Source organism: Gorilla gorilla, chromosome 1, assembly GCF_029281585.2.
Source record: "Gorilla gorilla gorilla isolate KB3781 chromosome 1, NHGRI_mGorGor1-v2.1_pri, whole genome shotgun sequence".
NCBI classification, from domain to species: domain Eukaryota; kingdom Metazoa; phylum Chordata; class Mammalia; order Primates; family Hominidae; genus Gorilla; species Gorilla gorilla.
Genome location: NC_073224.2, coordinates 16,164,510 through 16,448,779, shown reverse-complemented (window position 1 = coordinate 16,448,779; position 284,270 = coordinate 16,164,510). Strand labels below are relative to the sequence as shown.

The following is a 284,270-nucleotide window of genomic DNA, read 5'->3' as shown; positions in this document are numbered from 1 at the left end:
GGCAGGAGCTGCTTCGCTGGGTGGACAGGGCCACCAAAGGCCGCCGTTCAGGTTACCCCAAACCCGCTGCTCAGGGAGCACGCCTCGGGTTCCCAGGCTGGTGCCCTCGCCCGGGCCTGCCTCTGTTTCACTGATTGGCTTTCATGCTCCTGCTTTGCTTCTGCATCCACACCACCTGTCGCTGGCATTTGCAGCTCTTTTCTAAGTGCTGAAATGCAATGGAAATGAGCACAAAAGCTGCTCCTGCGGACGTGGGCGCTGGGAATCAGCCGGTGTGCCTCCTCGACTTGGTCAGAGGGGCTGCCCTCTTGGGCGTCAGGTCCCCGGGGGCACCGGCCTTTGTCCCCGGTGCTCCGAGCGCTGGGCTGGGGAGCCCCCAGGTGCTGGCCCGGCGCAACCCAGTGCCTTTAAGCAGGGTGGGGGCGCGCCGGGAGGAGGTTGCTCTCAGGCGCCCCAGGAGTCGCCCCTGATGGAAACGCGCCTTGGCTGTGGCAGGAAGGCCTTTGTCCATAGGATGTCAACGGGAAGCCCTGAGAAGCGCAAGGCTGCCCAAACCCTTTTTTCCTTCTTTGCAATCCTGCAAGCATTACGGGAGGCCCCAATGTTCCCTGCAGAACTCCACAGCACACCCTGTCATTTCAGCCACCCCCAGTTCCTCCGCTTTAAATCCCACAAGGTTCCCTCTAGTCCTTGAGAAGCCTGGAAGCCTGTCCTCTCTGTATCTGCAGGGTGCTGTCCCTCACACAGATCCAACTCTACCGGTGGGGTCTGGATGGAGCATGTGTATTTGCCATTGCAACGTGCAATTTTATTAAATGCTTACAAAAATAGAGACAGGGGTCTCGCTATGTTTGCTAGGCTGGTCTCAAACTCCTGGACTCAAGGGATCCTCCTGCTTGGGTCTCTCAAAGTGCTAGGATTACAGGCCTGAGCTACCGTGCTGCACCTGTGTAAAATGCTTGTTTGTAAGACTTAAAGGGACCTGGCTTCTTGGCTGGTGGGGAAAGCGCTCACTGCAGGAAGCCCTTATCCTAGTAGAGAAGCATACGTCATCTAGAGCTGCACAAAAAATCTAAGGTGTAAAGATGGACTGATTTCATGCATTCAGTTATTCATTCAACACATTTGTGGACTGGCTTCCAGCCCAAGTACTGTACTCTAGAACGATTAAAGAAGTGCGGGGGGCAGGGGGGAGGTGTTTATTATTTTTCTTAATCATCTAAACCTGGTCACTAAGCTAGAGGCCACTGTTTCTTTCTTTTTCTTTTTTCTTTCTCTTTCCCTGTCCTTCCCTCCCTCCGTCTCCCCAACTGTCCCTCTTCTTTCTTTACTTCCTTCTTTCTTTCTTTTCCTTCCTTCCCTCTCTTCTTTTTTCCTTCTTTTCTTCACATGAGGAAAGCTTCAAGTTTACTCCATAGTGTCCGTCTGCCAATACATCATGTTGGTCTTGATCCAAGACACTGTTTCAATTGGCTCAGGCTGTTCTAACAAAATGCTACAGAAGGGGAGACTTAAACAACAGAAATTTATCAAAGTCTTTGGGGGAAAAGAGACCTGTGTGGGAAACATAGAAAAACCCTGTCTCTACAAAAAAAAAAAAAAAATTAGCCAGGCATGGTGGCACGCACCTCTAGTCCCAGCTACTTGGGAGACTGAGATAGGAGGATTGCTTGAACCCAGGAGTTTGAGGCTGCAGTGAGCTATGAATCACACCACTGCACTCTGGCCTGGGCAACAGAGCAAGACCCTGTCTCAAAAAAAAAAAAACACACACACACACACACGAAAGACATTTAATACAAACTGCACATTACAGTTACATAACACATACATTTTGTGTCGTTATTTTCCCCCAAAGAGTGCTGATTATCCAAGGCTAGTAGTCTGAGATCAGGGTGTCAGCAGGGTTGGGTTTTGTGAGGTCACTCTTACTGGTTTGCACCTAGCCATCTTCTCCCTGTGTCCTCACATGGTGCTAGAAAGCGATATCCTAAAATGAAGACCTCAGAAGCAAAAAACTTTCTCTGATCTCCTGCCTTCCTGTCTCAGTCCCATTCTCCCCCAGACTGGCCATAGAAACTAGAATACCTCTTCCCCAAGGCAGGTCATAAAAACCGCAACCCCTTTTCCCCAGAGCCAGACACAAATCCTAAAAATATTACTCTAACTCCTGCCTTTCTGTGCAAATGCTGACCATAAATTCTCTGGGCCACCTTGTCTGGTTGTAGGTCATAAGACTCCCATTCCACAGAGGGTCTTGTCTCATACCCAAGAGGAAGGAATGCCACGCAGAGAGGCCAAGAAGAATCTAGACAGACAGGGCTTGCTGGATGTCCCCACTCAGTGTATTAGCAGTAGATCATGCCCAATCCTATTTCTACATAGCAGTCCATATTTTGTTGAACCTAAGCATTAAAATAGACAGCTTCTTCTGTATTCATTCTGAAGGCTTTTGTGTCACACTAAACTATGATCAAATAAATGTGTATGCCTTTTCTCTTTTAATCTGTCTTTTGTCAGCTGATTTTTAGTGCACCTTCAGAGGGCAATAGGAAAGTTTTTCCTTGGGCCCTGCAGCAGAGAGAAAGAGAAAAGCAAGCTGTCTTGTGTCTCTTCTTATAAGGGCATGAATCCTACCATGCCACTCCACCCTCATGACATAATCATCCCCCAAAGGCCCCACCTTCTAACACCATCACCCTGGGGATGGGGGTTTTCAACCTAGAAATTTGGAGGGAACACAGACATTGAGTCCCTAGCAATCACCACCCATGAGAACCAGGACTGATTTTCTGACACCACCAAGCAGCCACCATATGGTGGGCAGAGCAAACCCTAAATCTTAGTACCTGAAAGACATATTCTTACCCAAAGTCCTTAGAATGCCCACCTCCTGTCCCACTCCAAGTTTTGTTTCAAACCTTTCCACACCAGTAGGAAGCCAGGAAGCCTTAGTAAGAACCTGGTGGGAAGACCAGCATCTCACTGGGCTGGCAGGACCAAGGCAAGCAGTGCTATATATGTACATATATTAACACTTGTTAAACCATGGTGAGGAAGGCTTCATTCAGGACGGTGGAGTAGGATTAGGACCATTGCAGTGGGATTCTGCAGCAGGGTAGAGAGATTGGGCTCAATTCTGAGTACTGCACTGACAAGTGGAAATTTATAGACAGGAGTAGGGTAGATTAGTGGATAGAACAGTATTAAGAGGAGACATCAGGGCCGAGTACGGTGGCTCATGCCTGTAATCCTAACACTTTGGGAGGCTGAGGAGGGTGGATCACTTGAGGTCAGCAGTTTGAGACCAGCCTGGCCAATATGGCAAAACCCTGTCTCCACTAAAAATACAAAACTTAGCCTGGCATGGTCATGCATGCCTGTAATCCCAGCTACTCAGGAGGCTGAGGCAGGAAAATCATTTGAACCCGGGAGGTGGACGTTGCAGTGAACTGAGATTGTGCTACTGGGCAACAGAGCAAGATTCCATCTCAAAAAGAAGAAGAAGAAGACATCGGGGTGAGGGGGATTCTGGGTAAACCAACCTCACATGGCTCTTGCTGGAGGCAGGCAGGGTGATCAGATATCACCTGGGGATAGAGGATGAGGAACCCCATCAGATAGCACAGAGGGCGATCAGATATTCAGAATCAGGGGTTCTAGTTAAACTGACTTAGCGGGGCCCTTCCTAAAACTGGATTTCACAAGAAAGTGCACAGATGGACCCAGGAGGAGGTGCTGGAGCCTGACCAGAGTTTGGCCAAGCAGAGAATCTTTGTCAAAGGGCTGTTTGAGAACTAAATTGAATCAAGTATTTATTAAGTGCTTACCTAGCCAGCTCTTAGTGAGCACTCTAGAAATGCTTGTTAAATCAACCACATATTTCAAAAGGAAACAGATAAAGTGCTTAATGCTGGGTATGCCCAAAGCCACTCAGGGAACCCACAGTCTCAAGATGCCCAGAAGACCTCAGAGGACAGACTTGAATGTAGAGGGTACTGCCTCAGCTCACAGGCTTATTCACAAGCAGATACTGACTGGGCCCCTGCTGGTGCCACACTCTGTGCTCTGGAGCCTCAGACATGAAAGCCACATCCTTCCCTGTGAGTTAAGCTTAGTCAGCATGCTAGTGGGAGAGAAAGGTTTGTGCTACATATTTACGTGATGGATCTTCCCGGAGCATAGAGCAGGCTCTGCTGAGGTAGCCCAAGCTGCTTATGGCTGGATCAGTCCTAAGAAGGAAAGGCGCTAACAGGAATTAAGCACAAAATAGATGCTGGGCACCCTGCCCGCTGCTTCACACTCATTAATGCTCAGCAACGCTATCAGGCGGGCACTGGCAGCCTTATTTCACAGATGAGTGTATGGAGGTGTGGAGAGGTAAATTATCTGCCCCAGCTAGGGCAGATAAATGACCTCCGGACTAGGGCTTCTCAAATCGTCAAGTGCACACAAGTCTATTTAAAATGCAAATTCTAACTCAATCAGATAGGAGTGGGCCTGAGATTCTGCTTTTTTAACCAGCTCTTCAGTTGAAGCTGAAATACACAACACCTTACGTTTCTTCATTGGGAATTAATAGAATGGCGGGGAGAGGGGCGCAGCTCGGAGACAGTGCCTTCTATAAGCCTGCGCTCTGACGGAGTTAGAGCAATCACAGTACCCAGCTCTCGGGGATACCGGGAAACAAATGAGATCGCCCATAGCAATCCCTTTGCATTACGGCTGTCACTTCGAAGGGGTTTGGGGAGATCTTAAAAACAATAGGAAAGACTAAGTTTCATTTGAAACCCATTCAACTTCTTTCTCCAGTTAAAACTCTGCCTCATGACAATTCCAATTGAAGTACCTTAGCATGTTTTCTGTACTATTTTCTGTATTTCCTAACGAACCGTTTGGATTTACAATTGAATTCTGAGAAGAATGCATCTCTTTGATCTTTGGAGGAATGGAGGGAAGGACAAGAAACGAAGGGTTAAGGTCGTCGCAAACTGCCATTCCCACCGCCACCTCCCCTTCTAAATAAGCACTAACTACCCCTCCCTAGCTGTGGGCCTCAGAAAAAAAAAATGCCCCCATGTATGTGCCTCACAGCCAGAGAAGACCTCAATTTGGGGTTGCAACCGTTCTTCAGTTTCTCTTTAGCTACCTCCAGATCCGCTGCGGACACAAAAATCTCCAGGTTTAAAACAAAGGCTTTGAACAAAGATGCGCAACCTGAGCTCCGGCGCGCGGCGGATATGCCTTGGGATTGGTTGGACCGCCGTCCAATAGGAAAGAAGAACCGGACTCTGCTATTTACAGAAATTCCTCCCAGTGGCGGCCGCGGCGTCAGGCCGTCCAATCAGACACTACAAATTTGGAGCCTTAATTTGAATATAAAGATGGCAAATAGCCCTGCCCGCCCCGCATCCGCGTTCGTCTAGGCGCTCTTGTCACCTCGCCATGCCGGACCCATCGCGGGCGGCTCCGGCTTCTAAAAAGGGCTCCAAGAAGGCCATTACCAAGGCGCAGAAGAAGGACGGCAAGAAGCGCAAGCGCGGCCGCAAGGAGACCTATTCTATCTACGTATACAAGGTGCTGAAGCAGGTGCACCCCGACACCGGCATCTCGTCCAAGGCCATGGGCATCATGAACTCCTTCGTCAATGACATCTTCGAGCGCATCGCCAGCGAGGCCTCCCGCCTGGCGCACTACAACAAGCGCTCCACCATCACGTCCCGCGAAGTGCAGACGGCCGTGCGCCTGCTGCTGCCTGGCGAGCTGGCCAAGCACGCCGTGTCCGAGGGCACTAAGGCTGTCACCAAGTACACCAGCTCCAAGTGAGGCGCGTCCCGGCGCCCCGAACCCAAAGGCTCTTTTCAGAGCCACCTCCAAGCTCCAAAAGGAGCGTGCCACCTGGTCTGGTTGTGACCTGTGATTCAATTGGAGTAATGAGGGAAAGTAGACTGAGCCGTGGGGGCGCAAGTCTTAGAGATAAAATTAGGCTTCTTGTTTGTAACGGCATATTTCCCTTAGAAAGGCTGCGTCCGTCTTGTGTTGGCCACAGGCAAAGTCAGAGAGGGGGCAGTACAGGCGATTGCGCCACGGATCCCATCCAAAGATCTGTGTGTGGCGTACGCCCTGCGCGCGAGGAGCGTGGGTCACCTCCAGGAAGATCTTGTGCCACGTCCCCGCCCCCAGTGCCTCCTGGCGGCTGAGACTGGAGGACGTGCTCACTGAGGTCCGGGGTGGGAGGTGAGGGGGTTATCGCGCCGTCTGGGCGGAGGCGCTTGGGTCCGTCCTTCTCCCGCCCCTTTCCTCCCTCCTTAGCCACAACTAGACACTGTGAGCTTCTAGCCAAAACCATTTCAGCAGCGTTGCGCCTAAGCAGCTCTTTATGCCACGCCTTCCTGCTTGAAACATCAAAACAGCAGGCTCACAGATCTCCTTATCACTCAGCTAAAATTTCCCCAGTTAAGGGATTCTCGTATTTTACCCCAAAAATGTGTGTGTGTGTGTGTGTGTGTGTGTGTGTGTGTGTACGCATAATACACAGTGAAAGATTATTTTGAATAATGCAAATATAGTGCTTTTTAAAAAAATTCCAGGAAATCATAGGAAAAATAAGTATGATCTCTGGATGACACATTAAAAACTAAGGCATGCAGGCCTGACTGGGGCCCAGGCTGTCCTCCCCCTAAAAATACCCCATACCGGTGACACCCCAACCACGAATACCTGAGAGCCACCCACCCTCTAAGCAGAAACGTTGCCTGGAATTAGAATTCGGTTTCCAGGCTCAGTTTCCACTGGTAGAAGATGCACTCTACCCAGGCTCAGTTCCCACTGCACACTCCCAACACAATGACAGCCACGCATTTATCAACATTTAACCTCTCTGGCCTCATAAAGTATATCCATTTTCTTGGGTTAGTTTCTTCTTAAAGGGAGTTTTCTTTCCTCCAAATTCTTTTTGTAAATAGGCTTTATTTTTTAGAGCACTTTTTCAGAGCAATATGCTTTTTTATTAGTAGTACGTAATAGTTGTACATATTTGGGGGGTACAGATATTTTGATATACGCATAGGCTTAACAATCAAACCAGGGCAACTGGGACATCCGTCATCATATTCATACCCTCTTTAGGTCGAGATCATTCCAATTCCTCTCCTCCAGCAATACAACTAATTATTGTTAACTACAGTCACCCTACTTTTCTAACCAATACTAGATGTTACCATTTCTTCTAAGTGTATTTTTGTACCCATTAATCAACTTCATCTCCTCCTTTCCCCACCACTCTTCCCAGCTTCTGGTAACCAGCAATCAACTTTCTACCTCCATGAGATGCATGTTCTTAGCTCCCACGTATGAGTGAGATCATGCAGTATTTGTCTTTCTGTGCCTGATTTGTTTTACTTAACATAATGTCCTCCAGTTCCATCCATGTTGCTAATGACGGGATTTCATTTTTTTAATGGCCAAATAGTATTCGAATGTGTAAATGTACCACATATTCTTTATCCATATATCTACTGATGGGCACTAAGGTTGACTTTCTATCTTGGCTATTATAAATAGTGCTGCAATGAACATGAGACCGCAGACATCTCTTTGATATACTGATTTCCTTTCTTTTGGGTATATACCCAGCAATGGGGTTGCTGGATCATATAGTAAGTCTGTTTTTAGTTTTTTAAAGAATGCCCATATTTGTCTCTATAGTGGCTGTACTGATTTACATTCTTACCAGCAGTGTACAAGCATCCCCTTTCCCTGCGTTCTCACCAACATTTGTTATTTTTTGCTTTTTAATCAAAGTTGCTTTAATTGGAGATGATTCCTTCCAAATTATTTTATTTACTGCATAATAATTAGCAAATCTGACTTGAAATTTCCATCTGAGATGGGTGAGGGGCGATCTCTTAAATACATGTCAGATTGTATGCCAGTCTGGAGGGATTTTGTAGGCATACAATCTGACATGTATTTCAGTGATTGTCACTCACCCACCTCAGATAGGTGAGATGAACCTTAGTTTAAAAATTTGGCTTAGCTTAAGAATCTTGGCATGCCTCTCCAACCCAGAAAACACTTCCATTTTGTTGAGTGAGTCCTAATTCCCTTAGTCTCCGTGGATTCTCACATATTTGATGTGCACTCCCTTCATTTATCATTAACATTTTTCTTTCTCTGTTGTAACACTATAATTAGAGAAATGGGTTCTGGACACGATTGCTCTGAATTTTCTCCATTATAAAATCTTAGTAGCAAGGATCCTGTTTTACCTTCTTTGCCTCTCCCTTAACAGATCCCTGTCCTAGGAGAGACGGACAAATCCCATTCATTCTGGGCCTGGGGGTGCTAATGTAGCAGGAAAAGACAGCCTGTTTCTACTTCAAGTTTGTGCCAGGGGAATCAGAAGGACTGAGACATGAATTGACTGACGTTTGACATTATCCATCACAAAATGCCTTCTTAGAGAATTACACTTGGAAAATGTCATGAAATGTTCATCTTGTGCCTTGATTTGATCTCTGGCACTAACCAGTGTTGTTGCCTTGTGCTAACACAATCATTCACTCTCTCTACTGGAGACTGGTTTCACTTTATTAAACCTATGTTTTAAGTTCATTAAGGTGGAGAACTATATGGGTCTTTGAGAGTAGTTTCACAGCTGCTAATGTTTAAGGTATTGACTTCCAATCCATGCTGGTAGGAGGCCGAGGGCTTGGATGTTCCAGTCATTGGGCACCTGTTTCATAGTGGAGAGGACTGGATTCAACAGCTTTTCATACAAATCCTATATTTCTTGAAACTACTAAGGGTGTTGACAAGTCCCACTTACTTTTGATGATGGATCACTGTTTAATATTTGGATTATAACTAGGGATGCAAAGAATTGAATAAAGTGCCTATGACAAAATTGTCATTCCTGTGTGTTTTTTGTAAATTTTTTTTGGAGCATATATCAAAACAAAACAGAATGGAAATGACCCCGTGCACTGCTAGCATTGTAACCATATGGAAATGATCCCATGCTGTGCTAACACTGTAACAATATGAACACTGCATGTGTGCAGTCACTGAGGCGGAAAGGAGAGGAGAGAAGAGAGTGGGTGCACCATCCAGCTCATTAAAAGTCAGTTTCACTAAAAGTTTATCTGTTTGATAACATCAAATTATTTATGTTTTGAACAATTGTGTACTGTCGAGATGATTTTTGTTAACAGTGAGAGACTACCCAGAGGTATGCTTAAATTTCAGTGTAGACTTTTTTGCAGAGAACAATAATAGACAAAACACTATTAAACATACAATAGATATATTATGGTAGGGTGAAATTGTAAGGCAAATGGAGAATGGAAATAGGCATTCAGGAGGAAAAAATCATCTGAAACATCGCATTGACAAAGAAAAATTTGGTCATGTATTTTATGAATTGATTATACTATCATATTGATATTCCAAAAGGCACCTTGAGACTGATGTGAGAGTTTTGATTTTTAAAAAGTTCCACGTTGGTATTTGTATCTTTGCAACTATTTTAATTGAAAATAAAAATATTTTAGATAGCTTTAAAACATGCGAGGTTCTCAAAGATTCTTGCAGAGGAACCACGCAGGAAAAAAAAGGTGGGGAGTAGGGGACAAAGCCGTTTTGGTCGGGGATGTTCACGGTGACCTTTCTTTCCCCATCCCAGGCACGCGACGGGTTCCCTTTGGAGAAATGACTTGGGGGGAAAATATTTTTCATTGAATTTTATTAAAAAATTATTTCTCAGCCTGGAGAAGTGGCTCACGCCTGTAATCCCAGCACTTTGGGAGGCCGAGGAGGGTGGATCACGAGGTCAAGAGATCGAGACCATCCTGGCCAACATGGTGAAACCCCGTCTCTACTAAAAGTTAAAAAAAAATAGCTGGGCGTGGGTGGCGCACACCTGTAGTCCCAGCTACTCGGGAGGCTGAGGCAAGAGAATCGCTTGAACCCGGGAGGCCGATGTTGCAGTGAGCAGAGATCGCGCCATTGCACTCCAGCCTGGGCGACAGAGCAAGTCTCCGTCTCAAAAAAAAAAAATTATTTCTCATTTAACTTTATTGAATTTTTATTCCCTGCTGGAAATGGTGACACAAACGCTCAGTACTTCGAATTTTCACAACGGTTTAAGGAAGCAATTACTGGAAATCTTCTTTTTCTAAAGAAGAAAAGCCAAGTCATGAAAACGTAAACGATGCCCTTTCCAAAGCGAAAACTCTTCGTGCCAAAGAGCTTTCCTGCGCCAAAATGGCACTCCCCAAATAAATGCTGTGAATTTGGAGGGGGTAGGAAAGGAATTCTGCGTTGCTAACGCCTCGCAGAAAATAATGTGGCTGAAGAGGGAGGCAGATACATTTGCTCAGAAAAAGGGAATTCTTTTCCTCCTAAATTAACCCCTTCCCCCACCCCCACTCCCATAAGGGTTAAAGTTACCGGCAGCTAGGGTCGCTTATTACATCCGGCTCCCCCGCGCAGGACGCTGCTTTGACGCCGTGCTTCGATTCGGTATCAAACATCCTGCCATCGCGGTATCCTGCCAGGAAAATATCCTCCCGGAATGTTCATTGCTTAAATCTAAACATGTCTGTCTGGTCCAGGCAGGGATGGAAAAGTCTTAAGCAAATGCAGAGACAGGCACCACCGCCAGGGGAAAGTGACAACACCCATGGCCTCAGAGCCCGTGGTCTTGCGCCACGTCTGGCGTCGCCCATGGGGGGCGGGTAGGGTTGGGGAGGTTGGCACAGGGTCTTTTTGGGGGAGGTGACCCGCACTCCTCACCTGCACGGCGCACGCCAACCTCATTTGGACCCGGTCCTGAACCGGGCGCAAGCGCTCAACATCCAGGAATGCACCACTTGCTTATAAAAGACATTTGGGGCCGGGTGCGGTGGTTCACGCCTGTAATCCCAGCACTTTGGAAGGCAGAGGCGGATGGATCACCAGGTCAGGAGATCGAGACTATCCTGGCCAACATGGTGAAACCCCGTCTCTTCTAAAAATACAAAAAATTAGCCGGGCGTGGTGGCGCGTGCCTGTAATCCCAGCTACTCGTAAGGCTGAGGCACAAGAATCGCTTGAACCCAGGAGGCGGAGGTTGCAGTGAGCCGAGATTGCGCCACTGCACTCCAGCCTAGAGACAGAGCGAGACTCCTTCGAGAAAAAAGAAAAAAAAAAGAAATCTCGTCGTGAATTAACAGCTCTGCGCGGAGGGAGGGGGTGGAGAGGGGGTCCTTGATCGCCTCCCAACATTACTGAGCTACATCACCTGAGCAGTTTCTACCCCGATTTCTGTAACGAGCAGTTTTTCTCGTTCTGTGCCGGCGCGCGCGCGCGCACACACACACACACACACACACACACACACACACACACACACACGGCTCAGATTCGGCCGCACCCGGCAACCGCTAGGGTGCATGGAGACATATTAGGTTACATAACTCTTCACCGTGTTCGAAACCCTTTCTCGATCGTGTGGGTGGCTCTGAAAAGAGCCTTTGGGTTCAGGACGCCGGGGAACGCCTCACTTGGAGCTGGTGTACTTGGTGACAGCCTTGGTGCCCTCGGACACGGCGTGCTTGGCCAGCTCGCCAGGCAGCAGCAGGCGCACGGCCGTCTGCACTTCGCGGGACGTGATGGTGGAGCGCTTGTTGTAGTGCGCCAGGCGGGAGGCCTCGCTGGCGATGCGCTCGAAGATGTCATTGACGAAGGAGTTCATGATGCCCATGGCCTTGGACGAGATGCCGGTGTCGGGGTGCACCTGCTTCAGCACCTTGTACACGTAGATAGAATAGCTCTCCTTGCGGCCGCGCTTGCGCTTCTTGCCGTCCTTCTTCTGTGCCTTGGTGACAGCCTTTTTAGAACCCTTCTTGGGCGCAGGAGCCGATTTGGACGGGTCTGGCATGATGGCTGAGTCTCTCCAAACAGAAACGCGCGGCGCTCGGAGTAACTCTATTTGTACGTTTTGTATTCAAATGAAGGCTCAGGATTTGCTCACTTCTGATTGGATCAAACGTTGTTCTACGTCGTCGCTGGGAAAGAAATACGCAAATTAGGAGTGCCAGGTTCTTTTTCTGATTGGCTACCATAGCCATCCAATCGAACGCCGCGGTCTAGCCTACCTCTGTACCATACATAAGGGCTCGCTGGCCTTCACCGCCCTCTTGTTTTCAGTCTCGCTTTTCTGTTGCTGTTGTCTTTTTCTCTTGACTCGGAAATGTCCGGTCGTGGTAAGCAGGGCGGCAAGGCGCGCGCCAAGGCTAAGTCACGCTCGTCGCGCGCGGGGCTGCAGTTCCCCGTGGGCCGCGTGCACCGGTTGCTCCGCAAGGGCAACTATTCGGAGCGCGTGGGCGCCGGCGCCCCGGTCTATCTGGCCGCGGTGCTGGAGTACCTGACTGCCGAGATCCTGGAGCTTGCCGGCAACGCGGCGCGCGACAACAAGAAGACGCGCATCATCCCGCGCCACCTGCAGCTGGCCATCCGCAACGACGAGGAGCTCAACAAGCTGCTGGGCCGCGTGACCATCGCGCAGGGTGGCGTCCTGCCCAACATCCAGGCCGTACTGCTGCCCAAGAAGACGGAGAGCCACCACAAGGCCAAGGGCAAGTGAGGCCGCCCGCCGCCCCCGGGGCCCCTTTGATGGACATAAAGGCTCTTTTCAGAGCCACCCACCATCTCGAGAAAAGAGCCGCACTGATCCTACAGTTCTTTATAGGCCGGACGCCTGATCACCCTAGGCTCATGAATGAGCGCAGTGGCCATGGGGAAGGGCGCAACGGGAACCGAGACCCTGGGGACTGATTGGGCTGCATACTCGCGAGGTGGGCAACGTGTTCTGTTAACAACAGGGAACCCTCGTCCACAGGTGGCCACCCCTTGCTCTTGAGTCCCACCCAAAACCTCTAGTAGGGTTTTAATAACGCTCACCGTAAAGGTGTCTTCATAATTACTAGTGACAAGTTCTCTTGACTCTGGCAAGGTTCCCGTGTGGTCATCAAGTACAGAATGCAATTTCTTAATGATTTATCTGATATTAAAAGTATTTATGATCTCTAAGTAGTTTGCACTTTAATTCTGAAGAGTAAGTCTATGGATTTCTATTTAAATTGCTAAGTTTTAACAATGTGAGCTCCACCAGTGTTAAAATTTAATTTATTTGGCTGGGAATTCTAAAGGTCATGAGGAAAGGTTCAGTACTTAAAAGGAACCAGATTAGTAGATGCTGAAAGGTGTAAACCTTTTAAGAAGACTTAATTTGGAATAGGATAATTATTTAAAGGAATTTAGTTTGTTTAATTCGAGTTGGTCAAACATTAATCAAAGATCCCCTTAAATTGATTGCTAAAATTGGAGAAAAAAATAATTTGTACACTGTTTTTGAAAAGGAAAACTAAATTTGCGAGTTAAGCACATTTAAAATGAGTATTGTTAGAACCAGATGAATGATGATACATGTGGACTTTAGGAAAATAACGGTTTGTAACTACATTTTTCCTTATAAAAAGGAGGGTTTAAGAGCGTCGGAGACCTCCAGGCTAATTAACTGAAATGGCTGTGTTAATAGCCCCTAAATCCTGGAGGAGAGAGGTTCATTGATTTAATCCATGATAATCCCTTAAAAAATGTTTGCCACAAAATCAGAGCTCAGAAAGTGTTATTCTTCTGTTGTTATCTGTACAGTTTTCATTAATCTATTTCTCAAAATATGGATAATTCCTACTTTGTTTTTATTTTTTCTTTAATCCCCAATGTGCTAGTATTTAGTTCATTGACACCTAACAATTGTATATTATATGGGGTACATAGTGATACTTTGAATACATTTATTATCAGATCAGGGTAATTAGCAATTATTAAGTATTTATTGTAATAATAAATACAGGCCAGTAAAATGATTCAGGAATATTATATAATTTATATTTACCCTACTAAAATTGGGTCTACTCAAGTCAGGGCTTCCTGGACACCAGCTAACCACAAATCTGCATGTCTTTAGAAAATATCCCAGTGCTATGAAACTATTTGAACCAAAAATTGGTAAGCAGCTGCTCCAACAGTGTGGATCTAAACAGCACAATATTCACTGTGTGTATCACGAGTGGGCACCATTTCAGTAAAACAAAACTGCAAGGACTGGCCAGGAGAGGGTGTAGCCTTCCAGAGATCTTTTCATTATTTTTCTTGTGAAAGCCTTCATTTTCAGTTGAAATTCATCTTTATGTATTTATATCTATGTAGGTCACTCTATGTCTTCAAATACCCTTTAGTGGTATTTAAGGTTTTTGCAGGGTCTGGGGACTTAGGTGTTTCAACTATCACCATGGATTTCCAGATTTTGTAAAAGGTGCTCAAATGGGGTGAAGGGGGAGGCAGCATGGTGGGAGGGCTACTTTGGGGTAGCACTGCATTTGTTATCTCTGAGGCTATGGTGTTTCACAGACAGTAACGAGCCACACAAGCTATTTAATTTTCAGATAATTAAAATTTAATACAAAGATGTAGTTCCTCAGTCATCCTAACCACATGTGGCCAGCGGATACCATGTTAGCACAGATACAGAATGTTTCCAGCATCACAGAAAGTTGCATTGGACAGCTCTGGTCTAAGATCTGGTTCTTTATCGGGTTATCTGATTCAGAAATGTAGTAAATTATCCAGTGCTGCCTGCTTTGGTAAGAGAAAACTCATTAGACTCTTTTTTTATTTTTTATTTTTTTAAGACAAAGCCATGCCCTGTGTCCCAGGCTGGAGTGCAGTGGCGTGATCTCAGCTCACTGGAACTTCTGCCTACTGGGTTCAAGTGATTGTTCTGCCTCAGCCTCCCAAGTAGCTGGGATTACAGGCGCCTGCCACCATGCCTAGCTAATTTTTTTTTTTTTTTTTGAGATGGAATTTAGCACTGTAGCCCAGGCTGGAGCGCAGTGGCGTGATCTTGGTGCAGCGGCACGATCTCAGCTCACTGCAACCTCTGCCTCCAGGGTTCAAGCAATTCTCCTGTCTCAGCCTCCCGAGTAGCTGGGACTACAGGTGACTGCCACTATGCCTGGCTAATTTTTGTATTTTTAGTAGAGACAGGGTTTCACCACCTTGTTGGTCAGACTGGTCAACAACTCCTGACCTCAGGTGATCGACCCACCTTGGCCTCCCAAAGTGCTGGGATTACAGGTGTGAGCCACTGCGCCCGGCCACCCAGCTAATTTTTGTATTTTTAGTAGAAATGGGGTTTCCCCACATTGGCCAGGCTGGTCTCGAACTCCTGACCTCAAGTGATCTGCCTGCCTTGGCCTCCCAAAGTGCTGAGATTACAGGCATGAGCCTGTAATGAAGCACCCAGCTTCATTAGACTCTCGCATAAAGAAGATATCACCGTATGGCCCTGCAATTCCAGTCCTAGGTATACATACCCAAGAGAAATGAAAATATACATTTATTCACAAACCTGTACACAAATGTTCATGGCAGCATTCTTCATGAAATACAGAAGGTAGAAACAACCCAAATGTCCATCAACTGAGGAATGGGTAGGCAGATTGGGATCTATCCAATTACAATGAAATATTATTCAGTCATTTAAAAGGAATGAAGCACTGACATGCTACTACAGGGATGAACCTTGACAGCATGCTCAGTGAAGTAAGCCAGATACAAAGGCCACAGATTGAGTCCACTGATACGAAATGTCCAGAACAGGCAAATCCACAGGGACTGAAGGCAGACTGGTGGCTGCCAGGGGCTGGAGGAGGGGAGTGCCTGCCTAGGGGGGACAGGGCTTCCTTTAGGGGTGATGAGGATGTTCTGGAACTAGACAAAGGTGGTAACTGCACAACACTGTGAATGTACTAAATGCACCTGAATTGTGTACTTTAAAATGGTACATTGTGTGTCATGTGATTTTCACCGCTCGATTTTTTAAAAAATCTGAACCTAATACACGAATGTGTAGCAAATCATCACCATAACCAGGAGAACAAGAAGGAAAGGCAAGAAAGCCTGGGGTCCCAGAAGGGCTGTGAGGAGGGTAGACCAGATGCCCAAGAGGAGAGAGGCCCATCCTAGTGCTTTTCAGGATGCCACTGGCCTACCCCAGGTATAAAGAGGGGGAGCAGGGGCTGCCCTTGGTGCAGTGGCAGCCATCACTTGGGGACCTTGTGGAGAGAAGAGGGCCCTCTTGGTGGCTGTGGGCAACTCATCTCTGCAGGGCTGGCTGTCTGTCCTGTGGATGCATCGTGACTTTTCCCTGCCCGTTGCATTCCCTGCCCGCTGCATTCCCAACATGCACCCACCTTCACTGGAAGTTTGCTCATCACACTTCACACATCCCTATGGGCAGGCACTTTATGGAGGAAGAAGAGAAAAGGAGATATGTCCCCGGAGGAGAATGCAGCTGAAGCCAGCCTCAGGAGTAACCCACAGAGAGAGCTTGCAGTTTTGCAGAACTCTCGGCTTGGCTCAGCTTTGTCCCGCATCCCACTCCTCCTCTCTCCTGACTGTGGGTCTCTCCCCAGCCCTAGCTGGTCAGTTCCCACATGCTCAACACCAAAATGCTCGAGTCTTCCAATTGAAAAACAAAACGAAACAAAAAAAACAACCACCCTCTTCCCTGCAATTTCTTCCTCTCCTGAGATGCTGCATTGAAGCGTTTGTGATGCCAGTCCTTCAGGGAAGCAGTTTTGGGTATCTGCTCTGACCCCTGTCCAGTGTGGGTCGTGCTGAACTCGTCCTCGTTGTCCCTGTCTGTGTGTTATCCCGTCCCACAGGGGCCCCGACTCTGATCGCCAGAGTAGGTCTTGGGCCTGCCTGGAAGAGTCTCTAGTTTCCTGCATGCCGCTCACCAAGCGTCAGGGGCAGTGGGATGCTGGCCACATCTGTCCCACCACTGCCTGGTGGCAGCTGCTTCTGTGCAGGCGGCTGGGGATGCCAAGTCCATGGCAACACCTGGCTTCCAGACCCTGGACCCAGCAGCCACCCCTCGTGGAGCTGCCTTTGGGCCCCAGGCCACCTTTGTTGCCCAGTGGGCTGTGCTCTCAGCCCACCCATGGCCCTGAGTGGGCCCTGCTGGTCACCTGCTGGCCAGGCCCTTCCAGGTCTCTCCTGCCAAGATAACAAACCAGCCCAAAGCATTGTGGCTGGTGGGCCTGTGGGGCCGGGGTGGGAGCCAGGCTTCCTGGACAGCAGGTGTTTGGTGAACAGGCTAGACCTGGCTCCTGGACATTCGCCACCCACTGAGGGCCAGTGGAGGGTCAGGAGGGGTCAGGGAGGGGTTCAGCTGGTGAGTCAGGGAAGGGTCAGTGGAGGGTCAGGAGGGATCAGGGATGAGTCAGCTGATGGGTCAGGGGGGGTCAGCCAGAAGGTCAGGGATGGGTTAGCTGGTGAGTCAGGAAGGGGTCAGTGGAAGGTCAGGAGGGGTCACCCAAAGGGTCAGGAGGGGTCAACTGGTGGGTCAGGGAGGGTTAGGAGGGGTCATCAGTGACTCAGCAGTGGGTTGGTGGTGGGGCCAAGGCCCCCTGGGGCCTCGCCTGGAAGCTGCTCACTGTACCTCAGGCCGCACGCTGGGAGTCACTGCAAGTCAGCAGGCCAACCTGGTGTGGTGTGCTGAGGGACAGCTCCAAGGCCATGTGTGTCAGGGCGGGGGGTACCTCTCACCACTCACCACAGGTCCTGTGGCCTCCACCCTGACACTTCCTTTTTCCCATGAGCTCATCCAAACCACGACTTGAGTGACCACAAACCATGGACTGTGGACATTTCCCAGAGCTCCAGGCTAATACTCACCCTCTTGATACTTGTACCTGTTCAAGGGGCCTAACTTCACCCTGCAGAGAATCCCACAAAAGGTTCTCCATGCCCCAGCCCCAACCGAACACTGAGACTTCCCCCAGTCATCCCCAGCCCAGGAATGGCTCCATCTTTCTTTGGTCACTCAGTTAAGTAAAATAGACAAACGAAAGTTGCCCATGCAGGCTGCTGTAACAAAATACCACAGCCTGGGAAAGTTACAGACAGCAGGGTTTAGGGCTCGCAGCTCTGGAGGCTGGAGTACAAGATCCAGAGGGAAGTCGTAAGTAGAGCTTGTGGGCCTCAAAGGCAGAGGTGGTTGCGGGACCAAAATACTGAATATGCAGGAGACAGTGAGTAAGCAGAAGGCCTCAGGGCACTAAACATTGATGATTGCTAAGTATATAAGCACCACTTAATATGCAGGATCATTAAATATACAACAGAAAGGCACTAAGTATTGATAGTCATAAAATATACCAGAGACACTAAATATTCAGGATCACTAAATACATAGGAGGTTATAAATATTAATGATCACGAAATAGGCCGGGGCGGTGGCTCATACCTGTAATCCCAGCACTTTGGGAGGCTGAGGCGGGCGGGTCACGAGGTCAGGAGATCGAGATCATGCCATCCTGGCGAACACGGTGAAACCCCATCTCTACTAAAAATACAAAAAAATTAGCCAGGCGTGCTGGTGGGTACCTGTAGTCCCAGCTACTCAGGAGGCTGAGGCAGGAGAATGGCATGAACCCGGCGGGCAGAGCTTGCAGTGAGCAGAGATCATGACACTGCACTCCAGCCCGGGTGACAGAGCGAGACTCCATCTCAAAAAAAAAAATGTATATATATATATATGCACACACATATATATACCAGAGACACTAAATATTCAGGATCACTAAACACATAGGAGGAACTAAATATTAATGATCACAAAATACACAAGAAGCACTAAATATTCAGGATCACTAAATATATTAGAGACATTGAAAATCCAGGATTGATAAATGTATGAGAGGCACTAAGTGTTCATGATCACTAGGTATACAAAGTGCACATAAATATTCATGGTGACTAGGTGTACAAGACGCACTAAATATTCATGATCACTGACTATACAAGAAGCACTAAATATTCAGGATTGCTAAATTTATGAGAAGCACTGAATACTTATGACCACTATAGATACAAGATGCAGTACATGTTAGATGTTAATGATCCCTAAGTATACAACAGGCACTAAATACTAAGATAAATAAACATGAGGCTTAGGTATCTAGGATGACTAGATATGCAAGAGGCACTAAATATTCAGGACAACGCTAAGTATACAGTAGGCACTGAATATTCAGGATACGCTAAACAGGCCTGGCTCATTTGAGGCACTCCCGTTGGGATCACCATTCCAGCCCACCTTTCTCTGCAGCGTGGCCAGGACATCCTGTGTCTCAGTGGCCACACCTGCGTGCCGTTGCCCGGCACTCTTGCTCTCGCACCTGAGCCCTGGTCTTCGTAAGCAGGACTTTATCCTGGGAAAAGTCTGACAGCAGAGAGAGACAACACCTATGGACACGTGCACCCAGGATGGAGGGGTGGAGAGGGGTAAGTTGACTCACCTAGTGTAGGTGTGACACTCTTACTCTAAAATTGTCTCTGAGCCCTTCCATGCCACGACCTGTAGCTTCAAGGTGACTTTTCACGAGTCCTCCGGGCACAGCAGCTGTTGGAGGTGACCCCAAGGCAAGGGAGCCCAGACACACTGCTTTCCATCCAATCACCACTTTACCTCCCTTCGTGGCACTGAGTGGGTGACTGTCACGTCACTCCCGCCACAAGCCGAGCTCTGGGAAGGCAGGAGAAACCCCGCCTGGCTGCATTCTCAAGGACACCTGCACAGCGGATCAGTGCAACCAGTGGGACCGTCCCTGAAGGTGTGCGGGGCAGCATGCTTGTGCATGATAGACTTGCCATCATCACATTTTTTTTTTTCGAGACAGCGTCTCAATCTGTTGCCCAGACTGGAGTGCAGTGCAGTGGCAACAATCACAGCTCACTGCTGTCTCAACCTCAAGCAATCCTCCCACCTCAGCCTCCTGAGTAGCTGGGACTACAGGCAGGCTCCCCAAACCTGGGTAGTTTTTTGTATATTGTAGAGACAGTGGTTTCACCATATTGCCCAGGCTGGTCTCCAACACCTGTGCTCATGCATTCCTCTCGCCTTGGCCTCCCAATTACAGGCATGAGCCATTGTGCCTGGCCCTATCATCACAGTTATAAAACTGTCACATTTCCAGCCCCAGGAGCTTTACCCACACAGTCTCAAAGCCCTTGCTTCTTGGAAAACACCCAGAGGCCTCACAAGGCCCTACAAAGAAAAGCCCCACGCTCTTTGTTGTTGAGAATGCTTTACTGGTCCCTTTTTATTTTTTCCCAGCTTTATTGAGGTACTGTTACCGGAAAGAGGTCTCGATCCAGACCCCAAGAGAGGGTTCTTGGATCTCATACAAGAAAGAATTCAGGGCAAATCCATAAAGTGAAAGCAAGTTTATTAAGAAAGTAAAGGAGCTTTTCACAAGATGGCACTGAAAGCGAAGAAGGAAACTCCTGCCCTTCCTAAAGCCGAAGCCAAAGCAAAGGCTTTGAAGGCCAAGAAGGCAGTGTTGAAAGGTGTCCATAGCCACACACACAAAAAAAGAAGATCCGCATGTCACCCACCTTCTGGTGGCCCAAGACACTGTGACTCCGGAGGCAGCCCAAATATCCTGGGCAAAGTGTCCCCAACAAGCTTGACCACTGTGCTATCATCAAGTTTCCACTGACCACTGAGTCTGCCATGAAGAAGATAGAAGACAACAACACACTTGTGATCACTGTGGATGTTAAAGCCAACAAGCACCAGATCAAACAGGCTGTGAAGAAGCTCTGTGACATTAATGTGGCGAAGGTCAACACCCTGATCAGCCTGATGGAGAGCATATGTTCGACTGGCTCCTGATTACAGTGCTTTGGATGTTACCAACAAAATTGGGATCATCTAAACTGAGTCCAGCTGGCTAATTCTAAATATATGCATATCTTTTCACCATTAAAAAAAAAAGGAAGAAAGTGAAGGGATAAAAGAATGGCTACTCCATAGGCAGAGCAGCTCTGAGGGCTACTGGTTAGCCACTTTTATGGTCATTTCTTGATTATATGCTAAACAAGGGGTGAATTATTCATGCGTTTCCCAGGAAAGGGGTGAGCAATTCTTGGACCTGAGGGTTCCTCCCCTTTATAGACCATATAGGGTAACTTCCTGATGTTTCCATGGCATTTGTAAATTGTCATGATGCTGTTGGGAGTATCTTTTACTTATAATTAACGATAATTAATGTATTATAATGAGCAGTGAGGACGACCAGAGGTCACATTAGTCGCCATCTTGGTTTTGGTGGGATTTGGCTGCCTTCTTTACTGCGTGCTGTTTCATTAGCAAGGTCTTTGTGACCCATATCTTGTGCCGACCTCCTATCTCATCCTGTAACTTAGAATGCCTAACCTCCTGGGAATGCAGTCCAGCAGGTCTCAGCCTTATTTTACCCAGCCCCTATTCAAGATGGAGTTGCTCTAACTCAAATGCCTCTGACAGTATGATCCACAAATAAAGCTCGTACATATTCAAGGTGCACAGCATGATGTCTTGGTACATGTCACATGGTGAAATGATTACCACAGTCGAGTCAATTAACACACACATCACCTCGTGTGGTTACCTGTGTGTGTATGCATGTGTCTGTGTGTGCGGTGACAACATGTAAGATCTACTCAGTAAATTTTATGTCCATGATATGTTATTAACGAGAGTCTCCATGCTGTGCTTCAGGTCTCCAGAACTACTTATCTTATAGCTGAAGCTTTGTACTCCTCCTCACCCAGCCCCTGACTTTTTTAGATTCCATATATAAGTTGGCTCATGCAGTATTATTTGTCTTTCTGTGCCTGGCTTATTTCACTTAGCATAATGTCCTCTGGGTTCATCCATGTTGTTGACATGGTTTCGTTCTTTTTTAGACCTGAATAATTTTCATTATTATAGTATAGTATAGCATGTAACACTAATATCTATACCACGTTTTCTTTATTCATTCACTGATGAACATTTAGGTTGTTTCTGTATCTCAGCTATTATGAATAGTGCTGTAATTAACATGGGAGTGCAAGTATCTCTTTATGACAGTGATTTTATTTCCTTTGGGCATACTCAGAAGTGAGATGGCTGGATCAAGAAAATTAAAAGGCAACCTATGGATGGGTGAAAACATTTGCAAACCAAACATCTGGTAAGGGGTTAATACCCAAAATATATAAGAGCTCCTACAACTTATTAGCAAAAAACAAAACCAAAACAAGAACCAAATAACCTAACTTTTAAAATAGACAAAGGACCTAAATAGGCATTTCTCCCAAGAAGGCATACATGTGGCCAGCAGGCATATGAATAGGTGTTCAACATTACTAATCTAGGAGGGTCGGTAGGGTGGCTCATGCCTGTAATCCCAGAGCCTAAGGTGGGAGGATTGCTAGAGCCCAGGCTTTGGAGACCAGCCTGGGCAACATAGGAAGACTCCGTCTCTACAAAAAATTTTTAAAAATCAGCGGGGCGTGGTGGCTCCTGAGGTCCCATCTAGTCCAGAGGCTGAGGCGGGAGTATCCCTTGAGCCCGGGAAGTCTAGGCTGCAGTGAGCCGAGATTGCACCACTGCACTCCAGCCTGGGCCACAGAGGGAGACCCTGTCGCAAAACATAAATAAATAAATAAAATTCAGGAAAATGCAAATCAGAATCAGAATGAAATGTCTCCGAACACCTGTTAGAATGGCTAATATCAAAAAGACAAGAGACAACAAGTGTTGGTCACGATGTGGAGAAAACCGACCCTTCGCACGCCGTTGAGGGGAATGTAAACTGGTGCAGCCATCACGGAAAATAGGACGGAGGTTCCTCCAAAAACTCAAAACAAGGTCCAGTCTTTCTGAGGCCCCCTTCTGCTTGCCTGTGACCTCCCTTCTTCCAACCCACCAGCTCCAGGTCCCCTCTGCTGCCGTTAGATGCGGCGTCTTCGCACTCTGGGCCTTACTGCGGCTGCTCCTCCAGGTTTGCTCTCCAACTGCAGCCTTCCCTGTCCTGCGCGCCCTCTCCTGGCCTCCTGGCGCCCTCTGCCTATAGTGGAAACCCCTCCAACACCGTGCCATCACCTCACGTTTACTCTCACCTCCTCCTCCACTAAATTTCAAGCTCCAGGGAGGCATGTTTTCATCTGATGCGTTCACCCCAAGTACTAACAGCTATGCCTGGCACATAGTAGATGCTAAATGGATATTTGATGAACTTAAAAAAAAAATTCAAAGGATTCCTTTCCTCTCTGGTCAATGGAAGACGGAGAAGGAATGAAATTGAACTTCAATAGCTTAACAAAGGGCGGGAGGGTGGTGTGCTGACCGCCCCCCCACCCCCTCATCGCTGGGCCCCAACCCACCCCGCCCCGCCCCGCCCCCACGGGATCCTTTTCTACAAGGGTGAGAGGAGCTGACTCCGGTTTGGACTGGAAGAAAGTTTCCAAGAAAATAAAATTAGTGGCCCAAGCACATACACCTTCTCCGCCCCGCGCAGTCTCTGAGATGCGTCCCAGCAATTGCCCAGGGACTTGGAGGGAGCGGGCATTTTCAGGCTGCACAGAGGCCATCTGGGGAGAAGGTGTGCGGCTGTTTTGCTGAAATGTAAAAAGAGATGTCCTTTGGAGCCCGGGACGCCGTTTCCGGCTGGCTACCCGAGGTCGCGTGCAAGGGGCGGGTCCTTAGGCATGAAAATGACCCTCCCGGCCGCAACGGCGCACAGGCCCAGGGCCGCTGAGCCCCTCCAAGCCGGGATCGGTTTTGGAGACCTGCGCGATGGAGCGGACAGCGGGACTGGAGGGCGCCGCAGTGCAGGGTGTACAGCTGCAGAGAAGCCGGGGATACAGGGGTGCGGGGCGCAGGGATAACGGGCGCAGGGGACGGTCACGGGTGCTTTCTAGTGGGTTGTGCAGGCTCAGGTTCCCAGCGCTGGGTGGTTGCCACTCTGCATAAAACGCTAAGCCTTTGAGGCCCTTATTCAAGCTCGGGGACGTCTCCCAGTTGGTCAGTTCAAAACCTCTGGGCCAGGTTGCGTTGGTGGCAGATTCCGCTCGCTGAGTCTCCGCACGCTGCCGCGGGTCTGCTCCTCCCCCGGGGTCAGAACCTCTGACGCTCTCCTACTTTTACACGCGTTAAGTCACTGGTTTCTTGCAGCATCACGTGTTCCCTAGATACATGGGCTGAGGCTTATTCCTGAAAGTGAGGGTTTTTTCCCTTGGGCTTTCCAGAGCCATCCCGCGTGGAGAGTGACGAGTGACAGGCGCCTTTGTTCCGGGCTTGCATGGGTGGGACGCCCCCCCTCCTCAGCACTCAGCCCGGTGAGCCTGGCCCTCCCGTCGCCCCTTCTTAAGTGCATTTGTCCCGGGCTCTCGATTTTGTTTACTCTTTCCTGCTTACACAGATACACACACACACACCCAGACCTAAACTTTATATAAACAGACATGAACTTAAAGAAACAAAATCCCCATATGTGTCACGCGCTCCTTTTTAACAAAATCAACAAAAATTCAACACAATGTTATTTCCATCCTTTTGTTGTCTTATTAGAAACGTGTATGTTAACTTTCCTCCTTTCATAAATGAGACATGTTCTAATTAACCATTTGTATGGTTGTTTTTAGTGCTCAAATGGTCACACTGCAGCCCCAGGGAGGTATTTTCAAAACGCTGCTCTGTCCTTTTAGGGTCACCCTGATTGTTGGAAGCATCTTTGCTTTTGTTTTTGTTTTGTTTTTGTTTTGCTGAGACGGGGTCTAGCTCTGCCGCCTAATCAGGCTCACTGTGGCTTCAAAACTCCTGGCTCAAGCGATCCTCCCGCCTCAGCCTCCCAAGTAGCTGGTACTACAGGTGAGTACCACAGCGCCTAACTGGTTTTTTGTTTTGTGTGTGTGTGCGCGCGTGTGTGCGTGTTTTTGGTTTTTTTGTTTGTTTGTTTTTGTTTTGTTTTGTTTTGTAGGCGGGTTCTCCCTATATTGCCCAGGATGGCCTTGAACTCTAACCTCGGCCTCCCAAAGTGCTGGGATTACAGGTGTGAGCCACTGGCACCTGGCTCATCTTTGCTTTCTGACAGCAAAAAGTTATTTCAGACCTATCATGGGTGTTTTGTTTTGCTTTGAATTTTTGTTTTTTTGACTCCAGATATGGATTTAACTGCACTCCAAGGAGTTTATGTTGCTCTTCATGAAAATTAGTATTACAGACAAAATTGAAGCTGGGAATCAGCTACTTTTGTCTCTCATTTTCACTGTTCTCTTTTTTTTTTTAGATGGAGTCTCACCCTGTCCCCCAGGCTGGAGTGCAATGGTGCGATCTCGGCTCACTGCAACCTCTGCCTCCTGGGTTCAAGCGATTCTCCTGCCCCAGCCTCCCAAGTAGCTGGGACTACAGGCGCTGCGTCACCATGCCTGGCTAATTTTTTGTATCTTTAGTAGAGATGGGGTTTCACCATGTTGGCCGGGCTGGTCTCAAATCCTTGACCTTGTGATCTGCCCGCCTTGGCCTCCCAAAGTGCTGGGATTACAGGCATGAGCCACCACGCCCGGCCACTGTTCTCTTTTTTTAATGATGGTGTAGATGTCTACCCTGTGGAGATATATTGATCTTCAAAATCACCATGATAGTACAGTTATTATGGAAAACATTATTAAATTCAAAATAGAATTCCCAAACGATATAGCAACCCCACTGCTGGGGATATATCTGAAGGAAATGAAATCCGTATCCAGAAGAGAGATCTGCACCATGTTCACTGCAGCACCATTTACAATAACCAAGACATGAAGTTAACCTAAGTATCCATTGTCGGATGAATGGGTAAAGAAAATATGGTACATATGTACAATGAAATACTATTCCGGCCTTAAAACATAATGAAATTCCCTCATTTGCGACAACAGGGGTGAAATGAGAACATTACGTTAAGTGAAATTAGCCAGATATAGAAAGACAAACACTGCATAATCTCACTTCTATGTGGAATCTAAAGAGGTTGATATCATAAAGCAGAGAGTGGAATGATGGTCACCAGGATCTGGGGGCCAGAGACGCTGACTAAAGGGCACAGGAGGGGGCTAGGGCACGCTGACACAGGAGGAGTCAGTTCAAGACATCTAATGTACAACACAATGACTATAATTCACAGCAATGTAGTACATGAAAATTGCTAAGAGAGTAGATTTTAGGTGTTCTCACCACAAATAAATATGTGAGGTAATGTCTATGTTAATTAGCTTGATTTAGCCATTCCCCAATCCATATTCCAAACACAATACATATTTCAAAACAGTACCTTGTACACCATATATACAATTTTTGTCAGTTTAAAGAAATAAAGAAGAAAAAAAGTCACCATGATCATTGGTAGTCCTTCCATGATAATGCTGATGCCTCATCCTCAAGTGAGGACATTTGTCTCAGTCACTTCAAGCTGCTATGACAAAACACCAGAGACTGAGCAATTTGTAGACAATAGAATTTTTGCTCACAGTCTGGAGGCTGAAGGTTCAAGATGAAGGTGTCAGCAGGGCTGGGGTCTGGTGAGGGTCCTCTTTTGGGCTGTAGAGTGCAGTCTTGTGGTTGCAACCTCATGTGATGGAAGGGGTGAGGCAGCTCTCTGGAGTCCATTTTACAGTGGCCCTAATCCCATCAGTGAGGGCTCCACCTTGATGACCTAATTATCTCCCCAAGGCCCCACCTCCTATGCCATCCTCACATTGAGGGTTGGGGCTTCCACAGATGAGTTTGGGCTGGGGACACAAATGTTACCCAAAAGGGGTCCCAATCCAAACCCCAAAAAAGGGTTCTTGGATCTGGTGCAAGAAAGAATTTGAGGCAAATCCATAAAGTGAAAGCAAGTTTATTAAGAAAGTAAAGAAATGAAAAATGACTAATCCATAGGCAGAGCAGTGGCATGGTGTGCTGGTTGCCCATTTTTATGTTTATTTCTTGATTATATGCTAAATAAGGTAGGGATTATTCATGAGTCTCCCAGGAAAGGTGTGGGCAATTCCCAGAGCTGAGGGTTTCTCCTCTTTTTAGACCATATAGGGTAACTTCTGGATGTTGCCATGGCATTTGTAAACTGTCATAGCACTGGTGGGAGTGTAGTGGTGAGGATGACCAGAGGTCACTCTCATCGCCATCTTGGTTTTGGTGGGTTTGGGGCAGCTTCTTTACTGCAACCTGTTTTATCAGCAGCATCTTTATGACCTGTATCTTGTGCTAACCTCCTGTCTCACCCTGTGACTTAGAATGCCTTAACCTCCTTAATCTCCTGGGAATGCAGCCCAGCAGGTCTCAGCCTTATTTTACCCAGCCCCTATTCAAGATGGAGTTGCTCTGGTTCACATGTCTCTGACACAAACATTTAAGCCAAAGCAACATTGTGGAAAGAAAGGAAAGACATTTCTGAAAACAAATGTGTGGTTCTGCCTGATGGTTCTGGTGAATCTTCCACACTTGCTATGACAAGAAATTCAAGGATAATAATACGTGAGAGTTGTTTTATGAAAAATGCTGCAACTTTGGCATTGTTGCTACTGCAGTTTGGGCCCAGGGTCTTGCAGGTTGGGGTTTCACCCTCCTCATTTCACATAAATCCGGGGCCAGCCTTTACTGGATGCTAATCGGCATATCTACAAATAGGCCAGCCGGTCTGTGTCTCCTGATTTAGAGACTGTAAACTAAAAATAAAATCCTAAGCACCCCCAACCAACTGCACAGACACTCTATTGGTAAAAGGGACCCCATAGAACCTTAAAAACTGAGTTTCTGGCCATGATAGGATGGGAGTGACACATCTCATTATACCCCTTTCTGTTGAGGTTTAGACACAACTGACAGCATTCATGTTAACATAGAGACAGTCCAGGTGAGGTTAAGAGAATTTTTTAAAAAAAAACACAGACACAGGATGGAGTCTTTGTGGCAATAAGGTGCCAAATTATAAACAAGACCTAAGGGTTAAGTCAGCACCCTACACTTAAAGAATAAACCATGTTCTCACTGCTGCAAGGGTTTTCTTTTACTCCAGCAGCTAAACAAGCACTGGCCTCCAGCTAAGCAACATTAAGACAATTGCAGCTTACCCAGCTCACAGAGGCTGACTCTCCGACCCCCTGCTCCACCAGCCATGACGGCAGCATTCACTGGACAAGACACTGACTTCAAGAGCTTTCTCCTGATGAGAGACCACGAACTTGGGCTAGTCCTGGCCAGTTTACAGACGCTGTGCACTTGAGCACCTTTGAGTCCTGGAAAGACCTAATTGGAATACATTTACATGTGAAGCCTCCACCTCAAGGTAAGCATGCATCACATGTCATGTGCATGTGTGTTCCGTGAACATGTGTGAGGGCTACCCTCATGGATCTCCATAGCCCTCCCGTAGGCTGTGGAATATGTGTGTTTGGCAAAGCCAAACAAGCACAGAGCTCCTGCCCCAACTCCTCCCTCCCCCAAAGTGCCTGGGCTTGGCCCAGGCACTGGGTTTGGCCAAAGCTGTGCTTCCCTGACCGAGGGATGGCCACTTTGCAGGCTGTAACCCTCTACAAGAAGTGAAATCTGCTTTTCCAATTTATAGATCCTGTGATTTTTTCAGTTAACGCAAAGATAAAGCTGGACATTAAAGCAGTGAAAACAGATTTCCATTCAGTGCCAGCTGCAGTCAGTACAGAGTCGCCTCCATTCTAATTTGTGCAGGGGTGGCGGGGTGTCTTAAAGGGAAGGAGATGGGGTGAGCGGGGGCTCTGTGCCAATCAGATGAGACCATCTGCGTCTGCTAGCCAGCCAGGCCCAAAGTCAGGATTCTACCTTCTGGCAGAGACTGAGGCCTTCTCCCTCCTGGTTTCAAAGGAATGGCTCTGGGTTCTTCGAGGAGCCACTGCTAGATTGTAGGAGACACATGGACATCTCAACACGCCAAAGGAAGCATTCCCAGTTGTGAGCTGGTTTCAGTAAATGCTCTAGGAAAGGAAGAGCCTGGACCAGTCTTCAGGTGTTGGCTGGAATAGAACAGCAAATTCCTGCCACAGCTGCTATGGTCTGAATATTTGTGTCCTCTGATGTAGAAAAAAAACAACTGTTTTTCCTCTGATCTCACAACACAACAATGAACACAGAAGACATCTGTGACCAAACATGTGAGGATTTCTCCCTATCAGCAAGCAAGCAAGCAACCAATGTTTTAGTGGGCACCAGTTAGGTGTCCTTGAACCCAATTTAATTCCGACTTCAGCCGGGCACAGTGGCTCATGCCTTGGTAATCCCAGCGTTGGGAGGCAGAGGTAGGAGGGAATCGCTTGAGCCCAGGAACTGGAGACCAGTCTGGGCAACATAGCAAGACTCTGTCTCTACAAGAATAAAATAAGTAGCTGAGCATGGTGGTGCATGCCTATAGTCCCAGCTGCTCAGGAGACTGAAGTAGGATTGCTTGAGCCCAGGAGTTCCAGGCTGCAGTGAGCTACGGTCTCACCACTGCATTCCAGCCTCGGCAACAGAGCAAGACCCCATCTCAAATAATCATAACAATAAAAAAACTAAATAAATAAACAAATTCTGACAGTATCTACCTGGAGATTGCATCAGATCCCATAGGTTGAGGGCTCAGTCCCCGAGGCTGCCCCCACTTCAGACACCATGGGCAAGTCCAAGCCTCCAGAACTTCTGACCAGCTGTAAGTTGGGGTTCCCTCGACCCCCTCTTTAAGCTTGATTAATTTGTTAGAGCAGCTCATAAAACTAGAGAAACACTTACTTACATTTACTTGTTTATTTAAAGAATAGTTTAAGGCTACAAATAAATAGCCAGATGAAGGGATGCAGAGGGAGAGCTCTGCAAAGGTCCAAGCGCAGGGCCTTCTGACCCAGCGGAGTTGGGCTGCGCCACCCTCCCAGCCTGCAAATGAATTCTCCCTCACCCTTCCTGCAAGCCCCCACGAGTTCAGCCCTCCAGAAGCCCCCAAAACCTGTCCCCTTGGGCCTTTTATGGAGACTTCATTGGATGGACATGATAGAAGACAGCCATGTAGAAATGTGACCGGACAGAAAGTGTGTGATGTAACCCCAACAGACTGAGCGGGGAACCCCAGCAGAGCCCATGTGTTCAGACTCTTCTTGGCCTCTCTGGGCAGCATCCTTCCTCCTGGGTATGGGGCAGGACCCTCTCTAAACTGGGAGTCTTATGACCCACAATCAGAAAAGGGAAGTCAGAAAATGTCCTTATGGCCAGGTCTGAGACAGAAAGGTGGGGAAAGACTACAGTTTTCATTTCTGTGGCCTGCCTGGGGAGCAAAAGGAGTAGGTAAAAGGAGGGTGGGAGAAGGTCGGAGAGATAGGTTCTGTTTCGGAGGCCTGAGCACCCCAACATTCTAACAAATACTGTTGCTGCAGGACTTTTCCTTAGTTCAGCTAGAGAACTCCGGCCTGTGTAGCGCCTTCAGCTAAGGCGAAGAGTGAAAGATGTGGAGGAGGGGAGTTATGGGAAGCAGTGGTGGAGAGGGCCCGCGAGTAAGGCCTGGCATGCAGATTTCACTGGTGCTGTGTCCTGGCTGATAAGCGTCTGAAGTCATCTCACATGATTAAATTGATTCCTTCCTGGTGGAGAGGCAAAGACAACTTTGTCCATTTTGTCCTGTTTTTAGGAAAATAGGGGCGAGCAGAAAGCTTTTTTACCTCCGTTGTTTCTCAACAATGGATTATTATTGGCCTTCAGCTCCAAATAATCCTTGTGCCAAAGTGGCATCCTTTGGGGAAGAGGTGGCATCCCTTGAGGAGGGGGTGGCACCTTTTAGAGATGGGGTGGCTTCCTTTGGAGAGAGGGTGGTATCCTTTGGGGAGGGGTGGCATTGTTTAAGGAGGGGGTGGCATCCTTTGGAGAGGGTGTGGCATCATTTTGGAAGGGGTGGCATCCTTTGGAGGGGGTGGCATCCTTTCGGGAGGGGATGGCACACTCTACAGAGGAGGTGCCATCCTTTGGAGAGTGGGTGGCATCATTTGGGGAGGGAATGGCACCCTTTGGAGAGGAGGGGGCATCCTTTGGGTGGCATCATTTGGGGAGGGGTGGCATCCTTTGGAGAGGGGGTAGCATCGTTTGAGGAGGGCTGGCATCCTTTGGAGAGGGGATAGCATCGTTTGAGGAGGGGTGGCATCCTTTGGAGAAGGTGTGGCATTTTTGAGGAGAGGTGGCATTGTTTGGGGAGGGGTGGCATCCTTTGAAGAGGGTGTGGCATCTTTGGGGGAGGGGTGGCATCATTTGGGAAGGGCTGGCATCCTTTGGAGAGGGTATGACATCCTTTGGAAAGTGTGTGGCATCCTTTGGAGAGAGGTGGCAACCTTTGGGGAGGGCACGGCACCCTTTGGGGAGAGGTGGCATCCTTTGGGGTGTGGTGGCATCCTTTGGAGAGGAGTGGCATCCTTTGGGGAGGGGTCGCATCCTTTGGGGAGGGTGTGGCATCCTTTGGAGAGGGGGTGGCATCCTTTGGAGAGGTGGTGGCACCCTTCAGAGAGGGTGTGGCATCATCTGGGTAGGGAGTGGCGTCATTTGAAGAGGGGTGGCATACTTTGAAGAGGGTATGGCATCCTTTGGAGAGGGTGTGGCATCGTTTGGGGGAGGGTATGGCATCCTTTGGGGAGGGGTGGCATCATCTGGGTAGGGAGTGGCGTCATTTGAAGAGGGGTGGCATCCTTTGAAGAGGGTATGGCATCCTTTGGAGAGGGTGTGGCATCGTTTGGGGGAGGGTATGGCATCCTTTGGGGAGGGGTGGCATCCTTTGGAGAGGGTGTGACATCATTTTGTGGAGGGGTGGCATCCTTTGGGGAGGGGTGGCATCCTTTGGAGAGGGTGTGACATCGTTTTGTGGAGGGGTGGCATCCTTTGGGGAGGGTGTGGCATCCTTTGGGGAAGGGGTGGTATCCTTTGGGGAGGATATTCTCCTGCCTTTCAAGAGCAATGTACGTTGAGTGTGGAATGAAGAATAATGAATTATTATGACAAGGATTTGGGCTCTTTTAGATTTAATATGGTCCAGCTAATGCTGACTCCCCACCTCTTTCGATGGGATGAGTAGCATTCCCTCACTCTTAAACTAAGAATCCCCAAATGAGAAGTGCACTAATTGCACCTGAGCACCCCGCTTTCATTTGGGGGCCCTGTAGCCACTCACAGACCCACAGGCAGGAAAGGCCAATTTGCAGTTGTGGGGTTGTTTGTTGGCAGTTCACCCCTAAATCCTGGCTAATGTGGGAATCCAAGTTCCTGATTTAGTACACTAGAGATATTTAGAAGTCTATAATAAAAAGCTGACATTATTTTTTATCCCAACTATCCTAAAAGGAACTTTCTTCTATTCACTGGCTATAAAACTCCTTGAAGTTTCAGGTTCTCATTGCTTAACAGCTTGATTTAGGGGCCAAAGGCTACATAAGGCAGATTTTGATACTTACAAAGTGACTCGCGGTTTTAACCAAATAGAGATCCAACATATGGCTGACCTTGTCTGGAAAGGAGGTGATATTTGCCTAAGAAATTATCCTCAAAACTTAGCAGCTCCAGACAACATATGCGTATTGTCCCACAGTGTCTGTATGGCAGTCGGGAATTGCAGTGCTGCCTAGGTGGGGCCTGTCAGAAGGCTGCCATCAGCGCTGTCCAGGGCTGGAGTCATCTCAGACCTGACTTGGGCAGAACCTGCCCCCAGGCTCTGGCATGTGACTGTCAGCAGACTCAAGATCCAGTTTTATTTATTTATTTTATTTTTTACTTTATTTAATTTGCTTTTTCAGATGGAGTCCCCAGTCTGTTGCCCAGGCTGGAGTGCAGTGGTGTGATCTCGGCTCACTGCAACCTCCGCCTCCCATGTTTAAGTGATTCTCCTGCCTCAGCCTCCCAACTGGCTGAGATTACAGACGTAATTATCACACCCGGCTAATTTTTGTATTTTTAGTAGAGATGGGGTTTCACCATGTTAGCCAGGCTGGTCTCGAACTCCTGACCTCAGGTGATCCACCTGCCTCGGCTTCCCAAAGTGCTAGGATTACAGGCATGAGCCACCAGGCCTGGCCAAGATCCACTTTTAGATTCTTTCCTGTGGGCTTCTGTTCTGCGCTGCACACAGCCTGGCCACCAGCTTCCCCAGACGGAGCTGCCCAGGGAGAGCAGGAGGGAACCCCCAGTGAGAAGCCGAGGTCTTTCTATAACCTAATCCCACAAGTGTCATCACTGCTGCCAGAACCCACTTGTTCAAACCAGTTGGTAAATCGAGGGGTGTGGACCACCCACAGGCACAAACACCAGGAGGCAGGAATCCTTCGGGTATTTTAGAGGCTGCTGACCACAGGGGATTCCCCCAAAGGCCCATGGCTAAGTTTGTTTGACAACTGTGATCGGGGTCAGTTTTGCAGTTTGTGGTGATTCTATGAGATCTCACATCTATAGTGACTGTGTGCTATACGCTGAATTATGTCACACCCCAAAATTCATATGAATATTGGAAATAATATGTCCTGGCCCCCATCACCTCAGAATGTGACCTTATTTAGAGATAGGATGTTTGCGGAGGTAGTTGAAAGGAGATCATTAGGGTAGGTCCTAATCCAGCGGGACTGGTGTCCTGATAAAAGGGAAATTTGGACCCAGACACGCTCAGAAGGAAGACAATGTGAGGAGCCACAGAGAGAAGACAGCCACCTGCAAGCCAAGGAGAGAGACCTCAGAGGGTACCAGCGCTGCCCACAGGGTGATCTGGACTTCTCACCTTCAGGGCTGTATGACAATAAATGGACTTTGGTTTAACCCACTGTATTTGTGGTAACGTGTTATGGCAACAATAGAAAATGAATGCAAAGTCTGTTTTAGAGGTAGCCAGGATAGTTTGGGTTAATAGATGCTTCTGGAATTCTTTTTTTTTTTTTTTTTTTTTTGAGACGGAATCTTGCTCTGTCGCCCAGGCTGGAGTGCAGTGGCATTATCTCTGCTCACTGTGACCTCCGCCTCCCGGGTTCAAGCAATTCTCCTGCCTCAGCTTCCTGAGTAGCTGGGATTACAGGCACGTGCCACCACGCCCAGCTAAGTTTGGTATTTTTACTAGAGACGGGGTTTCACTATGTTGGCCAGGCTGGTCTCAAACTCCTGACCTCGTGATCCGCCCTCCTCAGCCTCCCAAAGTGCTGGGATTACAGGTGTGAGCCACCACGCCCAGCCGGCTTCTGGAATTCGTAAGAATAGACAGAGCATACTGAAGCCCTGTCTAGACAACATTTTCGTTGGCATTATGAATTGACGGTGCACAGTTAACTGCTAAATACACATAATCTGTGTAAAGAAGGAGAAAGTTACTATATAAGAGCTTCAGCACTCCTCTGACATGAAAAAGAGATGAGTGCTTCATCCCTTTTACCTTGCTGTGCTCATCCAGGCTGTATCCATTTAGTACTGTTCCAGGTGAGGACACTGATTTCTATCGAGTAGCCTTTCTGGGATTTCTAAGACTCAGGAGAGGACATAAGATTGCATACTCTGTGTCAATAGTTCAGACTTTCAGAAAGAATGAAATTCCTCCTCACCTCCTTTCAATCAAGAATCCCATCGTAGTTACCATGTTATTATACCATTGAGGGGCAGGAGGGGGTCGGCCCGAATGCACAAAATGACAGTCACACTAGGAGCTGGTATTGTCAGCTATTCCCCTTGTTTTTTCATACTAACTTATTTTCTCTCCACATCTTTGTCTTTTAGATTCAGAAATCCCTGTGCCAACTAGAACCCTTTGAAACTAACCCTGACTATCATCAGCAAGGAATGTGGCTGCTTCCATAGCATATTTGAAGTACAGAACTCAAGAAAATGCTTCCTATTGATGGAATTTGTTAGACCACCACACTTCCTGGGAATTCAGTTTTCTTCCATTAAATTCATCAGACTCAGGTGGAATTGAGTTGAGTGTCTCTCATAAGCTTTAGGCTGGCAAAAAGAGCTGACACTGCCAACTACAGCTTTTACTGCAAATACAAGCTGCTTCCTTGCAGCTGGGGAACTTAGTGAAGATGTGCACACTTGTGGACACTAGGTGCGTGATGGGGGAGCCTGTAACCCGCCCCTGATTATTCTGAACACAAACCACATCTAGCGGTCAAGTTCTCCTCCTAGGTGGAGAAATGGAGTTTGAGTGGGAGACAAGGCATTGCCTTGCAAAGGTCATTTGCACAGCTGGTCCCATTTGTATGGCTTACATTCAAATGAGGGCTTAGAGAAATCCAGCATCTGATTGGATTAAAGTGCACATTTAAATAAGATGCTGCCAGTTCAGCTCTCTAATTGGACCAAACCACTGCAGGATGTCAGCCAATCAGAATGCACATACCAGCCTGCCAAGCCCTCTCCACCGCCAGAATGAAGCCGGGCTACTCTCAGGAATGGGAGGGCTTGTAACAATTGGGAAATCTGTAAATGTGACTCATTATGTTCATAAATTTTGAAAAGCAAAAATTCTTAGTTCTAAAATTATTTTTTATAATATTGGGTAGTTATCTTTTTAAGTAAATAGCAAAGTTTGGATAAAATAAATTGATCATTTCTTATTATGATAAAACAACGCACACCAAACCCCAGCATCCTGTGTGATGATGAAATACATCCTTCCCCAGTGAGAAGGAAGCCCAGGATTACCTGGAGCAGAAGCTTCCGGAGCCTTTGACTGGCAGGAAATCTCCAGCCATCGGTGTGGAACAGCCTGAGAGTAAGAATTTCCTGGGGACTGAAGGCGTTTCCATTTTGGGAATTTTAATTTTTTTCAATTTGTGGAAAATTGAATTCCAAAAGTATGGGTGTGGGTGGCCCACTCTTTTCTTGGTTTTTACCTGTAGGAACCACACTAGATTCTCTTGGTGCAATAGAAAAGACCCCTCCAGGCTGTGGCAGGAGGCGGGAGAGCAACCATGGTGAAGTACACTCAGGACATGCCCCCAAGAAAGGCCTGCCCTTCAGGGTAGAGACACTAACAGGCTTAATCCAGCTGGGGGAGGTGTGACCCCCAAATGTCTGAGACAGGTCTCAATTAGTTTAGAGAGTTTATTTTGCCAAGGTTGAGGATGTGCATCTGTGACACAGCCTCAGGAGGTCCTGACGACATGTGCCCAAGGTGGTCTCAGCACAGCTTGGTTTTCTACATTTTAGGGAAATATGAGACATCAATCATTATGTGTAATATGTACATTGGTTCAGTCCGGAAAGGTGGGACAACTCGAGGCAAAGGCAGGACAATTTGAAGCAGGGAGGGCGCTTCCAGGTCATAGGTAGATAAGAGACAAATGGTTGCATTCTTTTGAGTTTCTGATTAGCCTCTCCAAATGAGGCCATCAGATATGCATTTATCTCAGGGAGCAGAGGGGTGACTTTGAATAGAATGAGAGGCAGGTTTGCCCTAAGCAGTTCCCAGCTTGACTTTTCCCTTTAGCTTAGTGATTCTGGGGCCCCAAGATTTATTTTCCTTTCAGATTTATTTTCCTTTCGAGAAAGGTATTCCCTCCACTTCAGCCGCCTCTAGCCTTAAGGAGACAAAAGCAGCTAGGAAACACCTGTGAAGGTCACAGTCCAGGGGCACAGGCCAAATAAGAGGCTGAGATTTCATCATAACACTATGGAATGCTTCCTCCACCCCAGGCCGGCCACCACGCCATAAGGCTCCAGCGTGAGTACAGTCTGACAGAAAGAGCTACTGTTGATCAAAAGAGTCAAACTCCGTAAAATATTTTAAGAGATTTATTCTGAGCCAAATATGAGTGACCATGGCCCATGACACAGCCCTCAGGAGGTCCTGAGAACATGTGCCCAAGGTGGTTGAGGTACAGCTTGGTTTTATATATTTTAGGAAGGCATGAGACATTAATCAAATATTAAGAAATATATTGGTTTGGTTCAGAAAGGCAGGACAACTCAAAGCAAGTGCTTCCGGGCTATAAGTAAATGTAAACATTTTCTGGTAGATAATTGGTTGAACTTGTCTAAAGACCTGGGATCGATAGAAAGGAAATGTTCAGGTTAAAAATAAAGGATTGTGGAGACCAAGTTTTATTGTGCAGAGGAAGCGCTCAGATAGCCAACTTCAGAGACAGCAGGTTGTAAATTGTTTCTTATGGGACTTAAAAGGGTGCCTGGCTCTTAGTTGATTATCTCCTGGATCTGGAAAGAAAGGAAGGAAAACAAAGGGGAAAGGGGATTCTCTATAGAATGTGGATTTTTCCCACAAGAGATTTTTCAGGGCAATTTCAAGGCATGGCAAGGAAATATATTTTGGGGTTGAATATTTTTTCCTTGTCTCAAAATTTTATGCCAGAGTCAGATTGAAAAGTCAGTCACAATATATAGGGTCAAATAAAACCCATCTGATGAGAATTTATGGTTTGTAGGGGTTGACTCCCTAGACCCCGTAGGTGGGAATTTGGGTAAGATAAAAGGTGAGAGCTTATTTGGGGAAGACAAAAGGCCAGTGCTTAGTCCTCACTATGATACACCAGACAGTGTGTGAAGGAGCTCTTAGGGAAGTTTAAAGTCAGGAGGGGAGATGAGAACAAGGACCCTAGGTAAACAAAACTTCGGGTACCTATGGCTATAATAAACATGAAAAAGAGCCCAATTTCGAGCCAGATGATGTAAATGCTCGCGCTTTTACGGCCTATGTTCCCGATTTTTTTTTTTTAAACAGGGTCTCACTCTGTGGCCCAGGCTGGAGTGCAGTGGCACAGTCATAGATCACTGCAGACTCAAACTTCTGGGCTCAAGCGATTCTCTCACCTTGGCCTCCCAACGTGCTGGGATTACAGGCACACACGAACATGCCCAGCTAAGTTTTGTTTTTTTTTTAACTTTTTTTTTCTTTTAGAGACGGGGTCTTGATATGCTGCCCAGGCTGATCTTGAACTCCTGGCCTCAAGCAGTCCTCCTACCTTAGTCTCCCAAAGTGTTGGGATTACAGGCATGAGCCACCAGCCCCAGCCATACCAGAGTTCTGATTACCTGATACTTTATCTCCAGCTTCAACACAAAATGACAAGACGTGCCAAAAGGCAAGAACACACAATCTGAAGAGACAAACGAGAACCAGAACCAGACCCACACGGACCATTCCTGACGTCAATGTTTATTGAGTGTCTACTGGGTGCATGGTGCAGGTGTGGGAGTTATTTGGGGTTGTTGTGACCTGCGAAGCTAACGGGCCATTTGCAACAATAAGAACACAGTGCATTTGCCAAGTGCCTGTATAGGCCTTGTGCTGGCACTATCACTGGGCCTAGAGGGCATCAGCGTTTGGCTCCTTCTCTTTTTTTTTTTTTTTTTTTTTTGAGGCAGGGTCTCGCTCTGTTGCCCAGGCTGGAGTGCAGTGGCACAGTCTCAGCTCACTGCAGCTTCAACTTCCCAGGCTTAAGGAATCCTCCCACCTCAGCTTCCCAAGTAGCTGGGACTACAGTTGCATGACACCATGCCCGGCTATTTTTTCATATTTTTTGTAGAGACGGGGTCCCACTACATTGCCCTGATCTCAAACTCCTGAGCTCAAGCCATTGCTGGCCTTGGCCTCCCAAAGTGCTGAGATTTATTACAGGCATGAGCTACCACTCCTGACCATGAAGCAGGATAGTGTTATTAAAAGTAGACTTAGGTTGTAAATGTATATTACAAACTCCAGGGCAATCATGAAAACGTTGAGAAAGAAGTATAATTGATGTGCGGAGAGAGGGTGGAGTTTTATTACAGTGCAGTCATGGCAAATATCTTTGAAGACCCTTAACACCCATCACGACTTTGAAATGACAGTAGCTACAAATACTTCCTAATTCAAACGTTATTTAATGCATTCATAAAGATGCACATTTATAACTCTATGACAAGTTAATTTTATATGTTTTCACAACTTATTTCAATATAATTGATTTCCTTTGTATTAATAATTTTTAAACATTTTTGTGCATTTAAAAACTTTTTGGCCTGGCATGGTGGCTCATGCCTGTAATCCCAGCACTTTGGGAAGCTGAGGTGGGTGGATCACTTGAGGTGAGGAGTTCAAGACCAGCCTGGCCAACATGGTGAAACCCTGTCTCTGCTAAAAAAAAAAAAAAAAAAAATTAGCCAGGTGTGGTGGCTGGTCCCTGTAGTCCCAGCTACTAAGGAGGCCGAGGCAGGAGAATTGCTTGAACCCAGGAGGCAGAGGTTGCAATGAGCAGAGATCACACCACTGCACTCCAGCCTGGGTGACAGAGCGAGACTCCATCTCAAAAAAAAAAAGTCTTTCTAAGACAGAATCCATAGGCTTCATCAAACTGCGACAGGGGCTCATGGGACAACAAAAAAAGCTCATGGTGTGAGGAATTCTTGCCATCTATTCAAACTGAACAAGAAAAGAAATCTCCTTAATAAGAAAATGTTCTAGAGCACCCCATCTGGGTGGAAGTTCATCTTACCTGTTTAAGGAGAAAAATTTGCTTTAGTGTGTTCTATTACGGATAGATTAATACCTTGTTTTGCAGACAAATTTAAAAAGTAAAGACAGAAAAAAGAAGACATTATAAAGGATCCTTCAGAAAAACACTGAACACGTGGCAGGATTCTTTTTTACTATTGAGGCGGTGGGGAATCAGGACAGTGGAGACACACCCACGCTGGGGCCCTTAGAAAGTGGCTATGAACACAGCAAAGATCCGATTGTAAAAAAAACCGGCTACAGCCAACATACTCCCCTGCTTTAGAGATATGTCAGTGTTTCCTGCAGCTTCTGGAAGCTCCAAGGTAGATGACTGGCACTTGGCTTCGTCCCAATTGATGATGTGACTGTGGACTGACTGGTTCACCCCACAGACCGTATTGAAAGTCGTCTCCTACTGGCACCCTCCTGGACACACATGGAGCACTCACCGTGCACCAGGCCCACAGAATGGGAAGATGGAACTTGGGGATGGTCAGTATGGACAGGACTTGTGAGGAGTTTCCTGCAGAGTGGGCCAGAGAAGTGGGATGCCAGATGGAAGGGCGCATTGGATGGAGAGGGAAGGCGTTCTTTCTAACAAACAGTGGGAAACCCTAGTGCACACTGGCTTTGGAAGAGCCTTAGGAGGACAGAGCTCACCATCGCTTTGTGCACTGTTTACCCCAGACCTAGAAGGAGTGCCTGTTCCTGTAAGACCCCCATCTCTGCCCCTACAGTGAGTTTGTGAAAGTCCAGATGGTTTCAGGCTTGCTGCTGCCCAGACTAAGGAGAAAAGCCAATTTATAAATTGGAGAAGCGATAGCATATTGTTTGCTGATGGGAGTGCTCCTACAGAGATGATGCAATATGACCAACCACGTAGGACCCCCAAATCTCAAAGAATTTTAACACGAGGACACAAGGCCCGTTACTGCCTCAGCTGTACATGCAAAGACCATAAGGAGAGACAACGAGGAGACAGAGAAAAAGCACTGATTTACAGAATGCGTGTGGCCTCGACAGACCAGTTCCTTGTGGGGAATGTTTGTATCTCATATTCTCTTCAGTTTGCAGAGGAAATCTCTCTTGGGAAGTTTTCAGGGGACATTGTTCTCTACGTCTTGGTCCTTCTAGGGGTTTTAACGACATAGAACTCAATGACTGGAGATCAAGAAAATGAACTGTTCAGCTAATCATCTAAAAAGAGCTTTTACATGTAATATAGAGGCTGTTTTCAAGCCTTGCCACGGGTGGGTGGGTCCGCATTTAGGCAGCCCTTTATTCTGTGCTTCATGTGAGTGCATTTGTTTGCTCAGACACATAGAACCAGGTGGCATCCTGTGCTATGTCTGGGTGGTTTGGGAGCTCAAAGCCCCTGAGAATCTAAAAGCAAAAGCCCTTATGACTGGAAAAGTGAGGTCGCAGACATGTGCCCAAAACCTGTGAGCCTCTTGGCTGCACTCGGAGAACTGGCCAAGCCTGTGCCCCACTCCACAGAGAGGCCTGGGTAGAGTCATGAGGCAGAAAGGGCTGCTTTGCAGGTGCTCCTGGGGAGGTCGCAGCAGGTGCCTGGAATCCATCATCCGCCCATCATCAGCCCCGTTAGCCCTAAGGACACCTGGAGAGTCCCAAGGCTGCCTCTCTCGAGTGAGGGACAGCTCCAGGAAGATGGAACGTGTCCAAATCCTCACAGGCAGTTAAAGGGTTGAGCAGCATCTGGTCTGGCCAGGTCAGACCCTACATCATTTACACCAGGGGCGAGCCTGGGTGGGCTTCACGGGTGGATGGTCCTAGGGTCCTTCCATCTGTCTGCCCAGCCAACCAGACCCGATGAGCAGAGGGCAGCAGGCCTTCTGTGTAACAACCACTGTCCAATAAAAAAACCAATCCAGATTTAGTAAGGAGAGATCTTTATGCAAAAGGCTATTGCAATAGGAGATACCAGAATACTGCAATAGGGAGAAAGCATTGACCTTAAGGTCTGCAAACTCCCAAAGGTGACGCAGAGAAGGAGTTTTCTCATATAGGGACGAATGAATGAGGCTGGAAAGAACCACGTCTGGGGAAGTGGGATGAAGGGTGGCTGAGGGGACAAGAGATTGAGGATACTTTACCCTGAGCCTGGCCTGCTCCAGGAGAGGCCAAACATCAGGGCGTTGGGGGAGGGGAGAAGCTGAACCAAGGCTGGGCAAACAAGCATCTTGTGTGGATTGACGCATGGGGACAAGGAGTTCAGGTAATCATTGATAAGGCAAAGATGGCAATGTAGTGGGTGCTATAGTTTGAATAAGGTGTTTGTCTCATTAATTCTCACGTTGAAATTTAATCTCCAGTGTTGGAGGTGCAGCCTGGTGGGAGGTGCTTGGGTCCTGGGGGCAGATCCTTCATGAATAGACTCCTGCGCTCCCTTGTGGGGAGTGGAGTTCTTGCTCTATTAGTTCCTGCCAAAGCTGGTTGTTAAAAAGAGCCTGGCACCCCCTCCTCTCTCTTTCCCTGTGACCTCTGCACACAGGGACTCCCCTTCATCTTCCACCATGAATGGAGGCTTCCTGAGGTCCTCATCAGAAGCAGATGCTGAAGCCTTGCTTCTTATACAGCCTGCAGAACCATAAGCCAAAAAAAGTGTTGATAAATTACCCAGCTTCTGGTATTCCTTTACAGCAATGCAAAACAGACAAAGACAGTGAGCCTGTCATGCGTCAACAAGGGGCGCTGTAGGGGAGGCAGAATTCTACCTCCATTATCTTACGGTCCAGGGTGGGCCCAAGAATTAGACTGACATTAGAGAGATGAGCAGGAGAAAAACATACAGTTATTTAATACAAATTTAATGTGGTACAGGAGCCCTCATAAGGAAATGAAGACGCAAAGAGGCAGTTAGAGTCACTTATATACAGAGGTGGACAAACACTAGTAAGTTGTGAGATTTGATAAGGCCACGGGGCTTGAGTGAGGATAATTAATGGGGTGAAGAAATGACTAAGTCAAAATGCTTACACACTAGGTTGAACAAAGAGTAGTAACTGTGGCAACAACTAGGAAGATAAGGGTTAGTTTAATAAAGTTTGTTTGTATAGATTTCTCTTGGCTTCTATCTTGGTCTGTTTCATGTTGTTAAAGGAATACCTGAGGCTGGATGATTTATTAAAAAAAAAAGGTTTATTTGGCTTATGGTTTCGCAGGCTGTACAAGAAGCACAGTGGCTGGGCGCAGTGGCTCACGCCTGTAATCCCAGCTACTCGGGAGGCTGAGGCAGGAGAGTCGCTTGAACTTCCTGGGAGGCGGATGTTGCAGTGGGCTGAGATCACACCACTGCACTCCAGCCTGCGCAACAGAGTGAGACTCAGGTCAAAAAATTAAAAAAAAAAAAAGCATAGTGGCCGGGCACGGTGTAATCCTAGCACTTTGGGAGGCCAAGGTCGGGGGATCAGTTGAACACAGGAATTCAAGACCATCTTGGGCAACATAATGACAGCCCATCTCTACAAAAAAATTAAAAATTTAAAAATTAGCTGGATGTGGTCCCAGCTACTTGGGAGACTGAGGTAGGAGGGGCCTGGGCAACAGAGCAAGATGAAAAAAGGAGGGGAAAGGAGGGGAGGGGAGGGGAGAAGAAAAAAAGGAAGGGAGGGAGGGAGGGAGTGAGGGAGGAAGGGAGGGAATGAGAAAGGAAGGGAGGGAGTGAGGAAGGGAGGGAAGAAGCAAGGAAGGGAGGGAGGGAGTGAGGGAGGAAGGGAGGGAATGAGAAAGGAAGGGAGGGAGTGAGGAAGCGAGGGAAGAAGCAAGGAAGGGAGGGAGGGAGAAAGGAAGGAAGCAAGCATAGGGCCCACCTCTGCTTCTGGTGAGGGCCTCTGGCTGCTTCTGCTCATGGTGGAAGGTGAAGGGGAACCCATGTATGTGCAGAGGTCACAGGGCTGCCGCGAGAGAGAAGCCAGAGAGAGAGGGGAGAGGGGTGCCAGGCTCTTTTCAACAACCAGCTCTTCAGGGAACCAACAGAGTGAGAACTCAACCTAAAGGAGGGCAGGACTCTATTCAGAGGGTGACACCCCAGGACCCACACACCTCCCACTGGGCCCCCCCCTCCCTGGGCTCCAACTTTAGGGATCAAATTTCAACTTGAGAGTTGGAGGAGATTTGGAAGCTTCCACCTCCCGTCCTTGATGATAAGAACGTTCCCTTGCTTTTACTATAAGGAGAACATCTTTCATATGGGAATTTCATCTCTTGTCTTTAAGAAACAACAAGAAATTCAGAATGATTTTCCTACACCTGCTTCTTCTTTTTTTTTTTTTTAAGTGCCTTTATCTCAAAATAGACAATATGCCAGAAAGGCACATCTTTACCTTCTTCAGAATCCTAAGGCTCATCTGAGCCATACAGGGAAGGAAGTTCTTTGCAGGTCATAAAAAGTGGAAGATTCCTTTAACTCTGGCTGGATCCCAGAGCTTTGTCACTGTGTAAAAGTGGAATGCCGGCCGGGCACGCTGGCTCACGCCTGTAATCCCAACACTTTGGGAGGCCGAGGCGGGCGGATCACGAGGTCAGGAGATCGAGACCATCCTGGCTAACATGGTGAAACCCCGTCTCTACTAAAAATACAAAACAAAATTAGCCAGGCATGATGGCGGGCACCTGTAGTCCCAGCTACTCTGTAGGCTGAGGCAGGAGAATGGCGTGAACCCGGGAGGCGGAGCTTGCAGTGAGCTGGGATTGCGCCACTGCACTCCAGCCTGGGTGACAGAGAGAGACTCCGTCTCAAAAAAAAAAAAAAAAAAGTGGAATGCCAGCTGGGCCTGGTGGCTCATGCCTGTAATCCCAGCACTTTGGGAGGCCGAGGTGGGTGGATCACCTGAGGTCAGGAGTTCGAGACCAGCCTGGCCAATATGGTGAAACCCCATCTCTATTAAAAACACAAAAAATTAGCCAGGTATGGTGGCGGACACCTGTAATCCCTGTAATTCCAGATACTCGGGAGGCTGAGGCAGGAGAATCGCTTGAACCTGGGAGGTGGAGGTTGCAGTGAGCAGAGATCACGCTATTGCACTCCAGCCTGGGCAACAAGAGTGAAACTCCATCTCAAAAAATAAAAAAATAAATTAATTTTTTAAAAAAGTGGAATGCCATGTGCTGGCTTCTAGAAGGCTCTTGCCACCCAAGTCATGGGGAAGGGAGAAGAGGAGCGCTGAGAAGACATGAGGAAGCTTGTGCTGGAGAGAGATGATCCCCACCACCGCGGCCTACCCGCATCAACCCTTCACAATGCTGGTGCCAGCTCTGGTGGCCACGACCAACAGGCACGAATATAAGGGAGAGGCGGCCGAGTGGAGTTCCCTGTGGGCCAATCAGAGAGCAATGGGCCATCACGCCACCTGAGGCCAGCCAATGGGAACGCGGCAAGCTCTATAAAAGCGAGCAATCCGCTGAGGTCTGGGCAGAGGACGCCGCGGGGGCAGGAGTTTCAGACTCATGGTCCGAATCAAGCAGACTGCGCGCAAGTCGACGGATGGCAAGGCCCCGCGCAAGCAGCTGGCCACCAAGGTGGCTGGCAAGACCGCACCCGCCACTGGCGGCGTGAAGAAGCCGCACCGCTACCGGCACGGTGGCGCTTCGTGAGATCCGCCGCTACCAGTAGTCCACTGAGCTGCTAATCCGCAAGTTGCCCTTCCAGCGGCTGGTGCACGAGATCGCTCAGGACTTTAAGACCGACCTGCGCTTCCAGAGCTCGGCCGTGATGGCACTGCAGGAGGCGTGCGAGTCTTACCTTGTGGGGCTGTTTGAGGACACCAACCTGTGTATCATCCATGCTAAACGGGTCACCATCATGCCTAAGGACATCCAGCTGGCATGCCGTATCTGCGGGGAGCGGGCCTAGGAGGGCCATCTCGCCACCTGAGAGGTTGCGCAACGTTCACCCCAAAGGCTCTTTTAAGAGCCACCCACCTGGTCGGAAGAGTTGCTGTAGCAAGCCAGGCTCTTGGGTTTCGGGGGGTTCCTTCCGCCGGCCGGTGCCGGCTTACCTACTTCCGATTAGGGTGGGAGGCTGGCGAATCCTGTGTTCACCCTGTCCAGTTAGGAGGCCAGCTACTCACACGCGTTACCTCTCAGCCTGTCTCCAGTCACAAATCCAGCTAGTAGTGTGTGTTTATGAATCATGGTTGGTCTGTTTTGGGGACGGGGTGTTGAGGGTAGCCTAACTGGTCTATCTCCAGTTAGGTAAGCAACCCCAGCTAGTTGTGTCAACTCAGCCTATCTACAGTTAGGTTGGAAGGCTGGCTGGTCTTGTGTGTTCTCAGCTCAGCCTCTTTCAAATTAGGTTACAAGTCCTGCGTGTGTGTGTGTGTGTACACGCAGCTTGTTTCCAGTGAGGTTACCAGTCCAGCTAGTCTTCTGCCTTGACAGCCCATCTCCTGTTAAGGCCAGCAAGTATGTATTATCTTGGCCTATTTTAAGTTAGAAGTCCAGCTACTTCACCAGCATAGCAGCTCACGCCTGTAATCCCAGCACTTTGGGAGGCCGAGGCGGGTGTATCACCTGAGATCAGGAGTTCCAGACCAGCCTGGCCAACATGGTGAAACCCCATCTCTACTAAAAATACAAAATTAGCCGGGTTTGGTGGTGCATGCCTGTAATCCCAGCTACTTGGGAGGCTGAGGCAAGAGAACTGCTTGAACCCAGGAGGCGGAGGTTGCAGTGAGCCAAGATCATGCCACTGCACTGCAGCGTGGGCAACAGAACGAGACTCCATCTCAAAAAAAAAAAACAAAAAAAAGTCCAGCTACTTGTGTGTTTTAACTCAGCCTACCTCCTGTTAATTTAGAAGGCTGACTAGTTGTGTATCTTGTTAACTTGGGCTATCTCCCATTAGGTTAGAAGGCTGGCTAGGGGTGTGTGTGTGCACGTGCGCGTGTGACCATGTGCACACATAATGTAGCTGTGGTGTTGGCCCATCTCCGGTTAGAAGTCCATCTCATTGTATGTGTTAACATACCCAATCTCCCATTCAGTTAAAAGGCTGGCTAGTCATGTATGTTGTGAATTCACCCTGTCTTCTGTTAGGGTAGATGACTAGCTAGTTGTGTGTGAGAAGCCCAGCTAGGCATGTGCATTGTTAATTCCTAAGTGAAATCAATACTGGGAAACCCCAGCCTAAAGTTCAAAGAGGGCACTCTGCCTTGGAAATCAGTTTACTGAGCAGTCGCAGACAGGCGTGGCCCATGTGCCCGGCACTTTGAAACAGGCTTCCCAGCGCCACAAAGTAGTCTGGCAGTGCTCTGGGGATGAGAGACACAGAGATCAACTTGCTGAGAAATCCTACAGCTAGGGCAGCAGGCCACAGATCCAATAGTAGACTTATGTCGGGAAAACCTGAGGATGGCTGTGAGGATAAGGATGTAGGGATTGTCTCCCTCTGGTACAGGTTGGAATCATTTATTTGTGAAAGGCTTTATTAAACTGAATGAGGCCAAGCACTACCCCATGCTGGGATCATGGAGGGAATAAAATCCATTTCCTGTGACTGCTGCCCACTCTGCTTTCAAGGTGCTTATGCTTGAGTGAAGGGGGCCTGTATTGTGTGTAGAAGCAATGATAGTAAAAGGTGCTCTTATACATAGCAAGGGATGTGCATAAAGTGCTATCAATAGGCAACAGTGGATTTTATAAGTCTCTTTGAACCCAATTTATAGCCTGTTGACTCAAAATTCAAAAGCTTCATCAATTTATTAGTACACACACAACTGAACATCATACCCTTTAAATCTCAGGATGTATTTAAACTTATGAGTGCCAGATCCTTGGAGGGCTATCCAGAAAGCCTAGAATATTCAGGGACAGCTATGTTCTGGTTTTGAAAGTCAGCTCTGACTTTCAATACCAGACTCCTTTGGGATAAGTTTAAGTTTTCCCTTTTTGTTTTGTTTTTTCAGAGACAGGGTCTTGCCATGCTGCCCAGGCTAGAGTACAGTGGCTATTCACAGAGGTGAGCATAGTGGCCAGCCTTGAACTCCTGGGCTCAAGCCATCTTCCTGCCTTAGCCTCCCGAGCAGGTGAAGTTCAAGTCTTCTGTGCTTCACAAAGCCCTTGTCCTGACAAAGTCTTGCCCAGTGGTGGAGAGCTAAACCTATGTAACCTTGCTGATGATCTTGCTGGATAGCCTGGAGGGAGCAGGAATTTGGGCAGTTAGCTACATTTGCGGAACTGGATGCAGACAACGCATTCTTGTTGACAGGATCATGATCAAGCTTTGCCTTCTGTAGGAGACCAAGCCACTTGAGCAGCCCCCTGTTATTCTGGTCTTTGTATGAAGAACAGAGTCTAAGTTGGGCAGTGTGGCACATGCCTGTAATCCTAGCTACTGGGGAGGCGAGAGGATGGCTTGAGCCCAGGAGTTTTTGAGGCCAATCTGGGCAACAGACCCTGTCAAAAACAACAACAATAACAAAAACAACAACAACAACAAAAAAAACGAGAGCTTGGCCTTATATGTTCCTTGTTTTCCCTGATTAATGGAGTGGATAGTGCAATAATTGATGCCCTATAAAGATACAGCAAGGCAACACAGGGCAATTTGTATCTCAGAACTGATTGCTGAGGACCTAAGGTGAGGAGCTAAGGAAGGAAGTTTAGACACAGGAAGAAAGTAACTGAAGTCTTTCTGGGTCGTGTAAGTGGGTACTTGAGGAAGCCTTTCTAGCCAGGCATAGTGGCTCATGCCTATAATCCCAGCTTTTTGGGAGGCTGAGATGGGAGGATTTCTTGAGGCCAAGGAGTTCAAGACCAGCCTGGACAACATGGCAAGACTCTGTCTCTACAGAAAATACAAAAATTATCTGGGCATGATGGCGTGTGCCTGTGGTCCTAACTACTTAGAAGGCTGAGGTGGGAAGATCGCTTGAGCCCAAGAGTTCCAGGTTACAGTGAGCAGTAAGCCGTGATCACACCACTGCACTCCATTCTGGGCAACAGAGCCAGACCCTTACAATTACGACCAGAGCCTTTGCTTCTGTATCCTGTGGGTTCTAACGATGTGAGATAGTAACTGAAATGTGGATATCTGTTCACTGTGTACTCAACTCTTCGAGCGCATATACACTATGGAGGTAGCCTGAGCATGCAGTGTTTATAAAAGTGGAATGAGTGGTTCTAAATATCAAAAAGTTAAAATTCCAGAAATAAACAATAGAAGGGAGAGTTAGGCATTAAGAGATAGTGCTGTGGGCCTTGGTGGACTGAACAAAGGAGGACAAAAGTGGGAATAAAGACAAAGACAAAAGAGTATATTTGGAAAAAGGGGTCAGGGGGCTCCTTGCTTCTAGTGAACAAGGGCCCTGAGCTTCTAGAGCCCTTCTTATTAAGTAAAGGAGACAGGGAGAAGAGGGTGGTTGTGGTCAGCTGCTTGACTTAGTGCAGGCCTGCATGACTGCATTCTTTGAACAGTAGGCTCCAGATGTCCCGGTAGATAACCTCAAGGAGCACAGACCCAGGGAATGAGGCCCTCAGCGTACCTTCTGGTGGCAGGCACAGATGCGAGTTTGCCCATATCCTGTATTCATGATAAACAGTTTGCTGTTTAGTCATATAGCCTCCAGTGGAATGCTGAGTTGGTCACGACCCTCAGGCTTTCAGCTCCCAACGAGATAGCAGAATAGACCTCCCCAAAATATGCAGATTTGATATAAGAATTATTTTGAGCTGAAGGCACTTGAAGAACAGCAGGTGTAAGAAGGGCCCTCTGACCCCTTTTCCTGAAAGCAGGTGATGAACCCTCTGTGGGAAAGGTGCTTGCCTCTACCAGGGGGGAGAAACAGCATGACTAGGCATGGGGACTGAAGTGCAGCAAAATGTATACAAACAGGCTTTGTTAAAATAGCTCTTATCGCCAGGTAGAGTGGCTCATGCCTGTAATCCCAGCACTTTGGGAGGCCAAGGCAGGCAGATCACCTGAGGTCAGGAGTTCCAGACCAGCCTGGCCAACGTGAAACCCCGTATCTACTAAAAAAACAAAACAAACAAAGTCAGCCAGGTGTGGTGGTGCGCACCTGTAGTCCCAGCTACTTGGGAGGCTGAGGCAGAAGAACTGCTTGAACCCAGGAGGTGGAGGTTGCAATGAGCCACGATCACATCACTGCACTCCAGCCTGGGTGACAGAGTGAGACTCTGTCTCCAACAAACAAACAAACAAACAAAAATAGCTCTTACCTTCCCCAGCCTCCCCAGGTATTCCAGTTGCTTTCTCACAATTACTACCCTTTGTTCCATCCAGTGGATAAGCACTTAGGCCTAACTACTCTTGAGGTCTTCATTTTGCTGTGAAGGCTCCCATGTACATGTACAAATGAAATCTGTATGCTTTCTCCCATTAATCTGTGTTCTTTTGTTTTAGTCTATACAGGCTGCTATAACAAAATGCTATGGGCTTGGTGGTTTATAAGTGACAGGAATTTATTGTTCACAGATCTGGTGGCTGGCAAGTCCAAGGTCACGGTGCCAACAGATTGAGCTTCTTGTGAGATTCTGCTTTCTGGTTCACAGACAGGGCCTTCTCACTGTGTCCTTATGTGGTACAAGGGGTAAGGTGAAAATAAATGTCTGGAAAAGCACCAATCCTATTCATGAAGGCTCCACCCTTATGGCATAATTACTTTCCAAAGAACTCCATCTCCTAACACCATCACCTTGGAGGTGAGGATTTCAAAATGTGAATTTTGGAGATAGACATTCAGTTCATAACAATCTGGATTTGTTTTTCTGTGGCTCAGTGGACTCTCCTGTTGAGCAGTCTGAATTGAAGACATAAAGAGGCCATGGCTCTCTTACCCTTTTTTCAGGAGCCCCTCTTCTTTTCCATTTAATTCAGCCTATTTTAAATTGCATGAGAACTTAAATTTTGCTCTTGAATCTTTTCTACAATGTTAATAACTTAGTGGGGGCTGCATTCAGCAAGGGCAAAGGATATTTACCTTGTAGCAGTGTAAGTAAGACTTGTGTTTCAAGACTGACATTGCTGATCCTTTGCTTAAATAATTTGAAAAAAAAACCCACAATCCACAGCAGTGGTATTTAATTTAAGAATTAAATTCTTAAAGTGGAATTCAATTTAAGAATTCCAAAAAGATATATAGTGAAAATTGAGCCTCCCTCAATTAGGGGGTTCCTCAGCCCTTAATTTCCCTCATCAGATGGAGTTTCTTGTTTATTTCTTGTATATTTTCCAAGAGATACATATACAGTAATTATGTTTACCTAAATAGTGGCAGACTACATATACTCTACATCCTGCCTTTTATTAAGCCTAACAATTTATCAGGACACATAACTGCTATCTGATTTTTTTCTTAATGACTTGAGGATATGAAGGTTGTTCCAATTGTTTTATCATGATGATAAGATTTCTCAGCTGAATAACCAGGTGAGCCTAAAGAGCATTAATAATGAGCATCCTGGGCTGATGCCACATTTTAACAAGTATTTGTTGAATTCCCCACATCATGCTAGTATGGGAGGAGACTGTGAATTAAACTGACCAAAGACAGACGAACAGGAGAAAGGCATCCACATTGTATTGATCTTAATATTTTTATATGCATGGGGTGTACAGGAAAGAAGTGAAAACCCAAAGAAGTTGTTAGGCTCAGCTGCTTGTAAACCATTTGTAACAAAGGGTGATAAAGTGTCAGCAGGTGACTAGGACATGTGTGGTGCTATGCGAGATATAGATATATTCCATTTCCCCTCTAATTCTGTGATTCTGTTTTCCCAATTGAAGGAAACCTGCAGCTCACAATCCCCTCACTGATGCAAATGACAGGCAGAGGATTGGGTCTGCCCAATCCCCAATTTATTGGGGAAAATAAATCTTGGGCCCCAAAATCACTAGCTAAAAGGAAAAGTCAAGCTGGGAACTGCTTAGAGCAAACCTGCGTCCCATTCTATTCAAAGTCAGATCTCTGCTCACTGAGATAAATGTATATCTGATTGCCTCTTTTGGAAAGGCTAATCAGAAACTCAAAAGAATGCAAACATTTGTCTCTTATCTACCTATGACCTGGAAGCCCCCTCCCCACTTCCAGTTGTCCCTCCTTTCTGGATGGAACCAATGTTCATCTTACATATATTGATCGATGTCTCATGTCTCCCTAAAATGTATAAAACCAAGCTGTGCTCGGACCACCTTGGGCACATGGCTGTGTCATGGGCGTGTGTCCTTAACTTTGGCAAAATAAACTTCCTAATTGACTCAAACTAGCCTCAGATATTCTGGGTTCACAAGGGTAATTCACTTAATCAGCCAGTGTGCGCAGCCAGCCCGCACCTGACAGCACACAGACCCCTTTGTGTGTGCGAGTGATGAGAGACCACAGAAGAAACACTCCACCGAGTGAGCTCAGGGAAAGCCAGCCATCTATGTCTGTGGCCAACTGTCTACACCCGCACACCCAGGAGATTGCAGAATGGTGCCTCTTAGCCTTCAAGGCCCTGTTTTCCTGCCCGCCTGCACCCCCTGTGTGGGCCAAGCCTTAGTTTCTTCATCTGTCCTCTCTCTCCAATCCCAGGACTCTGACTCAGGGCACGCAGGCCTCTGGCTCCTTTTCCTGAAAGCAGGAGATGAACCCTCCATGTGAAAGGTGCATCCCTCTGCTGGAGGATGAAGCGTAATGACTAGGCGTGGGGACTCAAGGCCAGGAGAAATGGCCACCAGTCAGGACCTGGGCAGGGCTGGGGGCGGCATTTTGGCTGAAACCGTAAGAGACTTTTAAACCAGAGCAACTCCATCTTGTATAGAGGCTGGGTAAAATAATTCTGAGACCTGCTGGGCTGCATTCCCCAGAGGTTAGACATTCCAAGTCACAGGATGGGACAGGAGGTTGGCACAAGATACACGTCATAAAGACCTTGCTGATGAAACAGTATGTGGTGAAAAGGCCGGCAAAATCCCACCAAAACCTAGATGGCGACCAGAATAACCCTGGTTATCATGACTGCTCATTATATGCTAATTTTAATACGTTAGCATGCTGTGAGATACCCTCACCAGTGCCGCAACAGTTTACAGATGCCAAGACAAGGTCACAGTTACCCTATATGGTCTAAGAAGGGGAGGAGCCCTCAGTTTCTGGAATTGCCCATCCTTTTCCTGGGAAACTCATGAATACCCCACCCCTTATTTAGCATATAATCAGTAAATAGCCATAAAAATGGGCAACCTGTAGCCCTGGGGGCTGGTCTGCCCATGGAGTAGCCACTCTTTATTCCTTTACTTTCTTAATAAACTTGCTTTCACTTTACTCTATGGATTTGCCCCGAATTCTTTCTTGCCCAAGATCCAAAACCCTCTCTTGGGGTCTGGATCAGGACCTGTTTCTGGTAACAAAACCATCTGGGGTGTCGACAAGACCCACCCCGTCCCGCCTGGTTCTAGGGGACCGGACCTGCCAGGTGGTCCCTCCAAACTGGTCCGCCCACAGGGATTGGGACACCCCTCCCTGTACCCTCAGCCTGATGCTGACTGCCAACCATGTGGGCAGACGTGGAGGCTGACTGGCTGCTCCTGGGGACCCCCTTCATAGCTTCTCAACAGGCACTCGCTCCTGCTGCCTCGCCCCCACCCCAGCCCCCACAAATTCCTCTCCATCCCCTACCCCGACCAACTTAGCCCCTCACCTAACCCTCCAGCCTGGGGCTCGCGTGCCCTCCCGCAGCCCCAACCCCAGGTTGAGAAGCCTCTTCCAATCCCACTCCCCCTACCCTGACGCTCGCCTGCCCGCCCCTAGCCCCACCAGCTGTCCCCATTCCACTCCCCACCCCCAAGTAACCTCCCAACTCCCCACCCTCCACACTCCCTTAACCTCCCCTAAAAGTCCCACCCCAGGCCAACAAGACTCCTCCCTTCGCTGGGCTGTGGACCACATCGTCCCCACCGCCCAGTAAGCACCCGCTGCGCCCGTCCCCGGCTCGTCCAGAGCCTCCCACCCCCTGCCGCCTTCCTTCCCCAAGCCACCCCCAACCTCTCCTAAGAGGCGCCGCCCCAGTCCCGGCCGCCGAACACTCCCCTCGCCCAGCATTCCCTTCCCCCGCCGCCCCCCAGCCCCCGCTGACGCCACAAAGCCCCTAGGCCTCCCGACCCCAGGCCCCCACGCCCCGGGCCGGGCCGCAGCCCCCTGGGCTTCGTGGGGGCAGACCCAGCCTTTCCCGGCAGCGAGCGCTCGGCCAGGTGCGCTAGGCGCTGTGCTGGCCCCCCCCACCCCCGCGGTGAGTACCCCCCGCCCCGCCGCCTAGGCCACCCTCCTGTGGCGCCTGGGCCACGACCTAAGCCTAACCCGGTCCTCCTCGCCCTCCAGCGCCCGGCCTTCCCGCCTCCGCCGGCCGCCGCGTCCCTGGAGGGGCTAGCGCGCTTCAACAAGGTAACTCTACCGGGACCCTAGCGGACCAGAGCGGGAAGGACAGCCATCCCGGCAGCCAGAGCCAGAGCCCCACGCCCGCTGCCGCTGTCCCTGCCCGGCTTCGGTCAGGGTGGGCTGGGTGCCTCCGTTAGGGCTCTTGGGGGGAGTCGGAGGGCTGGCGCCGGGTGGTTGGCGTGCAGAAAGCTCCTAGAAACTGGACGTGGGACAGAGCCGGGGAAGTCTGAGACCCCTAGACGCCCTCGCTTTAGGGGATGGCAGAACGGAAGGGGAGAATCATGCTTGCAGTGTAGACGCGATTTTCAACTCCCTCTGCAACTCGGTCCCCATAGCAACCCCGTGGCGTAGGCGAAAGGCTGTAGATCTCCACTGCGTGGGGTCGCGAGTGTTGAGATTGCAGGGGGCATCTATGTGCATGCTCGTGTGCCTGTGCGTGTGTGCGCGCGTGTACCTGTGTGTACATGCATGCATGTTTACCGATACGTGCCTCTGTGCCTGCGTGTGCTATGTTTGTGGATGCGTGTTTCTGTGCGTACGTTTGTATTTGTGCGGTGTGTATGCGTGGGTGTGCGTGTGTGCACATGCACGTTTGTATACATGCATGGGTATGTGTATGGGTGTTCGTCTGTGCGTGTATGCACGTGTTTGTGCTTGTGGGCGCGTGTATACACACGCGTGTTTTTTCTGAACCCCACCTCACTACCGAATGGAAGAGAGCTTTTTTCCTGTGATAGCCCATCCCTTCTTCCTTTGGTGTACGGGGTTTTGTTAAAGAAAAAATTCTGACATTTGAAAGGCTCTTTAGTCAGGCTACTTGCAATGGGAGAGTTGCGCCAGCAAAGACAGCTGGGGATGTATGGGGGAGTTGGAGTGGGGATCTGGGTGGGGTCAGTGGATGGAAAGTGATTAAGGGAAGGCTCCAAGGGTAGGGGCTTCTCCCTAAGCTGACCTAGCAGGCTTCTCCAGAAAGGCAGGTTGAAGGCCTAGCCGGCAACGGTCTGTCGGGGAGGAGGAGCTGATGAGATGTGGAGCTGGGGGTAGCCAGCAGCAGGCGGAAGTGGACGGGTAGGGTCCAGGCCCAGTGGAGAGGAGAGGCGGAGGGGCCTGCAGAGCATTGGCCTGGGAGGGTCTGTGTAGTTTCTGGGGAGGCATCTGTGTCTGTTGTTGACAAGGCTAAAAATGATGACTCTGGACTCTCTAACTGGACTGCAGTCCTAGCCCTCCTCCGTAAAGGGAGGCTGTACAGGACGGTTGCACACTGCCGGCGCCCAGATCATCGGGCTGCTCCCTCCAACTCTCTCCAGAGTCCCTCAAGCGGGAACCTGCCTTGTGTCTCCCAGGAGCCATGGAGGCTGTGGAACTCGCCAGAAAGCTGCAGGAAGAAGCTACGTGCTCCATCTGTCTGGATTACTTCACAGACCCTGTGATGACCGCCTGTGGCCACAACTTCTGCCGAGCGTGCATCCAGCTGAGCTGGGAAAAGGCGCGGGGCAAGAAGGGGAGGCGGAAGCGGAAGGGCTCTTTCCCCTGCCCCGAGTGCAGAGAGATGTCCCCGCAGAGGAACCTGCTGCCCAACCGGCTGCTGACCAAGGTGGCCGAGATGGCGCGGCAGCATCCTGGCCTGCAGAAGCAAGACCTGTGCCAGGAGCACCACGAGCCCCTCAAGCTTTTCTGCCAGAAGGACCAGAGCCCCATCTGTGTGGTGTGCAGGGAGTCCCGGGAGCACCGGCTGCACAGGGTGCTGCCCGCCGAGGAGGCAGTGCAGGGGTACAAGGTGGGCCACATCGGGACCCAGGTCAAGGGGCTGGGTAGGAGGCATCCAGGGGGACAAGGTGACCCAGATCATGGGGGAGGGAGGAGGTGTCCAGGGACAAAGTGGCCCGAGTCAGGGGCTGGGGAGGAGGCATCCAGGGGACAAGGTGGCCTGTGGCTGGGTAGGGGTGTCCCTGGGGACAATGTGGGCCTACACTGTATGATGCAGGCATTGCAAAATGTTACCTCTCCTCTCTTAGAGTATTTTGGGTGGCTCTGAGAACCAAACTGATTTGAGACAGATAAGCAGAAGCAAAGCACTGAAATTCATTCCCTGTAAGCTTTCCATGACCCGGGAGTCCCTCCCAAGGAGCCAGAGGCCCATGGAAGCATGTTAGAGCCAAACATGTACCTGAGGAGGATGAGGGTTAGTTTAGCAGGGTCCCTTTGCACAGATTTCTCTGGTTTTGGCTTTCCCGCCCTTGGTAAGAACATGGCTTTCCTCCTGGCCTAGGGCAGGCCTCTCTGGCATGGTGGCTGTGCCTTCTGCTCTTAGGAAGGCCGAGGGTCACAGCAATTCTTACACCTGCCCTTTTTTAAGTGCCTTTAGCTCAAAATAATCCAAGGTGGCACATTCTGGGTGACGTATTTTGATCCCCTGCCCCTCCTGAGGAGGGTCTCTGGGGTGGGTGCAGTTTCAGCGAGCACAACTGGACTCTAGGCAGGAGGTGGGGAGATCGCTGATCCCAAATCCTGTGGTTTGTGTGTCCCACAGTTGAAGCTGGAGGAGGACATGGAGTACCTTCGGGAGCAGATCACCAGGACAGGGAATCTGCAGGCCAGGGAGGAGCAGAGCTTAGCCGAGTGGCAGGTGGGTGCCCAGGGCTGTCCAGTCCCTTTCCTGCTGCTGCTCCATCTTCCTGCATTTCCACATCTGTGTCTGCCCGTGGGGATATGCTGCCACAGCGGCAGGAAAAGAAGAAAGTTGCCTCTACCCTTCTAGGTTCTGTGGCTGGCCTCAGAATGAAACTGACTTAAGACAGATGAACAGCAGAGAAAAAGATAAAAAGGCAATTTTAAATTACAGATGCACACATAGGATGGAGAGAAGGGGCCTCAAAAATCAGACTCAAAGAGGCAGCCAGAGGGTAGGGGCTCAGTACCACAAAGGAGGCAGCCAGAGGGTGGGGGCTCAGTACCACAAAGGAGGCAGCCAGAAGGTGGAGGCTCAATACCACAAAGGAGGCAGCCAGAGGGCAGGGGCGTAGGTCAGCACCACAAAGGAATAGGGCTTGGGGGCCTCTGGGCTGGGGAGGCAGGTGATGTTGATTAAGTATTTAAACAAGTGTCTCAGGTGAAGAGTTGTTTTTGGAACTCTCTTCCTGGTATAGATGCCTTGACCACTGGAAATTTCCTTCATGAAAGGGCACTTTTTAATTTTTTTTCTTTTTTGAGATGGAGTTTCACTCTTGTTGCCCAGGCTGGAATCCAATGGTGCGGTGTCAGCTCACTGCAACCTCTGCCTCCCGGGTTCAAGCAATTCTCCTGCCTCAGCCTCGCAAGCAGCTGGGACTACAGGTACCCACCACCATGCCCGACTAACTTTTGTACTTTTAGTAGAGATGGGGTTTCACCATGTTGGTCCGGCTGATATTGAACTCCTGACCTCAGGTGATCTGCCTGCCTCGGCCTCCCGAAGTGCTAGGATTACAGGCATAAGTCATCGCGCCAGGCCAGGCACTTTATTTTTTTAGGCAGCTAATGGGGGAGGCAAACAGGTTTTCCTGCTTCTGCGGGTTCTCAATGGCCTTTAGTTTACCTTAATCCTAATGCCTGTCAAAACACAAAATTAAAACAGATTTAGAGATCTTTGTTGTTATTTTTTGTTTTTTTCTTGAGTCAGAGTCACTCTGTGGCCCAGGCTGGAGCACAGTGATGCAATCATAGCTCACTGCAGCCTCAAATTCCTGGACTCAAGTGATCCTCCTGCTTCAGCCTCCTGAGTAGCTGGGACTACAGGCACTTGCCACCAAGACTGGCTTTTTTTTTTTTTTTTTTTTTTTTTTTTTTTTTTGTAGAGACAGGGTCTTGCTATTGCCCAGGCTGGCCTTGAACTCCTGAGCTCAAACTATCTTCCTGCCTCAGCCTCCCAAAGCACTGGGATTATAGGCGTTAGCCACTGCATCCAGCTAAGAGAAAAGATTTATTTGCAAGGCCGCTGAGTGAGGAGGAGGGAGAACAGCTCTTAAACCCGCCTCCCAAGTGATACAGCTTGGGAGTCTTTATGAACTACGGAGGCAGGGTGGTCCAGCAGGCCCATTCTGTGCAGGTGTCGTCGGGGTGCATGGCATTTCACAGGACACAGGTACCAGAAACGGCAGCCTTAGCATGATCTGAGGTTGGAAGTTTTGGCCCTCTGACATCAAAAGGCCACCTCGGGCACTGGGACAGGTCCACTTGAAGGGCAGATGGTCTCAACTGGTTTCAGCTGGACAGGAGCTGCCCCACATTCCTGAAGCGACCAGTCCCATGGTGACCTGTGAATATTATCTAAAAAGCAGCCAGTGAAGGTTGGGTGTCAGCGTTCAGAGGCACAGCCTTCAGCTTCATGGAAAAAGGAAAAACAAAATAATGAAAAGCAATCAGGGCAGGCTGACCTGATCAGTGAACCCCTTGGTTTCATTAGCACCAGTGACTCCATTCTGGTTGGGTCTGGTCTTCCAGGACCTAGCGCAGGAGCCCAGTTCAAAACAGTGGCCCCTGAGGATCACTTGAGCCCAGGAGTCCGAGACAGCAGTGAACCACGATCATGCCACTGAACCCCAGCCTGGGCAACATAGCAAGACCCTGTCTCTACAAAAAAATTAAAAATTAGCTGGGCATGGTGGTGGTGACACATGTCTGTCGTCCCACTTCTTTGGAAGGCTGAGGTGGGAGGGTCATTTGAGGCCAGGAGGTCAAAGTTGCAGTGAGTTGTGGTTGTGCCATTGCACTCCAGCCTGGGCAACAGAGCAAGACCCTGTCCCTACACAAAATTTAAAAACTAGCTGGATGTGGTGGTGCATGCCTGTGGTCCCAGCTACTCAGATGACTTGAGCCCAGGAGGTCGAGGTTGCAATAAGTGCCACTGCATTCCAGCCTGGGCAACTGAGCCAGACCCTGTCTCAAACAAAACAAAACAAAACAAAACAAAAAACAATGGCCACCCATAAATTTTGTTTAACATGCCCAAGAGGCTTATCTGAGGGTGGACATTCTGAACCTCCTCAGAGCAAGCGTGCATGGATGTTTGGATGTGTAGAAGTTGCAGTTCGGGGCTCGGAGGGTTACACTCAGTGAATCACAGGATAGCAGAGGTGGGGGCCTCTGTCACAGTTCCTGGTCCCCAACTAAAGCTCCAGTTGCTGGTGATCTTGTGGGTCACCAGGGCCCTGGGGAGAGGTGGCAGCATCCCTGGAGCTGAGCCACCTGCTGGCAACATGCTGGGCTTCTCCACTCCTGCAGGGCAAGGTGAAGGAGCGGAGAGAACGCATTGTGCTGGAGTTTGAGAAGATGAACCTCTACCTGGTGGAAGAAGAGCAGAGGCTCCTCCAGGCTCTGGAGACGGAAGAAGATGAGACCGCCAGCAGGCTCCGGGAGAGCATGGCCTGCCTGGACCGGCAGGGTCACTCTCTGGAGCTGCTGCTGCTGCAGCTGGAGGAGCGGAGCACACAGGCGCCCCTCCAGATGCTGCAGGTGAGCCAGTAGGCTTGGCAGGCAGGGTGGGATGTGAGCTCTGACAGGCATCGGCAGGGGGCGCTGGGCTTGGGGAAGAGGCAGCCAACAGGAAAGGGCTGTTAGCTCCCAGTCTGCTAGTCCTGGAGGCTGGGTGGCTGAGGCCAAGGTGCAGGCAGGCCTGGTTCCTCCTGAGCCTCTCTCCTAGGCCTGAAGATGCCATCTCCTCCCCGCGTCCTCATGGCATCATCTCTCTATGCATGTCTCTGTCCTAATCATCTCCTTGTATAAAGACACCAGTCAGACTGGATTAGGGCCCACCCCAGTGACCTCAACTCCCTCCTTAAAGATGCTATCTCCAAACACAGTCACATTCTGAGGTCCTGAGGGTTCGGGCTTCAACCTGTGAATTAGTGGGGACACAAGTCAGCCCCTTACAGGTTCCAACCTGAGACAGTGTCCCTATTTCCTTCCAAGTCCAGAGAGGTGGCTTGGGACACCTGGCAGCCAGGTGCAGCTTTGGGACAGGGACTCCATGTCTCGGTGTGGAGGAGGTGCACTGTCCCAGGAGTGAGTTGTGTGGCAATGGCAGTGGGGAGGTGAAGCAGCCAGCCTGTCTGCTGGGACCAGCCGGTGTGCCATGGCCCTGGAGAGGGGGCTTGATTACGGCTAATAAGACGCCATCTCTACAAAAACTTAAAAATATTAGCAGGGCATGGTGGCGTGCGCCTGCGGTCCCAGGACTCAGGAGGCTGAGGCAGGAAGACTGCTTGAGCCCATGAGTTCAAGGCTGCAGTGAGCTATTGCGCCACTGTACTCCACCCTGGGTGATGGTGAGATCACATCTAGGAAAAAAAAAAAAAAGGAAAAGGAAAAACAAAGCAGCCTGTTCACAACCCACTACATTGGTTTGCTGACCAACTAAGGGAAAAGCCCCTGCAGCTGGTAGAAGGGTGCTCCTATGAGCAGAGGGCCAAGCGCACCACCTGCATGAGAGTCCCTGCCTAGAGTTAGGGTCACGCTCTGGAAACTAGAAATGTGGCCTTTGGAAAACAAGTCCCTTGTAGCTTCCAGGCCAGAGAGGTAAACAGTGATCTCTTTAGGGAACTCTGAATCCTTAAAGAGGCTACAGAAAATCCCCAGGTGCCTCAGTCTCTTACCCACCCCCCTCCCTCCCCAAACTGCACCCAATTGTGCCCCCACCCCATTCCTGCTGAGTGGGCCACACCCACCTGAAATGGGAGAGGAGGGTCAGTGTTGAGTGGCCACTTGCCTGGAAGGGGTCCCTCTGCCTCTCCTGAGTTGCAGGACCTCAGGCGTGTGGCCGTGGGCTGACAGGGTAGCTCAGCTTAGGTGAGGCACTGGGGGCTCTGGTGGTAGTGGGAGCCAGGGCAGTGGGGAAGGCTCAGGAGTGCCATGAAGCTCAATTGTGGGAAGGGAATGCCCAGGGGACAGGATGGGTCTTGCCCTAAGACACGGACAAGAAGGGAGCAGGGACATTGAGGTGAGCCAGGAGCTTGGCTCACTCCCCACCCTCCGTCCCTGTCTTTTGCAGGACATGAAGGAACCCCTGAGCAGGTATGTGGACCCCTCAGGCAGGGGCGGGGGCAGTGGCAGCAGTGGGCGGGGGGGACAATAAGACTGTCGGGCCAGGGGAGTCAATAAGACTCCCCTGTGTGTGCCCACCGGAGGAAGAGCAACGTGAGTGTGCAGTGCCCAGAGGTTGCCCCCCCAACCAGACCCAGGACTGTGTGCAGAGTTCCCGGACAGATTGAAGTGCTAAGAGGCTTTCTAGGTAAGTGGGCACCCAGGGCCAGGACCTCTGACCCAGATCTCTTGGCGATGCCCCACTGTACCCCCTAGCCTCGGAAGCCACCAATGGGGGGGGGGGTTCTGCAAGTGCCCTGGCTGGTGACGGTCACTGGCTATTCACTGTGCCTTCGTAGGGCGGCATTACTGGTGGTTCTAATTCATGGGATGAATCTTGTTGAGTTCCCAGTGGTCCCTCTGCCCAGCCCCCTGTACCTTATTGCCACCAATACCCACACACAATTGGTGTGTGGAAGCATCAAGTAACCCCAGATTCACAGCAGGGGAGGCCTCTGGGGAGTTAGGGGACCATTTGGCCACATCCACCACTAGGGCCCGGGGACTCCCACCTTTGACCCTGAATGCCCCACACCTCTCCCCATCTCTCCACCACCACGCCCATCTACAGAGGATGTGGTGCCTGATGCCACCTCCGCGTACCCCTACCTCCTCCTGTATGAGAGCCGCCAGAGGCGCTACCTCGGCTGTTCGCCAGAGGGCAGTGGGTTCTGCAGCAAGGACCGATTTGTGGCTTACCCCTGTGCTGTGGGCCAGACGGCCTTCTCCTCTGGGAGGCACTACTGGGAGGTGGGCCTGAACATCACCGGGGACGCGTTGTGGGCCCTGGGTGTGTGCAGGGACAACGTGAGCCGGAAAGACAGGGTCCCCAAGTGCCCCGAAAATGGCTTCTGGGTGGTGCAGCTGTCCAAGGGGACCAAGTACTTATCCGCCTTCTCTGCCCTGACCCCGGTCATGCTGATGGAGCCTCCCAGTCACATGGGCATCTTCTTGGACTTCGAGGCTGGGGAGGTGTCCTTCTACAGTGTAAGCGATGGGTCCCACCTGCACACCTACTCCCAGGCCACCTTCCCGGGCCCCCTGCAGCCTTTCTTCTGCCTGGGGGCTCCAAAGTCTGGTCAGATGGTCATCTCCACAGTGACCATGTGGGTGAAAGGATAGACACAGGCCGGGGGACTCAGGCTCTGCAGAAGGTGCAGGCCTTCTGCTTACTGCAGGCCACCTGCCAGGGTTCTCTGGCATCACGCTGGCAGCCATTAGACACACAGGGGGGTTTCTCAAATTCTAAATATAATTGTGATTAGAACTGTCAAACATTAAGAGGGTATACTGACAGATGCTTCCTAGAGGAAACTTTTGAAAGCCCCTGCGTTCTGAGTGGACCGATTTCTAAATCCATACCTACACACCAGGAACAGCGTGGTCACGTTTTTTTTAGCCATGCCCCCACCCCCACTTTGGAATGACAGGAATCTGTGGCTCCCAGTCCCCCCAGGGGTTTAGGTTACTCTGTCAAAGAAGTAGAAATATCCTATGGTGGGGAGGAGCGGGAGTGGTTAGGTTGCTGTGTCAGGGATGGTCCCAGGTTGCCCATAGAAATGTCCTATGCATCCTATTGGGTCCTTCGATGGGGGAAAATGGGAAAGGCTGAACCCCTAAAAAGCCTCAGAGCTGCCCACCCCCATCCCGTTCGATCCCCAAAGTTGCACGAGCAGGGGCAAAATCCCAAAGAGGTTAGGATTTATGTAGGGGCCTCTTTTCCACAGCGCCCTTACCTTTTCCAAGGAACCCCCCCACCCACCCCTGCAGGGTCAAGCACTTTAACAGCCTGTGTCAGTCACTAGCAAGGCAGAATTCCAGAGTCAGCGTACTCCTACCTCGACAAAGCCGGAGTGTCTGCGCGAGGGGCTGCCTGGAACAGCGTGCCCCTTTGGAGTGGTTCCCGCAGAAAGAATGTGGGCCTCCTGGAGAGCTGGTCCTGGAGGGATGCCCCCGTCCCATCCCCCAACTCCAATCATTCTGACCTTGGCCTGCCAAGGCTGTGAGGGCCGGGCCTTCCGAGGATACCCGCCCTGGGAAGCACGGGCTGAGGGGGTGAGGACGCACTAGGGGTATGGCGAAGGGCTCCAATGCCCCAGGCTGCGGACTCCCTTAGTCCTTGCAGTTGCTTCCGTGTGCCCCGCCCTGAGTCCCCATCCCTCCTTGCCCTGCCCCCTGCTCCATCCCTCCCCTGCGCCCCGCCCCCTGTCCCCATCCCTCCCCTGCGCCTGAGTCCTCCCCAGGGCAGGGGTAAAAGACCTGGCCACAAGAACCGGAGCGGTGGTGACGCCAGGTCAGCAAGTGAAAGCTCTCCAATTCCGTCCCGCCCGCGGGCCGCGTGACTGGCAGCGGCCAATCGGAGGCAAAAGCGGGTTGTTCCAAAAAAAAAAAAAAAAAAAAAAAAAAAAAAAAAAACACAAAACCCACCCAGTCGCTTCCTGCTTCCGCCTCGGCTCCTCTTCCTGCCGGCATCCGGGATCCCTACGTCCCGCGTCCCCCGAGCACCCGGAACCTACGCGCCCAGCGCTACCGAAACCCAAGAGTCCTGCGCCCTGGAGTCCCCGCGCCCCGGAGCCCGAGCACCCGGGAGTCCCGAGCCTCGCGCCCCGGAGTGCCCGAGCCTGCGCCACCGCACCCGGATACCCCGCGTCTCCGCGAGCTCCCGAGTCCGCCCGCCGCCGCCCCGCGGACAGTACCGCCTTCCTCCCCTCTGTCCGCGCCATGGCCGCCCCCGACCTGTCCACCAACCTCCAGGAGGAGGCCACCTGCGCCATCTGCCTCGACTACTTCACGGATCCGGTGATGACCGACTGCGGCCACAACTTCTGCCGCGAGTGCATCCGGCGCTGCTGGGGCCAGCCCGAGGGCCCGTACGCGTGCCCCGAGTGCCGCGAGCTGTCCCCGCAGAGGAACCTGCGGCCCAACCGCCCGCTTGCTAAGATGGCCGAGATGGCGCGGCGCCTGCACCCGCCGTCGCCGGTCCCGCAGGGCGTGTGCCCCGCGCACCGCGAGCCACTGGCCGCCTTCTGTGGGGACGAGCTGCGCCTCCTGTGTGCGGCCTGCGAGCGCTCCGGGGAGCACTGGGCGCACCGCGTGCGGCCGCTGCAGGACGCGGCCGAAGACCTCAAGGTGCTCCTGGGCGGGGGTGGCGTGCAGGGGCGTCGGGGAGCCGGGGACTGGGGAGGCCTGGGCGGGTGGGAGGTTTGGGGGGCTGCTCCGGGAGTAATCTGTCCCTCTCTAGGGCGGGGAGCTCAGGATGCAGCCTGCCGTGGGCCTGTGAGGGGGGTGTCGCGCAGGGTGGCTGTGGGGGCTCATGACACAGCCTGTTTCAACCAGGCCCCTTGAGGCTGGGACCATGGCCGCCAATGAGACCCTGCTCTCGGGGTTGAGGGGCGTACCTCCCATAGATAGGGGCTAAGAGAGGAAGGTGGAAGGTGGAAGGTGGTGGAGTGGGGGCAAGGAAAATGTGGCCATACACTGGCCAGAAAGGAGCCGGAATCAGAGGGAAGTGGGAGAACCCCAGAGGTGGCCGATCCTAGATGGACTCCCTGCAGGGACTGTGTTAGCAGGTCCGTACTTAAGTCCTGGGAAAGCCCCAGACTGGGCAGGATGAGGGGGACACAGTCGTTTCCTCTCTAACCTCCCCTCCAGGGCTGCCCTGCATTTCTGGGTGGGGTACTGGGAGCCATCTCTGCCATCTGAGATGCCAGGGCTCAGCCTGCCTTTTCTCCCCTTGTCTTGCTGCTTAAAACCCAAATACTACGCGGGAGGCTGAGGCAGGAGAATGGCATGAACCCGGGAGGCGGAGCTTGCAGTGAGCCGAGATCGCGCCACTGCACTCCAGCCTGGGCGACAGAGCGAGACTCCTCTCAAAAAAAAAAAAAAAAAAAAAAAAACCCAAATAAACCCCGAGCTGAAGGGCCTGGGGCACACGTTCCCTGGCCTGCGCTCCCTCCCGCTGTCCTCTTTCCTCACTGACCTGCTGCAGGTGTGCTCCTGGGAGCCTACGTGTGGGGCAGATGGCAGCATCTTTGGAGCTTTCTTGACTGCACTTTGTGTGTTGCATCATGGTCACTTGTGTGTGTCAGATGAGCAGTTAAGGCAGTGTTAGAATCAGTACTGAGCTTGGTCTGTCCCTATCACACAGCAAACTTCTGGGATACTAGAATAAATCTGAATCTGTCCCCTTCTGCTTTGGATTTTAGCAGAAAGGTGGTTTAGAGCCATATCCGTGGGCTTGTTCAGACACAGATTCATTTGGGTTTTCTTTTATTTTCTTTGCCCATGCAGGAATGTCTACACCTGAAACATGTTAGCCCAGCAGAATTACCCTTCTGACACCAATTACCCCAATGGGTGCAGAGAGTGCCCAATAGCTCTATAGAGTTGACCCGATATAGTTTCATGGGATAGCACTTAACCCTTTCTTTTGCAGGTGAAGAAAAAAATTTCCCTCTACCCTGTTAGGTTCAGTGGCTCGGGGCTGCAAATTAAACTGGCACAAGACAAATTAACAGGAAAAAAAATCATACAATTTGATTAATATTTTAAGTTTCACATGCACAAGAACTTCATAGGAAAGCGTATTTCAGCAAAGGTTTGTGAATTGTGGAGAAGTGACTGGACACAGAAATGGGATTGGGCGTCTAGGACTGATGAATTGTGGGAAAGTGACTAGAAAATAGATGGGAAGAATTAACACAAGATAATGGTCATTGTAGTAAGGTCTGTTTAGGCAGAATCATCTCCCGGGATTAGAGTGCCCTCCTCTTCCTGGTAGAGAGAGGGTGCCTTTCTCATGGGGAATGAATACCCTACTTTTAGGCAGATAGGAGTACAGAGAGCTCTTCCTGCATCTGCTTTTACTCAGAATAATTCTTGTACCACAGCGGTATATTTGGGGATGACATCCTATTCTTCACTGCCTTAGAGCCTAGGTTATGTTAACCACAGCAAACTGCTTTTACCTGCCCCCATGGGCCTAGAAAGCTCAGTCCCACCTATGGGGCTGTGTGTCCACTTGCCAGAGCTGGGGCCCATTAGTTCCATGACAGGTTCACTCCTTGCCTGGCCCTGACCTGGGGTCATGACAGCTGAACAAGCCCCAGGCTGGGTTGCCCCGAGGTGGTAAACAGGGAAGTCCCAGTAAGCTCCAGTTCCAGGAAGCAGCACCATGGGAGAGAGAAGATGGCCCCCAGATCTCTCTGGGTTGTGTGTCAGATGGCACTTGTGTGGGGAGGGGGTTTGCCACAGGAAGGAGGAGGCCAGGGAAGATCCCAGGCCTGCACCAAGCCCCAGCATCCCAGTTCTGACTACACGCAGGGTAAGAGGTTTCTGTTCTGATCTGGCCAGAGACACAAAGATGCAGGTACCTGAAATGCAAGATCTTTGCCATGCTGGGTATGTTGTGCTGCTTTACAGCCCATTCCATCTGATCAAATGCTGTTTGTAACCTTAGTGTTGAAAACTGAAAACGTTGGCCAGGTGTGGTGGCTCACGCCTGTAATCCCAGCAATTTGGGAGGCCGAGGTGGGCGGATCACCTGAGGTCAGGAGTTTGAGACCACCCTGGCCAACATGGTGAAATCCCATCTGTACAAAAAGTACAAAAATTAGCTGGGTGTGGTGACGGGCACCTGTAATCCCAGCTACTCAGGGGGCTGAGGCAGAAGAATCACTTGAAAACAGGAGGCAGAGGTTGCAGTGAGCTGAGATCGTGCCACTGCACTCCAGCTTGGGGGACAAAGCGAGACTCCGTCTCAAAAAAAGAAAACTGAAAACGTCACGTAGGGACTGAGGCATTGAGGGAGAAGTGAGAGGCACTGGGCCAAGTGTTTGAGGTGGGGTTGGGGTCACAGGGGCCAGGACTGAGTTTTCTGGAACAGGTCGGCAGCAGTGAGGAGAGAGGCCTGGGGACAGGGACCGCCATTTGGGGTTCTTGTAGCTCACATGAGAGCTGAGCCTAGGCAGAGACAGTAAAGCAGTTGGACATGTCCTTGGTGCTCCAGCGGTCTTCCCGAATCGTGAGGCCAAGTGGTGAACTAAAGTGAACACCTGGAGCCAGGCAGCTGGGCTGAAGTCCTGGCTCTGCTACCGGGGCAGACTTCTGGACCCTCCCAGCACCTCCATCCTTCCAGAGCGTGGATAGCGAGAGATGAGAGCCAAGATTTGGGGTGGCTGAGAAGCAAAGAGGTGTGGCCAGCACAGGGCCCGTTGCTGATAAGGGTGTCAGATGGGGTGAAAGTGAGCAGACCCTTTGAGAAGTGGGTTCAGGGCACCCCAAGCACACACAGTACAGTGAGCTTTTGTACAGGATTTTCACTGCTTCCTGGTACGCACAGCATGAGGAACCGTGGGAATGAGAATTAAGGACCAAGAAAGCAGAATGGAAGTGTACCCATCCTGGGGCTTATTACAGTGATAGCTGATGAAGCTGAAAATGCACAAGGTCCCGAGTGGCTTGGAGAAAAGATGGGGTGGGCAGCCAGGCATGTCTGTCAGTGCTGACTGTCCTACCAAAACACCATGGTTTGCACATGGCAGATGTATACTACTCACAGCTCTGGAGGCTGGAAGTCTTAAGATCAAGCCCTGGCAGGTTTGGTGTCTGGTGAAGGTGCTTCCTGGTTCACAGACGACACCCTCTCACTGTGTTGTCATATGGTGAAAGGGGCGAGGGTTCCTTTATAACCCTAATTATGGTGGCGGCACTGCCCTCCTGACCTAGTCACCTCCCAAAGCCCCCGCCTCCTAACGTCATCACACTGGGCGTTGGAATTTCAACCTATGAATTTGTGGGGGCATAGGGCAGAATTTTGGGACCCCAGCATAGGCTTGGTCCAAGGCCCTTATGTGAGCCAGCAGGTGAGAAGGAAGAGGAGGAGGAGTAGACACTGGCTTGGGAACAGGAGAGCTCAGCACCTTCAGAGCCAGCTTGGGGACAGATGGGGTGGGCAGCCAGAACCCTTGAGGTAGCTTTGCAAAGGGGGGTGAGGCCTGGGCTAGGGTAGCAAAGTCGAGGACTAGAAATGCCCCATATGAGAAAAAGGAAAGAATGTGGCTGGGGCTGTCAGCCTCTGGCAAGAGGCTGCCCACCTACTATGAGGGCTCACGCTCCTTGGAGGGCATTGAGTTCCCTCATTCACCAGGCAGATTTCAGTTTGTCCCCATTGTCTTTGAGGAGGGGACAGGGTGTCAGGTGCAAAAGGGCAGGCTTCTGTGACAGGACTCATGTCTCATGGTCCTGCCTGGCCTCTCCCGCAGGCGAAGCTGGAGAAGTCGCTGGAGCATCTCCGGAAGCAGATGCAGGATGCGTTGCTGTTCCAAGCCCAGGCGGATGAGACCTGCGTCTTGTGGCAGGCAGGTGCTGGGGCTCCCAGGGTCCTGGGTGGCAGGGCAGGGGGTGAAGGTCCTGTATAGGAGACCCCAGGGGGCGATGCTGGCCAGGCACACTTGCCCTTGGCGCCCCAGGACCAGTCACTGCTTCAGCCTGGCCCCACCGAGCCCACTGAAGGGCTGGTCCTTTCCCATGTGCACCTGTCCTGCCAGGTCGTGGGCGTGGAGCTCCCATACTGCAAGGGCCCCATCCTGGGGTCCCAGCATGCTTGGGTGGCAACTCTCAGGTGTATTTAGGGTCTGGGCCCTGGAGGTAAATTTGGAGGTTGTGAGGGACTAGGTCATAGATGTGGGATTCAGCCACCCTGAGGAGTAGATTTGGGATCTGTCCAGTTCTGGGGTAGATTTGGGGTCTGGGAGGCTCTGGGTGGTGGATTTGGGATCTGGGCAGCCCCAGGGGAGAATCTGGAGGTCAGGAGGGACCCTGGGTGGTAGATTTGTAGTCCAGCTGGCCCCACGGGGTAGATGCAGGGTTCTACCAAGCCAATGGGTGGATTTGGAAGTTGGGGAGGGACTAGATAGTGGATTTGGGATCTAGTCGGCCCTGGGTTTAGATTTGGGGTCTAGCCAGTCCTGTTGGTACAATGGGATTTGGCTCTCCCTGAGTGGTGGATTTGGGGTTTGGGAGGTGCCACAGGTGGGTTTGGGGTCTGGCCAGCACCAGGTGGTAGGTTTGGGGTCCTGCCACACCTGGTGCTGTGCTTTGGCTTTAGCAGGCCCCGGGGGTGGGGTTGGGTGCGGCCAGGCCTCTGGGTGGGCTTGGGGTCTGACCAAACTTGGGGTCCGGCTGGGCCTGGGGTCTGGCCTCAGCTGTCCTTCTCCCTGGGCTCCACAGAAGATGGTGGAGAGCCAGCGGCAGAACGTGCTGGGCGAGTTCGAGCGTCTTCGCCGTTTGCTGGCAGAGGAGGAGCAGCAGCTGCTGCAGAGGCTGGAGGAGGAGGAGCTGGAGGTGCTGCCCCGGCTGCGGGAGGGCGCGGCCCGCCTAGGCCAGCAGAGCGCCCACCTAGCTGAGCTCATCGCCGAGCTCGAGGGCCGCTGCCAGCTGCCTGCACTGGGGCTGCTGCAGGTGAGCTGGGCGGGGAGTGGCCATGGTGGCCACACGGGCATGGCCTGGCCACACTGGGGGAGGGAGAACCAGAAAGTGCAAGAAGCAGGGGCAGAGAGGTTGTCTGGGCTGAGAGGTGAATGGCATGGCTGGATGTGCCTGGCTGTTGCCTGTGAAATGCTGAGTCAGCAGCAGGACAGATGTCCCACCCCCAAAACCCACGTGCCGAGAAAGGGAAAATCAATTTTCCTCTGTAGATGTAAACAGGTGGTGTTTCTTAAGTGATTACATAAGGTCACCTCCATCTCGTCCTGACTGACACTGCTGCTCCCTGTGGGCACAGCAGAGTGGGCATGTGCTCGCTGGGACCACCATGGGCCTCCCATAGGATTCCTGCCATGGTGTCCCCAGCAGGAAGTCCTCGCCCTTCACTCTGTCTTCACCCTGCTGGCACACCCCATGCATCTCCATTATGGGGGGCGCTCTCCTCCTCCTCTGCTTCCAGGAGAGTCTTTTGCCATGTGTGGGCTCCACTCCCTGAGCCGGCCCCCTGGGCCTGGGCTTTCCTTGGTGCGCCCCCAAATCAGAACCAGTGGACGCCCTGGCCTGTGGCCTGGCAGCAGGTCAGGCGGCCTGGAGTCAGCTCTCCCCACTTGGCAAGCGTGCACTGATGAGGACTGACGGCACTCCCATGCTGAGAGGCCCCGTGTGGGCTGGGAGTGTCTGCTATCATCTTCCCGTGGGGTTCAGCTGGATGTTTGTCCCACAAAATGGAGAACGTGTTCCATGCCCAGCATGGTGTAGACCCAAGGGGCCCCAAGATTCAGAGGGAAATGGGCCCCTGGGCAATTCTGGCTCCCACAGAGGAGAGAGGCCGTGTGTGAGTGAATTCAGCCACTGGTGAGGCAGGGCTGCCAGACCCAGGTGGAGCCCACAATGCTGCAGATGTGGCTGGGTGGCTTTGCACAAGGGGTGACCTGCTGCCGGCCTCTGGAGCCCAGCAGAACATCAGTCCAGGCACCGGCTCCTGGTTTCGTTTGTCATTTCTATTGTAAGCTTTTTTCTGTATTTTTTTTTTCTTTTTGTAGATTTAAGGGGTACAAGTGCAGTCAGAGTGTAGCCATCACCCGAATGGTGCACATTGTATCCAGTAGGTAGTTTCCCCCACCTCCGAGTCTGCAGCATCTGCTCCTCCACTCCGTGTGCCGCGTGCACCAGCTTGGACATCAACTGGCTTTGAGCCTGGGAAGCAGGAAGGACGCTCGGCTAGCGTCTGTAGGAAGACTGAGGAATATTAGGAGAGGGTCCTGTGGTCAGTAAATTTTGGGGTGGGGAGGTACCCAGAAGACTGAGGAGGAGCCCTCAGGGAGGGCAGAGAGGACAGGTGTTGGAGAAGCCAAGGAAGGGTTTAGAAGGAAGGTGAGTTGACCTGGAAATGGGGACCCACAGGGTTTGTGTGAAGATGCAATTTGGGCTTTCAGCTGAGACATTGTGGCATGTGGGCGGGTGGGTGGGTGTTGGGTCTCGTACACCCACCTGCATTCACCCCGCTGAGTGGCCCACCTGTCCATGCCTTGGCCAAGCTCCCTGCCCAGGTTTGGCCTGGCTACAAGGCTTCAGGGAGGTCCCTCCTGTCCCCCCAACCTGCCAGCACAGAGTTGCCCTGGCCTGCATGCTATGGGGGTCTGCCCACATGGGGGTTGCAGGAGAGCAGCCTCAGCAGCCCTGTGTTGATGTGAGCTGTGTGCTGGTTTGAGAGGGAGAGGTGGGGATGGCTTTGCACCCTTGGCCCCTAGTTGGGTAGGGGAGCCCAACCCGGGTTCCCAGCACCCAGGCCGAATGGACAGGGGTTGCACAGTGGAGGTAAGGACTTGAGTGACTCCCAGGAATCCACCCACTGGGGCTCTGGCTGCTGTGGACTCTGGGGCCCTGGCTGCTATGGACTCTGGGGTCCTGGCTGCCCCCTTCAGCAGGCCCTGCTTGTAGCCGCAGAGTGGTTTTGTTCAAGTCAATGCTGCCCCTGGAGGGCCCGTGTTCTGTGCAGAGACCAAACCCCCTCGTCGAGGCCAAGGTTCTCCTCTACCCCCAAGCCCTTCTCCTGCCGCCCCTGCACCCGGCCTTGTGACAGCCACCACCTGTTTCCAAATGACACCAGGGGTGGGCCGCCCACCCCAGGCAGAATAACCAAGGTGGAGCTGCTCCCAGCTGCCTTGCTCACACCAGCACCATCTGCCCCTGCCCTGCACACTCCCCCTGTGTCTACCAACAAATTCTTCTTGGGCTTCAGAACCCTACCAAGAGTCTCCTCTTTATTTATTTATTTATGAATTATTTATTGAGACAGGGTCTCACTCTGTCGCCCAGGCTGGAGTACAGTGATGTGATTATGACTGCAGCCTGGACGTCCTGGGCTGAAGCGATCCTTCCATCTCAGTCCCCTGAGTAGGTGGGACTGTAGGCACACACCACCAAGCTCAGCTAATTTTAAAATTTTTTTTTAGAGATGGGACCTTGCTGTGTTTCCCAGGCTGGTCTTGAACTCCTGGACTCAAGTGATCTGCCTGCCTTGGCCTCCCAAAGTGCTGGCCTCCTTTTTAAAAATTTTTTGGGGCCTAGAGTGTGTTGTTGTCCCCCTAGACAGAATTAACTACCCGTATGTATGGAAATCTTCCTTTGCCATTTCTCCTACATGTAGGGAAACCCTTGTCTGGGATTATGTCTTACTGACCTCTGCATCCTGGCCTGGTAGCTGGCACCACGTGTGTTAGAATGAACATGGTGTGGGATCGTGTATTTGACAGTGTGGGTTAAATCCCTGCAGTGCACTGAAGACTGCTCTAAGAGATACAAGACCATGCCTCCTAAGAGCTGATGTTCCAATACCTGGGTGTATCACGCCAGCTCGGGCTGCCACATTGAGTACCACCTGCCAGGAGGCTTCCCCCGCAGAGACTGATTGTCTCCCAGTCCTGCACACTGGAAGACTAAGGTCAAAGCTGGTTCCCCCTGAGGCCTATCTCTTGGGCCTGTAGATGCCTTTTCTTCCCTGTATCCTCACAGGGTCTACCCTCTGTGGGTGTCTGTGTCCTAGTCACCCCTTCTTATGAGACTCAAGTTATTTTGGATTGCAGCCCACCCTAATGGCCTCATTTTACTATGATTTCCTCTTTAAAAGCCCTTTTTTCTAATAGTCAAGTTCTGAAGTCCTGAAGTTTCTGGCTTCAACATACGGATTTGGCGGGATGGACACAATTCGGGCCCTAACATGGAGTCAGATGCTATCACGTATCAGGCAGTGACACAGGAAGGACGCACGCCCAGGAGTGGGGTTGAGCAGGGAGCCTGCAGGGCAGGCGGAGCTGGGAGAAGAAGCAGTGCAACCACAGGGTTGGGCTCCGGCTGGGGTGGAGGCGCCCCTATGCTGAAGGCTGGGATGCGTGCCTGTCCTGTCCTTGGCACCCAGAGGCGCCCACTTGGGGCTCTGGGTGAGTGAGCCAACAGCCAGATGCCCTACATCCAAGTGTCAGGCAGAAGTAGGGCTTGGTCCGCAGGGCTGGGCTGCACCCCATTGGTGATGCCTCCTGGCACACATGCCAGAGCTTCTGTCCAGCATTCCTGTGTCTAAGCCTTGCTGCGGGTGGTTTATGGCCCCCTGTGTGTGTTTTTGCTGCCTGACGCTCAAATGTAGGAGAGGGGGACGGGGCGAGGCTCCAGGGGCGGGGAGGGCACTCCAGGAGCAGGCGATGGTCACTGACACCGAGTGTGCTATTTCTCCTCCCCACATAGGACATCAAGGACGCCCTGCGCAGGTACGAACCCAGCCTCTCCTGGGGGGGCGGGAGGGAGTGGGGTGGGACCCAGCTGTTGGCCATGGTGACGACACCTGGGTTCTCCCCTCTAGGGTCCAGGATGTGAAGCTGCAGCCCCCAGAAGTTGTGCCTATGGAGCTGAGGACCGTGTGCAGGGTCCCGGGACTGGTAGAGACACTGCGGAGGTTTCGAGGTAGGTGTGGAGGCCCCAGGTAGGGAGATGAGTCCAGGAGGGGACCCGCCAAGGACCTGGGCAGCCAGCCACGTGTTCTGTGCCCTGCCACTGCCAGCTCCAAACTCACAGTGTCATGGTGGTGGGTTGTTGGGAAAACATCCTCTGCTCATACTTCTGACATCAGTTGTGTGGGTATTTTTACACCAAACAATTCTTCAACTTCTGGAAACGAATTGGGTATCCAAGGATTCCATTCAGCATTGAACAGAATTGCCAATGCTGACACTACAGGAGTTAGTACAGACCCCACAGATTAAGGGCTCAGTCCCATAAGACTGCCCCCACTTCAGATGCCAGTCACAACTTCCAGGGGCTGCCCATACTTCTGTTCCCTCAGCCCCTCTGCAGATGTGAGCATTCGCTAGCACAGCCCACGGAACTCAGGAGAGCACTTTACTTACTGTCATTGGTTTATTATGAAGGATACCACTCAGGAAGAGCCAAATGGAAGAGACAAATGGGCAAAGCCTGGGGAAGGGCACAGAGCTTCCCCGCCCTCCCTGGGTGCACCTTCCCAGCACCTCAGTGTGCTCACCAACCTGGAAACTCCCCGAGCCCCAAAAGCTGTTTAGGTGTCTTTGTGGAGGTTCCATTACATGGTTATGATTGATTAAATCATTGGTCATTGGTGATGGGGCTCAACCTCAGACCCCTTTCCCCTTCCTGAGGTCGGGGGCTGGGGCTGAGCATTCCCGCCCTCTACTGACAGGATTGGTCTTTCTGGTGGCTGGCCCTATGCTGGGCTCTCAGGTCCCCACCTCAGCCACTGCAGTGGTGTCAACTCAGGTGTGATGGAAAGGGGCATCTTATGATAGCACAAGATTCTTCTATCACTCAGGAAATTCCCAGGGTTCTGTGAGCTCTGCGCCAGGAACTGGGCACAAAACCCAAATCTGAGTCTTGTATCACAGTCACCCAAAGGAAGTACTATCCTCAGCTCTTGCTAGCAGGTTAGGAGCCTGTTGTGTAGGAGCTGTGTGCAGGCCTCCAGAGGTGGATAGATCTGAAATAGAAGTGGTCAGGGTTGGGACAGCTGCCCTAATTCACATCCTTCATTTGGGGATTGAAAGAAAAAACAGGCTAGATGCATTGGCTCACCTCTGTAATCCCAGCACTTTGAGAAGCTCAGGTGGGAGGATTGCTTGAGGCCATCAGTTCAAGACCAACCCGGGAAACATAGCAAGACTCCCATCTCTACAAATAAAAAACAAAAAAATGAGCCAGCCATGGTGGCACATGCCTGTAATCCCAGCAGCTTGGGAGGCTGAGGTGGGAGGATCATTTGAGCCCAGGAGATCAAGGCTGCAGTGAGCCATGATCACACCACTGCACTGCAGCCTGGGGCCACAGAGCAAGACCCTGCCTCTTTAAAAAAAAAAAAAGGAAAGCAACCTAGATTCCCTCTTGATATCTGAAGGCAAAACATGGACCAATTTGTAGGACATTGTAAGTTGCAACTGGACGTAGCTAGGTGGGGAGAGGATGTCCACTTGGAGACAGTTAGTCACTCCAGGAGTTTGTGAGGCTACAGGCCCGGGGCAGAGAGCCAGGCCGTCCGACTGGGAGGATCGTACCCACATGCCCAGGACATGGGCAGGTGGCCCCAGCTTGCCTGTGGCTGTGTCTGGGTGACCTTGGGCCTCTCTCTGCAGGGGACGTGACCTTGGACCCGGACACCGCCAACCCTGAGCTGATCCTGTCTGAAGACAGGCGGAGCGTGCAGCGGGGGGACCTACGGCAGTCCCTGCCGGACAGCCCAGAGCGCTTTGACCCCGGCCCCTGCGTGCTGGGCCAGGAGCGCTTCACCTCAGGCCGCCACTACTGGGAGGTGGAGGTTGGGGACCGCACCAGCTGGGCCCTGGGGGTGTGCAGGGAGAACGTGAACAGGAAGGAGAAGGGCGAGCTGTCCGCCGGCAACGGCTTCTGGATCCTGGTCTTCCTGGGGAGCTATTACAATTCCTCGGAACGGGCCTTGGCTCCACTCCGGGACCCACCCAGGCGCGTGGGGATCTTTCTGGACTACGAGGCCGGACATCTCTCTTTCTATAGTGCCACCGATGGGTCACTGCTATTCATCTTCCCCGAGATCCCCTTCTCAGGGACGCTGCGGCCCCTCTTCTCACCCCTGTCCAGCAGCCCGACCCCGATGACTATCTGCCGGCCGAAAGGTGGGTCCGGGGACACCCTGGCTCCCCAGTGACTCAGGCCCTCCTGGAGGAGTCCTGTTGCCTCTCCTGCCCCTCCAGGCCACTGAGTGTTTTGGCCACTTGGAGGACCTGGGAGGAGGGAGTGTGTCCTTTGAGCAAGAGGAGGAACTCCTGGTGCCTTTCTGAGCCTGCGTGGGAGAACCCCAATTCTAGCACTCCAGGAAACTATGGGAGAGTGTGGGGCAGGCTCTGTCCTCCCTGGGAGACCCCTCCAGCCACCGGGTGCCACTTAATGCCAACAGCCCTTACCAAAGCTGGGAGCCCCATCGCCCCGGCAGCTCTGGCCTGTGGTTCCAGAAGCCGAGAAAACTCCACTGGGGCTTGCAGAATCCAGGGTTCACCTAAGCTGCACAGTTCCTGCAGCTTTGCCAGCCCCCCAAAAGTCTTGTGTACCCCACCTCTGAAGATGCTGGGGGAGGCAGCTGGGATGGGAGCCAGCCCCATGCCTGTCTGTGACCCCACAGTGGGTGAGAGCCCGTCACAGTCCTGGGTGTGGCTGCTCTGGAAGAATTAGGAGGCAGCCATAATAAGAGTCTTCAGAGGGATGATGGGAGGGGCCAGTGAGGACAGGAACAGAGAGTAGATGTCCCATAATAAAGGGGCTTCTGGGAGGTGCCTGGGCACAGATGTCTGTTCAGCAGGTGTGTGGGCCTAGAGGAGAGAGCAGAGCCCAGAAATGTCTTCTGCAGGCCCACATTCTGACTTGAAGCTTTCATGGGCATGTCGCCATTGGGTTTTGCCCTTGCAAAGGCTTCCTAGGTCTCTGGTGGCCCCTCAGAATCCAGGGTCCCAGCTGCTGCTTGGGGATGTGCACTGCTGGCCACCAGCCTTGCAGTCTCCCTAGCCTGGGAAGGAATAGTGGCTTCTCAGAGCCCGGGGCATACAGAAGAAGGCAGGAGTTGATTTTTGTGTTGGGTTTGGGGTTTCTTTGTCCTAAAGGTACTGTTCTGTTTCTCTTTACCCCTCTGGTTTATTTATTGTAAGCATTCCCAAGTTAAATAAACTTTGGCTGTTGTCTACAAGTCATCCTGCTGGTGCCTGCTTAGTCCAGGGACAATAGCGGGTGCCCCATTGCTCAGCAGAGGGCAGAGCCCCAGGGAGGCTGTTGACGGGGCAGGCGGGAAGCTCGGGGAAAGTAAGGGCCGGGACGGGCAGCCATTTCCCACACCCAGGCACAGATCGGCTCTCCACTTTCTTTGCTCAATATATATGTTCCTTATGTGGAGCTATTGCTGGAATGTTTTTTTTGAGATATCCTGGTAAATGTTTCCTGCGTTCCATTGTGCTTAATGAGTAGAGTCTCCTGATTATCATTTATTCAGTTACTCTCCCATTCTTGTCTTTTTTTTGGCAGGGGCCTGGGGGGGCATTATGTAATACCATGTTGAACAAGATCAGCAGTTTCATTCAGCTGCAACAAAGAGAAGTCTGAGTGGAAACCAGGGGCCTGGGTATTTCTCTGTGTTGGGGTGGGGTTTTTGTTTGTTGTTTTTTGAGACAGGGTCACCCACGCTGGAGTGCAGTGGTGCAATCACGGCTCACTCACTGCAGCCTCGACTTCCCAGGCTCAGGTGATCCTCGCACCTCAGCCTTTCGGGTAGCTGGGACTACAGGCGCACGCTACAGATGGGGCCATGCCCAGCTAATTTTTGTAAAGATGGGGTTTTGCCATGTTACACAAGCTGGTATTGAACTCCTGGGCTCAAGAGATCCTCCTGCCTCAGCCTCCCAAGTAGCTGGGAGGGACTACAGGCGCACAACACCATACCCAGCTAATTTTTTTTTTTGGAGAGGTGGGAATCTCACTATTGCCCAGGCTGGTCTCAAACTCCTGGGCTCAAGCGATCCACCCGCCTTGGCCTCCAAAGTGCTGGGATTTCAGGCTGAGCCACCAGGCCTGGTGGGGTGAGTATTGCCATAGCCTGTTTCCAAGCGGCTGTGTCCAGGGCTTCCCTCCAATTGAAGACTCCAGCTGCTGCATTTGTGCCTCCTGGAGTGAGGCAGCCCCCGCCACCTCAGAATTGCTGATCTTGTTCAACATGGTATTAGGTAATGCCACCTATCCCCCTACCAAAAAAAAAGACAAGAATGGGAGAATGACTAAATAAATGATACTCAGGAGACTGTAATGAAGCACAGTGGAACACGAAACATTTACCAGGTTATCTCAAAAAACAATCCCTTCAGCAGCTCCACATAAGGACCATACACCTGAGCAAAGAGCGGAGAGCCCATCTGGCTGGTGGTAACAGCCAGGGGCAGCCTTGTGGGTGAGACCACAGGTGTGCACCCAGGATAGTTCTGGCCATAGCTTTAAAATAAAGCTGCACACTCCATAAGAGAAGGGCAGACTTCATGACTCATCTTTCCGGATGTCCCCCTGCTGAGTGCTGGGGCCCTGTGGGTGTCACCCATGCTTCCAGGCAGTGGAGAGATGACGGGAACATGCAGGACCCTGAGCAGGGAGCCGGTCTCTCAGAGGGGGTGACAGTGAATGGCCTGAACAACTGTGTCCTGTACTGTCACGGAGCCCCACTGTGTGCAACTTGCAGTTGACCAAATATTTAGGTTCCCCCAAATTCATATGTTGAAATCCTCACCGCAAGTTCGTGTTATGAGGAGATGGGGCTTTGGGGATGTAATTAGTTCACGAAGGTGGTGCCCTCATGAATGAGATTAGGCCCTCTGCAATGGGACCAGGTCTGGGGGTCTGCACAGTACATCGCCAATGCACCGTCAAGCATGGTCCAAAGACAGGGTCGTTGTGCAGGCTCCCATTGCATGTTCTCCTCCACACCTGCTGTGCCCACCTGACAGTAGCTGGCCACCCTCAGAGTGCCCATGATGTCCCGAGAGCTGCGGGACATTGTCATGCCGTGGGCTGCGTGCAGGGTGCCCAGCACCACCTGTGCAGCACCCAACCGTCCTGGTGCCCCCCCGTGCCCTTGAGCCCCCTGCACCCCAGTGCCCATCTTGCATGCTGCACCCTCCCCATCTCACCCTTGCCCACCACATGCCCCCTGTGTGCCCAATGCCGCCCTCCCACACCTGTAGCCTCCCAGTGAGCTCAGACCCCCCAGGGCCCATGGGTCACCCACGCACCCTAGATCCCCTTATGCCCTGGGTGGCCACGGAGCCCAGTGCCTCCCATGTTAGCAGTGCCCAGAGCCTCTGGTCACCCCACACCCAGCCCCGTGCACTCCAGGCACCCAAAGAAGCCCCGCACACCCTGTTTGTTTCCACGCCTCCCATGTCCTGTCCCTTCCCAGGCGCCCTGTGTTCGCTTGGGCAACCCTGCCATCTGGAGGAAGGCCTCCTGGTGCTGGTGTGGAGCTCTGTCCCCGCCGTGCCCCAGATCCCTGTGCTTTCCCTGCCCTACCCTGCCCTCCCCAGCCCGGAGTCACCTCTCCCGACCACCGTGACTTTTTGTAACAACTTAATTGTGGTATAGTTTTCACACAGTAAAATTCAGCTATTTCAAGTGTACCATTAAAATGATTTTTACTAAGTCCACCGTCATCATGATTCAGTTTTAGAACATTTTCATTCCTCATAAACATGCCTCTGGCCTATTTCTAGTCTCCTAATATAGCATATTTCATTACCTGCTTTTCCACCACTGAACCAGTCTTAGGTTCCCAGGGTAAATCCCACTTGGTCCTTTTACTGTCTTGCTCTATGCAGTTCACTAATACTTCAAGATTTTTACACCTGCACTCGTGAGGGATATTGCTCTGCAGTTTTCTAAAAGGACGGGGTCTCACTATGTTTCCCAGAGGTCTCGAACCCCCAGCCTCAAACGATCCTCCCGCCTGCCTCCCTGGTTGCTGGGACTACAGGCCTGAGCCACCCGCTGGGCTGTGGTCCATAATGTTTTCGTGGTGTGTTTGTGTGGCTTTGGTACCAGGGTGATGCTGGACTCCTGAGTTAGGAAGCGCCCTCCCCCACTGTCCTGAAAGACTTTGGGAGGGTCGCTTTCTCCCTTTATTTAATGTTCTGTAATCTCCAGTGAAGCCGTGTGATCCCAGCCTTTCCCTTGTAGTGGATTTTAAATTACTAGCTCAATTGCTTTACTTGTTATGGGACTGGTCAGATAGTTCATTTGTTATGTCAGTTTTGGTAACTTTTGTCTTTCTAGATATTTGCTTATTTTCTCTTGGTCAGTAAAACTAACGTTTGGTCACAAATTGATTTTTTTTTTTTTTTTTTTTGAAACAGAGTCTTCCTCTGTTGCCCAGGCTGGAGTGCAGTGCCACAATCTCAGCTCTCTGCAACCTCCGCCTCCCAGGTTCAAGCAATTCTTCTTCCTCGGCCTCTCAAGTAGCTGGGACTACAGGCATGTGCCACCATGCCTGGCTAATTTTTGCATTTTTAGTAGAGACAGGATTTCCATATTGCCAGGCTGGCCTCGAATTCCTGATCTCGTGATCCACCCACCTCGGCCTCCCAAAGTGCTGGGATTACAGGCGTGAGCCACCGCACACGGCCACAACTTTTTATTGCATTTAATTTTCTGTATTATGTTTCTGTTTTTTATTTCAATAATTTTCACCTTCCTCTTTATTGTTTTCTTTATTTTTCATGCTTTGAGTTTAGTTTGCTCCTCTTTTTTTTTTGAGATAGCATCTCATTCTGTAGCCCAGGCTGGAGTGCAGTGGCATGATCTCAGCTCACTGCAAGTCTCAGTCTCTCAGTCTGCGGCCACTGCAAGTCTCAATCTGCAGCGGGCTCAAGCAGCCTTCCCACCTCAGCCTCCTAAGTAGCTAGGACTACCAGTGCACACCACCATGCCCAGCTAATTTTTAAATTTTTTTGTAGAGACAGGGTCTCCCTGTGTTGCCCAGGCTGGTCCCAAACTCGTGGACTCCAGTAATCCTCCCTCCTCGGCCTCCCCAAAATGTTGGCATTACAGGTGTGAGCCACTGTGCCCAGCCTCTTTTTTTTTTTTGGGGGGGGGGGAGGGGGATACAGGGTCTCTTTCTTTTGCCCAGGCTGGAGTCTAGTAGCATGATCAAAGCTCACTGCAACTTGTATCTGCTAGGCTTAAGCAATCCTCCCACCTCAGCCTCCCAAAGCACTGGGATTGAAGACATGAACCACTGCACCCAGCCTTTTTCTGCTTTCTTAAAATTGAAGCTTAGGCCAGGCACGGTGGGTCATGCCTGTAATCCCAGCACTTTGGGAGGCCCAGGCAAGTGGATCACGAGGTCAGGAGATTGAGACCATCCTAGCCAATATGGTGAAACCTGGTCTCTACTAAAATACAAAAAATTAGCCAGGCGTGGTGGCGCGTGCCTGTAATCCCAGCTACTCGGGAGGCTGAGGCAGGGGAATCACTTGAACCTGGGAGGCAGAGATTGCAGTGAGCCGAGAGATCACGCCACTGCACTCCAGCCTGGCAACAGAGGGAGACTCCATCTCAAAAAAAAAGAAGCTTAGGTTATTGATTTCTGATCTTTCTTCTTTTCTATTTATTTATTTTTGAGGTGGAGTCTCACTCTTGTCGCCCAGGTTGGAGTGCAGTGGCGCAATCTGGGCTCACTGCAACCTCTGCCTCCTGGGTTCAAGGGAGTCTCCTGCCTCAGCCTCCTGAGTAGCTGGGATTACAGGTGTGCACCACCACACCCAGCTAATTTTTGTATTTTTAGTAGAGATGGGGTTTCGCCATGTTGGCCAGGCTGGTCTTGAACTCCTGATCTCAGGTGATCCAACTGCCTCGGCCTCCCACAGTGTTGGGATTACAGGCATGAGCCAACACCCAACCCTTTCTTCTTTTCTTTTTCTTTTTTTTTTTTTTTTTTGAGATGGAGTTTTGCTCTTGTCACCCAGGCTGTAGTGCAATGGCATGATCTCTGCTCACTGCAACCTCTGCCTCCCAGGTTCAAGCAATTCTTCTGCCTCAGCTGGGATTACAGGTGCCTGCCACCATACCCAGCTAATTTTTGTATTTTTAGTAGAGACGGGTTTTCAGCACGTTGGCTAGGCTGGTCTCAAACCCCTGACCTCAACTTATCCACCCGCCTTGGCCTCCCAAAGTGCTGGGCTTACAGGCGTAAGCCGCCCAGCCTCTTCTTTTCTAATGCAGGAATTTATGGCTATACATTTCCCTTTAGGCACTACTTGAGCTGCATCCCATGACTTTCAGTATGCCATTTTCATTTTCATTTGGCCAAAATACTTCCTAATTGTGTTTGAGATTTCTTCTTTGACACACAGTTTATTTTAAAGTGCCTTGTTTAATTTTCAAATATTTGTAAATTTTCCAAGTTTCCTTCTATTGTTGACTTTAATTAAACTCCATTTTGGTCAGAAAATGTTCTTTGTGTGGTGTCAGCTGAGACCGGTTTTACAGCCTAGTGGATTGCCAATCCTGAGAAGGCTCCACATGCATTGGGAAGAACATTCATTCTGCTGTTATCCATTGGAGGGTTCTGTTCTGTCCATGACTATACCCATGAGAGTTTAATTTATGGAGATGACTGAATGACAACATGGAGAGCCTAATGTTATTGAAAGAAGAATTTATGGCTGGGCATTGTGGCTCACATCTGTAATCCCAGCACTTTGGGAGGCCAAGGCAGGCAGATCACTTGAGGTCAGGAGTTTGAGACCAGCCTGGCTAACATGTTGAAACCCTGTCTCTACTAAAAATACAAAAATTAGTCTGGGGTGGTGGCACACACCTATAATCTCAGCTACTCAGGAGGCAGGAGAATCACTTGAACCTGGAAGGCAGAGGTTGCAGTGAGCCAAGATCACACCATGCACTCCAGCCTAGGTGAAAGAGCGAGACTCCATCTCAAAAAGAGAAAAAAAAAAAAAAAAGAAAGAAGAATTTATCACTTACTTTTCCCAAGAGAAGGAGCATGCCAGGACACCAGGGCCACACGAGGAAACACCAGGGTCAGCCAGGGGGTATAAAGGAGCAGGGGCAAGCCTGGGCCAGAACCTTTGATGGGATTTCTGTGGGAAAGACAAGGCAGGACAGGGTAACACTTAGGACTGGTGACTCTATAATTCTGGTGGGCTTTGGGCACAGAGACCGTCCCTAGCTGCCAGGTGCCTGGCCCTGGGTTAATTTAGGCATATTGGCTTGTGCTGAGGGTTTGATAAGGAGATTGTTGGGATCTGGGCTCTGGATTGGTTGGTCTGGAGGTTAAAGGTGTGGTTCTGGGCAAGCCCTCTGGCTGTCTCTGAGAAATGGCCTGCCCTGGGAGGAGGAGGCTGTCTCTCCCCTGCCATCTAGGCCACATGTTCAGAGCAACAGGAATATAGAAAATAAAAATATATAGTGAATACAGTTGGCACTGTGATGACAGGTTGCCAAATAGACAAATCTAGAATCTTAGAACACACAGTTGTGGCCAGGCATAATGTCTCACACCTGTAATTCCAGCACTTTGGGAGGCCAAGGCAGGCAGATTGCCTGAGCCCAGGAGTTCGAGACCAGCCTGACCAACATAGTGAAATCCCATCTCCACTAAATACAAAAAATTAGCCAGTCATGGTGGTGCGTGCCTGTAATCCCAGCTACTAGGGAGGCTGAGGCAAGAGAATTGCTTGAACCTGGGAGGCGGTTGTTGCAGTGAGCCAAGATCATGCCGTTGCACTCCAGCCTGGGCAACAAGAGCGAAACTCCGTCTCAAAAAAAAAAAGAAAACACAGAACATTTATGGATGTCAGTTTTGCCCAATTGGCTGATAGTGTTTTGTAAGTCTTCTATATTCTTGGTCATTTTTTCTAGTTATTTTGTTCATTATTGAGGAAGTGCTATTGGAATCATTAACCATTATTGTTGAATTGTCCATTTTTCCCTTTAGTTCTGATAGCTTTTGCCTCATGGATTTTGAGACTCTGTTGTCAGGTGTGTGTATGTTTATGAGGCGATTCCAATCTTCCTAAATTTATTAATACTTGTTTTGTGGCCCAACGTGGTTTATCTTGAGAATGTTCCCTATGTGCTTGAGAAGAATGCGTCTTCTGCTGTTGTTAGGTAGAATATTTGTATGTGTCTTTTAGATCTAATTGATGTATAATGTTGTTCAAGTTTTCTGTTTGCTTATTGATCTTCTGGTTGTTCTATTCATTATTGAAAGTGGGGTATTGAAATCTCTTACTATTATTGTGTTATTGTTTCTTCCTTTAGTTCTGTTCATGTTTGCTCAGCTGTTAGGTGGGAAAATGCCATTTAGCATTTCTTGTAAAGAAGGTCTAGTGGTGATGAACTCCCTCAGCTTTTGTTTGTCTGGGAAAGTCTTCATCTTGCCTTTATTTTCAAATGAAAGCTTTGCTAGGAGTAAAATTCTTGGTTAGCAGTTTTTTTTCCTTCAGCACTTTGAAAATACTATCCCACTCTCTTTCAGCCTGCAAGGTTTCTGCTGAGAAGTCCCCCAGTAATCTGATTGGAGCTCGCATGTATGTCACTTTCCTCATGCTGCTTTCAAAATTCTCTTTTTGTCTTTGACTTTGGCAATCTGATTATAATGTGTCTTAGTGTAGACTTCTTTGGTTTATCATATTGGGGGCCGTTTAGACTTCACAAATCTAGATGTTCATTTGCCTCCCCAGATTTGGGGAGTTTTAAGGCATTATTTCTTTTTTGGTTTTTAGGGCATTATTTCTTTAAATAGGCATTCTGCCCCTTTCTCTCTCTGTTCTAGGATTCCCTTAGGCTTTCTTTATTCCTTTTTATTATTATTTTTTTGCTCCTCTAACTGGATAATTTTAAATGACCTGTCTTTGAGTTTGCTGATTTTTCTATTTGATCAAGTCTACTCTTGAATTCCTCTAGTGAACTTTTCAGTCCACTCATTGTATTCCTCAGCTGAATTCCTGTTTGATTCATTTTTATATCCCACAAATTTTGACATAGTTTTTTTTCATTCTCATTTGGTCTCCTTTGTCATTTCTTCTCTGACTCATGGATTACTTGGAAGTGTATTGTTTATGTCAAACACTTGGAGATTTTTCAGATATATTTAACTGGTTACTGGTTTTCAATTTAATTATGTTATGGGCAGAGAACATACTCTAAATTATGCAGTTGCCTTAAATGTATGCATCTATCTAACTATCTATCTTTGTATATCTATCTCTACATCTCTATCTTCTGTATCTCTGTATATCTATCATGTCTATCTATTCTATTACATCTACCTATCATCTAACTCTGTCTCTATCTTCTATCTCTATACCTATCTCTTCTATCTGTAGTATTTATATCCTTCCATCCATATCTCTATCTAGCATATCTAGCTACCTATCTGTGTCTATCTTCTATCTCTATCAATCCATTTATCTATATCTGTAGATATCTATCTTCTATAGCTCTATTATCTATTTTTCAATATATCTTTGTCTCTATCTCTACCTATATCATCTATTTATCTTCTCTATCTTCTAGATCTCTATATCATCTATCATTTCTATATCTGCCTCTGTCTGTATCTTTATATCTCTATCATATATTTATATCTGTGTATATCTATCTACCTATCTTATCTCTTAGCCCAGTTGCCCAAGGTACCAGTATCCTTATCTGCAGGTGAGCATGAGGACATCTGTGTTGAAGACACATCAACCTTTGGATACAGAATGCAGAGTCTCAGGAGATAGGCCAATTATTTGCATTTTGAATGCTATCTGTTTCTATACCATATGGTAGTAAAAATTTGCATGGTATGATTTTAAAAACTTGAATTTTTAACTTAATGTTCTATGTTCTGTAGTAATCTCATTTTCATATTACCAAAGGAAACCTGTTATGACCAGAATAAATTATTTTCCCAACATTGAACTAAGAATTCCTAGAGCTGGGGAAATAAAGGAATGTCCTTTGCTGCCAGCCTCCTTCCTTCCTCCTTAGGATACCTCTTTAAAATTAATTATTAGTTTGGTTTTCCCATTTAATAGAGAAATTATTTAGGATGTTTTCTAAAATGTCCAAGTGGCTAGCTATAACTTGCTGTTTATTCTTTGATTGACAGTGACTAATGTCATTTCACAGTGGCCAGGAAATGTGGGCTGTATGATCTCCATTTTGAGAGGATTTTGACCCAATGCCTGGGTCATTTATGTGGCTGGCCTCTGGATATCTGAAAGTAATATGAATCCTTCATTTGCTGGTTTCAAAGTACTATCTACCTATCTTCCTGTCTATCACATAAATGTTTCCAATGATGCCATCAATAGTTACAGAAATTGATTGATTTTTATATATCTGACCTATTGATTTCTAAACACAATATATTAAAATCTTCTACTATGATTACCAATGTACCAGTTATCAATTTTGCCTTTTATTGCCATAGCTTTCTGTTTCCTAGATACTAAGTTGTTGTGATTTTATATAGATAGATAGATAGATAGATAGATAGATAGATAGATAGATAGATTTTCACCCACAGTTATTGGCTCATAACTCATAAAATCCTTGGGATCGCCAAAGTGTTTTCTTTAGAATGCCTTTTGTCTGATAGGTTCCAGGGTGGGGCTGGTCCCTGGAAAGACAAGGGCAGGAGTAGAGAGTTGGGACTTTCAGCCCCACACCCAATCTCCAGGGAAGGGATAGGGGCTGAAGGTCAAGTTGTTCACCAATGGCCAATGGTTTAATCAATCATGCCTATGTAACAAAGCTTCCATAATCCAAAAGGACTGGGTTCAGAGAGCTTCCGGATAGCTGAACATGTGGAAGTTCCTGGGAAACGGTATGCCCAGGGAGGGCAGGGTGGTTCCACGCCTCTTCCTTCCTTCATACTTTGCCCTATGTGTCTGTATCCTTTGTAACATCCTTCTTAATAAAGCAGTAAACATAAGTAAGTGTGTCACTGAGTTCTGTGAGCCGCTGTAGCATATTAATGGAACCCAAACAGGGGTTTGTGGGAACCCCAACTTAAAGCCAGTTGGTCAGATGTTCCAGAGGCCTGGACTTTTGACTGGTGCCTGTGTGGGGGGCAGTCTTGGGAAGTGAGCCCCAATCCTGTGGGGTCTGACACTATCTCCAGGTAGACAGTGTTGGAATTGGACTGAGGACACCCAGCTGGTGTCTGCTGCTTGGTGATGGGGAGAAACCTCACAGGTTTGGCCACAGAATCTTCTTCTGTGTTGATTGTTGCTGTGGTGTGAGAGCAGAGGAGAAACGCCATTTAAGAGAGCTTTTCCCTTGTATAGTTTTGATATATTAGGATAATATGAGTAATTTCCCTGCAGTAATGCCTAAAGCATAACAGGCACTATAAATGGTGTTAAGCCCTGTTGTTAGTGTTAATTGTTATTATTCACCATCATTTTGGTTGGTTGATGCCCGGGCTATGTTGTAGTTGTCCTTATTGGAAAGTTACTTGGGAGAAGAGACACAGACCTAATCCATACTATGTGTCCAGTGTTCTGGTCCTTGAGGGGTTTCAGATTCAGGCCATGCTTATTTCACACATAACTCTCTGAGTGGACGGTCCAGCAACTCCTATGGCGACTCATGCTCATTCCTACAGTTCTTGCTCTGGTTCAAACACATTTTGTCCTTCCCCCTTATCCACTGTGATTTTCTGACTCCCCCAATATGAGTGAGACCTGTGAGCAATAAAACAGCCCTGAGAACTATTTGGGAACTCCTGATCAGTCTGAATGTTGGCACTGCACAGCCTAGTCTTGCAATCAAGCAAAACCACCATGGAACCTGGAAGATACTATGCTAAGTGAGATAAGCTGGTCACAGAAGGCAAATGCCACAGCATTCTACTTACGTGAGGTATCAAAGGAAGTCAAGTTCATAACGACAGAAAGTAGAATAGGGGCTACCAGGGCCTGGGAGGAGGGAGAATGGGTTTTAATGAGGACAGAGTTTCAGTTTTGCAAGATGAAGAGTTCTGGAGATGGACGATGATGATGGTTGCACCACATGTGAATATAATTAACAATACAGAACTGTACACTTGGCTGGGCACGGTGGCTCATGCCTGTAATCCCAGCATTTTGGGAGGCCGAGGCAGGCGGATCACCTGAGGTCAGGAGTTTGAGAACAACCTGGCCAACATGGTGAAACCCTGTCTCTACCAAAAATACAAAAAATTAGCTGGGTTTGGTGGCACATGCCTGTAGTGACAGCTACTTGGGAGGCTGAGGCAAGAGAACTGCTTGAACCCAGGAGGCGGAGGTTGCAGTGAGCCGAGATTGTGCCACTGCACTCCAGCCTGGGCAACAGAGCAAGACTCTGTCTCAAAAAAAAAAAAAAGAACTGTACACTTGAAAATGGTTGAATGATAAATGTTACGTGTATTTTATCACAGCTTAAAACTTTTTTTAACAACTTTTGCTCTTTGAAAGACCCTGTTAAGGTGAGGTGGCTCACGCCTGTAATCCCAGCACTTTGGGAGGCTGAGGCGGGAAAATCTCTTGAGCCCAGGAGTTTGAGACCAGCCTGGGCAACATAGTGAGACCCCATCTCTAAAAAAAAAAAGAAAAAAAAAAAAAGTAAATTAGCCAGATGTGATGGCATACACCTTTAGTTTCAGCTACTCAGGAGCCTGAGGTGGGACGATTTCTTGAGCCCAGGAGTTCAAGACTGCAATGAGCCGTGGTTGTGCCACTGCACTCCAGCCTGGGCAACAGACTGAAATGCTGCCTCAAAAAAGACAAAAGGCTCTGTTAGGAGGAAGAAAAGACAAGCCCAAAAGTGGGAGAACATATTTGAAAACCACATATATGGCAAATGGCTTGTCTCCAGAATATACACAGAACTCTTTATCCTCAACATTTAAGTAAACAAACCATCTGGTTAGAAAATGGGCAAAAGACATGAATGGATATTTCACCCACGAGGATATAAAGCTGGCCAATGAAATGACAACACGATGCAGCCATTGCATTCTTGGGCATTTATCCTAGAGTAATAAAGACTTACAGTCACACAGCAACCTGTGTACATGAATGATTATAGCAGCTTTATTTGTAATTGCCCAAAACTGGGAATGACCCAAATGTCCTTCAATGGATAAGTGGTTAAACAAACAGTGGTGCATCCATAACATGGAATATTCTGCAGCAATAAAAAGGAATGAACTATTGACACATACAGCAGTCTTCATGAATTTCCAGAGATGCCAGGCAAAAGATACCACATATAGGATTATTCCATTTATAGAACGTTCCTAAAATGACAAAGTTATATTAGTGCAGAACAAATTGTTGGGTGCCAGGGTTAAGGAGTGTTACTGTGGGAGGAAAGTGGGTGTGGTTATTTTTATGCCTTTTTGGGCAGCATAAGGGTTTCCTTGAGATGGAAATGTTCTCTGTCTTGACTGTACCAGTCTTAATGGTCGTCGTATTGTACTACAGTTTTGTGAGATGTCAGTGATGGGGCTCAGAATGCAATACCCCAAATTACGGCACCTTGGCATGCTGAGTATCTCAAGCTGAAGGAAATTGTGTCTCTCTGACCGTCTCCTGCTTTTCTGCCTTGAAGGAAGCCATAAGAGAATTCTCTGACCTACCTCCCCCAAAAGCGGGTCATAGGATCCTCATTCCAGAGGCCAAGAGGAATCTGAACAAACAGGCCTTGGCAAGTTGCCCCCAGTTTATTACCATTAAGTTGCACCTGCTTTTTGTCTAAGCATATTTTTACATGACTGTTCATTCTTCATCAAACCCAAGCATAAAAAATAGACAGATTTGCCTGTTTCTTTGGGTTTTTGTTTCTGAAGGCTCACTTGTCACATAAAACCTTTTGTTAAATAGATGTGTGTCATGCTTTATCTTGTTAACCTGTCTTTGTGATTGGGGCCATACATGCAAGGTTCATCCATGCGCCTTGCAATGGGTGAGGAAAAGATACTACCTTCTCCCCCATCCCGCCCTGACATCAGTGTCGTGGGAAAGTGAGTGCACGGGCCTGTGCCCTTTGTGATGCATTGAGTGGTGACATGCTGACTCTCAGGAGGTCGTAAAGGAGGAGGAAGGTAAAGTCAGAGGCAGTGTGGGGGCAGAGGGAGTGAGGGCAGTCAGTTCAAATTAGAAGATGTTTGGATTTGTTTTCTTTGTAGAGACAGGGTCTTGCTCTGTGGTCCAGGCTGGAGTGCAGTGGCACAATCACAGCTCACTGCAGCCTTGACCTCTGGGCTCACCTCCCGAGTAGCTGGTAAAATGCTGGTGGCATGCACCACCATGCCAAGCTAATTTTTTATTTTTTGTAGAGACAAGAGTCTCCCTATTGTTGCCCAGGCTGGTCTTGAACTCCTGGGCTCAAGTGATCCTCCTACCTCAGCCTCCCAAAGTGCTGGGATTACAGGTGTGAGCCACTGTGCCTGGCCGATGCTTGGATTTTGATTCAAAGTGTCCTGGGCTCAGTAAGATTTCAGGGGAGGTGTTCAGCATTTGGACATTGCAGAATGGACCCATCAGCATGTGGTCGTCATTGGGCCCCTGAGATGAGCTGAGAATCAGGAGGGTAGAGACTGCTGTCTACACCCTGCAGCCCCAGCCCCCCAGGAACGAAGCTGTCGTCCAACAAGTCAGCCTTGTTGCTGGGGACAGTGGAGAACATATCCCCACCCCAGGAACCCTGGGGCTGCTCGAGAAGAGGATGCTATGAAGAGCTGACTGTTTTGGTGATTAAAAGGAGTGTTTAAAACAACGGGGCCTCATTCTGGGTTGCATGCTGTCAGAGAGAGCCAGGACAATTCCATCACTGGATGTCCCCATAAATCTAAGCTGGCCGGGAATCAGCATGACCCATTTTAGCCAAGAGGGGTCGGTTAGCCTCCTCTCATCTATGCTTAGACATAGGTATGAGGGGCCTGGCCTTGTGTCTGAGGGACCTCTGCAAAAGGTTTTATGTGCAAGAGGAGAAGACCCTCCCTGCCAGCTCCCAGGTCTCCTGGGCTGCACCTATCTCAAGTTCCCTTTCCCACGTCAAAGAAGAATAGGAGAAAGGACATTCAGCAGCGTTTGAGAGACAACGCGCGCACCCACGGCCCAGGCTTCCTGCACTCCTGGCAAGGGGCAGGGCGGGGCTCGGCCAGCGTAGTCATTGCCCATGGAATCTCAAACACTGGGTTGCTTTTCACCGAGGCCACGCGCCAGCGACTCTGAAGCCTCCTCTCCGCCAGCGGATCGTGGGCCGCGGCTTCCCGCCCTCGCTTGCACGCTTTGCCCAAGAACTCTTCCCGGGGCAGAGAAGTTCTGGAAACAAGCGGCTGGCCCGACGGCGGAGAAAGCGGGCTGCGGGGCTGGAGGTCAGCGTGATGGAAGAGAGGAAGGCGCACGGCGGGTGGAATAAACGCGCATGGGTGTGAGGATGGAGACGCCCCGCGGGGCTGAACGCGCGGAGCATCGGAGTGAGGGAGCGACCCCTAAGGACGCCTTCTAAGGGGCTCGCAGGCCCAGACACAGCGGGGCAGCCTGATCGGTGCCCCAGCCAGAAAGGCGGGGACAGAGCCCTCACTCCCTCTCCTCCCCAAAAGAAAATAATGCAACGAGACGGAAGACTTCTCGCCCGGCTGTGCGTTTTTATTGGCGCGTCTGCAGCGACCCCCAGCGGGGAGACCGAGGGGTGCGGCCAGGGCGACCCTCAGCGCACCTGGGCCAGGTTGTGCCTCTTGTACAGCAGCGCGCGCCTCTTCTCGCGATTGCGCACGAAGACGCGCAGCCGCGCTGTAGGGAAGGTCACGGGCGCGGGCCGCGAACAGGCCGGGCCCTCCTCTGTTAGCCACGGGCACTGCAGGCAGCTGGACGCGCAGGGCCGGCCCCTGGGACGGACATAGGCTCAGCACGTGGCCCAGCGGCGGGAGGGGTGTGGGGAAGGCAAGTGGAAAAGGGGAGAGGGGGAGGGGAGAGTACCGAGGGGAAAGGGAGTGAGGGGCGGAGCGGGGCGGGACGGAAGGAGGAGGGGGCGGGACGGGAGGAGGGGGCGGGACGGGAGGAGGGGGCGGGACGGGAGGAGGGGGCGGGACGGGAGGAGGGGGCGGGACGGGAGGAGGGGGCGGGGCGGGACGGGAGGAGGGGGCGGGACGGGAGGAGGGGGCGGGACGGGAGGAGGGGGCGGGACGGGAGGAGGGGGCGGGACGGGAGGAGGGGGCGGGACGGGAGGAGGGGGCGGGACGGGAGGAGGGGGCGGGACGGGAGGAGGGGGCGGGACGGGAGGAGGGGGCGGGACGGGAGGAGGGGGCGGGACGGGAGGAGGGGGCGGGACGGGAGGAGGGGGCGGGACGGGAGGAGGGGGCGGGACGGGAGGAGGGGGCGGGACGGGAGGAGGGGGCGGGACGGGAGGAGGGGGCGGGGAGAAGGAGGAGGAGAGGGGCGCGCCTTACCAGGGCTGGGCGCACAGAGTGCTGCGCAGGAAGGCCACGGCGCCCCCGGACAGCCCGGCGTAGCAGCGGCTCAGCCGGACCAGCCCCTTGCGCAGTCCTCTCTGCAGGTCGCGTGCACCCTCGCTGCTCACCGGGTACTCGGCGCTCAGCCTGGGCAGGTGGCGGGTGCACGGGCCCTGAGGTCACCCTCCTCGGGTAGACCAGGGCGGAGGGGGAGGGGATGCAGGAGCACTGAGGTCACCCTCGGGTGGCCGGTGCAGGGGCCGTGAGGTCATCCTCGGGTGGACGGGGGTGCAGGGGCCGTGAGGTCACCCTCGGGTGGACGGGGGTGCAGGGGCCCTGAGGTCACCCTCGGGTGGAGGGGGGAGACTGCTCCGCCCACCTAGCAACCCCCAGACAGGTTGGAGGACTCACATGATGAAGGCTGTCACACCGATGGACCAGATGTCTGTCTGTGGAACAGCCCCCTGGCCCTCCAGGAGCTCTGGAGCTGGGAGGGGCACATGTGGTTGGGCTCAGGTGGAGGGACACAGGTGGTGGGCATGAGTGAGTGGTCCCAGGTGGGATAGGTGGGGGCACAGGTGTGTGGGCCAGGTGTGCGGCTGAGTGGGTGGCAGTGGAGCTGGGAGAGAGGACAGCACTGGAGGAGAGGGGGCTTCTTCCTGTCCCTCGCCCCAGGTGAGGTCCCCCCAGCTGTCCACACACGCACCCATGGTCTCTAGGTAGTCCTTGAACTTCTCTGAGGGCAGCACCTTCTCCTGGCTGAGGCTCTGTGCATTGCCCAGGTCCACAACCTTGAGCAGGTTGTATTCGGTGATGATCATGTTCTCAGACCTCAGGTCCAGGTGCAGGATGTGCTGGTTGTGCAGGTACTGGGTGGCGCTCAGCATCTGCCACAGGTAGTCCTTCACCTCGGATTCTGAGTAGGAGGCCCTGGGGGGCAGAAGCTGCTCAGCCCAGGCTCCGGGGTGGGGGCCACCAGGGCCAGGGCTGAGACTACTCCCCGTGGACTGGGAGGGGCACTGGCTGTGCAAAGGGGCCTGGTCCTCCAGCCCCACCCCAGAGGCCTGCGTCCTTCAGTCCATCAGTCCGTCCATCAGCTCAACCACACCACCCCAGGCCACCCTCACCTCTCGGCCAGGCAGGGGAGCAGCTCGGGCCCAGAGCACAGCTCCAAGATGAGCACCAGGTGCCGGGGGCTGAGGTAGGCTGCGTGCAGCTGGGCCAGGTGCGGGTGGCGCAGGCCCTTGAGGGCCTCGTATTCGCGCAGCACTGCTGTCTTGTCCTTGGGGTGGTAGGGGATGATCTTGGCGGCCAGCGCCCGCCCGCTGGCCTTCTCCCAGCACTGCCGCACCACGCTGAAGCGGCCCCTGCTCAAGGGGACAGCGGTCAGGCTGGTGGGTGGTCCCCTCCCATTCCCCGATTCCCAACACTCAGAGCAGCAGGAGCCCAGTTCAGCGAGATGGTGGGTGTGGGGGCATGGGTGGCCAACAAGGGGGGTCCAGGCCCTGGCCCCACCCGTCTGCAGCCCCCCAGGCCACTGCACCTCCGGATCTGTGTCTGGAATGCGAAGGTCTTTGTGCTGGGCAGGGGTTGGGCTGACTGCCCCTGGCTCTCCTCCTCAGAGGCTGTGGGAGGAGGGGCAGGTGATAAGAGGGGGTGAAGAGGGCATCCCCACAGCCCCACCTCTCCCCACGTCTCCCATCACCCCTTCCCAGGCACCTTGACAACTGGGACTTTGAGTTACACACTCCCACCTCTTGTTCCTCAGGTTCTGGGGGTATGGGGACAGGGAGGGGGTACAGCAAGCAGTGAGAGGCAACCTGAGTGAGGGTGTGTGTGAGGGCTGCAGGGGCATTTGAGAATGGACCACCCATAGCAATCATGCCCTCTCTTCCTCCCTTGAGCCCAGGGCAGACATTACTAATCAACCCTAGCATTCCTCCACCAAAGCTAGAGGCAGCACAGGCCAGTCACTACCAACTCTCACTACCAACACTCAGCATGAAGCAGAATGGACTTGTGTGCTCGTCAAAGAGTGTATGGGAGTGTAGGTGAGTGAAGGGGGTGCCTGGGGGTGAGGCAGCCCCTAAAGTGTGTAGGCCTCGAATGCCAAGCCCAGGAGCAGCTGCCTCCCCAGAAGGAAGTGGACAGCTATGGAGACCCTGCACAGGAGGGAGCGTAATCTGGGTCTTCTAGCTGCTGTTCCCACCCTCCAAGCCCCGAGTGTGGTGTGGCTCACCCAGGTGGCTCGGCCCTCCCAGGAGGACTTGCTTCGAGGGGCTGCTGTAGGGACCCATTCCTGCCTTGCTGACACATGCCGTGCGGAAGGTGTAGGTGCCACCCCGGGAGAGCTTGCTGGTCAGGTAGCAGCAGTCAAAGATGTCGGAGGCCAGTGTGGTCCAGCTGCCGCCTGGCCACACAGAAGCACGTGAGGGGCCACTGAGGCCTCCGCACACCACATCAGTGGGGGTGGAGAAACCCTTCCCTGAGGCCACCCATGGGAACACAGCAGGCCAGGCATCTCCCCAAGGGCCCCTCGACATGGCTCCCGGGAGGGGTGGCCGGAGCCTCGGGTGCAGGGGCCACCTCATACCTTCTAGGCTGCACTGCACAATGTAGGTCACAGGGCCGTAGGATTCCACGGGCTTCCAGACCAGCAGCACCCCATCTGCATACACCTCCCCAATATCCGGGCATGGCGAAGATGAGGGGCGCTCTGCAAGGCACTGCCCAATGGTCAGTGACTCCAGGGTGGGCACCCAGCCTCCAGGGGCCAATATCTGGCTGGCGCCTGCCTCACCCTGGCAGCCACCAGGGCTCTGGAGCCCACCCTCCCTGGTCCTGTTCATTCAGAGTCCAGTCACAGTGAGGACTGGTAGGAAGGGCCTCTCCTGGTGAGGGGCTGGGGAGGTGTCTGCACTGTCAGACCCCACTCCTGGGCTGGCCCATTCACCTGGGTGTGACCAGAACCCTGTGCAGGGGCCGAGGCTCTGGTCAGAGGGGCCCTGGTGGGGCTGCTGGGCTTCATTGGGTTGCCCTGCACAGGTTCAAGCAGGCCGGTCCACTCTGGGCATTGGGCCAGGAGTCCCAGAGCTAGGCCTGTAGCCCCCATCCTGACCACCTCAGAAACACGCCCCAGGGAACTGGGTTGTGCTTGTAACTCGACTTTGATTGAGGTATGGAGCGGGAAGCAGCCCACTCCTGCATGGGCTGGAGGGATGGGCATAGAAGGAACGTGGGAAGATGGTGCAATGGGTCATGCGCCCGAGAAACTCAGTTCTCCTGGCAAGTGGCCAATGGGATGGGCTTTCTCCCTGGCAGGGAACGTGGATGAACAGGCTTCCTTCCAAGCCCTGTAACGTCAGCAGCTGCGTCCGGCCATCCTTCCCAAGGCTGGTTGTTTCTGCTGGGACCAGCTCAGGGCCTCCTGCCAGCCCAAGGCAGCCTGGGTGGTCAGAACTCTGTGTTGACCTTCTCAGGCCTCCTGCAGCCCTGGCCGTGTGTGGTGCCTGGCCCCATAGGGATGTGGGCTGCTCAGGGTCAGGAAGCAGATGCCTCAGCAGCCAATGCACGGGCCCGGAAGCATTCCACGCAGGTTGAGGCTTCCCAGCAGCCCCAGCCCAGCCTCCCTGGCCTGGTGGGACCCCCAGTGTGGCCCACGTACCTGCCTTCCGGAGGACGCCCGTGGTGGTCGCTGTCCCCAGCGCATTGCTCACGCTGCAGGTGTACACACCCAGGTCCTCAGCCACCACCACCAGGATGGTCAGAAGCTGGAAGTTCTTGAGGGTGGCAGAGATGAGGACACGGCTGCTGCTCTCCAGGGGGGCTCCGTCTGCAAAAGGACAGAGCAAGCCTCATGCCACAGCCAGGCCTCACACCTCTCCCTGGGCCTCAGTTTCCCTCCGGACAGTGAGGCATCCCGTGGGGCCAGCTCACAGGATGGCCACTCACCCGATTTCACACAGCCCCCAGCCCCTGGGACAGCTTCTTACCTTTGCTCCAGGTGGCCTGGGCAGCTGGCTGGGCTGACACTTGGCAGGCCAGCGTCACTGACTGGCCCAGGACCACAGTCTCATCTGAGAGCTCCCTTAGGAATGTCGGCGCTGAGGAGGGAGGGTGAGGTCAGCCTTCAGGGGTGACCTCCAGGCCCCAGAGCATGGCCTGGACCCTGGAGACACCAGGAGGAGCCCTGCCCCACCACCGCCAACTCCCCAACCTGGCCCATCTGCACCACCACCACCACCTCCTCCAGGAAGTCCTCCAAGACTGCTCAGTTCACCACACCCACCAGGACCCCTCATCTGTTCCCGCACCCATGTGAGTGCAAGCTTGCTCCCCACCGGTCTGGCCACGCTGGTGGGACCCTGAGAGGCAGTGGGGCCTGGTCTCTGTGTTGGGCCTGCTCACCTCGGTCCCAGCTCTTCAGACCTGAGAGCCGGAAGGAAGCAAGGCCTGGCTTCTTCCTGGGGGGCCCCTCCTTCTCCAGACCTGCAGGAGGAAGGGGGCCAGTGAAGGTCATGGTCAGGAGGCCTGGCCCCTCTGGGTAGTACCAGCTGCCTCTGGCTGCAAGGACCCCGAGCAGCTGGGACAGGAAGAAATTGGGGTCGGCCGGCCCGCTGCCCACTCCCCAGACTTCCAGGCCACAGAGGACAGAGGAAACACGAAGACCAAGCGCCCTCCCCACCTCCAGGCACGGGGTCAGGAGGGTCCAGGGCCAGGGAGGACTATGTGGTTGGGGAGAACTATGGGGTTGTGAACAGTTTTGGGGTCTGGAAAGGTTTTGGGGTCAGGGAGGGCCTGAGGTCAGGAGGGTCTGGGGTCAGGTAGGGTATGGAGTTGGGGAGGGTCTGGGGTAAGGTAGGGTCTGGGATCAGAGAGGACTATGGGGTCAAGGAGGACTCAGGAGGATCTGGGGTTAGGAATGTCTGCAGTCAGGCAGGATCTGGGGTTGGGAGAGTGCAGCGTTGGGGTGTCTGGGGTCAGGGAGGGCCTGGGGCCGTTCGGGAGGACTCGGTTCAGGGAGGATTATGGTTCAGGAAGACTCTGGCCCCTTCAAATGCTTTCCCCAGGGGCATACCACCTACAGCCTCCCCAGACCTCCACCGCTGTTAGGTCCCAGGGCTGGGTCTCAGCTGCCCTGTGGGGAGGGTTGTCAGGGCTGGAGAGGTGATCCCAAGATTCAGAGGCCTGAGGCAGGGACAGGAGGTGTGGGCAGCACCTGGACACCAGCGGGGGGCCCCTGGGAGCCTCCTGCCGTCACCTGGAGTGCAGTAACCTTAGGTACAGAATGGGGGCCCCTGGACACGCAGGATGCTTGGGGTGGGGTGGGGGTTCACCTTCCGGCCTGCCCTTCAGGATCCGGGAGATGTGCTCCACGGAGGCCTTCACTCTCTCACGCAGCCCCAGCTCTGCAGGCTCGTCCAGTGGCAGGTGCCTCCCAGGGAAGTGGAAGAGTCTGCGTGACGGCGAGGACCACTTGCGCTTCCTGCCCACGGCAGCCTCCGCCAGCAGCGCGTCCACGTCCTCTGGCTCCTCTGTGATCTCCAGGCCTGCGTGCGGGCCCAGTTCACCTGGCCAGGGCCACGTGGACTCCGGGAACTCGGCCAGCTCCTCCTCAGCCATGGGGGAGGGCGGCTCTGGCTGAGCAGACTTCGGGACTTTCCTGAAGATCATAAACTCGAATGGGAGGTACTTGATATCGTACAGGTCTGAGAGGTTGAGGTAGGCGGGGTCCACCTCGGAAATGTCCAGGGATATTGTGTCGGCCGCCTCCTCATCACCTGACAGGTCCCGGATCTGCACCAGGGAGACCTGCCCGATGTCCTCCCATGGGGTGGGCTCTGGAGAGCTCCTGGCGGGAGCCCTGCTGACCTCAGGCACAGGCCTTGCACTGACCTGGGGCAGTGGGCTCTCAGCCCTGGCCTCCTCCTGCTCCTCCTCCTCTGACTGGGACACAGCCCAGGCTATCCTGGCCCACATGGGCCCCTGCCCCAGCATGCCCCCTGCATCTCCACCAAAGGCAAAGGTGCCATAGCCAGCCACGCCTGCGTAGCCCCCGCGACAACCCAGGGAGAACTTCCGCGTGGTGGCCTGTTCCTGAGGCCGCTGCAAGGTGGGTGTGGAGTCGGACAGATCCTCAGCCTCCTGGGACCAGCCCTCAGCGTCCAGGGAGGGGCCAGGCTCTGTGCCCACCTGGGAGGAGCCCACCCTGAGGGAGCTCACTTGGGAAGAGCTCGCCTGGGAGGCTGACCCTGGGGAACTGCAGGGGCCGGGTTTTGGCCTCCCGGGAAGAGAGATGTCTCCAGGCCCCATCTTAGAGTCCAATGGGGGGCTTGCTTTGGCAGGGGCAGGGGGTGCCTGGGGCTGTCCCAAGAAGGGGCTTGAGGGTACTAAGGGGGCCTCTTTGCAAGATCCTGGAGGGAAGGAGCCAGGAGGGCATGGGGCAACTGCTGGGTGGGGGCTGCAGCCCTCCTGGGGGGCAGAACCCTGCTTGGGGTGGCAGAAAGGGGCTGGCTGCCCCCAAGGGCTGTCCGGGGATGGCCTCTCTGGCTGAGCAGTGCCTGGGTGGCCACCAGTGGATGGAAGCTGCTTGGAGCCCTGAGGGTGCCCCATGTCCCTGATAGGGGGCCCCCCGGAGGGGGCTGAAGGCAGTCTCTGTGCCTCACCGCAGGCCTCCGGGGAGGGGCGGGGGGTGCTCAGAGAGTCATGTTCCAGGGAGTGGCTGTGGCCAGGGGCCAAGTGGGTGCCAGAGGCAGGCAGCCGGAGGGCAGTCTCGAAGGAGGGGGCTTTGGCCAGGAGGGTGGCCTGCTCCTCCCTGGCGGCCTCCTCCTCCAGCACACGGTGCTCCACCAGTGGCTCACGCAGGCCTGGCAGCGCCCCCGCAATGTACCCACCCTTCAGCAGGTGCTGCCGCCGGGCCGGGTGCCGCCTGCTCCCCGGGGCCAGGGCCCCGTGCTCAGGGCTCTCACCCGCCTGCTGGTAGAACAGGCTGCGGATGACGCTGTGCCGGGGCACACAGCCCTGGGCGGCCGGTGGCCCGGCACCCTCGGGAGATGCAGGCGGAGCTGGGGCCTCGGTGGAGCGCTCACTGGCTTCAGCCTCCTCAGGCAGGCTGGCCGAGGGCCGCAGGAAGCCCCGGGGGTGCAGCAGTGGTGAGTGTGTCACCGGGGAGGGTGGCAGTGACTTAGCCCGGGCAAATGGGGCGAGCTCATTGTCAGAGGAGGAGGAGGAACTGGAGGAGCCACCAGTGTCCCTGCAGAGGTGCCGGGCCACGCCGAGGGAGGGGCTGTCGGGTGGGCCCCGCAGCAGCTCAGGGATGGAGCGCATCACCAGGATGGACTTGTAGCTCATCAGGGAACGCTGGAACCGCATGGGGGGCAGCAGGCATCAGGTGGGGAGACCCAGGAGCTCTGGGGTCCTCTGCCCCCACGGTGCAGTCATTCCGCCCTCCTGCTCCATGGGATTGTGTGCACCCAACCCCGCTGTGCCCAGCAGATGACTCCTGCCTCCTTTCAGCATGCTCAAAGGAGTCCAGCCCCGCTTCCCTGTACTTCTAGGTGCGCAGCTGGCCCCGTGGGGCCTCAGTTTCCCCTTCACTGGTCCCTACTCAGATGGTCACGGCTCACCTGCCAGCGACTTCGGGCCAGGAGGAACTTGAGCTGCTTGGTGTTGATGAAGTGGGCCTCCTCCGCAGGCATGGATTTCTGGGAGACCGAGGTGGGCAGCCACATGGCAGGGAGAACATGGTGCCCTGATAGGGGCCCCTCCCATGATGGAAGCCCTTCTGGGCAGCCCCAGCCCTGGGATTCCCTGGATCCAGGACACCACAGCCTTCACCCAAGATGTCCAGGTGGGGCAGACGGCAAAGGCCAGAGGTCAGAGGTGACAGCGACCCCCTGTCCCTGAGCTCCTTGCAGTTCTCCCTGCCTCCTGCTGGGGGTTGGGGGCTGGGGCACTGAAATGTGGTTCCAGCCTGAGGTTCCCACAGCCCTCTCACTAATGCACAGGGACAAACATCCTCTGGGCTGGGCAGAGGCCGGGCCACAGCCACAGTTCTGTGCTCACACGCCCTGTTGCCCAGAGGCCCTGCCCCTGTTGGCCTCAGGCTCCCCCTGCATAGTGTGGGGCTGACCCTGATACTCACCAGGAACCAGGGGTGGGAGAGGCACTGGGCCGCACTAGGCCGGGCCCTACAGGGAGAGGAAGGCTCAGGAGGGGCCAGGTGGTCAGCTGCTCCCGGGGCAGAGCTGACTGGCCCCGGGCAGGAGAAGCCTGGGGGTGCACTCACTGAGGGGCTCTCTGCAGCGTAGCCTTGATGAAGTCTTTGGCGTCTTCGCTGAGGTGGGCAGCCATGGGGCTGCTCCATGACACGCGCCCCTCCAGGACGTTCAGGAGGGTGGCACGGTCACTCTCGCCGGCAAATGGGGATGAGCAGGTCAGGCTGAAGACAGAGGGAGGGCCCAGCCCTCAGACGAGGCCCTGACTGCAGATGGGCTCTTAGTGCCACTCCCACTAGCTCTGAGTATCCCAGCAAGTTTCTCTGATTTCCCCAGTGAGATCCAGGCTCAGCTTGGAACAGGGACCCAGACTGAGCCTGGGGTGAGTATCTGGGCTCAAGTAGCAGACGGGATCTAGGGTCAGCTTAAGTGGGCACTAGCCTTAGTCTGAGGTAGGGATCCAGACTCAGGCTGGGGCAGGGATGTAGGATCAGCCTGGGTAGGCTCCAGCCTTAGTCTAAGATGGGGATTCAGGCTCAGGCTGGGGCAGGCATCTAGAGTCAGCCTGGGTGGCACCAGCCTTAGTCTGAAATGGGGATCCAGGCTTAGTCTGGGGCAGGGATCAAGATCAGCCTGAGTTAGGAATCAAGGATCAGCCTGCTGAGGAGGTCCAGGCTCAGTCTATACCATACCACCATCATCCTCAGGGCAGCAGTGGCTGTTATGAGCGGCTGCTGCACAACCCCCAGTCCTGCAGGGCAGTGGTTTGGCTGCCTCGTGACCCAGCACAGCCCTCTGATGACAGGGTGTTTGTGAGACACTCCGGGCAGGAACCTCTTATCAGGGTTGGCTGACCGCCTGTTCCCAAGATAGTAGCCCCTTGGGTCTCGGGTTTCTGATCTGGGGAGCAGCCAGCAGTGCACATGCCCTCGATGGGCCTACAAGGGAGGGGTCTCATGTCAGCTTTTGGAGGAGGCAGCTGATGGGGCAGGGCTCTGCTCACCTGAGGTAGGAGATGACACCCATGGCCCTGCAAGACAAAACCACACACTGTGCGTCACCCCAGGCCTGGCTGTCAGGTAAGAGGCACACACACAGGGAAGGGGGGAGCCCAGGGCTGCAGGAGGAGACAGGTTCAGGGAGGACCCTTTGGCTGACCAGTAGGCTGCCTGCTGCCTCCCCGGGGCAGAGGAGAGGGCCCAGCCATCTGTGGGAACTGGCTTCCCAGAGAAGTTGCAGACCCAGACCCGTTGGTCCAGCCACCCACTCACCAAATGTCGGAGGCTTCGCTCACAGGGTTCTGCTGGATGATCTCGGGGGAGACGAACTCAGGGGAGCCGTACTGGCTGAACTGCAGCTCTGCTGGGGTGATGTTCTGGGCAAAGCCGAAGTCGCAGATTTTAATGTCTTCCCGGGCAGGATGCACCATCAGGATGTTAGAGGGCTGTTGGGGAGAGTTGGGAGTGGGTGAGAGCCATGCCCTAAGGGGGTGACTCCTGGGGCTGATAGGCCTGGTGGGGACACCCAGAGGCCCGGGGGCAGGGTGGGACAGTGGGGAGCACCCGGCGCAGCCATTTGGGGACAGCCTCTGCTCCACCAGAGCCACGCCCCACCTGAAAGGGCTGCCTGGAGGTGGTGAGCTCCCTGTCCCTGGAGGCAAGCAAGTCCTCTCAGGCTGGGAGTGGTGTGGGCCTGCCCCACCTGGCCTGCAGGCCCCAGGCTCTGGGGTGCAGGGGTGAGGACATACGAACCTTTATGTCCAGGTGGAGAACGCCATGGCTGTGCAGGTAGTGCAGCCCCTCCACCAGCTGCTGGATGTAGACCTTGACCTGCGGCAAGGGCTGCTGTTCAGGTGGGAGCCCAGCCCCAGCCTCCCTCTCCACTTTAAGCCCAGCCTCCTCCTGGCTTCGGCAGCTGATATGCAAAGCCCTCCTGGGCCCTGTGTGCCCCTAAGCCAGGAGATCCCTCAAAGGTGGGGAGGATACAATGGACTTGTGAACCTCAGTTGGGGAGGGGCAGGCAGGGCTGGTCAGCTGGCCAGGTGAGGCGGGGTGGCAGGCTGTGTAGAGCCCAACGAGGGGTCAACACGCCCTGGGGAGCCCCAGAGGCCCCTGAGCTAGAGAGGGCTGTGGCTGGGACTGTATCTGCAGGGACCCGATGTCTGAGCCGAGGCTGGGGCAGGGTGCATGGCTGGGGCAGTGGCGGGCGGTGGCCCAGTCACCTCGGCCTCCGTCACCACGCCCTTCCTGAACAGGCGGTCCAGCAGCTCCTCGGATGAGCACCTAGGATCCCATCAAGGAAAAGCAGGCTTGGGAGGCTGAAACCTGCCTGTCCCCAGAAACCCACACTCACAATGAGGCAGCCAGGTCTATGGGTACATCTGATCTCTGGGGGCAGCAGGGGGTGATGCTCAGGGTTGAGGAGGGTGGAGCGGGGACCCCTCTGAACCCCAGAAGGCACCCAGCCCTGAGGAGAGGGAGGGGCTGCAGGCTGATCCTGGGGACCAAGGCCACTCACTGCAGTGGCATGGTAGGAGGGGGCATCCTGTCCCCTCTGTACAGAGCCCACCCAGCACCCTCTCCCTGCAAAGAGGACACCGACTTTGGGCAGGGGGGCATGTGTCCAGCTGACGCCCTGTCAAGAGCACCAGAGGAGACCCCCCAAGACAAGGCCATGTGGGTGGCGGGGTGAGCCCCAGAGTAGCCGGGCCAGGCAGCTCCTTTCTCTCTAAGAGGCCATCTACAGAGTGGGAGTGGACCCCCGCCATCCGTGCTGAGGGCATCAGGTCATCAGGGCCAGCTAGCCACCAGTACCCCCTGGGGATTCCAGTCACTGCCCCGTGGAACAGAAGACTCCCCACCCAGCCAGGCAGGGGACACCATGCACACGGCTCCTCTGAGCCCCGGCCTGGCCCTGCCTGCCCCTCCTCAAGCCGTCTCAGGGGCTGAGGGCAGGATACAGCTCCAGGATGAGGATGAGGGTCTTGCGGGTCTCAAACTGGTCCAGCAGCCCCGTGAGCAGCGGGTGGCTCAGCGCGGCCAGGATGTCTCGCTCCCTGTACGCCTGGGCCCGAGTTCTGCTCCGTAGGGGGATGAACTTGGCAGCACACAAGATCTTGTTTCCTTTGTGCTGCACTCTTTTCACGAAGCCAAACACGCCCCTAGGAAGGAGGCAGTGAGGGGAGCCCAGGTGGCCTGGGGAAAGGAGCCATCCGGCAGTCCAGGGGAAAGGGGGCTGGGTGCTACCTTCCAATCTCCTCCTTGACCTCATAGAAGGAGTGCAGCTTCCTCCGGTGGCTTTGCTTCTCTGAGTCCGGCTCATTGTCCCCTAAGGAGTGGGAAGCGGCTGGTATGGGCAAAGGTGACCACCCTGATCCCCATGGAACCCAATGCTGTGGTGTTGACGGGAGCTGCTCCGTGGACCCAAGACTATTGAACCACACCCACCCAGGTACCACACACACCCAGGTACCACCATGGGAAGAGAGGTTGCCCCATGGAGCCAAGACCTGTACCCAGCCAGCCCGGCTGCAGAGCCTGGGGCCCAGGAGGGGTAGACCAACTCACCCCCAAGCACCAGCAGCTCTGCCTTGCAGAGCACCTGGCCACCAGCGTTTTGGGCCAGGCAGGTGTAAACGCCGGCATCCTTCGAGGCCACATGCCTCAGCACCAGAGAGTATGTGGTGCCTTCTTGCTGCTGGCTAAGCCGAGTGCTGTCCACCAGCTGGACGCTGTCCTGGAGGCACAGGACCGGCAGGGCTGCTATCAGCCCACTCTGGGGGACCCCGTCACCCCACCCTTCACTGAGCAGTGCTTCCGACACCTGCTGTGTGTACAGTCTAGGGGGGATGTGGGGAAAGTGCACGGTGTGGACTGCACCCACCTCCCGTGGGCCCCCCAGCTCCTGGGGCCATCCCCGAATCTCACCCACCTGGACCTGCGTGCCTACCTTGTACCAGGTCACTGAGGGCTGTGGGTCGCCCTCAATGATAGCCTCGAATTGGGCCGTTCCGCCTGTCTGTGCCTGCACATCCTCGATGGTTACCTGCATGGATGGGGGCCCTGGGAGGGCAGGGAGGGAACTGTGGAGACCACCTCCCCAGTCACACAGCCCTGGCTGCCAGCCACAGCCTACCATGCTTGGATGGTTGGTGAGGCCCTGAGATACACTGTGGGCAACTGAGCGCCCCCCGCAGCCCAAGCAACAGCACCCCATCCTGACCGCCCAGGCTTCTGACAGTTAGGGGTACTCCTTCAATGGAACCACTGCCTCTCCCACTCTGACCTCAGCTGGCCAGGTGATCAGGAGGAGTTGGTGGGGCCGGTGGAGCTCACTAACTCAGCTGTCGCTCTCAGGGACAGGGTCCTATGGACACCAAGTTCACCGCCACTTGCCTCTCCCCAGTGGAGGGTTCTGGCCCCTCTGAGGAGACACGGTGAGTAGAATGTGGGGGTCCCAGGCTGGGGCAGGGCTGGGACAGGCTGGGAGGCCTTTGCAGATGTGCAAATGCCCCCCAGCCCTGGGCAGGGGGCATGGGGATCACACTCATAACCCAGCTGGGCCCAACCCCGTACGTGCGGTGTGCGTGTCGATGGCCTGGTATGTGTAGGTCCTCTGTGTGGTCTCCGTGACCATGTGGCTGTGGATGTCCCAGAGCAGCTCCCCTGTGCCTGCCCCGGGCCAGGCTGCACCCTCCATCCTGGGGTTAGGAAGTGGGGTGAGGCTCTGCCGGGCCGCCACACGTTCTGAGCAGCCAGGCCTCCCAATGAGATAGGGGATCCCTGCTCACCACTACTCGGAAGAGGCTGCAGCAAAGCCTCTCTGGGATGAGATGTACAGATGGGGGCCCAACCCTCAGTGTGGAGGGGGCCCCCAACACCTCTCATCCCAAGGGTGGCCTCTCCTCCCCGCCCTGCCCTGTCCAGGGTGGCTGCTGGCAAGGAGTGGAGTGAGGGCTGTGAGGCCCTCCGCGGTAACTCGTGCCCTGCCCTGCCTGCCCTGGGATGTCCCATGGGGGTTGGCCCCCACTGCAGGACCCAGCAGTCTGGGGAGGTTACCGAATGGGCACAGTCCATTCCTGGGCTCTGGCAATGGCCTCCGGCTCCTGCTCTGGGCCTTCATGGAGGAGGGGCTGTGGCACCCTCGGGGGCACGGCTGCTGGGAGACAGGGCAGGTGGCTGTAGGAGTCGGGTACACGTGAGCTTCAAGCAGGTGGACAAGTGGGACGGATGCCCGCCACAGGCAGGGCGGGTGGGGTCATGGCCAGAGCAGGCCAACCCATGCCCACTCTGCAGAGGCATCGGACAGAGTGAACGAACGTCAGGCCTGTGAAGGAGCCCGCGATCTGCCCAGGATGGGCCAAGCGGCACCTGGGGCAGGTTTGTCTGCTCAGCCACTGTGGCCCTGGCACACAGCCCATTGGATGTGGCGGGGTACACTCCACCCAGGAGGCAGAGTGAGAGTGAGGGTCAAGGCCAGTCCTCCCAGACCCCCGCCCCAGCCTTGACCTGTCCTTCCCTTGCAGACACCAGCCCTCGATCACTGCGGGGGGAAGGGTGACAGGCCAGAAGAATGAGAAGAGACCACTTCCCAGGGTGACAGGGATGCTGTGCCCCTTCTCCTGGGCCAGGCCCTGCACCCAGCCAGCCCCGTGATAGGCGCACAGAGCAAATGTACACCAAGGTGGGGCCTAGAGGGACGCCCCTTGGCCCTAGGTGGCCCCAGGGTGCCCAGGCAGCTAGAGGGAGGAGCCTGAGCTCATTGAAGGCCTGGGGGCTTCCGTGCCTGTTGTGGGAAAGCAGACCCGAGGGTGGCCCTCTCATCTCATGGGGGAAGGTGGCCTGCTTGCCCCGAACCCTATGCCCCCTGGCCCTGCGGGAGGCCACAGAAGCAGCACAGGGACTATGGGACTGTTGGAAACTCTGGCTGGAACACGTGTTTAGGGAATTAAGCGTGAGACCATGGTGGGGGGCTGTCCCGTGCAGTCCTTGGGGAGGGCACTGTGCCCTGGAGGTCTCATCCTGCTTGGCTCCAGCCTGACGGCCTTTCTCCAAGGTGATGGGACCAGGTAGGGGTGGCTGGGGAGGGTGCATCAGGGAAGGCCCTGCAAGATGGGGTGGGGTGACCAGAGTGGGTAGACGCAGGACGCAAGGCCGTGATGGTCCTTTGTGTGAAGATAACCAAGGCAGGGTCTGGGCCAAACAAGGAGAAGGAGAAGGGCACGGACCCGAGAAGCCTACACAAGCAGGATGCAGAGGACGCTGGACGGGGCAGGGGAGGAGTCTGGCTGCCATCCTGCCCCAGCTCTGGCCTCGCTCCAGCCCTGTCCTCATGGCTTTCTGGACGTCTGACTCCAGGCCCCCATCCACCTGTGGCGAGCAGCAGGGCCTGGGATGAGATTCCCCCAACCCAGGCCTCAGTTTCCCCAGATGCACCATCTGTCCCTTTAGGAAAAGGTCCTTGATCGGGGACCTGAGGACTGGGCTGGAGTGAGGCCAGGGCTCGAGCAGGTTGGTGGCCAGGCTCACACCTGTAATCCCAGCACTTTGGGAAGCTGAGGTAGGAGAAAGGCTTGAGCCCAGGAGTTTGAGAGCAGCCTGGGCAACACAGCAATACTCCATCTCTACCCAAAAATAAAAAAGCTAGCTGGGCATGGTGCCACGCACCTGTAGTCCCAGCTACTTGGGAGGCTGAGGTGAGAGAATCGCTTAAACCCAGGAGGTTGAGGCTGCAGTGAGCTGTGGTCATATCCCTGCACACTGCACTCCAGCGTAGATGACAGAGTGAGACCCCATTCCAAAGACAAAAAAAGAAGCCGTTAAAATGCTTCATAACAGGAGACCCCCAACACCTGGGGGAAGGGGCTTAGGTGATCATAACACCTGGGGGAAAGGGCTTGAGTGACCCACAGAGCTGGCTCTTGTAGCAGCCAGTTTGGTCTGGTCTGTCTGGGGTACTGGCTGCTTCTGCCCCTCCCTCCTCCACCTCCTCCTCCTTTTCTGTCTTCTTCCTCCTCTGCCCCCCTCCTCCTCTCCCTCTTACTTCTCCTCTCCTCTCCTTTCTCACCCCCTGCTCCCCCTCCTCCCTGTCCACTGAGGAGCACAGGGCACCTGAATTGGCCATCACAGGCCAAGCATGGGAAGCCTCTGGCTCCTGGAACAGATTTAGAGCAGGAGGAACCTTCCAGAACCCATTCTGTGCCAGATTCAGATGGGGAAACTGAGGCCAAGCAAGAGGTAGGCTTTGCCCAGGACCCCCAGTGCATGGAGCCACTGGGATTCCAAATCGGGGTCACTGGGGCCTGGCCAGTTAATGCCCATGGGATGGGCACCCCTCATGTTGCACAGCCAGGGTTGGGGGTCAATCCCTGGGGGGTCTTTGTGATCAGCATGCATCTGGGCCTCACCAGGTGCCTCTGAAGTTCCGGTGACTGGGGACTGGGAGCCGGTTTCCTGGAGTGCGGGTGCCCCCCTGGGGCAGGGGCCGGGGCCAGTGAGGTCCCCTGTGGAGGGGCCTGGCGCCTTGGGGCCCAGCAGTCTCTTCAGGACAGATGTGATCTCCTGGTTCGCTCGCTCCAGGGTGGTGTCTGTAGAAGGGGCAAATGAGTGCAGAGGGGGTGAGGCCCAGGGGTCTGGGATAGCTGCAGCCTGCGGAGGGGTCTCCAGGAACCCCGTCCCCCTCCTCAGAGACTGCCTAGGTGGGCCGACACTGGGCTGCTTCCCACCCACTCCCCTCTCAGGAGGCTGCCTAGAGGTGGAGGCCTGGGGCACAGAAAGGAAAAAACCACAGACCCATGCTGCAGGCAGGCACTTCCTCCTCCTAAACCCCCCGCGAGCTCAGGCTCGTCCTCCCCGGGAACCTTCGGGAGAGTGTCGCCACCTCCAGGGAGCAGCCAGGCCTGGATACCCGCCCCAGGCCCTGGCTCTGCCACTGATCACAACCCCCCACCAGGGCTGGCCTCTCCTTAAACCTGGGCACAGCCTGGTGCCAAGGTGAGAACCAGAGGAAGCTTGGGTTCCGTGGGCGTCCAGGCGGCCGTGACCGTGGACCCCTCCCTGGGGATGGGCCCTCCCTCCCAGGGCAGCCCCTGCCTGCACCCGCCTGTCGGGCGTCTTTCTCTCCTCCACCTATGACCCAAATCTGCCCTCCCCTCCACCTGCAACCCCGGCCCCGGCCGCCCCACCTGGCCCCTTGCTGGCTGCAAGAGACTCCCTGCAGGGCCCTGCTGGGCATGGTCCCCACTGGCAGCTCCCCCTCAGCAGCCCCCCCGTCCACCTGGCCATCAGCCAGGCACCTCACACGCGGGTCCAGCAGGTCACCTGCCCCAACCCTCCCGCCTTGTGTCTTCAAGCCCTTGCTGAGGGCCCCTGCTGCATCCCCAGTCGCCAGCCTGGAGAGGACACCCAGGCTGCTCTCTACACTGCCAGGGCATCCTCCTCTCCACCCTCCTCACTCCAAGGCAGTCAGCAGGACCCCTGAGCCAGCCTCCGGGCTGGAAGGCTTCGGGTTTTCCTCTAATGGTGCTGGGATCGTCCGGCCAGAGACAATGAAGTTGACCCCTGATGCCGAGATCCTGAGCCCCACGGGGTCACCACATCCCCACGTCTGCCATGACAACAGTCCCAGCTGCCCAGGGCTGGGGAAGGCCTGCCTGGCACCCCGCATGCCAGGAAGGAGCATGATTGGCTGTTCTGGCCATGCCATGTGCCCCTCTGAGTGACCCCTCCATGATGGGAACCAGCTGCTGCAGGTCCACTCAGGGACCCCAGGGTGGGCCGGGACTCCACAGGCAGTGGCCAGCCAGGGGACCTCACAGTCAAGGGCCGATGAGGGTAGGGGCTCCCCTGAGGGCTGCAGGTAGAGGGGACCCAGGGCTGCCCAGTGGAGAGGCAAGGAGAGTCAGAGAGGCGCGCGGGAAGCTGCTTTATTCTTGCTGAGAGACAGGGACTGCTGCCCACACACAGACCCTGTGTCCACCCTGCAGAGAAGGCCAGGAGGGCCTGCAGAGCTGGGAAGCGCCACCCAAGGGTCTCAGTCACCAAGACTGCAGGAGAGGCAAGGCCATACCAGGCCTGGCAGCTGTGGCTGGGGCCAGAAGGGAGGGACCAGGCCCATGTGGGAACAGGACAAATGCCCAAGGCCACATCCTTCGTCCACAGTCCTGAGGCTCCTGCCAGGCTGACAGGAAACAGCCCAGAGCTGAGGTCTTTGAGCCGGTCATTCCAACATTGCAAGCACCACCCAGTCCTCCTGGTTGAAGTTGAGTGAGGTAAGAAGGGCCCGTGGCCAGGGACAGGGAGGGCCCTCAGGAGGCTCCCAGGGCTGCTGCTGAGGCCGGGCAGCGTCCTAGGCCTCAAGGACACTCCTTTCTCCCCGCTGCCCCAAGCCACCATGGCAGCAGCATCAGGGCTGTGCCGCCTCATCCCCATCCCTGTCTGGGCAGATGTGAAGGGTGACCGTCTCCCCCACTGTCCCGAAGTTGACGGTCTGGGTGGAAAGCTCTGTGGTGAAGCTGCTCTGGCCACTGTCCGCAGAACGCTGGATGCGGGTGCAGAAAGACTGCGTCCAGGGAGCACTGCCCACAGGCCGAGCCGGGGCCTCCCGCAAGAGGAAAGAGGTGCCCTCAAGGCTACGGACCTGGGGTCCCGGTGGTGACGCCCCACGGGGCTCAGGCCTAAAGAGGCCGAGAGGGCCTCGGGGACCCAGTGCATGCCCCACGCTGAGCAGCACGGGCTGCCCCACCATGGGCTCCCCGATCTCTCTCTGGATCACTGAGACCTCGCAGGGAGGGTCATCAGGGGCGCCAGGCCCAGGGCCACCACAGTGGAAGGTCTCCCCTTCCCCAGGCACGTAATCTTCCAGGTCAGCCAGTGTCAGCATGCGGCCGTTGTGCGTGAGGATTTTGGGGTCACGATCCCCAAGGCTGTGTGTGTCCTGGGACTCCTCCGTCACAAAGGCGTCTCCATCTTCCCCCTCTTCCTCTCCCGCCTCCTCCATGGTGCCCTCCTCCTCCAGGGTGATGCCGGTCTCCCCCAGCTCCAGGCTGCCCATGCCAGAAGCAGCCCAGTCCACACTGCCTGTGGCATCCACGCGGAAGACGAGGGGCTCTCTGACGCTGACCATGGCTGTGCCCTGGGCCCATGCCTCCTGGGCCAGCAGCTTGTTGTTGGAGTTGTTGGAATTGGGGTCCCCTCCGGGGGTCGCACCGGGCAGTGTGAAGAGATGCCCCGATGAGCTCCTGGGCACCTCTGTGGTGGGAGACACACCCTGCGGGCCCATCTTCTTCACCTGGACTTCAATGGTCTCCTCCACCTCCACCCACTTGGGCTGGGGCCCCGAGAGTCCGGGCAGAGCTGGAGAGTGGGCCTCGGCCTCCGTCACATACAGTGTGGGCACCACGGGCTTCTGGCCTGGTTCTGCCTCCGGCCTGCGGGGCTGGCCAGCCCCTGGCAGGTACAGCAGGTCGGGGGCCAGTAGGCCTGGCCTCAGCGGGCTGGCAGAGCAGCAGGAAGGTGAGCGGGAGGGGGACTTGCTGGGGGACCGTCGTTGGCCACGTGGGCTCTTCACCACAGTGGTGATGGTCTCTTCTCTGGGGGAGGGAGGAGAGGGCCCGAGAAAAGATGGGCACAGCGCCCAGGATTGCCAGGGCCGCGTGAGAGCTCAGGTTATTGTACCAGCAAGCCAGCGGTGAGAGTGCACAAAGAACTCTTACACATGCATGTGAGCCCAACCTACAGAGTCCCCCACCCCCTGCCACACAACTAAAGAAACAAAGCACAAGGTCCCATGTGGCCAACCTCAGTCTCTGGTGTGCAGATCTGAAAACAAGAGGTGAGGTACGTGGGGAGGCCCGTGCCGCACTGCATAGGCAAGCGCCTCCAAAAACCGGGTCACATCCTGATTGCAGTGGCCCCGGTGCCAGTCTCCCCTCCAGGTCCATCCCACCTTTGTGCTTTGTATCATGGGGGATGGTGCGTGGCCAACTCTCAGAGGGCAGGGCCTGCACACCCTGAAAATCCTCAGCCAGGGACGGGCTGGACAGCTTATGCCGTGGGGGTGGGGTGGGGGCTGAGCTCAGACCTGTTCTCCTGGCCTTTGGGTCTGAAAGTGTGAGGCCCAGAAAGGCTTTAGGCAGGCCAAGGGAGAAACCTGGCTGATACGTGGCCCCAGACTTGGCTTGGCCATGATGAGCCGTGTGACATCAGACAAGCCCCTCCTCCTGCCTGGCTCCATCTCCCAAAATGGGATTGGGGAGGAGTGACGGAGGCAGAATGCAAGGTTGGCTGTATGTGGCTGTGCATGGGGCACTGGCTGGGAACTTTGCAAGCTCTCTTGTCTGACTCTGCAGTAATCTGAGAGGGTCTGATCCCACTTTATAGGGGACAGAGAGGGTCAAAGAGGCTCAAAATCTGCCTGGGGCCAAGAGGGAGAAGCATAGCAGTCAGCCCAGGTCCTCCTCTGGTGCCCGGTGCCCCTGACCTTGCTGAGCACTGACAGCAAACTGAGTTAACAGGTAAGGAAGCAGAACGTGCTGAGTAACACACAACACACACCAGTTCCCTGCCTGTTACTCATTTTGCCCTCAGCCCTGCACTTCCCTCAGGCTCAAGACAAGGGATGTGGCATGTATAAGGTGACAAAGTCGTCACCAAGTGAGCTACTGCCAGCTGTCGGCTTTGTCCAAAGTACTGTCTTTCTCTCATTTAGTTTTGCTTTCATCTAACTCAGGGCTCCATCTGGAAGCAGTTGCTCCCAGGCATGAGCCCAGAGATGTGTGACCACCCCTTGGGGTGCACAGCAATGACAGGTCCTGCCTCCTCCAGCCCTCAGCTATTAAGGAGGGAGTGATATATTCCACTTAACTGATGGGGAAGCTGAGGCTCAGAGATGTGGCCCACTTGTGCCCACAGGCCTGATTTCCTGCCTCACACCCAGGCTCTAGGGCAGTAGGCTTGTTGCTGAGAGCCTGGGCCTAACCCCATCTGCTCACCTCATGTTGCCTGATCTGCTGATGCAGGGTGGTAAGTTGAGTGCAGCCCAACAGGTGGATGGGGGACTCCTAAATATCCCCCAAATGCTGGACTCACTGCCACCCCCACAAGGACACATGGGCATCCTGTACTGAGACTGCAAGCACAGCATATGGGGTCTGTCTCCAAGCCCTGTTTCCTTCTCAGGTCTACTGCCTCCCCAGTGCCTCTCCCTGTGTGGTCCACCCTTGGGTTCAGCGCTATGCCTATGCAGTTGGCTCCCTCCAATCCTCAAGCTGAGTGGGTAAATTATGCTTTGCAGAGTGAGGGTTGCCACCTTCCTAAGCCTGGAACAGACTGGACTTGTATGCTTGTAAATCACCTGGTCCTCCTTTCCCTAGGCATGAGTCGCCTCTGAAGCTTTGCCAGTGGGGCATTCTGGCTCCATCTCTGCTCCTCCATTTTCTTATCCATAAAATGTAGATAATAATAGTGCTCCCAAAGGAACAAAATGTAGACCTACTCTGTGTGAGGCTCTTGCACCGCTGCATACCTCCAGGCGTGGGGTGCTCACCAGCATCCAGGCAGCCCCATCTACTGTGGGGTGGCATCATAGGAGCAACTTGTTTTAGGGGAGGAGGGAGAAAGCCAAGGAAGGGTTAACCCAGGATCTCAACAAATGTCTGGCAATGGGATTTTCCCACAATACGGCCAACTGAAGGCCCCTTGAGAACTAAGAGTTTTCCCATCCTGGAGCTTCTCAGCCATCTGGCCTTAGGAAACCACAGTCTTTCCTGCCTCCTGGCTTTTGCAAGCTCTTCCATCACTCCCGCTTGCACACACCTTCTATTGGAAGTCCTCTCAGATTATTCAGGTCAAAACCAACTCTACATTTATGGGTTCACCCAGTTCTGGTCCTCTTGTGTTACCTCATCAGCAGCAGCATGTGTGATTTTCCTAAATCCTTGAGGCACTGAAGGATGAAGAAAAGGACGGTGGGTGTGGCACTGGGGAAGTGGCTTCCAGTCATTGGCCACCCAGAGCTAACCTCCTCTCTTCCCTGAACTTCAGTTTCCCCATCTTCCAAATGTGAAAATCGGGCTTGGGGACCTCTAAGGGCCCTAAGGCTGTGCTGTCCACTATGAATGCACTATGTAAATTAAATTCAAATGAACAAAAATTAAAATTTAAAATTTGTCCTTCAATCACACTGGACAACATTCTGGATGCTTCAACAGACGCAAGTGGCTAGTGGCTACTGTGGTGGACGGGAGATATAGAACATTTCTTTTTGTTTTTTTCACGACAGAGCTTGCTCTATTACCCAGGCTGGAGTGCAGTGGCACGATCTTGGCTCACTGCAACCTCTGCCTCCCGGGTTCAAGCAATTCTCCTGCCTCAGCCTCCTGAGTGGCTGGGATTACAGAGGCCCGCCACCACACCCGGCTGATTTTTGTGTTTTTAGTAGAGACGGGTTTCACCATGTTGGTTCACCATGTTGGCCAGGCTGGTCTCAAACTCCTGACCTCAGGGGATCTACCCGCCTTGGCCTCCCAAAGTGCTGGGATTACAGGCCTGCACCACTGCGCCTGGCAGATATACAACATTTCTGTTACCACAGAAAGTTCTGTTGGACAACACTGTCGTAAATCCCAGGGTGCTGAGGATTAGAATTCTGTCTCTGGCCCACTGAGGAAAGCAGCTCTCAGGCCTAGCTCCTGATGAACCCCTGGATGAACCACTGTGAAGTGTGTGGAATAAGGCTACTCTGCTGAAACAGTGGGACCACGGAGTGTACTGAGGCCCTGGAAGAGAGAGCTGTGAAGTGTGGAAGTAATCGAGGCCCCAGGGGAAGGTGCCTATGCAAGGTAACTGCAAGTACCTGTAAGGTGCTGGCAGTCAGAGGGTGCATGTTATGTGAGCAGACAGGCAGCAAGCAGGTGGCTGGGCCACACAGGCATGATCCAGGCAGGTCAGTGGCATGCAGGAGGCACTGCAGTCAGAAGGAAGGTTAGGAACACGCCTGCACTTACATGATGACGGTTTTCTTGGGGACTTTAGTCTCTTGCTCAGTGACTACAAAGAAAACAGTCGGAATAGCGAGGGTTACAGACCAGCCAGTGCTAGGGGCTGAGCTATCGGAGTGGCACAGCGTTGTAGTCACCTGCTAAGCTGCCCCTGGGCAGCCTGTCTACTCAGAGCCCCAGTTCCTGGGCCTCTGACATGGAGGTGACGATGCCTGTCCTGAGTGGCTGCGGAATGAGGGCTGAGGACAATGCATCCCCTCGTGAAGGCAGGACCCACTGGCCCTCTCGAGGGTCTTGCAGGGGCTGGGGGGAGAATGAGGACCCTACCTATGCTCCCTGCACAGAAATTCCAGCTTCTCCTTCAACCCATGTGCCAAGGGAGCCCCGTGAATTTGTCAGACCTACAATCCCACTTCTCAGACATAGAAACCGAGTCCTAGAAGGGAATAAATGGCCTGTGGCTGCACAGGGAGCCAGCGGCCACACTGAGGCTGAGGCAGCTGGGGACTCTGTTACAAAAAATCCTCAGGAGAGAGGGACTCTGGAGTCCTGAAAGTGGCACAACTGAGCTTTGTGGCACAAAGCCACAGAAGTCCTACCAAGAACAGCCCCAGGGGATGCCTGGGCAGGGTGCTGAGCTCTGAGTGAGCGTCAGCCCAAATCTCCCTATAGGAGCATCCTCAGTCCACACACTCCATGGTCTCTCCAGGTTTTCCTAGCTGCCTCCCTCCCCAGAGCCAGCAGGATGGGGCCTGTGGTTCCAGTGATCGGATGGGACGCATCTGGGATCAGGCAGCTCCTCCTCCCAGTCACCTCAAGGACTCTCCCCTGCACCTCCCGGGCAGAATCATCAGGGCACAAAGATGGCCCCCTCCCAGCCCTAGCCAGCTGGCCAGCGGGCAGTACACGGGCCACTAGCACCTTCACATCTCAGTGACCCTCCCCAGCACCCTGAGGGAAAAAAACGAGCAGGAGGCCCAGAAGTCAAGTGACGTGGCCTGGGGCACATGGCCTCACAGCTCCGGGTCAGGGGGTGGGACACCATCTGCTTTGCTAGACTGCCATGTGGAGAAAGGCTTTACACCTGTCTCAGATGAGGAGCACGTGAATTTCAGGGACTGCCTGCGTCTATATGTGCACTTGGGAGCCACACGTACTGTGCATTTCTGTGCACACACATGTGCAAGTGTGTGTATGTGCACAGATGTATGTGCATGCATACGTGTGTGCATGCACATGTATACGTATGTGTAGGTGTGTATTTCACAGGCTCCCCCTGGAGAGAGGAGAGCCCATGTGAGGAGAGAATGAGATCCAACCAAAAGGCTCTGTGTGTTTAGACTAAGCTGACCCCAGAGAAAGCCAATGTGTCCACTACCTGCAGGCCAGTGATGGGAGCTGCACAGAATGATGGGAAAACCCGGGGCCTCCCCACTCATCCTCCCTGCACTTGGGGCTGACAGCCACGCACCTCTGGGCCCATACACTCTCTGGCACCTTCATTCATGGGCCTAAACTGTCACCTGATCGGCTGTGGGCCAGAGTGAGTATTTGCGACTACAGGAGGGGTGCAGCCGTGCGCAGCATGATTCACAAGTGAGGGGGCAGCACCCACCCCGCAGAGGCCTGCCAGGGCCTGTTCGGGCTGCAGAGCTGCTGGGTTAAAGATGAAGCAGCAGGATAGGAGTTAGAAGCGGGGAGGCGTTGGCTCCAGCTCCAGGCTCTTCAAGGACCTGCATTCTCACCTTGCTGAGGCGCTGACACCCTGTCCGGCACTGGTGGCCTCTCTCCCCTGCCACCCCCTCCTCCAGACCCAGAGAGAGACTTGTTGTGACAGCCAAGTGAACGACTGTGGAGGACGCTCCTGTCACCAGCAAGAGGCAGCCCTGGGTGTCCCAGCTGGCCATGAGACACAAGACTCATGGGAGGCTGAGGTGCTGGCGGCTCCAGAAGCAGTTCTGTGTGGTGCTATGGCCACCAGTTGTGGGGCTGACGGAGGTCTCAGGGCCCCCAGAGACACGTCAGACATGGGGCACTCACAGTCGGAGGTTGGCCAGTGCCAGTGGCACCGTGTGGGCTGAGGAACAAGGACCTCTGCCCAGCAGGGGAGGGGTCTCCCTGAGGGTCATGGAGGGCATCAAAGATGGCCCAGCTCTGTGGGGTCCAGATGGGCAACTGGCTTTCAGACACTGGGCACTGGGAGAGACAGTTGAGGTGGGGTTGCAGGAGCCAATGTTTAAGACTTGGAGGACATGTATTCCAACCAATCCCACAGTGAGAGCTGCAGCTCTGCCAGGTGTTGGACCAGCCTCCACTTGCATGTCCCCAGGGATGGAAGGCTCAAAACCTGTCCAGACGGGCAGCTCCAACTGGGAGCCCAAGACGGATGCCCGATGACCCTCTTCCCATCCTGGCTGCCCCTGCCCTGAACAAAGCATCCAGGAGCCTGGAGAAATGAGGTGATGTGCCCCACCTCTCCCTCCACCCCTTACCTTTCATCCCTAGTGAAGTCATTCTGCAGCCCAAGTTCCTCCCAGGACCCCAGGAGCAGCCCCAGACCAGGCCAGGTATCTCCACAGCCAGCCCTACCCTGAATAGAGGGGCCAGGCCCCTGACACTTGCTCCTTCTCCTGGGAGCCAAGCTGGGGCCCAGCAGCCTGGCCCTCTGCAGAGATGTCCTTCCTATTGTTCCTGCTGCAACCTCCCCACTGCCTTCTGCCCACCGCCTCCTGTCTGCCACCGGCGAGCTGCCCTGGGTGTAGGCCTGGCCTCTGCGCACAGGCTTCCCCTCTCCGGAACGCAGCAGGGCTTTGGGAACCCCGCCCACCCAGAGTGACCTCTCCAGCCTCCATCCAGGCCCTGGGCTCAGGGGCTACCCTCCACCAGCCCACACAGGTGCTGCCTCCAGCAGGGGGCTGGGACCTGTGCCTGGCCCACAGCAGCCTCCCCGTCTACCATCTGTGGCTCTCCCTGCCCCACGGTGCCAGCCCAGCCCCTCCTCCAGGGTCCTCCAGGCAGCAGACCCTGACTGGGAAGGGTGAGAGTCTTGTCCTCCTGGACACGGCCAGGCCTGTGAGGGTCCAGCCTGGGTCTGGGCCGTGGGGAGCCGCCTTGGTGGCGAGGACAGGGGTGGGACTTACCTTCCACTGCAGCCACGAGCTGCTCCCTGTGACACTGCTCCCGGGACTGCAGCGTGGGGCTCTGAATGTGCAGCTCCGCACTAGCCCGCGCGGAGCCCAGCCGGTTCACCAGCTGCAAGGACGGCACGGCCGGCTCAGAGCCCAAGGCTCCCCACGGGTAGGGCCCTCTCCCTGTGGCCAAGTTGGGAGCATGGGCAGCCCCCATCCTGGTGTGTCTCCCACAAGGGGAAGGCCCCAGCCCCGCCACAGCATCCCTGGGGGACCCACACGGCCTTAGGGCCCCCTGCAGTGATGAGGATGCTCTCCATCTGCCCTGTCCACGTGCGGCTCTGAGCATGGGACATGGGGCCAGAGCAGCCAGGGAACCGAATCTTTAACTGAACTTAACTTCATTTTATGTATTTTTTAAAGCTGGGTCTCGCTCTGTGACCCAGGCTGGAGTGCAATGGCACGATCTCAGCTCACTACAGCCTTCGCCTCCTGGGCTCAAGGGATCCTCCCACCTCAACCTTTCGAGTAGCTGGGATCACAAGTGTGCACCACTGTGCCTGGCTAATTTTTTAGTTTTTTTTTTTTTTTTTTTTTCAGAGTCAGGGTTTCAATATGTTGCCCAGGCTGGTCTCAAACTCCTGGGCTCAAGTGATTTTCCTGCCTTGGCTTCCCAAATTGTTGAGATTACTGGCATGAGCCACAGCACCTAGCTTTGGATTTAACTTTAGTTGACTTAAATTTAAATTTAAATCCCCATGTGTGGCTAGTGATGGTATCAGACAGTGCAAATCAAGAGCTCACTTGGGTCTCTGGCTTCTCCAGCCAGAGTGGTGTGGGGCAGGCTCCCCACAGGCTCACAGCAGCAGCCACACGGTGGGAGGTGGTGGCCGGACAAGTGCCCCTAGAGGAACTGGACAGAAGCTAGCGCCTGGAGCCTGGGGCACCCATAGTTGGCACACAGCCACCACGACCACCACAACCACTGCAGGCTTTGAAGGACCGGAGGACTGGGACTGGGCCTGGGCCCCACCCTGAGGAGCCCTTGCCCCGGCCCTGCAGACACAGTGGCTGGAGCAGAAGGCAGCTCTGTCCACCCATAGGCTGGACGTCTCCACAGGTAAAAGGTACCTGAGCAGGGCCAGGCTACACTGGATGACTGACACTCCATTTGACACGAATGACAAAATTCATGAGGCCAACCGGGTCCCCCAAAGGCAAAAACCAAGTGGCATCCTTGAAATGGCCAGGGAAGTCAAGGAAGGCATCCAGATTGACATGGGAGCAGAGAAGAGGCTTCGGGGCAGAGGAAGAATAAGGCCAGGGCATGGGGCAGTGGTGTGGCCAGGGATGACAGTGACAGTGGCATGGTGGCCCCCTGTGATGGGGGGTGACAGTGGCCTGGTGGCCCCCGGCCTGTGATGGGGGGGGTGACAGTGGCCTGGTGGCCCCCGGCCTGTGATGGGGGGGTGACAGTGGCATGGTGGCCTCTGGCCTGTCATCAAGGGTGTAGCAGTGGGTATGGTGTCCCCTGGCCTCTGCTGACAGCCCCCTACCTTGAGGACAGGGACTGGGCTCTTAAGCCCCTCCACAATCAGACCCCAGAGGATGGCCAGCAAGGATGGCCTGGGCCCCGAGGCCGGTCCCCACTCCTGAACTCCTCACCTCACACTCGTAGAGCCCCAGGTCCTCCTTGCCGGCCGCCCGGATCACCAGCACTAGCAGGCCGCTGCGAGGCTCACTCAGTGTCTGGAACTTGTTGCCAGTGGTCAGCAGGGCCCCGTCCTTGTACCACCTGGAATCCACCCGGAGGGCACGTGAGGCAGGACTTGGGCCATGCTCTACCCCGCCGGCGACATCCTCCTATGTCCTATCTCAGGGCCACGCCTGGCTGTGCTACCTGTGCTCACGACCCGGTTGCCCTGCCCTCAGACCCCAGGGGTCCTCAGAGAGCCCACCCTTCCAGAAGCCACGACAGAGCCTGGCCGTGTCCTCCCGGCTGAGGGGGGCCGCACATCCAGAACGAACCAGAGCCCCACGAAGCCCATTCTCAGCTGAAGGCCAGTGGCCATGTCTAGCCCACCCTGACACGGGAACACATGGCCCGTGCCCCATGCTCCAGGTGGGAGCCAACCCCCTCATGCCCCATCCCCGGGCAGGCCTGGGCCCCACCTGATCTGTGGGTACGGGGTGCCTTCGATGGTGCAGGTGAACTGGGCGTCCTCTCCCTCCACAAAGGGTGAGGCCCGGACCTTGTTCACGAACCGTGGTGGGACTGTGGGGTTGTGGAGGGAAGAGACAGAGAGAGAGACAGATAGAAACATTAGAGACAGAGACAGAGAGACAGAGACAGACACAGAGACAGAGATAGAGACAGAAAGACTTACAAAGAAAGAGACACAGAGACAGAAAGAAAGAGATGGAGAAACAGAGAGACAGAGATAAAGATACAGAGACAGAGACAGAGAAATATAGAGACAGAGAGAAATAGAGATAGAGAGAGACAAAGAGACAGAGACAGAAAAACAGAGACAGAAAGAGACAGAGAAAGAGAAATTGAGACAGAGATAGAGACAGAAAGAGACAGAGACGTAGACACAGAGACAAAGATAAAGAAACAGAGACAGACAGAGATGGAGAAACAGAGAAACAGAAAGACAGAGAGATACATAGATAGAGATGGACAAACAGAAACAGAAGGACAGAGACAGAAAAAGACATACAGAGACGGTGACAGAGACAGAGATCAAAGGACAAAGACAGAGATAGAGACATACAGACAAGGAGAGACAAAGACAGAAAGAGATAGATACAGTGTATCAGACACAGAGACATACAGAGAGACAGACAGATGCCATGATGGAGCTGAGGGTGATGCCAGGGAAGGGGCTGCAGGATCCCCACCCCTCCCAGTTCCCTCTATGAGCCCCCAGTGATCCCCTCAGAACATGGTCGGATGTGTCCACCCCACTGTCCCACCACCCCGCCGCAGCTGGGCCTGCCATGGTGGGAGGGTCAGGGCGGCTCCTCCCCCAGGAAGGCCTTCAGGCTAACCTTGCACCAGGATCTTGCCCAGGGTACTGCAGTTGCCAGCGGCGCTGGCCGCGAAGCACATGTACTGGCCAGAGTCCACACCGGTCAGGCTGTCCAGGATGAGGGCACATGAGCCATCAGGGTCTTCAATGAGGATGTGGTGGGGGTCCACCTGCACTGGTTTCCCATCTGGAAAGGACGAGCGGGGGACATCACCCAGGTGGGGACCCAAGGGCTCACCTCATCAGTGGGGAGAAGCTGGGCCTGGCCTGGGGGCTGCAGTTATGGTCAGGGAGGGGATGGAGGGGCCACGCTTGTAGCACAAGGGCCAGGCACAGGCTCCCTGCCAGGTCCAGCTTCCAGGCTGACCTGCAACCCTGGAGGGAGAGGCTGACACGAGCTCACCTCTCTGTGTCTCTGCCTCTCTATCTCTATCTTTCTTTGTCTCTCTGTCTCGGACTCAATTTCTTTCTTTGTCTCTATCTCTGTGTCTGTTTCTGTTTTCTGTCTCTATCTCTCTTTCTGTCTCCTTGTTGTCTCTGCCTTTGTATCTCTGTCTCTGACTCCATGTCTCTGTCTTTGTCTGTTCTTCTGTCTGTGCCTTTTGCACCTTTCTGTCTCTGTGTCTGTCTCTGTCTCTCTGTCTCTCACTGTCTGTCTCTTTCTCTGTCCACTTTGGACACTAGCTAGAGGCAGGGGGCAGGCCAAGGGACCTGAGCCCCACAGAGAACATCCTCTATGGGCAGCTGAGTCCTTGGTCACCCCAGCTCTCAGCAGTCCTGTGATACTCTGAGGACCTCTAATGCACTGACTGCACCGCAGCTCACAGCACCTTGATCCCCTCTTCACCCCTGCCTGCCCAGCCTAGGGCCTGCAGCCCCTTCTCAAAATCACTGCCCACAGCCCTCCATGCCTCCTCTCCCTAAACCTGCCCCTGCAGAGGACACAGCAGCCCGAAGTCTCACCCCCAACCCCACTCTCCTCTCCCAGGCCACATCCTCGTGCCTCCAAACGCACGGCTTTCTAATACGAATATCTGAAGACTGAAGAATGTGAAGTAAATCACCCTGGTATGAACACACAACTGACTACACCTCTCTGGCCAAGGCACGCTTCCTTCCCGGGTGAGGGATGGGAAGGCACGGCCTCTCACTGTGGAGAACTCCTTCCCACATAATGTCTAAATCCATAAAACGGCATCGATTCACATTCCAATAGTGCCGGGTGTGCCCCACAGATTGCTTAAATCACAAAGGTCACAACCAGCACCGACTTATGATTCGTATAGAACTATAAGATATATATACATTATACACACACATACACACACACGCATATACACATATATATTTGTAGAGACGGAGTCTTGCTCTGTTGCCCAGGCTGGAGTGCAGTGGGGCCATCACAGCTCACTGCTGCCTCGACCTTCTTGGCAAAAGTGATCCTCCCGCCTCAGGTGCACCACCATGCCTGGCTAATTTTTTAACTTTCCGTAGAGACAGGGCCTCACTCTGTTGCCCATGCTGGTCTCAAACTTCTGGGCTCAAGTGATCCTCCCACCTTGGCCTCCTGAGTAGCTGGGACTATAGGTGTGAGCCACTCCACCCAGCTCAGAAATAATTTTAAATAATTTTTTTCAAAAACCTTCTAGTTACCACCTCAGATCTCCACACCCCTTTATGGCAACTCCAGAAAGGAGCTGTGCTCACACCCTCCAAGGCGTCTCTTCCCATCCCCACTAAGCCCATCCCCTGGGCTCCAGTTCTCTCCCCCAAAGCTCCTGTCAGGGCCGCCACGCTACCAGCAGCTCTGTCCTCATCTTGCTGTGAGAAAACAATTCTCCCAGGAATTCAGATTCCACATTTCAGCCCTCTGAGCAAAGGCACTCACAGCCAGGTTTAGAATAGAAGAAGAAGAAGAGAGTAGAGTAGAAAGTAAGGAGAGTGAAGCAGAAGATGCCCATCTGCCTGGCTGTGTTCCAGGACAACAGAGACAAAACCCTTCCCTTCCTTTCCTGGGAGACATTTCTGCATCCCAGGGTAGGAAGTCACCCACTATCTCTGGAGTGAAGCATGGGCAGATATACCAGCAGCCACATAAAAAGAGCTCCATGTCTCCTAAGATTCAGGGTTTCTCTCTCATGGGACAACCCCTGCATGCAACTAACACCTAGCTCCATCACCTCCTCACAGAAACGGGTGGGGGCAATGATGAGAGACAGAGGCACTGCTGGTAAAAAATCTTTGTCTCTGACCCATGAGTCTTGTGTCTTTTGTCTATATCTGGCTGGCAGGCTGGCTTGCAAGATTGCAAGTGGGGTAAAATTTGGGGCCCTTCACAGTTTTTGGTTTACAATTTTGGGGACAGGGAAGTGACACTGTCAGAGGCATGGCCTTCTGGAAGGGAAAGAAGAAGGGGCCCTGTGGATCTCTTTCTCTACTTTGTTGCCCTGCTAAGGAGAGAAACTAGGCAGGTAGTGGCATGCTGAGCACTGAGAAGTGGGTTCAGACACAGACACCTGGGCAGTGCCTTGGTTGGCACTCTTTCTCCAATCCCTGCCAGGGACTTTGCTGGTTCAGCCTCAGTTCAGCCATTTCACAATAAATGCCAGAGCCAGCGCTGGATCTGAGGAAGATTCTAACCCTGTTCAGACCACAGCCACGGACACTCGTGCCTGAACTGAGTGCTTGGGGAGGGCCACCAGCAGCCACGATGGGCAGAGGCAGGAGAGGGCTCAGCCCATCTAGGTCTGGCTGGTTTGGAGGGGAGAGGATGGGCACCGAGCCTGCACTAAGGAAGAATGGCCACAGCTTGGGCGTCTTGTGGAGCAGCCTCCTGCATCCACCATGCTGGCCTTCCATTCTTCTGGGGGTGACAGTAGAGGATCTCTGTGTTTGCGGTAGAGACGGGGTCCTACCTCCATGGTTGGCTGAGCCACAGAGGTGTGCCTTGTTCCGTCATTGTCCTCTGACCCCTTCCATCCCCTCTATACCACAGATCCTTTCCTGGCTCAAGCAATTTCCCCGAGACGACAAACTCCCCCAAGGGAAGGCAGAGGGAACACAGCAGGGAGTGCATGGACTCCTCCCGCTATGGCCTGCCAAGCAGCCAGGATCACAGTCATGCGACACCATGCCAGGATCAGAGATAATTTTAAATAGGCTGGCAAGTTAAAGACACCTCTTCCTGGGGCAATGAACAATGAAGTGAATCAAGGCTGCTGATGGGGACACCCCAGCCAGACCGCCAAGGCTCCTGTGCAGAGCCCCCAGGACACCACACGGCTGAGCCCCACCACAGGGAGGGCACAGATGCAGAAATCTACATCACATGTCAGACTGGGGACATCCTGGAGAGACATTCTCAAGCCTACAGGAAAGGAAGACACAGTACACATGGTGAACCCACTCTCCATCCTGGCATACCGCTCCTATGAACCCAGTGTTGAGGCTCAGAAAACAAGACCCCAAAATGAGGGCTTCCCAAGCAGCCTCAGAAGCAAAATTTTATCTCTGACCTTCTCCTCCCCTCCTGTCTCTAGCCCCTCATTCTCCTCCCAGGCTGACATAGAAACAGAATCCCTCTTCCCCACGGTGGGTCATAGAAACCAGGACACCTTTTTCTCTAAAGCCAGCCAGAAAGCCTAAAAATAGGACTCCAATTTTCTCTCCATCGTTCTGTGTAAAACCTGGCCATGAAGAAATGATCTGACCTACTTTCTTTGGCTGTGGATCCAAGACCCCCATTCCAGCAAGGGTCCTGCTTCTCACCCAGAAGAAAAGGGCACTGCTCAGAAGGCCAAGAAGAATCCAGACAGACAGGCCTAGCGGGGTGTCCCCACTCAGTCTGTTCTCACTAGATCCAACCCTATTTGCCCAATCCTATTTCCACACAGTTGTCCATACTTTATGGAACCTAAGCATTAAAATGGACAGCTTCTTCTGGGTCTTTGGGTCTTCATTCTGAAGGATCCAGCGTCTACACATTCAATAAATGTGTCTGCCTTTCCTCCTATCTGTCTGCCTTTTGCAAGTGATTGTTTAGTGAATCTGCAGAGGGCCGAGGGGAATGTTCTCCATGGCCCTTAGGCCAGCTGTCCCTTTCCAGGCTCTCTGTGGAGCCTACCTGCTGTGAGGCTGCTTTGGGTCTCCAGCCACACCATGAAAGCGTGTGGCTAACATGAGCCACGTGTGCCACACACACCCCCTGCAGTTTGATGTCCTATGACATCTACCACAAGAGCCACTCAGCAAGGGGATGGCAGTCTGACTGCGCCCACCTCCTCCTGGCCTGCGGACCTTTGGAAGGCAGTCCGGTCACCAAGTGCAGCTGTCCCCAGAGAGGAGCTCTCTCCTGCAAGCTGCCTACTGGGCTGGTGGTTATGAAGCAAGGGACAGGGGAGGGCCTCCATCCACAGGGAAACCCAGGCTCTGCCATGACCACCCCTTGGTGGCAGCCTGGTCCAAAGGGAGCGGGGCTCAGGGCATTCAACTGGCTTCTGGCAGGCTTTGATAAAAAAGCTTTTGTTCCTCTTGAACCTAACCTCCCAGAGGAGAGGTGGAGAGGTCTGGACAGGTGGCAGGAGGGGAGCTCCTAAGACCCCAGGGAGCAGGCGTTAATGACCCACCCAAGCCTTCCTCCAGAAGTATCCCAGGGCAGCCCTCCAAGCCATTGCGTTCATCAGCTCTGACCAGTGGACACTGGGATGGCCCCTCCCACACATCCCGGCAAAACTCCCTGGAGTCCTTCCTCTCCAGCCCTGTCCTCAGTCATGGGCAGACCCGCGGGCCCGGCTGCTGTGGACAGGGAGAACAGGATGGTGCCTGCAACACCAGGACAGCACTCGGTTATAAGGACTGAACTGGGGGCTTGGAGGCCGGTCAGCCAGGCCAGATGAGGTTCACCTGACAGCCCAGGTGAACCCCTGGGGGGTCATCTGGGAGGTACCATCAATCAGTACTGATGTGTGCCTTCGTAGGAGCCCCCAAATTATAAACAATAACTGTGTTCTCAAGACTTCCTGTGTGGGAGCCACACACATGTTGGCTGGTGCCTTGGGGTGGTCCAGGGCAGTCCCACAGGCTGGCATCTCCCCTGCTGAGAGGCTTGAGTAAATGCAGCCTGAGTCACACCAGAAGGATGGCATACCAGCCAGCATCAGTCAGATTAGCCAGGATGGCTGAGGGCTGGGCACAAGTGTGGGAAAATCCCCCAGGGGCTGGAGCCTGTGGAAGTAGGGTGGAGCTGGGTCTCTTGGGGCACAATGCCCCAAGGTTGGCCAGCCCAGATGCTCCAGACAGCAGCGCTCACACAAGGAGACATTCCAGGACAGTGGAGTAGAGATGCCTCCCTCCCTGGAGACACCCGAGGTGGTGAGATGCAGCCCCTGAAATCCATGGTGCAGCGCATGCGTGTGCGGGTTTCTCCCACACCATCCCTGAGAGCTGCGGCAAGAGCCTGTCCTGGCTGCTGCCTCATGTTGAGTGATGAACCATTTCTGTCTTGGACCAACAGGTCTTGTGTCTTGTGTGTGTGTGCAAGTAACTATACATGTATATATGTGTATATGTACCATTTGTGCATGTTTACATGCAGATATGTGTGTAGTACATATGCCTGTGTGTACCTATGTATATGGTGGGTCTATGTGTATATATGTGTACTGTGTATGTATGCATGCACATGAATGTGTAGTATTTATGAATATACATGTGTGGTGTCTATGTGTGTAGCATGTATGTGTGTTGCATGTATCTGCGCATGTGTATTGTGTATGGTATGTGGCTATGTACATATGTATATGTGTGCAGTATTATCTATGTGTGCACATATGTGTGGTCTCTAATATGTATATTTATATGTGTACAGTGTGTGCATATATGCACATGTGTAGCTGTGTATAAAGTGTGTGTGCATATGTAAAGTATGTACTTGTGTGTGTAATGTGCATACATCTGTGTATGTGTATAGTGCATGTTTGCATGTATCTGTGTATATATCTATGTAGCTGTATAGGTGCATGTAGTGTGCACTTGTGCATGATCCATGTGCATGTGGTATGTGTGCATACATGTGTACCTGTATAATGTGTATCTATGTACATATTCATGTGTGTGGTATTTGTGCATATGTATTGTATACTATGCATGCATGTGTAGTATCTGTATGTGTGACGTGCATCTATGTATATTACACATATAGTGTTAATGTACATGCGCGTGTAATGCATATATATGTGGTGTGTATGTACATATGCATGAGTGTGCAGCATGTATCTGTCGCTATGTACGTGTGCGTACAAGTGTGTGTAATGTGTATGTGTGTAAACCGTGACAGGCTGACTTGCACATGTGTGAGGGGTAGAATGGGAGATTCCACAGTTCTGGGGACCCTGGCAGCCCTGGACGCCCCCTGCCCACTCCCCGTTGGCCTCTGCCTGGCTGGCTTCCTGGGCCCCCACCTCCCTGGCCGCTCCTTCCCCTGGGTTCGTGTCCCCTCATCTCTGCAGACTCTGGAAGTGGGGGCTCTCAAGCCTGGGTGCTTGGGCCTCACCCCTCCACACGCACTCTGCATCTGCATTGACTGGCAGGTCAGAAGCTCCGTGAGCTGACGACGTTCCATTCACCGTCTCCGGCCACATCCCTCTCCTGAGCCCTACTTGTACTTCTCCAACAGCCCCTCGGCGCCTCCGCCTGCATCCCTGCAGGCACCTCGATTCTGCAGGGTCCTCCCAGGCCTGGTGCTTCCTCCTCCCACCCAGCCCTGTCTGCACATCACCCCGCCTCTCCCCAGCCTTCCACCTTTGTAAAAGGAACCACCCTGGTGGATGTCCAGCCCCAACTGTGTGAGCATCTGGATGCCAAGCTCTTTCCACACAGCCAGCCACCCCATCAGCAAATTGGGCCAGTTCAGCCTTCAACACGGCCCTGGAATCCACAGCCACCCCTGAGCCTGGGTCCCCAGCTCCAGCACAGTGGCTCCCAGGCTGGTGTCCCAGGTCCCCTCTTGGCCCTCCCCAGCAGGTTCCTGGCATTACAGACAAGGTGACAGATGACAGAGCCAAACTGTGTCCCTCTGCTGCTGAAACTCAACATGGCTCCAGCACAAGGGAGGATTGATACTCCCCAGGGAGAGGCCCCCAGCTCCTGGGAGGTGATCTCAGGCTCTTGGGATATCCTGCCTGGTAAAAGCATCTGTTCTCCTTGGGAGCCCTGGGCCACATGGGATCATCTATGCTGACCGTGAGATTTCTGAGATTCCTGGGGGTCCCTGGGCCATGCAGCATCAACTTGGCCTCCAGAAGGGCTGGAGCCCAAGGCCCACCACAGAGCAGTGAGCCAGGATTCCACAGCTGAGCCTGCAAAACCCTGGACACCATGGCCAGGGAAGCACCTGGTTGGCACAACCCCGTGCATGTCGTCACGTGCTGTCACTGGCAGAAATGATTCCCCCCAGGAGGGGACAACTGGAAGTTCATGCATAGTGCCGCCTGGACCTTTCCCTAGGTGGCTCTCCCGGCAGCTACTTTAACCTGGGCCCTTTGGCCGCAATCAGCCCTGACTATGGGACTAGCAGCTTTGCAGAGCCGAGTGCCCCCACTGAACTCCCTCCTCTCCAAGCCTCGGCATCTCCGTGTCCCCAACCATGCTGTCTTTGATTCGGAAGGCGGGTGGCAAGTGAACATATAAGGCCTTTCCATGCCCCAGACTCCCAGCCAAATCCCATATTGGGTCCCCAGCCCTCACAGCCTGTTTCTCTCGGGCAGCTCTTTTCTGTTCCAGGGCCTGCATCCTGGACAGGAAGGCCACAGCCCCTGGCCCCGGGGTTTACCTTTGTACCAGCTGATGACAGGCTTGGGTGTGCCCGTCACACGGCAGGCCAGCTTGACTGTCTCGCCCAGCTCGGCTGTGCAGTCGGCCAGCTCCTCTTCAAAGTCCGGGGGCCCTGAGGACACACAACAGCCCTGAGTGCTCTGTGGGGGGACATCGGGCTGCGGCACCCCCAGGTGCACCTGGCAGATCACCTGCCCTGCACCATGAGCCCCACATCTGATGGTGTGGCCCCTATGGGGACTGTCCCTTGTCACCCCTCATCCAAGGTCCCCACCTGGAGTCAGGTGAGTGAGGCAGGTGCGTGTTAAATGGAGAGCAGTGGGGGCTCGGGGGAAGATTCTGTTCTGGTTGAGGAAGTAGACCCCGGGCTGCCAGACCCTTCACAGCCCCTGACATGATCCGGATGGGTGCCTTGAGCTTGGGGCCCCCATGGTATCCCCGACCTTGGATCAGGGCCAACCCAACACCCAGCCCAGGGGCTCCCCATGAGGCTGTAGCCGTCACATGCCACAGGCTGGCTGAGCCGTCTGTCCCAGGAACGAGCCCACCCCTCACACCCACCCAGGCAGGGACCTGTGCAGCTGCAGGAACAGGCTCGGGTGCCCCATCCTGGCTCAGCCACCTGGGCCCCCGGGAAGGTGGACACTCACGCCACACAGGCAGGGCCAGACGCTGCTGGATGCCGCAGATCTCCTTCACCCACGAGCTCTTGATAATGGCTGTCCGTGCCTGCAGCAGGTACTTGCGCACCGAGTCCTCCCGCTCCTGCCACACCTCGAAGGCGCGGTCATCCCCCTCCACCTGGTCGTTCAGGTCAATGCTGCTCAGCTGTGGGTGGGGGAGGGTGTCAGCACAGGGAGGGGGACACGGGCTGACCATCCTCAACAGATGTGGGACCCGACGAGGAAACATTCAGGCCACCCTGGACCAGCGGCTGCAGGTGTGGCCACTGGCATCCACCCCGGAGCTGAGAGACAGGGAGCCCCGCCCAGCAGCCCAGAGCCTGCAGACCTTCATCATGTTCCGGAACACGTAGCTGAAGGTATCGGTGCGGGAGTCTCGCCGGGGCTTGCAGATTACCAGGTGGTTGCGGAAGAGGAACACATGACGGTTGTGGCCCTTCCAGGGCATGCGGGCCCCCGGTGCACCCTCCCACACGATGAAGTGGCCCTGGGGGAGGGTGTGGGCTGCGGTCAGCCTGTGGTGGGCCAGATTGCCCAGCGGTGCAGGCCCCACAGCCACCCAGGTACCCAGTGCTCTGCCCAACTCATGCACACACCGCCACCTCCTGGCAGCCCCAGATGCAAGCCCCCAGCACCCCAATACCCACCCACATCACATGCACCTCCCGGCCCCAGCCCCTAGCCCTCCCCAACCTGGCGGATGGGCTCGCCCAGGGCCTCCAGGGTGCCTGGGTAGTTCTCCATGAGGGACACGTGCAGCTTGTTCTCAGCGCGCTGTGGCAGGGCAGACACCACGGCATAGGCCTGCTCCAGCAGCGCGCAGTTCTGTCTGTTCCGCGCCTTGTTGCGGATCAGCTCCTGGGGCCGGGGCGAAGGTCAGGGCTCAGAATGCTCCACAGGCTGGACCCCAAGAGACCCAGCCTGGGCAGAGGAGGCGGGGCAGGGGAGGTGGTGCCCACCTTCAGCAAGGCCTGGTAGCGCTGCACCCGCTCCACTGGCTGCTCCAGGTAGTGCTGCAGAGGTGGTGGCGGGGGCTGAGAGGGGTCCCCTGCCAACAGGGCCTCCTCCGCGTATTTCTGTGGGAACCAGGAGGGTGGGTTTTAGGGCAGGAGTGCAAGGCCCACTGATGGCTGTGTCCCTGAGAGCTGGAGGGTGGGTCCCCAGGGTGCACACACAGCCTACACCCCAGGTGACAGCTGTCATCACCTCCTGACAGGTGACAAGCACAGGACTTGGGCTGCTGAAGTGGCCTTCCCAGAAGCACAGGGCTGCAAAAGCAGCTCCACCCGCATTTCTGAACTGAGGCCCAAGGGGGGCGCAGGGAGGCTGTGGGCAGTGGCGAGGTCGGGGAAGATGAGCGCAGGCTCTGATGTGGGCAGAACAGGATGAACCTTGGAGGACGCCTGGGCTCAGTGAGCCTTCAAAGGGAGCCAAGGGCAGGCACTGAGGTTCAGGAGCCCATGAGTTCAGGCATGGGCACCTTGTAGAACTCCTGGATGGCCGTGCTGACGACCACCGACTCAGCCTGCACACGCCCCACCAGGAACTCCAGGTACTGCTCAAAGGCCGCCTGGTTCTTGATGAAGCACATGGCCACGTCGTCGTCCGTGTCGCACTGCTGCAGCTCCTGCAGGAAGCTGCTGTGAAGGAGGATGGCATCAGGACTCAGCCTGCGCCCTATAGCCCGGCCCTGAGCCCTCACCTCTGGGAGGAAGCTGGCCCCTGCACAAGGGCTGGGGCCCTGTGGCTCCTGGGGTCTGTGAGAGTGTGCGTGCAGACATGTGTGGGCATGCAAATAAGTGCTTGTGTACCGTGTATGAAAGCTCACATGAATATTACATATGTACATGTATGTGGGCGTGCACATCTGTGGAAGCATGTAAATATGTATGAGCACACATGTGGTTGCATACACAGGCAGGTGGTGGAGGAAGGAGGTGTTGTGTGCTATATGCATGCGTGCATGTATTAAAGTGTGCAGATGAAAAGGTGTGCATGTACATGCTGGTTGTGCACATGTGTGCAGAAGTGCATATGCATAGATGCGCAGAAATAGTGTGGGGGCATGTACATATGTGTGTCCATGTGTATAACATATATACATGTACACAGGCATATATGTGTGTGCACGTCTATAGGCGTGCACTGTGTGCACACAGGTGATGTGCACGTGTATGTGGGTGTATGTCTGTACTGTGTGCATGTGTGTGCATTTACAGATGTGTACATGTGCCATGCACATGGGTGTATGCTGTTAAAGACTGCACCTGTACACATGTATGTGTTCATGTGTGCACACGTGTGAGGGTGTGCATGCACTTGGGCCTGCGCACATGCCAGTTAACAGTTGGTGCACTGCAGGCCTTCCCATGAGTAAGCCAGGTACACATGTCTGGGTTTCTGAGGGGAGGAGTGCTGAGGGACAAATCAAGTCAGCACAGGTTCTCTCCCCCCTTGGCTCCAACCCACCTGCAGGAGGCCTGGCCCTACAGTGCGTCCATGCATGGACGTGTGTGTGTGTGTGTGTGTGTGTGTGTGTGTGTGTGGCCCCACCCACCCACCTGCTGTGGAAGCGGCCGATGTCCCGCACATTGCGGAAGATGACTGCCTTCTGGCCGGCCACGGCTGCGGGCACGTGGGGGCAGCGCTCCAGGTGCTGCAGGTGGTGGCTCTGCAGGAACTGCAGCTCCTCCACGAAGGCCTGCTCAGAACTCAGCAGCTCCTGGATCACAGAGCTGGGCAGGAGGGGGCTGCCGTAAGGGACCACGGAGCTCCTGCTTCCCGTGCAGGGACTGCGGGCCACGAGGCCCCCACTCCCTCAGCTGCTAGATGGGAGCGCCTCCTGCTGCGCAGCCTGTTGCCTGCTCGCAGGAAGTGGGAGAGCAGGTGGAGAGAGGCTCCCTCTTGGACAAGGCCGGCCCCAACATCAGGAAGCCACCCAGATGGGTCCTGCCAGCACGAGGCTGGGAGGGCAGCTGCGGGAACCCAGGCAGCTCTGGGCCTGCTCTGCTGTCCTCGGCCCCCACCCGTCCCTGACAGGCTCACACAGGAGCGCTATTTCAGAGGCCCCCGCAGAGGAATCAGCATGGCCATGACCCCAAGACCTCCAGGGTTAGGTCCTGGACCCAGAGCCAGGGCAAGCGGCCTGCTTCTTTGGGAGACTGTCCAGCTGGTGGGATGCCAGTGCCGCCACCTCCGGCCCGGCAGCCACTCACCTCAGCCTTGACTTGTATTCGTCTTCAGACACAGCCTCCCCAGGGAACTCAGGGGCCTCGGCGGCCCCCCACTCAGGTGACAGCTGGTGAGGGACAGGAGTTTTCTGTTGGGGTACTGAGCTCTGGCCCTGCCCCGCGGGGATTGGGCTCTCGCCCCTCAAATTGGGATGACCCTCCTAGGGGCCTCCGGGACCCCTGAGGACCCCTCCTGCCTGGCCATTCAGATACCTTGAGCCTCCTGTCCAGGTAGGCTGGTGACACCCAGCCCTGCCGTGAGGGGCTGGACTTGGTGGGCTTGGTGCGGACAAGCCAGCGCAGTGGGTGGGCTGCATCCAGAACCTCCACATACTGGCCTTCCCGCAGCGCGATGGCATCCTGCTCAGCCCCTAGGGGCAGGTAGTCAGCAGTGACCACGTAGATGTCAAAGATCTGAGAGAGGGATGGGGGTGCTGAAGTGGTGAGACCCGGGAGGTGCCAGCCAAGCCTGCCGAGATCCTAAGCCACAGGGCAGGGATCCCCAGAGTCAGCGTGCACACGCCCAGCTCCCCCTCCACGCAGAACAGCGGGAATGTGGGAGACCTCCCCTGCCCCACCCCCAACCTTAGAGGTCACCACAGCCCCAGGGTCTCCAGGCCTGGACTGCCTACACTCAGTTACTTGTTTACCTTCTCCCCATCTCCACACCCACCCCAAGACCTAACAGGGTGCCTGGTACACTGAGGCCTGAGACACATTCTCCATTGAAGGAATAAAGGAGTGAATGAATGAATCAAACAAATGGCTCTCCCAGAAGGCAAGTCTCTGCCGGGCCCCGTGAGGAGAAGACCCTGTTCTCACCAGTTCCTGCCTCCTATGCACCTTGGTGGGGTCCCACCTCCCTAGAGTCCCATGGGGGTCCTGCCTCCTGAGTCCCTCTCCACCCTGCACCTTCTCTTCAGGAAGGTCAGGGCCTCTCCCTGCCCTGCTCCCAGAGGGTTCCAGCCGCCCACCTCGCCTCGGGCATCGCCATCCTCTGACTCTGAGGAAGACTCCTGGATGCTGGAGGATGGCCGTGATCGGCCATGGCGGGGGGATGCAGATGGCGTCTTGGAGTCCTCATCGCTGTCACCTCCAGGCACCTGCAGCTTGGCTGGGGGTGCAAGGATCATGACACCCTGGCCTGCCTCTGGCTCTCCAGGGCTCAGGGGAAGGGCAAACACCCCAGACACACCCCAGGGACCCTGGCACATGGGCTGCTGCCCCTCACCCTGCGTGATCTTGGCCGATACCATCTCAGTGATCTGGGAGGTCAGTTTCTGCAGGAACTCCTCTGTGCCCACCTCAGCGAGGGACAGGTGGCCGAGGGCCTCCTTGGCAGCCAGAGGCTCTTCTGCAGATACAAACGCTCTGCTCAGGTGGCTGCGTGCCCCTCGGATGTATACCAGGCACCCCATGCCATAGGCCCATGTTGGGCCCTGGGAGCCGATGGTGAACAAAGAGCCAAGGCCTCCCTCACATAGTGCTGATGTCCACCAGGGAGATGATGAGACTCAGTGGCCGGCAGGGCGGGAGGCCAGTGGGAACTGGCCAGGATGAGGAGTCGCTCTGGCTCATGAGCATCAAGCCGAGGCGTGACCAAGGGGCTGAGAACGTCCAGAGACAGAGGGCACAGCAGGGGCCACCAGTGGACAGTGGACGAGGGGCATTGGGGACAGAGTCAGCAGAGGCCAGACCTGCGCATCAGGCTGCAGGAGGAGCCGTGGGTCCAAAGCGGGGCTGTGCTGCCTCTGTTCTCAGTGCCCAGCACCTAGGAGTTCTACCCAGACCCAGGTATCTACACAGCCTGCTGGATGTGAGCTCTGTGCCCAGGGCCGGCCCAGGGACCCCACAGGCTCCCGGATCCACGGGGATCAGACATGGTTCTGACACCAACCAAGCCTCAAGTCCAGGCCTAAGAGAACATGGGTTGGTCCTGGCTGTGTGAGCAGGTGTCCCAGGGCTGTGCTGCTCAGGAGGGGCCTCTGAGGCCAGGAGCCACCCCCGGGCAGCCTCCTCCCTGCCCCCCAGCATCAGGGGATCAGCCACCCTGGACCCTCACAGGCATGCACCCACCCTGACTGTACCTTTCCTCTGCCCACCAAGGTCAGCAAAACTCGCAGTTTCCAACCCCTGTGCTGAGATGGCTTGTGTGGTCCTAAACAGGTGAAGGGGGTGTCCTGAGAGGCCTGGGCTGGACCCCACCACCCTCTGTCCTTATGCAGAAGCTCCTGACGAAAAGAGGGTCTGGGGGCAACAAACCAAGATACCAGAGAAAGGGGCTCCATACCAGAGAAGCCCAACAGAAGCCCTCACTTTACAATGGGGAAACTGAGGTGCAGAGAAGGAAGAGAGCTGGCCCAAACCACATGGCCTGCATGGGGCAGAGCCAGGACACGCTCCGGGACAGGTGCTCTCCCCAGGGGCAGCGCTGTCCTGTCCCCCACTCCTAGAGCGTCCTCCCTGGCCCTGACCGGACTGGCCTGCAGGGGCAACCCTCACTCACCCCTGCAGGAAAGTGGAAATCAGCGCTTCCTTCACTTTCTCCTGCTCCTCCACCTTAGGCACTGTCAGGAGGACCGGCAAGCCATCAGACGGTGCTCCCAACCCCGGCACGTCTGATTCCAGATCTGGACTGGGTCCCTCCGAAGCCCTGAGCAGGGGCTGTGCCCGAGCTCACCTCCCCATCCCACTCTTGGCCCGTGGTCACCCTGACAGTGATGGGAGGAGAACAGGGGTTCCTGTCCTCAGAGGGGCTAAGCAAGGCCCAGGATGCAGGGGGTTCAGGAAATGTCTCTGGAGCCAGCGGTGCGGAACCCACGGGGCCTGGGCCCAGAGGGGACTCTGAGGCTCAAAACCACCAGCACCACCAGGGCCTGACCCATTTTGGGGTCTCCCTGGTGCTGTCAGAGAATGAGAAGAGGAAGGAGGGGATCCCACAGGGTCCCAGCCCAGATGGTGGTGATGGGCACTGTGCCCCAAGGAGACCCCAAAGCCACCCAGTGCCCACCCCCCATGCCCCAGCCCCCCATCCCCCCACCCCCCACTCACGGCCCGAGACGTGCAGGCTGGCGGAGCAGAGGGCCTGGCCGGCAGCGTTGCTGGCAATGCATGTGTAGGTGCCCTGGTGCTGCCGGCCCACGTCCAGCAGGACCAGGCTGTGCTGCTGCGCAGAGCTGGCCACGGTGTAGCCCGGTGTGTCAGGGCCAATCCACAGCACGCCTCTCTCAGCCTCCTCCCTGAGCCAGTGCACGGTGGGCACCGGGCGTCCTAGGGGCAGGCAGGAGGTGGTGGGTGCACCCCGCCAGAAGCGGGGTCTCTGGAGATGAAGCCCTGCCACAGGCCTTCCCTCGGGATGATGTGAGTGGGGAGGGGGCACCTCTGTCCCATCCCCCAGGGGTGATCTTTCCATAGCTGCGGGCAGGAAACGCCTTACCTTCTACCTTCACAGAGAAGGTGATGCTGGAGCCTTTCTTCACTTTCTTGGGGGTGAACCTCTCCAGCATTCGGGGCGGCACCAGCTGCTCATGCACATCTAGGGGACACAGGCTGGCTGGCAGAGACCTCGGCACAGCCCCCACCACCCGCCTCCTGGCCCCGGATGATGTCTGCAGACGCCCAGGTGGCTCTCCACAGCCAGCACCTGGACAGCACCACGCTTCCCCCTCGGCCGGGCTGTCTCCTTGCTGCGCCATCCCTGAGCCAGCCCATGGCCACCCACACCTCCACTGCAGCCAGCCCTAGGCTCAGGCCCTCAGCACCCATGGCCACCTGGCCTCTCCCTGACTGTCTGGGGCTGCCTCACCTGATGCAGGCTTCTCTTCTGGCTCATCAGGGCCTGAAAGAGGCACTAGAGTCAGACACCCAGCACACACAGGCCCCCACCGTGGCTCCTACCCGGCGCTGTGCAGGTGCCTGGCAGTTCTGCCCCCTACAGTGAGGGAACCCAAGGGCAGCGCTGCTCCCCAAGCAAACGCCCTAACCCCTGCCTGAAACCTGGGCCATGGAGCCCTGGAACTCACACACTCAGGTGACAGAGGCAACAGGCAGCATGGACCAGACCCGATGACCCACCACCCACCCTCGCCCTGCCACAGACTCCGTGGCCCCACACTGGAATGAGCACACAACCAAATAATGCTGCCCAGAGCAGCAGAGGACTCACACCTGGAGATGATGGGGAAAGCTGCAGCAGTGGCAAGACGGGTTTGGGTGAAACTTGGAATGAACTCTCAGTGATCAGAACTTTTTGAACAATAAGGAAGTAGGGTCCTCTAGTCCCAAGCTACCACCGGCTCTGGCTGTGCATGGATCTACCTAGAGCCGCAGTGTTGACCCATTTTCCTGGGTCAACTTCATCCTCCAGCCTGCCCATCAGTCAGGACAGAGGGCTGCACACCCACTCCTTGAAGGGCCAACTTTCGGCCGCCTGTGCCACTGTGTACCAAGGGGCAATGACCAATGATCCTCGCTGAGGGCCTGATATGGCACGGTGTGCAGGGGATGTCAGCCCTGGCCAGGATGCTGCCCAGGGCCCAAGTCTCTGCCCGGCCCCTCGGAGCACCCACCTCGAACTAGCAGCCGGGCAGATGAGTAAGCAGCACCCATGGCATTGCTGATGTAGGCTGCATACTGGCCAGAGTCCTCCCGGGTGACGGAGATGATCTCCAGGGTGTGCAGGATCTTCTTGTCAGTCATGCGGATGTGGGCAGATGCGGTCAGGGGCTGGCCATCTTTGAACCAGTATAATCTGGGAGCAGGGTAGCCTGGGCCACGGGAGGGGGAGTGGTCAGCCTGGGCTACCACCCACGGGCACTGTGCCCTCCAGATGGGAGACAGATGAAGGCCTGGAGAGAGGGTCCCCACACCACCAGTGATGGAGTGTCAGCCTCCTGCACCCAGGCAGCAGGGATGAGTGACTGCCTGACCCCGCTGCTGGGGTCTCCTTTCAATTGTGGCTGACGGGGTATGGCTCCATGGCCTCCATCCTGCCATGGCTGTGTCCCCACTCCCTCTCCTTCTCACCTTTCACCTTGAGCTGGAACTTGGCCAGGCGTGTGCCAGGGGCCACCTGGAGGTCTCTCAGCTCCTCCACCACCTGGGGCAGCTGGCCCTCGTCAGTGGTGGACTCTGTTCCCTCCTGCTCCCGGCTGGCAGAACAGAAAAGGGGTCAGCCATAAAGCAGGGCATCGAGGGGAGCAGGGAGGGAGGGGTGCTGAGGGGCTTGGGCATGGATGACGCTGGAAGCCCCTGTTTGCTGACTTAGTGGCAGAGACCGCCAGGGCTTGGAGGAAGGCTCCAGGATTGGATGCTGTCAGACCAAGCCCTGCCCTCACCCAGCAGCATCACTCCCCGAGAGGCCCTGCGACGTCAGTCCATGGGGCACAGCCCACCTCTGGCAGCCCCTACCTGGACAGGTAGCCTTGGGCACTGAAGTAGGATGAGGACTCCGTGGCATCTGCTGCAGTGTCATAGTCTGTGCTTGTCACTGGGGAAGGAAGAGGGGAGCTGGAGCAAGGTCTGCCATCCCGTCTGCCCCAGCATAAGCTACTGCACCAGGATGGCCTCGGCCCTCAGAGGTCCTGACTACAGAGCCTTGCCTGGGAGCCACTTAGACTTGGGAGCTAGGAAGTCACAGGGGGAACAGCAACATTGTAGCCTCTCCACCCCAGGCTATTACTAGCCCCATTCTTCAAGGCCTATAACTAACTACAAGCCTCTTTGACACAACAAACTAATACCGAATGATCCAGGGGCCTCAGAAGAAACAGTGATAGTGGTAGAACCTTCCAGTTCCATCCTACTAGGGAATAATGGGATGAAAAGATACAGGCCTCAAAACCAGAAGCTAGGACTTGTGTTTCTAGTCAAGATGGAGTGACTGAGGCTGGACTTACCCTCTCTTATGGACTAAATGTGGAGATGCCCCCCAAAGACCATATGCTGAAATATTAACCCCCTATGGATGAAGAGGTGGGCCCTTGGGAGGTGATTAGGTGATGAGGTTGGAACTTCCATGGGACCCCAGAGAGCTCCCTCATCCTCTTTCTATCATGTCCTTGCATGATGTATTTTTTCTTCTGTAACAAATTTTTTTTTTTTTTTTTTTTTTTTTTTTGAGATGGAGTCTCGCTCTGTCGCCCAGGCTGGAGTGCAGTGGCACTATCTCGGCTCACTGCAAGCTCCACCTCGTGGGTTCATGCCTTTCTCCTGCCTCAACCTCCCAAGCTGGGACCACAGGTGCCTGCCACCACGCCCGGCTAATTTTTTTGTATATTTAGTAGAGACGGGCTTTCACTGTGTTAGCCAGGATGGTCTCGATCTCCTGACCTCGTGATCCACCCGCCTCGGCCTCCCAAAGTGCTGGGATTACAGGCGTGAGCCACCGTGCCCGGCCTCTTCTGTAATAAATTTATAATCTTCTTCTCTACCTGCTATTAATCCTATCAATTGGATTTTTTTGTCTCTGGAAGTTCTACTTGGATTTTTAAAATATATTCTGTCTCAACATCACTAATCATCAGGAAGATGCAAATCAAAACCACAATGTGATACCACCTAACTTCTGCAAGGATGGTCATAATAAAAAAATTAAAAAACAGCAGATGTTGGTGTGGATGCAGTGATCAGGAAACACTTCTACACTGCTGGTGGGAATGTAAACTAGTATAGCCACTGTGGTACAGTGTGGAGATTCCTTAAAGGACTAAAGGTAGAATTACCATTTGCTCTGGCAATCTCACTACTGGGTATCTACCCAGAGGAAAATAAGTCATTATTTGAAAAAGACACTTGCATATGCATGTTTATAGCAGTACAGTTCACAACTGCAAAATCATGGAACCAACCCCAAATGCCTGTCAATCAACGAGTGGACAAATAAACTGTGGTATATATATATGATGGAATACTACACAACCATAAAAAGGAATGGATTAACAGCATTTGCAGTGACCTGGTTGAGATTGGAGACTATCATTCTAAGTAAGGTAACTCAGCAATGGAAAACCAAACATCGTATGTTCTCCCTGATATGTGGGAACTAAGCTATGAGGATGCAAAGGCATAAGAATGATACAACGGACTGACCGGGTGCGGTGGCTCATGCCTGTAATCCCAGCACTTTGGGAGGCTGAGGTGGGTGGATCACAAGGTCAGGAGATCGAGACCGCAGTGAAACCCCGTCTCTACTAAAAATACAAAAAATTAGCCTGGTGTGGTTGTGGGAGCCTGTAATCCCAGCTACTCTGGAGGCTGAGGCAGGAGAATGGCGTGAACCCAGGAGGTGGAGCTTGCAGTCAGACGAGATCGCGCCACTGTACTCCAGCCTGGGCGACAAAGCAAGACTCCATCTCAAAAAAAAAAAAAAAAAGAAAAAGAATGTTTCAATGGACTTTGGGGACTTGGGGGGAAGCATGGGAGTGGGGGCGAGGGACTAAAAATATGGTGCAGTGTATACCGTTCAGGTGATGGGTGCACCAAAATCTCACAAATCACCACTAAAGAACTTACTCACGTAACCAAATACCACCTGTACCCCAATAACTTATGGAAAAAGTAAAGAACTGAAAAATAAATATTGAGAGATAAAAACATTAAATAAAATATATTCTATGTCTCTACTTTTCTTTTTTTTTCTTTTTCTTTTTTTTTTGAGACAGAGTCTCACTCTGTCACCCAGGCTGGAGTACAGTGGTGCAATCATAGCTCACTGCAGCCTCAACCTCCCAGGCTCAAGCGATCCTCTTGCCTTAGCTTCCCAAGTAGCTGGGACTACAGATATACACCACCATGCCTGGCTAATTTTTTTGTATTTTTTTTTTGTAGAGACAGGGTCTCACTGTGTTGCCCAGGCTAGTCGTGAACTTCTAGGCTCAAGTGATCCTCCTGCCTAAGCCTCCCAAAATGCTGGGATTACAGTCATTAGCCAAAGTGCACCAGGCCAGGACAGTGATTTCTTAAACACAGGAAACAAAGATGAGCCCTATGATTGCTCCAGTTTCCTGCCTTGAATTTGTAGGCTCAGGGAAGGGAAACTGAGGTAGGGCCCAGCAGACTCCTTGAGACGGGAAGATGGAGCTCAGAGTCCTGGGAGACTAAGGCATCTAGAGTTCACAGACAAAGTACTGGAGAAAAGAAAGCTGTACAGAGAAAGGACCTGCCTCAAGGACTCAGCAGAATACTGATTAGTATCTGCATGTGAGGAAAGACCCACGTGAAAGGATTAGGGGAAACAGTACCAGGAATAGCTCCTGGTTCCACCAGTCAGACTAGAAAAATTCCTAACTCAAAGGGCATTGAGTAGAGTAGTCAGGAAAGTTCTTGCCTCAGTAGTGGGAAATAATTAGCCCTAGACTGAGCACTGCTCTGGAGCCACCAAAGAAATCATAAAAGCTAGGCCCCAAAGAATAAAATCGCATCCAAGTATCTTCACTGTATCCCAGAACAAAGCTCAAGAAGATATGCAGAAATACAAAATATCCTAATAGGGTAAAGTTTACAATGTCAGGCACTCAATCAAACATCACCAGACATACCAAGAAACAGGAAAAGATGACCCATAAAGTAGAAAATAATCAACTGAAACCAACCCGGAACTGATGCAGATGTTAGAACTGGTAGAGGAGACATGAAAACAGGTATTAGAATTGTATTCTCTGCATTCAAAACATTAAGTAGAGATGTAGAATATATTTTAAAAGACTCAAGTAGAACTTATAGAGACAAATAATAAAATGAATGAGATTCATAGGATGGACATTACAGAAGAAAAGATAGTAGACATAAAGGCATGAATAAAAACTATGCAAAATGAAAGATACAGGAATTTTTAAAAGTGAAAAGAGCATTAGTGAACTGTACACACTCCATGTGACTTAATATACAGGTAATTGAAGAAAAGAATATTTGAAGCAATAATAATAATATGGCTTAATATACCTGTAATTGGAGAAAAGAATATTTGAAGCAATAATGGTCATAGAAATTCCAAACTTAATGAAAACTCTAAACTCACAGTTCTAAGAGGGTTAACAAAGTCCAACCTCAACAAACATGAAGAAAAGTACACCAAAGAAAATCATAATCAAATTACTCATAACCAGTTATTTTTTTAAATCTTTAAAAATACCTAGAGAATTTTTGTAAAGAAAGTGATAAGCTGATCCTAAAATTCCTATGAAAATGCAAGGCACCCAGAAAAGGCAAAACAATCTTGAAAAAGAAGGAAGTTGGAGGACTTACCCTCCCAATTCCAAAACCCACTACAGAGCTACTGCAATCAGGACAGTTTGGTGCTGGCATAATGAAAGACATTTAGATCAATGAAACAGAATTTAGAGTCCATAAATAAACCCATACATTTAGAGAAAATCAAATTTTGACAAGAATTCCAAGACAATTCAATGGGGAAATAGTCTTTTCAACAAATGGTGCTGAGACAACTGGGTATCCACATTAAAAGAACAAACTTGGACCCTTACTTCATATCATATACAAAAAAAAAAAAAAAAAAAACAAAAAAACACCTCAAAATGGACCAAAGACTTAAATATATGAGTTACTATAGGCATAGGTGTAACTCTTTATAACCCTGGATTAGGCAATAGTTTCTTAGAAATGACAGCTAAAGCACAAGCAACCAAAGAACAAGTAGATAAATTGTACTTTATTAAAATTTAAAACCTTTGTTGAGGCAGGAGGATCACTTGAGGCCAGGAGTCTGAGGTTACAGTGAGCTATGATTAGACCACTGCCCTCCAGCCTGGGCTACATAGCAAGACCCTGCCTCTACAAAAAAAAAGTTAAAAAATTAGCTGGGCATAATGGCACACACCTATGGTCCCAGCTACTTGGGAGGGTGAGGCAGGGGGATCACTTGAGCCCAGAAGTTCAAGACTACAGTGAGCTAGGATCATGCCATTGCACTCTAGCCTGGGCAACAGAGTAAGACCTTATCTCAAAAAAAATTTAACACTTTTGTGCCTCAAAGAACACTCTCAAGAAAGTAAAAAGACATGCACAGAATGAGAACATATTTGAAAATCTTTTATCTGATAAGACTCTAGTATCAAGAATATATGAAGAACTCTTACAACTCAAAAATAAGAGACAAATTACCCAATTTTAAAATGTCCAAAAGATTTGAATAGACATTTCTCCAAAGATATACAAATGACCAACCAGCACATGAAAAGTTAGTCACTAGGGAAATGCAAATCAAAACTACAATGAGATACCACTTCATATCCATTAAGATGGCTATAATAAAAAAGATGAACAATAACAAGTCCTGGCAAGGATGTGGCAATATTGAAACCCTTGTACATTGCTGATGGGAATGTAAAATGATGTGGCTACTGTGGAAAAGCTTGGTAGTCCCTCTAGGAGTTCAACCAAGTTGCCACATGACCAAGGAATTCCACTCCTAGGTGTATATACATGAGAGAATTAAAAACATGCTCACACAAACACTCATATACAAATGTTCACTGCAGCATTGTTCATAACAGCCAAAACAACCAATGGATAAATGCCACCTGATAAATGCATAAATACTCCACATACCATGGAATATTTTTCAGCCATAAAAAATGTGTACGATAATAATATATGCCACTACATGGATGGACTTTGTAAACAGTATGCTCAGTGAAAGAAGGCAGACAGAAATGGCCATGTATTGTAGGATTCTATTTATAGGAAATGTCCAGAATAGGTTATCCCATAGAGACAGAAAGTAGATTAGTTATTTCCCGGGGCTGGGGGAATGGGAGAATGGGGAGTAACTGCTAATGGTTTCTTTTCAGGCATGATGAAAATGTTCCAGAATCAGATATTCCAGAACATATTATTAGACAGAAGTGATGGTTGCACAGACCTTGTGAATATACTAAAACCCACTAAATTGAACATTGGTAAATGATGAATTTTATGGTGTGCAAATATGTAAAAAGTTTTAAATCCTTATACAAAGACAAGTTATGTACAGAAAATCAACGACAAGAATGACATTCTAATTCTCATTGGAAACAATGCAAGCTAGAAGACAGTGGAGCAACATCTTTAAAACGTGGAAAGAAAAAAACCGTCCTAGGAAAAACATCTTTCAAAAACAAAAGTGAAGTAGAGACATTTTCTGACACACAAAATCTGAAGGAATTCCAGCATACCCACACTATAAGAAATATTAAAAGATGTGCTCAGGCAGAAGGAAAATGGTATCAGATGGAGATCTAGATCTACACAATGGAATGATGCACTCAGAAATGGAATGATGTGGATAAATATATAAGTTCTTATTTAAGATCATTGACTTTTCTTTAATAGTTCCTTTTCCTTTTTATTTTGGAATAACTGTAAGTTCACACGCAATTCTAAGAAGTGATATAGAGGTCCCATTTATTCTTCATCCACCTTCCTGCAATGTCAACATCTCACCAACTACAGTGCAATATCACAACTAGAAGACTGACATTGATGCAATCCATTGATTTTGTTGAGATTTCAAAAGTTTTACAAGAACACAATTGAGTGTATGTTTATATATTTAATTTTATGTAGTAAGATGCAATTTTATCACAGTTATTATACATCAATAGTTCCTTTTTATGGCTGAGTAGCATTCCATAGAATAGATGTACATAGGTGGTTTGTTTAACCATTTACCCATTGAAGGACATTTCGGGTGTTACCAGCCCTTGGCTCTGTTAGGAATAAAGGTGCTATGAACATTTGGGTGCAGGTTTTAGTTTGAATGCAATTTTTTCATTTCTCTGGTATAAATGCCAAAAAAAGAGAGAAATTGTTGGGTTATATGGTAAGCACATGGTTAGTTTTGTAAGAGGCTGCCACAGTTTTCAGAGTGGCTGGCCCATTTTACTTTCCCACCAGCAATGTATGAGTGACCCAGTTTCTCTGTATCCTCACTTGCATTTGGTGCTATCGCCATTTTTAATTTTAGCCATTCTGGTAGTTATGCAGTGATATCTCATTGGGGTTTTAACTTGACTATCTCTAATGGCTAATGATGTTGAACATCTTTCATATGCTAATTTACCTTCTGCATATCCTCTCCCATGAAATGACTGGATAGTCTTTTGCCCATGTTACAACTGGATTTTTAAAATTCTTTACTGCTTAATTTTGAGCATTCTTTGTATTTATTTAGATAAAAGTCCCTTACAAGATACATAATGATTTGTGAACACGTTCTTCCAATCTGTAACATTTCATCCTCTACACAGCAGGGTTTTTCTCAGAGCAAAAGTTTTCAATTTTGGTGAGATACAGTTTACCAGTTTTTCCTTTTATGGACGGTGCTTTAAGTGTCAAGTCTAAGAAGTCTTTTCGTAGCCTAAGATCCTAAAGATTCTCTGTCATTTTTTTCCCCTAAAAGTTTTATATTTAAGGATGCAATTGATTTTGAGTTAATTTTCATACAAGGTGTGAAGTTTAGGTTAAGGGTCATTTTTTGCCTATGCATGTCCAAATTTCTCCAGCACCAAATCTGTTGAAATTCTATCCTTCCTCCATTTAATTGCTGTTGCACTTTTGTCAAAAATCACTTGGACATATTTGTATGAGTCTAAATCTGTATTCTCCATTTTGTCCCACTGATTTATGTGTCAATCCCTCTACAAATTCCACACTGTCTTTAATACTTAAGCTAAATAGTAAATCTTAACATTAAGTAGAATGGTCCTTCCCATTTTATTCTTGTTTTTCAAAATGGTTTTTAGCTATTTTAAGTTCTGTGCCTTCCCATATACATTTTAGAACAAGCTCATCTGTGTATATAAAAAAATCTTGTTGGGATTTTTACAGGAACTGCATTAAACCTACATATCAATTTGGCATCTTAGCTATGTTGAGTTCCAATCCATGAACATGGTATGTCTCTCTGCTTGTTTAGGTCCTTTCTGTTGTCTTTCATCAGCATTTTGTAATTTTCAGGACACAGATCCAGTAGACGTTTTGTTGTATTTACATCTAAGTTAAAAAAATTTTTTTATTTGAAGCTATTATAAATATTATTGTGTTTTTAATTTTGGTTTCCACGTGTTCATTTTAAGTATATACAAATACTACTGATTTTTGCATGTCAATCTAGTATCTTGTGATCTTCTTGAAACCATTTATTAGTTCTATCTTAGGGCCATCCCATGGCTGCCCATCCAGCCCCAAAGCACCTCCAAAACTGTCTGCCTGGCCTGTGGCATCAGGCTCAACATGGAAGGGGATGGCAGGAGAGAGAAAAGAAATCTTTCTTTAGCATCTCACAGCCTGTACCAGCCAGGGGCTGGAGGACTCAGTGAGACTTTATCAGGCTGAAAGATACAGCATCCTTCTCCTGTCCCAACAACTGCCTTGCATACCAGCTAACAATTTGTGCTTAACTGTGTACCCAGCCTGTTCTACTAAATGTTTTACATGAGTCAACTCACTTAACTCTCATAGCTATACCACAAGACAGTTTCCATGATCTCCATTTTCCAGATGAGGAGGCTGAGGCATTGAGTGATAAAGTCATTTCTACCAGATCATATAGCTGGTAAGTGGCAGATCCAGGATTTTACCCAACTCTGTGGCTCCAGAGTCTGTGCCTGAGCTGTTTTCACTCACAACACATCTGATGCCAACTGGATGTACAACACATCCATTCAATTCTGACATTAACTGCCCAAAGTTAGCACAGACCCTAAACATTAACAGAATCAATCTCACAAGTATGTTCCCACTTTAGATGCCAGTTGTAAGTCCCAGATTTCCACCCATACTTTTGACTGAATGGTTGTAAATTGGAGGTTCCTACAACCCTCTTCCTTGTGTTTGATAATTTGCAACAATGGCTTGCAGAACTCAAAAAAGTGCTTTACTTACTACTAATGGTTTACTATAAAGGATATAACTCAGGAATAGCCTCATGGAAAAGATACATAGGGCAAGGTGTGAGGGAGAGGAGCGGCACTTTGCACAACTATCCTGGCACCTCCATGTGTTCACCAGCCCGCAAGCTACCCAAACATCTTAGTTTATGGGTTTGTATGGAGGTTGCATCACATAGGCATGATAAATTACTTAATCTCCAGCATCCTCACCCTCCCGAGAGGATGGAGGTAGTGCTGACAGTTTTGGGCTTCTAGTAAAGGCTTGGTCTTTCTGGAAACCACCCCTCATCCTGAAGTTAACTAGGGGCCCACCAAGAGTCACCTTATTAGAACAAAAGATGCTCCTATCACCCAGGAAATTCCAAGGGATTTAGAAGCTCTGTGTCAGGAACTGAGGACAAAGGTCAAATAAATATTTCTCATAATGCCACAGTGCCACAAACCATTCACCATGCCCTTGAGCTTCTCCTGAGAGGCTTCCTGATCAAGCCATCTGACAGCCTTCAAAAGGGACCTCAAGGGAGTGGTTAGGGTAGGCTGGACTCACCCTTCTTGACCCCCTCACCTTACTCCATGAGGTCCACTTCCAAATCTTCCTGAGCCTCTGTCCCAGCCAGGATGCCTCTCACAGAGATGAGATCCCTCAACCCCTTACCCCAAGGGGCTCCAGACTAGGGGTGTGTCTTGGCCCTAGCTCCCAGACAGCTTTCCATCAGCCACAAGACAGTGAGGCCCCAAATCCTGCCTGGGCTGAGACGAATGCTCTCTGAACTATCCTCAAGACCAACTCAGGAGCCCCTACACCACCCACCCTGGAGACACCAAACCAGACGCAGTACTCACAGTCCACACGGAGCTCAGCCTTGGTGGAGGAGACACCCATGCTGTTCTCGGCCAGGCAGCGGTAGACACCCATGTCTGCTGGCACCACGGCTGTGATGATGAGCTGATGGCTACCCTGTTGGTCTTCATTAATCATGTAGTGATCATCCTCCTCCAACAACTTCCCATCCTTGAACCAGCACACACTGGGCATGGGCTGACCTGTCACCACGCAGTCAAAGCTCACAGGATACCCATCCTGCACTTCTTGGTTCTGCAACTCAGTCAGGAACACTGGGGCTGGGATAGATGGGTGAGTTAGCCGCAGGGAACAATGATCACGTCCGACTGCCACATACATGCAAGTTGCCACCAGATGAATGGTTTGACACATTCATATGTGTCATATGATGTACGGAACAATCATTCATATGGGAGCATTCACAGACACTGACAGCTAAACAGAATGGTATCTTTGCCTACTAAGCCTCTCTCTCTTCCTTGTTCTCTAAGAATTCTGTTTGCCAGCTTGGTTCCCAAGCTACTTTGAGGCAAAAGGGATAAAGGGCTGGAAACAGGGAGGAGAAGGGAGGTAAAGCAAAGATAAAGCCTGTGTGGCCTGTAAGTCCAGGAGGAGCAGGTGAGGGATTTGAAGCAAGGGAGAGGCTCAAAATTGGAGAGAAGTTTCAAGAAGTAACACTGTGGGTCATTCATCATACCCTCTTTAACATTCCTAGAGAGACACAAGTAAATAAGGAAATGGCTTTTTAATTACTCCTAGATGCTGGAATGGGAAATAGTATGCAGACTGGACCATGAGGAGTGCAGCATTTTATACAGGTTACATTTCAGAGTCTCATTTTTAAAAAATTCTAGAGAGTGAATACAAACGACCTTTGAACAACATGCATTTGAACTGCATGGGTCCACTTATATGTGGATATTTTTCAACCAAACGTGGATCAAAGAATACAGCATCTGTGGGATGCAAAACCCTGTATAGGGAGGGCTGACTTTTCATATATATAGGTTCTGCAGGGCTGATTTGGGGATTGAGTATGTGTGGATTTGGGTACACGAGGGTTCTGAAATCCATCCTCTGTGTATACCAAGGTACAACTGCATTCCCATTCTCATTTCACAGATGTGAAAGCTGAGGTACAGAGATGCTAAGCAGCTTCCCCCAAAGCACATAGCTAGTAAGAGACAGGGCTGGAGTTCAAATTCAGCTCTATTTAACCTCAAAGTCAGGGCTTTTCACACCTCAGTGGGCTGCACCTGCGAAGAGCCCAGTGGTGGGCACAGGTAACTCCTTGAGCTTGCAGCAGACTCTAGCTACGACTAGCCTGGATCCTTCTCCCCTGCCTCTCCCTGCCTCTGCACCCTGGCTCGTGACCCCAGACCAAGGCTGTGTGCAGACTCACCAGCGTCAGAAGTCAGTAGGCTGGGCAATGGCTCTGGAGGCACCACAGGGGCAGGGGTCTCTTTGCTGATGCGCATCTCTACCCTCCGAGGCCCCTGTTCCACCAGCTTGATCTCCACCCCAATGCCCAGTGTGGCAAACATCTCCTGGAAGCGAGTTACCGCCTGGCGGGCCTCAGTGAGCGCCTCAAAACGGATGCAGATGAAATGCTCATCTTCGCGGTATGTCTGCCAGTCCGCGGGCTCCTCTGGCTCTGCAGGGCCCTCGTCTGCACTCAGGAAGAGCTCCTCATCTGAAACTTCAGCCGGACTTTTGGTGCGGAAGAGCCGGTGCAGCCGCCGGGCAGCCCGGCGGAAGGCATCGTCCAGCTCACCCCCAGAGGAGCTCTCAGCTTCACTCTCTGACCCACTGACCACCACACAGGCACTGTGGGCCACCTGGCCAAACTTGTTGCTCACCTGACAGGTGTAGCAGCCAGCATCAGCACGGCCCAGGCCAGTGATCAGCAGAGAGCAGGTGCCATCCCCAAGCTGGTCGATGTGATGGTGCCGCCCATCGGTCAGCTCCACACCATCCTTCAGCCAGCGGGCTCGCACATCTGCCTTGCTGGCCACGACACACTCCAGCCGCAGGGCATCCCCCACCTGTGCCTCGGTGTCCCCAAATGTGTGGGAGAACATGGGCCCTTCCTGCTGCTTCATCTCCTTCCGGACCTTGTAGCCCTTAAAGGCAGCCTGGATCTTCACAGCTGCCTTGTCCATTGAGGGATCACCCAGGTCTTTGGTGCTCAGGTCTCCCAGTGGTGGGCGCACAGCAGCCAGTGGCTCCTGCTGCTGCTGTGGCTTCACAGAGGGGGCTGCTGGGGCCCCAACCTGTGGGCACAGAGCCTGACGTCATGGTGAGATAGGGAATCTGAGGCCAGGAACAGGGCACAACAGGTGTCGAGCACATGGCAGGGGCAGCTCCAGGTCTTGCTCCAGTATGCCCTTTTTCCTCCTACCAATTGGACCCACTCTAGCTTCAATTGACCTAGATGTCTGACAGCACCTTTCAAAAAGCAAGCCCACTTCCTGGAAATCGCTTTACACAGTCACTCAGACCAGGATGAACAGGGTTGTGAAGAACACCATAAAGAGACCAGTTCCAACTTTTCAGGCAAAAGTTTTAACTGTCAGATGTGTATATGAATGGATGGATGCCGGGTGGATGGAGAGATACATCGATGAATGGATGGTTGAATGGGAGAACAGGTGTATGGATGGATGCATGGATGAGTGAGTGGGTGGGTGACTGACTGGTGGATGAGTGAATGGTTAGACAGATGGTGGTATGGAAACAGGCTGACAGATAAACAGACCAACAGGTGAGCAAGTACAGGAATAGATCATGGACGAATGGTGGATGGATGGGTGAATGAGTAGGTGGATGGATGATAAACAGCAGATGGATGGAGTTGTATGGTTGTATAGGTGGGTAAACAGGCTGACAGATAAGTGAATGAACAGGTGCAGGAGTGGCAGATGGATAGTAGATGGATGGATGAATGGAATGGAATGGAAGGATGGTGGGTGGATGGTAGATGGATGAATAACAGGATGGTGAGTAGATACATGAATGGATAGTGGGTAGATGGATGCATGTCAGATAGGAGGATGGGTGAATAGATGAAAAGAAGGAAGGATGGAAGCATACACGGACAAATGGAAGGATGGTAGATGGATGATGAATGGATACAAGCATGGATGGAAGAATTACGGAATGATGGCAGAATGGTGAATAGATGATAGATGGATGAGTATGTAGATGGCAGATGGGTGGATGGATGACTAGATGGAAGGAGGAACGTGTGCATGGATGGATAGATGGTGGATGGATAGATGGATATATGGAAGAAAGGAAAGAAAGATGAACATATGGATGAATAGATGGCAGATGAATAGATGAAAGGAAACAAAGATGGACACATAAATAAACGGGTGGATGAAAAGAAGAATGAATGCATGACTGGATGAACGAATGAAAGGAAGAATGGATACATGGATGGATGGATAGATAGAAGAAAGAATAGACAGATGCATGGATTGAAGGATGGATGGTGGACAGACAGAAGAGAATAAATGCATGCATTGATGGATGGATCATGTATGGATGGATAGAAGGATGGATGGATGGATGGATGGATGGTAGATGGATGATGCATAAACAGATGAAAGTAAGCAAAGACAGATGTATAAATGGATTGATTAGGTAGAAGGATGGAAGGATGAAAAAACGGTTGCCTGAAGAGATGGATGGCAGTTGGATGAATTACAGGATGGGTGGATGCATGCATGGATGGATGCATAGATGGATGGATGGTGGATGGGTGGATGGGTGGATGGAAGGAAGGATGGATGGATGGATGCACAGATGGGTAGATGAGTGGTTTAGATGGATGGATGCATGAATGAATGGATGAAAGGTGGATGGATGCATGCATGGATGGGTGGATGGCAGGTGGATGGATGCATGGATGGATGGATAGATGAATGGTGGATGGATGCATGGATGGATGGATAGATGAATGGCGGATGGATGGATGAACGATGGCTAGAAAGATGCATTCATGGATGGATGGATGAATGGTGGATGGATGGATGGATGCATGGATGGGTGGATGAATGGTGGATGGATGCATGAATGGATGGATAGATGAACGGTGTATGGATGAATGGATGGATAGAAAGATGCATGGATGGATACATGGAAGGAAGAAAGGAAAGATGGACGAATGGATGCATGGATAGATGGATGAATGGCAGATGAGTGGATGAATGGAAGAAAAGATGGATAGATGAGTAGATGCATAGATGGGTGGATGAATGGCAAATGGATGAATAGTGGATGGAGGGATGGATGGATGGATAGATGATGAAGGTCTCAGACCTCTCCTTGCAGGCCAAGTTGGGGGTGCTCACCTTGCTGGCCAGCGGTGAGGTGCCTGGCCTCCCAGCCTTCTTGAGGTAGGTGACCAGGGAAGGGGTGCCTGCCCGGGACTCATCATCAGAGCTGGTGTGTGAGAGGTCAGCATCTCCAGTGCGGGCCAGCTCATCGGCCGTGGAGTAGCCTTCAGAGAGATCAGGTGCCACCTCCTCTGCCTCCTGTGGCAGGCGCTGCGAGCGGCCATCCTCCTCTGGCAGCTCGCTAATGGAGTCCAGCGTGGGCTCACGGCTCATGCGACGTTTCCGAGCCAGGGCCTCCCACAGTAGGTGCAGGTCACCCTCCTGGGCTGCCTCGGGGGGCAAGCTGGGCTGAGGAGGGGCCTCATCCACAGAGGCTGGGCTCAGTGCCACTGAGGAAGGCAAAAGACTAGTCAGTGGGCTAGTTCAGAGCCATCACCCCAGACCTCAGCTGCTTATCAGTATGCAGCTAGGCTGTGGCCTTGCTAGGCCTCTCTCCCCACCTGGCACTAGCTACTTCAGATGGCACAATCTTTGCAAGTCTCAGAGCCCCTGAGCCTCAGCTCCCCCACTTTGAATGAGGCCTCAGTCTACCTCCCTGCATAGGGTATGTGATGACTGGAACAGGAAAGGACTCTGCAAAAGCAAATTGGGCTGATCTGAGCCCTTCTGGCCCTGCTTCTGGGATAGAGCGCCTAGACTCATGGGGGTGCTGGCTGCCATGCAGGGAGGATTAGGCTCAGAGTTCAGGGAACAGGCCTCAGAGTGTGGGAGGGATCAGAGCACCGGAGGTTTCAGGGGGTTCAGAGTACAGGGGATGTCTGTGTGCAGGGGCCCAGAAGCTTAAAGGGACCAGAATAGGAGAACCAAGGGCTGCACCACCCAGGACCTGCTCAGGGACAGGCAGGTTGGCCTACGCCATCAAGGCTCTGCAACATGGGGTTTGCCGCATCTCCCTGTGGAGCCTCAGTCTCTCCCATGTGATGGGATCCTCAAAAGGACCCTCAGCCCTTCCCTGAGAGAGCCTGTGAGAGGAAGGCCAAGCTGCACCCCCACACCAGAGCTCCCCACGCTGGAACCTGGAAGGACAGGGACAATGCACCCTGGAAGGTGGCAGCCGTAGGGCAGATGGAGCCCTGAGCCAGGCCACAGTGGTACTCGCCCTGGTCTTCTGCCGTGAAGCCCTTGATCACCAGCATCTGTTGCCGACCCTGGGGGACCACCTCGAACCGCCCACCGGGCTGGATGCGCTCCGTTCCCTCATGCCAGATGACCTCGCCAGCCTCAGCCACCACCTCAAGCTCCAGACGGACATCCTCACCAGCTGCCACCTGCCGGCTCTCAGGGGCTGAGGGCTGGGGAGGCACAGGCTTCGGTGGCTCTGCTGGGGAACAGCGTCCACGGACAGAGGACAGGCCCCATCAGCAAAGATGCACCCAGGGTGCAGGCCCCACTCCCGGGGACCCCTCCCTCCTCCAGCTTGTGGGGGCTGTGAACTCCCCAGACCCCAATGAAGCAACTCACCAAGCCGCACTGTCTGGGGCAGGTGAACCGGTTCCCCAGCACCCACAGGGCCCACAGCTGCCACACGGAAGCGGTAGGTCTCCCCGGGGGCCAGGCCATCCACCACACACTCGGGTCCAGGCACCAGCTCGTGGCACAGCCGCCACTGGCCTGTGGCCCCCTCCTTCACCTCCACACGGTAGCCACAGAGACCACCACCTCCATCACTCATGGGAGCTGCCCAAGACAGTGTCACAGTGTGGCTGCTGCGAGCCACCACCTCAGCATCCTCTGGGGGATCAGGGAGGCCTGGGGAAAAGGGGGACCGGTCAGGGGGGTGGCTCCCTGTCGGCACCAACAGTCCCTCTGGAAGCCACTGGGCTCTGATACTGGCTGCAGGTGCATGTCACATGGAGACTATATGTGCCCAGAGCCCACCCAGCATGGAGAGCCCCTGGCAGTCTCTGTACCTCCTGTCTCCCCAGAGCTGGGCTCAGATCTGCATTAGGATCCGGGGAGCTGAGGGGGAGATGGGGCAGGATGAAGGGACCTTGCCTTTAGGAATCCACAGGGTGGTAGGCTCATGCATGGTTATGCCTGGCTAAGAGCAGCCTCCCAGACTCCCATGGTCAGGCCCATATCCGCAGGCAGTCAACCCCAGGCTCTGGAGTGGGCAGATGCTGCAGAACCCAGCCCAGGATGGTCACCCACGCACTCGCGAGCTCTGGAGGCGGGGCGCGCCCCAGACCCGACCTGCAGGGGAGGGAAAAGGGAGCTCGCCCACCACCCACCCAGCACGGTGAGCCGCGCAGAGGCCACGGCGTCGCGGCAAGCGAAGGTGACCTCCCCGGCGTGGTGGGGCTGGGCGCTGCGCAGCAGTAGGGCGTGGTGACTGCCGTCGGCGGTGACAGTCCAGTCGCTGTCATCCGGCTGCACTGCCGCGCCATTGATGTACCAGGACGCCTCTCCCACGGGCACCGCCTCGCTGAGCGTGCAGGTGAAGCGGGCCTCTGCGCCGGCCCGGACCGCCGCGTTTTTCAGAGGCTCCAGGATCTCCAGGCGCCAGCCTGCGGATGTGCCCAAGGAAGGGTTGTGAGGGCAAGGGCCGGAGCAGGGAGGGCCTGGGCTTCATACCCTCGCTTCGTCCCACCTGCGTGGGTGGGAGGGGTCTGGGAGGCCGAAGCTCCCCACCTGCGGCCCCAGCAAGCCCCTCTCCAGAAGACAGCCCAGCCTCCTGCGAGAGACACCTCTCATCTGGCCCCCAGTCCTGCCTGCCTTCAACCCAGCCTCCTGTGGGTCCCAGAGACCAACAGGTCCCCCTCCTGGCTCCGGAGAGCCTCTGGTCTCAGCGCACGGCACCCCACACCGTTCCACCCCTCCTGGGCCTCGGCCCCGGGAGCTTCTACCCACTGCGAAGCGGGTGGCTCCGGGCCTCAGGTGGGAGGGGCCGGCCCCTGGGGAACCCTGCCCCTTGTGCCGCTCCCAGGGCCTCAGCCCCTCTGCAGCTCCGGCGGCCCAGCCTCCTGCGGGAGGGTCTCGGAGACTGACGTCCCCTCTGCAGCTGCAGCCCGCAGCCCCGCCCCCTCTGCCGCCCGCCTACCGCAGTCTCTAGTGGGAAGGATCTGACCCCGCCCCGCACCGGCACAGCGCAGTCACCTCGGACCGTGAGGAATGCGGACGTCACCATATCCCCAGCCAGGAAGGTCACCCGGCAGCTGTCTTGTGGCCGCAAGTTTTTGAGCAGCAGCAGGTGGCGCAGGCCGTTCTCGAAGAAGACCACCTCGGCGTTCTCCGAGGTGCGCACGGGTTCGTCGTCCAGCAGCCAGGTGTGGGCGGCCACCTCGGGCTGGGACAGCTGGCACTCGAACAGCGCCTCGCCGCCCTCCAGCGCCTCCACGTTCTCCAGCCCCCGCACCACCGTGTTCTTGGCTGCGGGGAGAGGGAGGATCAGACCATGCCTGCGCTTCCAGGGTCCCCACGTCCCTTGGGAGTGCCCTGAAAACTACAAAGAGCCAAACAAAATGCCCCCTCCCCAGAAGCTATGTGGAGGTGGGCACTCAGCGTCCAGGGTGGAGCCACCCATGCTTGCCTCTGTGGTCACCCAGCACCCCCCACCACCACCACTATGCCCTGCCCACTTTGGCACTGGGCTTCTGACCTCACAGGTGAGAAACCTCACAGGTGTTCACAAGACTAGAAACTCGCCAACCGCACAACCAGGCTCAAACACAGCCATGAGGCTCAGAGCCATGCTTTACCTGCCATGGCCCTGCTGCAGCTTCGCGGTCTGGGAACATCCCCCTTTCTCTGCACCCCCAAACAGAGCTACCAGACCTGCTGCCTGGTCCCTGGGATGCCATGCTCAGACTCACAACAACCAGAGACCTCCTCCCTAATCCACTGCCCTCCGCTCTCCCCTCCCTTTCTCATTCTCTTGTGGGTTCACGTGTAGGAGTCTCGAATTTGGCCACACATTCTTCATGGAAGCCACAAGTTCAGCAGCTGTGCACGCCGTGCCTACCCACAGCTCAGCTCCTGGTGCAGCGAGCTTGCCATCTACGGGGCCTGTTCCCACCTGTCCGAGCCACCTGTGTCCCAGCGCCACCGGACACTGCCTGCCATTCCACTATCACTGCACAGCCCAAGCTGTGCCAAAGCTGCCCCGGGCCTAGGGCTGCTCACCAGGCGGCCTCACCTTGCACTTGCAGCAGGGCCACTACGCGGGTGCCCGCAGCCTCACAAGAATAGATGCCACTGTCACAGGGCAAGGCCGGCCTGAAGGTCAGCCTGGCCACGTTCCAGTCCTGCTCTATGATGACACGGTGCCCATCCGTGCGCACCTCCCGCTCGTCCATCTTCCACGTGGCCTGCACGGGCCGTGAATACTGGCAGAGGAGCTCAGCCGAGCCACCCTCCTCCACGGCCAAGTCCTGCATGGCACTGACCACCTCCACCACGGGATCTGTCGGCCAACATGCCGGACACATGTCAGCCCCCAGAGCTGAGCCACCGCAGCCATCCCACCCTCTGCTGTCAGCGTTAGAGGCTTCAGCGGCAGCAAGCGCAGAGCTGTGGCAGGCAATGGCAGAGCAGTGACCACCTGGCACATGGCCCAGGGAAGGGGGCCCACCACGACAGCCCAGGGCTATCTGCTGCAGACACACCTCACCCCCACCCATGGGAGATAGCACTGTCAGGCTTGGTCTCTTTTCAGGGGGGCCCCTCCTGGTCCCCTTTGCCCCTACCTCCCTCTAGCCCTGGGCACATGGCCCCAACAGGGACACACACCCTCCAAAGTCCCCCTACCCCATGCCCTCTGGCCCTGGCTCAGGAGCCAGAGCCCCAGCCCAGCTCGCCCCTTCTGCAAGGACTCTGCCATCTCTCTTGGGGTCCCCGTCCCATCTCCACTGTCCAAATCCTACTCCATAAATGGCTGTTTGCCCCAGGACCCAGGTGAACCTTCCACATTTTCTTTGAGGGCGCACAGGGGGCAAAGGCAACATGTGAGTCACTGGGAGGGGGCTCCCATACGGCCAGCTCTTTCCCAGAAGGGCACAAACCCAGCCTGAGCCCACAGCGGAGGAAGCAGGTGACAGCAGGGGTAGGCTCAGTAGGGGCTGCTCTTGCCTCCACAAGGGACTGGGTTTCATGGCTGGGCACGTGCGGCCAGCAAGGTGGTAGCCAGCAGGGCACAGGTTGGTGTCCAGCTACACCACTCCCTAAGCCCAGACTTCTCATCCACCCTCCATGCCCACCTGTGCCACTGTAGGCAGACAGCATGCATAGAGTGGTGCCCACTCTGTGGCCCTGGGGGCCAATTCCTGATCCCAGGAGCCCGCAGGAAGCATACAAAAGTGCCAGCATGGCAGAGGTTCCCATCGGCCAATACCTTTGATCAACAACTTGGCCGTGGAGACCAGGGGCCCTGCGCAGAAGGTGACAGTGCCGGAGTCGGCCACCCCCAGGCCTGAGAGCATGAGGGAGTGAAAGATCCCATCTCGCACAGCGATGGCGCTCTGGGGGCCATCCTGTAGCAGGGTCCCATCCAGCCACCAGCGGGCCTCCGGCCCACCCGCGTGAGACACCTCACAGGAGAACGTGGCCACCTCCCCCGCGAAGACATCCACATTCTGCAAGCCACGTACCAGGCACGGCACTGCCTCTGCACAAGAGGGTAAGAAGGAGGGCGAGGCTGGGACACCCTGGAGTCCACAGGACTGAGCCACTTTAGGGTTCACTGGTGTGGGGGTGTGGCACAAGAATAGATTGTGTCTCTGCTCCTAAAGCCCTCAGAAGTTCCTGAGTGTTCATAATGTACTCCTTTGACTACATCTGAGTTTATGCTAATGAGGTCACTCAGGTAGGGGTCCTGGACAACATCAGAATGGGCCTCTAGAAAGGCCAAGTGTTCAGAAGGTTGGAATTTTCCCACCCTCCCACCTCTAGGAAGGGGAGAGGGGAACAGAGATTATGCTCTATAAAAGCTCTTAAATGAGATTTGATGAGTTCCCAGGTTGGTGAAGATATGCAAGTGCTGGGAGCATGGCACGCCCAGAGAGGACATGGAAGGTCTATGCCCACCCCCACCCCCATCCTTTGCCCTTTAAATCTTTTCCACATGGCTATTCCTGAGCTGTATCCTTTATAACAGCTGCTCAATACAAGTGTTTCTATGAATTCTGGGAGCTGTCTTAGCAAGTTAATCAAACTCAAGGAGGGGTAGTGGGAACCCCATTTCATAGCTGTTCAGTCAGAAGTGTGGGTGGCTTGGGACTTCCCACTGGCATCTGAAGTGGGGCAGTCTTGTGGGACTGAGCTCTTAATCTATGAAATCTGACTCTAACTCCACGTAGAAAGTATCAGAATTGAATTGAAGTGTGGACAGCCAGTTGCTGTGTGCTAGAGAATCGCTTGGTGTATGGCCCCCACACATCTGGTCACAGAGTGTTCTGTGCTGTGAGAGTATAATAGGAGAAAAACAGTGAGTGTGTTGTTCTCTAGAATTGGTGTCAGAAGTGGGACTTGGCCAGGCACCATGGCTCATGTCTGTAATCCCAGCACTTTGGGAGGTCAAGGTGGGAGGACTGTTTGAGCCCAGGAGTTCAAGACCAGCCTGGGCAACATAGTGAGACCCTGTGGAGGCATGTGCCTGTAATCCCAGCTACTCGCAAAGCTGCGGTGGGAGGATTGCTTGAGCCCAGGGGGTGGAGGCTACACTGACCTATGTTCACATCACTGCATTCCAGCCTGGGCAGCAGGAGACCCTGTCCCCTCACCCCCACCAAAAGTGGGACTTGCTAGAATAGGCTTGGGGCTAGTAACTGGTACAGGGGCCACCCTTGGGTCTGCCAGAGCAGGCATCACCCAGACCAGGAGGGTGACCTAGGGTTAGGGAATAGAAATCCACCCAGGCAAGTTGGCCCACCCTGATCACAGAGGGAGACACAGAGGCCACCCACAGTGAGCCTGTGGAGAGTGGCTCAGCCCCAGCTCATAGACCCGTACCCCCACACACCCCTTCAGAACATGCCTGGTTTCACCCACAGGAGGATGATGACAGGCACACATGCCCTTCTCAGAAGGCAGAATGGACAAGCTCCAAGCCCCATGACTGGAGTTCTTTCTGGCCTTTGGTGCCTTATCTGACCTAATGTGGGTTGGGAAGGAGAAGCCACAGGGCCTGCTACTGTGAGTGGATGGGAGTTCACCTCACAAAGTGAGTTCCCTGTCCCTGGGGGTGTGGAAGCGGACGCTTCTCCCATCCCAAGAGGTCATTTTGTCCAGATGTCCTCCAAGGTCCCTTCAGCCCAGAATTCCAGGGCCCTTATGTTGAGTGGCAACTGCTCCCTGCCTGGTCACACAGCAGGGTCCAAACTCAAGGAGCTTCCCAGACATGTTTGTGGTCACTGCCTGCCCTGTGCCTTCCACACTCTCCTCCTCCCTCCCACCCACCTCTCAGATGGAAACTCAGGGTGGTCACGGCAGATAGGAGAACGTGCCCAGGCTACTGCTGCCCACAGAGTTGAACCCCACACCCCACAGGCGAGGGAGGAAGACAGAACCAAAGGCTTATTCCACCACCTGCTGCCTGGGATCGGGCAACAGAGATGCCGCCCTCCATCCGTGCTTGCCCGAGAAACTTCCCGAGACCATCCTGTGAGCCTCCTCACAAAGAGAGAGAAACTGCAGTTGGCAAAGCCCAGACACTTCCATCCCATGGGGTGAGGAAGCGTGAGTAGGGAGAACTTAAAGAGATACCAGCCACCCATCAGGACAACACCAGGCAAATCAGCCCCTGTGCCCACCCAAGCAGGCCCTCCACTGGAAGCCTCTCCATGCGCTTCCTCGTGTGCACCACTGACACCCCAGCACCAGCTCCCAATCTTCCCTTGACTGTCTTCCCCAAGTGCACATCTGACCACCTCCTCATCTTGCCCCACCAACTCTTCATTCTTGTCTCCAGCAAGTTCCCAAGCTCTTCCACCACAACACCTACCTGGGCCTGGGATGGGCACCCATTTACACACCTGTGCCAGGGCCCTCACCAAAAGGTCATAGCCAGGTGTCTGTACATGAGCCAGCTCACCCAGGCTAAGAATACCTCACCTAGAGAGGGGCCAAAGCACAGCCCAGCTCCATGCTGCTCCATACAGTTGCCCACTCTGATGAATACACCAGGCCCCTGCTATCCTGCCCCTGCTCAGGACACCTGGGAAACTTCCCGTCTTCATCACTCAACTTGAGGGCACTAGCATCTGGAACCTTTCCCAAACCCACAGGCAACAGAACTGACTGCATCTGTCTCCTTTTAAGGACTTGGGAGTGGGAGGTGGCATCTAGAATGAAGGACACACTATCTCCATGTCCAACTCCTCCAACAGATTGGAGACCCCCTGAAGGCAGACTGCATCTGGCCCATCATGAGGTTCAGGACTTGGTTAAGGGTAGGAGCTTAGAGGGTATATTCTACGGTGAATGAAGGATAGCAGGTGGATTGTGAATGTATGATGGATGGTGGATAGATGGTGGATGAATGAAAAGACAGGTGAATAGTGGATGAGTGAGTAGTGAATACATGAGTGGATGGGGGAAGTGTAGATGATGGTAGATGGATGGATGGGTGGATGGTAGATGAATGGAAGGATGGGTGAATGGACAGTGGATGGATAGATGGATAGTAAATGGATGGATAGCGGATGGATCAGTGGGTGGGTGGATGGTTGGTGGGTGTGTGAATGGATAATGAATAGATGAGTGGATGATGTATAAATCATGTATGGATGGTGAATGTGTGAATGGGCAGATGGATGGATATATGGATGAACAGCGGGATGGATAGATGAATAGTAAATGGATGGATGGTGGATGAGTGGATGGTGAATGGATGGATGGTGGATGGTGAATGGATGGATGGTGGATGGTGAATGGATGGATGGTAGCTGTATGGATGATAAATAGATGAATGGATGGATTATGAATGGATTGATGGACAGACGATAGAAGGATAGATGATAGATGAATGGACAGATGATGGATGGATGGATGGATGGTGGATAGCAGATGGGTGGAAGGTGGATAGGTAAATGGATAAATGAATGAATGAATAGATGGATGATAAGTACACAGATGGGACCCGTTTGAGACCTAAAGGTAGGACAGTAGGGGAAGAGCACTCAAGAACTAGCACTCAGGGATGACCAGCTCTGGGGGCAAGGTATGAACCAAGCTGAAGGTTCCTAAAATCTTGTTTGCATGCTTGCCCAAATCCATATACTTGTCATAGGCATGCTTTTGCATCTGCACCTTTGAGCCTGTCCAGGCATGCAGATGTGTATAAACATGGATGCATTGGCATGTGTGTGCATCCATATCATAGGAGTAGGCGTTTGGAGGGTGGAAGTCAGGAAGGTCCTGCCTCCACCTTAGGGCCCAAGCCTATGGCAGCTGGGCCCCCCATCTCCCTCCCGCAGGTGGCATTAATCCTGGACAGGGACCCCACACACACCCTGGAATTTCTCAAGACTACCTCTACCAGCCTACCCCCCAGTGACCTCTCTGGTCCATGGCTTCAGTGGCCAGGGGTTGGAAAATTGCCAGCCCCAAGACAAGATCACTGTTGGAAGTCTTGGGTTTCTGCCCCCCGCCCGCTGACAGCTGCCACTGGGTAGGTTGTGCTGGTGCCCAGGAAACTGGGCATCTGCAGGCAGAGCGACCAGTGTGGAAAGGGGCTGCCCACCTGTGACTTTCAGCTGGGCCTCAGAGCTACACGTGCCCACGTGGAAACTGACAGTTCCAGCATCCTCAAGGGTCACCTAGGAAGCAGGGAGAGACATGCTTGGCCCTGGGAGCCCCCATCCCGACCAGAAGGAGCCCAGTCAGCTTGCCAGACCTCAATGACAGGAGCTCATCACCTCCCCAGCACAACCCCCTGGTGGAAGGCCTTCCTGAATGGAGTTGGAAGCATCCCCGTCCTAGTACACTCAGGTCCCAGAGGCCTCACCTTGTGCAGGGTGAGCAGGTGGAGTGTACCCTGCTCCACGGTGATGTCATTCATCTCGTTGGCCTGCAGGGGCACCCCTCCTAAAGCCCAGCGGGCCTCCTGGCCTGAAGCTCTGGATAGCCGGCACTGGAAGCTGGCATCCTGGCCCTCACTGAGCTGCACGTCCTGCAGGGGCTCCAGGATGGTCACCTCAGGAGCTGGACACAGGGGAGGCATGGGTGTCAGCCTCAGCGCCTGAGGTGCCCCCTCAATCAACACAGTCTCATCGTCCCGGGAGTCCATCCCTGGGTATCCTCCCCTAGTGCACAAAGACATGCACATGGGGGCCTGTTCTCAGCTCCCCATTCCAGTTGCAGGCAGAGTCTGCTCTAATGGACAGTGGATGGGTGAATGGATCAATGGAAGAATGAATGGATGGATAATGGGTGGATGGATGGATGGCTGATCAGTGGATAAATGGATGGATTGTGGATGGATCGATGGATAATGGATGGATGGATAGTGAATGGGTGGATGGATGGGTGAATGGATAAATAGATGAATGAAAGGATGGATGACAGGTGGGTAAATGGGACTAGTGTGAGAACTAGAGGAGATGGTGCAGATGACCGAGGGCTGGGAGTGGGCTATGGTTTGAAGTGGCTCCCCTGCAAGGGCCAAGACCCAAACTCCAACACTGTGTCAGCCTACTGTAAGCCCACGACAACCTGCCCCACCAGCCTGGCTCAGCCCACTCTCCCCTGACATCCTAGGGCCGCCCTGAAATGCCAGCTCACAGGTCCACCTCCCTGCCAGGCCCCCAGCCTCCAAAGGCAGGAACCTTTGCCGTATGTCTCCGTACCCAGCAGGGCCCAGACATTCTCACCCCATGCAGTCACTGGTGGGGCCCGCCTGTGGCTACCTCTGACGGTGAGCTGGGCAGAGGAAGCATGGTTTCCCAAATGGAAGGAGACAGTGCCAGCGTCCTCGGGCGTCACGCCCTTCAGCCGCAGGGTGTGGATGCGGCCATCCCGCACAGCCACCTCTGTCACCTCATTGCTTTGCAGTGGCAGGCCCTGTAGGCACCACTGCATGCCTGTGGCTCCAGCCCTGGACACCTCACAGCTGAATTCAACATCCTCATCGGCCGTCACCTCCGAATCAACCAGCCCCCGTACAATGGTCACCTCAGGCTCTGAGGGGTGGGGCGAGATGGTTCCCTTTACCAGCCAAGTAAAAGAATCCAGGCCAAGCTCCCATGCCCCCTCCTCCAGGAAGCCTTTCTGGGCACTCTCACACTCTTCTGCCATGGCCCATCTGTCCCACATGGCTTTTGTCCCCTGATGTGCTCACAAGCACAGATCCCGCCATGACACTGAGCTCTTTGGGGACAGAAACTGGGCTGGAGGTGTGGGCCAAGAGGGCAGTTGTGTCTCAGGAATGGGAAGGGGTCGTGGGACACTCGACTGCCTGTCTACTCCCGCACTGCAGCCAGCTCCTCCCTGGCTAGCACAGCAGGGAGGCAAGGCTTGCAGAAGAAACAGGTGGGGGCTCAGCAGGGCACCCACACACCGGCCTCAGGGGTGGGCTTGAGGGGCTGCAGCCTGTTTCCTTGCTGCCCAGGTTCTCTCAGAGAGCCCTGACAGGTACACCGGGAGGTGCAGGGGTGAAGAGGAAGACAGCATGAGAGCAGGGGACTCAGGTGCACCCAGAAGGCAAGTGGGATGGCAGGCTCACCCTCTCCTCTGGGAGGCCCCACCACTCACCTGTGACCCTGAGGGAGGCAGCGGTTTTCTGGCCGCCTGTCACACAGGCATACTCGCCCGTGTCCTTGGCCTCCAGTTGGTGGATCAGCAGCTCCCGTGTGGCCCCCTGGCTCCGCATCTCGTACTTGGGGCCCGCATGCAGCTCCACGCCCTCCTTGAGCCATTGCACCATGGCCCCCGACTCTGCATCACTCAGCTGACAGCACAGCCGGGCTATGTCACCTGTCTCCTGCTCCAGACTCTGAAGCCGGGTCTTGAACTTGGGCCTGGGGACTGGGGAGTATGCAGGAAGGGATGCTTAGTGCTCCTTGCCACTGACCAAGAGTGAGGGGCTGTGGGAGGCAGGGGCTGGTGAGCAGCTCACCACGGACAGAGAGGCTGGCCATGCTCTGCGTGTGGCCTGTGTCGCACGTGTAGTCACCCGCATCCTCCTGCTCCACTCCGCATACCAGCAGCTCTGCAGCTGCACCATCCTGCACCATCTGGTACTTGGCACAAGGGAAGAGCTGTAGGGAGCCCTTGCGCCACTCCACGCTCGCACCCACCCGGCTCAGCTCGCAGCGTAAGTGTGCGGTGCCTCCCTCATCCACCTCCTGGGGCTGCAGCTCTCGGAGGAACCGCACAGGCGCAGCTGCAGGGGAGGGAGCAGGGCATGAGGGCAGGTCCCTGAGGAGCTGTAAGGGGGAACTAACAGGTGTAATGCACGGCAGAGTGGGGAGGGGGAACCGCATCAGAGCAGCTACGAGGAAGGAGGCAGGGCCTCAAGGCAGGTAGGACCCCCACCTTGTGGAGCCCTGTCTCAATTGGGAGCCCCAGGTGGGAAGGCAGCCCCGAGGGTCCGCCCAAAGCACAGGAACTGCGCTATATATATCCTGGGCCACGCTAGCCTGGGAGCCCACCTGTGACAGTGAGGGTGGCACTGGTGGCCTGGGAGCCACAGGTGCAAGTGTATTCGCCAGTGTCTTCACGTTGTAGGTCCCGTAACACCAGCTCCGCGGTGCAGCCCTGAAGCCGTGGCTCCCGGCGCCCATTGGCCTGCAGCTGCAGGCCACCCTTGCTCCAGACCACTGTAGCAGTGGGCTCAGACAGCTCACACTGCAGGGTGGCCGTGGAGCCCTCCTCCGCCTGCAGACTCTGCAGCGGCTCCCGGAACACTGGCTGTGGGGCTGCAGGGGGCAGGGGGCAGGGTCAGCTCCAGATCTATACCAGGCATCGCTCTCCAGGCCAGCAGATGAGGGCCTGGCCTCCTCCCAGCTCCCTGGCCTGGCTCCACAGGCAGTGCTGCCTCAGATGGTACTGGGGACCACCAGTCTGTGATTCAGGAGTGAGGAGGCAGTGTGGTGGGAAAGCAGGGAGGGGCTACATCTACCCAGGGCTTAGGAGGCTGTCCTCTCACCCAGGGCCCCCCCCACCCAGCCCCCAAAGGGCCACACACCCTAGAGCCCAGGGCAGGGATGTGTACTTCAGAACCCAGGGTGAGGCCCTGTACCCAAGACCCGAGGACAGAGCTGAGTCCCCCAGATCCCAGGGCGAGGCCAGGGCCCAGGGCTATAGGTTCCACCTCCCCTCTATGGGCACCCAAATCCCAGGGCAGGGATGTGTATTCAGACTCCAAAGTGGGGCCGTGTCTTCCAGACCCCAGGACAGGGCCGTGTCCCCCAGACTCCAGGGCAGGGACCAGGTTCCCTTAGACCCTCAAGTGCCACGGGGGCTGTTTGCCCTACAAGGCTACACTGAGAACCAGGGCCAGCCTGCAGGGCCCAGGGCTCTAGGTCCTGCCTCCCTTTCCTGGGCGCCAGAGGCCTCCCTCCGAGAAGGACGTGAGACCCTGTGGCTAAAAGACTCCAGGTCTCAAATGAAGGATGGCAGAAAGTTGGATTGATTAGGTGGTGATGGGAGGCAGTGGGAGGGAAACAAGGTGGGAATTCCTTCCCTACAACCATGACTGGTACACAAGGTCACATGGCTGAAGCTCAGTACAGACACTAGGGCACAGGATAACGCTGGAACCCATGAGCAGAGGGGACAGAGGAAACAGCAGGAGAAAGAGGAAAGGAGCATCCACAAGGAGGTGTGCAGTGCCTGCAACTGCACACAGAGGAAGGACACACACCCACATCAGTCCACGTGGCCACGTGTGGTCATTACCCTTGACAGTGAGAGTGGCCGACGTCTTCTCCTGACCACATACACATGAGTACTCCCCAGTGTCTGCCACGGACAGGCCATGAATCTGCAGCTCACATCTGGTCCCATCCTGCCTCAGGTTGTATCTGTCCCCATCTCTGAGGGTTTCAGGTCCCTTCCTCCACTCAACAGGGGCCACCTTGCTCAGCTCACACTGCAACATAGCCGTGGCCCCTTCTGTGGCCTCTTCATTCCTCAGACCCTTTGTGAACTTGGCAGGCAGGGCTGGGGAGGTCAGAAGATATGGACACAATCATGCCTCTGAGCCCACAGAAGAGACAGGACATGGATGACACAGAAAAGACACAGAACCCAAATGGACATGAGCCACATCGGGATGTGCTGAGCACAGGCTGTGCACTGTGGCTTCCCTCAGTCCAGGCTGTACTGCACATGACCATGGCCCCCTCTGTGGCCTCCTCACACCTCCGTCTTTATATGAATCTGGCACATATAGAGCTGAAGAGGGCCAGACACACATGGAAATCAGATCATCTGGAGCACTTCAGTAGACAGAATATGAGGGAATGGAAGACAAGACATAGAGCCCAACAGGGCAATGTGACTGAGCCCATGCTGATACACAGGTGGGAGCTGGCTAGAGATGCTGCTTTCTCCTGGTTTCTGCAACAGTCCAGGAGGCTGGAAGGGATTCTGGGGAATTATGGGAACAGGATGACATGGACACAGGGAGACAACATGGAATGAGTGGAGACGGATGGCATGAAATCAATACTGGCACACCAGAACATGGCTTTGCTTGGCCACATGTGATCTTTACCCCTGATCGTGAGTGTGGCTGAGGACCTCTCCTGCCCACACACGCACGAGTACTCCCCAGCATCTGCCACAGACAGGCCACGAATCTGCAGCTCACACCTGGTCCCATCCTGCCTCAGGCTGTGTCTGTCCCCATCTCGGAGGGTTTCAGGTCCCTTCCTCCACTCCACAGGGGCCACCTTGCTCAGTTCACAGTGCAGTGTGGCCGTGGCCCCTTCTCTGGCCTCCTGGTTTGTCATGTTGTCTATGAATCTGGCTAGCAGGGCTGGGAAGGACCAAGCAGTCACTGAGATCATCAGACTGTCTGGACAACTCTGTGGACAGGACACAGACACACACGAGGAGCCACACAAACCACCAAAGGACCATGGCAGAATAAGCAAATGAATGTACGGAAGGTGAGAAAGCACATGGCCCAAGAGGAACAGAGAACACGCAGGGATGGGGATGAACAGGAGGACATCTCCTGATGAGGAGAAGCAGAGGCAGGAGATGCCCAGAGGACCCCAGTTAGAGGACACACAACCTCAGGGTTCCCACAGGGGTGCCACATTTGGAAGTAGAAGGTGGTGACACAGAGACACATAGATTCCAAGCCACAAGTCCATGTGACCACACAGGATCTTTACCCCTGACAGTGAGTGTAGCTGAGGTTCTCTCCTGCCCGCACACACACAAATACTCTCCAGTGTCCTCCACAGCCAGGCCACGAATCTGCAGCTCACACTTCGTCCCGTCCTGCCTCAGGCTATATCTGTCCCCATCTCTGAGGGTCTCAGACCCCTTCCGCCACTCCACGGGGGCCGCCTTGCTCAGCTTACACTGCAGCACAGCGGTGGCCCCTTCTGTGGCCTCGTGATTTCTCACATCTTCTATGAATCTGGCCGGCAGGGCTGGAAAGGACCAAGCAGACACTGAGATCATCAGACTAACTGGACAACTCTGTGGACAGAACACAGACACACGCAAGGAGGCACACAAACCACCACAGGACCATGGCAGAATAAGCAAATGAATGTACAGATGGTGAGAAAGCACACGGCCCAGGAGGAACAGAGAACACAGTCCCCATCTCTGAGGGTCTCAGGTCCCTTCTTCCACTCCACAGGGACACCTTGCTTAGCTCACACTGCAATGTGGCTGTGGCCCCTTCTGAGGCCTCCTTGGTCTTCAGATCTTGAGTGAATTGGGTAGGCAGAGGTAGGAAGGGTCACATGGACAGAAGCCATCAAGCCCTCTGGAGGATCTGATGGACACACCTGAACATCCAGGAAGAAAACAGAAGCAGGAAGGCTGGAGGGACTTGGGATGAGGCGGACCAAAGTGCATTTGACAGTGAGGACTCCCTGCATTCTGCCTGTGAGGTGCAGATTGGGTGGGAGATGGGCTCCATCCTGGATCTCTTCTCAGAGGGCATCTTATCCTACCTGTGAACTTTCATTATGGGGAAGCAAGACAGGCTCCTCCAACTTGCAACCCACATATGCAATAATGTGATGGACATCTCTCTATCATGACACAGTAGACACCTTCAGGTCCCAACATCCACTGCCCCATTGTCATCCCTCACACAAGAGATAGCCTGACCAGACAGGGCTTCCATCCAGCAGTGCCCATGCCTAGATATACCTGGCGCACCGTACAACATCCCAGCCCACACAAGGCCCTGCTACCTCCATCCAACATGCTCCTAGACTGACCCTACTGAATCCACATTCCCACATATTACCCTGACTCATATCACCTAGATCATGACAGACACCAGATGTGGCCTTGAACCACACCTCTGAACCTCCAATCTACCATTCTCTCTTGCCTCCTGACTCCAGGCAGGTGGCTCACAAGTTAGCAGAGCAGGGCCTAACTTGATTACATAGCCATAGACTGCTATGGATTGTGTTTCTACAGAAGTCAAATGTTGAAGTCCTAACTTCCACTATTTCAGAATATGACTGTTTTTGAGATAGGGCCTTTAAACAGGTGATTAATGCTAAATGGGATCACAAGGGTGGTATCTAATCCAATATAAATGCTGTCCTTATAAGAAAAAGAGATTAGGACACAAACAGAGAAGGACCAGTGAAGACACAGAGAAAATGGCTGTCTACAACCGAAGGAGAGAGGCCTCAGAAGGAGCCAACCGTACTGACACCTGGATCTCAACCATCTAGCCTCCAGAATGGTGAGGAAATACATTTCTGTTATGTATACCACCCAGTCTATGACACTTTCTTTATGGCAACCCAAGCAAACAAAGTCAGACTTTGGTACCAGGAGTGGGGTGCCAAAGGAACAAATACCTATAAATGTGGATGTGGCTTTAGAACTCGGTAATGGGAGGTAGCTGAAAGATATTTCAGGTGCATGCCGAAAAACAGTGTTTGCAGGCAGCAATTGTCGGTGAAAACATGGGTGTTAAAAGTGATTCTGGTCAAGCCTCAGATGACAATGGGGGACATATTATTAAAAACTGGAGAAAGACAATCACTGTTATAAAGTAGCCAAAAACCTGGTCAAATTTTATTCTAGTGTTTTGTGGAAGGTAGGACTTGCAAACAACAAAATTGGATATATTTACCTGAGGAAGTTTCTAAGCAAAGAATTGAAACCATAGCCTGATTTCGCTCTAATATGAAAGTGTGAGAGGCGAGAGATAAATTCAAAAAGGATTTGTTAAGCAAAAAGGAACCAAAGCTTGAAGATACAGAAAAATTTTCAGGCTATACATACTGCAAAAAAAAAAAAAAAAATCAGAAAGCATTATTCTGGGGAGAATATCAACACTGGACAACCATTTGCTAAACAGATCAGGTGTGTGGTTTATGGATCCATTCAGCCCTCTCAGCAGAAGCCAGTAATAAAAATAAGATTATCAAGGAAAGATCTGTGGAGAATTCTTTTGTCTGGTGGCTTTGACCCACATGGATCACATGGGACAAAGTTTTTGAGACCTTTATACCAGAGGAAATGCTGCTAGCTTGAACTGATTCGAACAGAGATGGGACAAAATGAAGGAAGGATGTCAGACTTCTGAGAATCCACAGGATGGGCCAATAGAGCTACATGGATATAAACAAGATATTCTGCAAGAAAAAGGAATAATGACCCAAAAGTTGGTTCAGGAGGTGACAGGAATGGCATTATAACCAGGGGGTAGAGGGCACAGGCCTGGAAGTAAGGCTGTCTCCTCCTCAGTTACAGAGAGCCAGACACCTCCACTCAGGGCTGAGGGGGTAGAGTTGCAACCCTGTTGGGTCGAGAGGACTAAGTATTAATCCAAAGCCTTAAAACCTAATGATATTTGTCCTGCTAGGGTTACACCTTACTTGGGACCCGTGACTCATTCCTCCTTTCCAGTTTCTCCCTAATTCAGAATGTCCATCCTATGCCTGTCCCACCATTGTGACTTCAAAACAAATAACTTGTCTGATTTCACAGCCTCACAGATGAAGAAAAATTTTGCCTCTGTATAAGTCACACTTTGTCTCCCTCACAGTTGACTCAGATGATATTTAGAGGTGATTTGGACTAGTTGATATTGAAATGGGCTAAGATTTGGGACTGTTAGGAAGAAGTAAACATATTTTGCATGTGAGAAGGCCATGAATTTTGAGAATCCAGATGGTGGAGTGTTATGGTCTGAATTGTGCCTCAGAAAAAATGCATATGTTGAAGTCCTAACCCCCAGTACACTTCAGAATATCACTGTATTTAAAGACAATCATTGAAAGGTAAAATGAGGTTGTTAGGGTGGTTCCAAATCCAGTATGACTGGTGCTCTTGTAAAAAGAGGTTAGGACACACATATGCACACAGAGGGACATCCATGTGAAGACACGGGGAGAAGACAGCTGTCTACAAGAAGAGAGGAGCTGACACCTTGATCTTGAGATTTCAGCCCCATACTTCTGAGAAAATAAATCTGTGTTATTTGAGCCACCCTGTCTGCAGTGCTTTGTTACGTTAGCCTGAGCAGATGAAGACAATACTCCTTTAGAAGCTTGGAATGACCACAAGGATCAATCAGAACACTCACCAGCCTGAAGAGGGGCCTGGCCTGAGCCATCGCTATGTCTGTCAAAGGACATACATTTCCTGACCTCCATGCCTGAGGCTCAAGAGCTGGTGGACATCCACAGGCCTTTGCAAGATGGCAGGGGCCCCAGACAGCTCTCCTGGACCCTGACACCTGCCTGCTGCTCTCCCTGTCCTGACACCTGGGGACCCTGCAATATTCACCCTTGGGGTCTGTATGCCCAGGTCCTAGATTAGGCCATCCAAGTGGGTCCTCAGCGTGCATTTGTGGGACGGACCACACAGATGAGTGACTGAATAAAATGTCAATGACATTGAGAGACACTGGGAGAGCACAGAACATGTGGGTTAAGTGGGGGAAGACAGAAGTCACTCAGGTGGTCACGTGGTCTTTACCCCTGACAGTGAGCGTGGCCGAGGTCCTCTCCTGCTCACATATGCACGAGTATTCTCCAGCATCTGCTATGACCAGGCCACGAATCTGCAGCTCACAACTGGTCCCATCCTGCTTCAGGCTGTACCTGTCCCCATCTTTGAGGGTGTTGGGCCCCTTTCTCCACTCCACGGGGGCCGCCTTTCTCAGCTTACATTGCAGTGTGACTGTAGCCCCTTCTGTGGCCTTCTGGTTTCTCATATCCTCTATGAATCTGGCAGGCAGGGCTGAGAAGGACCAAACAGTCACTGATATCATCAGACTGTCTGGAGGATTTTTCGGACAGAACATGGACACCAATAAGGAGCCACACAAACCACCAAAGGACCATAGCAAGATGAGCAATATGTAAACAATGAGAAGGCAAATGGCCCAGGAGGCACAGAGAACACACAGGGACATGCATGAGCAGGAGGACATCTACTGATGAGAAGGGGAGGCAGGAGATACCTAGAGGGCCCCAGTTAGAGGACAGACAATCACAGGGTTTCCACAGGAGATGTGCCACATTTGGAGGCAGAAGGTGGTGATACAGAGAGGTGTATACACCAAGCCACAAGCCCACATGGCCACACAGGATCTTTACCCCTGACAGTGAGTGTAGCTGAGGTCCTCTCCTGCCCACACACACATGAGTACACCCCGTTATCTGCCATAGCCAGGCCATGAATCTGCAGCTCACACACAGCCCCATCTTGTCTCAGGCTGTATTTGTCCCCATCTCTGAGAGCCTCAAGGCCTTTCCTCCACTCCACAGGGGCTGCCTTGCTCAGCTCACATTGCAGTGTGGCTGTGGCCCCTTCCATGGCCTCTTCATTCCTCAGACCCTCTGTGAACCTGGCAGGCAGGGCTGGTGGAGGGATCAGAAAGACATGGACACAATTACACTGAGCACATGAAAAAGACAGGACATGGATGGCACAGAGAAGACACAAAGCCCAACTGGACACAGACCACATGCAAGGTATGCCAAGCACAGGCTGTAGATTCCCTCTGTTCAGCCTGGTAACATCACAATCATGGCCCCTTTGTGGGCTTCTCAGGCCTCAGAGATAACGTGAATCTGCCATGCAGGGCCAGAGAGAGTCAGAAAACACAGAGAACATTAAATTCCTTGGAAAGCGCTGGTAGATAGGACATGACAAGATGAAAGACAAGACACAATCCAATAGGACAGGGCCCACAGTATCACAGGAGAGGGAATCTGGATGTAGATGAGAGTTTTTTCTGGTTCCTTCAGCAGCCCAGGAAGCTGGAAGGGATAGCGTGGCATGACGTGAAGAGTGTGGCAGTCTGGGGGAGACCATGCAATGAGCAGAGACTGATGGCAAGAAGTGAACAACTGGACACCAGAACGCAGATTTGGACAGATGGACTTTACCCCTGACGGTGAGCGTGGCCGAGGTCCTCTCTTGTCCACACATGCATGAGTATTCCCCAGCATCTGCCACAGACAGGTCATGGATCTGCAGCTCACACCTCATCCCATCCTGCTTCAGGCTGTATCTGCCCCCATCTCTGAGGGTCTCAGGACCCTTCTTCCATTCCACAGGGGCTACCTTGCTCAGCTCACACTGCAGTGTAGCTGTGGCCCCTTCTGAGGCCTCCTTGGTCTTCAGATCTTGAGTGAATCGTGCAGGCAGGGCTAGGAAGGGTCACATGGACAGAAGCCATCAAACCCTCTGGAGGATCTGAGGGACGCAACCTGATTATCTAGGAAGGAAACAGAAGCAGATCTCGAAGACATGGGATAAGGCGGACCAAAGACCATGTGAGACTGAGGTCTTCCTGTGTTCTGCCTATGAGGTGCAGATTGGCTGAGAGATGGGCTCCATCCTGGATCTCTTCTCAAAGGGCATCTTGTCCTACCCATGTCCTATCATTACTAGGAAGCAAGACAGGCTCCTGCAACTTCCACATATGCAATAATGTGATGCATCTCTCTCTTCTCTCTCTCTCTTTCTCCAGCCTCACAGGAGGCACCTCCTTGTCCTGACACCTGCTTCCCCATTCTCATACAGGAGATACCCATCCCAGGCAGGGCTTCCATCCAGCACTGCTCATGCATGGGCATACCTCGGCTCACTGCCAACCATCCCAGCCCACACAAGGACCTGCTGTCTCCACCTCACTGCTCCTGTCCTGACTTTACTGGATACACATTGCCTTGGCTCAATCACCAAAATCCCCAAGAGACTCCAGATGCGGCTTCTACACCACACCTCTGACCCTTCAACCTGCTGTCCTCTCTTCCCTCCTGACTCTAAGCAAAGTGAGAGCTCACAAGGTACAATGGAGCAAGCCCCACCCTGGTTACCCCATTATGGTCTGATTGTGTCCCCCCAAATTCATACGTTCAAACCTAACCTCTAGAACCTCAGAGCATGACTGTATTAAAGATAGGGCCTTTAAAGTGGTAACTAAGGTTAAATGAGGTTGTCAGGGTGTGCCCAACTCCAATATGACTGGTGTCCTTATAAAAAGCGGATATTAGGACACAGAGACACACTGAGGAGTGACCATGTGAAAAAACAGAAGACTGCATCAACAAGCCAAGGAGAGAAGCCTGAGAGGAAGTCAACCTAATAACACTTCACCTCAGACATCTAGTCAGAAAACTAACACAAATATTGGTACCAGGAATAGGGTGCCATTGTAACAATTATCTAAAAATGTGGAAGTGGCTTTGGAACTGGGTAATGGGTGGAGGCTGGATGATATTTGAAGTGCATGTTGGAAAAAACCTAGATTGCTGTGAACAACCTGTTCATGGAAAGATAGACATTAAAAAAGATGGACATCTGGTCAGACCTCAGATGGAAATAAAGAACAGGTTATTGGAAAGGGGAGGAAAGGTGATCCTCATTATTAAGTGGCAAAGAACTTGTCCGAATTGTGTTGTTGTGTGTGGAAGGTAGGACTAAGAAACAATAAAATTTTGCATGTTTAGTTGAGGAAATTTCTAAGTAAAGTGTTGAAGGTGAAACCTGTTTTCTCTTTGCTGCTTATTGTAAAGTGCAAGAGGAGGAAAATAAATTGAAGAAGGAATTGTAAATAAAAAAGGAACCAATACTTGAAGTTTTGGAAATTCTTCAGCCTAACCACACGGTAAAAAATGAGAAACTGTTCTGAAGAGAACATCAAGGGTGTGGCTAGACAACCATTTGCTAAAGCACCAGGTGTGCAATTTATGGATCCAATTAGTCATCTCAACAGAAGCCAGGAATAGAGATGCAGTTATCTGGAAAAGCCTCTTGTCTGATGGTGTGGACCTCCATGAATTGCATGGGAGGCCAACTCAGTTTCTGATAATCTTATACCAGCAGATTGGAGTGAACTGGATTGAGGTGGGATAAAATGAAGGAAGGCTATCAGACTTCTGGGATTCAACAGAATGAGCTAATATCACTGTATGGCTGCAAACATGTCTTATCCTTCAAAATAAAAGAATGACCCCAAAGGCATCAGCAGGGCTGCCACTGCCACTACAGGTCCACGGATCAGGACCACCTCTCCCTAGAATGGAGGGGGAAAGGCTGTTACCCAAGGATGAGTGGATATTACCCAGGTCTGAGAGACTGGAGATAACACTCTGGTTGGCATGGAGGACTGGAATTAAGTCAAAGAGAATTATTTTTCAGACTTTAAAAAAAAAGGTAGAGATGGGGTCTCACTGTCACCCAGGCTGGAGTGCAGTGGTACAATTATAGCTCACTGCAACCTCAAACTCCCAGGCTCAAGTGATCTTCATGCCTCAGCCTCCCTAGTAACTGGAACCCCAGATGTGCACCACCACACCTAACAATTTTTTTTTTCTTTTAGAAAAAGGGTCTTGCTATATTTTCCAGGCTGGTCTAGAACACCTGGCCTCAAATAATCCTCCTGCCTCGGCCACCCAATGTGCTAGGATTATAGACGTGAGCCACTGTACTGAGTCACCAGCCTTAAAATCTAGTGAAATTTGCTTTGCTAGGTTCAGACCTGCATAAGATCCATGACCCATTTTTTCTTTCCAACTTCCCCTCTTTTGAACAGGAACGTCTATCCTATGCCTGCACCACCACTGCATTTTGGAAGCACAAAACTTGTCTGGTTTCATGCTTCACAACTGAAGAAGAATTTTGCCTTGGAATGACGCATACTTCACCTCCCTCATGCTTGACTTAGATGCATTCAGATGAGATTTTGATTTTGAGTTGATGCTGGAATGGGTTAAGATTATGGGCTGTTAGGAAGGAGTAAGTGTATTTTGCATGTTAGACGGTAATTAATTGTGGGAAGCCAGAGGGCAGAATGTCATGGTCTGAATTGAGTCCCCTCACCAAATCCATGTATGTTGAAATCCTAACCCCTAGTACTTCACAATGTCACTGTATTGAAATAGTATCTTTGAAAGGTAAAATGAGGTTGTTATGATGGGCCCAATCCAATATGACCAGAGTATCTACAAGCCAAGAAAAGAGGCCTAAGGAGAAACCAACCGAGTGACTCCTTGATCTTGGAATTTCAGACTCCAGAAGTCTGAGAAAATAAGTATCTGCTGTGAAGTTACCCAGATGCAGTGCTCTGCTGTGTCTGCCGAGCAGATAAAGGCAGCAGTCCTTCAGGAGCCTGGCACGACCACAAGAACCACTCAAACACTCTCAGCAGATTTAGTGGGGCCTGGCCTGACCACCTCCTCGGTGAGCCCCCAACCCTACTGTGCATGTCCATCAGCAGAAACACAGGCCCTCACCTCTAGGCCTGGGGCCCCAGAGCCCGCGCACATGTGCAAGCCCCAGCAAGATGCCAGTGGCCCCAGACAGCTCTCCTGGACCCTGACGTCTGTCTGTGGGGCTCTCCTTTGGGTCCCTGCCCTATTCACCCCTGAGGTCCATATTCCCAGGCCCTAGATTAGGTCATCCAAGTGGGTTCCAAGTGCATTTGTGGGATGTATCACACAGGGGAATGACTGAATGAGATGGCAATGACATCAAGAGGCACTGGGAGAGCACAGATCATGTGGGTTAGGTGGGAGGAGACAGGAATCACTCAGGTGGCCACATGCGGTCTTTACCCCTGATGATGAGTGTGGCCGAGGTCCTCTCCTGCCCGCACACACACGAGTACTCCCCAGTGTCTGCCACGGACAGGCCACGAATCTGCAGCTCACATCTGGTTCCATCCTGCCTCAGGCTGTATCTGTCCCCACCTCTGAGGGTCTCAGACCCCTTCCTCCACTCCACGGGGGCTGCCTTGCTCAGCTCACATTGCAGCATGACCGTGGCCCCTTCTCTGGCCTCCTGGTTTTTCACATCTTCTATGAATCTGGCAGGCAGGGCTGGGAAGGACCAAGCAGTCATTGTGATTATCAGACCGTCTGGAGGACTCTGTGGACGAGACATGCTCACCCACAAGGAGCCACACAAACCATCAAAGGACCACACGTGAAAGAGCAAACAAACGTACACATGGGGAGGAAGCAAATGGCCCCAGAGGAACAGAGAACACAAAAGGAGAAGGACATGAGCATGAGGACACCTCCTGGATAAGAAGGGAGGAGGGAGATGCCCAGAGGACCCTGGTTAAAGGACAGACAACCATGGGGTTGCCACAGAACCATGCCACATTTGAAGGCAGAAGGTGGTGACACAGAGATGTGTAGACACCAAGCCATGGTCCACATAGCTACACACGATCTTTACCCCTCACAGTGAGTGTGGCTGAGGTCCTCTCCTGCCCGCACACACACGAGTATTCCCCAGTGTCTGCCACGGACAGGCCACGAATCTGCAGCTCACATCTGGTCCCATCCTGCCTCAGGCTGTATCTGTCCCCACCTCTGAGGGTCTCAGACCCCTTCCTCCACTCCACGGGGGCCGCCTTGCTCAGCTCACATTGCAGCACGGCCGTGGCCCCTTCTCTGGCCTCCTGGTTTTTCACATCTTCTATGAATCTGGCAGGCGGGGCTGGGAAGGACCAAGCAGTCATTGTGATTATCAGACCGTCTGGAGGACTCTGTGGACGAGACATGCTCACCCACAAGGAGCCACACAAACCATCAAAGGACCACACGTGAAAGAGCAAACAAACGTACACATGGGGAGGAAGCAAATGGCCCCAGAGGGACAGAGAACACAAAAGGAGAAGGACATGAGCATGAGGACACCTCCTGGATAAGAAGGGAGGAGGGAGATGCCCAGAGGTCCCTGGTTAAAGGACAGACAACCATGGGGTTGCCACAGAACCATGCCACATTTGAAGGCAGAAGGTGGTGACACAGAGATGTGTAGACACCAAGCCATGGTCCACATAGCTACGCACGATCTTTACCCCTGACAGTGAGTGTGGCTGAGGTCCTCTCCTGCCCGCACACACACGAGTACTCCCCGGCATCCACCACAGCCAGGCCACGGATCTGCAGCTCACACCTGGACCCGTCCTGCCTCAGGCTGTGTCTGTCCCCATCTCTGAGGGTCTCATGCCCCTTCCTCCACTCCACCGGTGCCGCCTTGCTCAGCTCACACCGCAGTGTGGCCGTGTCCCCTTCTGTGGCCTCTTCATTCCTCAGACCCTCTATGAACTTGGAAGGCATGGCTGGGGAGGTCAAAAGACACAGATATAATCACATTCTCTGAGTACCTGGAAGAGATAGGAAGGACATGGATGGCAGAGACAAGACACAGAACCCAACTGGGCACAGGCTGCATGAGGGTGTGCTGAGCACAGGCTGTGGACTGGGACTTCCCTCAGTACAGACTGTACAGCACATGGCCATGGCCCCTCCTGTGGCCTCCTCACATCTCAGGCTTTATAGGAATCTCTGGCACCCAGGCCCAGAGAGGGTCAGAAACACATGGAGAACATCAGGGGAAAGAATGTGACAGGATGGAAGACACAGAATCCAACGTGACAATGTTGACAGAGTCCTCGGAGGCACACAGTGGGAGCCCGCTAGAGAGGCTGCTTCCTCCTGCTTCCTACAACAGCCCTGGAGGCTGGAAGAAGCTCGTGCAGTTACACAGGCAGGCACAGATATGGGGAGAGAACGCACCATGGGCAGAGACGGATGGCGTCAAGTCAACACGTGGACATGAGAGCATGGCGCTGCTTGGCTGCATGTGGCCTTTACCCCTGACGGTGAGCATGGCTGAGGTCCTCTCCTTCCCGCACATGCACAGGTACTCCCCAGCGTCCTCTGCCACGAGGCCGCGGATCTGCAGCTCACACCTGGCCCCGTCCTGCCTCAGGCTGTGTCTGTCTCCATCTCTGAGGGTCTCATGCCCCTTCCACCACTCCACGGGGGCCATCTTGCTCAGCTCACACCACAGCACGGCCGTTGCCCCTTCTGTGGTCTCTTCGTTCCTCAGACCCTCTGTGAACTTGATGGGTAGAGCTGGGGGAGGGTCAGAATATATGAACACAATCATGCTCTCTGAGAACATGGAAGATACAGAACATGGATGGCACAGAGAAGACACAGAACCCAACTGGACACAGGCCACATGTGGGGTGTGCTGAGCACAGGCTGTGGACTGGGGCTTCCCGTGCTCCAGCCTGTCAGCACTGTAGCTGTGGCTCCTTCCACGGCCTCCTGAGTCCTCACACTTTATGTAACTCTGGCTGCCAGAGCCAGAGTATGTCAGACACACACGAGGACCGTGAGAGTCTCTGGAGCACTCTGTGGGGGGAGGACAGGACAGCATGAAGGACAAGGTGCAGAAGCCAACAGGACAACATGATGGAGCCCATCCTTGGAGGCACATGGGGTGGAAGCTGGCTACAAGGCCAGTTTCTCCTGGTTCCCACAATAGCTCTAGAGGCTGGAAGGGACTCTGCAGAGTGATGGGAACAGGGTGGCGCAGATGCAGGGAGAGCCCATGGGGTGAGTACAGACAGATGGCATGACATCAGTACATGGACACCAGAAGATGGCTCTCCTTGGCCACATGTGGCTTTTACCCCTGACGGTGAGCATAGCCGAGGTCCTCTCCTGCCCGCACACGCACGAGTACTCCCCAGTGTCTGCCATGGCCAGGCCACGAATCTGCAGCTCACATTTGGTCCCGTCCTGCCTCAGGCTGTATCTGTCCCCATCTCTAAGGGTCTCAGACCCCTTCCTCCACTCCACAGGGGCTGCACTGTTCAGCTCACACTGCAGCACAGCCGTGGCCCCTTCTCTGGCCTCCTGGTTTTTCACATCTTCTATGAACCTGGCAGGCAGAGCTGGGAAGGACCAAGCAGTCGCTGAGATCATCAGACTGTCTGGAAGACTCTGTGGACGGGACATGGACACCCACAAGGAGCCACACAAACCACCAAAGGACCACATGTGAAGGAGCAAATAAACATTCACACGGGGAGGAAGCAAATGGCCCGGGAAGAACAGAGAACACAAAGGGATGAACATGAGCATGAGGACACCTCCTGGACAAGAAGAGTAGGCGGGAGACAACTGGAGGACCTCAGTTGGAGAAAAGACAACCCCGGGATTGCCACAGGGGCTGTGCCACATTGGAAGATGAGGATGACTCGGTGACATGTAGACACCAAGCCACAGGTCCACAAGGCCACACATGATCTTTACCCCTGATGGTGAGCGTGGCTGAGGTCCTCTCCTGCCCGCACACACACAAGTACTCCCCGGCGTCCGCCATAGCCAGGCCACAGATCTGCAGCTCACACCTGGTCCCCTCCTGCCTCAGGATGTATCTGTCCCCATCTCTGAGGTTCTCGGGCCCCTTCCTCCACTCCACAGGGGCCACCTTGCTCAGTTCACACCACAACATGGCTGTGGCCCCTTCCACGGCCTCTTCATTCCTCAGACCCTCTGTGAACTTGGCTGGCAGGGCTGAGGGATCAGAAAGAGATGGCCACAGTCACACCCTCTGAGCCCACAGAAGAGACAGGACATGGACAACACTGAGAAGACAGGGAAGCCATCTGAACATGGGCTGCTCCTGGGGCGTGCTGAGTACAGGCTGTGCACTGCGGCTTCCCACGGTCCAGCCCACTAGCACCATGGTATGGCCCCTTTTGAGGCATCCTCAGGCCTCATACTTTCTATGAACCTGGCTGGCAAGGCTGGAGAGGACACAAAAACCATGAGGCCCTCTGGAGACACCTGGGGACACTCAGCAAGGACACACTCCCGCTCTGGAGGAAACTAGGAATTAAAGCATGGACATGTGGACGTGAAACAGTGCCCTGGGAACAGAGAACAGACTGGCCATGGACACGCAGGGGAAAGCCGCCCAGGACACAGAGGAGCTAGAATCCTAGCAGGGACCCCAAGATGATGGCAGACACATGCAGTGGCCACAGGACCCACGAGATGGGGAGGCAGAGACGGAACCAAACCAGATCTCCCCATCCCCAGGGTCTTCTGTAGCCCATCCTGGCTCAGACTGAATTTGTCATCATGCTCAAGGGCCCAAGACCAGCCTGGTGGCTCACACTATACTGTGGCCCTGGCCTCATTCTGTGGCTCCCTATTTCATAGCTCCTTCATATTTTTTTTTTCTTTTTCAGACAGGGTCTCAGTGTGTCGCCTAGGCTGGAGTGCAGTGGTGTCATCACAGCTCACTGCAGCCTCAAACTTCTGGCCTCAACCAATCCTCCCACCTGAGTAGCTGGGACCACAGGTGCACACCACCACAACCAGCTAATTTTTATATTTTTTGTAGAGATACGGTCTCCCTGGGTTGCCCAGGTTGGCCTGAAACTCCTGAGCTCAAATGATCCTCCTGCCTTGGCCCCCCAAAGTGCTGGGTTTACAGGTGTGAGCCACCACACCCAGCCTCATGATCTTGATGAATAGCTGGAGGAAAAAGACACAAAATCAGCTGCCTAAAAATCTCCCACGAAATCATCCAGGCTCCTGCTTCTCATCAGTTCCTGCTGCTCCTGCAGCCAGAGCCCAGGGCAGACAGGGAGTAAGGAGCCTGCTGCTGGGAGAGAGGAGGGTGCTGCCCTCCACCTTGACTGTCACCCTGTGTTCATGATGCAAGCAGGAACCCCACGCAGCAGGTGCCCTGGCGCATGGGTCCAGCAGATAAGAAACAACCAACTGAATACATGAAGGAACCGTCCACCCAGACATGCCCTGCATGCAGGAGATAGCCATGGATCACAGGGACAGACGAGGGCCACTGTCTCCTGTGCACTGAGGCTGGGTGGCTTCCCAGCCCACCAGATGGAGACTGGAGCCTCAGAGTGCTCAGCTTCATCCCCTGGACGCCCCCTGAGGAACTGCAGCTCGGAGCATCCTTGGGGCTTCAGGGTCCGGTGGAAACTTCCAGCATGCAAGGGTGCCCTCTTAGCAGGCACCAGAGGGGGTCCAGCAGGGGACCCACCACCTGAAGCTTCCCCGGAACTCGCCCACTTCTGGAAGCAACTGCCTCAGGCAGCCGGCAGGGGTCCACTCTGATCATCTGCTCTTCAGCCACCGGTCTGAGGAGGACACAGATTAGCCCCCGGGCCCCTGTGGTCTCTGTGTCTCTCCAACATGCTACACAGCCACGTGACAGGGCCCGAAGTCTGTGCCCCTCTGGGGTGTCCTGGCGAGCCTGGTAGTGTGGTGCCTCCATGCCTTGGAAGCTGTCTGTGCTCTGTCGACACCGCTGGAGGTGCATGGAGGCCGGGCCTCTCCGCAAAGGTCTACAACACTTGTGCCTGTGACCGGAGCTACCTGCTTCAGGCACTGGCATCCAGATGGCTGTGCCTGGCCCCCAGAACCTGCCCCTTCACTGGCTGAGGGATCGCTCCTTGTGGTGTGAGGGGAGCCCACCAGTCCTGGGCGAGGAGGCCCCTGAGCTTGGGAGAGTCCTTCCCTGCATTCCCTGTAAGGTGCCCGAGCCCTCCACCTGGGCCAGCTTTATCCCATGTGCTTTCTCTGACGGAAGTGAGCCAGGCCCTTCAAGGCCCTGAGCACCTGAACACGCCACACCACGCCACCAGCCACACCGGGCCATGGGTCCCGGCTCCACAGACACACGAGGCCAGGCCTGCAGGGCTCTGCCCCTTCTGCTGAGAACACTGGTGGCTTGAGGCTAGAATCCTCTCCTTGCTGTGACTGAGAGGTTCAGGGCCCTGGGCGAGTTCTGCAGTCTCACGTCCCTAGGGGACCCAGCTATGGCTGAGATCCACTCCCACCACCCACACGTGAGGACACCCTAGATCTGCCGTAGGCAGGCCACAGGGCTCCGGACGTTCTGTCCTGGTCAAAGCCTCCATCTCAGATTGTCTTGGGCCCCTTCTTCTACTCCACACAGCTGCTCTGCTTGGCTGACACACAAAGAGTCACTGTGGCTGCTCCTCCCCACAGTCACCCCCATCACCTCCTCCCCACAGTCACCCCCATCACCTCCTCCCCACAGTCACCCCCATCACCTCCTCCCCACAGTCACCCCCATCACCTCCTCCCCACAGTCACCCCCATCACCTCCTCCCCACAGTCACCCCCATCACCTCCTCCCCACAGTCACCCCCATCACCTCCTCCCCACAGTCACCCTGCCTCTCTCCTCCTCACAATGGACCCTCCCCTTCCTGGCTGTGCACTCCAGCCCACCTGCCATCCCCCCACTCCCGTCTGTGTTCCGCTTCTGGGGCTCCTCCTGATTGCCTTCCTGCCTTCCTAGTGTTTACCCTGGAGAAGATCTGTGATCTCACTTTTCTAATGATTTGGTTCTCCCCACATCCTCTGTCTCTGCCTACAACTCTGTAGGGCTCAAACAGCCCTCTCTTCTCTGCTGTCTTCCTGCTCCTGAGATGGGTAACACGCAGCAGGTGTGGGGAATCCCTACTGAAGGAATGAAGGAACCACACGCAGAAAGACAGGGAAGGCCACAGCGCAGACGTGAGCACAAAGCAGGAATGTGCACACCCGCTCAGACATAGCCACCCATGCACGTGGCCAGGAGCAGTCATTACCCTTCACGGTGAGAGTGGCAGAGGTCCTCTCCTCCCCACACACACAGGAGTACTCCCCAGCATCTGCCACAGCCAGGCCACAGATCTGCAGCTCGCACACAGCCCCGTCCTGCCTCAGGCTGTGTCTGTCCCCATCTCTGAGGTTCTCACGCCCCTTCCTCCACTCCACGGGGGCCACCTTGCTCAGCTCACACCGCAGTGTGGCTGTGGCCCCTTCTGTGCTCTCTTGATGTCTCAGTCTTCCTATGAAGTGGGCAGGCATGGCTGGGGAGAGATGGACAGACAGACATGGAGGAGATCAGATTCTGGGAAGCACAGGAGGACAGGCCATGGCAAGACGGAGGATAAGACAGACTCCCACAGGACAAGTCCCAGGGTGCCTCGAGGGTGGGAGTCTGGCTGCAAATGCCGGGTTCTCCTGGTTCCTTCCACAGCCCAGAAAGCTGGAAGGGATTCCGTGATGTGCTGGGAAGGGCATGGCACAGTCAGGGAGACTAGAATGGGTACGACTGACAGCAGAGGTAAAAATTGGACACCAGACACGGCTCTGGATACACGGTCTTACCCCTGATGGTGAGTGAGGCCGAGGTCCTCTCCTCTCCACACACACACGAGTACTCCGCGGCATCCACCATGGCCAGGCCACGGATCTGCAGCTCACACATGGCCCCGTCCTGCCTCAGACAGTATCTGTCCCCATCTCTGAGGGTCTCAGACCCCTTTCTCCACTCCACAGGGGCTGCCTTGCTCAGCTCACACCGCAGCGTGGCCGTGGCCCCTTCTGTGGCCTCCTTGTTTCTCAGTTTCCTGATGAACTGGGCAGGCAGGGCTGCAGGAAAGTCAGACACAGAGAGCATCGTCTTTGCTCCCCTGCGTTGGAGGAAGAGGCATCTTTGGGCCACATGGGCAGGGTGGACAGAGACGCTTACCAGTCACTGTGAGGGTGGCAGAAGTAGTCTGGTCCCCGAAGGAGCATGAGTACCGCCCGCTGTCCTGCGGCCGGAGGTTCCGGACCACCAGCTCCAGCACGGCACCCTCCTGGCGTAGGCTGTATTTGTCACCTGGCCTCAGGACGTTGTTTCCATAGCACCACTTCACGGGCGCAGCCACAGATGACAGCACACAGCGCAGTGTGGCAGCACCACCCTCCAGCACCTCCAGGTCCTTCAGGGCCTCCTGGAACCGCACTGGCCGCGCTGCAGACAGGCACAGGCTCAGCTTGCCCTCCCCCGACTGAAGTCCACTAGGGGTCCCCTATAGGTGGTGGAGGGCTGGGGACATCAGCTGCAGGGTCCCCCTTCTCCTTTGGGGCCTGTGGCAGCGACCTTGAGACTTCCGGAAAGGGGCAACTCTGAGGGTGAGGGATAGAAAGGGTGAACCAAGCAGGAGAACAGAATGGTGGGGTGTCAGGGACCTGTGCCCGCCAAATTCACAGTTGGAAGCCCTAGCCCAGACCTCAAAGCGTGGCTGTGATGAGGAAAGTACGGTCAAATGAGGTCACAGTGGGCCCTAAGCCACTGTGGCTGGCACCTCCTAAGATGGGAGGTCAGGGACACAGGCAGACACAGAGGGATGGCCCTTCAGGGACGCAGAGGAGACAGCTCTGCAGCGCGGCTCCCGCAGGTGGCAGAGGCCAGGGCGGAAGCCGAGCAGGGTGGACAAGGTGCCAGGGAGAGCCAGGAAGGACATGGGGAGCCATGGGTGCCCCATACAGGATGTACGGGAGCCTGGGTGCTCCTGCCTTGGGCTCCTTGTGGGCGCACATGCCCTGCCCTGAAGACGGTGCTGCCTGAGAAGAGAGCTATAGGCACCTGGCCTGTGGCTGGGCTTTGGGGCTGCTGGGGCTCACCATGCACCCTGACAATGGAGCTGCTGCAGGCACCCCCAGCCTCACACTTGTAGCGTCCGCTGTCCTGCAGGGTGGCCCCAGTGATGAGCAGCTGGGCCTGGTGGCCCTCGTGGCTCAGCTGGCACCGGGCAGACCCCCGCAGGGTCTTCCCATCCTTGGTCCAGCACACAGGAATGTCGCAGGTGCTGGTCTCGCACACCAGGGTCAAGTCCTCACCCTCTGTGATGGTGGCATCTGTGAGCTCCCGGGAGAAGACGCTTGGCTTCTCTGGGGGACAGAGAGAGAAGCAAGGGCATGTGGGATCCTGTCGTGCTGCCGCTGGAGGGGCCAACGGGGAGAAACCCTGGGTCTCACTGCAGACCAGGCAACACCCTGGCTCAGCACCCACCAGCCACCCTCACGCTGGGGCCACGCAAAAGGCTGCAGAGGGAACAGGGCAGGCTCCGTGCGGCTCCTGCCCCAGTGGGGATGCAGCCTGGCCCGGGCCACGCCAAGCACAGTTCTGCAAACCATGCAGAAGCATCCATCCTGAAAGAGCCCAATTCAGCCTTCCGAGCCCCCACCCCACAGTAAGCCAATGGTGCTTTCTCTGTGAGCCCAGGGATACTGGGCACATGGCTGAGCTGCCATCCACCTCTCCACCTGTCTGCAGCTCTGAGCAACATGTGCAATGCGGGCATGCGACCCACCAGTGACCCGCAGGGCGGCCGAGGCCCGCTGGTCACCCGCCTCAAAGTAGATGGTGCCCGAGTCCTTGAGCGCCAGCTGCCGCAGGGTCAGCACGTGGTAGCCCCCGGGCTGGGCATCGATCTCATTGAGCTCGTTGGCATGCAGGGGTGTCTTGTCCAGGAACCAGTGCACAGGCTCGTAGTTGGCCGGGGAGATCCGGCAACGGAAGGTGGCCGAGGAGCCCTCCTGCACATCCACATCCTCCAGGTCCTCGATGATGTGCACTCTCCGGCCTGCAAAGGCACAGACTGCTCAGGGGCCCCACCGTCCTGGGCAGGCTTGGCCAGCAGTGCTCCCCAGGACAGACGCTCCCCAGGACAGAGCAAGGTGGCTGTGTTTTAACAAGTTTGCAGGGACAGAACTCTGGAAACAGTAAGTGGGTCAGAGCTTGAATGGTCCAAAGATACTTGTTTGAGGGCCACTCGGAGCCCCGAGCCCACCTCTCTGCACCTTGGAGGTCCTTCTGCAAGGCTTGCTGGGTGAGTCTGCAGCCTGCTGAGAACCCAGGAGAGCACACTCCTGCCCCCTTTCCAAGCTGTGCTCCCAGGAGCGGTTGGCTCCCAAACCTGCTTACACAGCTGTGTGTATCATTACAATTGTGCCATGAAATAACTCTTGTAGTAACAGATGAAACAGGAGTGTGAAAAAAAAATGGCTACATTTATGTTGAAATTTAAATCAAATGCTTGGAAGATAGGAAATGTGAATTCCTAGAAACAAGGTTTTTTGGCTGTTGAATTAGGGATGGTAAGAGATGAGCGTTTATGAATATAGAGACAGGTCCTGCATTCAGATTCCTTCTGCATGCACGAGTGTCCTGCAGGCACAACTCCACCTCAAAGAAGCTCACCCCAGCCCGGGCAATGCACACGGAGGAAGAGCTGCCATCAGTGGATGGCAAACAAGGAAATGGCTTGGGCTCCCAGACCAGGCCAGTCGACATCCTCATATGTTAAATTTTTATTTTATTTTATTTTATTTTTGTAGAGATGGAATCTCACTCTGTCTCCCAGGCTGGAGTGCAGTGGCGCGATCTTGGCTCACTGCAACCTCTGCCTCCCGGGTTCAAGCAACGCTCCTGCCTCAGCCTCCTGAGTAGCTGAGAATACAGGCACGCGCCACCATGCCTGGCTAATTTTGTATTTTTAATAGAGATAGGGTTTCACCATGTTGGCCAGGCTGGTCTAGAACTCCTGACCTCATGATCCACCTGCCTCAGCCTCCCAAAGTGCTGGGATTACAGGTGTGAGCCACTGAGCCCAGCCATGTTAAACTTTAAAAGAGCATCTTTTGTTATCTTATGACTCTCACTTTTGATGACTTTTTAAAAAATTAACTCTGGGTACCAACTTTATTAGATCATGGAGCATTACTGTGCTAACAGAATACTTTCACCAGGGTCACCAAATCCATTGGAGAGAAAAAATCAGTGATGATTCCTGGTTTACGTTACTTCTGATGATCACAACTGGGGCCTTTCAAATACTGAACTCTGTGAACGCCCTGTGGTCAGACCCCAGCAGTGACCTCCTGCAAACTCAGCTCTGGACACCGGCCCGGGACTTCAGAGCCAAGTGAAGGCTGCGGTGATGGGGTTGGGCCTCGCCTGCTCTGATCCCAATGTGCCTGATGACCTTGCCCTGGCCATGGACCCACTAAAGCTTCAGTTTTCTTATCTACAGAGTCGAGAGAATGACAGCTCTCACTCTGCCTGCCACTCAAATGTGGAGCCAAACAGTAAGATCGAACAGCCACCTACTATGATCTGAATGTCCCCCTGGAAACTCATGTTGAAACTTAATCCCAATGTGGCAATATTAAGAGGTGGAGCCTTTAAGAGGGGATTGGGTCCAAGGCGGGAATGGATTAACCCATTCATGGATCAATGGGTTAACAGGTTAATGGGTTAAAGTGCTTCCATGTGAGTGGTGACTTTAAAAGAAGATGAAGAGAGGCCCAAGCTAGCACACTCAGCCCCCTCCCCATGGGATGCCCTGTGCCATCCCTTGGGGACTCTGCAGAGAGTCCCTGTCAGCAAAAGGGCCCTCACCAGATGTGGCCCCTTGACCTTGGACTTCCCAGCCTCCAGAGCTGTAAGAAGTAAATTTATTTCCTTTATAAATTACCCAGTTTCAGGTATTCTGTTGTAAACAACAAGAAAAAGACTAAAATGCCACTGTAACTCTCAATGACAACCCTAATGACCATCAGTTCTTCCCTGGGAGCACCTGAGGCTGCCTGGCACGGCTGAGTCAGGCTGTCCCTCTGGGATAAGGGTGACACGTTGCATGTATAGATACACGCCGAGCTTACGCATGGGGGCCAGGCACACGGGGCATGTGGGAGAAACACACAGTGACCAAATAAACACACGAGTAAGTGAGCACCAGCAGCTCATTCACAGCCATGCTGGGGAGCCTCAGTGACCACCCAGGGTGCACCCCTATACCCTCATGATAAGAAACTGAGGCTGGGCCTGTCCACCTCCAAGTCTCCAGTGCCATTCAAAGCCTAGGCCCGAGCACACTTGGCCGCCTCACCTTGCACTACGAGCTGGGCCTGGGACTGGGCCTGGCCAATGTCACAGGTATAGGTGTCGCTGTCTGCCTTCTCCAGGGCACTGATGGTGAGCCGCAGGGTCAGGCCCTCCTGGCTGGGCTGGTGCTTCCCTGAGGCCCGTAGCTCCAAGAGGCCCTTGCGCCAGGTCACTGTGGCCGCGGGGTGCTCCGTCTTGCACGTGAACACAGCTGTGCCTTTCTCCTCCACCTGCAGATTGGTCAGCTCCTCTGTGAAGCAGTTTGCTTTTTCTGGGGCAGGGAGATGGAGGCAGAATAGGTGGGGCGTGAGGCCTGCACAGACCCCAGGCCGGCCCCGTTATCTTCCAGGTCCTGCTGCAGAAGCTCTGGGACCTGAGTTGAGCCCTTCCACCTGGGACAGAGCAGCTCAGGCTCCAGGGGTGGCCCCGTGCCCCGCTAGGGCAGAGAGGCCACTCCAGGGCCACGCGTGGGGCTCCTGCGGCATTCACCTTCCACACGGATGCTGGCTGTGCTCTTGGAAGCCTCCACCTCACACGTGTACTCGCCCGCGTCCTTGAGCGAGGCCCCGCGGATGACCAGCATGGCCATCGTGCCCTCGCAGACCACATCATACTTCTGGCTCTTGCGGATGGCCTTCCTGTCCTTCAGCCAGTGCACAGGCGTTCCCGCCCGTGACAGCTCACAGCGCAGCTCCACGTCCTCCCCTGGCGCCACCCACTGGTCTTCCAGGGGCTTGATGATGGTGGCCGGCCTCTCTGAAGGGAGCAGGGACAGCTGCCCTTGAAGCACAGCCAGGGCCACGGCACCAGCCACAGATGACTGCAGCCACAGCCACAGCCACCATCTGGGCTACAGCCATAGCCCCAGGCACAGACCCAGCCAAAACCTACCACCTCCACCATGACCAGGATTGGGGTAAGGACAAGCGTTTGACAACATTCACTCTCTGGTGACCAAGACAATAGAACCTGCAACCCCCAAACTCTGGGACCTCGGCCCTCAGGAGCTTCAGAGTCCTGGAATGTTAGTGTCCCCACTGTCACCACGGTGGGACTTGGGAGGCAGGAAGATCAAAAACTACAGAATTTTATCCCCTGGCATCTTTCAGGCCCACGCTGGCATCCTCTGAGTGTGCCCCGCCGAGCTGCACCAAGTGTGCTCGTCAGGGGCGCGAACTCGGGCGCTGGCGGTGATGTCAGCGGAGCAGGTGGCTGGGGCCTCAGGCCAGTGCTGCCAGACTGGCCCTGTGAGTCACAGCTCTGGGAGCTACCAAGTGCTCAGGGCACTCAGACCACGGATTGGAAAAGAATCCAGGCCTATATCAGAGCTCAGAAAACAGTGCAACCCCAATTCCACTCGAGAACTGCCCCCAGCATCCAGCAGGTGACTCAGGCCCTGTGGCTTCTAGAAGGGGTGCTCTGCAGCAGCTGGGGGAGGCAGGCCCCAAAAGCCCCCCCCACCAGCTTCTGTAGCCAGGGGGGCCCAGCTCCTGGACTCCTGGGGACAGGCCCAGGGTCCCCACTCCTCAGCCCAGGTGATAAGCCCCTGTCCAGCAGGCCCTGCCCACCTCTGACAATGAGTGAGGCCTTGGAGGTGAGGCCTCGCACAGAGAAGACCACCTCCCCGGCATCACTTGGCGCAGCCTCCCGGACCACCAGGATGTATTTTCGGCCCTGACGTGTGGCCTGGAAGCGGCTGGAGCTGCCCACTGTCTTCCCACCGACTGTCCACATGGCCGGGTCGCTGGCACTCTCATGGGACAGGACGCACTCAAAGCTGCAGCTCTCCCCTTCCAGCACCTCCATTGTCTTCAGCCTCTTGGTGATGCCCACGTGCAGATCTGCGGGCCATCAGAGACTGTCAGGCCAGGCAAGAGGACAGCACTGCCCTGGGCCAGACCTAGGAAGGGCCAGACCCTGGGAGGGATCAGAGCCCACAGGGACCAGACCCCAGGAGGAGCTGGATTCCTTAGAGGGACCAGACCCCACAGGGACCAAACCCTGGGAGGTGCCAGACCCTGGGAGAGGCCAGGCCCTGGGGGACAGGGTGCCACATTGCACCAGCCAATGAGTAGATGCCCCTCTGCTGGAGCTGGCTGTCCCCTGGCATCTGCATAACCAACAGCTCTGAGCTCCAATCAGGGTGGCAGGGAGAGGGAGAACCCATGGTCATCACAGGGAGGAGAGGGGGCACAGGACCCCGGATGAGGGGCCTCCAAGCAGGCTAGTCCCAGCTCCAGGACAAACTCACCATGGCTCCTGCCCCTTCCCATCTCGTTACAAGACTGTCAAGGACCAGCAAACAGGCTGGTTACATCACCTGTCACCCACACCAGGATGCCACTGGGACTGGGCACACACACAGAGGGGGCCAGGTAGCCACCCTGCAGTTGAGAAAACTTCCCCTGAAAAGCAGGAGAGGTTCCAGGGCACGCACGCCCCCAAGGCTGCAGGGCTGGGTTCAGGGATGGCTCTACCCTGCCAGCCCAGTGGCCTTAGGGCCTTGCCGGGGCCCCGTGAAGGACAGAGACGTGGCCTACTCACAGCCCCTGCCTGGCATCTCGGCTTCTCCCTGGCTATCCCCATTGGTGTCCCCACAGTGGCCTGATGGCTTCCATGCAGACACGTCCCCTGGTACAGGGCAACATCCCCAGGCTATGTCGTCGGGACCAGCGGGCAGGGACAGCACAGCCTCCAACCCTGGCTCCGGGGACAATCTCTGGCTCCGGGACCCACTGTCCCCAGGTCCACCTGCTTGCACCCAGGCCTCACAGGACCACATCAATCCATGGCTCCCCGAGAAGGCTCCCCTGACCTCCCCGGCTCAGCAGAGCAGCCCTTCAATCTCAGAGAATGATGTGGGCCACCCAGGTAGTGGCCGGCCCCACATCCATGCCCACCCAGCACACCTCCCTTCCCTGAGCTCCGCCGTGCCTGCAGCCACACACCGTGCACGCTGACCCGGGCCTGGGTCTCCTCGGAGCCCACGTGGCAGGTGTACAGGCCAGCGTCTTCAGGGCTCACGTCATGCACCACGAGCCCCCGCGTGCCCGCCGTGTGCAGGAAGTCATACTTGTCACTGGGGCCCAGCTGCACGCCATCTTTGCGCCACACCACATGGGCCTCGGGGTCAGAGACTTCACACTGCAGGGCCAGGGTGCCGTGCTCCTCTGCGGACAGGTCATCCAGCGCCTTCAGGAACACCACCGGCTTCACTGCAGGAGGGATAGGAGGGTGAGGGAGGCCAGCGCCTGTCCCATTCCTAGTGGGGAGTCCCGAAGACTCGTGGGATGACTCACCTCGGACCTCCAGGCGGGCAGAGGTCGACACCTTCAGGGAGGAGGCGCGTACTATGCCCGCATCAGCCCGCTGGATGCTCTTCAGTACCAGCGTGTGGCGCCGGCCCTTGTGCGAGATCTCATGGAAGCTGTCGTTGTACAGGGGCATCCCGTTGAGCGACCACTCAACCTCCTCATCCTCGTGGGACAGCTCACAGGAGAAGCTGGCCCAGCCCTCCTCCGTGGCCTCTGCATCCTGCAGCGGCCCTGTCACTGTCACCTCCCGCGCTGCAAGAGACACAACGGGCCTCAGTGTCCACATCACCGGGCAACCCCTCCCCAAAACCCTCTCAGTAGCCCCATGCCCCTCATGCCCCACCTTCCACAGTGACCTCAGTGCTGCTGTGGGCGCTGCCCGCCTGGCACCGGTAGACACCAGCATCGGCAGGCATGAGCCGGAGGATGCGCAGCTCAGCCATCTGACCCTCCAGGCTCATCTTAAACTTCTCAGAGGGAGACAGGGGCGTGTCATCCTTGTACCACTGCACAGCCTTGGGGGCTGGCCGGAAGTCGCAGGACAGGACCACTGACTGCAGCTCACGCCCTGTCTTGGGCTCCAACGGCCGTGTGAGGACTACGGGGATGTCTGCAGGGAGTGGGGAGAGGCTGGGCCACGGCACCACAGGAACCAATCACCCTGCCCTGCCTGCCAAGCCCTGAGCCTGCTCACCTATGGCCTTGAACTGTGTCCTCCCCTGGCCCTGAGCTGTGTCCACCATTCCCTGAACTGTGTCTTCCCCTGGCCCTGAGCTGTGTCCTCTGCGGTCCTGAACTGTGTCCTCCCCTGGCCCTAAGCGATATCCATCTGTGGCCCTGAACTGTGTTGTCACTGCCCTGAGCCTTCTCCTCCCATGGCCCTGCCCTGTACCCACCCACAGCCCTGTCCAGGCCTCCCAACAGCCCTGAACCTTGTCCTCTTGTGGCTCTGCCCCACGTCCACCCACCGGGGCGGGAGTGCTCACCTGAGACCACCAGGCGGGCAGAGGAGCGAGACTTGCCAATGGTGAAGTGCACGGGCCCGGTCATGGTGGAGCAGGTCCGCCGCAGCATCAGCCGGTGCACCGTGCCCTCCTGCTCCAGGCCCACGTTCCCCCCAGCCTGCAACACCGTCTTCCCCAGGAGCCACTTAGGTGGCCGCACTGAGGGGATGGAGGTCTCACACTCAAACCAGGCAGGAGCGGGCTCCATCACTGTCACGTCCTGCAGACCCCGCACAATGGTGATGGATTGCTCTGTTGGGGAGGAGCAGTCGCTGGCTGATCCCGCGGATAGGACACGCTGCCCCTCCGGCAGGGTTCCTTCCTGGGAACAAGCCCCCGCCCTGCTAGATGCATGCTAGCATCCTCCTGAGCTGCCCGGACCCAGCGTCTCCAGGAGTGTAGGGCAAACCATGGACCTGGGAGACTCCCCCCAACAAAAGCAACCTGCAGAGCTGCCCTCCCTGCCTGCACCTTCCACAAAGAACTGTGCACTGGTCTTGACATCACCAGCATCACAGGTGTAGGTGTCCTCGTCCTCTGCGTGGACATCACTGATGATCAGCTTGCGGTAGAGGCCATCACTGACCAGCTCGTACTTGGGCCCGGGCTGCAGCTCCTGACTGCCCTTGAACCACCGCACCTGGGCGCTGGCCCGGGACACCTGACACTCCAGCACACCGCGGTGCTTCTCCATGGCAATCTTGTCCCGCAGCGGGCGCACGAGAGTCACTGGCAGCTCTGTGAACGTGGCGGGGGCATGGGGTGGATCAGAGACGGTGCTCCAGGCTCCCAGGCCCAGGCTCCGACAAGGCACTGAGGGTCTTGGGCAGCCAAGGGCCTGGACCCCACTAAGCCCCAACAGCCCATGTCTGCCCACCAGGGGCCAGCAGGTGGTCAGGCCAAGTGTCCCCCTTGGAGCTGTGCTAGGACCTGCTCCACAGAGCAGACCACAAGCAAGGGGAGTGCGCCCACCTCTGCCCGCCCTGCCCTCCCATATCCCACACTCCCACTTCCACCGCCCAGGTCCTACACGCTGTCCCGGCCCACCAAGAGCAGGGTAGGTCCTGCCCCACGTAGCCCCACCCCCTGCAGTCCTCTCCCCAAACCCCCACTTCCAAACCATAACCATATACCCTAGCCCAGTCCCAGGAACTCATGTCCCTCGCCGCATACCTCTGATTAGCCCTACTGGCCCATCCCCACCCCACCTGTCTGCAGAGCCTCCCTCCCTGCCGCCCCAGCACCACTCTCCCTGATCCTCCTCCTCGCTGCCACCAGGTGGAACCCCCCGTCCCTGCCATGCCTCCCCCACAGGACCTCATGCCTGGCCTCTCCAGCACTCGCTGCGGCCCGAGGGAGAATTCTTCAGGATCTGTTTTAAGGAAGGGAGAAGCCCCTCATGGCCGCTTCTCTGGCCCCTATCTTCCTGCCAAGGAGGTGACACCCCCTTCCCTCGAGTCCCTGCTGTCCTGGTCCTGAGAGCGGGCCTGGGGCGTCCGGGCCTGTGCTGAGCCAGCTGGCCACACATGCACACCGTCCAGCCCTGCCCTCCCCTCAGCCCCCACCTCACCCTTCACTCGGAGCTGGGCTCGCGATTCTGCATTTTCGGCTACAAATTGGATCTCTCCTGCATCTTCCGCCAGGACTCTCCGGTAGATGAGAGTGTATGTCCTTCCTGGGGACAAAGGCGGCTCAGTATGGGCGGGGGCAGAGGAAGACCTGGGGGCCCGGCCGTGCCCGCTACAGCCACCTGTCCTCGCACCTTCCTGGCGGATGCGCACGTTGTCAGTGGGCCGCAGTTTACTGCCCTCCCAGAACCACTGGCCAGGCACTTCGTCGTGGGAGACCTCACAGGAGAAGGTGGCACCGTCCTTCTCCATCACTTCCACATCCTCCAGGGGCCTCACGATCTGGATGTTGCGGCCTGGGGTGGCAAGGGAGGCCCTGCCACACCCGGACACACAGAGCTGCTCCCAGCACCCCCCACCCAGTGCCCCAGCATGCCAAGGGTTGTGAAGGTGAAAGTAGAGCTGCCAAACCCCTGGCTGGGGGACACGGAGGACAGGAGGAGGTGCCCACATCTGCCATGCCCCACATGCCCCACGCAGCCCTCACCTTGTACCTTCACGGAGGCAGAGCTCTGGGCATCATGGGCATCACACACATACACTCCCTGATCCGCGAACTCGCACCGGTAAATGGTGAGGCTCCTGCAGGCGCCCTGGGCTGCAATGGCCATCGTCTTGCCTGCCCGCAGCTCCACACCGTCCTGTGCAGGGCAGAGGCCCAGTCAGGCACTCAGGTGGTCCAGCCCTGGGGTTCTGCTTGGGCCCGCCCACATGAGAGGAGGGGAGGAGGCAACGGAGTGGGATCGGCAGGGAGGCACCTTCAGCCAGTGCACATCCACATTAGGACGCGACAGCTCGCACTCCAGGGTAACCTTCTCCTTCTCAGTGGTCACCACGTCCTGCAGCGGGCGGCTGAAGCTCACGGGCAGCTCTGGGGAGGAGGAAGGAGGAGGTGGGAGGAGAAAAAGGGCTTGGAGGAGCCTTCAGGATGGGGACAGGGACAGGGGTGGGGCAGTGTCCCAGCTGGATGGAGTTATAAGGAGCTGGCTCATCTAGGTCCCCAGAGAACCCACCAACCTCCCCGGGGCCCCCTCGGCACAGGTAGGCGTGCTCTGTGCTGTGCCCTGCCGGCTCCCCAACGCACCGGTGACCACGAGCCGCGCCGACGTGTGCACTCCTTCGGCCTTGAAGACCATAAGGCCACTGTCCTCTGGCCGCAGCCCCGAGAGTGTGAGGGTGTGTATGGGGCCCCGCACAGCCAGGTGGCACGTGGGCCCCTGCTGGAGCCGCAGACCGTCACGAGTCCAGCTGCCCTCCACGTCCGCATGCGACAGCTGCACCTCCATGGTAGCCGTGCCCTGCTCCCGTGCCTCCACTGCCTGCAGGCCCCGTACAAGCCGTACCTGGCGCACTGCGGTGCACACGCGGTGTCACGGGTCAGCCGCTGCTCTGAGACCACCGCCTTTAGAACCCTGGGGCACAGCCGGCTTCCCCAGGAGCTCGGGGAGGGCCAGGAAGCCGCCCCACGCCCACCCCCACCGCTCGCCGCTCGGGCAGAAGACCTGCCCCTCTCCCAACCCTACGCCCCTTCCAGAGGGCTCGCCACTCCCCTCAGTGTCCCACCTCGCTCCTCCCTCCTCCCCTCAGTGCCCCACCTCCCTCCTCTCTCTTCCCCTCAGCGCCCCACCTCCCTCCTCTCTTTTCCCCTCAGTGCCCCGCCTCCCTCTTCCTCAGTGCCCCTCCTCCCTCCTCCCCTCAGCACCCCGCCTACGTCCTCACTAATCCTCAATGCCCCACCTCCCTCCTCACTCCTCCTCGATGCCCCGCCCTTCCCGCCCGCGGCTCACTCTCCACGGTGAGTTTGGCCTGTGTCTTGTCATCCGGCGTCTCGCAGCCAAAGAAGCCACGGTCGGCAAAACCTACGTTGTGCAGAACCAGGCGGTGGCGGGCGCCCTCGGCGTGGATCTCCACGTTCTTTCCCGGCGCCAGGGCCGTCGCGTTCCGTGTCCACCTCAGCTCCGGCCACGGCCGCGTCAGCTCCACCTCCAGGGTCACCGAGCTCCGCTCCTCCACCGTCTGCGGCTCCAGCTTCTTTTTGAACAGCACAGGCGCCTCTGGGGTCGCAGGAGAGGGGAGGTCACGGCGGCCCTCGCCCTCCTCCACGGACAAGCCAAGGTACAGAGGGCCCGCACAATCCCGGCGCCTGCCCTGAGCTGGGCCCAGGCAGAGCTGCCGGCACCGCGCCCCGGGATCCTAATCCAAACAGTGCGGCCCTGGCCACACGCGGGCCGCAGCTGCGCACCCTTCCCGGGTGCGACTTTAAGCGAGGAAACCAGGAAGCTTCCTTAAGCCCCGCTCCCATCTCCAGCTCCCCTGCTCTGAACAAGACGCCAGGCCCTGGTGCCTCGAAATCCTAGACGTGATCCCCACTAGTAGCACTGGCAGGAACTGCAGAGGGGGGAAGACAGAGCTTCCCCAGGCGCAACGGCGGTTTAGCAAAGCCCAGGACTCCTGCGCAGGTTAAGGAAGAGGCGCTGGCGGGCCTCTCTGCCTCAGGCCACCCGTCAACTCCGCAGAAGGTGAATCTGCTGCATCACTCCCTTACTCTAGAACCTGACATGACTCCCACTTCCCTTCAGGGCAAGTTCTGGCTTCTGGCTTCAGCAGCATGGGAAGCCCATGTCACTGCTTGCACTGGTGCTAACCCCACTCTCTCTTCCCTGCCATCCATCAGGCTAAGTATGTACCCACCTACTCCAGAAAGCCTCCCTGGATTGCCTCAGCCTCCACCCATTCCCCACCAGGTGCACCTGCAGGATTGTATCTTCTCTATACCAAGAGAAGGCACCTGGCCCATCCAGCCTACCCGAGTCTCCTCTCTCTAGCCCACACACCCCGTGTCTCCTGAGGTCAGCCGGACCAGCCGTAACAGGACAGCAGTTCCAGGTGCCCACTCAGAACCAGCCCACAGGGGAGGTGCCTGTGCAAGGAGCCCTGGCCAGCCAGGCAAATCCTGCTGCCCCCCACACTCACCTCGGACCCTCAGGGCAGCAGAGGATGAGGCGCCCTCAGCCTCCACGGTGATCTGGCCCGCGTCCTCCAGCACCAGGTCTGAGATGGTCAGGCTGTGGCTGGCGCCACTCTGTGATATGGCAAACTTCTCGCTGGGCTGAAGCAGGGCACCGTCCCGGAACCACACGACTGCCACATCACTGGGGGACACCACACACTGGAAGGTGGCCTCGCCGCCCTCCTCTGCGACCACGGTGCTCAGCCCAGACATAAACTTCACCACTCGGGGCACTGCAGACAGGAGCACTGCTTAAGAGGCGGGCGCACAGGACTGGCAGAGCCCCCACGCTGCAGGAGTACCAAAGGCCGCCTCCTCCAGGAGGCTGCCCTGGATAGGGACACTCGACCCCTTACATACCACTGACGGTGAGCTGCGCACTGGTGTGGTCATCACGGCTCTCACACACGTACTCCCCTGCGTCCTCTGTGCGCAGCCCCGACACAGTGAGTGAGCGCACGGGCCCCTCGGCCACCATCTGGAAGCGCTTGCCCACCCGAAGCTGCGTGTTGCCGCAGCGCCACACCACCTCTGCACACGCTGGGCTTAGCTCGCAGGCCAGTGTCACCGTGCCACCCAGCTCGCCGCACACAGGCTCCAGCAGCCGGCAGAACTTGGCGGCCACCTCTGTGGGCACAAAGGGGACATCAGCCGGGCTCTTAACAGACCAGACTTGAGCCCCAGCTTCACCCCTGTCCAGCTCTGGGACAGAGGTGTCTGGAGGAGTCCCTGCCCCACGCCCCATGCCCGGCTCACCTTCCACCTGCACTGGGAAGTCCTGCCCCTCTGCGCCCACACGGCAGCTGTAGATGGCGCTGTCCAGAACCTGGGCGCCATGCACGGTCAGGGTGTGGGTGTCCCCCTGGCTGGCTGTCTCATGCCGCTTGCTGCGGCGAATCTCCACACCATCCTTGAGCCAGGTCACCGTGGCCGCAGAGGGTGTGGCCAGTGTGGCGGTCAGGATGATGTCTTCATGCTCCTTGACCACCAGAGGCTCCCTGCGGCAGGGTCTCTCTGAAATTTGGGGCTCCGGCTCTGGGTAGAGGTGAGTTGGCATGAGAGGGGGACCCTGTCATCCCTGGACCGGCCCCGCTCCCCTTCAGGGCCACCCTAATGCTACCTGGCACCCCTGATACCCATTGCTCTTCAAGGATGGCCCAGTGCAGTCCTGAGCACCATCAACCACCATCCAGAATCCCAGGGACCATACAGTGTGGCCATCAGCTTCAGGCGAGGTGGATTCACCACCCCAAAGCACTGACCTGCCACGTGCAGACGGAAGGACAGCTGTTGGCCCCCCGCCTCACAGCTGTACTCCCCAGCATCCGCCTGGCCCGCCTGCTGCACTACCAGCCTCCGTGTGCAGCCGTTGGCCTCCATGCGCACTTTCGAGCTGGAGCTCAGCTTCTTCCTGTCCTTGTACCATGTCACCTCCATCTGGCCCTGGGCCACCTCACAGCTCAGCGTGGCACTGGCCCCCGCCTCCGCCTGCACCTCCCTGCATGCCGGCTGCTCCTTGGCAAACACCACCTTGGGCTCTGGGATGGACAAGGAGGGATGCAGGGTCAGAGGCTCCAGAGCAGACACAGCCCATGTGTCAGCCCAGTGACAGCCAGGCGGGGCTGTCCATCATTAAGCAGTGCACAGTGACGCACAGAGCTCCCCCCGGCACTACCAGAGCCAAAGGTCTAAGGCTGCATGTTGGCAGCACCACCATCATGTCCCTTGGGAACAGGATGCGGCCCCTTCCCTGCCTCGGTCTTCCAGGGCCCTGGGGCCCTCACCTGTCGCCAGCCCTCCCCACCACGCAGGGCCACAGGCAGCAGGACGTGAAGGGTCAGGAGGGATGGACCAGCAACCTGGGCCAGCCCAGAGGCAGCGGAGTGTTGGCAGGGCCATTGGAAAGAGGGTGCCAAGCTGAGTGTGGTCTGTTGTCCCCAGCTCAGGGACAGGGTGGAAGGGGGATGGATATCAGAAAGACAGGTGGACACATGGTGATGACCAAGGGGCCCAGCACAGGCTTACAGAGATCTAGGGCCCAGAGCACAGAGACAAGCCCCCACCACCCAGTACACGCTCTCCAGTCACTGCCGGGCCCTCCCATGGCCCAGCACCCACAGAGGAGTCAGCAGATCACATTAGACCAGACCCAGACCCCCACCCCAAGGACATCACACCACTGTCCCCACCACCCAGACAGAGGTCATCACACCTGACCAGACCCGGACCCCAGACCCCCGAGGACATCACGCTACTGTCCCTACCACCCAGACAGGGGTCCTCACATGAGGCCAGACCCAGACCCCAGACCCACACCCCAAGGACATCATGCTACTGTCCCTACCACCCCCAGCTCAGCCACTGCAGGGCACACACCATGGTCAACTCAGCCCATGGGCCTGCTCTAGTCTCATGACATAAGGACACTGGCCTGAGAGCTGCTGGGGAGAACTGGGGACACAGATTCTGAGGCCTACAGAGAGGGAAGGTGCCAGGGCCCACAGCACCTTGGGCCGCCCAAACATGCCCTTGTAGTTTCACACCCAACACTCAGCATCACCTCCATTTTGCCTAACCCTGCCACCCACCAGCCACATGCAGGTGGAAGGAGAGCCGCTGGCCCCCAGCCTCGCAGCTGTACTCCCCGGCATCCGCCTGGCCTGTCTCCTGCACCACCAGCCTCCGTGTGCAGCCCACGGCCTCCACACGCATTTTCGAGCTGGAGCTCAGCTTCTTCCCGTCCTTGTACCACATAACCTCCGTCTGGGCTTGGGCCACCTCGCAGCTCAGCGTGGTGCTGGTCCCTGCCTCAGCCTGCACCTCCCTGTGCGCCGGCTGATCCTCGGCAAACACCGCCTTGGGCTCTGGGGATGGACAAGGAAGGACATACGAGGTCAAAGATACAGCCTAGGTCAGGAAGACCACCCTAGGATAGGAGGGCCTGGATGAGGAAGTAGGAGAAACAGAACCTTCCCCAGGCTCTGCACTGGCTGCGTGGCCAGGAGAAGTCCTGCCACCTCCCAGCGCAAGAATCACAGTTTGTCTATCCACTGTGCACGGCGCCATGGGCTATCACAGGTGGGGCAGCTATGACAAACCCTCGATGCATGAGCTCCTCCAGGGCAGGGACTAGGGTGCCTGCACATGCGGCTCTTCTTCAAGCATGTATGGAGCTTTAAATCCACTTGTCATTTTTCAACCTTGCATCCCCCAAAACCACATTTGTTTGGATTTTGATCGAGACTGAACGTCTTTCATTCTTCCATGGCTTCTATCCACTTTAGATCTTTACTGTCTCTCAAAAGTGTTTCATAGCTTCCCCCACAGAACCTCTCGACATCTTTTATTAGACTGGGATCATAAACATGATGCCTTTGAGGCGTCTGTCAATCTTTTACATTTTCATTTTCCAACTGCTTGCTGCTAGTCTACATGTACGGAAGTTTCTTCACACAGATCTTGCAAGGGTTGATCTTTCTCAACTCTCTAATAATTTATCTTCTGGGTAAACCGTATCTTCTGTCAATTCACTTTTTTCTAACTTTTACACCTTTCGTTTTACTTTCCTCCTAACTGTGCCATCCAATGCTGGATGGAAGTGTTGACCACTGGCTTCCTCATGCTGTCCCCTGGCTCAGAGGCACAGCTTACAAAGTCTCCCTTTGTGATTTTTGTGTAATACCCTGTGTCAAATTAGGAAAAAAAAAACTTATTTATACTTTGTTAAGAATTTTATGGCATGATGGATGCTAAATTTTGCCAGACATTTCTTCTGAATATATGAGGTTAAATTTTTATCAAATATGGTACTTTATTCTGAGTTTAAGATAATTACATTGTTTTCAAATTTCAATCACATATCATGATTTTCTAATGTTTTTAACATGAAAGCATCCCTCATTCCTAGACTATGAATTTCATCATCCTGTATGATTGTCTTGATGTATTGCTGAATTCAGTTTACTAATATTTTGTTTAAAAAATTGGCCATGATATCCATAATTCTTTGATCTACAATGTGCAAACTTCCTATTTTCTGGCCAGATTTTAGTCATGGCATTAAGCTATCTGCATATAATGAGTTAGAGGGTATATCTTCCTTTTTCCATTCTCCAGAAGAATTTCCATGAACATGGAAGAATTTCTGGCCAGAACATTTGGAAGAATTTCTCAGTAGGGCCACATGTTTGATGAGAAGATTTTTCGCTACCGGTTCTAGTTTTTACTAGGTTGTAGTAACTGAGATAACTTCAGTCACAGTAGATAACCGCATATAGGTTATCTATTTCTTAAGTCTGTTTTTGGTTTCTAGAAATTATATAATTTGTTAACACTTTTCAAATTTACTTGCAGTGCGTATTTTTGGTATCTACACATTTGTAAACCATTTTAGATATATATAACACCAACTGTTATGTGGTGGCACTCAGGGCTCAGGGTTGGAGTTTGAAGTTAAACTCTCCTAACAAACAATAGGAAAGTAAAGGTCATTCTCAGACTTCCTATGAATCAGCTGGAGAGGGGGCAGGCACAGGACTCATCAAGGAAACAGGATGATGTAAATATGGCTTCCCCAGTCAGCGACTGCTACCACCATAACTTAATTCTACCAGTGTGTCACTGTGCCATAAGCTACTTATTCCTATCACTTTTAAATCTATCCAAATTCCAAGGGGAATTCAGACACAGAACATTCTAATAGAATGCAAAAGGAAAGTGAGATTGGCTTCCGAAATGGAATTCCAACGTCATGTGTGCGCACCTGCCAATGTGCTCCTCTTTACTCGTTTTGCACACACTAACGCTGTGGATCTGGGTTTTAGTGAAGGCTCTGACAGGGCTTCTACATCCACAGGGAAGGACAGAAGTGTGTCCCAGAACACTGAAAACTTTGGGAACCCAGTGTTCAGTGTTGATATAATTCCAAATAAGACTGTGTGGCTGGAATTTCCCTACACCCTGACTCAACGAATTAAAATCTCTTTCCACAGGGAGAGCCCTCACATGGGGCCAGATGAGGCCGTGCAGGGACTGCAGGAGCATCCCCCAAGGGAGGGACGTCTGGCTTACCGCCATCTCATGCATTAGATAGGACCAGAGTCCTGGACACCTCGGGACATCGGTAGTTCGGAGAAGGTACTGGGAAAATGTGACCCAGCGTGTCTGCACGGAAACACCACCCAACATGGACAAGGAGGGCCCTGACCCTTCCGTTCACTCCCTTCCCACTAAGCAGCCCAGCTCCACCACAGGCATAAAAGTAGGAGGTGAGAGGATGGGAGAAGTTGAGGGATGGAGTCTAATGGAAAGCCCACTGCGTCAGCAGTGGTTCTACTCCAGTCACAGCAGCAGCTACAAACAGGGCTCACTCAGCATCCCCAAAGCACTGACCTGCCACCTGCAGGCGGAAGGAGAGCTGCTGACCCCCTGCCTCGCAGCTGTACTCCCCAGCCTCTGCCTGGCCCGCCTGCTGCACCACCAGCCTCCGTGTGCAGCCCACGGCCTCCACGCGCACTTTCGAGCTGGAGTTCAGCTTCTTCCCGTCCTTGTACCACGTCACCTCTGTCTGGGCCTGGGCCACCTCGCAGCTCAGCGTGGCACTGGCCCCCGCCTCGGCCTGCAGCTCCCTGTGCGCTGGCTGCTCCTTGGCAAACACCACCTTGGGCTCTGGGGATGGACAAGGAGGGACACACGAGGTCAAAGATACTGCCCAGGTCAGGAAGACCACCCTAGGGTAGGAGGGCCTAGACGAGAAAGTAGGAGAAACAGAACCTTCCCAAGCTTGGCACTGGCCATGTAGTTGGGAGAAGCCCCACCACCTCCCAGCACAAGAATCACAGTTTCTCCACCCACTGTGCAGTGCCATGGGCTATTCCAGGCGGGGCAGTTGTGACAAACCCTCCGTGCACGAGCTCCTCCAGTGCAGGGACTGGGTTCCTGATGCTTACACAGCTCCCTTCAAGGATATGCCAGGGTCTCCCCACGGGACTGGGCAGGGCATGTCCTCACTGCAGGGCCCCAGAGTACTGAGGCTTCCAGTCCTGCCACTGTCAGGAGGGTCAGCGTTGGCCTCTGCGGGGAAGGCCTGGGCTTTGTCATGCATTGCCTGGTGACATGCAAGGTGGAGCCCTTTCCACCACTTCTGGCCATTACGTCAGCTCTTCTGGGGTATCACTCTTCAGGCTTCTGTCCAATTTTCAGTAGCCTTTTCTGTCTTTTCCTTCCTTATTTTTAGGAACTCTTTATATATTTTAAATGCTAGCAAATGATAACTGTGTATTTGTAAACATCTTACCCATGTCCTTGACCTGCCTTTTCGCTCTCAAATGATGTCTTGACAAATTAAAGTTTTAGTTTTAATGTAGTTAAATATACCATTGTTCCACTGTTTAAGAAATCTTTCCTTTCCCTGAAGTTTTTAGCAATCTATGTTATCATCTAGAGGCTTTATGGTTTTACCTTTTACACTCTGTGGCCGCTAACCTTCCTGGAACTCACTTTTCAGTGTGAAATAAGTTACTAGTCTAAATTTTTATAAGGTTAAAAAATCAAAGAACTATTTTTTTTTTAGAAGATCATCCTTTCTCCACTGCCTGTGCAGGTGTGAAGGTTAAAAAAAAACACACAAAACACACACACACACAAAAAAACAAGAAGCAATAAAAGGGAGAATCCATGTATTTGGGTCTGATCATGAGCTCACGATTCTGTCCCTTTGGTCTGACAACTGTCCTTGTGTTGTGCCTGGCTGTCTCCATTCCTGCAGCTGAATGTTCTTGATATCTGGTAGACAAATGCTCACAAGTGGCTCTTCAAGAGTGTGTTACTCCACTTGGCCTTCAGAATCTGCTTCTCAACGTTCACCTCCCCAAAGAAAAACATTTGCTTGGGTTTTGACTGGGCATTAACATATTTGAGTCTTCCATGGGTTTCTATCTATTTATTTAGGTCTTCTTACTGTCTGTCAAAAATGTTTCACAATGGCCAGGCACAGTGGCTCACACCTGTAATCCCAGCACTTTGGAAGGCTGAGGTGGGAGGATTGCTTGAGGTCAGGAGTTTGAGCCCAGCCTGGGCGAAATAGTGAGACCCTGTCGCTACCAAAAAAATTCCTTAAAAAATTAGCTGGGCATGGTGGTGCATGCCTGTATTCTCATCAAGTCAGGAGGCCGAGGTGGGAGGATCTCTTGAGCCCAGGAGGTTGAGGCTGCAGTGAGCCATGATTGCACCACTGAACTCCACTCTGGGTGACAGAGTGAGATCCTGACTCAACAACAAAAATATCTGACAATTTTCCTCCACTGAGGTATTAGACATCTTTACTATACTTGATGCTTTTCACGCTCTTGTAAATCTTTTAAAATTTCACTTTACAACTGTGTTGCTAGTGTGTGTGTGTGTATGCGTATATACATACATACATATATATGTGTATTCTGCATGTTGAATTTCTATGTGATGTTTCTCAACTCTCATATTATTTGTTATTACTTATTATTTATCTTATTATTTATCTCTGTATCTTTTGGATTTCCTGAATTGATACTCATATAATCTGTGAATCCCACTTATGTTTTTCTCCAAGTGTTATACCTTTTCTTTTCTTTTCCTCCTTCCTCTGCTGTACAGTGCTGAATGGAAGTGGGGATGGTTGGCTTCTACGTGCTGATTCCTATCTCAAAGGCAAAGCTTTCAAGGTTCTCTTTAAATATGCAGTTACCTGGTGTTTTCTGCAATACCACTGACCAGATTAAAGAAGGATACTTTATAATTTGTTAAGAATTTCATGGCATGAATTGATGCTGAATTTTATCAAATATTACCTCTGAACTTTAATATTAAATTTAATCAAACATTGTATTCTGTATTTATTGAGATCACATAATTTTTTCATTGCATCCAATTCCATCATCCTTTATATAGATGCACTTGTTTCTAAAACTAAACCAGCCTTGCATTCTGGGACTACATCCTTCCTTAGAGGGTCTTATCCTCTTGATAGATAGCTAAATTCAGTTTGCTAATACTTTGCCTTGATATCCATAATAGATTGGTCTAAAATTTTAATTCTTGTTAACATTCCTTGTCATATTTTGATATCCATATTATATTTCTTATTTTTCTTTTTTTTTTCTTTTTTGAGACAAGAGTCTCAATCTGTTGACCTAGCTGGAGTGCAGTGGTGCCATCATAGTTCACTATAACCTCAACCTCCTGGGCTCAAGCAGTCCTCCCACCTCAGCCTCCCAAGTAGCTAGGACTTACAGGCACCCACTACAACACCCAGCTAATTTTTTAATTGTTTTTTAGAGACAGGGTTTTGCTATGTTGCCCAGGATGATCTCGAACTCCTGAGCTCAAGTGATCCTTCTACCTTGGCCTCCCAAAGTGTTGGGATTACAGGCATGAGCCACTGCCCTAGGCTATATCATGTTTCTACAAGACTATCTGGGGAGTATATGTGCTTTTCTGTTCCCTAGTAGAAGAATCTGTATGAACATAGAATAATTTCTTTCCTAAATATTTAGCATAATTTAGCAATTAGAGCCACCAGGCTTACATCTTTTGCTATGAGCAGATGGTTTTCATGGTTCCATTTTTTTAAGTTTCTAGGACTACTAGAGTTATCTATTTATTTTTGTGTCACTTTTGATATATTTCTAGGAACTGGCCAAATTGTCAATATTTTCAAATTTATTACTATAAAATTTATTACCACAAATGTATTTCTATAAAATAATTTGTCATATTCTCTTAAAATTTGACAAAGATACAGAGTGAGGTTTTGGGTGTATATACACCCCCAAAACCACTCTATGCTGATGCAATAACAAACTGTTATGTGGTGGCATCTAGAGGTCAGTGTAGTACCTACAGCCAGGGTTACTGGACAGTAAGACTGTCCTAATGAAAGGAAAATAAATTTGTTTCTCAGACTTCTCTATGAAGCAGCCATGGAGGCTCAAACACAGTAACCATTAGGAAATTCTATAAAGTAAATACACATAACAAACAGAGGCTGCTATGAAGGGAACTCGCCTTTGACGAAGTGTGCTGGTGTCACCTACTCTACTTATTCTTTTCCATTTCTAAATCAAACTACAAGGAGAACACTGACACCAAATACTCCAATTGAGGACAAAAGGAAAACATGCTTTGTTTTAGAAATAGTATTCTAAGCCCATGGATGCACTGCAGGCACATCTCCACTGGGGCACCACTCCTTACGATTCACACAATCACAACAAATCAGGGATCTACATTTTGTAACATATGGGAAGAGGGAAGAGTGTTCCCCTTTCTCTAAAACTATGATAAGCCAAATTTTAGTTTTGGGAAAATTCCAAGGACAATTCGGTGACTGGAAACTCCCATGATCTTGGTTGGATGAAATGGAGGCATCTCCCCTCCCCCTGGCAAGAGCCATATGCTCCATAGGGTGAGGACTCAGGAGCTACCAGACATTCAACAACAGCACATTCACCTCTGTGCATGTGACAGACACCTGGTCCACCTCAACCCCCAGTGCCAGGGGCAGCGAGCCTCCTTGGACACTAAGAAAACCAGGAAGGCGCCCCGCAGGTGTGACTGTGCACTACCAAGTACAAACACGCCTCCGGGTTTGCAGGAACAGCCCCTCTCCCTCCCATGCACACCCCTCCCTTGGCGCAGCCACAGAGATGGAAATGGGAGTGGAAAGATGGGAAGCTCGAGACATGAAGGCTGAAGGAAAGTACACAGAGATATGCTGGGGCTACGAGCCAGAACCACCATCACCTCTGAAGAGGCTCCTCAGGACCTCCAAAGCACTGACCTGCCACGTGCAGGTGGAAGGACAGCCGCTGATCCCCGGCCTCGCAGCTGTACTCCCCGGCGTCCGCCTGGCCTGCCTCCTGCACCACCAGCCTCCGTGTGCAGCCCACGGCCTCCATTCGCACTTTCGAGCTGGAGCTCAGTTTCTTCCCGTCCTTGTACCACGTCACCTCTGTCTGGGCCTGGGCCACCTCGCAGCTCAGCGTGGCACTGGTCCCCGCCTCGGCCTGCACCTCCCTGCTCGCTGGCTGCTCCTTGGCAAACACCGCCTTGGGCTCTGGGGAAGGCAGGGATGCACAGGGTGACCACCACCATCTAGGTCAGGAAGGCAGCACTGGGGAGAGAAGGCCTGGGCAGGGAGGAGGGAGCAAGAGAACCTTCACCAGCCTCAGGCTCTGCACTGGCTGTGTGGTCAGGAGAAGCCCCACCACCTCCCAGCACAAGGAATACAGTTTCTCCTTCCATTTTGCATGGCACCAAGGGCTGCCCCAGGCAGGGCCGCCATGACAGATCCTCCAGGGCAGGGACTGGGGTCCTGACACCTGCACAGCTCCCCTCATGGATGTGCCGGGGTCTCCCCAGGGGACTGTGCAGGGCACGTCCTCACCCCAGGGCCCCAGAGTCTGAGGCTCCCGCTCCTGCCACTGTCAGGAGGGTCAGCTCTGGCCTCTTCGGAGAGGGCCTGGGCCTCCTGTGGCTTCCTGGGTCCCTGTCGGGAGGACTGTCAAGCTGGGCGCCTTCTGATGGTTTGGGGACGGAGTCTTCACTCTTCTGTGATGTCACTATTAAAGTGTTTTGCCCAATTTTCTTTCCTTTTTTTTTTTTTTTTTTTTGAGACAGGGTCTCACTCTGTCGCCCACGCTAGAGTGCATTGGTGTGATCATAGCCCACTGCAGGCTCAATCCTTAGGCTCAAGACATCCTCCCAACTCAACCTCCCAAGGAGCTTGGGACTACAGGCATGTACCACTATGCCTAGCTCTTTAATTTTTCATTTTCTAGAGGCAGGGTCTTGCTATGTTGCCCAGACTGGTCTCAAATTCCAGGGCTCAAGCAATCCTCCTGCCTTGGCCTCCCAAAGCGTTTGGGTTACAGGCATGAGCCACCACGCCCAACCCCAATTTTCAATAGCACTGTCTTTTACATATTTATTTTTAGGAACTTCATATAATTAAATGCTATGTATGTTACAAACACCTTCTCCATCTCCGTGCCTTGCCCTTTCACTCCTGTATGAAGGTCCTCTGATGAAATAAAGTGATCAGTTTTATTGCAGGCAAATATATCATTCATCCTGTGTGGCTAGTGCATTCATGTTCTGTTCAAAACATCTTCTATTACCCACAGGTCACCAGATAATCTATATTATCTATATTATCTGGTAAGAGCTATACTACCCACACATTGAGTTGATTTCTTGTATGGGGAGGTAGACACCCAATTTTATTTTATTTTTGTAAACAGTTAATCGTCTTAGCACCATTTGTGAAAAGATCACCCTTCCTCTACACCACCTCCTAGCACCAGGGTAAAAAATAAAGAAAGGGAGGAGGAATCTGATTCCATCAAAGCTGCTTTGAGCTCAGTATTCAAATATTTTGATCTGTTCATCTCTTCCTGCCTTTGGGTCCAGGTATCTGGAGCACCGCTGCTTTAGAGGACACCCTGCTGTCTGGTACAGCAAAGGCCCCCACACTGCATTCCTCAAGGGCAGCTTAGCCTTTGCTATGCGCTTGTCAGCATTCTCTTACCCAACAGAACTATGGTTGACTGGGATTTACACTTTCAGGTCTCCTACAGCTTTCTAACCATTTATTGAGATATTTTTTACTGTCTCTCAACAATGTTTAATAATTTCCCCCCACAAACCATCTAAAGATCTTTTGTTAGGCTTGCAGTTGGTAACTACAAGATTTTGGATGGTACTGGAAATCTCTTAAAACATTATTTTCCATGTGCTTGTTTCTGGTACATAGATCTAGAAATGTTTTCTGTATATTGATTCTTTTATGTGGTAACCATTCCCAAATCTCTTACTAATAATTACTTTTTTTGGGCTTTCTAAATTAATAACCATATCATCTGTGAGGTGCATGTTTTATTTTCCAAGTTTTCCACCTTGTACTTTCTTTTCCTCCTCTGTCTGCTATACAATGTTGGAAGAAGTGGTGATGGATGGTATCCTTGTCCTGTTTCCAATCTCAAAGGCAACGCTTTCAAGGTTTCATGTTTGTGTAATGTTAGCTTGTTTTCTTTATACTATTGCTTATGAAATTAAGGAAAAATGTTTTTATTTAGAGTTTGTTAAGAATTGTATGACATGAATTGATGCTAAATTTTTCCAAATATTTTTGGCATATTTATGATGTTGTATTTTATCCAATGCTTTTAGTCTCCATATTCGGGTAATCACATTCATTTTTCTTTCAATCTGTTAATGTCACATTTTGTACTGATTTTCTAATGTTTCTCATGTTAAACCAGCCTTGCATTACTGGACTATGACTTTTGTCATTGTGTGTTATCCTCTTGATAAATTGCTGAATTCAGGGTGCTATATTTAGTTTAAGATAGTGAGCCTTGATATTGATAAGAGATTGACCAATTTTAATTCTTCATATTCACCCTGTCAGAGCTTGGTATTAATGATATTTATTACCTACATAAAATGAGATAGAGCACTGAGGTCCTTTTTCAATACTCTAGAGGAACGTCTATGAACACGGAATAATTTCTTTCCAGAATATTTGGTACAGTTTACAGTAGAGCACTGGGGTAACCTTCTATGAGAAGATTATTTGTTGCATTTCTATAAAAGGTTATAGGACTGTTCAACTTGCCTATTTCTACTTTTGATATAGTTTTGAAGAAATTGATCAATTTGCCAAAACTTTTCAAATTTACTTGCATAAATATAGGGTTAGGCATGGTGGCTCACACCTGTAATCAGAGCACTTTGGGAGGCTGAGGTGGGTGGATCACCTGAGGTCAGGAGCTCAAGACCAGCCTGGTCAACATAATGAAGCCTTGTTTCTACTAAAAATACAAAAAAATTAGCCAGGTATGGTGGCGCGTGCCTGTAGTCCCAGCTACTCGGGAGGCTGAGGTGGGAGAATCGCTCGAACCCAGGATGAGGAGGTTGCAGTGAGCCAAGATCGAAGATCGCACCACTGCACTCCAGCCTGGGTGACACAGTGAGACTCCGTCTCAAAATAATAATAATAATAATGGCATGTTCTCAAATAACAACATTTCAAGTACCTACAAAGTGCGGTTTCTGGCATCTGTACACCCCCACGAACTCCTACATGCTGATGTGACACCAATGTTAAGCGTCGGTACCTATGAACAAGTGTGTGACTGCACTCCACCTCCACCCGACAAAAGACTCTCTTACTAAAGGAAAATAGAACTCGTTCTCAGATTTCTCTATCAACTAGCCATGAATTATTAGAACGGTATGAAACACATACTGCTTTATCTGTCAGTGGCTGCTGTATAGTAATTCATCTTTAAAATGTGTGCTGATGTAGCTTGATTTGTTTATTCCTCTTCAGTTTTAAATATACAAAATTAAACTAAGGGAAGTTCAGTCACAGAATGTTCTGACATAAGAGCAAATGAAAACAACATATACTTTCAGAAGATAATTCCAAACTTCACAGTGGTGTATCGCAGTCCAGAGCCACCAATTCCCAGTTCTGCATTTATTCTGTAGGCAGTGTAATAAAAACAAGCCAGGTGCAGTGGCTCACACCTGTAATCCCAGCACTTTGGGAGGCCAAGGCGGGTGGATCACTTGAAGCCAGAAGTTTGAGACCAGCCTGACTAGCATGGTGAAACCCCATCTCCACTGAAAATACAAAAATTAGCCAGGTGTGGTGGCAGGCGCCTGTAATCTTGGCTACTTGGGAGACTCAGGCAGGAGAATTGCTTGAACCCAGGAGGCAGAGGTTTCAGTGAGCTGAGATCGTGCCACTGTACTCCAGCCTGGGTGACAGACTCTGTCTCAAAAACAACAACAACAAAATAAAAAAACCCAGGATATAGATTTTGCCACATGTGGGTGCACAGAGACTTTTTATGCCCATAAGAAAGATGAGAAGAGGGTCCCCGAACACCTAAAACTTGGATAATCCAAAGTTCAATCATGAGATAATTCCAAGAATGATTGTGTGGCTGAAATTTGCCCTTATCCTTGTTCAATGGAATTCAACCATCTCTCCACAGGCAGAGCCCTCAGGTCGGGCTGGTGAGGCTGGGTGCAAGCTCTCAGATGGCCTCAGGTGAGAGACATCTGGTCTACTTCAGCCTCCAGTAGCAGCCCCCTCAGTTCAACTGAGCCAAAGGGCTGGACATCTGGGAGCACCTGTGGGTTCTGACTGGGTGCTGGGAATATGTGAACAGCATTACTGCCTGGAAACACAACTCACAGTGTCTCCTGTACACATTCATCCCTTCTGGCCAACCTCAGGCCAGCCATGGGTAGGAAAATGGCAGGTAGGATTACGAGAGACTTCCAGAGATGAACTCTAATGGAAAGAGTACTGGGGTCTATCAGCCAACCTCATCATCACCTCCACACAAGGTAACTCAGCATCCCCAAAGCACTGACCTGCCACGTGCAGGCGGAAGGAGAGCTGCTGGCCCCCAGCCTCACAGCTATACTCTCCGGCGTCTGCCTGGCCTGCCTGCTGCACCACCAGCCTCCGTGTACAGCATGCAGCCTCCACATGCACTTTCGAGCTGGAGCTCAGCTTCTTCCCGTCCTTGTACCAAGTCACCTCTGTCTGGGCCTGGGCCACCTCACAGCTCAGTGTGGCGCTAGCCCCTGCTTCAGCCTGCACCTCCCTGTGTGCCGGCTGCTCCTTAGCAAACACTGCCTTGGGCTCTGGGGAAGGCAGGGATACACAGGGTGACCACCACCATCTAGGTCAGGAAGGCAGCACTGGGGAGAGAAGGCCTGGAAGGGGAAGTGCGAGGGACAGCTGCTCTCCAGGCTCTGCACCACCGCCTCCCAGCACAATGAACACAGTTTCTCCATCCATTCTGCATGCAGGATCTGTCACATCCCTAGGGCACCCTGCAGAATGGTGGCATGTTCCTGTGGTCCCTGCTGCTTGGGAGGCTGGTCTCGAATGCCTGAGCTCAAGCAATCCTGCCTCAGCCTCTCAAAGTGCTGGGATTACAGGTATGAGGCACCGTGCCAGGCCTGATGCTAAACTTTATCAAACAGCTGTTCAGAATTTATGATGTTAAATTTTATCAAACTTTTCTTCTGCATTTATTTTTTCTCTTTCAATCTGTTAATGTCATGCATGACATTTTCTGATGTTTTGAATATTGAATATATTCAGTATAGCATTTCTAAATTATGCCTTTTATCATAGTGCATTTTCCTTTTGACATACTGGTCATACCACTTTGAAAATATATTGTTGAAACATTGGCCTGGATATCCATAATGACTGGCCTGTAATTTCAAATCTTTATACTGTTGTCATAATTGGTATCTATGTTATGCTATCCACATAAAACAGGTTCAAGAGTGTATCTTCTCATTCTATTCTCTGAAAGGATCTCTAAGAACATTCAATAATTTGTTTTGAGAATATTTGGTATAATTTATCAGTAGATCCACTGGGCTTAGACCTTTTAAAAAAATTTTTTATCACTGGTTCCACTTAATTAAAAGCTATAGGACTATCTGAGAGTTGTCTGTTTCTTCCTGTGTAACTTTTTCATAGTTTTCTCTAACATATTGGCAATTCTCCAAAACGTATAAAATGTATTACCATTAAAGAATTTATCACACTCTGTTAACACAATATTTTAGAAAGATACATAGTGGGCTTTTTTGGTATCTATATATACACAACTACAAATGATTATATACTGATAGAATGCCAAGCTGTCATGGGTTGGCATTTGGGAGTCAATGTAGTACCACAACCTTTTTCTCTCTGACATTTAGCCTGTTTTGTTGTTGTTGTTGTTGCTTTTATTTTTTTTTTCCAGAAACAGGGTCTCACTCTGTTGCCCAGGCTGGAGTGCAGTGGTGTGATCATGGCTCACTGCAGCCTGGAACTCCTGGGCCCAAGTGATCCTCCTGCCTCAGCCTCCTGAGTAGCTGGGACTACAGGCATGTGCCACTTCATCCAGCTAATTTCTGTAGTTTTTGTAGAGACGAGGTCTCGCTATAGTGCCTAATCTGGTCTCAAACTGCTGGGATCAAGCAATCCTCCTGCCTCGACCTCCCAAAGTGCTGGGACTACAACAGGCATGAGCCACTGTGGCAGACTCTCTTAACAAAATATATACATATATTAGGTGTGCTGAGATAGCTTAAGCTCTTTCTTCCTTTCCACTGCTAAATTCATAAATCAGACTCCAAGGGGGAATTCTGACTCAGAATGTTGTTAACTGGAGACAAAAAAAAAGCCAGATTAGCCTTAAGAAGAGGCCGGAAACAGAGGCTCATGCCTGTAATCCCAGCACTTTGGGAGGCCGAGGCAGGCAGATCACGAAGTCAGGAGATCGAGACCACAGTGAAACCCGTCTCTACTAAAAATACAAAAATTAGCCTGATGTGGTGGCGGGTGCCTGTAGTCCCAGCTACTCGGGAGGCTGAGGCTGGAGAATGGCGTGAACCCAGGAGGCGGAGCTTGCAGTGAGCCGAGATGGCGCCACTGCACTCCAGCCTGGGCGACCAAGCAAGACTCTGTCTCAAAAAAAAAAAGAAAGAAAAAGAAAAAAAGAAAAGCACTTGGAATCTCACAATTGTATCCCAGGGGCACAGTCACCAGCCCTCTGGGCTGGGATTTTTGGCACAGACACTGCAAGAAAACAAGGACCGAGATTTTGCCACGTATGGGTGCACAGTGAGCTTCTAAAGCTTCTAGATCCATTAAAAAAAAAAAAAAAAAAAAAAGGAAAGAGGCTCCCGGGACACCAAAAGCTTTGATGCCCCGAAGTTCAGTCTGGAGAGAATTCCAAGTGGGACCGCGTGGGCGGAATTTCCCCTTATGTGGTTCATATGAATTTGAAACGTCTCTCATGGGCTAGAAGCCCCACGTGGTGCGGAAGGGAGGCAGGTACTGAACGATAGAAACGACATCCCCACTTTCCCAGGGGAGGCACCTGGTCCACCTCAGACCACAGGGCCAGACAGCGCCAGGGGCCTGGACACCAAAGAGCATGGGGGTTTGGAGTAGGGGCTCAGTGTGATGAGGCTGCACTGCATGGGAGCACTGCTCCAGGTGCACCACAGGGCCTGGCCCTCCCTGCACCTTCCCATCCAGCCAAGCCTGGCGCAGCCACGGGTATGAAACCAGAAGTGAGGGCATGGAGAAGTGGAGAGGTGGAGTCTCATGGAAAGGGCACTGGAGGCCGTGGAGTCCATCAGCCAGTCTCATCATCACCTCCACACAAGGTCACTCTCCAACCCCCAAAGCACTGACCTGCCACGTGCAGGTGGAAGGAGAGCCGCTGGCTCCCCACCTCGCAGCTGTACTCCCCGGCGTCCGCCTGGCCCGCCTGCTGCACCACCAGCCTCCGTGTGCAGCCCACAGCCTCCACGCGCACTTTCGAGCTGGAGCTCAGCTTCTTCCCGTCCTTGTACCACATCACCTCTGTCTGGGCCTGAGCCACCTCGCAGCTGAGTGTGGCGCTGGCCCCCACCTGGGCCTGCACCTCCCTGTGCACCGGCTGCTCCTTGGCAAACACCGCCTTGGGCTCTGGGGAAGGCAAGATGCACACGGTGACCACCACCATCTAGGTCAGGAAGGCAGAACTGGGGAGAGAAGGCCTGGAAGGGGAGGCGCAAGGGACAGATGCTCTCCAGGCTGCACCACCACCTCCCAGCACAAGGAAGTTTCTCCATCCATTCTGCATGGTGCCACAGGCTGTCTTTGGTGGGGTGGCTGACAGATCTTGCCCACACAAGCTCATCTGGGGCAGGGATTGGGGTCCTGACGCCTGCACCCTTCCCCTCATGAATGGAGCAAGGGTCTCCCAATGCGGCTGTGCAAGACGCATCCTCACCACAGAACCCCAGTCTTGAGGCTCCCGCTTCTGCCACTGTCAGGATGGTCAGCTTTGGCCTCAGCGGGGTGTGTCGCTGTGGCTTTCTTCATTGTTCGATGGCTCACAGGGCTGAGCATCTTTCCAGAGGATTGGCCATTCCTGTTTGCTCCTCTGTGGTTTCACTACTCAATTCCGTCCCATTATCAATAGCACTGTCTTGTTGTCTTTATTCAGTTTAAGAAGGCAGTCCCCAACATTTTTGGCAGCAGGGACTAGCTTCATGGAAGGCAATTTTTCCACAGATGGGGGTTGGTGGGATAGTTTCAGGATGAAACTGTTCCACCTCAGATCATCAGGCATTAGATTCTCATAAGGAGCACAACCTAGATCCCTCCCATGCACAGTTCACAATAGGGTTCAAGCTCCTATGAGAATCTAATGCTGCTGCTGATCTGACAGGAGGCAGAGCTCAGGCGGGAATGCTCACCTGCCATTCACCTCCTGCTGTGCGGCCCGGTTCCTAACAGGCCACAGAACGGTACTGGTCCACAGCCTGGGAGTTGGGGACCCTGGCTTTAAGGTCTTCTTTATATATTTTAATGTTAGAGAGGTCACAATTATGCACTTTGTATCTTCCCTACCTGTGTGACTTGGGTTTTCATCTCTTATGGCACCTTCTGATGAATCAGACCTTTTAGTTTTAATGTACTCAAATACATCAATCTTGTCCATTGTGGTTAGGGCATTTGTGTTCTATTTAAACACTTCCTTACCCTAAATTCTGTAGATAGCCTATGCTTACCCTCTTGGGGTTTATTGTTTTACCTTTTACCCTGAGGTCTCTAACCCACCAGGAGCTGACTCTCGTGCATGCTATGAATTACCAATATGCTTTAATTCTTCCCATATGTTTAAAATGGTCCACACACTAGTTATGAAAACACTATCCTTGGCCGGGCGCAGTGGCTCATGCCTGTAATCCCAGCACTTTGGGAGGCTGAGGCGGGCGGATCACGAGGTCAGGAGATCAAGAGATCAAGACCATCCTGGCTAACACAGTGAAACCCCGTCTCTACTAAAAATACAAAAAAATTAGCCGGGTGTGGTGGCGGGCACCTGTAGTCCCAGCTACTCGGGAGGCTGAGGCAGGAGAATGGCATGAACCCAGGAGGCAGAGCTTGCAGTGAGCCAAGATGGCGCCACTGCACTCCAGCCTGGGCAACAGAGCTAGACTCCATCTCAAAACAACAAAAAAAAGAAAACACTATCCTTTCTCTACTTCTTGCACAGATGCCATGGTTTAAAAAAAAAAAAAAAAAAAAAAAAAGGAAGGGGGACATCCAGAGATCACTGATGCATAGAACTGTTTCCGAGCTCACTATTCCGTTTCTTTGTTCTGATACCTAACCATTCATTGAAATCCATTGTCTTAATTACTGTAACTTTATGATAATTTTCGACATCTGGTAGAGTAATGTTCATACTTTGATTTTCTTTTCATTCCCCCACAAAAAAAAACTGTTTGGATCCTGATTGTTAATTAATATATTTTAATTTTTCATGAATTTCTATCCATTTAATTAGATCTCTTAATTGTCTTGCAAAATATACAACAATTTCCTAGCCCCTCCCCAGGCTTTAAACATCTTTATTAGACTTTGAATTAGAAACATTGTAATTTTGATGCTACTGTAAGTCTTTTCAAATTTCATTTTGCAACTGTTTACTGCTGTATATAGATACAAAAGTATTTTCTGTGTGTTGATTTTTTTTTTAACAGAATAATCATTATCAATGTTACTTAGTCTACTAAGTTCTCTATTGGATTTTCCAAGTGGATGGCCATATCATCAGTAAATTTCACTTTTACTTTTTCCAAGTGCTATGCCTTTTGCGTTATTTTCCTCCTTACCCTTATGTACAATGTTGGATACAAGTGGTGACACTGCCCTGTCTCCTTCTCTGAACCAAACTTTTCAAGGTTTGCTCTGAGTGGGATCCTAGTGGTGCTTCTCTAGTACCACTTATCAAATTAAGGAAGAACACTTCTGTAAAGTTTGTTAAGAATCCTATGAAATGAGTTGATGCTAAATTTTCTCAAATATATCTTCTAGATTTTATCAAATACTTTTAATCTGCATTTATTGAGATAATTACATCATTTTTCATTCAATCTGTTAAGGTCAAGCTTATTATACTGATCTAATGCTTCTAAAGCCAAACCAGCCTTGCATTCTGGGACCAGGATCTTCAACAGAGTGCACTGTCTTCTTGATACATTGCTGAATTCCATTTGCTAATACTTTGTTTATGATTGTGTTCTTGATATCCATAATGACAAATCCATATAGATTGGTCAACAATTTAATTCTTCCTACTTCCTTTGTCAGATTTTGGTATTAATGTTACGCTATCTACATAAAATGATGGCCTGGGCATGGTGGCTCATGCCTGTAATACCAGCACTGTGGGAGGCCAAGGCGGGTGGATAGCTTGAGCCCAGAAGTTTGAGACTAGCCTGGGCAACACGGCAAAACCCCATCTCTACTGAAAAAAAAAAATACAAAAAAATAGCTGGCACACATGCTATTTTTGTGGTGGTGGTGCATCCCTGTAATCCCAGCTACTTGGGGGGCTGAGGTAGGAAAATCACTTGAACCTGGGAGGCAGAGGCTGCAGTGAGCCAAGATCGTGCCACTGTACTCCAGCCTGGACAATAGAGTGAGGCCCTGTCTCAAACAAACAAACAAACAAAAAAAACCATAAAATGGCATATGGAGTCAATCTCCTTTTTCTATTCTCCAGAAAAATATTCATGAATATGGAGTAACTGCTTTCCAGAATATTTGAAACAGTTTACTAGAAAATTATTGGGTTTAAAAGATTTTTTTACTACTGCCTCCATCTATTTAAAACTTATAGGACTAAGTTTTCTGTAACCTTTTATGTGAGTTTTCATGTAATTTACTAGGAATTAGCCAAATTGTCACAACTTTTCAAATTTAATACATAAAACATTTTGTCATATTCTCTGAAAATAACTTCACAGAAATATACGGTGGGATTTCTGTTATCTATACACATCCACATAACACTGATGCTGATGTAATACCAAACTTATGTGTTAGCACCCAGAGGTCACCATGGGACTTCAGCCCACCCCTATTTGGCATCAACACTCTCTTCATTTAAAAAAAAAAAAAAGGAAATTAATTGTATTTCTCAGGCTTCCCTATGTATCAGCCAAGGGAACACAGATATACACAGCAGCAAACACACTGGACTTGCTGGTGAGACATTTGCATTCCAAAGGATGGGAAATAAATCTGACTAAAATTCAGGGACCTCCCACCTCAGTAAAATGTCTAGGGGTCGAGTGGTGTGGGGCCTGTCAAGATATTCCTTCTAAGGTGAAGGATAAGTTGCTGCATTTGGCCCCTCCTACAACCAAGAAAGAGGCACAATGTCTATTCGGATTTTGGAGGCAACACATTCCTTGTTTGGGTGTGTTACTCTGGATCATTTATCAAGTGACCCAAAAGGCTGCCAGTTTTGAGTGGGGTCCAGAATAGGAGAAGGGTCTGCAACAGGTCCAGGCTGCTGTGCAAGCTGCTCTGCCACTTGGGCCATATGACTCAGCAGATCCAGTGGTGCTTAAGGTGCCAGTGGCAGATAGGGATGCTGTCTGGAGCCTTTGGCAGGCCCCCACGTGTGAATCAGAGTGGAGGCCTTTAGGATTTTGGAACAACACCCTGTCATCTTCTGCAGATAACTACTCTCCTTTTGAGAGACAGCTCTTGGCCTGTTACTGAGCTTTGGTGGAAACTGAACAATTGACTATGGATCATCAAGTCACCATGTGCCTTGAACTGCTTGTCATAACCTGGGTGCTTTCTGATCCATCTAGCCATAAAGTTGGGCATGCACAACAGCATTCTATCATCAAATGGAAGTGGTATATACATGATCGGGCTCAAGTAGGTCCTGAAGGCCCAAGTAAGTTACATGAGGAAGTGGCTCAAATGCCCATGGTCCCCACTCCTGCCACCCTGCCCTCTCTCCTCCAGCCTGCACCAATGGCCTCATGGAGAGTTCCCTATGATCAACTGACAGAGGAAGAGAAGACTAGGGCCTGGTTCACAGATGGTTCTGTATGATATGGGGGCACTACCCAAAAGTGGAGAGCTGCAGCACTACAGCCCCTTTCTAGGACATCCCTGAAGAACAGTGGCAAATGGAAATCTTCCCAGTGGGCAGAACTTCAAGCAGTGCACCTCGTTGTGCACTTTGCTTGAAGGAGAAATGGCCAGATGAGCGATTATACACTGATTCATGGGCTGTAGACAATGGTTTGGCTGGATGGTCAGGGACTTGGAAGAAGCATGATTGGAAAATTGAGGAAGAGGTATGTGGATGGACCTCTCTGAGTGGTCAAAAATTGTGAAGATATTTGTATCTCATGTGAGTGCTCACCAAAGGGTGACCTCAGCAGAGGATTTTAATAATCAAGTGAATAGGATGACCGTGGACACCACTCAGCCTCCTTCCCCAGCCACCCCTGTCATCACCCAATGGGTCCATGAACAAAGCAGCCATGGTGGCAGGGATGGAGATTACACATGTGCTCAGCAGCATGGACTTCCACTCACCAAGGCAGTCCTGACTAAGGCCACTGCTGAGTGCCCAATTTGCCAGCAGCAGAGACCAACAATGAGCCCTCGACATGGCACCATTCCTCAGGGTGATCAGACATCTACTTGATGGCAGGTTGATTACATTGGACCTCTTCCATCATAGAAAGGGCAATGGTTTGTCCTCACCAGAATAAACACTTACTCCAGATATGAGTTTGTCTATCCTGCATGCAACACTTTGACCAAGACTACCATCCATGGATTCACAGAATGTCTTATCCACCGTCATGGTATTCCACACAGCACTGCCTCTGACCAACGCACTCTATGGTTACAAAAGTGTGGCAGTGGGCTTATGCTCATGGAATTCACTGGTCTTACCATGTTCCCCATCATCCTGAAGCAAGTGGATTGACAGAACAGTGCAATAGCTTTTTGAAGTCACAATTCCAATGCCAGCTAGGTGACAATACTTTGCAGGGCTGGGGCAAAGTTCTCCAGAGGCTGTCTATGCTCTGAATCGGTGTCCAATATATGGCACTGTTTTTCCCATAGCCAGGATTCACGAATCCAGGAATCAAGGGATGGAAGTGGAAGTGGCACCACTCACCATCACCCCTAGTGACCCACTAGCAAAATTTTTGCTTCCTGTTCCCATGACATTACGTTTTGCCGGCTTAGAGGTCTTAGTTCCGAAAGGAGGAATGCTGCCACCAGGAGACACAACAACGATCCCATTAAACTGGAAGTTAAGATTGCCACCTCGCCACTTTGGGCTCCTCCTACCTTTAAGTCAACAGGCTAAGGGAGTTACATTGTTGGTTGGGGTGACTGACCCAAACTATCAAGATGAAATCAGTCTACTACTTCACAATGGAGGTAAGGAGGCATATGCGTGGAATATAGGCAATCCCTTAGGGCATCTCTCAGTATTATCATGCCCTGCGATTAAGGTTAATGGGAAACTACAACAACCCAATCCAGGCAGGACTACAAATGACCTAGACCCTTCAGGAATGAAGGTTTGGGTCACTCCACCAGGAAAAAAATCAAAATATCTCTCGCTGACCAGAACTAGCATGTGCTGCTGGGTGAAGGCATATGGTAGCTGCCAGAACATATACTGACAGGATATTCACAGAGCCCCAGGAAAGAGATGCCTGGTCAACCTCAGAACCCAAAACAAGGGAGATCCAGAGTCCCAGAAGCCAAGGAGCACCAGGAAGGCTCTGGGCAGGTGCTAGGAACGAGTAACTGAGCATTACAAAGTGCAAACACGCCTCCAGGTTTGCAGGAACAGCCCTTCTCCCTCCTATGCATACCCCTCCCTTGGCCCAGCCACAGGGATGGAAATGGGAGCAGGAGGACGGGAAGCCCGAGACATGAAGGTGGAAGGAAAGTGCACAGAGATATGCTGGGGCTACGAGCCAGAACCACCATCACCTCTGAAGAGGCTCCTCGGCTCCCACAAAGCACTGACCTGCCACGTCGAGGCTGAAGGAGAGCCGCTGGCCCCCGGCCTCGCAGCTATACTCCCCGGTGTCCGCCTGGCACGCCTGCTGCACCACCAGCCTCCGTGTGCAGCCCACAGCCTCCATTCGAACTTTCGAGCTGGAGCTCAGCTTCTTCCCGTCCTTGTACCACGTCACCTCTGTCTGCGCCTGGGCCACCTCGCAGCTTAGCGTGGCAATGGCCCCCGCCTCGGCCTGCACCTTCCTGTGCGCCAGCTGCTCCTTTGCAAACACCGCCTTGGGCTCTGGGGAAGGCAGGGATGCACAGGGTGACCACCACCATCTAGGTCAGGAAGGCAGCACTGGGGAGAGAAGGCCTGGAAGGGGAAGTGCGAGGGACAGATGCTCTCCAGGCTGCACCACCGCCTCCCAGCACAAGAAACATAGTTTTTCCATCCATTCTGCATGGTGCCATGGGCTGTCCCAGGCAGGGCCACCATGACAGATCCTCCAGGGCAGGGACTGGAGTCCTGACGCCTGCACAGCTCCCCTCATAGATGTGCCGGGGTCTCCCCACGGGACTGTGCAGGGTGCATCCTCACCCAGGGCCCCAGAGTCTGAAGCTCCTGCTCCTGCCAGTCAGGAGGGTCAGCTCTGTCCTCTTGGGGGAGGGCCTGGGCCTCCCATGTCTTCCTGGGGCCATGTCAGAAGGACTGTCAGCTGGGTGCCTTCTGATGGTCTGGGGACGGAGTCTTCACTCTTCTGTGGTATCACTGTGCAAGTGCTTTGTCTGACTTTCAATAGCACTGTCTTTCTTTTACACCTTCATTTTAGGATCTCTTTTTACATCTAAATACTACAGCAGTGAGCTCTAGCATACTAGAGCATTAGCATGTTAGAAATATCTTCCTTTTCTGTGTAGCTTGCCTTTTCATTCTCTTACGGTGTCTTCCAAAGAATCAAAATTTTTAATTTTAATGTATTCAAATATATCAAATGTGTTTCTTTGTGGTCAGGGCATGTGTGTTCTGTTTAGGAAGTCATGCTTTACTGTGAAGTCACTAGAAACATCTCTCTTTTCCTCTAAGACTTGTATGGGTTTCCCCGGGATTCTGACATCTCTAACCAACTGGAGTTGACTTTGTGTGTGGTTGAGATCCTGGTCTGATTTTTTTTCCCATATGGTTTAATTGCCCAAAATCTGTTTTTTTTTTCTTTTTTTTTTTCTGAGACAGGGTCTCACTCTGTCACCCAGAGTGGAGTGCAGTGATGCCATCATAGCTAACTGCAGCTTCAGTCTCCTGAGTTCAAGCCATCCTCCCACCTCAGCTCCCAAGTAGCTGGGACTACAGGTACATGCCACCACAGCCAGCTAATTGTTTTTCAATTTCTTTAGAGATGGGATCTTGCCCTGTTGCCCTAGGCAGGAATGCAGTGACGTGATTATAGCTAACTGCAGCCTCCAACTCCTGGGGCTCAAATATCCTCCTGCCTCAGCCTCCCAAGTAGCAGGGACTTACGGGACTTATAGGTGCACACCACCATGCCTGGGTAATACGACTTTCTTCATAGCATACTATTCTCTTAGTATATTGCTAAATATATATGAATAATATGTTGTTTAAGATTTTGTCCTTGCTATCCATAATAGGTTGGCCTATATTTTTAATTCTTCCTACTTTGTATCAATGTTATGCTATCTACATGAAACAAATCAGAGAGTGTCTCTCTTCATTGTATTCTCTAGAAGAATCTCCATGAACATGGAATAATTTATTTGCAGATTGTTTGGTATAATTTACTGTAAAGTTGTTAGATATTGCTTAGAAATTTCTTAGTGAAAATATTTTTGTTACTGGTCCCATTTATTTTAAAGTTATAGGACTATCTGAGTAGTCTATTTCTTCTTATGTTACTTTTTATATACTTTTTAAGCAATTTAACAATTTGTTGAACCTGTTCATATTTAATACCAGTAAATATTTGTCATACTCTCCTAAAATAGCATTTTAGAAAGATATATAGTGGGTTCACTGCCATCTATACCCACCCACAAACCACTGCACGGTGGTAATACCAGACTGTTATGTGTTGGCCCCCAGGCGTCAACATGAGGCTGCAGCCCACAGATCTCTGATGTTAAGATTCTCTTAATGAAAAGAAAATTAACGTAGTTTCAGAATTCTCTATGACCCAGTCAGGAAAAGCCACAGGCACAACATAATTCCTGGGAAATGCTACTGAATAAATACTGCTTTGCCAGTCAGGGGCTGCCTGATATGGTTTGCCTCAGTGTCCCCACCCAAATCTCACCTTGAATAGTAATAATCACCAGGTGTCAATGGTGGGACCAGGTGGGGGTAATTGAATCATGGGGGCAGTTTCCCTCATGCTGTTCTTGTAATAGTGAGTGACTACTACCACCAAGATCTGAGGGTTTTATAAGGAGCTCGCTTCTTTACTCAGCACTCATTCTTTCTCCTGCAGCCCTGTGAAGAGGTGCCTTCCACCATGATTGTAAGTTTCCTAAGGCCTTGCAAGTTTCCTGAGGCCTTCCCAGCCATGCGGAACTGTGAGTCAATTAAACCTCTTTCCTTTATAAATTACCTACTCTTGGGTATGTCTTCATTAGCAGTGTGAGAACAGACTAATATACTGCTACTATTGCATCTCAGTTGTATCAGCACCTGGTAATGTCACCTAAGCTACTTATTCCTTTCCATTTCTAAATTTAAAAATCAAGCTCCAAGGAGAATCTGACATGTTCTAACTAAAAACAATGGAAAACAAGAGTTGTTCTTGGAAGAGAATTCCAGACCTCATGGGTGCATATCACAGGCTCATATGTACCAATCCATGCTGCTGTTTTACTTGACACAGACATTGCAACAAACATGGATCTAGGTTTTGCTACCTGTGGGTGCACAGGCAGCTTCCATGTCCATGCAAAGGAGGGGAGAAGGTCCCAGGACATAGAAAATCAGATAATCCACAGTGTGATCTTGAGATAATTCTATGTATGGTTGTGTGGCTGAAATTTCCCCTTCTCCCAGATAAGTTAAATTCAAACATCTGTCACTAGGGAGAACAAGCATGAAGTATGGGGTGCAGGCATGTGGGAGCTGCCAGACATTCAGTAGAAGGAAATTCACACAACCCCAGGTGGAGACACCTGGTCTACCTTGGACCACAGGGCCTGGTAGAGAAGGAACAGCAGCAAGGTTCTAGGCAGATGATGGGAACGTACGACTGAGCATTATCGCATGAAAACACCACTCCAGGTACACAGCAACAGCCCCTCTCCCTCCACACATATCCTTCCCATCTGGCCTCCCTTAACCACACCAGTTATGAAATAAGAATTGGGAGCGTAGGAAACAACAGAGGTAAAGGCTAATGGGAAGAGCACCAGAGTCTATCAGCCAGTCTCATCATCACCTCTACAAAGTTAGTACCCCCAAAGCACTGACCTGAAACATCCAGGTGGAAGGAGAGCCGCTGGCCCCTGGCCTCACAGGTGTACTCCCCAGCATCTGCCTGGCCTGCCTGCTGCACCACCAGCTGCCGCATGCAGCCTGCGGCCTCTACGCGCACTTTCGAACTGGAGCTCAGCTTCTTCCCATCCTTGTACCACATCACCTCTGTCTGGGCCTGGGCCACCTCACAGCTCAGTGTGGCGCTGGCCCCTGCTTCAGTCCGCACCTCATTATGCACCAATTGCTCCTTGGCAAACACTGCCTTGGGCTCTGAGGGTGGACAGGAGGGATGCACAGTCAGAGACACAAATCTGGGACCAACCCATTTCACAGGCACCGAAGATTCAGGATTCAGTAACAACAAACAACTGATGAAAGACATAAACCCACAGACTTAAGATGTTCTACAGTCTCAACCAGGATGAAGACAAAGGAAACCACACCTACATTCATCAAAGAAATACTACCACAAAGCAAAATCAAAAAGAAAATCTTAAAAGCAACAGGATGAAAAAAGGTACATGACCCTTAAAATATCCATAACAAATTTCACAGTTCATATTTCAAAGAAAATATGGACACCAGAAGATAATGGAATGACCTCTTTAAAATGTAAGGGAGTGGGGAGTAGCTGCTAAACTGTAATGCTATACCCAGATAAAACAGCCCTCAGAATCAAAGGGGGAACAAATATGTGTTCACAAGAGAAATAAAAAGTAAGAGAATGCATATGACCAGCTGACCTGCTAACATAAATACTGAAGACATAGTTCTACAAGAAGAAAAAAGAATAGTAATCCAAGAATACTGGGTCCAAATTCTGACTGCAATTTTCTGGCTTCGTGAACTGTGGTGAGTTACTTCCCTGTGTGTTATCTTAAAATGAGAATAATCAGAGTTCCTCCTCGCAAATTGTTTTGAAGTTTAAGCAAGCAGAAAGACAAGAAGCACTTCACAAAATCTAGGTCCTCAGCACAAAATTAATATCTGCTAGTTGTTATTACAGGGGAAGCTTTATGAGAAAAAAGGCCCTTGGGTGGGACTTCCACACATACCCTAAGTCTGTAAAGATTATCCTAATAGCATAAGAAAGGCCTCAAAAAACTCACCTGTGATGTGCAGTTGAAAGGAGACTCTCTGGCCCACAGCCTCGCAGCTGTACTCCCCAGCATCTGCTTTGCCCACCTGCTGCACTACCAGCCTCCGTGTGCAGCCCTTGACCTCCATGCGTACTTTTGAGCTGGAGCTCAGCTTCTTCCCGTCCTTGTACCACGTCACCTCCGTCTGGGGCTGGGCCACCTCACAGCTCAGCATGGCAGTGGTCCCCCCCTCAGCCTGCACCTCATTATGCACTGACTGCTCCTTCGCAAACACCCCCTTGGGCTCTGAGGGTGGACAAGGAAGGATGCACAGTCAGAGACACAGATCTGGGACCAACCCATTTCACAGGCACTGAAGCTTCAGGATTCAGTAACAGCAAACAGCTGATGAAAGACATAAATCCACAGACTCAAGATGCTCTACAATCCCAACCAGGATGAAGACAAAGGAAACCACACGTAGGTTCATCAAAGAAAAAAATGCCATGAAGCAAATTCAAAAAGAAAATCTTAAAAGCAACAGGATGAAAAAAGATACATGACCCTTAAAATATCCAAAATAAATCTTACAGTTGATATTTCAAAGGAAACATGGATGCCAGAAGACAATGGAATGACCTCTTTAAAATATTATGGGGGTGGAGGGGTAGCTGCTAAACTGTAACGTTATACCCACATAAAACAGCCCTCAGAATCAAAGGGAGAACAAATATGTTTTCGTATGAGAAAAAAAAATGAGAGAATATATATAACCAGCAGAGCTGCTAACATAAATACTGAAGATAGAACTCTTCAAGAAGAAAAAAAGGAATAATAATCCCAGAATACTGGGTCCAAATCTTGACTGCAATTTTCTGGCTTTGTGAACTGTGGTAAATTACTTCCTTGTGTGTTATCTTAAAATGGGAATAATCAGAGTTCCTCCTTATAGGATTGTTTTGAAGTTTAAGCAAGCAGAAAGACAAGTAGCATTCACAAAATCTATGCCCCTTGGCACAAACTTAATACCTGCTAGTTGTTATTATAGGGGAAGCTTTGTAAGAAAAGAGGCAATTAGGTGGCACCTCCACGCTAATGTCACTAAAAATTATCCTAAGGAACATAAGAAAGATCTCAAGAAACCCACCTGTGATGTGCAGGCGGAAGGAGACCCTCTGGCCCCTGGCCTCGCAGCTGTAGTCCCCGGCATCCGTCTTGCCTGTCTGCTGCACCACCAGCCTCCGTCTGCAGCCCTTGGCCTCCACATGCACTTTCAAGCTGGAGCTCAGCTTCTTCCCATCTTTGTACCACATCACCTCCGTCTGGGCCTGGGCCACCTCGCAGCTCAGCGTGGCACTGGCCCCTGCCTCAGCCTGCACCTCACTGTGTGCCACCTGGTCCTTGGCAAACACCACCTTGGGCTCTGGGGACAGAGTGGGACACACAGGGTCAGACATATTCCAATTACTAGAACTGAATGAGGGCCCACCTTCTTGATCTCAAAACTCTGATGGTTCAGCCACAAGCCTGCCCTGTTCCTGGACTTCTCAACAAAAAGAACTTTACGTTTTAAAGATGCACAGGGCAGGCAATAGGTTAGTTCTCAGAATCTGAAGCCTCCCAGTTAGATAATTTTCAGACTGGTATATGCTGCAATTCAGGCTCTGGCATTTATTTACCAGCTGTGATCTCCTAAGTATACAAACAAAGAGAAGCACAGTTTGTGACCTGCACACCAATGCATAGGTATTTTCAGAGATAATTCCTTAAGTAACATTGTCAAAATGGGCAGTAGCCCTGACTCACAAAGGACTGCTAATGCAGCCTACAACTTCTAGAGGGCCAATTGCCATTGGTATAATCTAATCCTAGGCCTTGGGATTGGATCTTTTCATTATTTTGGTTTCCTCATATCACTACTTTCAGCACCTATTCTGTTACTTTAGATGACATTTTCCTCTTATGAAGTGTATCTATTGGTAATTCTCTCAGGAAGGTTTTGTGAATGGTAAACTCTGTCAATCTACGTCCTGAAAATGTCTTTATTTCACACTCACTTTTGAATGATAGCTTAGCTGGGTATAGAATTCTAGGTTGCCAGTTGTTTTACCTTGCTAATTTGGACATTATGCCATTATTTCATGTCTGGGCTCCTCATTGCTGCTGAAAAATCTATAGGAAGGGTAACTGTTGTTCTGTTAATATATTCTTCTGTCTGGTAGTTTTAAGGCTCTCCTCTTGGTTTTTGGCCTTCTACAATTCACTATGATATGTCTAGCTGAGAATTTATCTTCTTTACACTTACAATGATTCCTTGTGAATCTATAAATTTTAGGATTCAGGTTGTTTATCATTTCTGAAATTTTTCTGCATGGCCTCTTTTATTATTTTTGCTTCTTCCTCACTCTCTGTAGTTTATCCTAAAAGTCCTTTTTTAAATTTACTAAAACATATACATTTATTATGAACAATGTGTTTTGAAATATGTATATACTGTGGAATTGCTAAATTGTGTTAGTTAACATATGCATTACCTCATATATGTATCGTTTTATGGTGAGAACACTAAAAATCCACTCTTTTAGCAATTTTCAAGAATACAATACATTGTTATTAACTATAGTCACCATGTTGTACAATAGATCTCTTGAACTTATTCCTCCAAACTGAAACTTTGTACACTTTGACCAACATCTCCATGACCTAGCTCCCCCTCAAGCCTCTGGTACTTTACTCTCCACTTCTACGAGTTCAACATTTTTAGATTCCACATATAAGTGAGACTGTGCAGTAACTGTCTTTATGTTTTATTTCACTTAACATCCTCCAGCTTCACCCATGTTGTTGAGTGGCAGCTGAATAGCATCCCCCTGCATACTATAATATACAACACATATTCTTCATCCATTCATCTGCTGTTGGACACTTAGATTTTTTAAAAATCTTTTTAAAAACATATTTGTGCCCAACATACAAAAGGTGGTGTTTTTATGTTGTAAATTAATTTTTACAAAGGAAATAATGATGCATCCAGCTGCCTGCCTTTCACTAGCTCATCCTTGGTGACCTGGTGGCTCTGCTAGGGCCGGCAGATGGACAGCAGCAGGTGGTGAGGCTCTGACACCCCCTCATGACACAGCAGTAATCAGGGGCCACAGGGGCCAGAACCAGCCCTGCATCTTACCCCTGCTCTCTCTCTTGCCCTTCAAAGCCTGCTTGGGGAAACAGCTGTAGACACCAGCTGTGTCCACATCCTCATCTCAGATCTGCTCAGCAGCCATGGAGCCCTTGCTCCTGCTAAGGTCACCTGTGCCCACTGGGGCTGCGGTCCTTCAGCCCTTCCCCAGCCACTCCTGCTTCACCATGGCATTCACACCTGCACGTCACTTATGCATCAAAGTCTTCACTGACCCCAAAATACGACTCTCTAGATTCTCCTCCTGCTCCTTTGGGCCTCTTCCTTGGTGGTCTCAGCCTCCTCAGTGTTGCCCCAGGGCAAGCCTTGTTATCATGGTCCCTTGCCCATGGTGTCCCGGTGCACATCCATCCTCTCCTGCCGTTGACATGCCAACAAATCCCAAAGCTCCCTTGTCAGCTCAGCATCGACCGAGGTCCAGCCCAGAGAGCTACTGCCTCCTGGATGTCCCACATAGGCTAATATAGCAACCCCCAGCACCCCCAGCACTTTCTTTATCTGTCCTGACCCACCTGCAAGTTTTCCCCTCCAGGCTTGAACCAGGCATGGATAAAGGTGTTTAGGCTGTTGCTCAAGACTCTGAGAAATCAGCCATCTTGCTAAATACACAGAAAGCCGCCCTGCTTGGCTCTGAGCCAGAGTCCTCAACCCTGAGATAAACTCCATACCCTGACCCCTCATGGCAGACATGCCTAGGTGGGACATCTGCCTTCTTGCTGTCTGTTACAAGAATATGCTGCAGTCCTCCTCTGTAAGCAAGTTCCTCTAATAAAGCTCTGGACTGATCACCCTGGGGTTTGGTGCTTCTTTCTGTGGAATCCTAACCATCCCACTGTGGGATGGTTTGGGGCACTCCCTTGTGGGAACTCCTTGCCACTGCCTTTGTGGCAACTCCAGCCCCAGGTTGGACAGGACAGAACAGCTCCTCACCCATTTCTCCCTGCACACCTACTCCTTGCCTACTGCCCCATCTCAGATACAGCCCCTGCATCTACGCACCTGCCCAAGCTTGCAGTTCACCTCCCGTCTCCTCTGTTCTCAACCCTGAACCCGCCTGGCCACCACTCTGCTGTGCTCCACCTCTGTTTTTTTTTTTCTTTTTTGTTTTTTGACACGGAGTCTTGCTCTGTTGCCCAGGCTGGAGTGCAGTGGTGCAATCTTGGCTCACTGCAAGCTTCGCCTCCTGGGTTCATGCCATTCTCCTGCCTCAGCCTCCCGAGTAGCTGGGACTACAGGTGCCCACCACCATGCCTAATTTTTTGTATTTTTAGTAGAGACGGGGTTTCACCGTGTTAGCCAGGATGGTCTCAATCTCCTGACCTCGAGATCCGCCCGCCTCAGCCTCCCGAAGTGCTGGGACTACAGGCGTGAGCCACCGCGCCCAGCCTGTGCTCCAACTCTTAAATGCCTCTTGAGCCTATGGCCTCCTCTCCGCCCTCGGGACCTCGGGCCCTCGGCAGACCCAGCCCTCTCCTCCACCCATGGGACCACTGTCCCTCTGTAGGCCCAGCCCTCCCCTCCCTGGACCAGGCAGGGCAGAGCCTCCCGCCTCTGATCCCCCCTCATCCTAATCTAGTCTCCATGGTGCAGTCAAAGTCTAACTGTGAAACTTCTATGTTTTCATCCCCAGGAATTAAGGACCAAAGTCCACTCTGGAGGTGTGCAGGACGGCCCAAGTGAGTGGACACCAGCTTTCAAATGCACCTCCAAGTCCACACCTGTCTTCAAAACGATCACTAAAGAGCTGCTGTGTTTTTAAACCAAGTTGACTAAGTGTTACCGCCTCACTGAGCATGCTGAGGAGTCCCAGAGCCGAACCTCTGCAGCCAGATGTTCTCAGGGACCCGGGTATGGATTCAGGCACTGCAAGGATCTTGCAAGGACCCACACAGCAGCCTGTCAGCAACATGTCTTCAGCAGCGGTGCTAGCACTGGGCACGTGGCAGACCAGCATGAGCACCTCTAAGCATGAGCACAGACGCAAATCCAGTCACACAGCCGCAGCATACTCAACCAGCTGGGCAGCTGCATCTGCCGCTCATTCCATGGCCCTCGAATCCGCCTGATCACCAAGGGAGGGCTTTCCCAAGCTCTTTGACATTTGTTGTTTGCTTTAGAGAAGGACTCACAAAGTACTTTCAGGGAAACTGTGTCTCTTTGATATGCACTTCACAAAATTACAATCACACTGCATGTGGATGTGTTTGAGAATGGGAATGTGTTTTAATATGTGTATGTAATATGTACGAGCAAGTGTGTATGTTTAAGTGTGTTTTCATGTGTGTGTATGTATGTGTATCATGCATGTATTTGTGTGTGTATGAGAAGATGAAGCATGTGTATGCACATGTGTGTACATGTTTGTGTATGTGTTTAAATGTGTATATGTATGTGTGCAAGTGTACATGTGTTTGAATGTATGTATATGGTATAAGTGTGTATGGGGGTATATGTGTATATAGGTGTATGTGGGAGTGAGGTGTCTGTGCGTGTATATATGTAGGTGAGTGCATATGTAGGTATTGTGTGTGTATTATGTTTAGGTTTGTGTGTGTCTATGTATGTGTGTGTATATATGTCTTGTGTGTTGTGTGTGTTTAAATGTATTTATGCATATGTAAATGTGTTGTTGGGATATGTATGCATGTATGTGCAAGTGTGTGTGTGAGTTTATATGCGTGTGTTCATATGTGTGGGTGGTGTATGTGTGAGTGCATGTGTGCATGTGTATGTTGTGCAAGTGTGTGTAGGTGCATGTGAGTGCACATGTGCATGTGTGTACATTCGTATGTGTGAGTGCATGTGTGTGTAGGTGTGCATGTTAGAATATGTGTGTGTGCATATGAGTGCATTGTGAGCGTGTGTGTGCACATGTATGTGTAGGTGTGTGTGAGAGTACGTGTGTGTAAGTGCACTGTGTGCATGCATGTGTGTGTGAGTGCATAGGTGACTGCCCGCCTGCAGCTGCACTAGGGAGAAGGCATGCAGCAGTCTCAGTGGCCCCTCAGTGCAGCTGAGCCACTGTATCAGGCCCCCAGCTACCTACCTGGTGGTTTACCTGCCACATTCGCCTGAATGAGATACAAATACCCTTGCAAGGATGCTTAGACTTGTCTCACACAAGAAATGCCAAGGTCTGGGTTCATTTGCATATTTATAATAAAACTTGCAGTTTTCAAAAGCACCTACTGGTGGCTCCACTCTTGGAGGTGCACACCCCACATCTCACCCGTGAGACCAAGGAGCTGCTATCTGAACACTCAGAAAGGAGAGCAGCAGGTGGATGGGGGCGGCAGAGGAACAGCATTCAAAGTCCCAGCACCCTTCATCCCATGACCTGTGCACCCAAAACCCAGAGGCGGGCATTTGTGCAGAGCGGCCTCCCAGTGAATCCTGTAGCCTCCCTCAAGGTATGGAAGAGGGGAAGCACAAGTGCTCAGAGAGGACAGAAGACACCCCTGTTTCTTCTTCTTTCTCACACCCCAGACCATGCAGGTGTGAACAACTAAACTCCTGATAAAGGAAACACTCTGTCCAGGCACAATGGCTCACGCCTGTAATCCCAGCACTTTGGGAGGCTGAAGTGGGTGGATCATTTGAGGTCAGGAGTTCAAGACCAGCCTGGCCACATGGTGAAACCCCGCCTCTACTAAAAATACAAAAATTAGCCATATGTGGCCAGGCACAGTGGCTCACGCCTGTAATCCTAGCATTTTGGGAGGCTGAGGCGGATGGATCACCTGATCAGCCTGGCTAACATGACAAAATCCCATCTCTACTAAAAACACAAAAATTAGCCAGGCGTGGTGGCACATGCCTGTAATCCCAGCTACTCGGGAGGCTGAGACAGGAGAATCACTTGAACCTGGGAGGCAGAGGTTGCAGTGAGCCAAGATCGCACCACTGCACTCCAGCCTGGGCAACAGAGTGAGACCCTGTCTCAATTAAAAAAAAAAAAATCAAAAAGCAAAAAATACAAATTAGTCGGGTGTGGTGGCAGGTGCCTGTAGTCCCAGATACTTGGGAGGCTGAGGCAGGAGAATCACTTGAACCCAGGAGGTGGAGGTTGCAGTGAGCCAAGATTGTGCCACTGCACTACAGCCTGGGTGACAGAGCAAGACTCCATGTCAAAAAAAAAAAAAAAAAAAAGGAAACACTCCTCTTCAATGGAAGGGGCTCTGATCTCAAGGGTAAGCACTGTTGATTTTTTTTTTTCTCTGTCCTCCTGGTGCTCAGCTCTGGCACATACACTTGCAACCATAAGAAGCAGTATCAGGGCAGCAAACACAAAGCTCCAATTTTTTGTCTGTAGAACTAAAAGGGAAGCTCCAGGAAAGCAGAAAGTCCTGGAGAGGGTCCTGGAAAGGGAGACGCTCGAAAAATACAACATAAAGTTGTTCATGAACTCCAGGGCTCCCCCTAGAGGCACACATCACTGTACTCGGGGGACAAACCACTGCCCACGTACACACGACCACAGGAGATGCACAGGCAGGACAGATCAAACCGCACAGGCTTTGAAGACATCAACCCACAGAAGTCAACCAGGCTGATTTCCAGCTTGAAAAAAAAAATCAACATTCCCCTAGTATGTAAAGAAGACCTGAAGTCATGTAACATAGTCTTCAAAATACCCAGGACACCATCTGAAATTACGGGGCATAGGAAGAATCAAGTAGCATGCACATGAAAAGACTACCAACAGATACTGCTGTCAAGATGACACCAATGCTGGAATTATCTGATGATTTTCAAGCAGTTAATATAAAAATGCTTCAACAAGTAAAAGCAAATACCCTTGAAAGGAATGGGAACATTAAAAAGTCTCAGCAAAGAAAGAGAAGATATAAAGAAGAACTGAGTGGAAAGTTTATAAGAAGAAAAGATAGTAATTGAAATAATTCACTGTATAGGCTCAATAGTTGAATATCAATAACAGAAGAAAGTTAGTGAAATTGAAGACAGATCAATAGAAATTATCCAATCCAAACAACAGAGAGAAAGGGATTTAAAACAAAACAAAACAAAACAAAAAAACAGAGCCTCAGGGACCTGTAAGATGATTCTGAAAGATCTAACATTGAAGTCATTATCCCTAGAAGCAGAAGATAAAATATAGTTCAGAAACAATAATCTGAAGAAATAATAACTAAAATTCTCCCAAATTTGGAAGAAGACATAAACCAGATTAGACGAATTTGGCAAGCCCCAAACAGAATAAACCCAAAAAAATCCACACCCACATGTATCATTTTAAAAGTTAAAAATTAAAGACAAAGAAAAAAATTTTGAAAGCAAGCAGAGAAGACCAACACATTATTTGTAGGGGAACAGTTTGAATGACTGTTAATTTCTCACTCTGTGTGTGTGTGTGTGTGTGTGTGTGTGTGTGTGTGTAAAATCATGATGTTGTACAGCTTAAATATATTCAATCTTTATTTGTCAATTAAATATTTTTTTAACCATGGAGGCCAGAAGAAGTGGAACATTTTCTCAAGTGCTAAAAGAAAAGAACCATCAACCCAGAATTCTCAATTTTCCAAAAATATCTTTCAGGAATGCAGGTGAAATAGACACATTCTGAATAAAGGAAAACTAAGAAAATGCATCGATGGCAGAGCTGCTCTAAAAGAATTGCTAAAGGATGTCCTTCAGACAGAAGAGAAATGATATCTCAGGGAAACGTGCAACAGCAGGAATGAGGCAAGAGTAACAGAAATGCTGAACATCTAGGCAAATAAAACAGATTATATTCCTCCTCTTGAGTTCTTTAAAATAAATTTCATAGTTAAAAAACAAAAATTATATTATCTGATGAGGTTTTCAATGAATGTAGAGATAATACGTAAGACTACCATAATAATTTAAAGGTCAGGGAGTAAAAGAGACCTATGTGATGGTAGGAGCTCTCTATTCCAGTGGAGGTGATAAAATACTGATCTTAAGTAGATGATGAAGAGTTAAGTATGTTAAGCGCAATCCATAGGTGACCAAAAAAAATCACAATAGATACATTAAAAAGAAATACTAAAAAAAAAATCTAAATAACCCAAAATGGGCAGAAAAGTTGAAACAGAAGAACCGAAAAAAAGGGGAAAAAACAGAAAAATGTAATAAAATAGTCAACCTGGATCCAAATATATTAATCACAACATAAATGAAAATAGAATAAACACATCCATAGTAGGACAGAGATTATCAGTTGGAAAGTAGTGAGCCAACTACATGTTATCTACAAGAAACTCACCTCCAATATAATTATATGGGCAGGTTCAAAGTACAAGAATGGCAAAATACATGTAATACAAACACGAATAACACAAGTCTGGATTGTTTGTTCATATTAATATCAAACAACGAACATTTCAGAACAAAGAAAATTACCAAGGAGAAACAGGGACATTACATAAGGATAAAGATGCCAATTTGCAAAGAAGACAAAATGATCTTCACAATGTAACTTCAAAATACATGCTGCAAAAATCGATAGCACTGAAAGTAAAAACAGACAAATCCACAATCATAGCTGAGGATTTCAACACTCTTCTCTCAATAACTGATAAAACTGGCAGACAGAAAAGCATCAAGGATACAGATGAACTGAACCATGAGCCATCATGACCTAAGTGACACTGGTAGGATCCACCCAACAACAGCAGAAAACACTCCTTTCCAGAACACATAGAATGTTCGCCCACCTAGGACATATTCTGGTTCAGGAAACAAATTTAAGAGAATTGAAATGTTTCAAAGTTATGTTCTCTAACCAAAATGGAATTAGACTACAATCAGTAACAGAAAGGTAACAGTAAAATCTCTGAACACATGGAAATTAAACCCATTTCTGAATAATCTACACATTTAAGAGGCAGTATCAAGGGAAATTAGAAATTATCTTCAACTGGACAACAATGAAAATACCACATCAGGGCCAGGTGTGGTGGCTCATGCCTGTAATCCTAGCACTTCGGGAGGCCAAGGTGGGCGGATCACCTGAGGTCAGGAGTTCAAGACCAGCCTGGCCAACATGGTGAAACCCCGTCTCTACTAAAAACACAAAAATTAGCCAGATGTGGTGGTGCATGCCTGTAATCCCAGCTACATGGGAGGCTGAGGCAGGAGAATCGCTTGAATCTGGGAGGCGGAGGTTGCAGTGAGCTGAGATCGTGCCATCGCACTCCAGCCTGGGGGATAAGAGCAAGACTTCGTCTCCAAAAAAAAAAGAAAATACCACATCAGAATGTGTGTGATAAAGCTAAAGCAGTGCTTAGAGAAAAAATTGCTGTATGAAATATTTATATTAGCAAGAAGTATTTCAATCAGGAAACTAATAGTCTACCTTAAGAAATTAGGTAAGGAAGAGCAAAATAAACCCAGAGCAAGATGAAGGATGGAAATAAAGAAAAAAGCAGAAATCAATAACATTGATGAAAATAGAGAAAATCAATGAAACCTAAAGCTGGTTCCTTGAAAAGATCAATAAAACTGACAAACCTCTAAGAAGACCAAGAAAAAAAGAGAGAGAAAAGACAAACTAACAATATCAGTAATGAAACAAGGGTATCCCTGCAGACCCTACAGACACTATGGTAGTAAGGAAACACTACAAACAACTCCATGCACATAAATTAAATCCATTTGAATAAATGGACCAATTCCTCAGAAACCACAAATTACCAATACTCACCCAAGATGAAATAGACAACTTATACAGTCCCACATCTATTAAATAAATTGTCTTGGTGATTTAAATATTCCACAAAAAGAAATCTCTAGGCCAAGATGGCTTTACTTGCTTCAATGAAATAACTTAAAAAGATGTTTTAAAAGTAACAGAAATAACATCAATTCTACACAATATCTTCTTGAAAACAGAAGAGAAGGGAAATGCTTTCCATCCCATTTTTTTGAGGACAGCATTACCCTGATATCAAAACCAGACAAAGACAGTATATGAAAACCACAAACTAAAATTCTCCATTAACATAAAAATAAAAATACTCAGCAACATATCAGCCGACTGAATCCAGTATGTAAGAAAAATAACACACCACAAACACAAACACATCCAAAGAATGCAAGGCTGGTTCAATATTCAAAAACCCCTGGCAGAGATGTCAGCAAAAATGACAAAATAATAACTTCTGAAAAACCTCTCCTCCACAAAAGAAAGAAAAGCACTGGCCAAAAAAAATGTTGAAATCGACTTTTCAGAAGTCTGAAAATTAATCAAAGACTTGCAGCAATCTGGGGAGCATTCACCCATGAAAAACAACTGCATCTCAGTAAGAATAGCTAGATGTGTGGTGTTTTAACCCACCCAATTCTTAAACCTACCAGACTCTAGCTCTGAGATAACTGTGAAAACCAACAGTCCACAATCAGGATGAAGACCAGCATCCTGGCAACCCGCAAAGAGGGCCATTCCTAGAGCACTGTCATTATTTCACCTGTTTGGTAGCTCCCTGGAAAACTCGCTCGCCAGGGCTGAATTTATTTGGCCTGAGTAGTTCACCCAGTGCAAAAGCATTTTCTCAAGAAGCATTTTTTGAAAAAATATCAGAGGTAATTACAAACACCATGGCTGCTTGAAGCAGTGGAGAACGGTTGCAATGAACAATAGTCTAACCAAAAGTCTCTAGCCTAAAAGGAAATGCTGGAGAACAAGACATCCACAGGAGGCTTTGGAAAGCTCCAACAACACACTCCTGGGCACAGAGAGGGTCACACATACGCACAGGCTGTGTGCACACTCAGGCAATGCCTGAGAAGGCCTAACACTCACACAGCTGGCTAGCCTTGAGGTTCTGTGAGGCCAGAAGTAAAGGCACAGGTAGAGCTGTCTGCCTAGCTGTGTTGAATGCATGGGCCAACTTCCACACACAGGCCCCAAAGACAGGCAGACTTATTGTTGGAGACATCTAGTAAAATCACTGTTCTAATCATCAGCTGGCCAATAAGCTCACTGAGCAGAGGCTTCAGTGGCCACCCATGATAAGGAACATAGACTTTACAGAATTAGTTCAGAAAAGTCACTAAACATACACAAACAAAAGCAACAGAAACAGCAACAAAAATTAACAGCATCTGTGATATGCTGTGATATACACATCCAATGGAACATTATTCAGCCATAAAAAGTAATGAAGCACTGGAACATGTTATGCAGAACTTGGAGGAATCTTGAAAAGTTTACACAAAGTAAAAGAACCAGATACAAGCGACACATATTGCATGATTTCTATTACATGAAATATCCAGAACAAACGAATCTGTAGAGGCAACAAGCAAAACGCAGGGTGGCCAGATGGTGGGGGGAGGGAAGAATGTAAAGTAATAACCCAATGACTATGGGGTGTTCTGGCGAAAAATTTCTGATGAAAAATTTTGAAATTAGACAGAGGTGGTGGTTGCACAACATTGAGAATGCATTAAATGCCACTGAAGTATACACTTCAAAATGGTTAACTGTATGTTATATGAATTTCAGCTCAATTATAAAACTAATTCTTAATTAAAAAGTCATTATTCATCTATCTATAAGACATACACTTTAGAGCCAAAGACGCAAACAGGTGGAATGCTCGAAGATGCTTCATAAACCATAGCAGCCAAAAGAGCAGGAATGGCTCCCAAACACCAGGCAAGGCAGACCTGAAACCAAACCGCCAGAGGAAACAAACAACACTACACACTGTGAAAGGGCCAATCTCTCAGTAAGATATCACAATTATAAACATATACTAACCTAAAGCAGAGGGCAATATATGAGAAGCAAAAATCAACAGAATTAAAGAAAGAAAAAATGTCTACAATATTAGAGACTTCAATACCCCACTTTCAATAATAGACAGAATGACTAGAAAAAAGATCTGTTAAAACCAAGAGGACTTGAACAATGCTATGAATCAGCTAGACCTAACTGATTTATACAGTCAGCCCTCCAAATTCGCAGGTTACACGTGTGCAGATTCAGCCAACCGAGGATCAAAAATATTCTGGAAAAAAAATGATGACACAACAATAAAAGTAATATAAATTTTTAGAAATAGAGTATAACAACAATTTATATAGCATTTACATTGTATTAGGTACTATGAGTAATCTAGAGATGATTTAAAATATAAGGAAGGATATGCGTAGGTTATATGCAAATACTACATCATTCTATATAAGGAACTTGATGATCCATGGATTTTGGTATCTACAGGAGTCCTGGAACCTATCCCCCACAGGGAAAACACTCTATAGAATATTCCAATCAACATGAGACTGTATAGAATATTCCAATCAACAGGAGAAGAATACACATTTTCCTCAAGTGTGTATGGAACACTGTCCAGGATAGGCCATCTATTAGGCCACAAAATAAGTGTCAATATATTTTTAAAAGTTGAAGTCAGGCAAAGTATCTTCTCTGACCATGATGGAATAAAGCTAGAAAACAGAAAGAAAACTGGAAAATACACAAATATGTGGAAATAAAGCAACACACTTTTAAAAAAGAAATTAAAAGAAAAATTAGAAAATACTTTAAGATGAATGGAAATGAAAACACAACATACCAAACTACGGGATGCAGTGAAAGCACTGCTCAGGGGACATGCACAGCTGTAAATGCCTACACTTTAAAAAGAAGAAACGTCCCAAATTAGGAAGTAAAACTGTCTCTATTCAGAGATAGCACGATCTTGTGTACAGAAAATCCTCAGGAATCCACAAAAGAAATATTAGAGCTAATCAACAAGTTCAACAAGGTTGCAGGATAAAAGACCAATATGCAAAAGTCAATTCTCTTTCTGTACCTTAGCAATGGCACTCCAAAACTGAAATTATGAAAACAGTTCCATGGACAGTAGCATCCAAAATATTAACTACTTAGCAATAAATTTACAAAGGAACTGCAAACTTTATATGTTGACAATTAGAAAACACCATTGAAAGAAATCTTAAAAGACCCAGATAAATAGAAATGTATCCCATACTCATGGATTAGAAGAAACAGCAATACTCCCCAAATCGATCTACACATTTAATGCAAACCCTATCAAAATCCCACCTACCTTTTTTCCAAAATTTGAAAAGCTGATTCTAAAATTCATATGGAAATGCAGTAGACCTTGAATAGCCAAAACAATCTTGAAAACACACAAAGTTGGAAAACTCACACTTTCTCATTTCAAAACTTACTACAAAGATATGGTAATTAAGACTGTGTTATTAACATAAGGATAAACTTAGAAATCAATGGAACAGAATTGAGAATCCAGAAATAAACCCTTTACATTTATGGTCAAGGGTGCCAAGAAAATTCAATGGAGAAAAATGTCTTCAACAAATGATGCTAGGACAACTGCATTTCCACATGCAAATGATGAAGTTGGACCACTATTTCACATCATATTCAAAAATTAACTTAAAATGGACCAAAGCCCTAAATGTAACAGCTAAAATTACTAAAATCTTAGAAGAAAACAGAGGTGTATATCTCGTGACCTTGGATTGGGCAATGATTTCTTAGAAATGACACCTAACACACAAGCAACAAAAGAGGATAAATTAAGCTTTATTTAAAAAAAATTTTTTTTTTTAGACAGGGTCTCACTCTGTTGCCCAGGCTGGAGTAAAGTGGTGCAATCATAGCTCACTGCAGCTTCAGTCTCCTGGGCTCAAGCAATCCTCCCACCTCAGCCTCCCAAGTAGGTGGGATTACAGGCACACATCACTATGTCCAGCCTAAACTTTATCAAAATTAAAACCTTCATGCAGCAAAAGACATAATCAAAAAAAAAAAAGAAAGAAAATATTTGCAAATAATTTATCTAAAAAAAAGGTCTAGCATCATGGCTAGACATGGTGGCTCACGCCTATAATCCCAGCACTTTGGGAGGCTGAGGTGGGTGGATCACTTGAGGTGAGGAGTTCAAGACCAGCATGGCGAAACCCCATCTCTACTAAAAATACAAAAATTAGCTGGGTGTGGTGGTGCACACCTGTAGTCCCAGCTCCTCAGGAGGCTGAGATGGGAGGATTGCTTGATCCCAGGAGTTCAATGCTGCAGTGAACCATGATCACACTGTTGCATTCCAGCCTGGGCAATAGAGTGAGACCCTGACTCTAAAAAAAGAATAAATAAAATATAAATAAACAAAAACAAGAAGAGTTGGTGAGGATGTAGAGAAACTGGAACCTTCATACATTGCTGATTGAAGAATGTAAAATGGTGCAGCCACTCTAGAAAACAGTCTGACAGTTCCTCACTAAGGTAAATAATATTATCGTATGACCTGGCAACCCTACTCTTTAGGTATCTACTCAAGAGAACTGACAACATACATTCACACAAAGCCTGCATACAAATGTTTATAGCAGCATTATGTATAGTTGCCAGAGTGGGAACAATTCAAATGCCTGTCCACTGATGCATAGATAAACAAAATGTGATCTGTTCATACAATGGAATGTGACTCAGCTATGAAAAGGAAGTACTGACACATGTTACAACATCATGAGCCTTGAAAACATCATGCCCAGTAAAAAAAAGACAGACATAAAAGGCCACATATTATATGATTCTGTTTAAATGAAATGTCCAGAACAGGCAAATCCAGGGAGACAAAAAGCACGTTAGTGGTTGCTAAGTGCTGAGGAGAAGGGGAATGGGGAGTGACTATGAAGGGGCATAGAGTTTCTTTTAGGGTTGATGAAAATGTTCGGGAATTAGACTGTGGTGTGGTTATGCAACCTAAAAACCACCAAATCGTACACTGTAAAAGGGTGAATTTTATGTTACTTGAATTACGTACTCTAAAAAATCAATCAGGTCCGGTGCAGTGCTTCATTCCTGTAATCCCAGCACTTTGGGAAGCTGAGGTGGGAGGATTGCTTGAGCCCAGAAGTTTGAGATCAGCCTGGGCAACATAGCAAGACCCCATCTCTACAAACAAAAAATTGAGAAAATTAGCCAGGTATGGTGGCACGTGCCTGAAGTTCCAGCTACTCAGGAGGCTGAGGCGGGAGGATTGCTTGAGCCCAGGCAGTTGAGGCTGCAGTGAGTCGTGGTCACACCACTGCACTCCAGTCTGGGTGACAGAGCAGGACCCTGTCTCAAAAACCAAACAAATGAAAAGGTGCCGGCAGGTTCAGCTGCCTGGTGAGGGCTGCTCTCTGCTTCCAAGACAGCACATTATTGCTGTGTCTCACATGCGAGACGGGATGGAAGCAGTGAACTTGCCCCTTTATAATCTAGGGGTACTCATCCATTCGCGAGGGTGGAGCCTTCAACGCCTAATCACCTCCCAAAGGCCCCCTCTTAATACTGTTGCTCAGGGGACTAAGTTTCAACATAAACTGTGGAGGGGACACAACATTCCAAGAACAGCAGATGGGCGTGATACAATATGTTAAGAAGTCAATTTAACAAAAGCACTTACACAGAGAACACGCTAGCCTGCCAGTCCTGCCTTTGGGGTAAAACCCTGAGAGCATCACAAAACCTAGCTCCCACATTCTCACTGCTATGGTTGGAATGTCTGTGGCCCCCAAAATTCCCACGTTGAAATCCTTATCCCCAAAGTCATGGTGTTAGGAGGAACCTTTAGGAGGCACTTGGGTCATGAATGAGATCAATGCCCTTATAAAAGAGACCTCAAAAGCTCCCTCGTCCCCTCCACTGTGAAGACTCAGTGAGAAGGCACTGTCTACGAAACAGGAAGCGGCCTCACCAGACACGGAATCTGCTGGCACCTTGTTCTTGGACTTCTGACCTCCAGAGCTGCAAGCAGCACACTTCACACTTCCGTGGTTTCTGAGCCACCCAGGCTATGGTGTTCTGCTCTAGCAGCCCTCATGGACCGAGGCACTTGCTGAACGTCAGCATTCCTCTGTGTGGCCACACAGGACCCCTGGCCCACGCTACAGACATTGTCTGCTTCTCTCCCTGGAGCACAAATGTGACAGAGCCCGCAGATGTGCAAGCCTGGGCTCCCTAGTGTCTGAGTCGTGTGTCACCCCAGGGATAAAAACAGCAGCAGGAAGATAGGATAAAGCAATCAGTGCACCCCTGCCAAGCACCATCTCATGTTAATCCCCTCTTCTACCCTCAGAGCCGGGTGCACTTTGGGATCCGCATTTTACAGACAGGGAAACAGGCTGGATGAGCCACTGCCACTGACACCTTTCCGGAGACCCTGGTGCCCACTCTGCTGGCAGCTAGTGCCTCTGAGCTCCTGCAGCCTGGCAGGCCTCTGTCCCCTCCCATCCCGCACCACGGCCCTCTGGGGTGAAGGCTAGCCAGGGTCTACACCACCAAGCTGGCCCTGCCCTCCTTCCTTGACCTATTTATCCCCCAAAACCCAATCCCAGCAGCTATAACTCACAGTGCCCTACACAAGCACAGTCCCCAGATGCCACAATCATGAATCCCATGTTACAGATGAGGAAACTGAGGCACAGAGAGGCCAACTGTCTGAGTTTCTGGGGGCTGCCGTAAGAGCTCACCATAAGCTAAGTGGCTCAGAATGACAGAAAATCATCCTCTTACAGTTCTGGAGGCCAGAAATTTGAGATCAAGGTGTAGCAGGGCTGTGCTCCCCTCAGGAGGCTCTAAGGGAGGACCCACCCTGCCTCTCCCAGCTCCTGGGGGCTCCCAGCATCTCTGGGCTTGTGGCCGCATCACTCCAGAGTCAGCATCCGTCTCCCATGGCTGCCTCCTCCGTGTGTGTCTCCCGGTCTGTCTAAGGACACTGTCACTGGATTCAGGGCCCACCCTAGTCCATGACCTCATCACAAGGTGCCTTACTTAATTACATCTGCAAAGACCCTGTTTCCAAATGAGGCCCCATTCTGAGGTTCCAGGTGGATGTGAATTTGGGGATGATACAACATCAACAACTCACCCAAGGTCACTCAGCAGACAGACAGGAATGAGACACACGCAGCAGTCTGACCCCACACATGCACCGATCCTACCGCCAGCCTGCCTCAGAAAGGGGTGGAAACCCAGGCTGTGGGGTATGGGCTGTGGGGCCAGTCCCAGGCCAGCTTCTCCCATCCCAGGTCCACCTCCTCCTCCTCTACGTCCCCCTGTCAAGGCTATAAGGCCATAGGCACATTCTCCAGGCTACCTGGAGCTGAGCAAGGTCTTGCAAGACCCCCACCAAGTCAGGGAGGCATGGGGGTTGATGTACTCCCAACTTCAAGAAAAGTTTTTGTTTTCCAAACAGAAGAGACAGCCAGAAACATCCACAATGAGGGAGGCAGCATTCTAAGAATGCCCAAACACTAAATCTAGGTGCTGCTGTGAAGGAAGCCTGCAGATGGAATGAGGTCTCATATCAGTTGACTTTAAGTTCCTCGAAAGGATGATGACCTTGAGTGGGCTGGACCTCATCAGGTGAGGCCATAAATGGGAGGGGTCTCTTCCCTGGCAAAAGAGATTTGAAGTCTGAGAGTGACTTGACACAAGGGAGATTACCCATTACTGGCCTGATGATGAAGGCCACGTGGCAAAGAATGAGGTGGCCTCTAGGATCTGACAGCAGCTCCCTGGCTGACAGCCAGCCAAGAAATAGGGCCTTGGACCCATGGGCTCACAGACCCACAATTGCAAGGAACTGAATTCTGCCAACAACTTGGGTAAGCTGGAAATAGGAACCAAGAGAACTAATCAGCAGGCACCTGACTTCACCTTCTGAGACCCTGAACAGAGAACCCAGGCACACCATGCCTGCACTTCTGACTTACAGAACTGTGAGCTACTCAGTGAGCATTGTTTTAAGCCACTAAGTTGGTGATAATTTGTTACAAAGCAGTTAAAAAAATAAGCAGAAAACAAAAAAACGAATACACACCCTTTCCACATCTTCCCATCTTGAACATGATGGCTGGAGCTATGGAAGCCACCTTGTGACCATGAGGCAAGCATTTGAAAGAAAAAGGTAACATGTTCAGGATGGCAGAGAATTAAACAGATCCCATGTCCTTATGATAGACTGTTAAAAAGGTTGTGATGAGTCAAGACACCCTGGGTGCACAATGTTCTACAACAGGACATGCCACTCCCCCACTGACAGTAGGGTCTACTTCTCTACACCCTAGTTCCTGCAGACTAGGCTGGCCTTATGCTTAGCTTTGAGCAACAGGACATGGGGGAAAGTAACACTCTGGGAGTCCTGACAACCCAGCTTAACAAGCCTCATAGTTTCTACCATTCCCTAGGAGAAGAATCCAGTCACCATGGAAAGAAGTCCAAAAAGAGAGCAACCACGGAGGAAAGAATGAGGTTGCAGGCATGGAACTGAAGCCAGCTGACACCACAAGAAGAGACAGGTCCATTGTCCTGGCCATCCCCCATCCACTGGAGCCATCTCAGCTTGGACCTCAGTCAGGTGCACCAATGAGGCCAGTCAGATCCCCCAACCCCAGCCAACACCACATGAAATACAGATGAGCCACCCCTGCTTAGCCCTGACCAAATTCTCAACCTGCAGAATGGTGACAGGTAAACTGATCATTCTTTCAGGCCTCTAAGTTTGGAGTGATCTGTTACACAGCAGCAGATAATTAACTGAAACAGGCCCTTAGGAGGCCGCCAAGCACCGTCCCAGCCTGCGCTGAAACACTGCCCCCAGACCTGCTCCCACGAGATGCTCAAATGTCTGCTCGATCAACTGACCTTTGACGTCCAGATGGAAGGAGAGCCGCTGGCCCCCAGCCTCGCAGCTATACTCCCCGGCATCCGCCTGGCCTGCCTGCTGCACAACCAGCCTGCGCGTGCAGCCTGTGGCCTCCATGCACACTTTCGAGCTGGAGCTCAGCTTCTTCCCATCCTTGTACCACGTCACCTCCGTCTGGGCCTGGGCCACCTCGCAGCTCAGTGTGGCACTGGCTCCTGCCTCTGCCTGCAGCTTCCTGCACGCCAGCTGCTCCTTAGCAAACACCACCTTGGGCTCTGGGGATGGACAGGGAAGGATGCACAGTCAGAGACTCCAGAGCACAGAAACTGAAGTTTCAGATGCAGAGGCTGCTCAGGCTGGAGCCCACTGATGACGGGCTGTCTGTGGCCCGTGAACAGTGGCCTCACCAACCGCCAGCCGGATATGGGTTTGAGCAAAAGAGAATGCATATTGGAAGCTTCAAGCATCAGCATGGGGAAGAACTTCCCAAGGCCCATCAGCAACATGCAGCAGATACTCTGGAGTCCAAACATTCCACAACACCTTAGAGAAAAGCACCACCCTGGCAGAGTGCCCCTTTGAAAGGAAAAGCTGCTGGTACTGTGTGAAATGCCCACATCACGCCCTCAGCACTTACGAAAACTCTGCCTGAGAACCCAGAAAGCCTGGAGAAATAGCAAACACAGACACCCTCTTGGGTTCACGCTGAAAATCACAGGAGGTGTGGGAACCTCTCTCCCACAAAACCATGACCCAAACAGACCATCCCCCGGCCACTTCTCCCCTGGTTTGCACTAAAGCCAGAGTTGCCCTATACCTGTCTGGGGTTTCCCTCAACACAGAGAGGAAACTCATACATCAAAAAATTGCTTATGAGGCCGGGCACAGTGGCTCACGCCTGTAATCCTGGCACTTTGGGAGGGCAAGCTAGGTGGATTGCTCGAGCCCAGGAGTTCAAGACCAGCCAAGACAACATAGTGAGACCCTGTCTCCACAAAAAATTAAAAAATTAGCTAAGCATGGTGGTATGCGAGTACCCAGCTCCTCAGGAGGCTGAGGCAGGAGGATTGCTTGAGCCTGAGAGGTCAAAGTTGCAGTAAGCCATGACTGCACCACTGCACTCCAGCCTGGGCAACAGAACAAAGCCCTGTCTCTAAAAACAAAAATCTCTTATGCTACCTCTTAACTAGGATAACATGTACGCACAGTGATATGCACAAACATGTATGCACAGTGATATGCACAGATCTGGCGCACAATTCTATGAGTTCTGACAGCTATCTGCACCTGTGTAACCCACACCCCACACCCACACAGCTCCCAGCTGCCTCCCCCACAAAAGCGACCACCATTCTCATTCCTAACCGTAGAACCTGTCTTCGAACTCTGAGTAAATGAAATCAGAACAGTTTTCTCTTTAGGTGCTATCTGTGCCCATTAACTAGCTACAAATACACATGCAGACAAAATAGTATTAAAAACTAGAATACCACAATAAAAAATAAGCTAAAACACACCAAAACACACCATGCCCTACCCCTCCACCTGTCCCCACACCCTACTTGGCTCTGCAGAAACTCCAGTTTAAAGTCCCTTCATTTTTCCCCTGGGTTCTGCCTTCCTATTTCTAAACAATATGTACATGCTATTGATCAGTGGGTAAGAAAGAATATGCAGAAAATAAAGAAAAAACCAATACAATGAACACCCACACACTCCCCACCTGGTAAAGAAAGAAGAACGCAATCACCACTAGTTCCCAGCCCCTCAGAGGTAACCCCAGCCTGAATCCTGGTTTTGGAATCTCCTTTTATTATCTCAGTACGTGTGTTTATTGAGGGTGAATGTGCAAGTCAGGCTGCTCTGCTCAACCGTTTACCCACTGTGTGACCTTGGACAAAGTGACTTCACCTCTGTGCGTCGACTTCCTGCAGTCTGAAATAGAATGACCAAGGATTCACACAGGTGAGGTGTGTGGCACGCTAAGAAGTGTGTCTCCGGAGATTCCAGGCAGGAGACAAACCACAGCTGCCATGTGTTGCTGCCACTGCGTGTTGTTAACCACTAAACACATAACGTCATTCTGTGCTTTGTAACCTGCTTTTCCAGCACAACGCTGCATGCGTCAATCGCCCTTCTTCAGCTGCAATGCAGAGCCCTGTGCTCCTGCTTGTTTTGACTGCTCTATGGTACTGCAAGGTACACGCAGACCCCAACTTCACCCAGTCATTCTTTTGTGTTTTATTATTATTATTATTCTACTTTTTCATGTTTTGTAAAGGCGGGGTCTCACTATGTCGCCCAGGCTAGTCTTGAAATTTCTGGCTCAAGTGATCCTCCCTTCTTGGCCCACCAAAATGCTGCGACTACACGTGAGCCACTGCACCCATCCTACAGTTCCCTCTTATTTTTTGGTCCCTGGGCAATCCCTTTTTTCAAAGTTCCTTATACATTTGATGTCCCATTTCAAGTCATTTTGTAGAGGGTGGGTTTCTGAACATTTCAATGACGTTCTAGAAAAGACACAACTGTGCCAGGCGCGGTGGCTCACGCCTGTAATCCTAGCACTTTGGGAGGCCGAGGCAGGCAGATCATGAGGTCAGGAGATCAAGACCAACCTGGCTAACATGGTGAAACCCTGTCTCTACTAAAAATACAAAAAATTAGCCAGGCGTGGTGGTGGGCGCCTGTAGTCCCAGTTACTCGGGAGGCTGAGGCAGAAGAATGGCGTGAACCAGAGAGGTGGAGCTTGCAGTGAGCTGGGATTGCGCCATTGCACTCCAGCCTGGAAGACAGAGTGAGACTCCATCTCAAAAAAAAAAAAAAAAAAAAAAAAAGAAAGAAAGAAAAGGCACAACTGACCTATGGGGAGAGAATCAGGGCAGCAGCTGCCTGGGGCAGGGTGGAGGGTGGACTGTATGAGGGAACTTTCTAGAGGGATGGAGATGCTCAGTACCTTGATGCAGACATGGTGGTGCATGGTATCCACATTTTCCAAAATCCCTCAAATGATACACTTAAAATCTGTGCATCAATTACATCTCAAATGTCATTATTAAAAAATTGTTGGGCCAGGCGCAGTGGCTCATGCCTGTAATCCCAGCACATTGGGAGGCCGAGGTGGACAGATCATTTGAGGTCAAGAGTTCGAGACCAACCTAGCAAACACGGCAAAAACCTTGTCTCTACTAAAAATAAAAAATAAAAAAATTAGCTGGGCGTGGTGGCAGGTGCCTGTAATCCCAGCTACTCGGGATGCTGAGGCAGGAGAATCGCTTGAACCCAGGAGGCGGAGGGTGCAGTGAGCTGAGACTGTGCCACTGCATTCCAGCCTGGTCGACAGAGCGAGACTCCACCTCAAAAAGAAAAAAAAGTTGTTGGTCAGGTGTAGTGGCTCACACCTGTAATCCCAGCATTTTGGGAGGCCGAGGCAGGCGGACTGCTTGAGGCCAGGAGTTCAAGACCAGCCTGGGCAACACAGCAAGACCCCATCTCTACAAAAAAATTCTTAAAAAATAACCACGTGTGGTGGCACATGCCTGTGGTTCCGGCAACTCAGGAGGCCAAGTCGGGAGGATCACTTGAACCCAAAAGGTTGAGGCTGCAGTGAGCCAAGATCACACCACTGCACTCCAGCCTAGGTGACACAATGAGACTCCGTCTCAAAACAAAACAAAAAAACTGTTGGCACCAGAGCTTCCTTAATTTCATGATAACAAAGACAACTTCATATGTGCGATCAAATATTACACTGGAAATTTTAACTCAGGCACCAAGACAATGTAGATATGATACTCCAACATAGGAAGCCCGGAGGAGAGACAAATCTTGAAAGAAGTTAGCAAAAAGCAAAAACCAACAAAAAATTACCAAAAAACAAAAAACCAGTTTTGCTGATTTGACCCTCTCCCTGCATACAGGGTAGCAGCCACAGTAGCATGGCAGCTACAGAGCAGGGTCTTGAGAAAGACCTCGCTGAATAGGAACATGCTGCATCCCTGCGTCCCATGCCCCACCCATGGAGCACCGAGAGGAGAGGGCTGCTCCCCCTACAACCAAGACCAGCACCTCCAGGGGACACACGGAGCACCTGTAGGCACCAAGGCACCATAGCGGCCAGAGCTGCTCACACGCTCCTGAGAGCCACCACAGTCCTTCCCAACCCCAAACTCAGCAAAGCCACGTGTGTAGCTTGAGATGGGCAGGGATGGGTTCATTTACCCCATGGGGAGTGGTGCCAAAGCTGTCCCAAAGCTGTGGCCAACCACAGGGGCATTCTGCCTCCCACCAAAAAGCCTAAACACTAAGGTGGGAGCGGCCAGAGGCCTCCCCGCATCACGCAGGTGACAGATGCACAGGGCTTCCTCGGCCAGGATCGGGCTGAGCCGAGGCAGCAGTAGGGGTCTGCAGGAGCAACAGGACTGCCCAGAGGTCCCAGCGTCCTCTGCAGGAAGAAGATGAAGATGTCCGGTGTTTTAGGAAGCAGAGGAAGAGAACGAGGTGGCCCGGAGGAAAGCATGACCTCGGCAGGGCACAGGCATGTGGACCCTCAGGGGCAGGTGATGGGGCTGCCGACGAACCCACCTGGGGGGCTCACTCTAAAGACCTGGCGGGGCCCACACAAGGTCATCTTAACGCAACTCCAGTCAAGCATGAGCTTCCGGCACCTTCCTGGTTCTTTCTACTCTAGAGGCAGAAGCTACAGGCAGTAGCGCGGCCAGGAGGGGAAGACAAGGAACGCCGTCCCCACACACTGAGTCTGGGAGCAGAGGGGACACACTAAGGGTCCCCAAGGGAGAGGAGACTCCATGGTCAGCTGAGACTGCAGTGCCCTAAACAGAAGGCACAACTGCAGCTCCCTCAGAACAAAGACAAAAGCCACAGGTCTGTGCAAGGTCTCAACCAGGAGCAGAAAACAGGCTTCTGAATAAACACACAAGGGATCCTGGCTAGTGCAGCACAGTGCTCTGTGGGTGTGCACAAGAATGCTGGATTTTCTAACAGAACCACTGCGGGCAGCACAGCCATCCCTTACAGGCCAGGAACAGGCGACGCAGAGAGGGGCAGAGGTGCTGAGTGCCAGTGCAGCACACGCTCCACCGCCTGGACAGGTGCTGACCATGCCACTAGGGACCCACCTGCAACGTCCAGGCGGAAGGAGACCCTCTGTCCCCTGGCCTCACAGCTGTACTCTCCGGAGTCTGCCTGGCCCGCCTGCTGCACCACCAGCCTCCGCATACAGCCCACAGCCTCCACGTGCACTTTCGAGCTGGAGCTCAACTTCTTCCCGTCCTTGTACCACGTCACCTCCATCTGGTCCTGGGCCACCTCACAGCTCAGCGTGGCGCTGGCCCCCGCCTCAGCCTGCACCTCCCTGCGCGCCGGCTGCTCCTTGGCAAACACCGCCTTGGGCTCTGGGATGCATAAGGGGGGAGGTGGGGTCAGAGGCCCTTCCAAGTGAGGTTTGCAGGGCCTGGTTCAGGTTATCAGATTCTGTACCCCAGGCACGAACAGTCCTGCCATGGGCTCCTCCATGGTCCGTGTGCTCAGGCGTAGCTCTTCCCATGCACAGGCAGCTGTGATGCCCAACCCCTGCCCACTGAGGGCCCTGGCATGTGCCAGGAGGGCAGGGCGTGTGCCTGCGAAAAGCTATCAATAGGGCCTGGTGGCCTGAGTGTCCTTCGCAGACCCAGCATGCTGTCTCTCTCTCCCCTAAACTCCCGCCTGTCCTGGAGGTCCACTGCCTATGGACACGGGCCATCACGTGGACCAAGACAGAGAGAGGGTTCAGCTTCACAGACACTCCCCTGATTATTCAAACAACAGAGAACAGGCACAGGGTGTGTTCCACATTGTGGATGAATTGGCCATTGGACTGTGAAAGTTAGGAGGGCTGGGCTGGCATGATTTTTAAACTTTTATACGTTAAACGCCCACATATTTCCCCCTGGAAGCCAGCCGGATAGTTTTCCAGAGCCTGGCCTTGGGGCCTTCCCTGTTGTGGGGTCTGTGAGGGGAATCCGGCCCACAGAGGCCCGGCAGCCATGCTCCTTGAGAAGCCCTCTGTGCTCCTCCTTCAGCCTCCCAGCCAACATCTCTGAGCCCAGGAGGCTTCCAGAAAGAGCCAGGGCTCAGAGCCCCCTACATTCAAATCTTAACCTGTCAAAGACACTCCAGTCTGTGGCTCTGCTCAACCTCAGTCCCCTCATCCTAAAAACGAAGAGAAGGGCTTTAGAAACATTTCTGGCCCAAGCACTTTGGGAGGCTGAGCTGGGAGGATTGCTTGAGACAAGTCTGGGCAACACAGCAAGACCTCATCTCTACAAAAAATACAAAAATTAGCTGGGCTTGATAGTGCGCGCCTATGGTCCCAGCTACTTGGGAGACTGAGGTGGGAGGATTGCTTGAGTCTGCGAAGTTGAGGCTTCAGTGAGCCGAGATGGTGCCACTGAACCCCAGCCTAGGCGGACCCTGTCTCAAAAAAAATAAAATAATAAAATAAATAAAATACAAAATAAAATAAAAACACATTTTAAATGAAGTGCCAGCCCTAACCCTGGCCCACAAACACACAATACACAAAAGCGTCCGCAGAGCTGTGAGTGAGCCCTGGCGGCGAGGACGAGACACAGCAGGAGACAGAGGCCCATGTACAGATGGAAAAGATTATCCTAAAGCCTAAGAAAACCAGGTCCACGTCCACTTTCCACAATTTCCTTCATGTTATCTTTTCTTACTTTCTACATTTAGATTCTTTACCCACGTAAACGTTAGTTTTTCCCAAACAGAGAAGTTAGTTTAGTTAGTCTAACTCTGTTCTTCCCAGAGAAGAAGTTAGTCAGTCATTTCTTTTCCCAGAGAAGCAAATGTTCCCTGGGACGAGGCAGCAAACATAAGAAGCTGTGTTTGCTCATCCTGGTCTGCCAGCAGAATTCACCAATCCTGGCCCAGTGAATGAGCGCAGCCCTGGGGGACACAGTGCAGGTTCCCATGTCTCTAGCCTGAAGTACGGCAATTTTAGGAAAGGTAAGTTCAATGGTGCTGGCCCCTTCTTCTCCCTGCACGTGAGATAACGTCTGGCAGTATTCATGACTGTGCCTCTGTCATCTATAACCAGGTGCACCCAGGCTGTGAGGAGCTCTGGCTCTAAAGGTACCTTCTGAGCAGCTGCAGAGCCTTCCCCACCTATGTATGAGCTGCAGACTGAAACTCTGCTTTGGAGCAGCTTAACAGAAAGTCTGAAAGACTCCTGGGCCGCAATCCTCGAGCCTTCTGAATAAAACTAATTCTTTTAAAACCTTGATTTTTTTTTTCAGTTGACACTGTCAACCATTTGCTGGAGAAAAGAAGGGTCAGGAAGGTCAATCCTGCTCTGCTGGAGGCAGCCGGACCTGCTCCCCACCCCACACGGGCCCAGACGCATGCACACACAGCGTGCTCACCAGAGACGCGGAGCCGGAAGTCCACAGAGTCCTCGCCCACACGGCAGGAGTAGGTGCCCTCATCCTGCCTGGTGACTGTGGCTGCCACCAGCCGGTGCCGCGTCCCCACATCCTCCTGCAAGAAGCGCTCACCGGAGTGGCCCAGCTCCATGCCATCCTTGTACCAGTGCACGTGGACGTGGGCTTCGGAGGTCTCACACTCAAACTGCGCCGGGCCCCCAGCCACGGCATCCACACAGCTGCCCGCCACGTCCTTATGCAGAAAGCACGCGAGGCCTGCAGGACACAGGCTGGGTCAGGCACTGCAGAGGCCCTGAGCACGAACTTGGCCACAGTGCTCACAAGCTGGAGCTGGTCCGGCTTCTGGGACCACACAGGACACCCAGGCTCACCAGGCCAGAGGGACCCTGCTTGGGCAAGCAGCCAGCACGGCCTGCTGACTCTAACCTTGGGACTTGTGCCCACCAGAGCAACCACCCAGTTATGGAGTCCCTCCCCCTACCAAGCTGGGCTCGCCTCCACTGCCCTGTCCCTCACTCTCCCCACAAAGTCAGAGAACCCCACAGAGGCTGCCAGCTGCTCCCACCTTGCACGGACAGCTGGTAGGCGATGCGGCCCCCGTGGCTGACGCACTCGTAGAGGCCTGCATCGTCCCGGGCCACATCTCGCACAAGGAGCACCCGCCGCCCGGCCGATGCCTGCACCTCATACTTGGGGCCTGGGGACAGTGTGCGACCATCCTTCAGCCACGTCACAGCCGCAGCCTGATCTGACAGCTCAGCCAGCAGCTGCGCCTCCTCGTGCAGCCGAGCCAGCACCTCCCGGGCAGCTGCGGCTGGCGGCTTGTTGGCAGTCAGCTCTGGGGCCGCTGGGGGCCGGGTATGCGTGGCCAGAGGGGAATGGACGGAGGGGCACAGAAAGGTGAACAGAGGGGAATGGACGGAAGGGAAGACAAGGAGAGACAGACACGGGGCAGAGAAAGATAAAGGGAGGGACCCAGGAGAACAGCACGGGAGGACAGCGAGGGAGAGGCAGGCAGGGCAGACAATGGCAGAACAGAGGTCACAGATACACCAGAGAAGCAGGGGAGACGGAGGTGGAACAGCCAGGCATGGGATGGCAGAGACAGAAAAAAGCAGGAAAGAAACAGAAGGGAAAAGATTAACAAGATAGAGGAGGCAGGAGGGGGAAAGGAGGAAAGGGGGGAGATAGACATGAGGCTCTGCCCAGCAGGACCCCTGCAGCCCCAGGCCCTCACCCAGACACCAGGGACCAGTGCCACCAGCCAGCCTGGGTGAGTCCTCGCACCCCCACCACCCTGCCTGCTTCATCCCAGTGACCTGCAGGCTGACAGGGTGTCCTGGGGCCCTCAGACCTGTAGCAGCCCTACCTGGAGCCCTGACCCCGCCCACCCTGGAGAAATGAGGCTCAGGGTCCCAAGCTGGGGCCCTCCACCTACCCTGGACCTCCATCCGGATGCTGCTCTCAATGCCGTTGGCCACAAACTTCAGCTGCACCCCGTGCAGGCTGGCGGGCACCTCCCGGATGGTGAGCGTGTGCCGGGTGCGATCACAGTGGATCTCATACACACTGCTGGCCTTCAGGGCCTGCCCATCCAGGAACCACTCACCCGCTGAGGCCACCGTGAGGTCCACGGAGAAAGTGACCTCGCCACCCTCTACCGCCTGCACCGCCTTCAGCGGTGTCCTCACGGCCAGCTTGGGGGCTGTGGGGCGGGCAGCGTCAGAAAGGGGCCGAGGAGGAGTGGGGAGTGCTGAGGGGGTCTCTGTCTTCCCCTTCTCTTCCTACAGAGCCTAGACCTAAATGTTCCTCCTCCAGGAAGCCCAGCCAGCACACAGAGCGACCATAGCACGAGTCAGGCTCATGAAGGAACAAGGACAAGGTACAGCTGCCCTGAGACCCCTCCAGCATCCTACAAGCCCCACCAGAGTGGGGCAGCCCAGGAGCCCCGTCCCCTGGGTCTGCTGGAGACAGGCAGGCTCCCAGGGGCCCTGTAGTGGGGTCACCTATCCTTCCCACCACGGACACTGCACCAGGGCAAGGCCTTGGCAGCCCCCCTCCCCACAGAAGGTCCCCATGAGGCCACTCTGGCCTCCCCTGAGGCTGGACCTGGGGGATTCCAGGGCAGGTGAGCAGCCCCGTAGGTTGTAACAGGGAGGTCCCACTTACCCAGGTGGACAGTCCCCGGGAACTCGAGGTAGGGACTCTGACCAAAGCTGTTGAGAGCTGACACTCGGAACTGGAAGTTCCCCTCCTCCACCACATCAGCCACGGTCAGCTCAGGTGTAGCCACCCATTCAGCCTCGTGGCACCTGATCCAGGTGTAGGTGCCAAGCTTCTTCTTCTCTACCAGGTAGCCGTCGATAGTGACAGGGCGTTCCCCATGGGGTGGCGGGGACCAGCTGAGAATCACGGAACTCTCCGTCCTGGCCTTTACCACAGGATCCACAGGGGGTTGCAGGGGAGGCTTCCTGAGGGCTGTGTAGAGGGTGGGCAGAGGTCACCTAGTGGGAGCCTCTTCCTGAGCCCTGGGTCTGGAATCACCTGGAGGGGTGTCACAGGATCCCCAGCTCTCTTGGGGCTGCTCTGGGGACCTGGACCACTGGCCACAACCTCCAGCCCCAGACCTGCAGCCACTTCTCTGGTTGCAGCTGAAAGACTGCGCGGAGGCTCAGGGAGCCTAACCTTGGAGGGCCAGGGCTATGGTCTTGCCCCGCGGCCCTCCGTACAGCAGGCTGAAGCCCAGAGAGCTGAGGTAATGGAGGGCAGGGGACTGGGACCAGGGAGACAGCAGGGAAGCGATGCCATCCTGGGAGCACCCTCAGGCCCTCACCCGACACGCAGAACTGGGTGGACGTCCGGCAGTCGCCAGCCATAAAGGCCACCTGGCCCACATCCTCCAGGCAGCACTGGGAGATGGTCAGTGTGTGGCGCGTGCCCTCCGCGGAGATGGCCACGCGGCCCCCGGCCACCACTTCCTCCTGGTTCCGCAGCCAGTGGACGGGGCCCACCGGGACCGCCAGCTCCACGCAAAACATAGCCGTGTCGCCCACGCGCACCGCCGTCTTCCGAGGGAGCTTTCGGAGGAGGTTTCCTGGGGTGGAGGGAGCCGGGCCAGTCAGACCAGCCCCTGCACGCCCCGCTCCAGACTCGCTCCTCCGCTTGCCCCCTGTCTCCCGGTTCCCAGCTGCCTCCGATTCACTCCCCCGCGCAACCCCTTACCTGTCCCGCCGGCCCAAGTCCCAGCTCCGTCCCACAAGACCCCTGCCCACTCCGTCTCCCCTTCCCCCTAATCACCACCCCGTGCCCCGCCCAAGCTTGCTCCTCCGCCCCCACCTTACCTGCCCTTCCCGCCCCAGTCCCGCCCCTGCCTGCCCCAGTCCCAACTCGTACCTCGCAAGCCCAGTCCGTCTGCACCCTGCCCGCCCCCGTGCCCGCCCAGCCTGTGCGGCCTGGCTCCCCCCTCCCCCGCCCCCGGCTCCCTCCTCGGTGCCTCCTTGCCCCCGCTACGTCCCCGAAGCCGCCCTGTGCCCCGCCCCGTGCCCCGCCCCGCCTGCCTTGGACTGCGAGCTCCGCCACCGTGCGGCTGCCCTCTGGCGTCTCGCAGATGTACACCGCGTCGTCGTCGGCCGAGACATTGCGCACGGTCAGGCGGCGCTCGGTGCCCTCCTCCTCGATGCCGTACTTGGCGCTCGCCCACAACCGCGTCTCCTCCTTGAACCACGCGGCCTCAGTGGACGGCTGGGGCACCTCGCACAGGAACGTGGCCGACTCCTTCTCCCGCACCTCCAGATCTTGCAGCCGCTTTTTGAAGGGAACCGCGGGCTCTGCCAGGAGAGAAGACTGGTGAGAGGGGCGGGGCCGGAGGGTGCAGGACGACGGCGGGGTGGGAAGGGGGAAATTGGGGGATTGTGGGCGGGAAAGGAGACTGGAGGATGCAGAGGTGAGGGTGTGGGAAGGAATAGGGGACAGGAGCAGAGGGGCTGGGAGGCTGGAAAGGAGAGGGTGCAGGGTAGAGGAGTGGGCTGGGGAGAGGAGCGAGCAGGAGGCAGAGGGGCTAAGGGTTGGGAAGGGCGCAGGGGAGGAGACAGGAAGTTGGGGGGCGGGGGAGTAGAAGAGCAGAAGGCAGAGTGGTGGAGGTTGGGTTGGGAGCAGCGGGAGGGAGGGGGCGGGGCTGAGGAGGTGGGATCCCCTGCGGCCCCGCCCCTCTCACACCTCTCGCCCCTGTCTGTGGGCCAGCGGTGGCGGGTTGGGGGGGCGGCATGCGAAGGGGGCGGGGCGGGCAGGGGACTGGGTGGGGAAAGCGCGTTGCGGGTCTTTAGGACAGGTCGTGGGGCGTCGCCCGCATTTTGCGCACCAGGAACGGGCACCTGCAACCCTGGATTCCACGACCGGACAGACGCGGGTGGGAAACGGCAGACCGCAAGGGCGAAAGGACCCAGGTGCACGGGTTGGGGAGGAGCCTGGGCCCGCGCGCCCCGCACCCAGGAGCTCACCGCGCACTATGACCAGCACAGAGCTGTAGGTCTGGCCCACGAGGTTGGACGCTGTGCAGGTGTAGAGGCCGCGGTCCGACTGCTTGCAGAAGAGGATCTTGAGCACGAAGTTCTCCTGCGCGTCCTCGTACACCACGTGGCGCCGGCCCTCGGTCACCAGCTGGCCGTCCTTCTTCCACACCGTCTCGGGCTTGGGCTCGCCGGTCACGTAGCAGCTGAGGCGCGCGTGCTTGCCTTCAGTCACCGTGCAGGTGCGCGTGCCGGTGCTGGGCGGTGAGGCGGGGGCGCCCTCGGCGCGCATAGCCTCGCGCCGCCGCTGCAGGTGCGCCAGGAGCGCGGCCGTGGAGGTCCCGGGCCGGCTGGCCGTGTCCGCGGCGTCCGAGTCCACCACTAGCGCCGCGGCGGCGCTGGCAGCGCCCAGCGGGTTCTCGGCGCGGACCTCGTAAGTGCCGCCGTCGCGCGGCCGCGCCGCCCGAATGCGCAGCGCACTCGCCTCGCCGAGCTCCTCCACGCGCACGCGGGGGCCGTCGGGCTCACCCAGGCGCCGCCCGTCCTTGGACCAGCTCACTGCCGGCCTCGGGGAGCCACCCACGCGGCAGCGGAAGGTGGCCTCTGAGCCCTCGCGCACGCGGATGGACGTGGGCCGCAGCAGGAAGTGCGGCGCCTGCTCGGCGCACGCGGCCTCCGCGTCCACCTGCAGGCCCACGGCAGCGAAGGCCTCGCCTATGGCATTGCGCGCGCGGCACACGTATTGTCCACTGTCGCCCAGCGCCAGGTCCAGGATAGTGAGGCGGTAGAGGTCGCCGTCCTGGGCCAGACGGAAGCGCGCGCCGGCCGCCACCGGCTGCTGGTCCTTCTCCCAGCTCACCTGTGGCGTGGGATTACCCACGATCTGGCAGCTGAGGGTGGCGTCCTTGCCCACCGACACCACGAAGGCCTTGGGCCGGGTGAGAAAGCGGGGTGCCCCGCTGAACTGTGGCTGATCCATGAGGGTGGCGGCGGGGACCTGCAAGTAGGTGGGGATGGCCTTAGTGGGGATTGGAATGAGGCCCGGGTGCACCCTACCGTGCCGCCTGAGGAACCCAGTTCAACACCTCCACACATCCTATTTCCCCCCCACTCCCCGCGCCCTGAGGAAGCATCACCGGTTGGCACCGTGACCCAGAAGTGCAGACTTGCCCCTTTCTGGGCATTTGGGGTTGGGTAACCTCACCTGCAAACGGCTCTTCTAGCCGCTGAGAACATCTCCTTCCCTCTCCCTGCCTACAGGGACCCACTGCCTCAGCTGCAGTTACTGGAGCACATGTCCCAAACCTACACCCCCTAGCAACCAGGCAGGGCCCCCTCCCGCGCAGTGCCCGCTATTTTTGGTTCCTCCCAGCCTACAAGCTTTGCTGCACCTTCCTGAGGCAGGCAGACCTGCCTGGTGCACTGTAGGCCACTCCCTACCTGCGGGGTGGTATCCTTTCTCCTACCCCACACACTGCTGCCTCTCGGGCCTAAAACTTCAGCTGGCCTGTGTGTCCCCCACATCAAGAAGGGGAGGCTCGCTGAGCCCCGGCAGGCCTGGGTGCAGGAGGCCTACCATGGGCACCGGTCTCATGCCCGTCTCCTCTGCCTATCGCACAAGGAGGTCACCGGTTCTCCACCCTGGCAGGCTCCCCTCTGAGCCTCTTCTAGGTGAGATGCACCCTCTGCCCTGGGCAAAGCCCTTACTCCCTCCTCTTCCCCCCGACCCCTACGCAGCTCTCCTTCAGCAGCCCCTCCAAGTTGCACTGAGGGGCCAGTCCGGCCTGAAGCTGCCCTTGCTGCAGAGGGGCCTCACCTCTTCTGCAGGGTCACACACCTCCCTCCTCCCCAGGGGCATGCTCTTTATCCATGAGCTGGAAGGACTGGAAACCACTTAGCTGCTTGCTCCCAGGCCCCTCCACTGAGCCCCAGGGTGGGATTGGGATGCAAGGGCAGGGCACAGTCAGGGATCTGGCTTGGGAGCATAGCTGGGGGACCCCAGAGTCTGGAGCTGGCAAGGCCCGTAACATCCCCCTGGAAGGGCTAGAGACCTCCAGGCTGAGACCAGCTGGGCTGGGTCAGCCAGGCCCAACTTGGTCACCCCACAGTTCTCAGCCACACTGGGCAGCTGGACATGCTGCAGGGTTGAGGGTGGACACCAGTGCCAAAGGCCCCAGGTGACGCTGTCCTTTGACCACCCCAGGCGGAGCCCAGCAGGCCAGCTGCCCCAGTACAGATCCCCCCATATAGATGGTGTGGGGTGACACTACCCTGCCTATGCAGCTCTTCTGTAGGAACAGCGGGTGTGAGTGGGTCCCACTGGCACTGGGCTGGCCCGGGGCGCCTTAACTCCCTCCAGCCCTGGCAGGCACAACCACCCCATGGTGGAGAGGCCCCCGCCAGGGCACCTCCCCTGTACTCTCTCTCAGGCCAGAGCCACCAGCTTCTGGGCCTGGGCTGCCCACTGTGGGCTGAGCCAGGGTGACGTTCCCAGGCCCTTCTCCTGGTCCTGTGATTCAGGTAGTTAATCCCCCTTAATCTCCTTGGGCAGTCTGAGGCTGGAGCAGGGCTGGACTGCGCGCAGCGGGTACCAGTCTGCTGACTCACTGTGCAGTCAGCACCTATGCTGCAGCCCAGCCTCCCCACCCACAGCAGGGCTCTGGGGCTGGGGAGGACCTGGGCAGGGGCCTGCCCACAGCAGGGACCGGGGTCCGAGTTTCACCCTTTCTGGGAATTTGCCTCTATGGGCTTCTCCCAGGACTCAAAGGGCTACTTTGACATCAACTCTGCAGGGCCCACGAGCTCTGGGCTGTCCCCAGCACTCTCCAAAGTCATACAGTCAGGCCAGGTGTGGTGGCAAGCACATGTAATCCCAGCACTGTGGGAGGCAGAGGTGGGAGGATCCCTTGAGCCCAGGAGTTCGAGGCCAGCCTGGGCAACATGTGAGACCCCCATCTCTACAAAAACAATTTAAAAAAATTAACTCGACATGGTGGCAGGTGCCTGCTGTCCCAGCTACTCAAGAGACTGAAGCAGGAGGATGGCTTGAGCCCAGGAGGTCAAAGCTGCAGTGAGCTGTGATTATGCCACTGCCCTCCAGCCTGGGCAACAGAGCAAGGCCCAGTCTCTTAAAAAAAAAAAAATCATATAGCAGGTCTGTGGGTTCCCCAAAAGCAGAACGGGGCATCCTCTCCCCCAACCTCTGCCACACCCAGATCCCCAGCTGGCCCTGCCAGGGTCACAGTGGAACAGATGAGGCAGCATGTGTGGGTAGCCTCTCTGGGCCTAGAGGACCGGGACAGGTCAGGGAGCTCCCGTTACTGCCTGTGCTGAAGGGACAGAGGTGCACAGGCTGACCTTGGCCTGGGAAGAGCGGGTAGACACTGAGGTCCTCATCAGCTGCCAGGGATGGCACTATAGCCCTGCATTCTGTCGCCTGGTGCAGGCCCAGGAGGCCGACTGCAGGGTCTGGGGGGCTCATGGCAGCCCCATCAGGAGGCGTCCCCACCAGTCAGCAGGCCTAGGGCCAGAGAGGGGCTCACCAAGCAAAGACACTTGACGGTTCAGGAGTCATCCTCCTCCCTGACAACCCGTATCACAGATGAAGAAACAGGCCGAGCAGGAAGGGGGCCACCATGGTCACCCGTGGGGTTCCCAGGAATCCATCAGGCACTGGGACATCTGCAGAGGCTGTCTTTTTTCTCTGCCACGTTTTGGGCCTGGGCACCCCACGAGCTTCCCCAGGAGGGGGAGACTTCAGCCTCCCAGGAAAGCCTTTTACCCACCATGGACCACACTTGGGCTCCTCAGCCCCTTGAGGCCTCATTCCAACACTGTGGGACCCCCCCGCCACCAAACCATGCCCCGGGTGACAGGCCCCACCCACAGCCGCCCACCCCTCAGCAGCCCCTCCACCCTAACTGTTGCAGAACTTTGCCACTCTGGTCTTCCAGGGGCCCGGGACCATCACAGGGAAGAGTCCAGAGTGGGAGGCAGCTCCCAGGGTGCCACCTCGCTGGCCCTCCCCACCCCTACACTGACAGACAACCTGGGCAGCCTGTGCTCCCGTGCCCTTCCAGCATGAAGTTCCAAGGGCAGCGCCCCAGGGCTGTGTTTCACCTTAGACCCCACCGGAGTCTTCAAGCGTTCTGGGAAATTTTTTCCTGGAGTCAGGTGTCAGCGCCCCTCTGGCTGTCCCCTCCGCTGAGCCAACAGGCCCAAAATAGCCCCAGCTGTCAGCGGGCATCTATCTCAGCAGTGCTGGGGGCAGGGCCAGCCGGACCCCCAGGCCGCTCTCTGAGCAAGGGTCAACTCCGGGGTAGAGGGGACCGTGGGTGCAGGGCACCGCCCCGGCTACCCCGCAGCCCCAGGCCAGCCTAGTGGCTCCATCCCCATGTGAGCAGCCCAGCTCCGGGGCTCAGAGGGAGCAGAGGCTGGAACCCCAGCCCCGCCACAGGGAGCTGCACCGTGGCCAGACTCTGAAGGCTTCCCCACTCCCCAGACGTGACCTTTAGTGGAGCCACCCTCCAGGGCACAGAACGGCCCCCACCCTGCCTGGCTCTGTCTCCTCACCTCTCTCTATGGGGGCTCTGGGCAGCACGCAGGCTGGGAGGCAGGGGCTGTCGGGTCTCACCTCCCTCCGAGGGCCCAGGACCAGCAGGCTGCCTACCAGCAGCCCACACTCCAGCCGCTCCTCAAACTGGACGGGGACAAAAGGACAGGCGGACACTGTCAGCTGGAGAAGCCTGGGCCCGCCCCCACCCCACCCCCTGTGCCGGCCAGGCCGGCCCAGCCCAGCCCCAAAATAGCCCGGGTGTCACTGTCCCGGATTCAGTTTCACCCTCGGCCCCGTGGGAGGCAAAGGGCAGATGCTTGGGGCCACACCAAGGGAGTGGGGGACAAATGCCTGTGTCCTTAGCAATGATGGAGGCCAGGGGTCACAGCCAGGGATGGGGGACCCTGTGTCCTCAGCAGTGATGCCAGCCAGGGGGCAACGGCCAGGGATGGGGAACAGACACCTGTGTCCTCAGCAGTGATGAAGGCCGGGGGCCACGGCCAGGGACAGGGAACACCTGTGTCCTCAGCAGTGATGCAGGCCGGGGGCCACAGCCAGGGACGGGGGGACCCTGTGTCCTCAGCAGTGATGGAGGCCAGGGTTGCCTGTGTTCTCAGCAGTGATGCAGGCCAAGGCCCACAGCCAGGGACGGAGAGACCCTTGTCCTTAGCAGTGATGCGGGCTGGGGACCACAGCCAGGGATGGGGGGACCCCATGTCCTTAGCAGTGATGCGGGCCAGGGGCTGTAGCTGGCCTGCTCCCCCCTTCAAACCAGCATCCTGGCATGTGGGGCAGGAAGGAGCCTGGGGGACCCAGGAAGGCTCTGAGGGAGACAAGGGACCACCCCAAGGGGAGCCCAGGATGGATCTTGAGGCAGCCCCAGTACTGCCCCCAGAGGGGACCCAGGACCACCCCCTAGAAGGACCCAGCACCCACCTGAGGGCCAGCGGTGGAGGGATGGGGGCAGGAGCCTGGTGCACCCTGCTTGGCCAGGCCCAGGCCACTGCCCACCCGGGGGCCCTCCTGGAACACTCAGCTGGGTCTCAGAGTCATCTTTACATGGGAGCACAGGAGTGTCCTGTGAGAACCCAGCCTGACCGGGGGGAGGGACCAGCCCTGGCGAGGGGACGCTGATGGCACCCTGCTTCATACCCAAGAGGGGCTGGCCCTGTCCCCACGGCTCTGGCCAGGAAGAAGTGTGGACCGGGCACTGGGCAGGCCCCAACGGGGGAAGAGCAGCCAGAGAGGGCCACCCAGTGGGAGCCCAGTGCCTTTCCATGGAGGGCCCAGGTCCAGAGGAGGAGCCGAGTCTCTACCCACAGGGGCCTCCATGGAGGGAGGAGGGAGCCAGGACGGCATGTGAGGCGGGACCCTGCACCCCGCACCTGGGGGCATTTATCCTGCGGTGTGCTGCCAACAGGGCCCCAGCTACCAGCACCAGGGAGCCAAAGAAGGGGCCGGCCGGGCAGGATCTGGAGCTGGGCCCAGGAGGACAGCTCAGGCTGTGGCAGGAGGGAGGGTGGGGAAGATGGGGGTGCCCAGAATCTGCTCTGTGCCTCCAGGCTTCGCCCCATCCCTGATCCAATGCCAGGCCTCTATGTGTCCTCACAGCGTACCTCAGGCTCTTCCGGGCAATGGCCAACATCTGTCATGTGTCCTCAATCAGAAGGAGGGTGAGGGGTCTCTGGAGTAACGGTTATGCCATTCTGCAGCCTTATCTCATGACTGATCACTTCCAAAAGCTCACGTTCTAATCCTGTCACCTTGGGGGTGAGCATTTCAACGTGTGAATCTCCGGGACACACATTCAGTCCACAGCACCAGGGAGAAAGGAAAGGCTGGAAGGAGAGCCCACTCCCCCACCAGGAGCTTGGCCCTGAGCTGCCCCAGCCATGCAGAAGTGTGTGTGCATTGTGTGTGCTCAAATACGTGCCCCACCCCCTCCCGGACAGGGCCGTGGAGGGTGCAGAGAAGACGGCTGTGCGGGCCAGCCCCTTGCAGGGCCTCCTGGACCTGGGAGAAGCAATGCCCCCACAGCCTCCAGGAGTGGCCTGCCCTCCTGACCCTCTTCACTGCTGCCTGCTCCGCTGCATCTCCAAACACCACTGCCAGCCTTCAGGCTGGGTTTTCTGCCTCCTTCACAGGACCCCTGTTGTTCCTTATTTCCCTGCAACGTATTTGTTGAAGACAGTGGGATATTCACACTACAGAGCTTCCGGAGGCACTGTGCCCAGGGTGTCCTTCACACCACGGGAGGCCACAGGACGCAGTGGCTGGCCATGGACCTTGCCTATTCCTGGCTGGAATCCACTGCAAAGAGAACTTTCATGGAGCTGCTGTCTGTTCAAAGGGGTACAGGTGGAGGAGGAGCAGACACAATTTCCTGAGGAAAGCAAATGTCACTGTGTCCCTTGAGTTGCCAGCTTCCACAGGGATGTCCCGCCATGAGCCCTCCTCCCAGGGGCTTTCACAGCTGGGTGGGCTGGCATCCTGGGTGCAGTTTAACTGAAGGGGGTGTTCTCACAGCCACCTCCCAAGGCCTGGGGGATGGTGGGCCCGGAGGCCTCAGACCTGCACCTGCTGCCCAGGCGATGGGGTGGCTGGGCCCCAGGTGCCCACAAACTATAGGCAAAAAAAACTGTAAGTCAGTCCTGCAGGGTTTCCTGAACATTTTATGATCCCCAAGTCGTATCTGAACATGTCAAGAATCTCTGGTGTCTTGGCTTGGGTGTAAAGATGAAGTTCTTTCCTCCTCTGTATTCTAGGAGGAAAGAGGGTTTTCATTCCCTTATGAATGTTAGGAGGGAAGGCATTTTCCATCCTTGACCAGCTTGTAGATGACACACATTCAGCAAACGCACATCCCAGCAGCACCGAGAGAACACACAGGTGTGTCACGCTTTTGCGTTCATAAGGCCTTTTCATGTCAGTATCTTATTAGATATTCCCAAACAAGGGTGTTTTCTCATCTTATAGAAGAGAGGCCTGAGGCTCACAGGGTGAAAACAATTTGCTTAAGCCTGCACAGCAGCTGTGCTGGCAACGTTTCTCCCGGTATAAATGAGAAGCAGCCTTTGTGGCCACAGAGATGTGACTGCTAAGTGCATCGTCCCACCCTGAAGGAGATTCTTCCTCAACAAGAGGACATTAGTGCAAAGACTGATGAAGTCTGTAGTTTCGTGGGTTTTTTTTTTTAAGCATAAGGGGTTAAATATTATGTAATTAAGTAATAAGGCAGTTGTGAGGATGCAACTGCCAAAAGTTTGAAAAAAGCTGCCCAGATGGAAATCTGCTTGCATTTGTGCAAGCAGATAGGTGAGGGATTTTTACTGTACTGCCATGTCCCCTACCTGCCCCAGCTTTATTGAGTTATAATTGACAAGCAAAAATTGTTTATATTTAAAGTGTACAATGTGATGTGGCCTTTTTGTTTTGTTTTGAGACATAATCTTATCACCCAGGCTGGAGTGAAGTGGCGCAGTTTTAACTGCGCAGGCTCATGATCCTCCTTCCTCAGCCTCCTCAGTAGCTAGAACCACAGGTGTGAGCCACCATGCCTGGCTCATTTTTTGATTTTCTTTTTTTAAGAGACAGGGTCTCCCTGTTTCCCAGGCTGGTCTTGAACTCCTGGGCTCAAGTAATCATCCTGCCTCAGCCTCCCAAAGTGATGGTGTTACAGGCATGAGCTACTGTGCCTGGCCAGAAATGGTAAATTATAATTAAAGGCTTCTGTAAGTCATGCTGTCATATTTTAATGGAAATACCTCCTTTCATTGCAGCTGGGTTGCTTACAAATACACTACTTCAAAGTAAACTTTCTCTAGTAACATATCAGAAGCAAAGTAAAATCTATTTGGAGCAAGTAAATCTGACTGCTACCCCAGTAAGTTATTGTTTTAATTTTACTTACTTGTTATTGATACATAACTGTACATATTTACAGGGCACATGTGATGTCCTGATGCCTGCATACAATGTGTAATGATCAAGTCAGGGTTTATGACACCATTCCCTCAAACACTGATCATTTCTTCACACTCCAAATCTTCTCTTCTATTTTGAGGCATACACGGGAAGCTGGTTCCTGGACCCCCGCATATACCAAAATCTGTGCATACTCAAGTTCTACAGTCAGCCCTGTGGAACCCAAGCATAGGACAAGCCGGCCCTCCCTACACACACAGGTTTGACATTCTGAGAACACTGCTGGTTCCCTTCCCATTTGGTTCCAGAAAATCTGCGTATAAGTGGACTCAGTGGTGCAAACCTATGTTGTTCAAGGGTCAACTATATATGACGAATTATTGTTACCTACAGTCACTCTACCATGCTGCTAAACACTAGAACTGATTCATTTTCTCTGTGTGTCTCTACCCATTAACCAGCCTCTCTTCATCTCCCTTCCCGCTTCCCTCCCCAGCCTCTGGTAACCATCATTCAGTTCTCTACCTCCATGAAATCAACATGAGTGAGAACTGGTGAAACCCAAACATAGTCTCAAATTTAGCTTTTTTTTTTTTTTTTTTTTTTTTTTTTAACTGTAAGAGGCTAAACATTCTTGAGGAGGACACAAAAAAGTCTGAAGACAACTGTCCAGATGAGAATCTTGCACTTGCACAAGTAGAGAGGAGAGTTAGTTTTTATACCATCGCATCCCCAATCCCAGCTTTATTGATGCATAACAAATAAAAATTGTACATATTTAAAGTGTACAATGTGATGCTTTGATATATGTCTACATAGTGCAAATTAGCTCCCACATACAAATGACAACATGCAATATTTCCCTTTCTGTGCCTGGCTTATTTCACTTAACATAATGGCCTCCAGTTCCATCCACGTTGCTGCTAATGACAGGATCTCATTCTTTTGATGGCTGAATAATACTCCATTGTGTATATGTACCATGTTTTCTTGGACATTCAAGTTGATTCCATATCTTGGCTATCATGAATAGCTACAGTGAACATGTACCCTAGTAACATATTGGATAGACACCACACACTTAGGTAGCATAAAACAAAAGAAAGTTATTTTCCTTATATATTAGAAACAGACTAAAGCTGTTTTGAAAAACACCTAATTTACAAAGTTATTCATGTGTATTAAATTGCACCATAAAAATAACAGGGCCTTTGTCTTCCTGGGATTTTTCTCCTGGGCCTACCTCAGCACGTTCCTCTTTAGATCACATGTTAGGCTACTTTGCAAAGCTGGTCTGACAACAAGAAATGCTATTATGGAGGAAAAGATCTCTTATTTCAATTCTCTTGTTCTCCTAATTTGAAATGGGTTTGTCCATTTTGTTTCTATTTCAAGACCAAGGGGTAGAAGCTCTTGGTTTTTCTGTTTGTGCTGCAAAAAAAAAAAAAGAAAAAGAAAAAAAAATTCTATTATATGGTGACAAAATATATTTTTAAAATCATCTATTACAAAATTAGGCAAAGTCACATCAAAAATGGGAAATAAAATGGAAAATCCTACCTTTTTAGATAAGGTAAATTGTAGAGAAAAAAATGACGATTACTAAATACGATCATTTATTTCACTTCTACATGGTAGAAGGTTTATTAAAATAAAGAGTTGGTGCACAGCTGCTGTGGAAAACAGTATGATGGTTCCTAAAAAATTAAATGTAGAATCCCCATGTGACCCAGCAATTCCATCTATCAGTATGCACCCAAAAGAATTGAAAGCAGGGTCTCGAAAAGATATTTGTACACCCATTTTATTTTTAATTTTAAAACATTTTTTAATAGAGATAGGGTCTCACTATGTTGCCCAGGCTGGTCTTGACCTCCTGGGCTCAAGTGATCCTCCTGCTGCAGCCTCCCAAAGCGCCAAGGTTACAGATGTGAGCCATCGCAGCCGGCCCACCCATATTTATTGCAGCACTATTCCCAACAGCCAAGAGCTGGAAGCAACCCAAGTGTGCATCAACAGATGAGTGGATGAACAAAAGGTGGTGGATACACACAAAGGACGGCTATTCAGTTTATTTTATTTATTTATTTATTTATTTATTTATTTATTTATTTATTGAGATGGAGTTTCGCTCTTGTTGCCCAGGCTAGAGTGCAATGGCGCAATCTCAGCTCACTGCAACCTCCACCTCCCAGGTTCAACCGATTCTCCTGCCTCGGCCTCCCAGGTAGTTGGGATTATAGGCATGCAGCACCACACCCAGCTAATTTTGTATTTTAGTAGAGACAGGGTTTCACCATGTTGGTCAGGCTGGTCTCGAACTGCTGACCTCAGGTGATCCACCCACCTCGGCCTCCCAAAGTGCTGGGATTACAGGTGGGAGCCACCGCACCGGGCCTTCAGTTTATTTTTAATTCAGCTTTTAAAAGCAGGACATTTGTAACATCTACAATAGAGATAATTCTTGAGGACATTATGCTGAGTAAATAAGCCAGGCACAGAAAGACAAAGACTGATTCCACTCCTGTGAGGTCCCCAGAGGATTCATACACATGGAGACAGAGGGTAGAATGGGGGTTCAAGGGCTCGGGTGGGGGTAAGGGGATTGGTGTGTCATGGGGACAGATTGTCAGGTTTGGAACATGAAGAAGCTCTGGAGATGGGTGACGGTGGTGGCTGCACAGCCACATGAATGCGCTTAATGCCACTGAACTGGACACTTACAGTGGTCAAAATGGTAAATGTTGTGTTTTCTGTATTTTAACACAATAAGAAGAATGGGGGAAAGTGAAGAGCTAGCCACTGAGACAACCAATCACAACACGGCAAGGGCTCGGCGTGCCAGGACTCTGTGCCCACCGATCACAAGGCTGGGACCAGTTCCTCTGAAGCACAGGGGTAGCTCTGGCTGAGCTTTAGAAGGAAAATCACGTTGTCTTTGCAAAGGCGAGCCTGTGGTAAGAACCCTGCAGAGTTTGCATCATGAATGAAAAGAGCAGATCTGGGGACAGACACGTGAGACCTGAGTGCAGGAGCGCTGGGAAACCCATCCCCAAGGATGGGACTCTGTAAGGAAGTGGCTTTCTGCTGCAGTGAGCGCATTTCTTCACAATGCCACTGTATGTTGCCTCAGCAGACAGGGTCAGTAATTACCTTGGTTTTGAAGTATTTGTGCCTCTTTTAATCTCCCTGATGGTTTCTGAATGTGTTTTTTGTTTGTTTGGTTTGGTTTTTGTTTTGTTTTGTTTCGTTTTTGAGATGGAGTCTCGCTGTGTTGCCCAGGCTGGAGTGTAGTGGTGCGATCTAGGCTCGCTGCAACCTTCACCTCCTGGATTCAAGCCATTCTGCCTCAGCCTCCTGAGTATCTGGGACTACAGGAGCATGCTACCACACCTGGCTAATTTTTGTATTTTCAGTAGAGATGGGGTTTCACCATATTGGCCAGGCTGGTCTCAAACTCCTGACCTCATGATCTGCCTACCTCAGCCTCCCAAAGTGCTGGTATTATAGGCGTGAGCCATCACACCCGGACCTGAATGTGGTCTTAAAGGCCATATGTCTAGCATGTCACACATGCATAGGAAAAGTCTGTGCCTCATTTTTAAATCCTACCTGTGCCAGAGAAAGCCAAATCTGAGATGCCCATCAGCTTCACTCCTAAGATGGTGTGAAAGCATCATGAGCAGAGGGCCTGGCCTTTAGTGACACCCAGCCCTATCCCTTCTGTGGGGAAGCCAGCCATGCCTGGCTCCCGCTCAAACAGGTATGTGTGTGTCTTTAGAAAAATAGTTGCAGAATCTTACTGGAAACCAAGTCTGCACACTACCAAGCCTTGTCACGGAGCTCCCAGTCAGATACTCCACAGCTGGGTTACTGGAACAGTTCAGGGTCTGTGGAATCATAGGACATGTATATCTGGGTCTTTGATGCAATCCAAGAAGACCACAGGCTGCCACTGCCCAGAAAACTGACTCCAAGATTTGCCAAAGGGGAAAAGAAGTTCATAAGGACAGAAAGTTCTAAAGCGCTCCCCATAGGAACTGACTTTATTTGAAATAGCACATGGGAAAGGAAGTTCAACCCTAAGGGTGCTCTTGAAAACAACTGTTCCTCTTACCTAAGACCAACAAGCTCAACCTCAGGCCAGCTAGTTCACCAGAGGAACTTCAGCAGGACACAGCTAAGAAGAATGTCCTGGGTCAAAACAAACCTCAAAGACTGGGTCAAAATGACCCCCATGCCTGGTTTATTCACTCAACATAATAACCTCCAGTTCCATCCGTGTTACTGCAAATGACATGATTTCATTCTTTTTGATGGCTGAATTATATTCCATTGTGTATATATGCCACATGTTCTTTATCCATTCAGGTACTGGTAGGCACTTAGGTTGGTTCCACATCTTGGCTATTATGAATACTGCTGCAATAAACATGGGGGTGCAGGAAGCCCTTTGATATACTAATTTCCTTTCCTTTGGATAAATACCCAGTTATGTATCACTAAACAAATACATAAGCAAACAATTGAAAAAGAAATCCAAGAGAGGGAGGAATTGAATCAGAATCCAGAGTTGATAGAATATATTGCCTGAAATATCCAGTTTTCAACAAAAATTAAAATTACGAGGCATGTATAGAACAGGAAAGTATGACCTATACTGGAGGGAGAGGGAGAACAGACAACATAAACTGTGAGAGGATCCAGATGTTGGACTTTGCAAAGGCTTCAAAGCAGCTATTATAAATATGTTCAGAGAACTTAGGGAAACCACACTTAAAGAAGCAAAGGGAGGTACGATGATGATGTCTCATCAAATACAGAATAAAGAAACAGAAATTATAAAAACAACCAAATGGAAATTCTGAAGTTGAAAAGTACAATGTATGAAATAAAACACTCAATAGAGAAGCTCAATGGTACGTTTTTAACTGGCAGGGAAAAAAAAAGAGCCAGAACTTAAGGATAGATTGATAGAGATTCTGCAATCTAAAAAACAGAGAGAATGAAGAAAATGAACAGAGCCTTAAAGAAATGTGGGACACCATTAGGCACACCAACATACACATGAGAAAACCAGCTCCTCACATACAAGGGCAGCCCACTGAGATTAACAGCTGATTTCTCATTGGAAACAATGGATACCAGGAGACAATGGGATAAAATAAAAAAAAAAACAAGGCAGAGTGATTCAGCATGTAAATGTTTCTTGTCCAAAACAAAATTAAATGACTCTGATGATCTGGAATTCCTACTTTTGTGTGTTTAACTGCTCATCTTTCCCTCACCCAAGCTTGAGCACCATGTGGGTACAGGTAACAAAGCACAGACCTCCTGAATCATTTCTTCTCACCAAAACAGCAATTAAAACAGAAACTTTAAAAAATCTCAATCAGAACATTAAGTGCAACATGCTTAAAATTATGTTAACATGATTCATGTTAGTGACCATCATTAAAACTGATTTCAAATTCTGAAAGATGCTTTAAACCACCTGCTGGTGAGGACTGGGATATTGTTGGTTGACTTCTAAAAATTCTCTCATGGGTCCTTACTGTTTTCTCAATGTTCAAGATGAATTCAGTTGCAATTATCAACTCAGGTGAAAATCGAAAAATGACCAAACAATTTGATAAAGGGTTTCATGAAGCAAAGCCTATGTAAGAATTTTTAGGCCGGGCATGGTGGCTTGTGCCTGTAATCCCAGCACTTTGGGAGGCCAAGGTGGGCAGATCATGAGGTCAGGAGATCAAGACCATGCTGGCTAACACAGTGAAACTCCGTCTCTACTAAAAATACAAAAAATTAGCTGGGCGTGGTGGCAGGCACCTGTAGTCCCAGCTACCAGGGAGGCTGAGGCAGGAGAATGGTGTGAACCCGGAAGGCAAAGCTTGCAGAGAGCCGAGATCGTGCCACTGCACTCCAGCCTAGGTGACACAGTGAGACTCTGTCTCCAAAAAAAAAAAAAAAAAAAAGGATTTTTAAAAATGTAAAGTGCATGAATTTTAATAATCTATCCTGCATCCACTGAAATAAATGCCAGAAAATGCATATAAAAATTGGCCCATAGTATTTGCCAAATCTTTGAAAAGGCTATGCAAAGTCTTTTTGCCATGTCCAGGGAAAATGAACCTCTGGGAACCCTTGTCTCCGTGTCAGCAGCATGGTTCTCAGCCTTCTCCCTCCCTGTCATAATTTAAAATTAGAGCCTGTAGAGCCTGGTGGTCACATGGGAACACGTTGATTCCTCCTGCCCCCAACAGCTGCCATGTCTCCCTGGAAATGCTAAGATTAGGACAGCACAGATTCCTAGAGTAAAATTAAGGGCCACAATTAACTGGGTGACTTAATTTGGCAATCTTGCAATTCCATTATGATTAGAGAGTGGCTCTTCTCACTGCCATGACTGCTACAGAGTGACTCAGGGCCACTGCTCACTCTGATCTTTCTGAAGAACTTCAAGATCCCAATTCATGTTCTCCTGGACATTGGGTTCTGAGGGTCAGTTCATGCAACATCCCGTCATTGTCTTCTTGTCCCACTGCTGTGTGGGGAGATGCCCTGGACAGAGTCATTTGTAGAGCACACCACTAAGCTGTCCAGGGCTTCTCTGTGGCCACTGCTAGCTCTTCAATAGCCAGCGCCAGGGCTAGCACATCTAGAAGAGTCAAGAGAACAGTCCATTAAGGACAGTGTGCAGAGAAAACAGTCCCAGCAAGAAACAGTCTCTACTCTCTAAGCATTGACTCTTGAATGTGCTAAGAACCTACTCAGGAAGCTGTAGTAATTAAGACAGTCACTCGGGGTTAGAAAAACAGGCCAACAAAAGTAAAGAGAGCCTGGAAATAGGCCCTCACACATTTAGATACCAAGGTGACCCTGTGGAGGAGTGAGAAAAATGTTCTGGATAACAAGATATCTTTTATTTCTTCTAAAAAGAAATAAAACTGGAGTACTACTTCACACTTATTATGGGTTGAGTGGTGTCCTCCCAAAAAGATATGTTGAACTCCTCATTCCCAGAATCTGTGGATGGGACCTTACTGAGGGACAGGGGCTATGCAGATACAATGAAGTTAAGATGCTGTCCTCAGGGTGGGCTCTAATCCAACCACTGGTGTCCTCATAAGAAGGAGAAATTTAGTCACAGAGACAGACATACACAGAGATGAGATGATATAGAGACACACAGGAAGAGAGTGGCCATGTGAAGACAGAGGCAGAGACTGGAGGGATGTGGCCACAAGCCCAGGGGCACCTGGAGCCACTGAGAGTTGGAAGAGGCAAGGAAGGATCGTTCCCTGGAACCTCTGAAGGGACCATGACCCTGCCCACCCCTTGATTTCGGACCTCTATGGAAGAATAAAGTCTATTGTTTTAAGCCATTCAATTTGTGGTTATTTATTACAACAGATATAGGAAATAAATACAATGCCATACACGAAACTCAAGCTGATTAAACGTGGAGTTGCCATATAATCCATCACTTCTACTGCTTGATAAATACCCAAGAGAATTGAAACACATGTCCACACAAAAATTTATACATGCTTGCTTGTCCACAGCAGCATGATTTACAATAGTCGAAAGATGAAAACAACCCAAATGTCTATCAACAGACAAATGGATAAACAAGATATGGTATATTCATGCAATGGAATATTAGTAAGCCACAGATGGGAATGAAGTATTGATCCATGCTACAAAATGGATGAACCTTGAAAACATTATGCTCAGTGAAAGAAGCCAGACACAAAAGGCTATATACTGTATGCTTACATTTATATGAAATATCCAGAAAATGTAAATCCGTAAAAATAGGAAGTAGACCGATGGTTGCCAGGGTCTGCAGGGGGAGTAGGGGATGGAATTTTTTAAAATTAAGCTGAGATGAATTTTAAACTCAACTGGAAAAAAAAGCAAAACAAACTCTTTTAGGATACAATTGAGAACATTTTCAAGCAAGTATTTCTTCAACAAGACACACCAAAAAAGCACATATCCCAAATAAGGAAAAAAATAAATTTAATTACGTTAAAATGTAAAATGACTATCCAACAAAAGACACCAAAAACAAATGTTGAAAAAGAGGTCTGCTACACAGGTGACTTACAGAAATTCTTACCCATGCATTACGATACAGATACAAGAATATTCAAGGCCAGGCACAGTGGCTCATGCCTGTAATCCCAGCACTTTGGGAGTCTGAGGCAGGAGGACTGCATAAGGCCAGGAGGTCCAGACCACCCTGGGCAACATGGGGAGACTCTGTCTCTACAAAATAAGGTTTTTAAAAACAGAATATTCAAGACAGCTGATGGTGGCAAAAAAAAAAAAAAACTGGCAACAAACTCAATCACCAAGGGAAGAATCAAATGAATCACAGGACACAGGTCTGTCAAAGGTGGGGGCAATCACAGGAAAAAATGCAGTGGACCCGCATGCACTGATGGGGGATGACACCTGTATTACTCCGGATCCTCCAGAGAAACAGAAACAACAGGAGATGGATATAAGTGTCTCTCATTGGTTCTGTATGAACCAGTAAGATACATGATACATGAGATGGATGGATGGATGGATAGATAAGATAAATAGATGATTGACAGGTAGGTACAGAAGATTGATAGATGGATCTAGATAGATTGGATACATGGATGGAGATGGATGACTGACAGATATTGATAGATAGATGACAGACCAACAGACTGAGTGATTATAAGGAACTGGCTCACACGACTATGGAGGCTGAGAAGTCCTAAAATCTGCGGTCAGCAGGCTGAAGACCCAGGGAGCCCACAGTACCATTCTAGCCTGAAACTCAGCAGGCTCAAGATCCAGGAAGAGCCAATGTCTCAGTTTGTGTCCAAAGGCAGGAAAAGACCAACGTCCCACCTCAAAACATTCGGGCAGGAGGAGTTCCCTCTTACCCAGCCTTTCTGTTCTATTCAGGTTTTCAACTGATCGGACAAGGCCCACCCACCTTTGGAAAAGCAATCTGCTTTACTCAGTCACTGACTCAAATGCTAATTTCTTCCAAAAACATCCTCACAGATACACCAGAAATGATGTCTGACTAAATGTTTGGGCATCCCGTGGCCCAGTGAAGCTGACACGTAAAATTCACCATCATGACACCTGTACCCAGCATGGAAAGGCAAGCTGCAGTACATCGAGGGTGCAACTCCAGCTAAGCTGGGAAAAGGGCCACTTGAAAGTGTTGTGTGTGGATATAAGTGTGTGAGTAGAGACATCTATGTCTGCACGCACAGATGCATCTGGAGGTGAGCACAGACTGCTGACCATGGTGACCTTCAAGAAGATGGAAAATGGACAGGCTTTTTACTCCATGTGCTTCTGTACTGTTAAATTTTATTCAACAAATACACATCCCATTTCCAGTTAAAAAATAACAGGTCCCAGCTGGGTTGAGGACAGGAGCAGCCTCAAACACTTACCGAGCAGCAAGTATAAGGAGCTGATCAGAGCAGCAGAGCAGTGGTTCTCAAAGTGTGATCCCAGCAGCCTGTGGGTCCCTGGGGCCCTCTTATGACCCCCGAGGTCCCAGTGGTTTCCATGGTGATGTTGAGGTATTGTTTGCCTTTGTCATTCTCACTCCATCATGAGTGTGGAGTTATCTCAAGGATGCAGGACTCCAGTTCAGAGGATCAAAGCTAGATGTTAAAGAGATTTGCCCTCATGATCCAAACACCCCCTAACAGGCCCCGCCTCCAACACTGGGGACTACATTTCAATGTGAGATTTAGTGGGAACACAGATCCAAACCGTATCAAATGTTATAAAAATAAATTTGAAAACAGGTGATATGGACAAGTTCCTCGAAAAACATAATCATCATTTCAATTCATACTCCCCAAAACTGATAAATTTCAACAACCTTTTGTGATTAAAAAAAAAAAAATCTTAGCAAACTAGGATTTCCAGTTATAAGAACTTTCTCAACCTCAAAAAGAGTACCTACCAAGAAATGTCAACAACCACCAGACCAAGTGGTAAAACAATGATGAACTTTCCTTTAAGATCAAGAGCCAAGTGAGGCACCAGCACCCCTGTTTAACCTGACCCATCAGAGAAAGGAATGGGAAAAAAACTAAACATTTATGGATTACCAAAAACAAACAAAACTGTCATTAATTTAAGATCATATGATTGTCTAAAGTAAAAGCCCCAAGCTACCTATATAAAAATAATTACTAGGAACAATTAAAATTTAGCAAATTTATTTCTAAACATCAGTAACAAAAAATTAGATAAATGCAATTTCGCAAGGATGCCTTTTGCCACAGTATTAAAATTATTTTAAATAAATACATTTAACAAAAGATATATAAGGACTTCAGAAAAATTATACAAACTTTGCAGAATTAAAGTAGGCATAAATAAGCGAGAGATATGCAATGTTTTTGGACTTGAAAACTCAGTAACACAAAGACGTCAGTTCTCCCCAACTTGACCTACACATTTAATGCAATGCTGATCAAAATGCTATTGTGTGTGTGCATGACTATGTGTGTAAACAGGCTGACTCGAAAATTCACACAGATAAGTCAAAATATTATTTGAAGAAGACCTTAGCTTGTGATAGCGTCATGCCAGTTACTAAGAATGATCCTCATGGTACAGTAATTAAGACATCATGGTACCAGAACAGAAGCAGACAAACAGACAGGGTGGAGCAGAATGAGAAGTCTAGAAACAAACTCACACAGGTGAACGCATGGAGTCTGACCAAAGTGGCACCCTGGGTCAGTGGGGAAAGACGAACTTTCAGTGAATCGTGTTAGGACAGCTAGTTATGTCAACCAGAAAATGTTAATTCCCACCTCACACCATACATCCACACCAACCCCAAGTAGATTAAAAATCTACAAAAGAAAGGTCCAGGCCAGGCGCTGTGGCTCACACCTGGAATCCCAGCTCTCTGGGAGGCCAAGGCAGGCAGAATGCTTGTGCCCAGGAGTTCAAGACCAACCTAGACAACATGGCGAACCCCCGTCTCTACAAAAACTACAAAAATTAGCCAGGCATGGTGGCGCAATGCCTGTGGTCCCAGCCACTTGGGTGGCTGAGGTGGGAGAATTGCTTGAGGCCAAGAATTTAAGGCTACAATGAGCCATAATCACGCCACTGCACTCCAACCTGGGTGACAGAACGATACCCTCTCATTCATTCATTCATAGAAAGGTATAACTACAGAAGTCTTAGAAGTTATTATCATGAGGTTAGGGCGGGGAAAGAATTTTTAAGCAAGGCACAGAAAGCACAAACCTTAAGAAAAATAAATAAAAGTTCACTGCACTGGAATTAAAAACTCCTGTCCCAAAAGACACCATTAAAGAAAGACAAGCCTCACACTGACAGAAAATACAGGCAATACATAGAACTGACAAGGATACGCAGATAACGCCTACAAAATCAGCAAGAAGGACAAGGGACTTGGAAAGGCCTGGGACAGGAAAGAAACGGGTGTGGCCAACACACAGAGGGACAGACAGGGCTCAACCCATTCCCAGTCGGGAAATTAAATCCAAGAAACGCCTCTGCTGACCCGTCCACCTGGCGCCTGGGCTGCCGGCCGTGTGTCCACAGGCCATGTGTCTGCAGGCCGTGTGCTCGCAGGCTGTGTGCCTGCAGGAGGAATGCAAACCCTCACCACTTGGGATCCGCTCGCAGCGGCCTCCATTCTCTGCAGCAGAACGCTTATTGGGGACTGCAGGGAAAAAAGCGTCATTTTCCTCCGCTAAGGACAGTTTCTGAACAGTGCGCTTGCCCTGCCCCACAGTGGAAGACTGCAGACCCAGCACCCTATGGGCCCCCACCCGGGGGTCCTTCCTGGGATGGTTGGGTTTGGCCTCAAGTACATTGCGATGCTGTGAGGAGGGCCAGTTGCGACACTGTCAGTGACTGCTTGAAAACGGAATGAACTGTCTGTCCACCCAGGTGATGTGAGTAGCACTACTCACAATGGACACGAGGTGGAAGCAGCCCAGGCATCAGATGAATGGATAAACAAAATGACAAACAATCTGATCTTAAAACAGGCAAACGACTCAAACACTTCTCCAGAGAAGACACACAAACAACCAAAAAGTACATGGGAAGGTGCTCAACATAGTAACTAGAGAAATGCAAATCAAACCACAATGAGAAATTACCTTGTACCAGGCCAGGCACAGCGGCTCACGCCTGTAATCCCAACACTTTGGGAGGCTGAGGCAGGTGAGCTTGAGCTCAGAAGTTTGAGACCAGCCTGGCCACATGGTGAAACCCCATCTCTACTAAAAATACAAAAATTAGCCAGGCATGGTGGCGCACGCCTGTAGTCCCAGATACTCAAGAGGCTGAGGCAGGAACCTGGGAGGCAGAGGTTGCACTCCAGCCTGGGCGATAGTGTGAAACCCAGGCTCAAAATAATAATAATAATAAAATAAAAAAGAAATTACCTCGTATCCATTAGGATGGCCACTATCCAAAAGCAAAAAATAACAAGTTGACAAGGATGTGGAGAAACGGGAATGCTTAAACACTGCTGCTGGGAATGTAAAATGCTGCAGCTATAATGAAAAACAGTATGGAGGTTCCTCAAAAAAATGACACACAAAACTCCCACATAATCCAGCCATTCCACTTCTGGATAGATACCCAGAGGAATTTTTATTTTATTTTTGTAGCAATGGGGTCTTACTATGGTGCCTGGGCTGGTCTCAAACTCCTGGCCTCAAGTCATCCGCCCATCTCAGCCTCCCAAAGCGTTGGGATTAACATGTGAGCCAACATGCCCAGCCTTGCCCAGAAGAATGGAAAGCAGGGTCTTGAAGAGATATTAACACACCCATGTTTACAGCACCACTATACACAGTAACCAAAGGTGGAAACAACCCGCATGTATACCCACAGATGAATGGATAAACACAATGCGGGCCATCCACACGATGGAATAGTATTCAGCCTTGAAAAGGAAAGGGATGCTGACACAAGCTATGACAACATGCTGAATGAAATGCAGCAGATACAAAAGGACAAATCCCATGTGATTCCACTCATAAGAGGCCCCTGGAGTCGTCACAGTCACAGGGGCAGAAGAGAGAATGGTGGTTCCAGGGGCTGAGGAGGGTATGGGGAGTTGGTGTTTGATGGGAACAATTTCAGGCTGGGAAAACAAAGGAGGTCTAGAGATGGGTGGTGGCTGCACAACCCCGTGAATGTGCTGAATACCACTGAATGAGACATTTAAACATGGTTTAAAAGGGTACTTATGTGTATTTCACCACAATTTTTAAAAATAAAAATTTTTTAAACTAATTTCTCATATTTCATCAATTCTGAGAACTCTTCTTCCTGCATTCCAGCCAGGCACATGGGACACGCCTCTGTTCAATGCCACCCCATGGTCACCATCAGACACACAGGGCTCCGTTCTCATGGGCACTGGTACGTCCCCACCCAGAGGCCTCCTCAACTGACCCCGAGTGAGCTGAGACCACAAAGCTGGGCTCAGACTCGCAGGGACTCGTCGGGAGAACGTGGCTGCTCCCTGGTGACCACAGCCTCAGAAACGCAGCCAAATGCCTGGGACTCACGTCCGGGACTCATGCCCTGGAAGCCCATCCTGTTGTATCAGAGCAAAATGAACCAGAGAAGCCGCTGGTTCAGAAGACGCTGCTCTGAGATTTCTCAGAAGGGTCAGGGGAGGAAGGTCAGCATTCACATTAAATTAATTCTCCCAGCTGTAACTGTTGGTCCTCTGCTGGACCATGGCCACGCCTGTTATTGTCCCTGATCTGAATGCTGGGTGAAGGAAGGGACCATGATCTTGCCCACAACGCCTGGGCCCCACAGGTTGGCTCTCCCAGTGCAGAAATAATAAGCAGGGCCATGAGGCATGAGGACCAACTCTGGGGCACATGGCCAGGACATAGGCCACAGGGATCCAGAGGACGTCCTGAGAGCTGTTGAGGCCACGTGGCACTCCAGTTCAGCCACGGCCACATAGCCCCAGTCTTTTCTTACCTAAAGACCACAATATGGTCACAGAGGGGCTTTGTTGGCAAGGACCCCATAGGGACGCTGCCTATCTGGTAGCACTTCAAGAATCGGAGCCTAAAAGAAAAGGAAGACTGTGTCATGGATCTTGGGACTCCACCGGGGCCACACGGGAGCCATGAAGAGCCACAACTATTGCCTACTTCACAGAATAAGCCAGTGCTCCCCAAAAGGATCTACACACTTAATTCAATTCCTATCACAATTCCAGCAAGGGTTTTCATGGGCATAGACAAGCTACTTCTAGAATTTATATGGAAAGGCACAGGCACAACAGTTGCTAAAACTATTTTTTTTTTTGTTTCTGGGGCTTTTTTTTGTTTGTTTTTTGTTTTGTTTGTTTGTTTTTCCTGAGGCAGGGTCTCACTCTGTCACCCAGGCTAGAATGTAGTGGCGCAATCTCGGCTCACTGCAGCCTTGACCTCCCGGGCTCAAGCAATTCTCCCACCTCAGCCTCCCAAGAAGCTGGGACTACAGGTATTTGCCACCATGCCAGGCTAATTTTTATTGTTTTTGTTGTATTTTTTTGTAGAGACAGGGTCTCACTATGTTGGCCAGGCTGCTCTCGAACTCCTGGGCTCAAGCAATCTACCCGCCTCAGCCTCCCAAAGTGCTGGGGTTACAGGTGTGAGCCACCACCACCCCCAGCAGCTAAAACCATCTTGAAAGAAAAGGAAGTGGGAGGAATTGCTGTACCTGCTGGTGAGTCTTCCTACCGTACATGGCCACAGAAACAGGGCAGTGTGGCATCCACTGAGGGACAGACACACACAACAATGGAACAGAATAGAGAGCCCAGAAAAAGCCCCCTCAAATATGCAAGACTGATTCCTTTCTATAAAGGTGCAGCTCCAATTCAGTGGAGAAGGGCAGCCCTTTCAACAAATGGTGCCAGAGCAACTAGATAGCCACAAAAGGGAAAAAGTGAACCTCAGCCTAAACCTTGCACCTTATGCAAAAATTACCTCCAAATGGATCATGGCCAATAGCAAACAATCTGAAAAAGAAATCAAGAAAACAATCCCATGGATAATAATAGCTACAAAGAATATAAAATACCTAGGAATCAATTTTACCAAAGTGAAAGATCTATAAAAGGAAAACTATAAAACACTGATGAAAGAAACTGAAGGGGACACCAAATAATGGGAAGATATTCCCTGATGATGGATTGGAAGAATTAATATTGTTAAAATGACAGTACTAGCCAAAACAATTTACAGATTTGATGCAATCCCTATCAAAATACCAATGACATTCTGCACAGAAATAGAAAAAAAATCTTAAAATTTACATAGAACCACAAAAGACCCAGCTAAAGACCGAGGATAGCCAAAGCTATCCTGCGAAAAAAGAACAAAACTGGAGGCATCACATTACCAGACTTCAAACTATACTACAGAGTTATAGTAACCAAAACAGCATGGTACTGGCATAAAAATAGACACATAGGCCAATTGAAACAGAATAGAAAACCCAGATAGAAATCCAACCATTTACAACCAACTCATCTTTGACAAAGGTGCCAAGAACATACACTGGGGAAAAGACAGTCTCCTCAATAAACTGGATATCCATATGCAGAAGAATGAAACTAGACCCCTATCTCTCACCATATACAAAAATCAACTCGAAATGGATTAAAGACTTAAATGTAAGAACTGAAATTATGAAACTGCTAGAAGAAAACATTGGAGAAACTCTGCAGGACATTGGTGTGGGCAAATGGTTCCTGTGTAAGATCTCAAAAGCACAGGCAACCAAAGCAAACAGGAAGCTAAAAAGCTTCTGCACAGCGAAGGAAACAAAATGAAGAGACAACCCACAGAATGGGAGAAAATATTTACAAACTACCCATCTGACAAAGGAGTAATAATCAGAATATATAAGAAGCTCAAACAACTCAACAGGAAAAAAATATAGTAATCTGATTTAAAAATGGGCAAAAGATCCAAATAGACATTCTTCAAAAGAAGACATACAAATGACCAATAGGTATACAGAAAAATATTCAACATCATTGATCATCAGAAAAATGCACATCAAAACTATACCGAAGTACCATCTCACTGCAGTGAAAATGGCTTATATCTAAAAATATGGTACTTATACACATCATTATATACACATTATAAAGAAACTATAATCCCAGCACTTTGGGAGGCTGAGGTGGGAGGATCACCTCAGGTCAGAAGTTCGAGACCACCCAGGTCAACATGGTGAAACCCTGTCTTTACTAAAAATACAAAATTAGCTGGGCATGGTGGCAGATGCCTGTAATCCCAGCTACTCGGAAGGCTGAGGTAGGAGAATTACTTGAACCTAGGAGGTGGAGGTTGCAGTGAGCCAAGATCACCATTGCACTCCAGCCTGGATGATAGAGTGAGCCTCCAAGTCAAACAAAAAGAAAATATGGTACTTATATTCAATGGATGTATACTACATTATTCACTCATAAAAAAGAAGGAAATCCTGTCACTAGCAGCAACATGAATGGAACTGAAAGTCTTTTTTTTTTTTTTTTTTTTTTTTTTGAGACAGAGTCTCACTCTGTCACCCAGGCTAGAGTGATACAGTGAGCCGAGATCGTGCCACTACAGTGGCACGATCTCGGCTTACTGCAACCTCCACCTCCCAGGTTCAAGCAATTCTCCTGCCTCAGCCTCCCAATTAGCTGGGACCACAGGTGTGTGCCACCATGCCCGGCTAATTTTTTTGTATTTTTAGTAGAGATAGGGTTTCACCGTGTTAACCAGGATGGTCTCCATCTCCTGACCTTGTGATCTGCCCGCCTCAGCCTCCCAAAGTGCTGGGATTACAGGCATGAGCCACTGTGCCCAGCCCAGAACTGGAGGTCTTTATGTTGAGTGAAATAAGCCAGACACAGAAAGACAACTTCGTGTGTTCTCGCTTTCATGTGGGAGCTGAAACAGTGGACCTCATGGAGATGGAGAGGACTAGTGGGTCCCAGAGGCCAGGGAGGGTGGGGAGGTAGAGATAAGAGAAGTTGATGAATGGGTACAAATACATGATTTGACAGAATAAGACTTACTGTTTCAGAGAGCAGTAGGGTGACTGTAGTTTACAATAATCAATTGTACATTTCCAAATAGCTATAATAGAGTAATTCAAATGTTTCTAGCATAAAGGCAAATGGTGAAGATGATGAAGACACCCCAAGTATACTGGTTTGATCTCTACAACTTGTATGAATGTATTAAATTATCACATGTACCCCAAAAATATGCATCAACTGAAAAAAAAAAGGATCACAGGCTTAAACGGAAAATATAAAACTGCAAAGCTTGTAGAAAAAACATAGAAGACGCTGGGTGCGGTGGCTCACGCCTGTAATCCCGGCACTTTGGGGAGGCTGAGACGGGCAGATCACCTAAGGTCAGGAGTTCGAGACTAGCCTGTCCAACATGGTGAAACCCCATCTCTACTAAAAATACAAAAATTGCCGGGCCGTGGTGGTGGGCACATGTTTAATTCCAACTACTCAGGAGGCTGAGGCAGAAGAATCGCTTGAACCCGGGAGGCGGAGGTTGCAGTGAGCCAAGAGCATGCCGCTGTTCTACTCCAGCCTGGGTGACAAGAGCCAGACTCCATCTCAAGAAAAAAAAAAAAAAAATAGAAGAAAATGGTCAGAATCTAGGCCTAGGCAAAGAGTTCTTAAAACTGACACCTAAAGCATGATCCATAAAAGGGAAATTTAATCAACTGGACCTCATCAAAATGTTAACAGCGTTTGCTCTGTGAAAGCCTCAGTGAAGAGGACTAGAGGACATCCTGCCGACAGGAAGAAATACTGCAACCCAGACACCATCCCCCATTGTCATTTGTGCATTCTGTTCAATAAAATATATTTGTAACCCCGAAATCAATCCTCTGGGAGTGTTCAGAGTCGTTTGTGGACTTCGGCACAGTGAGAACCTCTGTGTGGCCCAGTGCACTCCTTCCCAGCGCGGGTGGAGAAGGTTGAGCCCTGCCTGTGGTTTTTGGCTTATTGTGAAGCATCATTTAATGGTCTATTTGGTGCCACATTTTCCACGTTTGTGCTTTTTGTGGGTGATTTCGCTGTTTAAAGGTGCCTCCCAGCACAGTGCTGAAGTGCTGTCTGGCGTCTAGGTGCAGGAAGGCCGTGACAAGCCTGGTGAAGATCGTGTTAGATAAGCACGAGTTACAGTGCCCCAGGCCGTGAGCACCACATGAACGCACCAGCAATCTGTATTAAACCAGGTATCTTCAAACAAAACACACCTAAAGCAAGGTTATGCATTGATTAGGTGATGAAAATGTGACCAGAGGCTCCCAGGAGCCTTCCCAGTATTTCTCTGCTGAGTGATAGATGATAATTTGCTATTTTGGCAATCCTGGTGACTTCACAGATGTAACTACTGCCAAATAATGAGAATTGACTGGATCTGACATATGGTATCACAGTATCTACTAAGGCCAGGTGCGGGGGCTCACTGCTGTGATCCCAGCACTTTAGGAGGCCAAGGTGAGAAGACTGTCTGAGCCCAGGAGTTCAAGACCAGCCTGGGCAATAGAGTGAGACCCCATCTCTACAAAATCAAAAATTAGCGGGGTGTGGCACCTCATACCTGTAGTCCCAGTGACTTGGGAGGATCGCTTGAGCCCAGGAGGTTGAGGCTGCAGTGAGCCAAGATCACACCACTGCACTCTAGCCTGGGCAACAGAGCCAGACCCTGTCTCAAAAAAATAAAGAAATAAAAAAGGCATGCTAAACAACGAGAATTAAATGAACAATCCAATTAGAAAGTGGGCAAAAAATGGCCAGGTGCAGTGGCTTGCGCCTATAATCCCAGCACTTTGGGAGGCCCAGGCAGGCGGATCACCTGAGGTTAGCAATTCGAGCCCAGCCTGGCCAACACGGCAAAACCCAGTCTCTACTAAAAATACAAAATTAGCCAGGTGTGGTGGCAGGCGCCTGTAGTCCCAGCTACTTGGGAGACTGAGGCAGGAGAATCACTTGATCCTGAGAGGCAGAGGTTGTAGTGAGCTGAGATTATGCCACTGCACTCCAGCCTGGGCGACAGAGCAAGACTCCGCCTCAAAAAAAAAAAAAAAAACAGAATTGGCAAAAAACATTTCGCCAAAGAGGATGTACAGATGGCAAGTAA

The 284,270-nt window shown here is 52.0% G+C and overlaps 7 protein-coding genes and 1 long non-coding RNA gene across 51 annotated transcripts; 6 read left to right on the top strand and 2 right to left on the bottom strand.

The window, feature by feature from the left end:
• Positions 1-5,297: 5,297 nt before the first annotated feature.
• LOC101132614 (histone H2B type 3-B-like) lies at positions 5,298-6,424 on the top strand. Its single transcript, XM_004028551.3, has one exon. It carries the CDS (start codon positions 5,446-5,448, stop codon positions 5,824-5,826), a length of 381 nt encoding a protein of 126 aa, XP_004028600.1. The 5' UTR covers positions 5,298-5,445; the 3' UTR covers positions 5,827-6,424.
• A 2,717-nt stretch (positions 6,425-9,141) lies between these two features.
• On the bottom strand, positions 9,142-11,923 carry LOC101132256 (histone H2B type 3-B). Its single transcript, XM_055380305.1, has one exon. The coding sequence runs from the start codon at positions 11,921-11,923 to the stop codon at positions 11,543-11,545; it is 381 nt and encodes a 126-aa protein (XP_055236280.1). The 3' UTR covers positions 9,142-11,542.
• Positions 11,924-12,235: 312 nt separating this feature from the next.
• Positions 12,236-13,074, top strand: H2AC25 (H2A clustered histone 25). Its single transcript, XM_004028549.3, has one exon. The coding sequence runs from the start codon at positions 12,236-12,238 to the stop codon at positions 12,626-12,628; it is 393 nt and encodes a 130-aa protein (XP_004028598.1). The 3' UTR covers positions 12,629-13,074.
• A 31,771-nt stretch (positions 13,075-44,845) lies between these two features.
• Positions 44,846-45,894, top strand: H3-4 (H3.4 histone, cluster member). Its single transcript, XM_019037772.4, is given in 2 exon segments — positions 44,846-44,992; positions 44,994-45,894. Coding segments are annotated over 2 exon segments (405 nt in total). The 5' UTR covers positions 44,846-44,867; the 3' UTR covers positions 45,274-45,894.
• Positions 45,895-53,290: 7,396 nt separating this feature from the next.
• TRIM17 (tripartite motif containing 17) lies at positions 53,291-63,332 on the top strand. 4 transcript variants are annotated; one of them, XM_063707572.1, is made up of 9 exons: positions 53,394-53,648; positions 53,738-53,800; positions 55,138-55,571; positions 56,325-56,420; positions 59,054-59,284; positions 60,819-60,841; positions 60,955-61,058; positions 61,482-61,897; positions 62,681-63,332. In XM_063707572.1, the coding sequence occupies exons 3-9, from the start codon at positions 55,143-55,145 to the stop codon at positions 62,693-62,695; spliced, it is 1,314 nt and encodes a 437-aa protein (XP_063563642.1). In that variant the 5' UTR covers positions 53,394-53,648; positions 53,738-53,800; positions 55,138-55,142; the 3' UTR covers positions 62,696-63,332. The 4 variants fall into 4 exon arrangements, with proteins under 4 accessions (XP_055229232.1, XP_055229221.1, XP_063563642.1 ...); XM_055373257.2 differs by lacking the exons at positions 53,394-53,648; positions 62,681-63,332 and adding an exon at positions 53,291-53,323 and having other exon boundaries at positions 61,482-62,185; XM_055373254.2 differs by lacking the exon at positions 62,681-63,332 and having other exon boundaries at positions 53,396-53,648; positions 61,482-62,185.
• Positions 63,333-63,356: 24 nt separating this feature from the next.
• On the top strand, positions 63,357-76,622 carry TRIM11 (tripartite motif containing 11). 2 transcript variants are annotated; one of them, XM_004028547.5, is made up of 6 exons: positions 63,357-64,039; positions 68,173-68,268; positions 69,140-69,370; positions 73,136-73,158; positions 73,251-73,351; positions 75,046-76,622. In XM_004028547.5, the coding sequence occupies exons 1-6, from the start codon at positions 63,632-63,634 to the stop codon at positions 75,591-75,593; spliced, it is 1,407 nt and encodes a 468-aa protein (XP_004028596.1). In that variant the 5' UTR covers positions 63,357-63,631; the 3' UTR covers positions 75,594-76,622. The 2 variants fall into 2 exon arrangements, with proteins under 2 accessions (XP_004028596.1, XP_055229247.1); XM_055373272.2 differs by having other exon boundaries at positions 63,430-64,039; positions 69,143-69,370.
• A 14,455-nt stretch (positions 76,623-91,077) lies between these two features.
• On the bottom strand, positions 91,078-261,342 carry OBSCN (obscurin, cytoskeletal calmodulin and titin-interacting RhoGEF). Of its 40 annotated transcripts, none has more exons than XM_063707478.1 (117): positions 261,150-261,340; positions 256,569-257,574; positions 255,630-255,899; positions 254,906-255,166; positions 254,242-254,550; positions 253,511-253,777; positions 252,638-252,919; positions 252,052-252,327; positions 249,748-250,023; positions 244,609-244,884; positions 225,885-226,160; positions 224,768-225,043; positions 223,653-223,928; positions 220,212-220,487; positions 213,533-213,808; positions 210,688-210,963; positions 206,075-206,350; positions 201,652-201,927; positions 198,849-199,124; positions 197,523-197,798; positions 197,017-197,295; positions 196,621-196,887; positions 196,224-196,493; positions 195,038-195,304; positions 194,335-194,601; positions 194,009-194,121; positions 193,738-193,891; positions 193,385-193,546; positions 193,193-193,297; positions 192,094-192,360; positions 191,605-191,874; positions 190,962-191,228; positions 190,604-190,870; positions 190,253-190,519; positions 188,873-189,145; positions 187,794-188,060; positions 187,309-187,575; positions 184,729-185,001; positions 184,040-184,306; positions 183,120-183,386; positions 182,756-183,019; positions 182,191-182,454; positions 178,845-179,108; positions 178,220-178,483; positions 177,312-177,653; positions 176,591-176,854; positions 175,963-176,226; positions 175,335-175,598; positions 171,660-171,923; positions 170,865-171,128; positions 170,242-170,505; positions 166,440-166,703; positions 165,812-166,075; positions 164,992-165,255; positions 163,743-164,009; positions 163,208-163,474; positions 162,844-163,116; positions 161,964-162,272; positions 161,099-161,295; positions 160,835-160,910; positions 155,294-155,560; positions 154,255-154,527; positions 153,390-153,665; positions 152,620-152,907; positions 152,198-152,479; positions 151,114-151,487; positions 148,158-149,028; positions 146,755-147,033; positions 137,432-137,510; positions 137,048-137,172; positions 136,591-136,788; positions 135,828-135,860; positions 135,459-135,557; positions 135,074-135,292; positions 134,529-134,589; positions 134,110-134,180; positions 133,254-133,376; positions 132,997-133,136; positions 132,236-132,436; positions 132,008-132,090; positions 131,354-131,527; positions 130,273-130,432; positions 129,752-129,868; positions 129,486-129,650; positions 129,121-129,279; positions 128,760-128,937; positions 128,108-128,221; positions 120,299-120,466; positions 119,417-119,519; positions 118,910-119,039; positions 117,257-117,368; positions 107,526-107,705; positions 105,178-105,277; positions 104,695-104,819; positions 104,069-104,181; positions 103,687-103,855; positions 103,366-103,447; positions 103,080-103,280; positions 102,342-102,402; positions 101,872-101,949; positions 101,392-101,564; positions 101,124-101,150; positions 100,192-100,344; positions 100,048-100,093; positions 99,530-99,607; positions 97,241-99,263; positions 96,312-96,392; positions 95,897-96,007; positions 95,569-95,736; positions 94,498-94,620; positions 94,144-94,314; positions 93,448-93,529; positions 93,032-93,271; positions 92,611-92,834; positions 92,316-92,391; positions 91,902-92,051; positions 91,078-91,340 (listed from the first exon to the last, which is right to left on the bottom strand). In XM_063707478.1, exons 2-117 carry the CDS (start codon positions 257,554-257,556, stop codon positions 91,163-91,165), a joined length of 27,099 nt encoding a protein of 9,032 aa, XP_063563548.1. In that variant the 5' UTR covers positions 257,557-257,574; positions 261,150-261,340; the 3' UTR covers positions 91,078-91,162. The 40 variants fall into 40 exon arrangements, with proteins under 40 accessions (XP_063563548.1, XP_063563554.1, XP_063563527.1 ...); XM_063707484.1 differs by having other exon boundaries at positions 177,390-177,653; XM_063707457.1 differs by having other exon boundaries at positions 196,621-197,295; positions 261,150-261,341.
• Positions 101,888-104,659, top strand: LOC129529194 (uncharacterized). Its single transcript, XR_008674657.2, has 4 exons — positions 101,888-101,972; positions 102,375-102,494; positions 103,453-103,570; positions 104,476-104,659. It is a non-coding gene; the product is annotated as an uncharacterized lncRNA (long non-coding RNA).
• Positions 261,343-284,270: the final 22,928 nt, after the last annotated feature.

Coding starts and splice junctions, on each gene's coding strand:
- LOC101132614 (XM_004028551.3), top strand. CDS start 5,446: ATGCCGGACCCATCGCGGGCGGCTCCGGCTTCTAAAAAGGGCTCCAAG.
- LOC101132256 (XM_055380305.1), bottom strand. CDS start 11,923: ATGCCAGACCCGTCCAAATCGGCTCCTGCGCCCAAGAAGGGTTCTAAA.
- H2AC25 (XM_004028549.3), top strand. CDS start 12,236: ATGTCCGGTCGTGGTAAGCAGGGCGGCAAGGCGCGCGCCAAGGCTAAG.
- TRIM17 (XM_055373257.2), top strand. CDS start 55,143: ATGGAGGCTGTGGAACTCGCCAGAAAGCTGCAGGAAGAAGCTACGTGC. Junction 55,572..56,324: donor AGGCAGTGCAGGGGTACAAG/GTGGGCCACATC, acceptor TGTGTCCCACAG/TTGAAGCTGGAGGAGGACAT. Junction 59,285..60,818: donor CGCCCCTCCAGATGCTGCAG/GTGAGCCAGTAG, acceptor TGTCTTTTGCAG/GACATGAAGGAACCCCTGAG.
- TRIM11 (XM_004028547.5), top strand. CDS start 63,632: ATGGCCGCCCCCGACCTGTCCACCAACCTCCAGGAGGAGGCCACCTGC. Junction 69,371..73,135: donor CTGCACTGGGGCTGCTGCAG/GTGAGCTGGGCG, acceptor CTCCCCACATAG/GACATCAAGGACGCCCTGCG. Junction 73,352..75,045: donor GACACTGCGGAGGTTTCGAG/GTAGGTGTGGAG, acceptor CTCTCTCTGCAG/GGGACGTGACCTTGGACCCG.
- OBSCN (XM_063707457.1), bottom strand. CDS start 257,556: ATGGATCAGCCACAGTTCAGCGGGGCACCCCGCTTTCTCACCCGGCCC. Junction 171,924..175,334: donor GGCCACACTCATCATCAGGG/GTAAAGACCGCA, acceptor GACCCTTCCTAG/CCCTGCCTGCACGATTCACT. Junction 92,392..92,610: donor GGACTACCTAGAGACCATGG/GTGCGTGTGTGG, acceptor TGCCCCTCCCAG/CTCCAGAGCTCCTGGAGGGC.